Source organism: Diospyros lotus, chromosome 14, assembly GCF_014633365.1.
Source record: "Diospyros lotus cultivar Yz01 chromosome 14, ASM1463336v1, whole genome shotgun sequence".
NCBI lineage: Eukaryota > Viridiplantae > Streptophyta > Magnoliopsida > Ericales > Ebenaceae > Diospyros > Diospyros lotus.
This window is the reverse complement of record NC_068351.1, coordinates 548634-750778: the sequence shown is the minus strand read 5'-3', so window position 1 is coordinate 750778 and position 202145 is coordinate 548634. Positions and strand designations below refer to the sequence as shown.

General features: G+C 37.3%; 21 protein-coding genes, 1 long non-coding RNA gene and 1 pseudogene across 32 annotated transcripts; 10 read left to right on the top strand and 13 right to left on the bottom strand.

The window, feature by feature from the left end:
- Positions 1-310: 310 nt before the first annotated feature.
- Positions 311-2277, bottom strand: LOC127790536 (dehydration-responsive element-binding protein 2C-like). Of its 2 annotated transcripts, none has more exons than XM_052320087.1 (2): positions 2136-2277; positions 311-1838 (listed from the first exon to the last, which is right to left on the bottom strand). In XM_052320087.1, the coding sequence occupies exons 1-2, from the start codon at positions 2140-2142 to the stop codon at positions 883-885; spliced, it is 963 nt and encodes a 320-aa protein (XP_052176047.1). In that variant the 5' UTR covers positions 2143-2277; the 3' UTR covers positions 311-882. The 2 variants fall into 2 exon arrangements, with proteins under 2 accessions (XP_052176047.1, XP_052176048.1); XM_052320088.1 differs by having other exon boundaries at positions 311-1813; positions 2136-2274.
- A 2150-nt stretch (positions 2278-4427) lies between these two features.
- On the bottom strand, positions 4428-12564 carry LOC127790769 (uncharacterized). The gene is made up of 3 exons (XM_052320432.1): positions 11574-12564; positions 11276-11363; positions 4428-4817 (listed from the first exon to the last, which is right to left on the bottom strand). Exons 1-2 carry the CDS (start codon positions 12486-12488, stop codon positions 11316-11318), a joined length of 963 nt encoding a protein of 320 aa, XP_052176392.1. The 5' UTR covers positions 12489-12564; the 3' UTR covers positions 4428-4817; positions 11276-11315.
- Positions 12565-13385: 821 nt separating this feature from the next.
- On the bottom strand, positions 13386-14205 carry LOC127791177 (PRA1 family protein B4-like; annotated as a pseudogene).
- Positions 14206-14356: 151 nt separating this feature from the next.
- On the bottom strand, positions 14357-17020 carry LOC127791178 (uncharacterized). 2 transcript variants are annotated; one of them, XM_052321013.1, is made up of 4 exons: positions 16833-17020; positions 15021-15221; positions 14874-14932; positions 14357-14616 (listed from the first exon to the last, which is right to left on the bottom strand). In XM_052321013.1, exons 1-3 carry the CDS (start codon positions 16941-16943, stop codon positions 14879-14881), a joined length of 366 nt encoding a protein of 121 aa, XP_052176973.1. In that variant the 5' UTR covers positions 16944-17020; the 3' UTR covers positions 14357-14616; positions 14874-14878. The 2 variants fall into 2 exon arrangements, with proteins under 2 accessions (XP_052176973.1, XP_052176974.1); XM_052321014.1 differs by lacking the exon at positions 14874-14932 and having other exon boundaries at positions 16833-17019.
- A 5346-nt stretch (positions 17021-22366) lies between these two features.
- On the top strand, positions 22367-24628 carry LOC127789625 (patellin-6-like). Its single transcript, XM_052318562.1, is given in 5 exon segments — positions 22367-22806; positions 22809-23317; positions 23430-23554; positions 23912-24053; positions 24135-24628. Coding segments are annotated over 5 exon segments (1431 nt in total). The 5' UTR covers positions 22367-22412; the 3' UTR covers positions 24396-24628.
- A 344-nt stretch (positions 24629-24972) lies between these two features.
- Positions 24973-30204, bottom strand: LOC127790865 (probable protein phosphatase 2C 65). Its single transcript, XM_052320591.1, has 5 exons — positions 27304-30204; positions 26590-26895; positions 26386-26503; positions 26074-26297; positions 24973-25638 (listed from the first exon to the last, which is right to left on the bottom strand). Exons 1-5 carry the CDS (start codon positions 27817-27819, stop codon positions 25246-25248), a joined length of 1557 nt encoding a protein of 518 aa, XP_052176551.1. The 5' UTR covers positions 27820-30204; the 3' UTR covers positions 24973-25245.
- A 135-nt stretch (positions 30205-30339) lies between these two features.
- On the bottom strand, positions 30340-32401 carry LOC127790866 (uncharacterized). The gene has a single exon (XM_052320592.1). It carries the CDS (start codon positions 32028-32030, stop codon positions 30552-30554), a length of 1479 nt encoding a protein of 492 aa, XP_052176552.1. The 5' UTR covers positions 32031-32401; the 3' UTR covers positions 30340-30551.
- A 4046-nt stretch (positions 32402-36447) lies between these two features.
- Positions 36448-38167, top strand: LOC127790712 (CASP-like protein 4B1). Its single transcript, XM_052320329.1, has 3 exons — positions 36448-36827; positions 36945-37080; positions 37746-38167. The coding sequence occupies exons 1-3, from the start codon at positions 36559-36561 to the stop codon at positions 37935-37937; spliced, it is 597 nt and encodes a 198-aa protein (XP_052176289.1). The 5' UTR covers positions 36448-36558; the 3' UTR covers positions 37938-38167.
- Positions 38067-40509, bottom strand: LOC127790711 (probable WRKY transcription factor 33). Its single transcript, XM_052320328.1, has 5 exons — positions 40141-40509; positions 39899-40051; positions 39152-39750; positions 38897-39058; positions 38067-38804 (listed from the first exon to the last, which is right to left on the bottom strand). Exons 1-5 carry the CDS (start codon positions 40372-40374, stop codon positions 38348-38350), a joined length of 1605 nt encoding a protein of 534 aa, XP_052176288.1. The 5' UTR covers positions 40375-40509; the 3' UTR covers positions 38067-38347.
- A 1625-nt stretch (positions 40510-42134) lies between these two features.
- LOC127790140 (protein SCAR2) lies at positions 42135-50361 on the bottom strand. Its single transcript, XM_052319432.1, has 9 exons — positions 49955-50361; positions 48544-48707; positions 48174-48297; positions 47939-48068; positions 47207-47268; positions 43072-47074; positions 42896-42982; positions 42675-42779; positions 42135-42582 (listed from the first exon to the last, which is right to left on the bottom strand). The coding sequence occupies exons 1-9, from the start codon at positions 50107-50109 to the stop codon at positions 42529-42531; spliced, it is 4884 nt and encodes a 1627-aa protein (XP_052175392.1). The 5' UTR covers positions 50110-50361; the 3' UTR covers positions 42135-42528.
- A 3910-nt stretch (positions 50362-54271) lies between these two features.
- Positions 54272-62859, top strand: LOC127790302 (protein SCAR4-like). The gene is made up of 9 exons (XM_052319744.1): positions 54272-54865; positions 55884-56047; positions 56329-56452; positions 56530-56659; positions 57569-57630; positions 57736-61654; positions 61912-61998; positions 62081-62185; positions 62264-62859. The coding sequence occupies exons 1-9, from the start codon at positions 54711-54713 to the stop codon at positions 62309-62311; spliced, it is 4794 nt and encodes a 1597-aa protein (XP_052175704.1). The 5' UTR covers positions 54272-54710; the 3' UTR covers positions 62312-62859.
- A 1918-nt stretch (positions 62860-64777) lies between these two features.
- Positions 64778-66139, top strand: LOC127790303 (short-chain dehydrogenase reductase 2a). Its single transcript, XM_052319745.1, has 2 exons — positions 64778-65130; positions 65220-66139. The coding sequence occupies exons 1-2, from the start codon at positions 65048-65050 to the stop codon at positions 66046-66048; spliced, it is 912 nt and encodes a 303-aa protein (XP_052175705.1). The 5' UTR covers positions 64778-65047; the 3' UTR covers positions 66049-66139.
- Positions 66140-81917: 15778 nt separating this feature from the next.
- On the bottom strand, positions 81918-85105 carry LOC127789812 (uncharacterized). 2 transcript variants are annotated; one of them, XM_052318816.1, is made up of 2 exons: positions 84563-85105; positions 81918-83947 (listed from the first exon to the last, which is right to left on the bottom strand). In XM_052318816.1, exon 2 carries the CDS (start codon positions 83838-83840, stop codon positions 82191-82193), a length of 1650 nt encoding a protein of 549 aa, XP_052174776.1. In that variant the 5' UTR covers positions 83841-83947; positions 84563-85105; the 3' UTR covers positions 81918-82190. The 2 variants fall into 2 exon arrangements, with proteins under 2 accessions (XP_052174776.1, XP_052174777.1); XM_052318817.1 differs by lacking the exon at positions 84563-85105 and adding an exon at positions 84334-84555.
- Positions 85106-88793: 3688 nt separating this feature from the next.
- LOC127791135 (uncharacterized) lies at positions 88794-89557 on the top strand. The gene is made up of 2 exons (XR_008020872.1): positions 88794-89176; positions 89324-89557. It is a non-coding gene; the product is annotated as an uncharacterized LOC127791135 (long non-coding RNA).
- Positions 89558-95953: 6396 nt separating this feature from the next.
- LOC127791134 (pentatricopeptide repeat-containing protein At2g38420, mitochondrial) lies at positions 95954-97820 on the bottom strand. Its single transcript, XM_052320924.1, has one exon. The coding sequence runs from the start codon at positions 97806-97808 to the stop codon at positions 96207-96209; it is 1602 nt and encodes a 533-aa protein (XP_052176884.1). The 5' UTR covers positions 97809-97820; the 3' UTR covers positions 95954-96206.
- A 1148-nt stretch (positions 97821-98968) lies between these two features.
- LOC127791132 (TOM1-like protein 6) lies at positions 98969-103592 on the top strand. 2 transcript variants are annotated; one of them, XM_052320923.1, is made up of 10 exons: positions 98969-99401; positions 99508-99647; positions 99882-99960; positions 100055-100153; positions 100513-100626; positions 101114-101277; positions 101369-101450; positions 101530-101615; positions 101846-102118; positions 102239-103592. In XM_052320923.1, the coding sequence occupies exons 4-10, from the start codon at positions 100067-100069 to the stop codon at positions 103155-103157; spliced, it is 1725 nt and encodes a 574-aa protein (XP_052176883.1). In that variant the 5' UTR covers positions 98969-99401; positions 99508-99647; positions 99882-99960; positions 100055-100066; the 3' UTR covers positions 103158-103592. The 2 variants fall into 2 exon arrangements, with proteins under 2 accessions (XP_052176883.1, XP_052176882.1); XM_052320922.1 differs by lacking the exon at positions 99508-99647.
- A 9-nt stretch (positions 103593-103601) lies between these two features.
- Positions 103602-124477, bottom strand: LOC127791131 (regulatory-associated protein of TOR 1-like). 3 transcript variants are annotated; one of them, XM_052320920.1, is made up of 23 exons: positions 123853-124477; positions 120603-120705; positions 119572-119654; positions 118755-118913; positions 118554-118670; positions 118273-118433; positions 115890-116044; positions 115631-115775; positions 115469-115547; positions 115203-115304; positions 113418-113501; positions 113195-113305; positions 112650-113003; positions 112358-112547; positions 111026-111565; positions 110179-110514; positions 109896-110016; positions 109264-109388; positions 109012-109157; positions 108823-108924; positions 108021-108106; positions 104538-104622; positions 103602-104397 (listed from the first exon to the last, which is right to left on the bottom strand). In XM_052320920.1, the coding sequence occupies exons 1-23, from the start codon at positions 124090-124092 to the stop codon at positions 104059-104061; spliced, it is 3963 nt and encodes a 1320-aa protein (XP_052176880.1). In that variant the 5' UTR covers positions 124093-124477; the 3' UTR covers positions 103602-104058. The 3 variants fall into 3 exon arrangements, with proteins under 3 accessions (XP_052176880.1, XP_052176881.1, XP_052176879.1); XM_052320921.1 differs by having other exon boundaries at positions 110960-111565; positions 112358-112584; positions 112693-113003; XM_052320919.1 differs by having other exon boundaries at positions 110960-111565; positions 123853-124476.
- A 3149-nt stretch (positions 124478-127626) lies between these two features.
- LOC127790736 (alanine--glyoxylate aminotransferase 2 homolog 3, mitochondrial-like) lies at positions 127627-133563 on the bottom strand. Of its 3 annotated transcripts, none has more exons than XM_052320378.1 (10): positions 133176-133563; positions 132433-132663; positions 132179-132349; positions 131334-131477; positions 131037-131216; positions 130078-130303; positions 129721-129834; positions 129555-129641; positions 129372-129436; positions 127627-127920 (listed from the first exon to the last, which is right to left on the bottom strand). In XM_052320378.1, exons 1-9 carry the CDS (start codon positions 133413-133415, stop codon positions 129393-129395), a joined length of 1437 nt encoding a protein of 478 aa, XP_052176338.1. In that variant the 5' UTR covers positions 133416-133563; the 3' UTR covers positions 127627-127920; positions 129372-129392. The 3 variants fall into 3 exon arrangements, with proteins under 3 accessions (XP_052176338.1, XP_052176337.1, XP_052176335.1); XM_052320377.1 differs by lacking the exon at positions 127627-127920 and adding an exon at positions 128775-129088; XM_052320375.1 differs by lacking the exon at positions 127627-127920 and having other exon boundaries at positions 129092-129436.
- Positions 133564-138925: 5362 nt separating this feature from the next.
- Positions 138926-141723, bottom strand: LOC127791227 (uncharacterized). The gene is made up of 4 exons (XM_052321082.1): positions 141384-141723; positions 140317-140862; positions 139755-140099; positions 138926-139467 (listed from the first exon to the last, which is right to left on the bottom strand). The coding sequence occupies exons 1-4, from the start codon at positions 141531-141533 to the stop codon at positions 139192-139194; spliced, it is 1317 nt and encodes a 438-aa protein (XP_052177042.1). The 5' UTR covers positions 141534-141723; the 3' UTR covers positions 138926-139191.
- Positions 141724-143624: 1901 nt separating this feature from the next.
- LOC127790393 (G-type lectin S-receptor-like serine/threonine-protein kinase SD2-5) lies at positions 143625-145683 on the top strand. Of its 2 annotated transcripts, none has more exons than XM_052319894.1 (2): positions 143625-144325; positions 144679-145683. In XM_052319894.1, the coding sequence occupies exons 1-2, from the start codon at positions 143924-143926 to the stop codon at positions 145660-145662; spliced, it is 1386 nt and encodes a 461-aa protein (XP_052175854.1). In that variant the 5' UTR covers positions 143625-143923; the 3' UTR covers positions 145663-145683. The 2 variants fall into 2 exon arrangements, with proteins under 2 accessions (XP_052175854.1, XP_052175853.1); XM_052319893.1 differs by having other exon boundaries at positions 143630-144325; positions 144478-145683.
- A 9680-nt stretch (positions 145684-155363) lies between these two features.
- LOC127790616 (transcription factor SCREAM2-like) lies at positions 155364-157017 on the top strand. Of its 2 annotated transcripts, none has more exons than XM_052320194.1 (4): positions 155364-155656; positions 156001-156120; positions 156253-156423; positions 156726-157017. In XM_052320194.1, the coding sequence occupies exons 1-4, from the start codon at positions 155579-155581 to the stop codon at positions 156822-156824; spliced, it is 468 nt and encodes a 155-aa protein (XP_052176154.1). In that variant the 5' UTR covers positions 155364-155578; the 3' UTR covers positions 156825-157017. The 2 variants fall into 2 exon arrangements, with proteins under 2 accessions (XP_052176154.1, XP_052176153.1); XM_052320193.1 differs by having other exon boundaries at positions 155365-155656; positions 156250-156423.
- A 7715-nt stretch (positions 157018-164732) lies between these two features.
- Positions 164733-166933, top strand: LOC127790200 (cationic peroxidase 1-like). Its single transcript, XM_052319500.1, has 4 exons — positions 164733-165078; positions 165481-165672; positions 165819-165987; positions 166157-166933. The coding sequence occupies exons 1-4, from the start codon at positions 164848-164850 to the stop codon at positions 166540-166542; spliced, it is 978 nt and encodes a 325-aa protein (XP_052175460.1). The 5' UTR covers positions 164733-164847; the 3' UTR covers positions 166543-166933.
- Positions 166934-175309: 8376 nt separating this feature from the next.
- Positions 175310-176868, top strand: LOC127790198 (peroxidase 22.3-like). The gene is made up of 3 exons (XM_052319498.1): positions 175310-175658; positions 175791-175985; positions 176084-176868. The coding sequence occupies exons 1-3, from the start codon at positions 175440-175442 to the stop codon at positions 176633-176635; spliced, it is 966 nt and encodes a 321-aa protein (XP_052175458.1). The 5' UTR covers positions 175310-175439; the 3' UTR covers positions 176636-176868.
- The last annotated feature ends 25277 nt before the right edge of the window (positions 176869-202145 follow it).

Sequence of the window (202145 nt, the reverse complement as noted above, 5' to 3'; positions counted from 1 at the left end):
AGAACAAAATATCATTAAAATGATATTGTTACAATAATTTCAAGGTATTGGACTTCTATTTATAAACAACACTTATCTATAGATGTATACAAGAAATTATATTCTGATCAAAACTCAAATTAAAAAAAATCACGGTTGGAAAGAACAAAATATCACTAATATGATATTGTTACAATAATTCTAAGATATTGAGTATCTATTTATAGATTTAACACTCATCTATAAATATATACAAGAAATTATATTCTAATCAAAAGATGAACATACAAGATAAGTCTTCAATTGGAGATGAATTCCAATGACAGTCAAAATTAAAATCTCAATCATGGTCAAATTAGAAATTTCAATTACAAATGAATTTGAATTTTTAATCATAATTATCATATTTTCAAATGATTTAAAAATGAGTATTTGTCAAAATATCAATTTACAAACTTAAGATGCATTAACTAATTGATCGATGATTGAGTTGGACATTTATTCGACCATCGATCCACAGGTGCATCTGCAGTCTAATTGTTAATTGAAAAGATGATTATGACTACTTATCTATAATATCTATAATAATATGAGTGGCTCCAACTCATAATATGGTAACATAATATTTAATCCATATGATAGAAGCTCAAACTATACAAAATTGATCGGTTAATATGAATCAAAGAATGTCTGTGTATAGCACTAAATCTAGAAAATTGTATTCACTATATACTCGACCTACCTATTATGGAGAACCAGCTAGCTCTTCTTCCTACATGCAGTTTCTGTCTTCACAATCTATCTGCAGTTTCTGTCTTCTTCCTATATGCAGTTTATGTCTATATATATCCATTGCAGCTCTTCTTCCAATATCATCCACTGAATTATCCAGAAAGCTCCATATCATCCAGCAGCTTCACATTCTTCTTCTGTTAACAAATATGTCGAATAGGCATCAACTTCGGCATCACTATGAACATCAAACTCGTCCTCCATTAGGTATCTCTTTATGTAATCAAGCTGCTGATCTGGGCACTGCAATGGCTCGAAAGAGAAATCAAGTTTATCAGATTCATCTGTCAACATATTTTGTTGCCAACTATTTATAGGGGTGGTTTTCGCTGAATCCTCTTCAATGTCCCCTGAAATTTTCTCTTTCGTTACTTCACTTATTGCTTCATTGTCGCTGGCACGCCGACGACAGTCGACTACTGCCATGGACGACTCATCATCATCTCCACATTCTGCTCTGATATTGTCTAGCTTGAGCTCTGACTCTACCGCCTTATCCTGAACTATTTTCACCTCCTTTTCATCGTCTCCGAGCAGCCAGTTGCCTGGCGCAGTAGTCGTGGACTCAGACGAGGCAACCGACGTTGCGGAGATTGAACATGGCGACTCATCAGACATGTCGACTGGTTCCACCAGCTCCGAGCGGGAGGAGAAGTTCAATATAGCATGGGGGCCATACAGCACAGATGCAGCTTTGTCATAAGCAAGAGCAGCCTCACGGGCCGAATCAAACGTGCCGAGCCACAGCCTTTTGGCTTTCTTAGGCCACTGGGGGTTGCCACGTATGGGCTTCCGAATCTCGGACACCCACTTCCCCCAAGTCCTCTGCCTGACCCCTCTGTACGAGCAAGCCGAGTTCAAGGGCCCTCCCTTGCCTTTCATGCAACCCTTTCGGGACCCTTTTCTCGGACCCTTTCGGGTCCGCTTCACGCCATCTTTCGTGCAGTCCTCAACCACAGTCTGCTTCTCGTCGTTCTTCTTCTTGACCCGTAAAGCCTCCTCCTCCATTGCTTCACTTGCATTGCGCTTTCTTCCCTGTTTTCTGTTCACAAAGCCAACCATATACACTGGAACAGGATTATGATCAGTAGTTAATCAGTACTCTATCCTGTGATTAATCTGCAACTCAGTGAGGAAATCACAAATCAGATATTCACGGGCGGCCCTTCTGTAATACTGTTAAGATTGAAGTCCTAGACCTAAGGCATGTAAGATATACGAATCATTGATTCCTAAAGGAGGGGGAGGAGGAGGAGATATGATATACAATTTAGAGCATTAAGATATACATATATAGATGTACAAATAAAACATGGAAAACAAGGCAAAAGAAGAAGCTTTCAGTTTCAGTGGAGAGAACTTACTCCGCATCAGACGACACGAATTCTAGAACCAAAGAATACAGTAGAAGAAGAAGACTAATCCCCCCCTTTCGGTTTCCGCGCTGTTGAAGAATCAATAATATAATTCGTAGCTTCCTTGGGGACTAAGAAACTTGTTCTGACAATAAAATCCTTTTCTTAAACCCATAAATACTTACGCGTGGTTCATATACATGAGACGCGGCGGCTTCAATGCTATGCTTTGATTGCCAACGTGGCTTGACCAATTCCATGCTTTTTCTTGGGGCCAAAGTCTATTTTCTTTTTTTGAAAATTTCAAAAACTAACCATATCTTAAATAAAAAACATTTTTAACTCGTTTTTTTTAAAAAAAAAATATTATTAACCCCTCAAACAAATTAATTATACTTTATATAGATGAGGAAGCACAACTTTTAATATCTTTAGGATTTAAAATTTAACCTCTCAAACAAACTTTTTTTTATTCTATAAATTATTTAAAATTAAAATTATCTTTAAATAAAATAAAAAAATTAAAAGACGAGATAATACAACTTTTCCACCATGCAACACGTCGTCTTTTTTCTCCTCCCTAATTTGGAATGAATCCAAATTAGATGAATCTTAATTTGGGTTTGCTCCAAATCAAGGAAGAAGAATAATAACAAGAATTAATGATCGACAATATATTTTCATAGATAAAAAAAGAGAAGAAGAAAAAAAAAACCAAAAAAATCATCCAAACTACAACCCTTCTTCTTTTCCATCCCTAATTTGGAATGAATCCAAACTAGATCATTCCAAATCAAGGAGAAAGAAAAAAATAAATAAAAAAAATAACTGGCTTAATTGACAAAAAGAGAAGAGGAAAAAAAATCATCAATCAAAAAAAGTTTTCAACTAATGAATCTTCTTCTCGTTTTGATTTGTCAATTTTATTTTTAAGTAACTTTAATTTTAGATAATTTAATTAAAATATTAAATAAAATTACAATGTTAGTTGTTACACCTAACAAAAGGAAAATTAACAAAAGGGTTGCATTCGAAAAAAAATTCAAAACACAAGAGTTTCTAAAATCAATTCTAAAGTATAAAAAATATCCTTAAAAATAAATAAAAAAATGTGTATGCAATTTACTCTTTAAAAAAATTAAATAAAATAATAACCTTCAACCATGGCGGGGCTTTCTTTTCACATAGGTTTTAAGAGGTCCACATAGTTATTATTAGAGGTGCGTAATATTTCAGTTAAATAAAAATAATTGAATTAAATTGTCTAAAATTATCGATTTAGTTCGATTCAAATCGTAGGTCGATGTAGTTTAACTTTTAAATTTAACAATTTTAATTATTTCAGTTTGATTCGATCTCTATATTGACAAAAACTAAAATAATCAAACCAACCAAAATATAAAAAAAGACGTCATTTTTTCACTTGTTTTATTTCAATTTTTTTATTTTTTAATCTATTCAAATGTTTTGATTTTTTTTAGTCCAGTCGATTTTTTTCAATATTTTTTGATTTTTTAATTTGTTTGAAAACATATTCGGTTGGTTCAATTTGATATTTGACACAAGTTCATTTTATTTGGTTTGAACAATTCAATCGTGTCAATAACCGAACTTATTAAATTATCATCCCTAATTATCATGATATGTAAGAATATCTAAACATATATATAAATTATAAATACACAACATTAGATTAGATTAAGGTATAATCAATATTAATCTTTAAATTTATTAAATATAATCTATTATCATGTAGATATAAAAACATAACATATCAATCACTTGATATGACAAACGTATTTGTGATAATTATGATTCAAAATCATAATTAATTTGTGATTAAATTTTTTTAATTTAACTGAGATTAAGATTTCAAATTTGAATGCGATTAACATATTATCAAATTTAACTTTAAATAAAATTTAACTCATCTCGAAAAACATCCTTTTAAATTATCTTCTAATTAATATAAAATTTTATATGTACATTTATAAATGATTTAGATCTATAAATAAATACACAATACTTAAAAACTAATTACAATTATATCACTATTATTGTATCAATTTTATCATAATAATATTTTACTTTTTTATTTATAATTTTTTTCAATTTAAATTTTTCACGTTAAATTTTATATTTTTTTTGTATGATTAATAATTTATTTTCAATCCAAAATAATAATAACAGCATTGAATATTGTCTCCCACCAGATCACAGTGCTCATGAGTCAATGACCCCTTATGATCCATCCATCATCCACCAACAAACTCATTAGAATTCAGAATTTGCTTTGACTGATTAACATGATTTCTCTCTACTTAATGCTGATATATTTTGCTTTCAAGAAGTCAATGGGGCTTCAGCTTCTTCTTGACCTTCGAAGAGGCAGAAAGAAAAGAAGAAACCGAGCAGCAAAGAAAACAAAGAACTGGACAAACTTCAAATCCACAAACAAGATTCAAATCAAGGGGGGAAAAAAGGGACAATTTGTAAATACATGGGAGGATTAGTAAAACAAGGGCCTTCAAGCAACAACAAAATGGCATCCTCCCACACTAGACAGAAAATAGGCCACTGCATCCATCAACTTAAGGCCAACCACAACAAACGCTTGGACCCATCATGTCGATTATGCATTTCTTACAGTTTGAGCTCCAAAAATTTGTTCGCACATTCTCCTGTATCGATCTGTAAAAAAGAAGGCGAAAGATGGTAAGATGTATGTAAAGTTTAAAGCCCGGAGATCACAGAATCATTGTACAAGTTTCCTTAGTAAGGCGAGAAAGAGATCATCTTAGTCAGCCAGAACTGGGCACAAAGTAAAGAATGGGATTGGTCAGGCCAGTCAGAACACAACAGGAATTAAATATGCCATGTCTGGATTGTGGCATACAGCTTCCCCATCCCCAAGAGTTACCAAAACAAGAAGCCAAAGCCCACTAAAACTACACTACCGATTAGCCTTACCCGATGACCGTTAGCAGGAGTTGACAGGGGATCGTACTCAAATATGGAAAGCGTTAAACAAAGAGTCCACCACAGAGAATCAAAAACAAGAATTCGTTTACCGTATTCTAGATTTTTTGAAAGCGCAAGTCATCTGAGAATGCTACTGATAAATAAGTTTTCTCCATCCTTCTTTGGCTTCATTTCAACGTTGTATGTCCAGATCTCTTGTTGGTTTGTTTTCTAAGCACAGAGACATCTTCTTCTTCATTAGGAATGATTTGTAAAAGTTCTGTGAGTGACTATTTATCTTTCACAAAACTGACAAGGCAGGTCAGTATTCTCTTACTGTAGTCATTGTATTGAGTGCTATTGCATAGTTTTGAGTTGCAGAATCAGAGTATTAATCCTGTATGGTTGGTGTTGACAACAAAAACTAAGAAGGCGCAACGGAAGAAATTCAATCTGCACAAGTGGAAGAGCTATACAACAACCAAGTTGAGTATTGCACTGGTGTGAAACAAAACAGAAGGGATCTAGGAAAAGGGACCGATAAGGGTTGCATACAGAGGGGTTAGGCAGAGGATGTGGGAAAATTGGGTGGCTGAGATTTGACAGCCTAAGCATGGAAGCAGCCAAATGAAGAAAGCCAAAAAAGCCAGTGGCTGAGCACTTTTGATCGGGCCCTTGAGTCTGTTCTTGCTTATGACAAGGTTCAAGTGTTATCTATGGTCCCAAATTCCCAGCGCTATATTGAACTTTCCCAACAGCTATGAGGAGTCAGTGGAGTTGCCTAATGAGTCGTGTTCAATCACCACAACTCTGGTTGCCTCATCCCACAACAACATTGGGCAACTGGCAGCTCTTGGTGATGATGAAGCAAAATAGTTTGGGGCGAATGGTTTCGGCATCTGACTAGTACCTGCAATGCTACAATGGCTGCAGAGTTGAAGGTCAGGCTCGTGAGAGAATGTGGAGATGATGAGTCCATGAAAGTTGACCATCAGTGTGCCAGTGACAGCGAAGTACAAGTGATGACAGAAAAAATATCAGGGGATAGTCATTCAAGTGATCTTCAAATGCCATAAAAAATATTATTGCGGGCAAAACTTGAAAGAGGAAGTATGAACAACTGATATTGAGGATTCAGCAAAGACTGCCATTTATGAATGTGAACAGAGACAAGAGAGAGATAGTCGTCATCCTGTCCAACTCAGGAACCAGAAGGAAATAATTGCCAACAAGATATGTTGACAGACAAATCATTGTACAATAAACCCTCTGAACCTAACAGCATGAATGGCCCTGCATTGAGACAAGATGGAAACCATGCATCCAATAACTTTGATTTCTCTTTCGAGTCTTTGCAGGGCCAAGATCAGCGTGATTACATAGAGAGACACTAAATGGAAGATGAGTTTGAAATCCAGTCTCTAGCAGTAAATGGCACGGATGACAATCGATTATCTAATTAAGCTCATTCACAGAATATGAGACTATCTGATACATTTTACCTAGTGCAAAATGCCAAAGTAGATGAGTAAATGAAATATTTGTTAACAGAAGAACGTGATGCTGATCTGTGCAGCCAGATAGCACTGAAGGATAAGAAGGAAACACAGACTACATATGTAATTATAATGCCTTAGCACCAGAAATGGCTAATATGAAGCTTTCTGGAACTTAAAATATTACTGACAACTCTCAATTGTAACAAGAAGGAAGATGTGATGATTCTGGCATATACAAGATTTCTACTAGTAGCGAGTTACAGAAAGGACCTACTGATCTCACCTCTGACGTGCATAACTTCCACATGGAGATCCCAGATTAAAGCTCCCATATAATGCAGCAGATGATATTGGAAGAAAGAATGATATGCATGGAGAAGCTAGATTTATCGATAGATTATGAATACAGACGCTGCATATAGAAGAGCAGGTTCTTTATTCACCAGAGAAAGATAAATATAATGAAGCCATTATGCTTAGTGATAAGAGACATTGTTTGATCCACATTGACCAGATTTTGTATAGTTTGACCTTTAACATTTGAGTTATTTCCATTGATAAAATCATACTTCTGCCATTGATCTACTTTGTAACTTGCTTGAACAAATTAGTTTTTATTCTCCCTCCGTCCCTCCCTCCCTCTCAGGGATGAGCACTCATGCACACATGCATGGAGGTGCAAGCTGTCACGTTCCTCGGGGCAGGGCAGTAATTGTCTTTTTTTCTCTTATGCTTGTTGATTGTACTTAGTTGTTAGAGTGGTTGTGCTTTACCGGATTGAACATTCCAGATGGATGTATGCTAGGCTATAAATAAGCCATAGCTAGAAGAGGGAAGGCAGGTTGAGCAATGAAATGAAATCACTCTCTCTCTCTCTCTCTCTCTCTCTCTCTCTCTCAAACTTTCTCCCTCTTTCTTGCTCTGTTTCCCTCCCTTTCCATCTGAATTCTCCCTCCAAATTCCCTCTAATTCCCAATTCTTCCTAAACAATCCCCTTGTCAGATCTGAAGATCTGACAATTGGTATCAAAGCAAGGCGATTACAGCCTTGTCAACGGAGATCACGATGCAGGGGTGAAGCAATTCTGGGCAATCGGACTTATCGCGATTGCTATTAGGTTTTGGGGTGTTCAGCGATTGGAGATTCAAGTAGCAGTCTGAGATCAGATTCAATCATTGGTAATTGGGTTGATCAAGGCTGAGGGAACTAGAATGAAACAGTAGGAAACCCGGTTGGATGCAATGGAGATTGAGTTTTGTCAGAATCGAGAGCAGTTGGAGGATCGATTGGAGTTGACGGAGTTAGGCCTTTGCCAGACTCAGGAGGAGGTGAGTAGGGCAGAAATTCTGGTCATTCAAGAGGCGATGCTATCGTTGGAGAAGAGTGTCCGACCTGAGGTTGCTGGTGTGCGAGAAGATGTAGCGAGCCTCAAATAAGAATTCACCAGAATTGGCCAGCAATTGAGCACTGTCCTGAGTGTGTTTTCCCGGCTGCCTAATGCAAGCTTACCGGTGGACTTCCCTCCAAGGTTCACCATGGCTCCAATCCTAGCGATATAAAGATTCCAACAGCGCACTCCTGATCCTCTGGAAACAGAGGAGCAATCAGCATTTGTACGGGAGACTTCTGCCAGAGGAGTACATACGAATCAGTTTCATACTCCAATGCCAAGGATGGAGATTTTGGCTTTTGAGGGTGACAAACTGCGATGGTGGATCCAATGTTGTGAGCAGTTCTTCCAGCATTATCAGGTGGGAGAAGGCCAGAGGGTGAATCTGGCTTCCGCTTACCTTAACAATGTAGCAAATGCTTGGTTTCAAAGCCGGAGCAGAAGGAGAATTGGGCTGAATTGGCATGAATTCGTGGAGGATTTTTGAGCTTGTTTCAGAGAAGGAACCATGACAAACATGGTAGAGGAATTCAACAAACTTAAGCAGGAAGGTTCAGTCGAGAACTACCAAACCAGGTTTGAGGAGTTGAGATCCCTGCTAATCCTTTCCCACCCATCTTTGGATGAACCGTACTTTGCATCTAGTTTCATCAGTGGGTTGAATGATGAACTTAGACTCACTGTTAAGATGACAGCCAGCCACTGTTAAACGGGCTGCTGAGAAGGCAAGTCTCCAGGAGCTTGTATTGGAAGCGATTGTCGAGAAGTACACGCTCTTCACTGAAGCTCAGCCTCCGTTCAGTCAACAATTGGAAGGAAATCAAGAGAATTCTAAAGATTATCTAACCCTAATGCAGCTAAATCTTCTACTATGGAGGAAAGATGAAAGTTAGGGTTATGCTTTAAATGTGGAGTTACATTCAGTTACGGCCACCAATGTCAAAGACTGTTACTGCACATTGAAGGATTAGAAGAAGAAAGGGAAGAAGATGACAAAAAGGGTTGTTCTCCAAGAAGAAACCGGTGAATGCAAGGTGATCACCGGTCAAACGTGGCAGAAATTATTACAAAAAGAGGCTCCAGAGTCTCAGATCCACTCTATACAGGCTGTCTAGTTTGAAGACAGAACTGAGGCTGAGAAAGAATATTCAACGGCTGCTAACACTGCTACGTTTCAACTCCTCCATGAGGAAACACAAAGGAGAAAGAAAGAAAGAAAGATAAACCAGGCAGTGAAGGCCGGAATTGGTTGATTCGTTGATCCATAGCCAGCTTTTGACATTTCATGGGGACAAGAAATGTTTCAAGGGAGGGGGTATTATCACGTTCCTAGGGGCAGGGCAGTAATTGTGTTTTTTTCTCTTATGCTTGTTGATTGTACTTAGTTTTATAGTCGTTGTGCTTTACCGGATTGTACATTCCGGATAGATGTATTGAATCTCTCTCTCTCTCTCTCAAACTTTCTCCCTCTTTCTTGCTGCTTCCCTCCCTTTCCGTCTGAATTCTCCCTCCAAATTCCCTCTAATTCTCAATTCTTCCTAAACAAACCCCTTGTCAGATCCAAAGATCTAACACATGCTCTCCTATTTGCATGCTTTAGAGGCTGTTTGGCTTACTGAAATTTTTCATAACTTTTAAGCTATTTAGCTTTCAAGTTAAAAGTTAAATAGTGTTTAAGCTGATAATGTGTTTGAATAAATGTACTTTTAAGTTATTAATTAATATTTATGTGTTTGGTTTGAAAAAGATGAAAAACTATTAAAACTTGATAAAAAGACCAAAATAGACATGATGTTGAATGATGTAAAATTTTATTATTAAATGTTAATAAATTATACATAATTATTAAAAATATATTAATACAATATTACTATATATATTACATATGTTATATATAATAATATATATTATTTTGTGTTATATATATACATATAACATATATTATGTTTATTGTTGTTATATATATATATATATACACGCTGCACGTAGCGAGAAGAACTGTAGCCGATGGCTTGAGGCAGCTTTGTTGAACGACGCCGACGACGGATCTGGAGGAGGGGGAATGGCGACGGCGAATCTGGAGAAGGGGCGATGGCGAAGGAGGATCTAAAGGAGGGGAGATAGCAACAACGGCGGTAATGGCAAAAGCTCGAAGATGGGAGAAGAAAGGGACAAGGTGTAAATATTCAAAATGTTTGAGGGCAAAATAGTAATAGCATTAGTCAATGCAATAGCTTCTTTCACAAAAGCTAGGGGGGTACCAGCTTTTCTCAAACGCTATTATAGTAGCGTTTAAGCTACCTAGCATTTAAGCATTTTTGTATTGCCAAACACTTCACTCAAAAACGCTGCTTAGCTTAAAGCTGCTTATGTAGCTTATAAGCGGTCAAACCGCTAAGCCAAACAGCCTCTTAATACAACATTAATACCATGCATGCTACACAACAAACTTCCTTAAATGTCTAACAGAACAAATCAATCATTAGCATAACAAAGTTAAGAGTGCCAAAATTGTCGGTTTGCTTCCAATAAAGTATGATACTGCAAACACAAATATATTAATTGATTCCATAAACTAGAAAAGAAAAAGAAGAATAAGTATGTCACGGACCTGCTGCTATCTTTTAAATTTTTGCTTTTAGCATGGTTAATTTTCTGCTACATTGTAGTTGCTTATTTCCGTTACTGTATTTCCATTCCAGCTAGCAATCGGTTAGGATGTCAGGCAACGTGTAAGGCCTTAGGAAACGACAAGAGAATCTGTTAGGGAAAATGACAAGGCAATCGGTTGTAACCGCTTGAGTGGGCGAGATTCCGACCCCACCGAGTGAGTATATTAACTCTTCCACCCTTTTAGGAGAGGACATGGAATGATTAGAACTTTTTCTCCATTACCTTCTCTCTCATAGGTCTCTGTTCTCCTATTCTCCTCCCTATCTTGCATCTCTGCTCCTCCTTCCTCCCTCTTTACTTCTGTTCGCCCTTGAATCACACTGATTCAAGGTAATTCTCTTTGTCACACCGTGACAAAGTATAATAACAAGCCTATCTCCTAACTTAAACACAGTAAAATATCCATCTTCTATGTCATTCGTTTCAACCAAGCCATGAGAGTACTGTCATGGAACGGACACAACATCTTATTTATTAAAGTTTAACAAAAATTTGAAGAAAAAATGTAGTTATTTGGATATCAAAAGATTTATCCTACCCATTTTATAAGAAGATGAGTTCTTCACAAACCAATAATTTGCATCACTGAGAAATGGAATTGATCATAAGAAAAAAGACAAAATTACCTTAAATAACCAGGAGAATGAGACCTTAAATATCATGCAGCTACTCCATGCCAGCAACTTTGTACCTCAACTTCATATTATGATTTTCCTACCGGGCATTGAAGTTTGTCAGTTCTATTCAAACCATAACCAAGAAGTTATTTTGGGGAAATTTTTCAACAACGTAAATTATTATATTATTTAACACAACTACCCAAAATGCATAAACAACAATGAAAAATGAACCAAATCAGTACTTTGTTAAACAATGCCCTAAGAGTTCACATCAATTTGATCATAAGAAACAGAAAATATTTACTTGTTCCAGGACCCTCGCAGAACTCTTCTCCACGAGCCTTGCCAATCCATCGAGCTTGGCCAGCATCTTTCTATACAATTCCTCCAACTCCACGGTGTAATTTGTGGCCTCAGAGCCTATCAACCGACTCAGCCGCCCAACATCGAACCCCTCGGCCCACACATCGAGGTCCTTCTGATCCTTGGAAACCCTCCTCGTACTCCTTAAGTTCTCGCTCTCCGCCGATCGGTCCTCCGCCATCGAACTCAGCCCACTCAACTTACAAGGCAACGCCGGAAATATAGAGTTAGGCGAAAACGCACCGTAATGGCCGCGGAACGCCGGGCCGATGTTAACCACATCTAGGGTTTTAGCCTGGAAGGACTCGGTGGATAGTCGGAACTGATAGGCTTTGTACTCGTGAGTGTGGATGAGTTGTTCCTGAATCGGCGTCGTCAGGAGGAGAAAGACGCAGGGAGAGAGACTAACGTTGTCGACTTGGACGGAGAGTTGGATGTTGGAGGAGAGAGAACAGGTCACGGAGGATTCACGGAGGGATGGGCGGAGGGGGGTTCTGCGGCGGCCGGAGAACCAGCCGATTAGGGAGTGGTGGTGGTGGTCGGAGGCGGAGGTGGGGAGGAGGCGTTGGAGGGGGGGGATCTTGATGTCGCCCGTGGGGGTATAGAAGGTGGAGGTGGAGGAGGAGCAGACGAAAGATGTGATGGTGGCTATAAGAGTGGGGGATTCGGAAGAGGAGGTGCTGGCGGCGGCGGCGGCGGTGGAGGGGTTGTCGTCGGAGAAGGTGGAACGGGTGATGAGGGAGAACCGGCCAAAGAGAAGGCCGTCGACGTCGCCGGGAGAGGAGGAGAACCTTTGTAGGATGGAAGCTAATGTGGGCCCTAAGATTTGTATCTTCTGCAATTCCAGGTCGTCCATCGCCGCCGGTGTGATGCCAGCGAGGGGTCGATCGAGATCCAGAGAGAGAGAGAGGGGGGGGGGGGGAGAGAGAGAGAAACTGAAACGTGCTTACTGCTTAGGTTAGAGCGCCGAAACATACAGGTACGACGTCGTTTGACGTAGGAAACTTGTTTTGCAATGACATTATCTCGTCGGTAGGCATTGAAATGACTTTATTTTAAATATTTAAATAAAAAATTGCCTAACAATCTTCCAAATTAAGTTTTCTTTTAGTTAAATATATATATCGTGCTGGACTAACGGGTTGTTGTTGAGATGTTTTAAATTTCAATTAAAGGGGCACCTCAATTTTATATTTATATTTTTGATTTGTCAATCTATGAAATGGAGCCTATGTTGCACGGAAACAGAAACGGGAAACGTTTCGATAAGAAATGGAAACGTGGAAACGGACGTTTTTCTAAAAAAATAGGCATAAATAGAGTCCAAAATAGGAATAGGAAACGTTTCGAAAACGGAGAAACGGCACCTATGAGGTGTTTCCGTGCAACATAGAATGGAGCAACATTTCATTAGTCTATTAGTCTACTGTTTTATCCCTCAATTCAATTGAAGTCCAACTCCTCGTCAGCATTGGAAGGATTATCTTTCCTCATTGTTAGGATTGTAATTAAATTAAATTAAACACAATAAAATTCAACTCGGTAGAGTTTTGATAAGTTCAAATGTTAACTCCAGTTTAAAAATATATTTAAATTTAACTCGTCAAAAACTCAATTATTATTTTAAACGAGTTTGAATTTTGAACCAACTTGTTTAATATAATAGATGAATTTTTGAAATAAAAAAAAAATCCACAACAACAATAGTGCCCCTAAACAACATGCTTTTCAATTGATCTAATAATTTCATATATATATATATATATATATATTATCTCTGTGTCAAAATGTATGAGCCGATTGACATGACTCCAGATCTACCCAATTTCATTAACCAATTTCGTCAACAATGCCCCCATATAATCTTCCGAGCCTCAGATACGGGCAGCAACGGCGGGGGCGGGAGAAGCATCGGCGCTGGAGGCGAAGCCGGTGAGGAACGAAACGAAACCGGCGGAACCCAGTTCTCGGTCGTCCAGAAACAGGTCTTCCGGAATCCGGAAAGCGCCGTGAACAAAAACGATTGCAAAACCGCCGATTAGAGCGTAAGTGAGGACCGATCCCACACTGGTGAGGAAGATCACGAGGAGGCTGGAGAGAACGAGGAAAGCCTAGGGTTTCTCTCTGGGTGAAGCTGCGGCCGAGGATGACCAGCTGGGGATCGGCCGGGCGGAGGAGGTAGAGGAAGAGCCAGGCGGCGAGGAGGGCGGCGAGGAAGAGGAGGGCGACGGGGTGAGTGAGGAGGGAGACGAGGAGGACAAACAAAATGACGGAGAGGTAGTTGATGCGGAAGTAGGAGAAGTTCCGGCGGGATCGGAGGCTGGCATCGGAGAGGGAAGAGGGCTTGGATAAGGCGGAGCGGTCGAACAGCTCCGCCCACGGGCGCCGGTGGGAGAGGCCGGCACGGAGAGTGCCGGTGTAGTGGGAAATGAGCCCTCGGAAGGATGTGGCGGCGATCGGCGTGGCAGTGGTGGCTTGTGGGTTTGAGATTGGCAGGGTGGGGGAAGCAGCGGCCATTGACATTCTGAGAAATCTGAGAGAGACAGACAGAGAGAGAGAGAGGGTGGTGGAAGACGAGTAAACGATCGAAGAGAGGACGTTTCGAATTGGGTATCACTGTTACTTTAACCGTAATACGTTGTTGGTGAATCCAGTGAGCCTATATATCACAGCCCAGCCCATAATATTTTGGGCCCAAGCTCCTATTGAGATGAACAAGCACTGTTAAAGAAGATGTATATTTATTGGTGATGGAGGAAGGATTAAGCAAAAGGCACTAAAGTATTGTCGAACATATATAATACTGTGCCACAAGATAACAGCAAAGTACATAATATCACACTATCATAGCTGTTACAGCACCAAGTTACAACTCAAATGAGACACTGCTTCCATGGAAAAGCATCCAGTTGAAAACAGATTCAGGATGAGCGCACAAGTGACACAATCTAGAAGGTGGATCCATTCCATCCGACTTCAGATCCCTGCGAAATAAATGAAGACATTAGCACCGTCTAGAACACCCCCCCCCCCCGGCCAAAAAAAAATAGCACTGCAGTGAGTAACTAAGTCTCTCTCCCCATCTATCTCTATATGAATTCTCATATAACTGGGAGAAAGAAAACTGAAATTCTTTCTTTTCCCTCTTAAACAGAGGAGAAAAACCACGATACTGACATCATAAGAAGTAGAAAGGAGTAAAAGGCTTTTCAGCTCATCTGAACAGCAAAGGTTCATTTACATTAGCTAGTACTGGTGTAAAGCATGTAGACACTGTGCATATTCTTGACTTTGATGGGCCTAAACAAACAGGAAATTTGCAATGAGAATAACAAGCACATGGCAATGGCTCATTCACGCAATAATTCATTGAGTTAATATAGCTTGCCTTTGCTTCATAGAACTTCAGGTAGAATCGTGACTTGGGAACAGACAATTTGGTTTCAAGGATGGCGGAGATTGCAGCACTAAGCTTCTTGTTGTTGTCTGGGTTCAGGCCCCCTATGGACAACAGCTCACCATAGGCTGCTGGCTGTTCAGTCCCACCAAAAGACATGGGTATGGAACCCTTCAACACGATCATCACATACTGCAAATAACAACCGTAAATCTGTTTATATCACCCCAAAAAGGCCATTTAAGGTTTAAGCACAAGAAACGACCTCTTTGCCCGGATGTAACATAGGAATTGAGAACTATGAGTAAAACTGAACTGAATAGCCATTCAGTTGGAATCAAGAAAATAGTGATCTCCTGTGCAATGGTGAAGACATGGCTAAACCAATTGCCTAAAAAGTTTAGTTAAAGACGGGTATTTTCCTGTCTGATGTGATCAAAGTTATCAAACCCCATCTAAGAGTACTAAGCCAATAATCTGTTCCCTCTTCAAAGAGAAGAACAAGGACACAACTCAACAAGAATACATTAATAGTTGAAAACACCATAATGCAAAAGCCTTAAGAGAAAGACACTAAAATAAAAAATAATTGTTCCATCTCATTAAAGAGAAAGAGAGAGCGGGGAAAATACAAATGCCATTTCAACATTTAAGTCCAATATCCGTGTCAAACCAAAACAAGAAACAGCTATTTTTTTAATCAAATATTATTTTAAATGAATGAAAGAAAAAGGAATATGTATGGAAAATAAAACACGTGAATGAAAAAAAGAAAACAGAAAGAAGCAATCCTCACTAAAGAGTGGTTTTTTTTATTTATTTAAAAAAAAAAAAAAAAAAGAGTGGTTTTGCACATGCTGATTGCCGCAGATTGTAATCTGTATGCGATATTGCACATCTAGTTTTCATTTACCTCATCAAAAAACTAATAAACAGAAAACATTTGTTTCTACCTTTTTCCTACTGCTCAGACAAATCCAATATCCAAAAATAGCATTAGAATGTGGAACTGGAAACATGCAGAGTAAAAGTACTTAAAAGCAATGCTGGTACCAACAGATCCATCAAAATTTGATAAAGTGAAAGCATCAAAGAAATTAAAGGGAATGAAACCATGTATCACCCAAGTAATCAAATTCCTCAACCAGCTTCAGGATACTTCATTCAGCATAAATCACATTTTTAAGTAGTGAATTAGCATATGCTCCACAAAGTAAAGGGAGGCAAAAAGCCTTCAAGTTAGCAAAAAGGCTATTTGATGTTTGTTATCAATGGGCAAAGAAAAAAGAAATGCACAAAAGAAGGTGCATTGCATTCACTAAACAATCGTTTAAACAAACAGTTAAATGCAATTGTCCCTTAACAGCTGTGGACTGTCCAAAAACTATAAATGGTCAACAGCAATTCTAATGCTCTGTTCAGATCCAGGATTTTCCCAGGAAAAGGAAAATCAAATCACTTGTACAGTTTTCCTGTATGGTAAAACCAAGGAAATAATTGTTCATAAGAAAACCTTTTCATTTTATTATCATTTCTCCAACCTATACACACAAAATATTGTTTCAACTATTCATTTCCCTTGTTTGTTCTTTTCCTTTTCTTCACTCCCCCCCTTCCCCCAACAAATAAATCTTAGTTCCAAGTTCAAATCATCGTCTACAGAAAATCACTGCGCATATTTGATAAACAATACGACAATCTCATCATCTGAACTTGACCAAGAAAACTACGAAAATCACAGGTCAAATATAATATGCTGAAATCAGAGAGAGAGAGAGAGAGAGAGAGAGAGAGAGTAAATACAGCTTCAGGTTTGCCGATGATTTTGGCGACGGTGGAGGTGGCCTCCTTGAGGATGGAGGAGGTGTCGACGCCATCCAGGCTGATGTTGGTTGAGAGGTTCAAGCACGGCATCTTCTCAGGCGAATCAAAAACCCTAACTCTTTGTCTCTTTCTCGAGTGCTCTGCTCAGCTCAACTCTCCTCCCTCTCCCTCTCTCTCATCCTATATATTGAGGTAGACGGTGACGACCGAATCTCTCCGGTTACCGATTATGCCCTCTGCTTAGAATTCCGAAAACACCCCTCAGTCTCACTTATCTAATTTTATTTTCCAAATCTACCCCCAATCTGTCTCTAATTTTCTAAGATTAATATTTTAATATTTTATAAAACTAAATTACATTAATCTTCTACTGAATATATAGAAATTAAACCCATTCTATAATGCCTATAACTGCACATAGATGCCCCCTAAAAGTCTTAATATTTCACCAATTGACCATATCATAAGAAGACACGTCTTAAATGGAAAAAAATATAAACCACGTGATGCCACACTTGGAATTTTTTTTGGACTGAAAAAGTATATGCCACGTGATGCCACACTTTTTTAAAATTTGTATCCAACTAATTATCTTAATTGCAAAGTACGTCCCTCCTTATGCCACATATTGTCCGTAAGCCCAAATATAATTAATCCTGTTTAAGCATACAATACTACATTTAATTTATTATTATACTTATTTAATTTTCTAATTTTTGTAGAGTAGGGTCGTCTATCTTAGGAAAACCCTAGAAATTTTGGATAATCATGGAGATTAGAGGAGTAGTCCTAAGTTTTAGGACGTTTATATATATAAATAATGACAGATAGATTCTATATATAGGCCCTGCTGGGCTTTGGGCTGTTGGCTGGGCTCTGCATACGGGCCCATAAAGCAATAGCCTTGATCCAATTTTGAAATTCAGCAAACGTTGAATTTGAAACTTAAATATAGTTAAAATTTAATTTAATTTTTATGATCTAACTCTGAGGAAAAATATCTTTTTAAAAATCACAGTATATAAATATTTTACTTAAAAATAAAAATACATATATATATAAATTATGTTGAAAACGGAAAAAAAAAAGGTCAATCAGAATAAGCCCACATTAGTTTGATCTTCAATTCAAGATTTCTGTAAATTTAGATTACATCTCAAACTTATTGAGGATGAGTTTAGCCCAAATATGAACACCAATACATTTAGGTGAACAAAGTGGACATTGCCCCTGATGATGTGTTATTGGCAAAAATTCATCAAAAGACTAAGATTGCGTTGTTTTTACTATTTTTTAAGTTATTTTTAATTTTTTAAAATAATAAAAATAAATTCTTTTTGTTGTTTTTAAAAATATATTTTTGTAAACAAAAAATATTTATAAAGAAAACTCAAAATAACAAAAAATTATTATCAGTGTTTTCATCCAAAATAAACTCTAAACTTAAAATATATTTATTTATTCATATTTTATTATTATAATGGAAAAAATATTACAAAATTCATTAACTTTAAAATGTATATATATTTTTAATAATATATTAATATTAAATATTTCTAATTTACTGAATAATCAAATTTATTAAATAAAATATTATTAAAAATTATTTTCAAAATTTCAAAGAGAACGCGTTTACAATTTTTTAAAAATAAATTATCAAAACTAAAAACTGAAAATAAATTTAAAACTCAAAATTAAAAATTAAAAAATAAAGAGAACATAGCCTAAGAAATCTACAATTTTTAAGCTTTTAGGAGAATCATACGAAAGAACAAGCCTGAAGAATTAAAGGTTGGGAGACCATAAATCTTAAATTATAGTTTACTAGAGATCTTAAGCTAAGAGACCTATAGTCTCTTAAAGACTGCTTGATGGTTGAAAGTTGAGAACATATACTAGGAGTCAATTTTTGTCTGTCGAAGATTGTAAGTCGCTATTTAATTTTTTTTTAATTGGGAAAGGGTTTTAGAATATTAAAATAAAAATTATCTAAAATAATTTTAATTCTAGTATAATTCGGAAAGTCCTATATTTCTTTATAAATAAACTTTAATTTTAAAAAATGTATATCTCTGATATTAGTTTTAATACAGCTTTCAAGTCTCTAATGTTTAATTTAAATATCAAAATATTTGAATGAAAAATATTTTTTATTTTTTAATCATTCTCTTTCTTATAAAAATCAAGCTAATGATATTTTGAGCCAATCAATTTATTATTGTATTTAAGGGACAAAAGCCCCCAATGCTGCACACTTGAGGGAACTAAGAGGAGTGGCATCTTTCTTTTTCATCAGCTGTAGTCTCCTAGTTTAAGTTTTGTACATGTACCATAAAGTTGAGGTATGGAGAAGATTGCATGTCTGATATCCACCAAACTCAAGGACCTCTCTCTGTTTCTCTTTTTTTTTTCATTGTTTTTTACCAACCATGAAAGATGGGAAAGGATTGAAAAAGAAGGCGACGTTTTGCTTTTTCATTGATAGAGAGAGGGTACAAGTTTGAAAATAGATGGTTTTTTTTCTGTAAAAAGAACCAGTATCGTCCCTCACTTCACCTATTTAATCAGTTTCTGTAAACTGGTTTGATGATTGAGCTTCATTTTTGTTGCACCTATCCCCTTAGACTCAATAAGGAAATATCACATAAGATTCAAACAAGATAGCATTAAGTTTCACAATCGACAATTCTAAATCTTAAACACTATACAGTTCTATTAAATAATCACTCTTGTGGGTAAAAGAAATGGTTTTCGAAAGGGCTTTAAATATGGTGTAAAATTACAGTAAAACTTGAAGAAATAGGATAAAAGGCAGGTACCAAGTAGCTTAGAAGTTAGAACTGCGAGATTCTGGGGGGGAGAGAAAGGGAAGGGAAGGGAAGGCAACAGGCATGGCTGTTCGTGGGGGGTGCTGCTGCATCATGCACGGCATGGCATGGGAACTTGGAGCTGAAGGCTGCAGCACCAAACTTAATTGCATCAATCAATCTATCTATCAGAATCCAAAGCCCATGGTGCTTTAGCCAATGAAAGGGCTCCACGAAGACCAAATAATTTTTCAAATTTATGGTGATTGTAGAATCAGCCACCACCAGGGTCAAGAAGATTTCTTCTTGTCTGGAGCTCTCAGAGCAGGTGTGTAAACAGTACAGACTAACCATTTTCATCTTCAAACAATGCTGCAGTGTTCAAACTTCTAACTGCCCATTTTCACACCAGTTCCTACTCCCATCACACAGAGCCTGCAGTTCTGGAGGAAATTGAAAATTGGGTTTAAATGTACTTAATAATTAACAAATCATGTGAACTAAATAAGTCATTTACAGTTAACCAGCTCATGCCTGACCCTTTTCTCTTTTCAATATATTTGTCACTTGGGTTAATGTTTCGTGTCCATAAATGCAAAAATTATCTTCAATCAAGGTAAGCCTTTTTAACAGATTCCTATCTTCTGGACAAGCTAAGCTACCAAATAATTGCGCCCCATTTGAGTGAGCCCTACTAAGTTTGAAATTTGAGGCAGCATTGCACATGCTTCTTCACAACTTTGGGGCCCTAAGCAAAGCAAATTTCCTCACCTATTCACGCTATTATGGGACAGCAGTTGGTGCCGTGAGCCAGTGATTTTGATTAGCTTGGCGAGGCACTTTCATCATTTTCCCCATAACCAGGATCCTTGCCCATCAAAGGCAGAGATTTCGTGCATCTCTTTAGCCGCAGATAATTAATTGCAGGCCTGTATATAGAAGCCATTACCATTAGGACGCTTCTCCCCTTTTAATGGGACAGATTGATGATTAAAGTGGAGTTTATCAACTCAGGCTGTTCACTTAAAGTCAAAAAGTAAAATTGATTCCAGTATCCTAAAGTTAAAGATCAAAACCCTATATTTCTCAATTTCTTTCCTCTTTCCCCCTTTAAACAATAATTTCTCACAGGTTTCCATGCTAATCTGTATGTGTGTCTCCTCCTTTGTGCTTTCCATCCTTTTCTAGTTTTCATGGCTGTATTTCCTATTTTCTTTTACATTTCTTTTTAGTGGGTAAAGTTTTATTTATTTATTTATTTTCTCATTGAATTAATGGGTAACATGATTGATTACTGCCCAAAACTAGCAGCCCTTTTCAAATATTCAGATCCCCAGAAATACCCATTTCCAATCCCTTGATTAATTGAAGTGAAGTGGGTGCTACTAATTGAGGCCATGGGCACATGTTTTAGGTCACCACTGATCACTTTAACATTATAATTACCCCAAACATCATTAAACAGGTAACTTTATCCTTTGGTCTGCCCCCATCAAGCTTCATGACCCAATAGATAATTTATATAATTTGGCAATTTTTACTTAAATTTACGAGATGGGAGAGGAGTTGATCTTTTCAATGTCATGGAAAGAAACTTAACTAATTATATTTGCATGATTAATTTACTGAGCTCTGAAATTATTTAAATGTATTTTATTATGTGTTATATATATATATATGTATGTGTATGTATATATAATAATGAAAGGCATTTAATTAATTTCACGTTCCGCCCTAACATAAAACATGTTTAGAATATTCTAGAAAATAGTATCACCATATATATACACATACTCATTTATGACATATTTTGTGATATTTATATATTATTATATTTTATGTCATAATGATGGTTAAAATTTAACACAAGAAGTTGTATCTCAACCTTGGGTTTAACCACACTTTACTTAACTTCTTGCAAGGGTAGAGCTCAATCTCCTGATATATCATTCGATACTTAAATTACTCTTGTTATTAAATATAAAATAAAATAATGTATTTGTTTCTTGAAATTCGTTTCTTTACATAAACATGCCCTGAGATGGAAAAAATGTTATAGTGTGGCTATGTGAATGAACAGTCAAATCCCAAATCATGACCCAATTTGAAAAAATAGAGATTTAAGTCCAAATCTAATTAAATTCAAATTCAAATTTAAAGATATTGGAACATAAGTTGTCTTTTTTAAGGAAGGGTGTTTTTATATATTTTTTCACAACTAAAATACTTTTTATCATGTCACATTAATGCAAATATATAATATATAAATTCACAAGTGTCATGAAAAATATATTTTAGTATTATTTATTTTATAGAAGGGGGTAAATAATATCCTTCTCCTTCCCACGCAAAACACTCGTGTTTGAAAAATGAGGCGCTAAGATTAATAATTCTGAAAATTAAATGTTAAAAAAGAGGGGCTACGGTGAACGGCACACGAAACCCGTGGGCCCATCGCAACAGCCTTTCCGAACACATTACCTTTGATAAGTCTTGTAATTAATTAAAGGCAAACAAACAGACCTCAACAAAAAGGACTAAAATATAACATTTTGATATATAAATATTCTATTTTAAGTATCAAAATTAGATATTTGGGATGGATTAGTGAAGACTTTTTATTAATAAAGTTAATTTTAGAGTGTATTTATTATGTTTTGCAATTCAGTGTTTGGTCATGTGGTATTGAAGAAACAAGAGATTAGAAGATGGTATTATATAGGGAACAGAGACGCCGCGGGAGCAGGCGTTAATGGTCTTCTCTCTGTCCTCATTCTCTCCATCTCTCTCTCTCTCTCTTTCTGCCTTGGTGTCTCTGTCTCTGTCCGTCTTTGCAAATGCCATTGCAGCAACAATCTCTGTAATTTGCTTCAGAGAATCCAAACACAGTGCGTTGCATACGATACCGTCATCGTTCTCTCTTCTCCATCTCGCCAAACAGTCGATCGCCATGGAAACTTCATCACCTATCTCAACCCAACACCAAGCGCCGGCGGCGGCCCCTAAGAAAGGCTTCGTCACCGCTCTGATGGAGGTGGCCACCACTCTCCGGACCCCGTCCTTCCGGGAAGACACCTACGTCGTCTCCCGCCTTAAGCCGGCGGAGAAAAAAGCCCTCCAAAATCTCAAAGACAAGCTCTCGTCTTCGCTTCTCCTCCCTCCATCTGGGGCGTCCCTCTCGTCGACGGCGACGACCGGGCCGATGTCATCCTCCTCAAGTTCCTCCGGGCCCGAGACTACAAAGTCTCCGACTCCTTCGACATGCTGGTGAAGTGTTTAGCTTGGCGCAAAGACTTCGAAGCCGACGAGATCCTCGACCAGGACTTGGAGTTCAAGGAACTGGAAGGAGTGGTGGCCTACATGAACGGCTACGACAGAGAAGGGCACCCAGTTTGCTACAATGCGTACGGAGTTTTCAAAGACAAGGAAAGGTACGAGAAAGTTTTCGGGGACGATGAGAAGCTCCAGAAGTTTCTGAAATGGAGAGTTCAGGTGCTGGAGAGAGGGATCAAGCTTCTGCATTTCAAACCTGGTGGGGTTAACTCCATCATTCAGGTCACTGATCTCAAGGACATGCCCAAGCGAGAGCTCAGAGCCGCCTCCAATCACATTCTCTCTCTCTTCCAAGATAATTACCCTGAAATGGTCGCCCGTAAGGTAAGTCATTTTTCTTTGTGCTCTGTTTCAAACTATTTTTGTTAAATTAAGAGAAGAAGAAACGACACAAAAAGATCGGTAACCTGATTCAGTGATTGGTGGGTGAAAGCAGATTTTTATCAATGTACCATGGTACTTCAGCGTGTTGTATTCAATGTTCAGTCCGTTCCTGACCCAACGAACCAAGAGCAAGTTTGTGATCTCTAAGGAAGGGAATGTTGCAGAGACTCTATACAAGTCAGTACAATCTCTGCTAATTCTTTGTTTGTTTGTTTGTTTGTTTGTTTTTCTACATTTTTCTCTCTCTTTTTAAGGTTTAGGGATCTGGGTTTGGCGATTGTTGTTCATTAATTTGTACTAAACTTTTACATTATGATTATTATTATCATTATTTTTTATTTGGCTGCATAATGATTCTGCTTTCTTTGTCGCTTGCTAATGCCTGTATTTCCAGACAGTGTGCTTCTCGAAAATTGGCTTCTGTTTTTGTTATCTTTGTCCCCCGTGTTTGTCCTATAGTTGTAATGAAAAACTTGACCCAATCCTTTCTGGGTTCTTGTTTTCTTCATCAGCTTGCTTAATTTTTCTGACCAGGTTCATCAGGCCAGAGGACATTCCGGTTCAGTACGGTGGACTAAGCCGGCCCAGTGATCTGCAGAACGGTCCGCCAAAGCCGGCGTCGGAGTTCAGCGTGAAAGGAGGAGAGAAAGTGAACATCCAAATCGAGGGCATTGAGGTATTTATATCTCATTTGCTAAAAGCATTCTTAATTCTGCTGTTTCGTTTAGAAACTGAGAATTTATTGGTAATTAATTAGGCTGGTGCAACAATAACATGGGACATTGTGGTGGGTGGCTGGAACCTGGAGTATAGCGCAGAGTTCCTGCCGGTGTCGGAAGGCAGCTACACAGTGGCTGTGGAAAAGCCTAGGAAGATCGCCGCCACCGAGGAGGCGATTCACAACTCTTACACCACCAGGGAAGCCGGCAAAATGGTGCTATCTGTCGACAACTCCGCGTCCCGGAAAAGGAAAGTCGCCGCCTACCGGTACTTGGTCCGCAAATCCACGGCTATCTAAGCTTTCAGTAAAACTCCCCGGCGGCATAGTCGCTGTGTCTACTTTTTCTTTGTTAACGTTGTTTGTGGACTTTAATATTATGGTGTATAAAATGGTGGGATTACTACATTTTGTTCAGCGATCAGCACAGAAAACACAACCTCCCCCCACCAAAAAAAAAAAAAAAAAGCAGCTTTACTTTGCTTAGCATTAGTAATTTGATCACACATCTGGGTTTGCTGTTTGGGTGCTCTGATTTCGCGGCACTTCTTCTTCTTCGGGGTGCGGGAAAGGGAAAAGCGGGGGGGGTGGAAATTGACTGGTCTTCTTTTTGGTGTTTGGCTGGGGAGAAAATTTGGCTGAAAAGTGAGATTGGCGTGTTTGTATTGTCAAATGTTTGATTTCGTCAGTGTGTGTTTTCCTCCCCTCTCCTCTCTGGGTAGACAGATATCATCATCCTCTGCCATTTTCTCTCTTTTTCTTCAATTTGATTTGTCTGATGGCCTAGGGATTAGTGTCAGTGCTCTGCTTTTCATGGAATGTGAACAATATCACGACATATTCGTCAATAATAATAATGCGATGGGTAGCCAAAAATAATGGGTTTAAACAAATTTATTAGGGAAATTCCAGTCTTCAACATGGTGATTCAGAGCAGATACAGAAAGCAAAGCAAACATTTGTATGAACAAGGCTTCACTTCTTTATAAATTTTCTACCACTACTACCAGTATTTACCTTCTCTAGAGGCCGCTGCTTCTTCAAACGTTTCTTTGAACGATGTACAGATTGGTTCTGTGAACAGACCGCTCTGGAATCAAGTGAATGTCTGAAAGTAGGATCAATCAACAATGAATCAATGTTCATTCTTTCACCTATTTGACACCCCCCTTGGTCGTATTCTTCTTTGACTAATTCCCTGACTAACTGATCGAGAAAGCTTCTTCAAAGAACTTCCTGGCTGGCCAGCTCCAGTCTCGCAGTTTATGACTGTGTCGAGGCCGTCGTCTGTCCTCAAGTTCTTGGGAGCTCCAAACTCGGAGTAACTCGTGCTGAACCGGCTTGCTTCTGACATTGATTTGGTTAGCAGAGGCCGGTTGTTCAGAAACAAGCAGATCACTGCACAATCGTCGACTTTCGAGGCCGGATACTTGTGCCGCCATGCTCTTACAGCCCGGTCCACCAGCAGCCTGGCGGCTGTTGATCGTTTCTTTGCTGAAGCAACAATCTTTACCACTTCATTGTTTGACAAAGCGTCCCACACCTGCACGCAGGAGAGCTCTACCAGTTTCAAGCCGAGAAGGTTGATGTTTTGGAACCTTCCTAGCACAATGCTTGTAACTTGATTGGACTAACTTGAGAAAATTGACTCAGTTGAAGCGATGAATGGAGAAAAAGAAAGAGCATTATGAGATTGATTAGCCCAGTGATGCAGTCTGAGTTTTGGTAGAGTCCCGCTTGAGGTATCATTCACTTTGACTTAGAAGCGCCTGCATCTGGGTGGCTGCACCGATGTGCTGATGCAAGTTATAAAAGAAATATGGCTTATAAGCAAGCAGCCACCTTCTTTCGTACAATGGCCCCTTATAGAGTAACTGTGCAGTCCCACCAATGTCAGTGCCTCCAAGTCAAAGTGGAAGATATCTCATATGGGAAATAGCCAGAACCGTTACTGCAGAACCTGAGTTTCGAATCTTACCCCATCGGTTGCCAGCACCAAAAATTCATCTTTATCTGTAAGCTTTCTATAAGAAACTTCTGGGGTTGAAATTAGGCCAAAATCTTTCAAGCAGAAGTCCCCGAATGCTCTAGCCATAGCCAGACCGGGGCAATTTTCCTGTGGCATCCATATTCGAAAGACTTCTGGTTCTCCCTCCATTGCGAAAACTCTGCCTTCGCAATTCTTAATTCGCTCGGCTTCATCTGGTCAGCAGCAGCAGAAGAGGGTCTCAATCTAATGACATAACATTCGGAAATTTTCATTAAGGTGGGAGTGAAGAAAATGACTTACTTGGAAGATTTGGTTTCAAATCCACAGTAAGTTGTTCGGAAACTAGTTGATTTTTGTCATTTCTACGGCAAAGAACTGCCCGTGAATCCCCCAAGTTTGCAATCACCAGATGCTCACCCTGCAAAGTGAATCAACACTCAACATTCCCAATTCAACTAGCAACTTCAACTGGGCTGCTTAACACAAATTTCTGCAAAACCATACCTGTTTGAGCACGGCGACTGAGGTGCTGCCACTGCAGTATGCATCAAGAGCAACATCAAGATCCAGGCCTTTGTCTACCTCTTCGTAGGTTTGTATTAAACTGGTCTTCCATGAAGAAAAGAATGGATTGTTTTCATCGTCTTTAGCATCAATTTTGCCGCTGGATTTGTTGATTTGTGTCTGTTTATAGACCGAGCACAGTTTCCTTGGCAAGGAATGGCGAACTTCTTGTGCCACTTTGTGTCCTAATGGGCCGTGGCCATCAAACACAGCACAGAAGTAGGCATCTTTTTCGCCATTGAAATTCTGATCATAAGCAACTAAAAGTTCAATCAGACGCATATCCCATTCACTAGTTTTTAGGCAATAATTTGTGTGTATGATGCTTCCAAGAATGCAATAAGAAACAACAACATACCAAACAACGATCCAATATAGTGACTCATTTTGATTTGCTTTTAGCTATGTACATGTAAGGTTTATATAACTAATATCAAACCTACCAAGTTTTTCAGTAATTCTCAACCCCTTTGCAGCACATGGATGAACAAACAGAACAATTGCTTAATGCTAGCCATGCACAATTAGATTCATCAAACAGTGCGAAGGCATCATTTCATATAGGCATTTAAACAAACAAATAAAATGCAACAGCTTAAAACGGGCATGCATGGTGCATCAAATTAAGAAGATTGATTTTATGTTATTCAATACCTCCCAAACGGTCATGGCGTCTTGGTTGATTCCTTTTTTGCCTTGCTGGCTGAACATGGATACAAGCCTGGACGATCCTTCCAACCTCACCTTAACCCCATTCCTAACCCGATCATCCACCTCTCTACCCCCTCTTTGTTTTTCATCGTAAGGCGTCTCCTCCTCCGTGAACCCTTCAAGCCTGGCGCCGACGCTACAACACCCACCCATTTTCCAATACAAGAAAGAAGAGATCACAGAGCCAGGGACCCGACAGTTTTCCCGGAAAATGAAGCGGGAATCTGATGGGAAAGAGGGAGTCCTCCTGGGGACCCGGGAGAGGATGTTGATGGCTTGCAGGGTGTAAAACGGAGGAGAATTTAAGGCAATGGCGCTGGTTAATAGAAAGGTTTTTGACGAACAAACTGAAAAAAAGGTTGAAAATGAAAACGAATGAATGTAAATTACGATTTGACACCATGAAAATGAATTAAAGCTTGCTTCCAAACCTTCCAAGGATGATAAACCAATGGCCATCTCAAGTTAAAAAACAGAGCTTTTTCCGGTAACACCATCCTATTTCTCCTATCCTATCTAATATACTTGTTTACCCTTTCTGTCCTTTTACCCATTTCTAGTAAAGAATAACAAATATCTATAATTATCTTCGCTTGGATGTTATATTATTAGAGATCTGATAAAACATTCATATCTCTTGTTTGAATATACATATCTGTGTATATCGTATAATGTTTATCTATATTCAGATTGTATTTCAATCTTGGAACGCTTCAAATGATTTAGAAAAAATGAAATTGTTGTGCCAAAGAAATCGAAAGATTTTAGAGAAATTTTTTTGCCAAAGCACTGCCGCGATGTGCCGCGAGCTTATGGCACATTACCGCAAGCACGGAAGCTTGCGGCAATGTGCCGCGAGCTTGCGGCAAATTGTCGCGAGCACCGGAAACTAGCATGTGGCTCGCGACAATTGTTTTGCTGAGCTGCGAGCTCGTGGCACTTTGCCGCGAGTCACCAAGGATGGGCTCGCGGCAATATGATGTGCCGCGGGTTTGTGGCACACTGCCGCAAGCTTGCTTGTGGCAAAACCATTGTCGCGTGCGTCGCCCAAGAGGGCCTTGCGACCAGCACGGCCCTGCGGCAGGCCCAAGGGCCTCGCGGCAACGTACATCTTCCAAAAACGCCAAAGAGCCCCACTCGGCAAGTGCTATGTGTCGACACCAGCCATCCTTAAAAATCGCGCCCTATAAATATCCAGCTACAAGATAGTGAACAGGACTTACAACTTTGGTAAAATCTGGACACTTTGAATACACTTCTACTATTTTTGTGAATAGTCATTGGGATTCGGGACTGATTTTGGCATCGGAGGGTCTTCGCCGGGAAGATTCTTGTGAGCCTTCTAACCCATTTTTTGAGCAGCAATAGGGCCAAAACCTTGCAGCGAAATCTTGCGGCGAGACCTTACAGCGAAAGCTAGTGGCAAGAGCTTGTGGCGAAAGCTTAGTGACAAGATCTTGCGGCAAGACTTAGCGGCATGAGCTTGTGGCAAAAGCTTAATGGCAAGAGTTAGTGGCGAAAGTTAGTGGCAAGAGCTTGTGGCGAATGCAAGTGGCAAGAGCTTGTGGCAAAAGCTAGTGGCAAGAGCGAGACCTAGTGGCAAGAGCTTGAAACGAATGCTAGTGGCAAGAGCTTGTGGCGAAAACTAATGACAAGAGTGAGACCTAATGGCAAGAGCTAGTGGCAGATCCTTGCGATGAGCATCCTAACGGCAACCTCCCTTTAGGCGACATCTCTTACGGCAACCCAATTTCACCCGACACCAAACTCAAGTGGACCCACCTCACAAATTTTAATTATTTTATTTTGACAATAACAGAAGTGAATGAAAAACATGAATCTAAAACCCTGTAATCGACTTTTAAAGATTTAAATCTGAAAGCCTGGATTCAAGGGAAGACCGTGCTTCAATAATGAGGCCAAATCTATTACATCTCGGTCCCAACTGCCCACCGGATAATGCAATTTTTGTTGGCATTTTCATGCATTTAATGAAGAGCATGGTGATGAAAAGACCACATTGCATCTTCACAAATTGACAATTCTTCTATTTATAGCCCCACTCCCATTGAACGTTTCTTTCTTTTTATTTTTGCTTTTCCATGTTTTTCATTGCCGTGAGTGTTAAAAGTTAATGTACAAATAAAATTATCATTTAATTAACCCACTTCGATTTCAAGTTTAAATTTTTAAAAACCCTTTAGCCGATATTACATATAAAGTTTCCATTTTTGAAGCTTCCGAAGCTATGGCTACTACAAGCCCCTGGCCCCCCACCTCTTCCGGGTGGTCCATTTATCTGCCCGATATCTTCAGAAAGCTCAACTACCTAACCCAAAACCATTACTTGCATAGCCCCAAAACCGTGCAGTAGATGAGAAGCAGGATGGCTATTTATTTGGGTGTGGGGAGAATGAAAATTTCTCTAAGAATACTATGATGTTATAATAGTAGGTACAACCACGTATTGAACTCTTATCCTATTATGTGAAGTTCGATGAGTTTTACGTTGAGTGTCGGATCATCTAAAGCAACGCTCGTCCCATGACTAGAGATTCCTCGGAAGTGCCAAACTAGAACTTGATCGGGCAATTTGCCGTATCAGTGAAAGAACACCGCCCTCGCAGTCAGTTCTTCCGGCCATCATAATGTTGTAGTTCATCGTTTATGACAAGGGAGAATGGATAAATTGACATTTCTTCTGATTTCTCATTACCGGGTTATCATCGAACTAGGGCAAACATCATAGTTCATCATATACAAATCTCTAGAAAAGGTTTGTCCGAGATAAAACACATTTTCTCTCAGACCGGCTAAAGGTTATGGGTTCTCCTGCTTAGTACTTCTTTTCTACCTAACCATCAAGAAGAAGACAAAGCACGGCTATTTACAGGGGACAAACATCAAATTAACTTCTGTAATGCACGTAAAGTAGCTTAGCGATTGCCTAAAAGAGAAGCAAGGAAACAAGAGGCAGTATGATGGAATGATGAATTTTAATTCAATGGTATGGCTTCTGATATAAAAAGCTTTGGCTACAAGAAGACCAACAACAAAAAACTACTTCTTTTTGGTTTGTTCAGGGTAAATAAACTAAGAATCATCTACTGTAAATGAAAAGAGAAACACAATCAAAGAACGGAAAGGAAGCACTAGTGTTAGATTTAGAGCTTGCATCATGGATGCCGGGGTCACCACCATTGATGGACAAGAACTCCGTTGTCTCTGAGGGAAGTAAACAGCTCCAAGCATTGGCCATAAGTTTTTTCATACTTGGATGATCTCTCACCGGGGCAGCACTTTTGCCACCTTTTATAGTGGCACTCCAGAAAGACCTCATCGATCAAACAAATGGCTCCCGTCTCAAACAACCTGGGTATTAGTTCGAATTCAGTCCCTTCCACATCCATCTTCATCACCACGTAATCCTTGTCTGATACCGTGTTCTTCAACCAATTCGCAAAGTCGAATCCCTGAACATTACCCACATCTCCAATGCTATCTGATGATTGAACCGGCTGAATCCTACCCATTCCCCTCCCTTTTCCTGTCTCCCTACCCGGGTCTTGATTAACCTCGAAGAGCAAGGTCTCGTCCCTCACCCACGCCGCATAAGGCAACAATGTGACCCGTTTCTTGTGTCTGTACTCTTCATGGAAAGCTTTATCCGCCTCAATCGCGTAAATTTCAAATGTCTTGTTTTGTTTTGGGTATTGTTTCTTGAACCAGCTCACAATGCTGGAGCCATAGCTCCGGGCTCCAACATCTACATATACGTATCTTTGCTTGAAGCTAATGTCAGCCATTGATGGAAGGTACTTTATATTCTTTATATTTCTCTTCAACGTAATCCATGGTTTTAGAGGCTCTTCTGCAATAAGAGGCTCGGCTTTCCGGATCAATTGCTGTTTATATCCCGGAACGGAGCAGTTATTCAGCGAATTGCCATCGGATGATGAAATGGCAATCCTGTCGCGGACAATTCCATTCTCTTTCTTCATAACAATTTCACGAACGTGTGAGGAATCAAAGCCTTCGATTTCACGAGTGCGTACGAATTTACAGCAATTGAATAAATCAATAAACGAATTGAAGCTATACGTATCTTTCGAAGCTGTGTGGACAACCAGAAACCCTTCGGGCCTTAGCGTCCTCGAGACCTCGGCGGCGAATTCGGCCGGCGAAGGCGAGTTATCGAGCTGGCCGACGCCAGAGAATATGAAGTCGAACGTGTTGTCATCGAAGGGCTGTCGAGCTGGCTTCTTGTAAATCCCGGTCGCGTCCTTAACGCCGATCTCTTTCAAACCCGAAACCTCCTCCGCGCTCGGCGTTCCAATGCAGAGCGCCCTCGAATCAACCGACAAATACCCCTCCGCAATCAGATCCTGAAAGACCGATGAATAGAACAGCACGGCCCTGCCACGGCCGTCGAGTTTGGCGGGAGCCGAGAGGACGGCATCGTCGACGATCATAGCCGAGGAGCGGAAATCATATTTTCTGACGACAAGGTTGAGATTTTCCGGCGACGAGAAGAAGCAGAAGTCGCCGAGGTCGCATGATTCCCCACGGATGGCGACGAGGTACGCAAATCGGACGGCGATGACAAGCAGAGAGAGTAGGAACAGCCGGACCAAAACATTTCTAAGTAAGTTGGGTTTACTAGTTTCCATATTGATCAGCGTAGCTATTTGAAGAAAAGAGAAATTAAGGGCAGAGAAGCAGAGAGGGTGGTTTTAACGAGAGCAGAACCGGGCGGAGGTGTGGTTAGCGCCGACGAGAGAGCGGAGGAGGTGGAACCGGAAATTGGGAGACTTGTGAGGGGCAAAACGGGAAGACATCGTCGTGTGACGTCGGAAGCCTGAGTCGCTTTGGCTTTCTCTGTGTTCGGTCCTTTCGTCCTATATATCTAACGTCAGGAAAAAATGGCGTGTGGGAAGGAGGAGGAGGAGGAGGAGGAAGACGCGTCACTGTCGGCGGCCACGCGGACACGGAGATAGATGGGAGGATTGATTTCCCCAAACTGTCCCTGGACTTTTGTTGGAATATCGAGTTTGCCAGCAATGTGTGGTGGCGGCTGGCGGGTCCAGATGAATGAATTGAACCGTTGGGCTTCTTTGACTTCGGCTTGGCCTGATCGACAAAGAAATGAGAATAAATAGATATTTTAGTTTTTATATTTATATGTTTTGTTATTTAGATTTATAATTTTTTATTATTTTAATTATATTTTTAAATTATATAATTTAGAGTTAATTGTATACCTTATCATAGTTAATCTAATGCGTATAATATATTTATACTAAAAAATTTAAAATATCTCTCACGTTCATACATATTGATCATCATTTCTATCATAATTTCTATATGACAACAAGACAAGTACACACCAATGAAAATTGATAAGCAAAGACAAAGACAAGGTGACACATGTAAGCTCTCATCAATTAAGAAAGACTAAAGGCGAAAAGGCAACTTCACCTCTTCGTATTATGCCTTCTCTCACCAACGAAGATCTACATCTTCTATTTTCGTTTATTAGTAGTACCAAGCGGTCTACACCTGTCTTTTCGTTGGCTTAAGTTGTGACGGAGATGACAATCAATTTGCGAGGGCACAAGAAATATTTTAAGTATTTTAGTACACGAACTAGATTAACTAAAATAAAGTGCGTAATTGAGATAAAATTATATAATTTGAAAGTGTATTTAAAAATAATAGAGATACAAAAACTAGAGGCAGGATGGAGTCATTATTGAAAGGGTGAGGCTGAATTAAATGGGCGTCTCCATGGATTAACGAAGGAGACGTTATGCAACAGCATTAAATTCTTCTTCTTAATCATTGGTTCATTCCAATCCCAATGCGACCAAATATAAAAAGGAATAGATTTATTGATATAAAAACTGGTTGAATTTGAAGTCAACCGGTTCACATCATTAATTAAGAAGGCCTGACACCAAGGCCACCCACCCACCCACGGGAAACCTCAAACAGTGGATGGCACTGAAACAGGTGTCTGCCATGTGGGCGGGCATTAGGAAGGAAGAAGGAGAAGGACGATCCAAATTATTTGTTACTCATAACACAATATGTTTATTTATTCGGTAGACAGTGATGGGTTATTAGAGTTAATGATGTGAATTTTATTTAAATTAAAATATTCAAAATTAAAGGAAGAAATAAGTCCAATACCTAGTTTTTCTTATTCATAAACAAAATCTCCATGTAATGTCAAAATTCATTTATCAAAATCAGAAGAATTGAGCAAATCCCTAATCTTATTCCATTATCTCTCGAGAAAATGGAATAAATCATCAAAAGTGCGTAAATATCAATTGTAATTTTATGGACTGGAATGGGCCCATCCATTATGCAAATTTGGTAATGTTAAAGTATACCAGAGTTGGGCCCAATGGATTTGAGATAGACAGCCAACTAGCTATTCTTGTGAGTGATATTATTTATCTAATTGATACATTTTTATTAAAAAATAAAAAAATTTAGGTGTTGATGTTTATATTGATGTTTTTACACTTGTGATTACTTTTGGTGATGAAAAACATCATTTGGTTTTGATCCCCAAGTCAAGTTTATGGTTTTTAACAAAAATCAATTTCAAGTACTTATGTGAAATGAAAACCGAATGATTTATATTTTTTTTTAAGTCTAAAAGATTAGTACATTATAAGGAGACATATATGAAAATATTTTCTTTTTGAAAAACTATTTCCCGGTATTTCAATAGCTAACATTCATTGGTGTTAAAATGATTTTTAACGATTTTTTCAAGAAATAAAAAGTGTATATCTTGAAGATGGTAAAATTGTAAAATCCTAAGTTTGTACTAAAACCCAAATTTTACTTTCTTATTGTTATGGATTTTGATTTTTTAGATATTTTTATTGAATCTAAATAGGGGTACTTTCTTATTTACATTTATGTATTAAAGTAAATGGAAGGTAAAATATAAATAAAATAAAATGAGGACATTTACTTAAACTAAAGAAATGTAAATATGTTGTGAATTATGTTGTGAATTGTATCATCAAAGTAGTGAATTTTTATCTTGGCAAACTGTCAACAGTTTGTTTCAAGATGTCGACAGTTTTTATAAAAATGTCGACAATTAAATAAAAACTGTCGACAGTTTCAAACATTGCTCTCTGTATCTAAATGTCGACAGTTCTTCAATACTATCGACAGTTCTTCATTAAATGTCGACAGTTTATGTCCCAAACAGCTTCCAACGACTAGATTCTCCTCTGTTCAAATCTCCAACGGCTATATTTTTGAATTGGCTCGAGATGCTCTATAAATAGAGATCAAATGGCTGATTCAAAACAACCAAGAGATTACGTTTCAAGCTTCCAAGTGCTTACTTTATTGTGTGCTTCATTGGTGATTTTATTTCTCTCCAAAAAGGCTTTGTGCTTATCTTTATAAATTTATCTTCAAGCCTTATTGTATTATTGAGAGAATTTATAACTGGGAGTGTTAACTCTTAGATCCTCTCTTATCTTGTACTACTTTGTAAAATTACTAACTTGTTGTGATAGAGGACTTGCTTATTGAAGCAAGGGGTTGAAATATCTAACTTAGTGCTAGAGGGTTTGCTTGGTTAAGTAAGAGGTTGTATCTTCCTAGCTTGTTGCTAGAGGGCCTATCCGGAGAGATAGGAGGTTTTTAGTGGATCAATTGAAAAATCCTTAGTGAGGAGTTAAGGTAGTGGATTAGGCTTGATTTAAGCCGAACCACTATATATCGTTGTGCCTCTTATTTGCTTGTGCTCTTTGTTTCATTCATTGTTCTAAGCATTTCATTAATTCTCACTTATACTAAAATCTCATTTTTCATCAAAAGAATTTTCAAATTTCAATCAAAATTTTAAAATAACTCAATTCACCCCTCTCTTGGTGTTGGTGTCATTTCTATTCAAACCTAACATATATTGTCAACTAAATTGAAGATTCATTTTTAATATAAATAAATAATATTACTCATACCAAATTCTCGTCCTAAAAAGACAACTAGACCCAAACAAGACTCCATATCAGGCGACTTGATAACTTCCAATATAAGTATTGTATCTTTTTTTATAATCACCTAAATTTAGAATAGGTTGAAATCAATTCAAGATGAGTCAAGTTTTACTAAACTCAAGTTCGATTGGCAAGTCAATTTCTAAGTTTAATCGAGTTTGTGCTTAAATCTTGACCTCAAGCTCAATTCAAGTCCAAGCCTCTTCCGTCGAATTTGAGCTTGACCAAAATCTCCTAATTTCAAATAACCAAATTAATATATATAATAATTTCAAATATATTCAATTTAATTATAATATTATAATAATTTAAATTTTGATAATTTTATGTAAAATATTTTATTTATAAAATTATAAATAAATATGTTAATGTATTTATAAATAAGATTATTTACGAGTTATTTGTAAATTTCTAATCTAATGGAACATATTTACAAGTTTTAATGAACTAAACTTTACTGAATTCAAGTTCAACTTGTTTATAAATTGAATTTTAAGATTAGGGTTAGTTTCAAATCGAACGCTAAATCGAGCACGAGCAACATGGCTCATCTGCAAGCCTAGTTCACAACATGGATAAATTTTAAATATCTAGTTCACAACATGGATAAATTTTAAATATTAAAATATATTTTTAATAAAAAATAAAAATACGGGCCCAAATTATAAGCATTAAGCCAAGTAACATATTTTAATATTAAATTAAATCCTAATACTCTGTTCTTAATCAAAAGATTAAGATTTAATCTAGTAAAGCCAAATTCCCAATTGTAAGGGGCGAACCGTCTAGAGCCCGCGTACTGTATCAACCGACGTTCGTTACAGTTGGGGCCCAGATATCATATTCTATAGCCTCAACTCATGCCTGGTTCGCCTAAACCCCCCCAATCTGCCAATGATTGTTTGCCACATCATTACCCCAAGATTTGGTGCCACCGTGGCGGTGTGCTATTGGCCATCTTCCACCTTGATTCATTGCGTCTTCCGCACTGCATTTCTCTCGGTCCCTCTGAGTTGTCAACACCGATGAGCTTCTACGAATAAAAGAATTACAGCGAAGCAAGAACTCATTTCTGACTTCGTAGAACTCTTCGAATCCTCAGTTTCTTCTGCGCAAAATTGGCTGCTTGCCCTCGTAGTTCGCTAAGATTCGATTAGAAATGTGGGGCGCCGACGGTTCCACGAACAGTCCGGTGATTGACGACCCGCCGGCCATCGAAGTCGAGCACCAGACGCCGGCCGGCAACGTCGAGCACCAGAAGCCTGCCGGCACGGGGATCCTGAGGCGAGGGAAGCGAGAGGATTTGATCAAGAGAGGCTGTTTGGCCTTGCGAGGATTGGCTTTGCTCTTCTCATTGCTGGCTTTCATTATCATGGCTAGCAACAGGCACGGGGAGGGGAGAGACTTTGACGATTATGACGAATACAGGTCAATTCTATTCACTATCTTCATTCTCTCTGTTTCGTGTGATTTGAGAGCTGAGAAGCTTTACAAGTAGTATTTAATTTCGAATTAGGATCGAGTTTATGCGAATTAGAATTGTAGGTATGTGTTGGCAATAGCGATCTTGTCGACGCTGTACACGGCGGGGCAAACTTTCCGGCAAATTTATGAGCTTTCCGCCGGAACACAGCTCTTTCCTCGCCGTAATTTGGCTTTCGTCGACTTCTTTGGTGATCAGGTTGGTCTTCAATTGATCTCGCCTACTTTCTTTCAATTTCCAATCCTGCCAATTCTAGAGAAGCTTCTGAGAAAAGGGATTGATCCATTTCGGTCTATTCATTTCATTGCTTTGGTAATGTTCCAGACTTGGAACTCACGCAGGCTTTAGAGGAAAGGAATTGTCTATAATATTTCGAATATTTTTCTATGGAATCTAGTTGATGGTATCAGTGAATTGTATTCTAGTAACTGAATGTCCTAAAACCTTAACGTAAGAAACCAAAACCTATTTGTCTTATAACGAACAGTAAATTCAAAGTTGTGGACTGTGAAGTAGGTATAGGAGACATAGTTGTTGATTGGTCACACCCTGATTCTTATGTGAGATGATGCTACTAAATTTTTGCCATTATGGGTCTAGAGTGAGTGCCATAATTATTGATTGTGTAACCTATTATCTAGATTTGTGAGATTAGTGAGGGTTTATAGCTTTTGTTTGTACAAAATCTGCATTATTTATTGGTTGAGTGGATTTTTCCCATTGTTGTGTTATTGTGGACATAGGTCTGTTGAGAACAGCAATCAACAATCCATTTAGAACTTTTGTTTTCTCTTTTGTTTTGATTTCTGTATTCGGTATGTGTGATCCGATCCTAACACAGAAAAATTCTCAACCATGCATAGATTACTGCGTACTTGCTGGTGTCTGCAGCTTCATCGGCGGTTCCCTTGACAAATAGGTTTCGAAAGGGGGCAGACGACAGATTCACAGATTCCTCAGCAGCTGCAGTCAGCATGGAGTTCTTGGCATTCTTTGCTCTGGCATTGTCAGCCCTCATTTCTGGATATAAACTATCAACTCAATCTTATATCTGAACAGAGCTACACTGTTCCACAATTCTTTTCCTTGTTATGTTTCCTTCTTTGTGTTCTGAACAAGTAAATGTGTGTGTATATCACAGGCTTCTCAATTCTTATTCCTTGTGTAATATGAACTCGGCAGACTGAAACACCAAGAGACAGTGATTTATTTAAATATTTCGTGAGGTTTACACAGAAAGAGAAAAACTTTAGCTCTAAAAATTCAACTCTTAGACTCCATCTCTCCTCCTACATTTGTCAACTGGTCTGATACAGAGAATAGGCATCGAGGCCTATTGTTCTATTCTATGATTAAAGAACATGAAAACAAATAAACAAATGAAACTAACTCCTCTTTTTTATCAGTTTGTAACATTTACAGAGCTAAATGCCTGAGTAATTGTATATCAAGTGAGCGATTCTTTTCAGTTTAGAAATGAATCGAAAAAAGAGTCGTCCCTGGGTTCTTCCTTGGTTCTGGACAACCCATTATCTGCTTGCAATTGGTCCAGAAAGGAGCCTGGAGAGTTTCCAAACCCTGAGAATCCAAAATCCCCCAGTGAGCTTGGCAACATCTGCAGCGCATAAGGAGCTTGAGGTTTGGTAGCCGGTAACCTAGTATTGTCAAGGAGGGAGCTTTGGAAGTTTGTTGTATGGCTCACATTACTGGTAATTTCCAAAGGCCTTATAGCTAAGGATGCATTGGCATTGCCACTGCTGGCGAGAGGTCTGTTAGCAGGGTAGCCACCACTGCCCCGTGCTGCCGGGACATCATGGCTGTGCTTGCCTTCATAGGTAGTGATCACAGCCCTTGGATCATGACCTGCCCTCTCAACATGCTTCCTCACTGGACATCCTGCGAATGTACATTTGTAATAGCTCCTGCAGAAGACCCAAGTTACACACATTCAGAAACAGAGTTCAAAGAAGTAGTGATAAGAAGTTGAAATCAACAATATACAAGAACGGCTTACCTAGGATTAGGATTGCCCTTCACTACTTTCTGTCCATATTTTCTCCATCTATACCCATCATCGAGAATGTCTATATCGCTCGTTGTTTGAATTACAACCCTGGGTTCGCGCACGGTTCTACTCCCACAGCTTGATACAACCTCATTTTCATTCTCCGCTTTCCTGCAAAAAGAATGGAGAGCAATTCAATACACTTTTTGAGTTTATTGGATAGGACACTCAAAAGTAATGATCAAATGGATATAATTAACTCACCATCTTTTGGCCTTGGGTTCATTTTCATTTTCATCGTCTGTGTTACTCATTGAACGGCCTTGATTAAACTCATCCTCGCCAAATGAAACTGAGTTCTCTGGGGTTGCCGCAGATTCCAATTGTGAATTCCCTGCTAATGCATTTGGTTGATTTGAAATCTCAGAATTGGACAAAGAAGGCTGAGTTGACTGCGAAGACGATCTTCGAGTGGATTGAGGCTTAGGATGATTGTGGCTTCCCTTGTATACTATCTCAGTTATGTGTCCATCCAATGTTCTTTCAACCTTTTTTGTGGTTGGACAGTTTGGGTAAGTACACTTGTAATAACTCCTCGGATTTTCACTTCCTTTCACTTGTTTCTGTCCATACTTTCTCCAATTATACCCATCTTCTGATCTTCTCTGATCTCTCAGATATTGGGATGGTTGTGGGTACCGGCCGTAGCTCTGCATATTTGCTTGAGTTGTTGAGGTTTCGGATGGGAAGCTACGAACTGGTGCATATTCTGGTTTTGCCATGGGCTTCACTAATGAGAACTGATTTTGCTCTGATGGTCTGTTCATGTTCCATCCTTCATGTTTGCTTTTGAGCGATTCTTCCTGTTAAAGTACATAGCACCATGTAAGTACCCAGAAAAGTTAAATTCTGGTCAACTCAAAGGAGCCGCAAAAACAACAGAAAGAAAAAAAAAAGGGGGGGAAGAGAAGAATAATAAGATTATTCTGGCTGGAGGGAAGAGAAACGTACAGATGGAATTGGGTTTGCAGAAGACTGGAAAATGGAAGATGAAGTTAGAGAAGGAGCCTTCATTTGGGGCACCTGGAATGAGAAGTCAGAAAAGTTCCTCTCCTCCTTGAAGTCCAACCCAGAAAAGCTTCCAGTAGTTGGAGACGGGTGAATCTGAAAGAAGATCAACAACGCAAGAAAACAAATTAAGAAACCCATTATCCAAAAACCATTGAGGCAGCTCAAATAGGCCATATACTTACATTAGAAGCAGAAAGAAGGGAAGGAGAATCCAAAAGCCAAGACGGGCAGAGGCCAGCTTGTGGGGTGGTGGCCAGGAAAGAAGAAGGAGAGAAGGGCGGCGGCGAAGGCGGAGCTAGAGACTTGAACTTCTGGAACTCCATCCCACCTGTGACCGTAATTCTTCCAGCTTCTTGCTGGTACTGGCCATGGCCGGGACCTGAGCTAGCAAGGAGATCAGTGAAAGAAGAAGTCATGAAAACCAGATCAGAATCGGGAAGAAATTAAGAAGCGAGGCAACAGACGTAGGTGTTGATTAGTGTCCAATAAATGTTCGAAGCTCAAAAATGAAAAACTGGGTCTAAAATTTGAAGAGAAGGTATGGCCGTGTTTATACGGCACTGGCCATTTTTAAGGTCTTCTTGGAGCTTCTTCCGAGAAGATGAAGGCAAGTTTGACTGTGGAAAAAATTCTGGGTCAAAGTTTGTGGCCTTGACTGGGTCTCGGTGGCTGCTGGATCAGAAGACGAGCGGAGCGGAGCAGCAATCTGCTGCTTCTCAACCTTGCCACTTTGCAAGCCATTATTGGGTTTAACTTATACGTGGAGGGGTCTCATTGGATTCGGCCTAAAAGGGGCAAACATTTTCTAATTAGGTGTAGTTCTTCTTGATGGTGGTTTTGGACAGCATCGCATGTGTAATAAAAGTCAATCGTAAGCAGTCATGCAAAAGATCCTAATTCCATCACATGCGGATTTAGATTGAAAACTAATCGAGTTCATTTATAGTATTCTATAATTTATATATTTGCAAACATACAAAGTCATTGCGAAACAAGAATAAGATTGCACATGAAAGAGAGCTCGTTGAAAAATAATTTTTAAGCTAAATAAAGAAGGAAAGTTTAGTTAAATACTGGGCTGTTACTGTTAGTGTACAAAATTGTTCAATTTTTTTTTTTAATCTTAAAATTTAATTTAAGAAGATATGCTGTTGTTTCTAGGATTCAACTCTAAAGTTATCTATTCTCCTGATGACCATGGCGTGGGGATTATGTAATGTATTGTCTTCATCCAAAGTTGGATTTCGAGGAACCTTTGTACTTTTTAATATAAAAATTAAAAAGAAAAATCTTCCTATGTTCTCAGAATTATATATTATCTAATCTTTGTCTCAAATCTAATTGTTGAATCGACAAACTTAAACCTGTCTGTTCTGTGACTCTTTATTTTTGGGGGGGTTATTTTCCATCTTAAACCTGATTATAATATTTGGGATCTGCTCCACGATGTTTTTCTTTAATTATCCAGACAAACCCAAATCTGGATGAAGAACAGAGTTAGATATAACTTTGATATCATTTGTTAGTGAACTTTGTTACCTTTCTATCCGGGTGGGTACCCAAATAGTAAATCCAACCACATTGGGTTTATTGAAGTACATTAAAGCTATATCTAATTAAAATTATAATGCAGGTAATAAATTGAATTAAAAAAAAAAAGGGAAATTGGAGAAGACCGTCGTTTACAAGTCTCTTCATGTAACTCACTCAAATATTAAAGAGCAGGAAATTCTAGAAGACAGCTGGCTGCTGCTTACGACTCTCACCAGTCACCAGTCCTTTTCCACAAAGAAACGAGGAAACAGAGGGCAGGCTCAGCCTCCACTGTTCCCTTGTTTTCCATTGAAACTGTCTTTCTCAGGAAAGTGAAGAGCAGAGAGAAATCAACTTTAAAAAACCAACCCACCCACCCAAAATATGTTAAGAACATGACAAATAATATAATAAATGTAGAATAATCACAGAAGATTTCCGTCGGTTACAAGCAAACGGTCCAAATCCGCATGGTGTTGTGTGATCAAGCTCATAAACCATCACAGGGAAGGCAGCAACATTGGTCATATAATTTGATGCAATGTCAATAGAATGATGGAACGGTAACATTAACCAAGTCACAATAGCGACATTACAATACAAAAAGAAAAAAAAAAAAAAAAGAAATGCATTAGAATATACATTACGGAAAAATCCCTGCTCCAAACCTATATATATACCTTTCAAAATCAACAACAAAGCGCTTGCGCGCTGCATCTCAGCTTTCACACAAGCATGGACATATGAATAAGACTTCAAAATTTCTGTGGACGGGAAACAAGAACTACTTACTTATATAACTACATTTGAGAGAGGGGAAGAAGAAATATCATACATGGGAGGGAGGAGCGTGTACGTACAGCAGGAAAGAAAACAGTATTGTTGCATGAATCTCCTATTCACAACAAGGACGAGATAGATGCTCCAAATCCAGTTCATGGCATGATATGCATGCGGAGCAAAGAGCTTCAACAATTATGTCACCGCAATAAACTCCGGCGCAAGAGAAGAGCAGAGCAGCCCCCTGGAAACACTTTTCATGAATCACTCCAGCCTTCTTCATCATCTTCCTCGTCACTTCCAGCCAATGCCTATTTGACAACATATCAATTTAACGTCGGAAGCAAAGAACATCCTTACATACGGGTTACACAAAACACACACAACACAAGACGGAGCGAACCTGACGAATGGCATTTGCCTTCTCCAAAATAGCAGCAACTTTTAAATTGGTTTTTGGAGCCTGAATGCTGGGTCTTGTACCAACTGCAGGTTTCAAGTTGAAGGACTGAAACGACAAAATTCAAGTTCCATTGATCATCAGCACAAACAACATAGGTTGATGTAGAAATTAAAAAAAAAAAATGAAAAAAAAAAAAAAGTGGTGGGGGGATTTCACGTTACCTTGGTTCGAATTTGTTCCAATAGTGAATCTCTTTCATCTGGCTTCTGTTCAATCTGAGGCCTAACCCGCTCTGTTACCTTCCTCAACTGCATGATTCAATGTCAAAATCATATATCAAGCTAAGCCTTGAGCACATCAAAAGCTGGGAAATGTGAGAACTCAGAAAACAAATTACCTTGCTTTTGTCATGCGCAATAACAGCATCAATTAGAGGATTTCGGGGTCGGGGAAGCTTCGGCTGCCGATTTCCATTTGGCTTTCCTTCATCCGAAGGTGCCAGTAGAATCGAAGTATTTGATGGCCCAGTAATCTGTCCTTCTGAAGTTGCAAAATCATGATGTGGCTTATTATCCTGCATGATTTGTGGTGGAAAAGTTGTATCAGGAGGACTCATAATTTTCCCCTCAGAGGTTACAGAGGTTCCCCAGTGATTGTCCTCTGAAATTATTTGTTTTACCGATTGATGCACAGGCTGGATCAATATTTCTGGCGAAGACATGGGACAACATGTAGACACTATAGCTTCATTGGTCTTCGGTGAGAATGGATCCAAAGTAGGCTTTTCTGTTCCTTGCTCCAAAACAAGGTAACCTTGTTCAGACCTCTCATCATTAACTGTCGTTGGTAGCACTGCACATGCGTTCACGGATTGTATCCCACTAGAACTTGGGAAATCATCCTCAATATTTCTGTCATTAGTCGTGTTTGATGCTTGCAATGACAATGGAGGGGAATGCACCATGTAACCTGCTACACTCTCATTCACAAATTGAAAATGCTCATCATTTACAGTTGAGAGTGGCAAAAAGGGGTTTGAATATTGAGTACTTTCTCCCTCCATTGCTAGATGGCTAAATTGACTTTTCTCCTCAGCGGTAGATATCAATATTTGTGGAAAAGGATCCAGATTGTGTTGTATCAGATTATTCTCAGGAACTAGAGCAGGGCATAGAACCTTCCCTTTCCTCCACTGTGCTGGAGGAAGAGGTGGCAATGGAGGCATCTCATCCAAACTGATTTGAGATGCTTCAGAAAGCAGGCCAAGAGAAGGCAAGAGAGGACTTGATAGGTCCTTGGTTTGGTCAGAGACAGCAAGTTGTTGCTCGAATCCTGAGACTGAAGGTTGGCTTTGCACATGAACTGCAGAAATATCAGATGAAGCATCGGTGTGTTCTTGATCCAAGTGATTTGAAAATTGCATCTGTTCCACCTCGAAGAATGGCTCAGAGTTCCCTTGAGTTGCATGCAAATTTTCCAAATCAAGTTGACCAACTGGTAACGCCGCTTTTCCTTCCAAAGTTAATCGCTCTGCCACTTGATTTGATGGTGAACCCACATCATCTTCAGCACTTGCAACAACATTACTCTGCCAGGTGTTTGATTCTGAATCTTGGTCATTTAGATCTGAACACAGCAGGAGTTCTCCGGCATTAACAATATGCAAATTGTCCTGGGATATTCCGGCCATAGATAAGTCAGGAATGCTATCGAGCAATTCCAGGTTGGAACAGTTGTAAGGAACATTGTCGGACCTAACAGAGTTCAAATCTGATGAAGCAACTGTATGTTGATCCTCCTCCTTTTCTGTGCCAGTGGCTTGGAGATGGCCTGGTAAATCTGTCTCATCAAGTAAATCCTGAAGAATAGAAATAGATTCTTCTTGCAACTTTATTGCATTAGAGGATTCACCTTTGCCATTGTCTTCATTATCATCATAACTAGTGTTGGCAACAGCAGTAGCCATAATCATATCTTCTGACTGAACATTGTTTGCTGCTATGTTGTCTAGCTGCACACAAGGCTTTTGGACAGGTGAAGGATCTGGACAGTTTTGGACATCAGATGGGAATTGAAGGTCAGACACCTCCTTCCTAACCAAATCCATATCAGAAGAGAATCCACATAATACCTCACCATCTGCTTCAATAAGAGCCCCATACAAATTCTTCTCTTTAGAATATGAAGAGACAGGTTCTGTTGAATCTGGCTCAAGTGAGGTAACATGTTCTGTTACTTCTAGGAACTCCTGCTTTGTGAAGTTATTACCCTGTGGACTATCAAGTACAGGGCTAGAGCTAATGGCCAGCTCCCCAGACAATGGAAGAGTATTGTCTACTTCAGAAACAGTGTTGTTAGGCTTCACATTTGAATCACAAGTTTCTAGCTCTGGCAAGGCTGAACAGAGTAGCTGCTTTTCTGTACTTAGGGCTACTAAACATGACGAGTCAATCTGATTGTCAAAAGAAACTTGGCTACAATCATCTTCTGCAAATTCTGCTTCAAGAACATTATCTAACAAATTTTCACTGCCTTTCTTTTCAGGAGCCTGCTCAATGATATGTGGACAATGCAGTGAAGCATCATGTAGAATATATGGCTCCTTTTCACCTAACTCACCTGCAGGATGCTTTTCAGCAGACAAATAATGAATAAAACCATCTCTTGTTTGGCACAGATCATCAGAGAGATTAGATATCCTAGGGAAACCATCATCAACATGCATCCCATCTTCTTCTGGATTATTATTGCCAGCATTAGGTTCATTATTGTTGGAAGAAACTTCATCCAGTTCTGCTCCCATGTATGCACCTTCCTTTGATTTATTACCTACATCTACAGGTAAAAGCATAGGAGCTGAACCAGCAAGACATGTACGAGAAGATGGTTCTCCCAATCCAGGACTGGAACTTGGGGGAACTTCAACTTCTGGCAAATCTGAAATTACAGGCTGCTCTTCTGTACATGAAGCAACTGATAGTGAAGAGCCAATCTGACTAACCAATTTTTTTCTCAATTCATCTTCTGCATATTCTGCTTCAGGCAAATTGTTAAACAAATTTTCACTGCTTTTCTTTTCAGGAGCCAGCTTCAAAATACCTGGAAGCTGTAGCGACACATGAGATAAAACTTGTGGCTGCTGTTTGTCTATCTCATCTTCAGCAGAAACCTGAGGTACAAAATCATCTCCTGCTTGGGGTATAACTTCAGAGAGATTAACATTATCACCCACATTCATGCTATCTTCTTCATTATTACCCAGTCGAACATTATGTTCATTAAGATTCAACAAAATTTCATCTAATTGTGGTTCTCCTGATGCCCCTTCAATTGAACTTTGTCCTTCATCTACAGGTAAAATTATAGGAGTCAAGTCAGTAAAATATGAATGAGAAGATGGTTCTCCACATCCAGGCCTATAATTTGGGATCTTAGCTTCCTTGATGCAAACAGCATCACCAGTAATGTGTTCTATAGGTTTGAATGACAGACTCCCCCCATTGACAGAGCATTGGTCAGATGACATATTAACAACCTCAGCTACATAAATTTCAGAAGATGGAAGAAAATTAGCAGACACATGACCATTAGATGGTGTAATTTCAGCCAAATTGCTTACAGAATCAGAATATGATGAAATAGATATTCCTTTTCTGGAGAGGCTGTTTCCATCATCCGTTGCAGTAGAATTTCCTATTGAATGTGAATCTGAAAATTGAGCATAAAATTCATGCTGTTCTTCATTTGCTTCAGAATCTATCCCCTGATTCTTTGTCTTCAATAAATGCTGACCATCCTTGGTTTTACCCTCTGTATCTGTTTCCATCTCTGAATCCATGGTAGCTAGGGCATCCATGTAACTCTCTACCTCACTAGCAATATCATCAGATTGGTAACTATCTGTACTAACCTGTATTTTTCTTTCCTGATCAACCATTATTTCCTCCTCATTCTCCTCTTCATGAAGTGTAGAAGACAGGCAAACATCAGCTTCAGACATATTGTTCTGTTTGCTTACTTCAGAAATTCCAAAATCAACCTCCTCCTCAGTCAACATATTTGTGGATGGCTTTCCTTCAGTCTCATCAAAATCAGGAGATGAACACGGGCTTCCCTTTCTCTGCATTGATTCTTCTCCAGGACTTACCATGCTTATTTCAAGTATTTCACTCCCTGGTTCACCCGTAAGATTTGATGGCAATTTCAAGGGTGATGAGTCACCAGATATTTCATAAACAACATTATGCCCTGGTGTAGAAATCTGGAACAATTTCTCCATGTAACTTTTCCCAGTTCTAGAATCATATGGAAATCCATTCAGTCTCCTTTTCAGTTTCACACGACATGCAGGGTTACTTATATGATTCTCAACACTCTCCTCCAAAAATAACTGATGCAATCTGCATTATCATGAAATAAAAATTGCTAATCAACAACCTACATAAAAAATATGAGCATTATAACAATCAAAGGAAATTTCATGCATTGTGACGGAAATTTCATGCATTGTGACAATTATTAGTGTCTCTCACTTGGTATGTGATGTTGGTAAAACCTCTGGGGTTTCTCCATTTCTCCACCGTGAGCCTTTCTTCTGCCAAATATAAAGAACAAGCATAAGAATTTGACAAGATTTCAGTAAAGAAACAAATTCATATAGTGCATGTTGAAATTAGCAGAAGGCAAATGAGCTGATTGCCAAGCCAAACTCACAAGGTTATAATTTCCAGAAGTAACAATACAGATTAAATTGATTAAATGTTGCAATTAAAATTCTATTTTGAATCATCATCAAACAACACAAAGGATATTAAGAAGAAGAGTATCATTAATCAAATAAATAATTAGAAGTATAGTTTAACCCAAAAGGCATGCCCATCTATGGAATCACCCTAGCCCAAATGGATTAAATAAGAGCTAAGGGAACTTTGATACTTGAGACTTTTAGATTAAAGCATGCTAAGCCTTGGAACCACCTGAAAAGAATAGCAAACAACAACAGCAATCATAAGCCTAATCATAAGCCTTAATTTTATTGTTCCCATGGTAATACCGATGTCATTGCACAGAGGTAAGAAGTTTGTGAAGCCAAAAGCTAGCATTTGATTAAGAACAATCATTTCAGGTCTAGCATGTTGTCTCAAGTGCCAGAAGCTTCAGCAGACAAAGCTCAGATAGTATAATTGAAATATCATCTGAAACCAACCAACAAAATATGGGTCCTTATAATCCCAATCTATGTAAGAAAAAATTTTTTTGCTCACCTTTGCTTTGCGGGTTTTTGTCTCCCTCTGAACCTCTGTGTTCATAAGTAAAGGGGGAGGCGGATCAATTTTGAAAAATGACGGATCAGTATAACGCTTCAAACAAGATCCAGTGCCAGCAACATCAAACCTGTCAGAAACTATGCAAAATTAGTACGACTTTCATTTCATAAGTGGGGGACACTGTTACTAAATCAGAAACAATTAATAAACCTAGCCAAAGAAAAAGCTATACTTGTCTAGAAGGAATAACTGAGGTGGACCCCGGCATTCTTCATAAGAGTCCATAACAAATCGAGGTAGATCTCCCTGTGCAATCAGATTCTGGTCCATAGGCAGATTAGGATGCCAGTCAATACCTACAAATATCAATATATCATAATAGAAGTGTTTTTAGATTCTCTATAACAATCTTGATGGAAAAACTTCAAGGATTAATGTGCCTTGCATAAAAGTAAAATCCCCTTTTTTTGCTGGCAGCTTGCTAGGGGAGGGGGGCTACTGGCTACAGGATGCAACAGAAGAGTCCAAAAAGTAACCAAAATGAGAATGCACAGAAGACAAGATATATTAACATTTGATAGTTAATCAGAAAAGTACACTACCGGTATTATGAAAGAATGATGAGTGATTGGTTTGGCAGAGGAGTGCCTTCTCAATTGAGGGAAATTCTGCCTCAAGCTGTTGGACACGAACCGATAAACCATGGCCTCTTGCAGCAGTAGTCATCACTTCTTCATGCAAGTCATGAAATATCTCAGCTGCAAACCTTCAAATCACAAGGAGCAAACAATGATGTAGATTCTCATGTTAAAACTTCCACCTACCAAATGGAATGAATTTTAAGAGTGACGACAAAACTGGGGTAATAAAACTAAAATACTAATGTTTTTAGTAACACTGAGATGAACATAGAATAAACTTTTCAGATAGAGTTGAGTTGTGGTGTAACGTTGGTGTGCTGTCATGGCTAATCAAATATAAGTTGTTTGACCTTTGAAGCCATATCTGACATAATTTTGCCAAGACAGAAACACACATACATTACTCCAACCAACACAAACGTCCCCATCATCGTTTCAAAAGTTATGAGAAGGAAGGTCAAACATATACAAATTATAAACCTTATCTGGAAAAAGATGAGCTAACATGACCTACAGGCTACAGGTCATTACAAATATGCATCACACTGAACTTTTACAAAATAGACTACTATAATACAAATAAAACTTGATACGGAAAATGCAATCAAAATTGCATGACTCTGTCCATTGGGAAAGCAAAAAATAACCCATTGTAGCTGCTTAAAATGAAAAAATATCTTCACAGTATCATTTTATCAACATTCTCTTTTTGTTTAAAGATTAAGTAAGAAAACCATTTTCCACCATATAAATTTAAGCGCTTCATCCACTTCATTACATAGGTTGCATTACATAAAAAAGGTGAAGTCAAATGTCCAGATAACAGTTCACATAAAACACATCCCATCCATTCCTGCATGAATTGGGAAGACACTTTCAAATAACATTAAAAGAATTTGCAGGTTAAATCCATGTATCTAAACCTGTTTAAGTAATTATCTGTATCCAAATTTATTTTCTTAGTTCTTTGATATTTTCAGTTACAAGAATACTAAAGAAGTTAACATTTCAAATGTGCGGTTATGGTTACTTTTTCATCTTAACACCACTAATTAATGTGCACCCTTATTTTCACGCAGTCACCCTATTAGACTACGCTAGAATTTACCATAAAATACCAAAACGAATGGCTTGCTGCCCCGTTTGAAGCAATGCAAACCAAGAATTCTACCACCAAGCCAATTCCCACAGATCTCAGGCGCATCCCCCCGAATAATTCCCCAGTTTGCAAGCAAGTCACTAACCAAAACTCTAGAGAAACCCAAATCCAGCCCCTAACCCCTAATTACACACCATCAGGTTCGAATTCACAATTCAGACGAAATCCAAGTTCCAAATCAGAAGAAACGAGAAAGTAGAAAGCGAGGCTCACTCAGCTAGGTCGCCGAGCTGACGTAAGACGCCAACGAGACCGGCCATGGCCACTCCTTCCAGCAAAGCTTCGGGATCATCCTTATCGGCGGCTCGGTACAGCTCCGAATCCGCCAAGCTGTACTCATTCCTTATCTGATACCGAGTCAGTGGCATCCTCGTCCTCAGATCAATTACACTCGAAAAAAAAAACCCTAATTCTTCAACTTCTGCGCCCCATTTCCTCCGCCAATAATCCGAGGACTGCAATTGCCGAGAGAGATTCGAAACTTCGAGTATTATGCGAATGGCGTGAACAGATTTCGAACTCAGAATTTCGAAGGGAATTAAAGCGAGTTCAAAGTACGCATCGCCAGGGCTACGACTACAGGGAGGGAGCGCATCCTGCGGCTTATCGTGCTCCCTCGTTGTATTGGATCATGTGTCTCCTCGAATGCCATTATACATTTATACCCTAATTTATTAAATTCAAAAATAAGTAAGATAAACTTATTTTCCATTCCCAATTTTGGTGGAAGTCAAAAATACGTGCTACCAAGTCCATAAAACCAAATACAGAGCAAATTTGTGACTCTACTCTACTGTCATGTTATTCTTGTATTTGGTGCTTTATATTATATATTTAGTTAAGGTTAAATATATATTTTTAATTTCATATTTATATATTTTTTTTGTGATTATTTAAACTTTTATTATTTTGATTACCCTCTTAAACTATATATTTGTAAGTCAATTATACATTTTAATTAAAGCGTGCAACATATGTGCACTAAAATACTTAAATTATCTCTCATGCGCTCACCATGTTAGCTACAACTTATTTTTTTAGTAACTAGTAATGAGACAAGTGTAAATTGACTACTATGACAAAAGATGCAAATGTTGTCGTTGGACGAGAAAGGCTATAGATGAATATGCAAAGGCATCAATGGTTGTAGGAGGCGAAAGGGCAAAGGCATTGGTGGTGGCAGAAGGCTATCGACGGCCTCTGCACCTTTCGACACTTTCATTTTTTCTGCTTTCACTACTGTTGACACCTTTGCTTTTTTACCTCTCTCCATAGCTATTGATTTGCACCTTTTTCGTATTCGACCATTGAAAAAAAAAGTTGTGGCGAATATAGTGGTGGCATGATGGATAATTTAAGTATTTCAGTACTTATGTGTCAAACGCTCTTATTGAGGTGTGTAGTTGACTTAAAAAATATATAATATAGAGTTTTAATTAAAATAATAAAAAATTCAAATAACTACATAAAAAAATGTGAAAGTACAAAAAATAAAAATATATATTTAATTATCTAATTAATATAAATATATAATATGCTGATATAGGAGTGCCATTTTTGAGTGTCTAGGTAATATTTTTATCATACTTATTATGAAGTGTAAATTACCATTCAAACGAGACCTCCTTTACAATTATCGTAAAAAATCAATAATGTAAAATAGAATAAGAAAATAATTATTGAGCACATGATTTAATGATTTAAGTAGTTGGATGCTAACGAAAGAAAGAGAGAAACAATTTCACTTTGAAAAAGATTGAAACAATACAATCACTTAGCTTAGATCTCACATACTTGGAAATCCTAACCTACCAAATTACCTTCTCCTTATCTTCAATTCTATTGTTTAAAATTATGACATAATGGTGACAAAATATGTCATACATACTTTACGTGGTCCAATGCATTTCTACGGTGGTTTCATAAAACTTATCGATGAAGTTAGCCAGCACTTCTCAAGGCATGAACTGGATCCACATCACATGGCCAGCAATGTAATGTAAGTATGTATGTATGTATGTATGCCCACCACCTTCCTTCATAATGGACTCCATATATTATCATATAATGTTTGGCCAACATATACCTTCTCATAAATAATTATCATAAATTAATGTGATGTTATAATTGCGTAATAATTTTATTAATAATAAATTTACTCATTTTTATGAATTATATTAATTTAAAGTAAAATCATTATAAATTTAAATAAAATTATTATAAATTTATGTATATCATGTCAATTTATGTGAGTTATCTGTCAATTTTATTTATGGGCATAACTATTACAAATAAGTAATTTGATTATATGTTTTTAAATTTTAATTATTTGACTCAAATATCTCTCCTGCTTTAAAATTAACTTAATTAGACTTTAAATTTTTCAAAATTAACCATAATGCCCCTCCCTCCCTTATTAACAATGTCAAGTAAATTAAATATACACTTTGAATTTTGAGTTTTTGGCTCCAACATACTTGAAATTTTTATTCTTCACTAAATTAGTCTGTCTTTTTTGAAAAAGTTCAAGGATTGATTTAGTAAAAGATAAAAATTTAAAATATTTGATCCAAAGACCCAAAATTTAAGGAGTATACCATCAATTTATTTAATATTTTCATTCATATATAAGTTTTAGTATGCTTATTTATTATACTTAATTCATAAATTAATAAATTTATTCAAGACTCACTTAAATAATAAAAAATGTGGGTTTCATCCATAAAAAGAATAAAAATACTACTTGAACACTCATTTGTTATTAGTTATATGATGCTCGTGTATTCATATATTATATTTTTTATTATATCAATAAAAATATATAATATATTAATATAAGGGTATAGTTAAAAATGCCACAAGTAAGTGTCTAATGATATTTTTTTTAAAAAGAAAGAGATAATTGGGTAGAGTTGGCAATGAGGTGGGGCTGGGGATAGGGTAAGCTAAGGGCAAAAGTTCGATTTAGTCGAACTAATTGAACCGAACCAATTGAACTTGTCGGTTCAGTTAAGTTTTTTTTCTTGTATCGGTTCGATTTTCATTAATTTTTCTCAAAAGTTTAGTTTTCGATTTTATTTTTTGGTTGAAAGAACCAAACTAATCGAACCGACCAAATTTTAAAACAATATTGTTTTGATATTTATAAAACGACCTTGTTTTATTCGATTTTGTGCGTTTTCTATCAGTTATTTCAATTTTCTTTAATCTTTTTATATTTCTTCAATTTAATCGGTTTGGGTTCAATTTTTTGAATTAATTAGTTTGTTCGATTTGATTTTACTTCTTAAGTTTAATTTAATCGGTTAGTGAATTTTAATCAATTTGATAATTAAACTGAGCGTTGCGTACCCTTAGAGTGAGGCCACTCCGCCCTTAATCCGAAACTCGTCCTATACCTTATTATATATACCATAACAAAATAAAAGTTTTTATCTCATTTCCAGCTCCAATGAAATTAGGGGCGAGGTGGTAACTTCCCAAATCCATTTCCGCACGGGCTAACACTAGAAGTGGGCGAGGAGAACCAAACCACTGTCCCAAAACGGGCCATTGGCAGGTGGAAATGATGGTTTCATGTGCATCAAATGATTGGTGGGGATTCAGCAAATATTGGAGTGCAACTGTTGGCATATGACTGCATTCATAAACGAATCTAAAATTTTCGATTTCTAAAGTTTGAAATGTTGATGGTAATGAATGATTCATCGCACATCAACAAACGCATGGTTCATTTAGGCGTTGAAGTTTGGGATTTGGTCGGCAAAAGGCGATGGCTGCTTCAGTCGCAAGATTGAGCCCCCCCCCCCCACCCACCAATCCAATCGAAGCTTTTAAGCTAACACTGCATCATTACGTCTACAGGTCATTGCTAGCCAGCCACTATGTTATGTCTATCGATTAACCATAAATCCACAGCTTAATCTCACTAATATCCCTTTGCTTTCACAACCTAAGTAAGTTATTAATCACAATCAGGAGAAGGGTTACTTGAGAAAACTATAATTATTATTAGGTATTGTTTGTAGAAGTAAGATTGGTTTGGAGAAGTATAAAATAAGCAGTAAGTGAAACAAACAAACTGCCAGACCAACAAACCTAACTACTTTCGTTAACCAAGGTTGAAAAGAAAAGAATCCTTAAAAAGACAAAAAGCAAATAGTGGCCAATCGCCCCCTAAAAGATGGGACAAAAGAGGGTTCAGCGAAGAAGGGGGTAAAAGATGTTCGTTTTGCGTGAGTCACTCACGCATGTTAAATAGTAATTGAATTTTATATTAAAATATAAAAAAAATTAAATTTTAATTTGTAATAAAAAATAATTTTAATTTAATATATAATTTTATAATTATTATTAAAAAAGAAAAAAAAATATTGACGTAATTAATAACCTACACACACAGTGTAGCTAAACAATAATAATACAATTTGTCACTCACTCAATTTTAGTAGTCACTCACTGTCTTCGAATTGAGAGCTTTAGATTAATTAAGAAAATGAGGATTCCATTCCATCTTCTTCCATGGATGCCTGTTCTGATATGGGCTCCTCCAATTCCAAAGCAGCCAATATCCAAGGTGCGTGAAGATGGTCCCTTCGGCTTGGCCCCACCTTTGGTTCTTCACAACCTTTTTACTGTGGTGGGTTGAAAAATACAAACAAGTCGCTCAAAGTGTGGTATAATGGTGTGAATGAATGTCACGGGAACGAGATTGATGCTTCAATAGAACGGGGGAGCAGTAAGCGGCACGATCGCCGCTCCCAGTTGAAAATCTCTCGCTCTCATTCATACTTTTATACTACCAAAATTCTCTTTCTCTGAGACACTGTGGATACATTTATATATATATATATATTCATACGAGTGTATTTGTCGGATCATTGATGAGGAAATGCGGTGTGGAGGTTGAAGGATAAACGATAAAGGATTAGGGTTACATTTTTTTGCTGCCATTAATCGGAGGACGAGAATGCCATTGACTTGGTTCCAGATAAGGAACGAGTACAGCTTGACTGATCCGGAGCTGTACAGAGAAGCCGACAAGGATGATCCTGAAGCTCTTCTGGAAGGCGTGGCCATGGCCGGCCTCATTGGCGTCCTGCGTCAGCTCGGCGACCTGGCTGAGTGAGCCTCGTTTTCTACTTTCTCAATTCTTTTGATGTTGAGTTTGGATTTCCTTTTAATTGGGAAATTCGGACCTGATGGTGTGTAATTAGAGCCTGAATCTGTGTTTTTTTCGTAGAGTTCTGGTGAATGAGCTGTTTGGTTACTGGGAAATTGTTTGGGGGTACGGGTCTGAGATCTGTTGGGATTGGAAGATTTTCTTTCTGTCGCCGTTGAGCACTCTTTTGTCTTGCAGAACTTCGGGTGTCCTAAACTCTCTTGAACCATGGTTCCTTTTCTTATTGTCAATTTAGGTGAGCCTAAATCAAACCAAGTGATCGTGTTAATTCCTGGAGTTAAGATGAAAGCTGCATTTCCGGCATTTTGGACTTGGAGTTTGGAGGCAATTTTTGTAACTGAAGAAACTGAAAAATAGGAAATAAAAATTCGAAATTCGGATAAGTGTGCAGACAGTTTTACTATGCTCGATTTAACTAGAAAGTTGTCTGAATTTGTCTAGGATCAACTTTCTTCTTAATGCGTGAAAATCAAGACCCTGTTTTGGGTGAATTGTCGTGGGCTCTTTTTAGTGCACTTTCTTACAAATGAACTTAAAATTGTGAAAACTGGAGTACTTTCTCAGATCTGTGATATGCAAGATATGCTGCCAATACTGCACGAATTATTCTAATTAATAGGGTCAATTACCCAAAAAACACCCACTTTTTACCGTGTTTTCAGTTATCTACAGAACTTCTAATTGCTCTGGATGTGATGAAAGGTTTCTTCCTTTACATCTTCAATTATGTGATCTATATTTCTGTCTAGGATGAAGCAAATCATCTGTAATGTCTCAAATTTTTACCCCCAGGAATTTACTTACTGTCAAGATAATAGCTAAGAGCTCAAAGACTTGCAACTCATTCATGCTTTTGACCTTAAGTTTGTTGTCAAAGGTCTCAAAGACTTGCAACTCATTTCAATTCAAGCCTCTACTAATTTAAGTTTATATGATTGCTTGTTTCTTGTGTTCTCTAAGGTTTGCGGCGGAGGTATTCCGTGACTTGCATGATGAAGTGATGGCAACTGCTGCAAGAGGGCATGGTTTAATGGTTCGTGTCCAACAGCTTGAGGCTGAATTTCCTTCAATTGAGAAGTCATTCCTCTCCCAAACTAGTCATTCATCGTTCTTTCATAATACTGGTTAGACTTCTTCTAAAACATGATTGTTCTATCTGAAAACTGTGTACTTCATGAAATTCAGTTCAATTACTTTTCTAAACTCTTAATAATTTTCTTGCCACCCCCCAGCTTAAGATTTTTACTTTCACGTCAAACAAAATGCCCAACAATTTTATGATGCATGTTTGATTCTTTCAGACTACTGAATGAATCTACTGAAGAATGCTTTCTTTTTCTGGGCTCCAACAAAAAAGGAGCTTGCATTACATGAAAGAGGCTTATGCTTGCATCGATGTTTGCAGGTGTTGACTGGCACCCTAACATGAGTATGGACCAGAATCTGATAGCGCAGGGGGATCTACCTCGATTTATTATGGACTCCTATGAAGAATGCCGAGGTCCACCTCGGCTATTCCTTCTGGACAAGTATTGCCTTTTCTAACTGTTTACTGACTATTCCCACTGAAATGAAAATCTTACTAAATTGACATAACTTCTAACAGGTTTGATGTTGCTGGTGCTGGCTCATGTTTGAAGCGTTACACTGATCCATCATTCTTCAAAATGGACTCATCATCCTCTGGGATGATGAATACAGAAGTTCAGAGGGAAAAGAAAACCCACAAAGGAAAGGTGAACAGTGAGATTAATGTTTTAATTAACATAATTTTGCTGCATGTTCCATTCTAAAGACACATCTGGTTGATGATACATGGATTTGAGATCCCATGCTTTGACATTGAAGTCTGGAGATGATATACATGAAATAATTATTCTTTGTTAAATAGTTGACCCGTTTGCTGAACATGCAAAGTGTTGTTTTTGGCTTCTGAAACTTAATCAGACATCTGAGCAATTACGGACCTGTAACATCTGCATTACCATGTAAAACGGAGATGCAAATTTGATCCACCTTGACAAGAATTCTTGAGGCCTGGGGCCTTCCTTTTTTAAGTCTAATTTTCATTGTAGATTTCTTCTGTATATTTCTGATCAGGTGTTATTTGATGGGAGTTCTTGTGGTTTTACACCTTCTTTATTTAAATTATGCATATTTAATTCAAATTCTTTGTTGTTTTCTTTAGTTGTTTTTAATTTTAGAGTTTGTTTCTGATCAAGTATGAATGAACTTTGACACTGTTTTACAGATTAATGCATGCTTATATATTCCACAGCGATTATATGCTTCATATTTACTTATTGTTTCCACAGGATTTTAGTATGATTTTAGAGGTTAGAGATGTGGCATAATGGGGTTCAAAATTCTGTGTTGTGGGAAAGTTTTTTCCATTTCTCTGTGTGTTTCAGCTTGTATATCTACCATTGCTGCATTTGTCTTAATAAGCAGTTCCTTTTTCTTTTTTTCGTCATGACCAAATTTCAGTTTGATTTTACCATTTTTCTGCTTTTTTCTTAATATGTAATTCCTTTTTTTGGCTTTGGCAATGAGCACAATGCCCTTCTCCTAATTGCAACTGGAGAATGTTTGTGTCAAGTTGAAATCTTCAGCAAGGTTTATGTTTTGTTATTTAAATTTGACAGAAGAAGGGATCAGGATGGAGAAACGGAGAAACCTCAGAGGTCTTATCAACATCACATGCCAAGTGAGAACTAGTTTCATACTGGGGCATGAGATCTCCTTTACTTGTTTCACTACACAAATTTTTGCATACATTATTGATTAGAAACTTGTATGCTTGGTAATGCAGACTGCATCAGTTATTCATGGAGGAAAGTGTTGGGGATCGTATTAATAACCCTGCATTTCATGTTAAACTGAAGAGAAGACTGAATGGATTCCCATTTGAAACAAAAGCCGTGAGAAGTTATATGGAGAAATTCTTGGAGACACCTATACCAGGTGATGATGTAGCCCATGAAATCTCTGGTAACTCGTCGCCCTTGAAATTGCCATCAAATGTTACTGGTGAATCAGGGAGTGATATACTTGAAATCAGTGTGGTGGACCCTGAGAAAGAATTACAACAGAGAAAGAGAAGCCCAGGGTTATCTCCTGACTTTGAGGAAACTGAACTCAAACAATCCATGGGTAAGTTGACTGAAGAGGTTGATTCTAGAATTTCTGGGTTGACGAAACAGAACCCTATTTCTGAAGCAGATATTAATCTGCCTAAACTTCATGAAGAGGTTGTTGAAAAGGAAATAGTAGTTGATGAGGAGAGGAAAATAGAAGGCAGCCCATTCGGTTATGAATCTGATGATATTACTAGTGAGGTAGAGAATTACATGGATGCCATAGCAACCATGGATTCAGAGATGGAAACAGACACTGAGTGTAGAGCAAAGGATGATCTGCATTTCCTGAATAAAAATCAGGGGCTAGATTCTGATGAAAATGAAGAACAGCTAAATTTTCATGCTCATTTTTCAGATTCTCAATCAATAGGAAACTCCATTGAAACAGATGAAGAAAGCAGCTCCTCCAGAAAGGGAATATCTACCCTTTCATATTCTGAATCTCTAAGCAATTTGTCTGAAAATACACCCTCTGACAGTGATGTTCCAGCTAAGGCCCTTTCATCACCTGAAATTTGTGAAACTCATATTTTTAATACATCTTCTAACCAGTGCTGTGTAAATGGGGAGACTCCATTGTACCAATCTCTAGAATACTCAATTTTTGATGGTCTTGGCATTGAGGAAGCTGTAATCCCTAATTACAGGCTTCAGTTTGAAGAACTGTCTTCTTGTTCATTTCTTACTGATTTAGCTCCTATGGGTTTATCCATGGAGGAAAGAAAAAGTTTGAAAGTAGGAGCATTAGTGGGACCAGGATTGGATGAAATTTCTTCTCTCTGTAATGAATTTGATATTGATGCACGCAGTAAAAAGATGTATATGGTGGATAATTCACTGTGTGTATCCAATCTCTCTGATGTTCCTTCCCAAAACAGAGATGATTTCTTCCCTGAGTTGTCTGCTGAAAATCATCCTGCAGATGAGGAGTCACACGTCTTATCTCACACATCACTCCGTCTTTCTTGTTTCTCGATGCAGGCTTCTGGAAAGAACAAAAGTGAAAACTTGTCTGATGATGTGCTTGAAGAAAAACATGTAGAAGATGAATGCAACACAAATTCAATTGACAATCAGATTGGCTCTCCAATTTCAGTTGCTTCACATACAGAAGAGCCATCACAAGCCTTCCTAAAACTAGAAGCTGAGATCCCAAATTACAAGTCTGAATTTGGAGAACCATCTTCTAGTTCTCATTCAGGCTATTTTCTTTCATTTGCTGAGGATAGAAAAAAATTGACGCAAGGGGCATTGGTGGGACAGGAATTGGGTGAAAGTTCTTCAAGGTGTAACGAACTTAATACTCCACATAATCATGACAAAGAAGATAGGATGGATATAGGTAATAACTTACCCTGCATGCCTAATCTCACCCATATGCCGTCCCAATCAAGAAATGATCTCTCTCCTGAGTTGTGTTCTGGAAATCTTCCTGCACATAAATTAGATGAAGAACAGATTGATACCTTACAGCTTTTTTCAGGGAGCTTGGAGCTAGCTCCTGAAAAGAAGAGCAATGAAAATTTGTTAGATGATGTGCTTGAAGCTGAATATGCAGTAGATGAACGTTTAAATGTTTCGGTTGATAGTCAGAATGATTTTCCACTTTCAGTTGCTTCATTGACAGAAGAGCAGCCACTGAGTTCAGGTTTGCCTGAAACTGAAATTTGTGATCCAGATATAGAGCCCAATGCCATTGTTTCTGAAGCAGAATTTCTTCCATTCTCTACAGAGATGGCAATTAACTCAACTTCTGTAGTAGATGGTCTGCAGGCTGCTTACTTCAGAGAGCAAAAGTTCCCAGAAACAGCAGAAAATATTCCCCACCTTGAACCTGATTCAATTGAAATAAGTCCTCTGTATTATAGAGACAAAAATCTGTATGGCTCTTCAACTGCAGCACATGGTGATGAATTGTGTGGATTCTCATCTGACATTGATATGGTTGGAAAGGATGCCTCTATCCTTGAATCTCCATCTGATTTCCAATATTCTCTGGATTCTCTTCCTGTTCCAGAGATTCCTGTGCATCTAGATGACATAGCAACAGACAATGGTCACCTAGAAGCCTTGAATGTGGCTACTACTGTCACCAGCACCCATTGTGATGACAATGAAGGTGGTGGCAAGCCTCCATCCAAAAGTCCCATAAATTTGCTAGAAGAATCTATTTCTATCCTCACGGATTTACATGAGAATGGATTGAGGATTGATGAGAAATATTCTCCAGACCATTTTCAAGACTCTGGTATAGAAAAGGAGGTGGATCAACAAGCAATTGGCTCATCAGATTTGGACTCTGTTATGAGCAATGCAGTCTCTTATGATGGTTTGCCATCAGAATTTCTTGATAATATCTCTGACTCTGTTGTTTCAATATCCAGGAAGAGTTTGAATAACAATAATGGTCCCACTGTCTCATTTTTGTCAGATCAAAAAGACCTAGATTCAGAATCAAAATATCCAATTAATTGTATTGAAAATACAGAAGATGATGCATCTTCACCTTTGCATAAAACTGCAGTACTGTGGTCTCCTTCAGAATGGAAGGTTAAGTTTCAAGTAGATAAATCTAATATGGGATCTTGGCATTCGGAAGGAACATCTAAGCAATTTGTTCAGACTGAGCAGATACAATCCTCAAATCACTTGAATTACGAAGGATCAGCTGATGTTTCAGCGGGGCATGTCCTAAACCAAACTCCAGCTCCAGAATTTGTACAACAAGATGTGTTGGCGAAAGGTACAGATATATCAAATCAGGTCCTGCCTTCTCGTAGCATGCATCCTGAGGCATCACAAATTGGTTTGGATGAGATGCCTCCATTGCCACCCTTGCCTCCAGTGCAGTGGAGGGTAGGAAAGGTTCAACATGCTTCCCTAGCTCCTGAGAGTAATTTGTTGCAGCATAATCTGGATCCTCTTCCTCAAGTATTGCCACATAGGATTGATGAGGAAGATCAATTGGGCCATCTAGCAATAGAGGGAGAGATTATTCAACCCTCAAATTCCTATTTGGCACTATCAACCATAAAAGATGAGAATTCTCAGCATGCTGATGAGAACTTGGCTGGTTCTTCTGATCATTTCCTTCCGTCGTTGTTGCTAGTGCCAATTGGTCATGGAAACAGTGAAGATGGATTCCCAATTCCAAGTGAAACACAGTCCACTAACCCGTTTTTACTGCTACCGACCATATTTAGTGAGAGGTCACGACGGCTTCTGATTGTTTCACCGGTGGCCAATGCTGAACATACAATTTCTACATATCCTCCCAGGTCTTTACCAGATGCACTTATTCAGCTTGAGCAACAATATGCACTGCACACGATTTCAGGGGAGGGAAGCTCTGTAACCTCTGAGGGTAGAGTGGTGTGTCCTCCAGACATCAGTTCTCCACCACCAGCTATGCAGGACAATCAGCCCCAGCATGTTGTAGGCATTACAGGTGGACAAACTACTTGGCCATCAAGTACTTTGATTCCACTTTCTCCTTTCAAAGATGGAAAGCCAAATGGAAATTGGCAGATGAAGCTTCATCGCCCCCAAAATCCTCTCATTGATGCTGTCGTTGCCCATGACAAAAGCAAGGTAATAATGATTTTCCAGTCTCTCCTTTTCTGGTACAACATGAATGAAACCTTAATCCCATTAGGTGGGATCAACTACATGAATTTTAGCTCATCAATCATTTCTATCTATGACTATATCTTCTACAAGACCCTTATATCATACTTAAGAGTTCCCCCTCCAAATTATTCGCCTTTCCCACTGTGATGGGTTTGTGTGTGTGTGTGTGTCTCATCAAGACTTAGCTTGACTCATGGTTTTGATGGTGGTTCATGCAGTTGAGAAAGGTGACGGAGTGCGTTAGGCCTCAGATTGGGCAGAAGTTAGATGAAAAAGATTCGCTACTGGAACAAATACGAACTAAGGTAAATTGAAAATTTTCTCTGGTTTACACATTTCCACAAATTTGTCTGTGAGAATAACGGAGCTGGATTTTGGTTTCAACAGTCCTTCAACTTGAAACCAGCAGCTGCTTCAAGACCCAGCATTCAGGCCCCAAAAACCAATTTAAAAGTTGCTGCTATTTTGGAGAAAGCAAATTCCATCCGTCAGGTATCACTGTATATGAATATTTATCTGTAATGCCACATATTTTAGATTGTGTTTCACTATGATAGTCGCAATTCATAGGCATTGGCTGGAAGTGATGAAGATGAAGATGGGTGGAGCGATTCATGAAAGGTATTTTCTTGTGCTGGCCTTACATTGGGATATTGCGGTCAAGTTTACTGGGATGTATTTTCTTGAAGCTCCTAGCTCTATTTGGCTTTTTTGGCCGTATGGTTATTGCCATGAACTGCACTGCACTGGCAGCACCTGTCTTCCTTGGGAATAAGAGTTTCCTACGGCATACTGTATTCTCTACTCCTCTAGTCTCCATGAATGATTTCTTCTCTCTCCCTCGATCTCCTTGTGAAGTTTACTGGGATGTATTCTTGAAGCTCCTTTCTCTATTAGGCCTTTTGATTGTATGTTTATAGCCATGAAATTGCAGGGGCGGCAACTGTCTTTGTGAATAGGAGACTGTCTCTTCACTGCAGATTTCTTCTTCTTCTTCTTCTTCTCTCTCTTTCTCTCTCTCTCTCTCTCTCTCTCAAATGTAATTATATTTGCTGGCTGTGACCATAAAAGTTTTGAGGTGTGACCCAGTTGTTTGCTTGTGAAAGGCATGCATTAGAGTGGTGCCGAATTTTCTTCTTTAATGTATAGTTTGTGTTTCGTTTCTACTGTGAGCTGGCGGTTTGTAACATATATCTTATTACCTTGAGCTGTTGCTATTTTGGCAAATTATACATCTTCTGAAAGGTAAACCTCCTTTGGGTGTCTGATTAAGCCTGTGGCAGCGTTTAGCATGTTGTCGTCTCTTCCTATAATGGTTGAGGTTGGTGGTGCAGTTCCATCATTTACATCAGAAGTTGTTAAATTGGTTCCTAAACAAGTGTTATAAGCCTTATGTTACCTAACCCACCATTGGAACCAGAGTTTTTTGATGAAGAAAATCACATAATTTATTTATTTATTTACATGCATTGATCATTATGAATCTTGTAAGGTATTGAATAAAACTTTTACTTTAGATTTGGATATAAATTGATTAAAACAATAGAAAATGTTTGAAATTCATGTACTTCAAATCATGACCTCATTTTTCTTGTTATTTCAACTAATCACCAATTATCAATTATCATTTACATGGGGTTTGCTTTGCATGTTCTAATGTTTTATTTATTTATTTATTTATTTTGGTCTAAACCATCCAACTCTTCCTAAATTTTATAGTCCATTTTGACTTGATCTAAGTGTATGGACGAGTTCGTTGTAAGTCAAAACCTAGCACTTGGCTCTTCGGATAGACATAAGTGATTGCACAATCTTACATGGAAGCAAAATTAAACTTACAATCTCATGGTATCTTAAGTTCTCAAACACGTGCAACATTGCCACTCACTTAATCACGCTTAATCTTATGGGAAAACTGTTCAATATGACTTTTCCATATAGTGGGGCAAAACCCAATAATACATATCTGGGATTGGGCTGTTACCACAGCTGCTTAGAAAAAAATTATATTTGAATTTTCTCTCAAATTATCTCAATCAAATTAAATTTAAATAATGAACTCAAAATCTAAAAATGAAAAGATGGCTTTACACAACTCATACAATTTCTTTCAAGGATAATGAGAATGAAGAAGAAACTGTTGGTGGATCGATCTGAGATTAAATTAATTAACGGATAGACTATGACATGCATGATGATCTGAAAGACAAGGTCAATGATATAACCTTCTTCGTTATTTTTCCACATTAATCTGTACAAAATATGCTAGCCAATCACAGATTCTGCCAACTCCCAAAATCAAACTATTGAAGTGGCAGCCTAATCTTGGAGAGATCAGAAGGAGATTGGCTGAATCAGGTGAGTTATCATTGGATTTTAGAGATCTTCCTGAATCCCTCAAGGTTGTCCTTGTCATTGTCTTGGCTTTCCCTAATAATTGCGTCAGTATTTCATTAGATTATTGTCTAATCAGTAGACAGGTGAGCTTGCGATTGGTTAGACCACCATCAACTTGTCTCTTAATTTACAGAAGGGCTGCAGGGTCGTCCGGTTTTAGAATTTCCCACGGGAAACTCGACGCCTGGATAGCTTTCTAATTTACAAGGTTGATGATGTCAATCTGATGGTTACATGGAAATTCAATAGTTGAAGATAAGCCTTCCATTTGCTTCCTTACAATTGTTTTTCCCCAACTCGTGGAGCTCAATGCATTGATAAAATGGTATTAAACAGAGTCTGCTTTCGATTGATCATCTTTGCTGACTCATTAAAATATTGCAGCCTCCCTCCCTCCCTCCCTCTCTCTCTCTCTCTCTCTGAGGTGTCTATGGCGTCCAGCCAGGACCCAACACAGATTCGAAGAGCAGTAGCTCTCTTGAATGCTGCCGATCACATGAGCAAGTGATCTGTGGATGGATCCTTCTACCTACTGCGCCATTTTAGCATTTAAGGGAAAATATTAACTATTAGTATTCTCAGTTAGATGACAGTTAGGTACAGTGAGAAAATATTAGTGTAGAATGGAGTGAGGGATTTCTCTTTTGGAATTCACATTTACCACGATTTAGTAAACAAGTACTTAATCTTATTGATGAATAAAACTGTTATGGTCAATATAGTCAATACGTTGTTATTTTGCAACATTTGAACATTTTTAACGTTTTATATGAATACCACATTGGAATAGAGGATATGTAGTCGGTCAGCCATTAATGTAACCGACTTGATATCAACCCTATTGCCAATAAATATGTACCCTACCCTCACTCACAATAGCCATAATCAAACTCCTCTCTCTCTCTCTCTCTCTCTCTCTCTCTCTCTCTCGCCATTTTCGTTCTGCTCTGATTGACAATGCCAGTTCCAGTGATGTCCGAGAGAACCTTCCAGGGGATTCATGTATTAGGAAGGGAAAACAATTCTCCCTCCCACAAGAGGTACTTTTTCATTTCACATCTCTCTCTCTCTGTGTGTGTGTGTGTGTGTGTGTGTGTAAATTTTCTATCTTGGCAATAACATTGCACAGGCTGGAGGGAAAGATTGCAATCGTAACTGGTGGAGCTAGAGGCATAGGAGAAGCAACTGTCAGGCTCTTTGCAAGGCATGGCGCCAAGGTAATCATAGCCGACATCGAAGACACTCTGGGAACCGTTCTTGCCAATTCACTGGCTCCTTCTGCAGCTTACGTTCACTGCGACGTTACCTCGGAAAGAGATGTAGAAAGCTTGATCGATTCAACAGTTTCCAAATACGGCCGCCTCGACATCCTCTTCAACAATGCCGGCGTTCTGGGCAACCAGGCTAATCACAAGAGCATCGTTGACTTTGACGCCGACGAATTCGACCGCGTCATGCGCGTGAACGTGCGCGGGGCGGCACTGGGGATGAAGCACGCCGCGCGTGCGATGATTCCGAGGGGATCCGGCTGCATAATTTCCACGTCTAGCGTGGCTGGAGTCATGGGTGGGCTTGGACCGCACGCTTACACCGCTTCGAAGCACGCCATTGTTGGGCTGACTAAGAACACGGCTTGCGAGCTGGGCAAGTATGGGATTAGGGTTAACTGTATCTCGCCATTTGGGGTGGCCACGGCCATGCTTGTGAATGCTTGGAGAAGTGGTGGCGAAGAAGACGAAGATGAAGGGATGAGCTTTGGGGTGCCCAGTGGGGAAGAAGTCGAGAAGATGGAGGAGTTTGTGAGGGGGCTTGCAGACTTGAAAGGTTCAACTTTGAGGGCTAAAGATGTCGCAGAAGCTGCTCTTTATCTTGCCAGTGACGAGTCCAAATATGTTAGTGGCCATAACCTTGTTGTGGATGGTGGGATTACCACCTCAAGAAATTGTGTAGGCTTGTAACTAATCTTTGATCATTCGTAATTGGCTAGGTAATTGCTCCCCTTAATTTCTGTGAAATCTTCAATATAACGATTTAAGATTGAACAACTGAGTGGATACAGAGCAAGGAAAAATCGATATAATTATAAGGAACTTCTATATATGATCTATTTCTACATCTACGTACTATGCCCATATTAATTAATGAGTGAAACTGTTTGGTAAAATTCATAAAAGTCATGGTCTCTTGCATACCGTTCATGTCAAGCTCATTGAACTGCTATTTGGCAAGAAAATCGCGTTTAGACAAGAAGATCTTTTTGGGTGTTGTGTTTAGATGTCAAAGCATAGTGTTTGCTAGCTAAGAAATGAAGGGGCATTGGAAAACAAACATCACCCACCACTTGAGAAAATCTAATCTAAGATATAAGATCTCTTATTTGTCAACTGTCCCGAAAACATAGGCACAGTCTAATCAAATTTCTAGGTTGCCCCCGCATTCAACTACTAAAATAATGTCTAACCATATTTGCTAATTATAGAAAATCTCTTCAGTAGTGTTTGCGATTGATTTATTTCTTTAATTACCTAACCTTAAACTCTTCGACCCTGTAAAAGTTAAGGTTAAGCGACTAATCGTATAATTAATTGGATCTGCTCAAGTTAATCATACGTATTTGTTATGCAAAGATCTCAAAGTGCTTTCCATTAACTTAATTAGTCCTCAGTTGTCAGCTAATATTTCGTTTATTAATTATAATAGCCTTTTAAGGACGATCCTGTAGAGATGGCTGCTTGTCTTAACAACCTCATGTGGTACTTTAACCCACCACTAATTTATGAGATATATGTAATTAAATATGAAATGCTCTCTCTTAATTTGTAAAGGTGGATCCGGATGATCAGAATGTGAGAAAGAGAGGTGAATGTACCGAGCTGTTAAATATATATATATATATATATGGTTCTGATAAACACCAGCAACCCATCTCAGTGCCAAATTATTAATAAACACCTTGATTTGATAATTTTAAGTCTTCCATGACAGCCAACAAAGTATACATTAATTAACTAAAAGCACTAGATAGGTCTTTGGCTCCCTAGATCGTGCATCTTGTTTGCAAACAGCGCAGTATTTTTTAAAAGCACCAAGCCTCGCCACATGCCTGGAGACAGCAAAATCAAGGCTTGGGATTTCAACTTTGGAATTTGGAAATTCTTTACAGATTTAATGGTGTAAAGAATTTGGAATTTGGATTGCTGACAAAGATCAAGCTTATTTAGCGGTGCAATCGAGCTGAGCTGAGCTGAGCTTTTTTACTTAACTCGACTCGACAAATCTAAACTCAGACTCAGGTTCAAGTTCAAGTTGAGCTTGAAAGCTTGGCTCGAACTCGAGCTCAATTAACATAAGCCGAGCCTAAGCTTGAGCTTGGGCTCGTCACCACTACAAGAGGAGGTTGCGCAACAATGGCAACAGAGAAAGGGGTGTGTAGTGACGGCGAGAGACAGTGAAGAGGAAGGATGCAGTAACAGTCGGAGACAAGAGACAAGGTGATGAGAGGGGAAGCGGTGAGAGGGTCAGTCGCATCGCAACCTAGGAAGGCAGAGGAGAAGTTGACCATCGGTCATCCTTGCTTGCCCAGTGTCGGAAAGAGAAGAAGTGAAACAATCAAATGTAGACTATTGGAGAAGAAGAGGAATAGGCGATCAAGAGAAGGGGAGAGAGAGAAACAGGTGAAAAATGATTTTCTTGGAGAAAGAGATTATGTACCCCACAAAATCTAATAAATAAATACACATGATACAATGATGATATGTATATATATACATATGTTAAATAATATATTTATAAATTCATGAATATATTTATAAACGAGTATCTTTTCATGACTTAATCACGAACTTTTAAAGAGGACTGTTGGCAAGCTAACAAACTTAAGTTTATTGAGTTTAAGTTTGGCTCATTTACAAATCAAGTTTTAAAGTTAAGTTCAACATCACCTCATTTATCTTAACAAATAAACTCAAATAATTTTTTATTTGGTCAAATACCGTCTCATTCACAAATGACTTAGCTCATTTGCGACCCTACATGTATCGTCAAAGCTCAAAGTTAAAGCATGAGTTAAGCATTATTTCAATTTCAAATTGTGCACTAATTACTTGGCTTGCATCTTTTGGTCTCCCACACCCTCCAAAGAGTTAAAGCATGAGTTAAGCATTATTTCAATTTCAAATTGTGCACTAATTACTTGGCTTGCATCTTTTGGTCTCCCACACCCTCCAAAGTAAGATTTCTGTCTACTGTCTCTCGTTCTCCAAAGATTAACATTAAACTAACTAGCAAGACGAAGACCCTGGCTAGCAATCACTATCCTTTTCCAGCCTAGATGCATTCTCAACATTTAAACAGTATGAATGGCAAATTGCCAATGGCTATATTTGCAGATTCTTCTTCCATAATTATTCATAAATATATATGATTATTTTGAGTAAAATAAATTAATCAATATATATATATATTCATTCCTATCCAATGGGATGGTCAAACGTGAGCTTGCAACGGCAAGAAATGAGCTCCGACGATTGGTTCATCGGGGGGTGCCTGACACTTGCAAGTATTCTGATGCTCAAGTAAGTAAGAGAGCAAGATGACAGAGTATCAATAGACTAGAAAAGAACATACCTTAACTTTGGAGAGAGTTGATCTATATAGAGGGAAGAGATATCCTCACGCATGTATGCTTGCATCGGGCATTATAGGGTGATGAGACTAAATATCTGGCGCTGAAGGGACTTCCTAATGGTGACATAGGTGCCGACGAGATCCTCATTAATGAGGATGTGATTTGCCATTAATGAGAATGAGATTTGCCATTAATGAGGATGGGCACAGGAGCATCCATCCACAAAGGTGATGATGGCTATCGCAGGCTGGCACAGGGCTAAGATTGGATCGTGGGCCGAGATCAGGCCAAGATGGAGTCGGATTGGGTCGTGGACTAAGACAAAGTTGGGTTGGGTCAGGCTTGATTGGGTTGGTATGGTCCACAACCCCCCAAGTCGGATGTTCGAGAAGCGAGCATTCGAGATTTGTTGCTTAGTCAAGATTTATAATCGAGTTGTCGTTTGGACTCGACCAAGATAGATAGCCGAGCTAAGGCTTTGGATGTGTCCGAGGTTGGTGTCTGAGCTGATATGTGATTCCTTTTGTTACCGTGGGCTTGCGTTGGGGCATTGTGGGGACTTCGCTAAGTGCATGAGCAGTTTATTGCTTCGCTTGCTCTTCTACTTCGGTTTGTCTAGCGCGTATATGCTCATGCTTGTGTATTCTTTCTGTAGGCAAAATGGCGTCGAGGTTTGCTAAGACAAACATGAAGGCACTCAACAAGAAGAGGAATGAAACTGCGTTGAGCTCTAGGTCAAATGAGAAAGTAGTTGGGGAGGCCTTAGTCTTACCAAAGTCGGCTCCCTCGCTGTACAACCACTACTCATTGTTGCCATTACCAAGGCTTTGGTTCTCTATCCGAGGGAGCCTACCATTTCTGAAAAGCTGGATCGGCACAAGAAGCGGCAAAGGGATTCCGAGGGGGAAACCAGACCGTTTAGTAGCTTAGGCCCTACTGTCCATGAAATTTACTTGGTCTCGTTCTAGGATTGCAATTTTCAAAGCGGGAAAGGTTATTGGATCTTGGGCAACCTTCCACCTTTCACTAGGTCGAGCACCGGGTACTCTAGCTTGTTGCGAATTGTCAAACGCTCGAAGCAGATACCGTGAGTCGACTCACCAAGATGAAGCGGGATTACAAAGAGAAGCTGGATCAGAGTCGGGATTCAGTAAAAATAGAGGTAAGGAAGGGCATAGAGGCGACCATTACTGAGGCAAAGAAGCAGTCCAAAAAGGTCGAATAACTTAGTTCTAAGCAGCGTCTCACGATTGACGTTCTCTAAAGCCAGTTTGACGCTAGCAGTGCGGAGCTGACAAAGCTAAAGGCGGAGGTTGTGGTAGTCAAGGTCGAGGTGATCGAGAGAGAAATGAAGGCGAAAGTTGATAATGCGATTGTTCGCTCTGAGGTTGAAGAAGCGAAGGTCGAGATAGCCACGACCAAGGAAGAGATTGGCAGATTACGGTCTGACGTGGAAAAGCTGGTGGGTGAGGCTTGCTTCCAATACATTGAGGGCTATGAGGTGGCTTTGTCCCACATCCGAGCTTTCTTCCCCGAGTTGGATCTCTTAGCCTTTGGGTTTTTTAAAGAAATCAAGAACGGCCAACTCGTGGACCCTGTGGATGAGAGTCGAGTTGAGCAGACCAATATCTCGGAGGCAGCTGAGCCGTGCCATACCAGGGATGAAGCGCTCGAAGATATCGGGGTTTTTAATCTTACTTCGGTGTCCTTACCTAAGACCGCTATTGAGCCTGTTCTTGAGCCCACCAAGTTGTGATTCTTTGTTTTTTTTTTTTTCCTTTTTCTTTGTAATAGTTCTCGTGATAGTGTGGGTTTTCCGCTGTTGTAATGCATGAATCTTGTAATTTCCTAGAATTTAAACGAAATGGATGACTTCTTTTCCTTCTATCTATGTTGTTTCATTTTAGTTGTCTCTTCTTACGTGTTTGCCTTTGAAGATGAAATGTGATCTAGATGCTCTTTGATTGCCTTTGCGGATTGGCTACGCCCGGGGGCCGAACGTCCATTAAATGGGGCTAAGCTAGTAGGTCGGTATGGCTTTCGGCCCTTCAGGTCGGATGCTCGTAGAGGGAGAATCCGAACTGGTAGATGTTTTATCTAGCTATTTGGGCAACACATTACTTTGAATTTGGAGGGTCGCTTTGGCATCGTCACTTGACTACGCGCGTGTCCGAAAATTGAGGCGCTTGCTCGAGAATGTGAGACGACACCTGCAGGCATGGAGACAGCCCACCACCCTAGGTGGGGTAGGTTCCTCAAGGCATTAATTACAGGGTTTGTTGGTTCGCATCCGTCTGTTGGATGCCCTGCACGATGCCAATAAATATGTGTTCCTTCAGCTTGTGCGTACCTCTCGCACCCATCTCAAACTATTCGTCTGTCTTGCCTTCCATTGCTTATGAACTCTCTAGCCCTCTCTTCTTTTAGATTTTTCGATCAGCTGTATAGTTTGCTAGTTTATTCGCCAATGGTCATGTCCACCTCAAGCCCTGCCCATTCATATGACTGGGTAAGCGAGGAGGTCACTAAGATCGCCTCAAAATACACTACTACCCTATTTGTGGAAACGATGAGGAAGGGAATCTTTCTCTCTAGGACTAAAGGTGGGAAAAACATTTTATCTGTCGACCATGTGGGAAGGAAGAACGCGTTTACTTGGAACTCAACTCTAACCTAGACGTCGAGTTTGTTTATATGTATGAGACATTCTTTCCATCCGTGATTTCGAGGTATTGGTTGAGTTTCTTGGTCGGAAGCCCAACTTGGGGGTCTTCTTCTTCTATTACCATTGGAAGGGGTTGGAAAAGGCAATTGGGTTTCCCTGACCAAACGTCAAAGAAGGAAGCTGCTGAAAGCTTACCATTCCTCTTACAAATATTTCAAGGACAACTACTTCAAGGTGGCTTCAAAGCAGGATGAGCTAAGCTTTTTCTTGGATGCAGAGGGTCGGGAAAAGTATCTCATATGTTGGTAATTAGAGCCGAACTCTCTTATGGATGCGGAGTACGAGGGTCTAGATCCGGAGGACCAAGCTTTGGTGGACGCATTTGCGTTCTCTCCCCAACTCGAGTTTGTGAATCTTATTGAGTTCAGGGCGGACTTGAGGGCTTGTCGCAATATATGCGTAAGTTGTTATTGTCATTCCTTCGTTTGTTTTTTATTGATTATGGGTCATACTGATGTTTAATGTTTCAGGACAAGCGATGCCTAATTTAATGGCAGAAAAGGTGATGAGGTGTATGACAGAGAAGAATGCCCAGCCATCCTCCGGAGCGGTGGTTGGCAAGAAGGGGGTCGTCTCTGTGAAATTGAAAGGCCCTGTCCGTGGCTAACCAATTTCCATGGTTGTTGTTGGACCTATTATCTCTTCTCTATCCGATGAGGTAGTGGAGGTCAATGAGGCCCCTCTACAACGAAAGAGGCGTTGAGTTACTGGCAAATTGGCGCTTTCGAGCTCTAGCCAAGCTATTGATGTGCCGGGCCTTTTAAGCCCAGGGTGAACTGGTGCCCTCAGGCCCAAAGTGTCGCTCGAGACCGATCTTGTGGGGCTGCGACGATGCTGAGGCCGATCCCCAAAGCCTCTAGAGCCATGACTTTCGACCGAAAAAGTTCATCAGAGAACATCTCATTTTGGAGTTGGATTAGGAGAGGCATGCTTTCCTAGGGCACGTCGAGCTATTTCAGTGGGTACAGATACAACTTTTGCGTGATGCCAGCACTACCCAATCGTTGGCGATCGAGGCAAAACTGCAAGGGGACGACGTCACAGAAGCCAAAAGGAAACTAAAGGCAGCGAGGCATAAGGCTAAGGAAGCCTGGGAGACTACGCAGAAGCGGGTTGATGAGCAATATACCTTCTTAGTATATTAAACTTAATAATGAATAAACTAAGACATATAACTCATCATAAATGTAGAAACTAGATCGAAACCTCAAATAGACATAATCGAAACCACTTTATTCATAACATAAAGCCGAACCATCGTTTTAACATGATATCACCAAAATAAAATACATCATAAACTAATAATCATGCTATGTACAATCTACTAACAACTGTCACTCCTCGATAATTCCCTTTTCCTTTAGAGCCACTGCTTTCACGTGTAACGTTTGAATATTCCAGGAACATAGTCCAAATTAGATGTTGAATCATTTAAGTGAGAGTTCAAAAATATTTTCATGAATATATGCAAGACCATAAACACAAACTGACATATCCTGACATGTCCTAGTCCAAGAGAATCTCACATAGCACTTAACCCTAACCGAGGAAAATGCAATATCTCTAAAGGCAATACAACCAGATCGACACATTGGCATAACACAATCTTGTTTAAGAGGGACAACCTCAATGCATGAATTTGGGTATCACCCCTATATCATGTTAGGCATTAGACTCTCATTCAAAAGCATTCCGGATTTTAACACAACACTGGCCATAAGATGATCAACACTATCTCCGGAATCAACGTCTACCTAGGCAATAATGTTATTTCTCAAAGGCACATGGGGTGGTGTCCACTCTCAGCCTCGCCACTTGAGTACCCTAGGGTGAAGTCCATCTCAACCCCATCCCAAATAGGTCACATACCATTAATTCTTGGCATGCATTACGAGTGCTATCACTCAAGTGCCCCACACAGGTTGACAACCTACATCCCACATGACCACACACAAACATGTCAATGCCACAACACAAAACATGCATCATATAAACTCAACATTTCCATGCACATAATTTAAAGTACAAAATTCAATGCACAACTAAATAACCACTTTGGATTAACTATCTATATGCAAACAACCTATCACAGGTCAAATCATTTGTATAAACAAATCAAGTTTGGTAGTAAACTACTCACCTTAAATGCAATTTAGAATGCCTCGAATTTCGAGCTCAATCTCAACTCTGGTGTCAAGCTTTTAAATTCTAAATTTCGAGCCCCAACATGTTCCTCAAGTTTCAAATAAATTTCTAATTTTTTTTAAAAAAAATTACTATTTTTTTTCTCTTCATTTTCCTTTTCCTCTTCTCCTCTCTCTATTCTCTCTCTCTCTACCTTCTTCCATTTCACCTAAGCCTATTTATAATGGTCTAAGCTTGGGCTCCAAGCATATATATGAATATTATATATTATAGCTATCACTTGGCCACCACTCCATATGCACACTTCACCCACAAAATATATATATATATATTATATTATATTTCTTATAGAATTCTTGCCGCCACGCACACACTCAACACACATATATATACATATAATTTATATAATATGCTATGCATAATATATTTGTATAATTTATTAAAATCATAGAAATTATATATAAATCTCTCAATTAATTTTAAATCCCACTTCAAGCATTTCACAATTACAATTACACCCTCACACATAAATTTTATTTAGATTCAAATACCAAAAATTCACAATTAATAATTCCAAAATTATTTGCTGCGCCCTCACAAGACCTTTGCTTCATCCCGAAACCACTTTAAGGTTATTCCTTACACAAAATTGGAGCCTCCTTAGGATTCTGTTGACTTTTTGGAAGTCCCCTATGACGATTTAGTTTTTTAGTCTGAATCACAGCTGTATCAAAAATAGTCTCGATTCTAATTTCTTTTAATACCATAAATCCTATCTCAGAATGCTCGTCAGTACCATATCATTTTTCTTAGACATCAAGACTCCAGGGCACTCCCTGCGATCGATTCGACGACTTTTTTTACTATCAAGCTAATTTTTGATATTTTAATCTCACTTAAATTACATGATAACTTTATACCAAAACGGGGTATTACAGATGCGTCTTGGAATGAAATAGATGAGTTGAAAAAGGTGTTTGCCCACTTTGAGGACCGATCTCCGGTCGAGAAGGAGAGTGTAGAGGCATTGGAGGCTGAATGAGATATTCCTTTTCGCGAGGTTGCTTGTCTCGAAGCCTTGTCAGAGGGTTTAAAGAATGAGGCTCTTGACCAATATCTCAACGGTTTTACCACAACTTTGGCGCAAGTTTGGACGCTCTACCTCGAGGCAGATCTTTCTAATTGCGGCCCCTTCAAGGATATCGTGGACGACCAGCTTGTGGACTCGGATACAAAGGGCTCAACGGACTAGGGTGAGGCCTTGGAGGGGGTGTAAAAGGTTGGAGGTCAGTCGGGGAAGGCCAGGGAGTATCCTGTTGTAGCCCTGGTCCCTACTCAGTCTGATCGACCTATCGTTAGCTTTTAGCATAGCTTTTTGACTTCTTTTGCTTGGCTTCTTACTTTGTTGCTTTGTGTAAATGATGTAGGTACTTTACTTTATTATCGAATAAATGATATATTTTCGAGCATGTTTTGGCTTCTACGACTACTTTCTTTTTCTCTTGTTTTCTTTGTGGTTGTATCTTCAAGCCTTTTCTCATGAGTGAGAGAGAGAGAGAGAGGGGGGGGGGGGGGGGGAGATCGTGATGAACCCGAGGTTTGCCAATGCTTATTTGATTCAGGGCATGGTCTGGGAATGAAATCAGGATAGGCCCATGGTTCGTCCGCCGGGTTAGACCCGAGTGCTTGGGAGCAGATTGAAGTTGACGGGCTAGCGAGCGAGGTATGAGGTGGCAGTGTCCTATGCTTGGTCCTTCCCGGAAGTCCAAGGGTGGCTGTTTGGGTATTATGTTTGGGATGCACGCGCAACATAGAGCCAGGAGTGTGCAGTTATGAAGATGAAGGGACATTTTTAAACGCGGGGTGTGTCGCTTCCCTATAAGGTGCATTCATGAAGGTGAGGGGACGTTTTTCCACATAAGGTTCGCTGCTTCCCTAAGGTACATTTGTTGGGATATTAATTGCTTGGGTACGTGGCCATATTGCAATGGCGGTTCTACACTTGCTAGATATAAGACATTAATCATGAGACACGTGGCAAGATCGTATCAAGAGTGGAAGTGGACAACCCTAGGCCATTAAATGTTCCTCACTATGTCTATCAAAGAGGAGGACTCCACCTTGTTCCCACACACCATATAGTCATTCTTGATTACTTTCTGCTTTCTGGGAAGCCCTAGGGTTTGAGGGATGAGAATGTCGATTCGAGTTGAGGCCTTGCTGGCTAAAGGGCAACGCCTCTGGAGGCGAAGTTACGGGGGCAGCTAAGGTGTCCCTAGCTGAAGTTAAGCATGTTTTGGGTGAGGGCGATACTAGAATGGGTGGTTTTGGGCAAGGGCAATACTAAAATAGGTGGCCTCGATCCTCTTTCTAATTCACCTCTGCCGCTCTTGCCTTTCTGCGGATCTCTGGTCACCATGTACTTTTCAGGTAGCTCTCTCAATTGGAGCAAAGGATTGGTGACCTCCTTCCTCTACCTTGGGAGTTGTTGCCACTCATTTCTATAGATTTGTGATCATGCTAGGCCTATCCAACATTCCCAAAATTGATACATGGCAAGGCTTCCCATTAGGGTGTCTACTTGTTGTGAGATGCTACGAGAGGCTCAACTAATAGGATAGAGGGAGAATGTTCAATGGCTGCATCTTCATAGTGTTGTAGGTTGATCATCCTAAGATGGAAGGCTAGTTTCGCAATGATGGTTGTTTTATTTGGTTGTATCTTTGTAGTATTGTAGGTTGATTATCAAGAATGTAAACCTTATAATGTAATAAAATAATGAAATGAAGGATTTTTTGAGTATCTCATAACCTCTGATTTTCTTTATTCTTGCTTTGTTATAGTATTTTTGTCGAATAATTTGATTATTACAAAGTGTCGGTTGAGCCGAGGTAGATGGACCTATTTGATACAAGGCATGGTTTGAGTGAGATTAAGGTGACACGAGGTCTGCCGATGCCTGTTTGATACAAGGCGTGAGTTTGAGCAAGATCGAGGTAACTCGAGGTCCATTTGTGTCTGTTTGATACAAGGCATAGTTTGGGCGAGACCGAGGTGACTCAAGGTCTGCCAACGCCTGTTTGATACAAGACATGAGTTTGAGTAAGACCCAGGTAACTCAAGGTTCATTTGTGCCTGTTTGATACAATGCATGAGTCTAAGCAAAACCAAGGTAACTCAAGGTTCATTTGTGCCTGTTTGATACAAGGCGTGAGTCTGAGCAAGACCGAGGTAACTCAATGTCCGTTTGTGCCTATTTGATACAAGGCATGGTTTTGGTGGGATCGAGGTGAGTCGAGGTCTGTCAACGCCTGTTTGATACAAGGCGTGAGTTTGAGTAAGACCGAGGTAACTCGAGATCCATTTGTGCCTATTTGATATAAGGTATGGTTTGGGCGAGATCGAGGTGACTCGAGGTCTGTCAACACCCGTTTGATACAAGGCGTGAGTTTGAGTAAGACTAAGGTAACTCGAGATCTGTTTGTGCCTGTTTGATATAAGGCGTGAGTTTGAGCAAGACCGAGGTAACTCGAGCTCCGTTTGTGCCTGTTTGATACAAGGCATGAGTTTGAGTAAGACCAAGGTAACTCATGGCCCGTTTGTGCCTGTTTGATATGAGGCATGGTTTTAGGGTGGGATCAAGATGACTCGAGGTTCGACCATGCCGAATTGACCCCTGCCCCTATTTGATCCCAGGGACGGTAGACGATACGGTAAAAGAAAGGTAAGGCCTTAAAGTCCACTCGCTGGGGTAGAGCCGGGCGCTTGGGGGCAAACTGATCGCGTCAATTTGATACATGGAGCACATCTTGGATCGAGGTGACGTGAGGTCCGGCCATGTCGAACTGACCCTCGCCCCTATCTGATCCCAATGACAATAAACGACATAGGAAAAAAAAAAGCAATGCCTCAAGGTCCACCCACAGGGGTAAACCTAGGCACTTGGGGATGGACTGACTACGTTGGTTTGATACATGAAGCATGGTTTGGATTGAGGTGACTTGAGGTCCAGCTGTGTCGAACTGACCCCCGCCCCTGTCTGATCCCAAGGATAGTAGATGACACGACAAAAGAGATGCAAGGTCTCAAGATCTGCCCACCAGGGTAGACCTAGGCGCTTGGGGGCAGACTAACCGCGTTGGTTTGATATACGAAGCACGGCTTGGATCGAGGTGACTCGAGGTTCGATATCGTGTCAAACTGACCCTCACCCCTGTTTGATCCCAAGGATGATAGACGACACGGAAAAAGAGAGGCAAGGCCTCAAAGTCCACCTACTTGGGTAGACCCGGGCACTTAGGGGCAAACTGACCAGGTCGGTTTGATACATGAAGCACGATTTAAGAGAGATGTCGATATGGACTGAGAGTAACCTTATCGTTTCCCGTGATGAAAAATAGTCTAAGTTCAATGATAAAAGATAAGTCTTTGATATAGATGATTTTCATGGTGAAAGATAGGTCTTCAAGATGTTCTGACTGAATAACTTTCGATTTTATTGATGACGGGTAATCGTATAACGTATAGGCGAATGCCTGATGAATATCAAATGCTAGAATAACATAAGACGAAATTTGGGCTTGGACCCGTGTAAGGACATAATGAATAATGAATGAATGGAATTGACTTAACTGAGCAGAATTTAGTCAATTGAATGATATAGTAAAAATACTTAAAATAGTTACCTAGCTATAATATCTTCGTAGTTTGGCTGCATTCCATGACCATGGAAGGGGCTGCCTTGAGAGCTCGACCGGGTGATAGGCTCCGTTTACCGAGGTTATTAATGACCCGGTAAAGACCTTCCCAGTTAGCCCCGAGCTTCCCTTCTTCAGGTTGTTATCTCATGCTTTCGATCTTTCTTAAGACCAGGTCTCTTTCTTGAAATTGTCTGGGCTTGACCTTTTTTATTATATTTCTATGCCGCCCTTTGCTTGGTAGCTTGTTCACGGATGTGGGTCTGGTCTCGAATTTCCTAGATGAGATCGAGGTTGGCTCTTTGTTCCTCGTTATTAATTTCCTCCTAGAAATGTTGTTGCCTGGGAGTAGGCTTCCCAACTTCCACTAAGATCATGACTTCGGACCCATAGGTGAGTCGAAAAGGTATTTCCATGGTTGAAGTTTGAGTCGTGATGTGGTATGACCATAGCACCATGGGGAGTTCATCTGGCCATGCGGCCTTGGCGTGGTCTAATCTTTTTTTTAATCCAGCCAAGATGATTTTGTTGACAATCTCAGCTTAGCCGTTAGTCTGCGAGTCCGAGGTGAAGACCTGGTGAATGCTGAGCTCTTTGAAAAATTTCTGGAACTTGTTGGTGGTGAACTGAGTACCATTATCTGAAGACAACATCCTAGGTAAGCTGTATCGGCAGACGATATTTTTCTAAATGAACTTTATGATCTTTTCAGAAGTGATTGTGGCCAGGGGCTTGGCTTCAATCCATTTGGTGAAATAATCGACTTCCACCACTATGAACTTGAGTTGTCCTGAGGTGGTCGAGAAAGGTTTGAGGAGTAGATGGGTGTAGAAGGTGGGGGAATAAAGGTGTGGGTAGCCTGGTGATGGCATCTACCACCAGGCTACCTTCTATGCCGTTGTCAACCCTTTCACTGCGTTGATCATGCTGCTGATTTTGGATTAACTCACTAACTTGGTTTTGAAGTTGTTGGATGGTCTAGAGGAGGACTTCCATGGTTACTGGGCTTTCTAGGGGGCGGTTAATGCTTGAGTTTTCTGGGTTGAGAACGCTTTTGGTTCTGACCATGGTAAGGTAGTTGAGAGATTGGTATGAAATATTTTGGTGAGACTTATAGGGTAGGTATGTTTTACCGAGCCCCACGGTGGATGCTAGATGTTCTTTCTTGCCTAAATGGATGGTTGGATGCAGGATTGCAACGATAAGGAATGGGCTCCGATAATTAGTCCATCGGAGGGTGGCTGACACTTGCAAGCACTCCAACGCTCAAGTAAAAGGGCAAGTTGACAGAGAATCAGTCAAGTAGAAAATAACATACCTTGGCTCTAAAAAAAGCTGGTCTATATAGAGGGATGAAAGGTCTTCCCGCATGTATGCTTGCATCGGGCGTTGTAGGGTGATGAGACTGAATATCCAACGCTAACAGAGCTCCTTATCGGTGGCATAGTGCCGACAAAACTCTCATTAATGAGGATGAAATTTTTTATTAATGAAAATGAGATCTACCATTAATGAAGATGGGCACAGGAGCATCTAACATACAACGGTGATGATGGCTGTCATAGACTGGCACAATGTCAAGATTGGGCCGTGGGTCGAGATCAGGCCAAAATAGAGTCGGATTGGGCCGTGGACCAAGACGGAATATGGTTGGGCCAGGCTTGATTGGGTTGGTATGGTCCAATATACATACATATATTATAAGACATCATGTTTATAAATACTACAGATATACATATACATGCAAACTTTCAAATCAATAAGCCAAACTCCTAAGTTATCTTGATTGTTAGATGGTATATATGGTAATCTCTTCTACAATAAAGATTTATGTTTTTATTTTTGAAATAAACTTTCACAATTCATTTTTATGAGTTTATTTGATATTCCTGTAATTTAGCTGATGGAATTCCAAAAATTAGTATAAATCCACCAGTGCTCTTGGCCTGTGTGACATCACTCCCCAAGTTCTGAAGGAAAGCAGCAGGAGGGCTAGCAAAGTAGGAAACTGCAAGGCTCGAAGAGTCCATGTCTGGGTCAGGCCCCCCTCACTGTTCACATCAGCCCAAATAATATTCATTTTCAATCTTGTGCCCATCCATCCATCCATCGAGGCTAAGAATAGCAAACTAGTACAGCTGCTGCATGCGGTGCGGTGCAGCGGTGGGTATGGACTGTATGGAACAACTTATAATAAATATAAATGTAGGCTTGTTTTACGAAGACACATCTGATGTGTCCACGGATATCCACAACGTGTCAACACCCCATCTTCCCCCTTGCTGACCCATCTCCCCTCTCTTCCATTCACTTTACTCCAACGAATATTGAATTACAAACCCCCCACTTCTTTAGTTCATTAATTATAGCATCTCTTATCCATTTCTTCTTTTCATCTGCTCCTCCTGCAAATCTGTGTACGTGGATGCAGGATAAGGGTTGCACTTCCAAGGGAAACTCATTGTCATAACTAAGAAGAGCTAGCTAGACTAAGAGTCTTCTTCTTCTCCTTCTTCAACATGGCTGAAGCTAGCAGAGAGTCGACTGCCAATGCCTTGCACCTTCATGGATCTCACCCGTCTAATACAGAAGAAGAAGAAGAAGAAGAAGAAGAAGAAGAAGAAGACAGTATTGGCAACTATATAGGCTTAGGGGAGTCTAATATTACAGCTGGCTTATCTCAATACTACTGCTCTTCCTTGTTGGAGGCCTTGCCTCTTCCTGAACCAACATGGTCCACCACTGCACCTTCCGTTCTGGTTATTCCAGCGCCGGCCCCGCCGTTGATGGCGCCGCTGGAGTTTGAGTGGGTGGAGAACTTAGCTTCTTCTCACGCTTGGTGGCTAGGGTTTCTGCAGAGCCTTGATAGTGGTGGTGACAGTGACAGCATTAATGGAGTATCGGCATACCCATTTGAAGAAGAAGAGAGTATGATCATGGGGTTTGAGCGAGACCAATATGATTCAGAACTAGGAGAAACACCTCTCAATGAAATTGATCTCTCTCTTGATGAATGGTTGATTATTCCATCATCTGAAGATCAAGGTGAGAGTGGGTAAACTTCAACAAGGCTGCCTATCAGAATTGCAAAACCTACTGATCACTGATGCATCTGCGTATTTTGATTTTCTGTTTTTCTAATGTACTTGTAGTTATCTTTTTCTTACCGTTTCTACAACGAATGAGACATGACAATATATAGGTTATTAATCACCTCAACTTTCATTCATAAGTTTTAAGGCCATGTACTTGTGTTGGGTCACATCTTGATGACTTCAATTTATGTACTTGCTAGCTGGAAACTGTTTATGAATCTTTTGTATTTATCAATTAGTTGGAAGTATATAAATTTATGGAAAATAACACAATTATCTTATATTTATTAATTTAAAAAAAAATCAGTAAACAATGCAGCATCCTTGCAGCCTAAATGACTTACTGGGGCATAGGCTAGATCTTAGCAATAACTAGACATTACAAAAAGATAACACAATAATATATCAACTTTTTATTTTGAGATTATTTATATATATTGCAACTCCGCAATTATTTTTATTTATAGTTTTATATTCAATAAAATTTGTGTAACTCATTATCATATGGAAGCGGCTTTCATCAAAATTTTGTCCTTTCTCTACTTCTATTGTTAAATATATGTTCCATTCCATTGGATCTACATACATAGAAACAAGCCCAACAGCATTTAGCTGATAAATAGGATTCAATGATATAATTAAGATGGGGGTGAACATTGTGAACCACCAATGTAACAGAGTGTCAGTGTGACAGCATAAAGATCAGGACAAAATAGTTTGGTTCATGCTGTCAAGTCAATTTGCTGTATCATGAAATGCTTCAGTTTTGGTATTATTCAAAATGGCAGGCTCAACTTACCTGTCACAATCTCTAAATGGTGACATCTTCTCTCTGAGTAATCCATGGAGCAGGGGGATTCATGCTGGTATCCATGTCTTTATTTATGGAAAGTTTACCTTGAGAGTCTTCTGTTTTCAGCTTGTAAAGCCTAGGGCTGCTACAACACTGAAAATTTGTCCCAGATGTTGGATGAAACAATCCATTTTCGCGACGTAAAGTTGAGAGTTGGGACTCGTTTTCATCCATCACCTTTCTGCAAAATTTTTCTTCCAAGATGTCGTAGAAATCTGCAGTTCGAACTTCCTGAGCTAGAGAACAACAGCAGCAAAATAGCCATTGCGCGCAATCTGCAATAGCTGGTTTCCCATAGCATGAGGCACTGGCCGGCAAGTTGAATCTCTTTCTCATTTGGATTCTCCAAAAGCCACCGTAGAGTAAACCAAACACACAAAGCACGATCCCGGTTATCCCCAAAGCCTCCCTGACTGCTTCATTGTCAATGTTAATGGCAGCCAAATTAAATATCCACAAGGGAGCTGTGCAAAAGAGTAGGAAAGTTGCAATATGAACATACATGTTGCCAAGCCCAAGTCTCTCCATATTCCACCCAAAAACACAAAAACTACAGAAAAGAGAGAGACATGCTACATTAGCATCTTCCCAGAATTCTAAAACCCCACCTCTCCAAACAGGTCTGTTCTCAACAATTTTCGGGTCGTTTCCTGATGCAAAACAGAATCTCCTCTCTGAATACTTGACCTTTTGTTCTTGCGCTTCCTCGTCAACGCCCAAATCATACTCCCTTCCCAGGGGGCTAAGAATGGAGTACAAGCCAGCAATGGCTGGAGCAGCAATGGCAACAAAGAGGCATACGCCTACTCCTATAGCCGGTCTTTCAGATCGTTTATATCCCAAGTTAAGACCGCACAAGGCATACTGCGCGAAGCAATTTACGTGGAGAAGAACAATGACAACCATCATGTGAGGCCGCTCATGGGGTTTGTGAATGCCATTCTTGCAGTATACATTTGTAAGTTGAGAGATATCATTAGGCTTCCATCTGCACAAGAGTATAAGGTGGTGGAAACGCTTTGGGTGTTGGTACAAACACATAAGAGTGAATAGAGCATTGAGGATCTGATTATTAACCTCAAACCATGCATTCCTCTGGGATTTCCTTGGTAGAACGCCATTTAGCATTCCTGTCATTAGCAAGAATAGGATTGCCCCTGAGGCCACAACGCAAGTTACCCACAAAACAAGTGCCATGTTCAAAGGGTTGCTTATCCATTTTTTGCAGGTTGTCAATAAACAAGGCCAATCAATTCTCTCAGAAAAAAACCCTTTCAAACATCCAAGCAGACCAGATGCAGATTGGGAAATTTCATCTCTTTCCTCTGCTGTCGCCTCAAGTTTAGCCGAACCTAAGTTTAGGATTGCTAATTTGCTGGGACTAGTTGTCTTAACTTCTCTAGATCCGCTATGAGGATTAGATTTTTCTAACAGCCCCTTCCTAGATGGTGATGTGGAAAGAGTAGTCAGAATACTGGCTTTATGTTCATTCTGTCTGTCCTTATCTGACCGAAAATGGCCCGGATCACCATTTGAGACCATCCTACCGGTGAAGTTATGGTTTCCTAGAATTCCCAGATACAAACAATCCAAAATTCCAAACCCCATAAATTGTTATCTCAATTATCATATGCCATTCCTACAACTTCCTCCAAGGAGACCATCACAGAAAGCTGGAACCAAATACTTGATTGTTGCAAAGTTTCCCTGGAAACCTATCCAAACCACAAATAATACACTGAATGAATCATTGTTGACAGCAGATGATGAACATAGTAGAAGAGGTACTGAACCTATTAGACCAGCTGAACTTAACGAGAAGCAGAATTGCATATCAGCTAAAGAAGCTGAAGGAACATTTGAAAAATAATGCATTTTTTCAGTAAAGGACGCATCTTTCTTGGTAGAGGAAAAGAGACTTCAAAACTGAGAAAAGTATTTCTTATGACAGAAAACCTTACAAAATAGTAAATGGACAGCAAAATTGGTTTATTTGCTTCACAAACGAACACTAGTCATTTGCAAAGGAGATGAAACAAGATAAGCAACAATCGACCAAGAAAGCATAGTAAATAAAGCCCAAAATCTAACCAAACATTACCTGATGAACCCAAAAAACATATCAAGTCTCAAGACAGATGAGAGTTCTCTTAGGTTGCATCGACATTTCTAGTTTTCTTTACGTGATTCTCGCTATCAAAACTAAACAAAGAAGGGGGAAAACCAACTTCAACACTACCACTCAGCGATATTAATGAATCCAAAAACCAAGTCATTAGATTGAGTGTAATAACGAGCCAAAAACAAGGAAAGACAAGTTAAAGCCTTACCTCCGGCTTTTAAGAAGCAGAAACAGAGCAACCAGAGAGGTGTGAAGAAGGCAATGAGGTTTGGCTGTCTGGTCGGGCACGCAACTTTTGAATTTTGAACAAAACGCCTCTGTGACCGTTGACGATTTACGCCATAATTTTACTTTTACTTTTACTTTTGGCTCTTGCACCTTTACTTTTTCTACTCCAAAATTCTTCACTTTCTCTGCTTTTTCTTGCTCTCTCTCTCTCTCTCTCTTTTTTGGGCGCTGGGTGCTTCTTAGTATTTTCTTCTTCGAAATGGGAAGAGAAAATAAACTGAATCATGATAGCGCCACAACTGAATCATTATAGTTTTGCTCATCTGCAACTAAAACATCAGGAAGCTTGTTGGTTCCAATTAAAGAAAGGATTTTTTATGGCACCCGGATGGGAGGGAGCAAAAAAAATTTGACATTTGGCTGTATCCATTATGAAACATGAGGAAGTATTTATTGAGAAAGAGACTGAAAGATGAAGAAAGCATAAAAAAGAAAACGAATGAGGAAAAGTTGCTTTCTCTGCGATACATGGCAGACAATACAATACCAGAAGGTTCATATGAAAATAGGAATTCAGCTATTATGCGCCATACAGAACCTAATAAAACAACAAAAATTTACCAACTGTTAACGTAGACCTCTACGAGTCAAAGGAGCTGATTGAACTTATCAATTCAGATGAAACATCGACCAAGAAAGCCAGACCAGGCCAGACCAATTTTATTAATTAATTCATATGATGATTTTAAGCCTGTACCCAATTATAACTACCTATTAGTATCCAACCCAAACGGGTCATTGTGAACCAAAGACTAGGGATTTGCCAGCACTGGACGTCATGCATGGGCCCATAATCTAGGCCCAGCCTAACTGAGAAAGGGCCGTACAGATCCAAAGCCACCTAGGCCTAGTTTACAACCTTCTGGAACCACCGAGCCAGTTGGCTGTAGTCCAAGTGAATATATATATATATATCTTAGCTCGAAGATATACAATTCCATTAATTTTTGTGACAGCTACAAGAAAGGTGGAACAGTTAACTTCTTGTGGCTACCTTTTTTTTTTCTTCTTTTAAACTTGAGAAAGGGTTCATTATGCCAAAAGCGCGCGCAAGCGCGCTCACATTTGCAGATGGGGCACTTGCATTGAATGTGAAGTTATGGTATATATGTTGGTTTAACAAGTGTAAAGGCCATGGAGAAAGTGGTCAATCTTAGACTTGGTAACATTAGTTTGGTCGTACACGTTTCTTTGCATATGGTTTAATTAATTATTTACCACTTAGTGGAATTAGTTGGTAGATTTCTTCCACCAATGAGCACAATGTTTGACAAGATCTAGATCCATTTATTTGATTGAAGAAAGACATATAGCCGACGTGGCATAAGGAGAAGATTAAGGGTAGTGCAAAAATCCCTTTCAAGTGATTTGAAAGGTTACAAATTATTAAAAGGGTTCAACCTTACAATTAGATGGATAGTTGACCAACTATATATTTAGATTTACAGATTTTAATATGATATTATATGTTATTTAATTTTAAAAATTTTAAGGGTAGTGCAAAAATTTGGGTCATTTGACACATGATGGGAGCTCACAATCCTAGTTAACTAGAGTCAACAATCTATATATGTAGAGTTATAATTAATGTGCTAGTAAATAATTATGACATGAGATCTTTCGATCTCACCCTAACTCATGTCTTGTAAGTGCCAAACTCCTAGACATCACTTTTCAATGATCTTCAATGTTGATCCACTGTTAGCCCTTGAGACAGAGTTAGGATTCAATTTTGTGTCATGATTTAAAAATAATTTGGTGAACTAATTTTTACATTGTTAGTTTAATATCTAATACCGACTCTCTTTGGTTCAAGCTTAATTAAAGAGTAAAGATATGATAGTAAAAAATTAAGAGTATTTAGTAGTTTCTTTTACAATTAGGGTTCAAACATTTCTAGAGACAAGTTGGCATAAATTTTTGTGTGTTTATGTGTTAGAATTTATCTATTATCTCTCTTCTTTGCTTAGATGTCTCTTGAAATTCAAGTTTACTCATTTTCTTTTAAAAGAATAAAAGAACTTAAATATGCTAGGTAATGAAAATAACCTGAAACCAAACAACAATGTCAAATAAGATCACCCTTGAAGGATTCTTCATAAGACTTTTGTTCCAAAAATCATGACAAGAATGTGTGGTCTTGTCTTTCCACAGTTATGAACTAATTAAATAAGAGAATATACACAGAGAAGACGTCACCTAATAGTTGATGCTGTTCTTTCAATTTTGTAGCAGTCTCACACATGGTTATTTCAGTCAAATCTAGGGCCGGGAAAGTAATTCATCTAACTTCATTTAATCAAAATATATTATTTAGGATATATATGGGAAAAGGTGTCTCCCACTACATCATATATTCTAGTATTTTCGTCACCATGTTTGTCCTTTCCCAGATTGCAGAAAAGATTTTGAGTCATGGACAAGGGTTTTCATTTTTCAATGATATATCTCCACCATGAATTTAATTAGCCAGGAAACTAGGTGGTGGTGAGAGGCGGGGCTCAACTTTTCTGCATTAATTATTCACTGTTTTCTTATTTGATCAATGATCATCATATATAATGCTGCCATGGATTAAGCCATTCTCCATAATCAACTTATATATATGATTATGATTATAGCAGCTCAAGCTCCATGGTCATTTCTTTTGTGAGTTTGATATAAAATTTGATTTTGATACACATACTTATTTAATATGCTTAATTATGAGTTATTACTCGTACGAGTTTGAAACATTAACACAACTAAGCAAATTAATTGTCTTAATTATGATGATATAGGAGCTAGCAATCATCATTCATCACATGCAATTCACACAAAATGGCCACCAATGTCCCACATTTAATTAATGAATTCTACTTACATCCCATCAATACCACTATTAGCTGCCTCCTTTTGTTGGATATTACTTAAATTGCTTTAATAAGGGATGCGTTTATTATGTACTAAGCTCCTTATTATAATGGTAACTCTACCTAATTCCATGTTTAATTGTTTCACCTTATTTTCCCCCCCTAATCCACGGGAAAGCCACCTCATGATCCACTAATTCCTTGGTTTGGCTTCTTATTTGTAATCATTCCTTTTGGATTATATGATGTCAAGTAAAAACGAGATGTGATATGTCTGGGTTGGTGTAATTAAAATTTGATAAACATTCCATTAAAGAATATAGTGTTAATTATTCATTCACTTTGGTGCTGGCGTTATGTGTCCTTAATTAGATACTATATCAGTGTAATGGTCTCTTAAATTATTGTTAAAGTATGAAAGAAAGATTTACATGTTATCAAACTTGCAATTATATATCTGCAAATTGATACAAACATTAGTTTTTTTTTTTCTTCTGGGGATATAAAAATTAGTTGATGATAGAAGGAAACTAAAATGTTTTGAGAAATTCAAAAGTTAATTTAGACTTTTCCAAGAGAAGAGATACATTAGCAGCTGCTCACCCACCACCATTTCATAGCCCAAAGGATAGTTGGTAGGTGTATCATAATAGAGAGCAGTTTTGCTGTTTTATCTTTAAATATTGATTGAGAGTAACTTTATCTAAAAACAGTTTTATTTTTTGTCTCTATTTTTGCTTTAGAGTAAAATCTCCAAATCCTGTTTCTACTTCTATTTTACGTAGAAAAATAACTTTTTTTTACCAGTAAAAACGCTTTTAACTTCTCACTCCATGGCCAAACAAACTCTTAGCTCTGAGTCTCATATATTCATGTGGAGAGGCTCAAAAAAATAGGAGGAAAAGTATACATGGGAGGCTGTCAAAGCATTGAACATATGCCCTAATTAACTTGAGGGAAAGTTGCATTTTGTTTGATGATATTTAAGCTATATGTAATACAAGAAACGTCAAGCAACCGTGTGATGATTTTTTTGAGTAGAAAGATATGAAAGAGGCAAATTTGAAATGATAATTGATCATATAAAGTAACTGACTGACTAGGGTTAGTTGTGGTCCTCTGCTGGTTGAGCTAAGGTGTTTGGGATGGGGGTCCCCCCTCACCCACCAAGACCTATTACATTTCCCCTACCCAAACACCTGCTTTTTTCCCTTTCTTATAAATGTGAGCTAAGCTAGGCAGCCATAAAAGCAATAATCTCTCTCTCTCTCTCTCTCTCTCTCTCAGTATATGTATATATATATATATATATATAACTGCAGCTTCGGCTGGCATATATACATAAGAAGGTGGGGTGCTGAGCAGGATGGAGAAGCAGGGCACGTGCATTCATGGACATGTATATCATCTTGATCATATGACTTATAATTATCCTGCAGTTAGGTGGCTAGCTCTAGGTGATCTTTCATTCAGCTCATCCTAATCTAATTAGATTTTCTTATATGGGTGTGCCTAATCACATTGAATTAGTAGTGCTTCATGCATGTGCCCTTCTTCCCCATCATGACCACTCCACCTTACAAACGACAAGACAAGCTTGCAGCTTAATGATATCGATCGGCTTCCAAGCAGCTGGAAGTTAATTCACATCACGTGTAGCCAAATCAAAGCTTCATTTTCAGGTCAGCCGTCTTAATTATTTGATTAGCATCATATTAGAAAACGTCTGGGAACATATTTCCTTGGGTTATGTAAGTTAAAATCTCTAGTTCTGTGAGGGTTATAATTGGGACATGACCAACAGAACAAGTTTTTGAAATTGAAAACAGATGGGAATTAATGGAGAAGCGAAGCGGCCAACTTTAATCGAAAAACAAAAGGTTTGTACGGTGGAATGCATGCGATTTATAAGCTTCCAGAATATGGTTTTGAGGGTTTCCTTTTTCTGTAGTAATTAGATAAGCATGCATATTGGTGTCATGTAGGTCTCTGGATGATTTTCTAAGCTGCATCCTGAGGAAGTTACATATGTTATATATAAGATTTTAGCTTACTTCTGGTTCTTTTATGTGGTTTATTGCATGATTTTATTAATTTATGCGGATTGTCAAGGACTCAAGGGTACTCTTGTAAAGAGATATATGCAACCAAGTGCCTGTAAAAGGATCAATTAATCTTTAAGAAAAGAACAAGAATGGTCACAAAACTACATAAAGGTTGGCACTTCTTAGACACAAGGTTTTTGTCTCGGCCCAGCCTGACTTCCATCATCGAGCAACCATTTTGGCTGGCATACATATAAGGAAAATAATCAATAGAACTTAATTAATAATGGGTCTTCAGGGATGGCAATGGGTTCCAATTACCCATTTAAAATTAAGACAAACAAATATAAAAACTGAGAAATAGAATTTGAAAATTTGTTAAAACAAGAATATAAATGAGTAAATGGGAGACCCATTGCCATCTCTTAATTAATGGCCAACGGATGGGGTTTCATGGAATATTACTGCAAAAGCAAGTTTTGTGGGGTGGGCAGTGTTGTTGTGAAAGAATTGGTAATATTATGGAATTAAAATCGCCATTTAAAATGTGTGAAATATTTATTTTATTTTCTCGTCATAAATCTTCATTCAAGAGTATCGATCATATATCATTGCAGCTGATGAATATATATACCAGAAAGTTGGGGATTCAAATCATGTATGGGCAAGTCGGTATCACCTACCAGCTGGTTAATAATGGGTCTCTATTTCATCTTTGGTTCTTTCTTCTTCTAATGTTGGTCTGACAAAGTGACAATGATAGGTGTGAGAAATTAGGAGTACAATAGTATCGTTCTTGCCAATTTTCACACCCTTAACACACCCAAACTTAATCTAGAACAACAGAAAATTTAAATTACAGAATTTAAATGAATGAAAAACAAAAATAATCAAACCACAAACCTAACAATAGGCACAAGATATATCATGGTTCGAAATGCCTTTGGCAAACCTACATTCAGCCTTCAAACACCCACCAAGAGCAGCTAGCCTTCTTTATTATCAAGAATGATCAGTACAACAGTTTGAATAATTCTTTTTATTCCCGAGTACATCCAACACTCACTCTCCAAGATTACAAAGTTGTATTGCACACCAACCTCTCTCTCTCTCTAAGTGAATGTCCGTTCGGTACAAATAGAATAATATAAAATATACCCCCTTACCTTCTATTTATAATAGTGGGCGGATATCCCAATGAATATTATTAGATATTTATAGTTTAACCCCCCCAAACTATAACTAGTTACAGTTTTGGGTTACAACTTCTATTTGATTCTTCAAAGGTCCTCAAAAACACTGCTTTAACTTACTGCCTTTACTAATCTTTCTAGATCTTCTTATCCTATACTCGAGACAACCTTTTAACAATTCTCCACCATTGTCTTGAGTATAGTCCAATCTTTATCCATCCAAGGCTTAGCCTTCCAATAGATAAACTTAACATGCTCTCGTAGGATCTTCATGGTGCACCTGGTCACTCAAACACAAAACAAACATCAAGGAAAACAAATCAATGATGTAAAACATAACAATGGATCACCTTTAAATAAATTCCAGCTAAAATAACTAAACCTGCAACTCTCATTAGATATTATCCTCCTCAAGGGATTTCCGAATGAATAACTTTTCCTAACATCAATATGATTGATATACTCCATGGTGGGACTAAAGACTAAGTCACATGGGTTGCCCATTGGCTGTTTCAACTCCTCCTACCTAGACTATATTGTAGGGTTCCTACTACATACAAAATGTAACATATACACCTTAAATGCATAATTTTTAGCTAGCCACACTCCACCATAAACCAAATCCATACATGATGTTATTCCTTAATTCCAAAGGTTCCAACCTTTCACACAATATTACAACACCAATGAACCTCTCTTGGAATTGAACTTAATCCTAAAATTGACCTTTTAGGATTTATCACTGACTTTCCTTATGATGATTGCTTCAAAACAAGACTGCTCGACCTCTTAACTCTCCTCTATTTCCAGCTTAACAAAAGCATGCTTAAGATTTGGGTACTTCTAGGCTGCCATGAGTTGTCCTATTCCTATTCCAATCTCTATGCCTTATCTTTCTAACTTCTCATTCTTCCAACAATCTCAAACACTGAACTACTACCTTAGTTACACCTTGAGATTCCCATTGGATAACTATCAATGAAGTTGTCTTACTTTTCTTAGGCATACTATTGAAATTGACACAGCTACCTTATGCACTAAATTTACCCCTTGGACTATCACAATCTTATATCTAGGGGATTATAATCACACCTAGAGAAACCTTCTAAGCAATCAATCCTTGCTTACCTTTCCCTTTAGCCTATTATCCCTTGGCTACACTATAAGATTACTTTTCCCTTAGTTTTCTCATGGATAATTAGCTATTTGTGATACCTATTTGATCCAAATTAAGCCTTTATGAGCTGATATACCTAATGGCCATTTGCCTAGTCTTTCTCCCTAGGCTTTCCCATCCTTGGCATTTCCTTAACTTACAAATAGACGCTTACACATTAACACTCCACCCATTTAAGTTCCACCTAAGTCCAAGATTCTCCCCAAATTTACATGGCTTCATGCCATTCGTTTGGACAAGAGTGCATCACCTCTTCTTATACAAGAGGTTCCATTTTTTAGACTATTCCTTAGCACTCAAAACTTAAGCCTAAGCATCCTTCAAACCCAACATTCCATACCTCACTGGTACTTGTGGTTCTATCACTACTCATCCTAGGCAACACTCTACACCTTCTATTCCCTTGATGATCATTTCCTACAAGATGATTCTCCTTCCCTTTTCTTTCTTAATCTAGACTTTTGATCAATAATGGCTACACCATACAAGGACACACTTGCACACACCTTTTCCTCTCAATGTTCACAAAGACCTTCACTGCAAAAGTCAAAGCTATCTTAAACACTAGCTTCCTTCTTCTCACAATCCAATCCAAGCTTACACAATGATTATGACAATTTTTTCCAGATTTTCCTATTGCTACACCCTAGTTCATAGGCTAGTTTTGGGCATTCCCAAAGGATTCTTCTTGTTCTTCTTCTTTATATAGCATTCCAAATTCCATCCCTTAGCCTTGGAATCAACTAATTCCATGTCCTATTATTAGAGTTTTCCCTCATAGGTAAGAACCCTAGCTTTCGTAAGACCTAGGCATACCTATTACACAACTCCACAACACCTAATCTTTCACACTAGAAGTAATTTCCAGTAAGCTCATACTCAATTCCAGTAAGCTCATATACATTTGAGAATTCCTTAGGGACACACCATCTCCACTAGGTACATTTCACCTAACTCCACCATGAGACAAGGCCTAGATAGGTTCCCAAAACATCCTAGAAACTAATTTCTAATGGGATTTACTGATTTTGGAGACTTCTACATTTGGAGACCTAGTTAAAACTATATGGCCATTATTCCTATACACCTGCAATTTTTCCCCTCCCCTAATATCCCTAGCCTTAGATACATTTCCTAATCCTCACTCACCATTGTGAGCCATCCTCAAGAAATGCCCTAACCTAACTTATCATGGGTTATCCTTAGTGGCTGTAACTGATCCACAGAACTTGCAAGCATGCACCACATAACCTCTATTATTGAGGGTTGCTGCCATCTTTTTAAGAGATCCTAGCAATTCTTAGGACTCCGATTCTCACTATCTAATTATTCCTAAGGACAATAGGCTTTCTATTAAAACAAAGACATTTTACAGCTTCAAATAATCTGGAACAACTCCACCATGCATCTTATTCTCACATCTCCAATTCTCTTGACCTTAGTTTGATGCCTAGACAAGTCATTTCCTCTTACACCATGTGTCTCTATGGGTAAATACCCATTTTCTATGAGAAGTACACCCTAACCCTAGGACCTATGCTATTTTTCCTTCATACCTAGAAAAAACTATAGGACATCCGCACTCTCGTAGCCAAAATCACACATGGTGTTTGAACATTTGGGACTGGTTTTCTCTTGGGATTCTTTATTTCTATTTGGGCAATCATTCTTCATATGCCCTTCTTCATGGCAATGAAAACATTTAAACTGTTTCTTACCATTCTTAGACTTAGATTTAAACTTCCCTTTAGATTTAAATTCTCTTTTCTCGGGTTTGCTTCTTGTTATTGAAAACATCACTAGCAGTCTTTCCATCAATTTTCTATTGTAACTCCTTAAAGTTTAGGGCTCCTATAACATCCTCTAAGGTTATCCCTACCATGTTTTAGGATATCCACAAAAGTTTCATATGACTTAGGTAAGGAATGTAATAACACAAGGGCTTTATCCTCATCATTATAGTTTATTTCTATATTTTTTAAGTCAAGACACAACTTATTAAACTCATCTATGTGACTATGTAAATTCTGCCCTTCTTGCATCTTAAAGATAAAGAATTTTGCCTTCAAGAACAGACTACTAGATAGGGTTTTTGTCATATGCAAATTCTCTAACGTAAGCTATATCTCAACCGCAGATTTCAATTTTCACACTTCCCTAAGAACCTTGTCTCCTAGGCTTAAAATTAGTGTATTGTAAGCCCTCTTCAAGATATCATTTTTCTTGTCATTCGGGTATTCCTTAGGCATTTTAGACTCCTCATCAAGAGCCTCTTCTAACCCTAAGTTACCCAACAAGGCTTGCATTTTTAACCTCCAAATACCAAAGTCATTTGTGCCATCAAATCTTTCAACCTCATACCTAGTAGCACTAGATGTGGATGTCATGGCAAGAAAGATTCCTAAAGAAAAACTAGGTTCTAATTGGCAGTTTCTTGAACTGTCATTGGCTCTGATACCAATCTGTGAGAAATTAGGAGTACAATAAGATTGTTCTTGCCAATTCTCACACCCTTAACACACTCGAACTTAATCTAGAACAACAAAAAATTTAAATTACAAAATTTAAATGAATGAAAAACAGAAATAATCAAATCACAAACCAAACAATAGGCGCAAGATATATCCTGGTTCAAAATGTCTTTGACAAACATACATCCAGCCTTTAAACACCCACCAAAAGCAGCCTTCTTTATTACCAAGAATGATCAGTACAATAGTTTGAGTAATTCTTCCTATATATTCTCGAGTACATCCAACACTCACTCTCTAAGATTACAAAGTTGTCTTGCACACCAGCCCCTCTCTCTCTCTCTCTAAGTAAATGTCTGCTCAGTACAAATAGAATAATTTTCTTGCCCTCTATTTATAATAATGGGTGAATGTCCCAATGAATATTATTAGATATTTACAGTTTAACCCCCCAACTATAATTAATTATAGTTTTGAGTTACAACTTCTATTTGATTCTTTAAAGGTCCTCAAGAGCACTGCTTTCATTTACTGCCTTCACTAATCTTTCTAGGTCTTCTTATCCTATACTGGAGACAACCTTTTAACAGTAAGCCATAAGCAGCAACTACTTTCTCATCTGATTATGTGGCTTTCATTTATCTAATACAGGAAGATCCTTAATTTCCACCAGAACATGAAGGATAATGTGTTTCAATATGCACAGACGGTAAGTACTGTTCGTTTTAATATACCTCTTTTTTCACCAAGTTTGAGAAGCAAGTATGGTCGGTTATCTTACAAAAAAGCTCAGATCTTTTGAGTTCAACTTACTGCTCTATTCTTTGTATTAGGTTGCACGTTGGGACATTAATTAGATGCACACTGACCAAGCTGTTGCTGATAACTTCAAATGATCACGCTTGAACTCTAAGGCCTCCAAATCAACTTTGATTTGATTCAACTATGAATCTTGTACGGTAAACTGACCGGAAAAACAGATCAGAGCAGAACAGAAGTTTTCAATACCTGCAGACAACAGCCCCTTCACAGCTGGTTTGAGTACCTCTGTTGTTTGATTTTGCCACCTAATGTTTTGTTCCTGTTCAGTGTTCCAGTCGGTAAACCTAGGAGGCTAGCAACTGCTTTGGACATTGGTGTAACGAGACTGTCAAGCATGTTCGTGTTTGGACAATGTTGTAATTTCTCCATGGCCTAATTTTTCCATGCAACCAGGTTTTGGTTTCAAGCTTTCGTCTGTAATGTAGACTCAATTTTCAGTTTATATGCAGCATTGAAGCAATGATCAATGAGTGTTTTGGCCAACTGGAGATGGGTTGTACTCGGCTACCCTCAAATCCCACAACTCTGGATCGGGTCATTCAACTGCTCAATCACAGGGCCAGAACTGTTGACATTGTAGAGAATATAACAAGCAGCCAAGTAAAACACATCCCAAGCGTAACTGTGACTGAAACAAAACCAGATTCATGAAACACAATTTTATTTCCAATGTAAGAACAGAAGTGCTAGTGATATGATGCACAAGATACAAAATGTACCTGTTAGACAAGTGCACAATTACACAGAAGGCTGCGAAGAAAACGCCTCTTTTATAGTAGTCAATATATTTAATTGCATCAGTGTGTTAAAGAAATGTCCTCTTTTGTTTAACATAAATGAACTCCATAATTAGTATACAACTGATCATGTTTCAGCTCGTCGCCCATCCAAGTGATTGTGTGGTTAGTTCAACGTTCAAATGTGAGATTCAGCAAGGCATAACCAAAACTCTTCAGTCTCAAACACCAAATGCACCAAACACTGATGTTGGAGCTTAACAATATTCATGCTCGCATTTTAAGATCTGCTAATCCAATTATTCCAGTTTCAATGGGAATTTCAGCACCCATTGAGTTAAACTCGGATGCAAGTAGTGCTTCCCATGCCCTAATCCCAGGAGCAACCTTCTTGCCAATTGTTTCTTTTAATAGTTCCACAGCCTTAGAAGCCAACCCTTTTTGGCAGAACTCACATATTACTATATCAAGTGTTGAAGACACAGGAAAGACACCCTTATCCAGTATTTCCCTCAACCGACAAGAAGCTTCATCAATTTCACCTGCCTTTACCAATCCATCAATGACAATTCCATACGTTTCTGAGCCGAGCTGCATGCCCTTCGACTCCATCTCCTTTACAATCTCCATTGCCCTATTCAACCTGCTAGACTTGCAAAACCCCTGCAACAGCACATTATAGGTAACCACAACAGGCTTGCACCCCAACTCCTCCATACAAGCAAGCATCTTAAACCCCTCCTCCACCTTGCCCTGTTTACACAAACTGTTAATGTACACATTGTAAGTATGAATATCAGGAACCAAACCCAACACAAGCATTTCATCAAGCAGTTGATCTGCCCTTTCAAACCTCCCTTCTGCAACAGCCCCATCCATGACCAAAGTATAACAGACTGCATCAGGCTTAATTCCAGCCACCTTCATCTTCTTCAAAGTTTCGAAAGCTTGCTCCCCTCTCCCCTTCTTCACCAGAAACCTGATGACATTACACCAATCCACGCTCTTAGGGTAAAATCCCAATTTCCTCATGTCTTGAAAGAAACGCATGAGGTCAACACCAGACAAATCCTTTCCTTCACACAGAGTTGACAAAATCATAGAGCAGAGACCTTGATCAAGGTCACAATTCCCATCACTGACCGTGAAATTCAACAACTTGATCGCGTAACCAACCTGCCTAATCCTACAAAGTGCCTTGATCATTATCCGAAAGCTTGATTCTTCAACCCGTATACTCATCAACTGACTCTTCAACAAGATCTGAGGCACAATCATCACACCCTCTCGGTTCTTACAAAGCACTAACAGCAAGGAGTTGAGAGAGTCCACCGAAGGAGCGCACCTGAAACTGGGTATCCTAAAGAACAAATCGATTGCGTGCTGTATCATACTGGAATCACCGTACATCCTGATCAAATCAACAAAAATGAATTCGGGAGTCTCAAAATTTTCAACGGTTTCAAGGCGACCAAGAACTGGGGGAATCTGATCCCATTTGGAGCTTTTTGCCAGCGTTCTGATGACGAAGTGGTAAGCATCAGGAGTAGGGTTGCAGTTGTAGGCGGCGAAGGAATCGATGAGGGACGAGAGAAGGTGGGTTGTTGTCGTTGAACTTGAAACAATCGCAGATTGTTTAAGGGCTTGCATGGCTTGTTTATGGTCGAAGTTTTCGTGCCATTTGGCCTTGTAGGGCGAGAGTGGCCACTTTCTTCTTTTTCGGAGACGGTAATTCTGAGCATTTCTACTTGAAGAAGACGAAGACGAAGATCTGAAGAAGCAAGCTTGGGCAGAATTTGAAGGGGTTGGTGGCCGTAGTAGCGTTAGTGCCCGCTTTCGCATTTCGCCCGCAGAGATGCGCCGCAGCATTGGAAGGCTATTATCCTATTTATTTATTTATTTATTTATACCTTCCTGTGTCATAGATTCTTTACTTTTGGACCAAAAGCCGGTGATTTATGGTACGAATTTCCGGGTCGGGTCGGGTCGGGTCAACGAAACTCTCGTCTACCAGTAAACAGGAGTAGTGTTTAAATTTTGATTTGTATCAAACATTTAGTTAGTTTGGTGTATGACTAATTAGACACACCTTAATTTGATCCTCCCATCCACTTAATTATACGTTTAACTAGTATTATTATTATTATTATTATTAAGTATTCGGTTCAGTTCAATTTGAAATCGGTCTAAAATAAAATAATAAAATAAAAACTTTAACCGTAAATTTTAAAATGTGATTAAAACTAATTTAACCGGACAAATAGTAATTATTGCCATTCCTATTTATACTCTCAATCCTACTTTTGTCTACCTGAAGGATACAAATTAATATATATAGTTGTGTGGTTCCCTTTGGTTATAAATAAATGGATTTGATTTGGAACGTCTCTTTTACTAATTATTATTATTATTATCTGATTGTACGTGCATGCCAAACTACAGTTAGTTCATGGCCAAATATTAATGTGATGGGAGAATAAAATAATAAGGTCATTAATTAATGAGATTACACTGCCTGATATCAAAGTTATATATAGTTACAAATAGATGAGATCAGTAAATTCAAGATCCTTAATTAGTGAATAAATATTATGACTTGATTATTAATAAAGCAACAAAATATTGAGCAGAGATGAAATTTTAATCTAATAAAAAAAAAAGTAGAAATTATATATAAATAGAGAGTTTGTCAATATATACTCAATATCCTAGCTAGATCAATAATTTTTTATTACTATTTATTTGATCATAATTAAATCCATATGACCCCTTTTCCCGGCCCCTCCAATATTAACATTTTTAGTTAAGAAGATATTGATACATATAGTAACTAGTAAGTGTAAAACTGTGAAAATGATAATATTTGAAATTGGGGGTATAATAATGTAATATAGGGATATTGTTGGGGAACTAAAGGATTATTATTATCACTTATCGGGGGTGAAAGTGAAAGGGGGGTACAGAAGACAAAAAAGAAAGAGCTTTTCGCTGCATGCATCATCTTCATGCACGCGTCCAGTTCCATTCAGAACGGGAAAGTGAAGAGAGGGAAAGCGAAAATTATGGAAAATGAGGAGAGAGAGAGAGAGAGAGAGAAAGAAAAACGGACTGATTTTAGGGAAGGAAGGAAGCAACGGAGAACCGATAGTAGCACTTTATCTCGGGTTTTCCCGGAAAATATGTCTTCAACCATTTTCGCGGGAAAATAACGAGGTCCTAGCTAGGAACCATCTTATCCATTTGCTAGGAAGTTTCTGTATGTATTTTCTTCTTCTTCTTCTTCCTCTTTTTGTTTGTGTTCTCTCGTTGGAGCAACAGATTTCCGGCAAAGCCAGGGGAAACGATGTCGTCGTGGTCTTCTTCAGCTACGGTTCGGGTGGACAAAGCGACGAGCGACCTTCTGATCGGTCCCAATTGGACTATGAACATGGATATTTGTGATTCCATCAATTCCAACCATTGGTACTCCAATTTTCGGAACCTCTCTCCTCTCACGTCTGTAAAGTTTATTTATTTCTTAATAATTTAAGGCTTAATTAAATAGGTCTTTCTTTTTCATGTGTTACAGATTTTGACAGTCATGGCTATGTACATACACATATCATGAATGTGTATGTTCATGCGGATGTCTACGAATAATTTATTTTGAATTGATTGGGTGATAATAAGGAAAGGGTTTGAATTTTCCTAATCTTGAATTCCCTCTGGGTATTTGCTCCAAACCATACATAACTATATATTCATTTCCTTTTTCTTGTGTTGAGAATGCAAGCTTTGGGGGGAAAGGAAAAAAAAAAAAAAATGTTAGGATTTGGTGGTGGATTTATGTGTTCTTATGAAACAATTGAGTCTTAAATTCTGAAATGTCTTTCTATTCTATTTTCTTTTCTTTTAATCTTCATGCTTTGTCATTATGTCATGTTTGTCTGTTAAATTGCTCAGGGAAGCAAAAGAAGTTGTCAAAGCCGTGAAGAAAAGATTGCAACATAAGAACCCTAGAGTTCAATTACTAGCATTGACGGTAATATTCATGTGGAAATTTTTGGTTCATACATCAGGAGAACATTGTGCTTGAGCTTTCCTTTCTAATACATTTAATATGTGGCATGTTCCAGCTTTTGGAGACAATGGTAAAAAACTGTGGTGATAATGTGCATTTTCATATTGCTGATAGGAATATTCTGCAAGATATGATCAAATTTGTGAAGAAGAAGGTGAGTTTTCCTTGTACACCTTCTTGGGGATTAGCTTGTTACTAGGTGCTTGCTGTTCTTCGATTCATTTCTCGCAACGTTTTAACTGCAAGAATTTCCTTTCAAATTTGTTCAGTTTGAAAATTGCAATCTGTTAGTGTGCTTGTGTATTTGTGTCCCGATATGGGTCTCTGAATACATATCAGTGCAAATAGATGGTCCCTAGAGTCCATGCAAGTAATGGCTTGTACTCTCTCTCTCTCTCTCTCTCTCTCACGAAGTGACCTGTTCTATTTTTGATATTTTTATTTGATGTTTGCTTATTATTGTTTATACACATATCATCACCTTAGGAACAAATGTCTTGATTATTTCTGCAGGCTGATATACATGTAAAGGACAAAATGCTGGTGCTCCTAGATTCTTGGCAAGAAGCATTTGGTGGGCCTGAAGGGAAATATCCACAATATTACTGGGCATATGAGGAACTGAGAGTAAGCATCCTCTCGATATCGTCTTGGTTGATTCTGTGTTCGTGTTCTAAACTGACAATAGACCGTTTCACTTGGGTTTGTTTTAATGGAGTTGATATCTTTAATGGTATCATGACCTGCATAGGAAGGGTTGTTCATACTTCATACCATTTTGAACATAATCATAATCAAATGTATTTATCTGGAAATAAACATGTTTCAACAGTAGGCTACGATATGTGTCATTACTTCATGGGAGTTGAATTGATGAGGTATTGGAATATCAAGGAAAGCATGTTCTTTCTGTATCAGAGGAGTGAATAAATAATTTACCATGTCCCTGGTTGTGTGTGTTTGATTTCTGTTTCTGTTTCCTTTTATTTGGGGAATAATTCATATGTGCCAACTCTGCACGCCATATATTTCTTATGCTGTATCTATAATTTGTGCTTAGTCCTATAGACATCAAGCAGACATTATTTTATACTCTGTTTCATTTCTGTGACAGCATTCTGGAGTAGTATTTCCTCAGCGATCGTTTGATACAGCTCCAATAATTACACCACCTGCATCTCATTCAACTCCGAGTTATGCTCAAGCAAGCTATGGGATGCCAATTAATTCTTCAACTAAGCTTGAAGAAGCCATGGCAGCTGAGATGGAAAATTTAAGGTAAGTGTTCAATTTTGGTTATGCAAAAGCTGTCGCATCTTACTTGGCTGCATTATCTTTGTGACTCATTTTCCTATGATCACTGCCTTAGCTTATCAAGCATTAATTCAATGAGGAATGTTTCGGATCTCTTAGCTGACATGCTCCAAGCTTTGAATCCAGGTGACCGTGAGGTATTTCCTGTTCTCTGCTTGCCTGTCCTCCGAGCACCTACTAACAGAGCCTAACATGTTGGTTCTTTTGTACTTGTAGTCAGTAAAAGATGAAATAATAATCCATCTGGTCAACCAGTGTCGTTCCAACCAGAAAAAGCTGATGCAAATGTTGACTACAACTGGGTAAGTTCTCTTACCTCCTCTGTGCTAGTTTCAATCCATTTCAATACTCTTGATCAAGAGTTCAGTGAGTTCTCTACATTGTCTCTGCTTTTCTTCTTCTCAACCTGTTCACAGGTCTGCAACACTTTCAAACTTATTTATTAATTTTCTGTTTCCTTCTGCATGTTCATCCTACAGAACATTGTTTGTGTCATGGATCTCTAATTCCTGAGCGGTTGTGGCTGTGGCAGGGACGAAGAACTTCTTGGTCGGGGTCTTGAATTAAATGATAGCCTGCAGATTGTCCTTGTGAAACATGATGCTTTAGCTTCTGGTTTTCCGTTGCCAACGGAAGCGTCGAGTTCCAACAGCAAATTTGTTGAGGCACGTGAAATCAGCCCCAAGTCGAACGGGGGGCAGCAACCCAGCAAAACACCAGATGCCAATCCTTCTGCACCAGCTGTTACTGCAACAAAGGACCAGGTTGAAGACGAGGAAGATGACTTCGCATTACTAGCACGAAGGTTGCTTTTTACTCATGCATGGCTTATCATATATTATATATTCCTCAGGGGGTTTAAGTAATTGCAGTTGCACATTAATGGAAGATTTCTGTATTACTCTCCTCAATTGTATGGATGCAGGCATTCCAAAACCAGGCCAACTACTTCTCAAGATACATCTTTGGGTACTAGTGAAAGTGTTACTTCATTGAACTCTAGCAACAATGCAGTATCATCCATGCCTGTGGCCTCAGTTCCTGTCCCGTGTAATGCATTAGTTGTGTCTGATCCACCGGTACCAGTTAGGATCACAACTGAGCAAGATATGATCGACTTTCTGACTCTCACCTTATCAACCGTAACAGCATCTCCTGAAACTCCTCACACTACTGCCACTGCTTCTCAGAACATTCATCCTTCTGTGTCCACCATACAAGGATACCCCAACGCTGACCAGGCTTCTTCCTCAAACCAGGGACAAGTGCCCTTCAACAGTTATGTTGCTCCCTGGGCTCAGCCTCAGCACCAACCCCAAGCACTCCCTAAACCTCATGCTCAATCATATTCTCCACTGCAGGTAGAACCTCAACCCAAAACCCAACAGCAACTACAGCCTCGGCTCCAATCGCCATTGCCACTGCAGCCGCAAACGCGACCTCAGTGCCCTCTATACTCATCTGGCTACCCCCCTCCTCCATGGGCACCAACTCCTGGTTATTTAAGCAGCCAGAATCATTTATCTACAACACGTAATCCTTATTCAAGTCTGCCAACAAACACATCTTATTCGCTCGTGGAAGGAGGCAGACAGTTAGAGCACTATGGTACATTCCCTGTGAGAGCGAGCAATGGAGGATTACCTATGAATGGGGAGCCGAGAGTGAGCTATGGCCCTCGGACCCCTACCCCTGCAGGTGGACAGAAACCCTTTGTTCCCTCGTACCGATTGTTTGAAGATCTTAATATTCTTGGCAATGGAGACAGCAAATTTAAGATGACAAGCAGCACCTCTGGCTTGCCAGGAGTCTCCAACCAAAGTATGGTGGGTGGGAGAAAGTAATATGTTTATTGTATGATATTCTGGTTTTTCTGTCCCTAGTTTGCCATTTTTGTCTTATATATATGTGTGTCTGTCATCCATTTTCCAATTCGCACAGTTGTAGGGTCCTTGCAATCAGTCCCTTGCATCACCACAACATTCTTTGATCATCTTTGATAAAGAAAACAATACTGCTCCACATCATGATTTCTGAAGCCATTGAAGATTAATTCTGGTTGAAGCGTACCTACAGGTTTAAAGTTTCTTTCTTTCTTTGTTTGGTTTTTGTTTTTTTTTTTCCTTTTAAAGCTATAGAGGCCTGGAAACTAGTAGGATATTGGAGCTCATTTTTCGATGGAGGTTAAATTTCTTAAAGCTTCACCCCCCTCCCCCAAAAAACATGGAAGATGCTGCCGCTTTCAACAGACAACATACCAAGACTGCTTAAAAGATTATTCAGGCCACTATCAACAAAACATTTAATTTTCATAATGATAATCCAGTTGCTATACAAGTTGAACAAAATGCCTGAAGAGGAGTAAGGATTTTAACAAGCCAGAAAAGCTAGGAGAAACTGAAAAGAAAAAAGATGATATTTACACCATGTTTAGCTAAATATATCATCAGATTATTTGCCAAAGCCTCCAAAGGAATATGGTGTATTCCTTCCCAACTCTGTACAGATCACCTCGCCAGTGGAGGCCAATTGAATACATTGCATATACTTTTGAACACTTTGACGCAACCTGTAATTGTTTCTTCAAGGAGGAACTGGAGCAGCATTAGCATACCCAGCGAGACCCAGTGATCCCCGTTTGCAGCCCAAATAAACTTTGATGACCCCTCAAATGCAAGCCCTTTCCACTGTACAGCTGCTCCCAAACTGGAAGGCTTGTATGCATGATATGAATCAAATGTACATTCATCTTGCTGTAGTTGGTTCAGCAGTAAAGAAAGACACGCCAGCATCTGTAGCACCAGCAGCAAGTAGCACTTGATAAGGATCAAAGGTGACGCAGCTTACAGGACCTATTTTCGGCGTCATGAAGGCTGAAAAAGATCTAGTGCTGCTTAATCGTTCTCCCTTCAAATTGAAGATTTCAATAAGCTGTTTGGCTGAGCCACAGGCAATGACGGGTGCATGTCGATGAATGGCCAAAGAAGTAAGAGAGCCCCTTTGACCATCAATTGTCAAGTAGGTATTCTTCTGCCGTCTGACATCAAGAATCTGGATGTCACCGGCTTGAGATGCACTGACAATCTGAGTGTAAACAGGTATAAAGCCATGGGTTTAAAAACGACCTTATTTTTACAAAGGAAAAACGCCTACCTACAGCAAGAGCGTCAGAAAGACCTCACATTTGTAACTGAGCACTTGTATTAAAGGTGTCGAGTCTGTACCTTTGCTGGATCAAGTCCAGGTTGAAAGCCAATCCCCACAACTCTTTCAATACTTGAGGCATGTGGCCTAGCTGAACATACAATCCTGGCACAGATTAAGAAGCCACGAAAGATAAGATTGGACATTGATTATAACCAATTATATTCCTATTAATGATATAGAAGGTGAGAAAACAATTATGAGAGAAAAACTTAAGAGATTAGTCTCTTAGTATGTTATTTATAATAGGCACAACGGGCCTAATAACCTACAAGCTTAGCTTATAGTCTTAGCCTAATTACATATAATTATAACAAATAAATAAATAAATAAAAACACTAACAACAATATGTAATATATCTAATTATACTAATAATTCTAGTACTCCTCCTCAAGCTGGAACATAGATATCATATGCACCAATTTTGTTACAGATATATTCTATTCGATGACCGTTTAGAGACTTAGGGAAGACATCGGCAAATTGATCACTAAAGTTAACAAACTCTGTAACAATTAACACCTTCAATCAGTTTTTCTCTAATAAAGTGACAGTCGATTTTAATATGCTTAGTCCGCTCATGGAACACTGGATTGGAAGCAATGTGCAAGGCAGCCTGATTATTACAAACAAGCTTCATAGGGGACACTTCACAAAACTTGAGTTTCTCTAAGAGTTGCTTAAGCTAGGCTGCCTCTGCACTGGATCTAACTACTACATTTTGTTTCTTATTTTTCCAAGAAATAAGATTTCCTCCCACAAGAACACAATATCCAGAGGTCGACAGATGATCAGAAGGAGAGCCGGCCCAATCTGCATCTGCATAACAACAAATATCTGTGCGCCCCTTATTCTCATAGAGTATCCCTTTACCCGATGCTTGTTTGATATATCTTAGAATCCGAATAACAGCATCCCAGTGAGAATCACATAGAGAATTGAGAAACTGACTCACCACACTCACAGCAAAAGTAATGTCGGGACAAGTGACTATGAGAAAGTTTAGTTTGCCTACCAATCTTCCATACCTTCCAGGATCTGAGTAAGACTCCCCCTGTCCCAGCAAGAGTTTGACATTTGATTCCATTGGGGTGTCAATTGGTTTGCAGTTCATCATACCGGTTTCTTCTAAAACTTTCTGAGAAATTGAGATCCCATCTATTGATTAAGCAACTTCAATCCCAAGAAATACCAGAGTTTGCCTAGGTCTTTAGTCTAAAAATGCTTATGGGAGTGGAGAAGATCTGGGGAAGAACTACGTGTGTGTTTACCACGCTAACATGACTCAATCAAAAATAGACAGCGATGACAAACTAGGAACTAATTTCTTCAATTTGGAGAGGCTGGGATGACCAAGATGAGAGTGGAAAAGATCTGGGGAAGCAGCACTAGTGTAAGCCATTAGCACAGCAAGATGATAGTGACCCTGTAACTCACGTCCGACGCCAATCGTCCACCCCGTACCCTAGTCCTGTACACAAACAGAGGTAGGAGTGAAAGTGACTGAGTAGTTAAGGGTTTTAGTAAGCTAACTAGCTGAAATCAAATTGAAAGGACTGTCAGGGACATATAAAACCGAATTTAAAAATAAAGACGAAGTGGGTGTGGTTTGGCCTATCCCTTTAACTATAGTTTTGGTGCCATCAGCCAAGATAACTGTAGGCAAGGTATCAGAATAAATAAGTGAAGAGAAAAGAAGTTCATTACTATACATATGATCAGTGGCGCCAGAATCTATAATCCAAGGATCAAGGGATGGGCTTTTAGCAACGCAAGCAACGTGATTACCAGGATGAGACTGTTGGGTGGCCTGAAATTTCAAAAAAACATCATACTCAGTTGCAGACATAGGTATCAACTGTGAACTCGATGCAAATTGGGCGGAGCAGCGGGCCGACCATGTTTCTTCCAACACCTGTCCTCAAGATGACTCAGTTTCTTACAAAAGGTACACTGTGGACGTGTCCGATTATTATTACGGCCTCTATTTCCTCCTGAGTGAGAAGCCTGAGACACAAGGCCTGAAGATTTGGTTGGAGGAACATGAGAAGAAGAGGACATACCATGTGCCGATCATGTTCAACAACCTTTTAAAAGAGTCCTTCATGGTAGGATTGGTGGAGCTGGTCAAGATTTGATGCCTGATGGTGTCAAATTCTGGGTTTAGACCGGAAAGAGCAATAACCATAAAAAACTTCTCTTTAAGCAACTTGTTCGGTCTTGATCATAGTAATGGGAAGAAGAGAATCAAATTCTAGCATAAGAACCCGAACCTATCCCAAATAAGATTCCATGGACGACTCTTGCTTCAGATTCTTGATATTAGAGACCACAGTGTACAAACGTTGAATGTCATTCGTATAACATTCTTCAGCTTCCTTCCACACATCAACACAAGTTTCAAATGGCCAAAAGAGCTGCATGATATGGATCAATGGACTGCCATAGGAGACTACATAATTGGGCATCAACTTGTTCCCATCTAGCCCGATTAGCTTCCAACACACTTTCAGCCTTTGTGGTTAGATGATCAACTTGGCCTTGCCTTTTGAATCACATTTTGACAAAGGCTGCCCATAAGAGATAATTGGCAGACCCTATCAACTTGACAGTGGTGATATTGGTTGTTTTGAGATTGGAGACAGTAAAGGACTGAGAGGCCGCAAGGGCAACAGGTTCAATTGCGGGAGTAGCACCAACAGAAATTGCGTCACTAAGGTTAGACATAGCAAGGATTTGACACCGGGAATAGGCCTAGAGAAGGGAGGCGAGTTGATCTGGAGAAAGCAGGAGAAAACAGCCGACGGACGCGCCTTTACGCGCCGGCGCGTGGGGGGCAGATGGTTGTGCGTTGTGGTGGCATGTGGGGGCTCTGGCGGCTGCGATTTTCCAACGACAACTCAGCCTAAAGGCGACGAACCCTAGGGTAGGGTCGGTTCCAGCAAACGACGGTCGGACAATGATGTTCTGGCGTGAACAGTGACAATGAAGGAAAACTAGTTTTTTTTTTTTTTTTTTTTGCGTGAACAATGACGGTGAAGAAAGAAAATTAGGGTTTTGAGGCCGCTGGAAAAATATACATAGCGGTGGCTAGGGTTTTTCTCACCAATGGCTTTGATACCATGTGAGAAAACAATTATGAGAGAAAAACCTAAGAGATTAATTTCTTAATGTGTTATTTATAATTGGCACAACGGGCCTAATAACCTACAGGCTTAGCCTAATTACACATAGTTAAAACAAATAAATAAAAACACTAACAACAATATACAATATATCTAATTATACTAATAATTCTAATATATAAACTATAAAATCATGAGCACCTTCTTGATGATTAGCAATAGTTTCAAACATAAAGAAATAAAGAAATAAATTAAAAACTTGAAGCCTCAGGACAAGACATAGTTGTCATACTTATATTTATCAGGAACGAGAACAATCTCTATTCAAGTCACATATATAATAACAACTTGCAATCGTAATATATATAATTTCTTACCTTTCAGGAGCTCTAATGTCAAACAGTCTAACAGAACCATCTACAAAACCAGCTACAAATTGACCCCCATGCGCTTGTGAAGCAGACTACATAAACATGGATAAATATGACCATTAAAAACTAGAAATATTCTCAGGGAAAAAAAAACAAAAAAACTAGAAATATTGTCATTGACAATAAAAGATGGTTACAACACAACTAAGAAGAAAAAAGTAGTAATAGTGCAGGTAATAGGTTAACCTACAAACAAGGATCCACAAGATCAATCATGGACAGGTAACAAGTTAATCTACCAACAAGGATCCCAAACAACAATCAACAGAATGAAGATCATTTCAAATGGATCCTCAAAAGCATGCCAAGACCATAGAAAACAAAAACAATGATAATAAATTGTTTTATTTATTTGTTTTAGCTTACTTTGGATTCCTGTATCTACATTGAGTTATTGTTTACAGAAGTTAGAGAAAGAAGAAAAGCAAAATAAAAAACCCAGAACTAAACAAAAATCATGCCGATGAAGCAACTCTACAGTAATAAATTATATCAGCAAACAATTTCACCTCATATAATTTAATAACTGCAAAGTTATTTTTATCATGCAATTTGTTTTCCAAACTGATCCAAGCAAGTTGCATACTTTAGCAACAGTGATATTATGGAGTTATGAGCATAAATCACCTATAGAAAAATTTCAGAAAAGAAGAAAAAGGTGATGCTATAATTGAATACAACAATAGAGAAAGCAAGTCAAGTAGGACAAAATGACATAAAAAAGCTATACGTTTGAATTAAAACCCACCAAAGCTGAGATGCTGTATTCTGAGGAGGAAGGAATAGAATTAACAAGTTGTTCTTTCTCCAGGTCCCAGATCATAATTGACGATGTTTCGCCAGAAGCATACTAGTAATAGCAGCATTAAAATAACACATGAGCAAACAAAAAATAAAAAATTGAGCAAGTAGAAATATGCCTATAGTTAGCATATACCAAGTATCCAGATTGTTGCTGCCAATCCACAACAGCATTCACACTTCGAACACCAGGTCTGTGACCTTGGATTGAAGAGAATGCAGTTACAAGTTTCTGTTTACCCCTTAAAGAGAAATCTTTCCAAATCCGGACATTGCCATCACCTGAGTAGCAAGCGCATTACAGAAGTTACATGTAATTAAAAAGCAAAGCTTGCAGAAAAACTTCATAAGCACCATGAAACTGAACAAATACAGAACAGAAATTTACATGAGCCAACAAGAAGCAAGCTGTCATCGAGCTCATTTAATAGGCAGAGCTTTGATATTCCTTTGCGAGGATAATCATGATTGTCAAAGCTGTTTAGAAGAGTATTTTCCTCATAATTCCATATCCTGGAAATATATAGTAACAAACCAGTTAGTAGAAATGTACAACATACAAATTGAATTTACAGTGCACAGATCATTCAACTGAACATGGATGCAATTAAGTATACTAGAAACCTCATTAATATACCTAGCAAAAGAAAAAAAAAAGAAACCTCATTAATATATTTCATTCCATGCTGCACAGTTTTAAATATTCTACAAACTCAGGGTCAAAGCTTGATAATCAAAAACCAGAAACACAGGAAATTTAGCCCCAAGTTGAGAAATTTAAATCACCTAACTAAAATTTACTTAAATCAACTGCAGTTACAGAATCAGTTCAACAAAATTTGTTACTAAGCCATTTCATCCATAACCACAGATCATAGAGATGGCCTGGTTAGCACAAAATCAGTTTGCTGTACCTATTTGCAAAGATGCCAACTTGGTGTAATCCTCAATACATCATGGATTTGATTGCTAAAGAAAAAGGAAAAGAAAAATAAGTAAACGTATATGAAAGTCACAAACCTAATTCGTTCAGTCTCATCCGCAGCAATGACAACAGGAAAGAAAGGTTGCAGTAAAATTGCTTTGGTACCCGTCTCAAATTTTGTATCCCAACTAGGAATTTGACGCAATTTCTTAACAGCTGACAAGAAAACAAAAGAATATCATTAGGGCTTATAAAATGAAATATTATCAAGAAATTGAAATGGAAACAAAGACCTGGGCTTATACCAGAATTAGATCACAAACAAATGTATCATAAAATCATAGAGAAAACTAAAGACTAATCATAACAAAGACCCACTAGAATGTTGGCATTTTGTGATTTGATCCAGGGCATATTTTTCTCTCTTGGCCCTTCTAGCCATTATTTCTTCACTATCATCTGCAGGTGTAAGAAGAGGCTTTGAGAAGTGACCGCAACTCCAGTTGTAGATTGTCGACTTTGGAAGGAAACAACGCTCTCGAACTCCAGAAGCTCCACCAGAACCTAAAAGTGGATCAGCTAATCCACTGTCATGAGAATTCATTAGGTGAGGCCTAAGTTCTAATGACAGAACTCTCCGCATTCTTGGTAGTGGTAAGTAACTCGGTCGAGGAGGACTAACAGGAGGAGTTCTAAAAGTAAGTGGCAAATTGCCTGCAAACAGGTTCCAAATAGTAAATTACTATTAGAGAACAAAAGAAAAAACAGGATTGCAAAGGGTAAAAACTCGTAATAGATAACAAAGCAAGAATGTAATACAAGCAAAGGAGCAAAATATCACCTTGTAAAGCAAACACTAGCAAAGAGTCTGCTAGTAGTTAGAGTGTCATAAGACCAATAATTAAGAAATGACAACCAATTAAATCTGTAATCCATAATAGATGGGCAAGGCTACCAAAATTGATTGGATTATCCTCACATCAGATGTGATAAGGCAAGTAGGTGTTGTTGTGACCTGACTACTGGAACCTACATCTATCAGTTAAGTGATTTTGTCCTTTCCCCTTAAACAATAAACTATACTCATGCCCTGGAAAACTTGATCAACTGATGATGCTCAATACAAGAACCACAATCCAAACAGAAATAAAAAAATTACCTCCATTCATATCAAACCAAGAAGATGAACGAGCTAAGCCAGCAAGACTTGGAGTTGTGGGTTCACCTGGCTGAACACTGCTGTTGGTAGGCCACACAGGTTTTGTCAGCACTTGCTCAATCCCAATAATGGACAGCACTCGCTGACCAAGCCTGGCAATACGTGGTGATGGATCCCGGGCCAATGTAAGCATTGCCAATACACATTGTGAATACAATGCATTATCTAAAGGCTTTGGCCTTGTATGATCTACAATCCCATTGCTCATGCAGTCATTGAGTACAGAAGAATCAGAGTGTTGTGATGAATCATCAGACAGTGGAGAACCATGCATTCTTCTGGAGTTAGAAAGGGGGCTACTGGTAGAAACCCTCCCATCTCGGATTGCTAGTGGGTTGTCTCCACTAATTCTTAACAGAGGACCAATTTGGGAAGGACCCATACTTCCATGGGGCATGTACTGCGTTGGAGCAATATAACCAGTTCCTGTGCCTTTGTTAGCCAAAGAAGGCAAAGAAGTAAGCACAGAACCAGACTGGGGTTTACAATATGCCGCAGCAATTGGCTTCAAGTGTTTCTTGTGGTGAAAGGCAAACTGCGCCAGAGCTGTTAAATGGGGGAGAATTATCATTCACACACTTCAAAATATAATAAAATGCCCACCAAAGTATAGTACAAATAAGAATAGGGGATAAAAAGCGGGAAATACAACCCAATATCATGGGATTGAACATGAAACAGAAAAGATGATGGATAACACCATAATACACGGCAATAAACAACTAACATATTTAAGATACAAGAAATGGTTTCAGAATGATCACATTAAACAACATTTATGTAGGATAATTGTACAGTATCCAACTGCGGGTATCTAGTATATTTTAGACAACACAAGGTGGCTAGGCGTAATATATTTTAGTAAGAGAACTACCATTGCAACCATATACTGCACATTAAACTCAGGTCTAATATATCTATGACATTAACCCTGAAGCCACTTTTTTCATTATTTTTCCCCTTCTTGCTGAGTGAAGCCAATTGTTTCCAATAAAACAGAAAAAATCATGTTAAAACATATAATCTATCAATGACAAATTTATCATCAGGCGTTACATTTCAAAAATTAATTTCATAAGGAATGTACTACAATAAGTATTAGGTAAAAGAAGAAACAAAAGCAGAGAAAGATAATAAAAAGAAAAGAGGATATAGGACCATTTAAGCAATACTTTTCCAAAGTAAAAATGTGTAGTTAACTAACCAAATCATACCAACATTTACCATTTCAATCATCTTCTTTTCAAATAAGAAAATTAACAGTTTTCAGTTATTATATTTACTATTTGACAGAATAAAGAAATCTACCACGTGAAAATGTTGTGAGGGTCAACATACCTACAGCAACCTCTTCCCGCACAAGTGGGCTTCCATCAGAAACAACACTTAGAAGGCTTTTAATAATACTAATTCCAGCAGGAACTTTTTCATCATCATCATCATATTCTTCATCTCCAGCAGGATCTCTTGACGAGTCAAATTCAACATCAAGTAAAGTGCCCAGTGCAAAAACGGCTGATGCTCTAACCTGAAAAGAAGTTACTTCTACAATTGCTGTACCTAAACTAAATGCATAAATCAAAATTTACATATCTAATAGAAAATAATTTAAAAAGAAAACAAATGAGACCTCTGGTTGTGGCTGAGAGAGTAGAGGTGCATATATAGCTGGCGCATCTGCCTTCAAACCTATTAATTTTGCCTCTGTAAAATCCTCCCAGAGCTTACCCAGACAGAGACAAAGCCAGTGAAGAAATAGGGGTTCAGTTTGAATATCATTTGGCTTTGAACTCCGAAGATGCTTCAAGCAAACATGTAACAAACCAGCTTCAATACAAGCCTCCTGACCCCGCCTGTGTCCATCTACAATAACAGCCAAAACAAATGCAGCCATTGCACGCTGTTCTTGATATGCTTCCACATTATCAAGAAACCTTATGAAGTACGTCTGCCCCCCATCCTTTACCAGATCTACCTGGCACGACTATTGTCCAACGAACAGAACTCGAATAAACAAAATATCAAATAAGGGTACAAAATGCAAGCGAAATTGCAACACATAATCTGCCACATGAGAGGAGGTTTGAAATGCAATAAAATACATATAATTTTATGTTATACATTGACAAAAATTGTTTAGAAGATTGCTAGTAAACAAGAAACTCCTATATAAACCTTATCAAGTGCAAGGATCTTTGTCCATATAAACACGAGAATCTGCTGCAACTCTGGAGTAGTAGTTTGCAACAGCTTTAGAACATATGGAAATATTCCAACAGACAAGGCCTGCAAGAAAGAAACTTCAATTAAGTAAATTACTGAATGAGTTTCCACAAACTACCAGTGTTCATACAGAAAAGAAAAAGAAATTTTTAATAGCAAAGCCACAGCAAATTACCAGATCTACAGCCCAGGGACCCATATCAAGGAATTTTCCAAGAAGCACCAAAGCACGAAACCGATGGCATTGACTAAGTAAAACCTAAGACAAAAAAACAGATTGATGATGGTTCATTGAACAGAAAAAAGATAGAAAAAACAAATAGCACACAAAATGAAAACCAGAAAGATGAAGAGCTGCATTATCAGCCAATTATGAGGAAAAAAGAGTATTTGGCTGGGGGTGATTGGCTCTGCACCAAACCTTCACATTCTTTGTAAAGAAGCAATATCATAAAGGTGAAAATCTGTTTAAACCTCATCCTGAGGATATGCATTCACAAAGTTTGATTTAGTCACCTATGTCCCTATATGTTTGTTATAGGCACTCAAAAGGGCAATTTTCCTTTCTACTGGATCTTAAGCAAGAGAAATTAGCATGAAGGGAAACACAACATTTTGTAACATCACGGATCCTCACCCAAAAGTGCCAGCTGAAGGTGATATATGAGTTCACTGGACCAAGTAATGTACCCAAGATCTCCCCAATAGACGGCCCATGTGCGATTAGGTTGTGAGAACTCCTAACGTCCTTGCCAGAACAAAAATCTCATATTATCTAAATCTGACCCAAAGTAAGTCTCAAAATGCTTTCCTAGCCCGTACCCACATGATGTTAGTTCTATGTTAGCTCTGATACTCTACCTGTAACACCATGGGTCGTCACCCAAAAGTGCTAGTTGAAGGTGACTATTGGATTCATGGGACCAAGTAAGATATCCTAGATCTCCCCCAACAAACTACTGGTCTGGGATTGATCATGACAAACTCTCTTCTTTTTTATTCTTGGCATCCTTGTCGACTAGAAATCCATACCTCAAACTGACCCAAATCAGTCTCAAAACACTTTTCTAGCCTGTACCAATTTAGAAATGGTCCTAGGTTGGGTCTGATACCATTTGTAAGACGAGGTTTTCACCCAAGAATGCTAGTTGAAGTTAACTTATGGGTTCATGGGATGAAACAATAAATCCACTACCTCCCAATTAGACTTACCAATGCGGGAATGGGTTGTGACAGCAGCTAATATTCATAACCATTGCTGAAGCTTTTGCAACTGCAGGTTTTCTTCTGTCTTCACCCCACAACTCCCGCAGACTACTCAGTCACCAGTGTCATTGTGAGAAGTTTCACCAATGCATCAAACTAGTCTACAATCAGCCTAAAGATGAACTTTTACCAAATTATACCACTTCGCCATATACCCAGGTATGACATGTCTTCAAAGCTATGGCAAAAAACATAAATGAAAAAGCCTAAATGGTTGCATCCCACACTATGACCGAATACAAAATCCTAGTTAATGTATTTATCCCAAATCAAACATGAAAAAACAACTAGGCTGACAGGGAACAATTTACCAGAAGAAAATTCTTCTTGATTACTGCCTCTATAGGCAAATGTGAACTGAAATGCTCAGACATGTACTGTAATCCATTTGCATTTGCAATTTTGCATGATAAAGAATGCTTTAAATCTCTCGACAATTCACACAAGTCTTCCTCAAAACTTACCTGAAAGAAAGAATTTCCTACCAAAACATAACTGAAGCACAAGTCCAATTCACATTTCACGAGTTTTTTAGTATCATTTTGACAAAAGTTACAATCAAAATTTAAAGAAAAAGAACTTAGCAAGAGACACTGAAATCATGAAACCTTCAACCCTAAAAGTTTATTTGCAGGCACATAAAATAAAAATAAAATGACTAAATTATGGACAATGATCATGCAAGGAACCAAACCTGAAGAACTATGGGCAATTGCTCAGGCGGTTTTTTATGCTCAGATCCATGATCAAGCCATACCTCAAAAGCTGTTAACTGTTCGGTAAAGAAAGAACTTGGCTGAAACAAAAAAATATAACGTCACTACAAAAATGAATTTATAAAAGGTATAGAAAGCTAAAAGCAACTCTAAATCTAGATTCACAATGTAATTTTGACAAACTAGAAACACATTTAGGTAAAATATTGGCAGTAAAAAATACATAGAACTTAAGGAATGAAACCTGGAAAGTGGCATTAGGATCCTCAACTAGAAATGGAAGTTGAGAAAGGCAGATTTCAGCCGCCATATCCCAGGCATCCCTATATTGCAGACAATGAAACATAATGAGCACCAGATAAGTTAACAAGAAAAGAATGAAGTTGCAATAATATAGACTACCTACCACATATGATGCTGATGGGTGAGTGGCAACACAGGATAAGAGATTGGGGAACAATTTGCAGACCGCATTATTCTCTCAGCAAGTAAAAAATTTCGGAACAGACTGGCAACTAAGAGATCTTGTCTGAACAACCTCTGAAAAAGTTCTGGAAAGAAAATTTGAGGTATCACTTCCACATCAGCAAATATGTCTAAGAACTAAATGCTCAATCACAACAATTGCAAAAAGTAATACACAAACAGTATGATTCTTGCATTACCACGCGGGAGAACATTCCAAGCGATCGTGTCAGTCACTGCTGTAAAAATCCAGTTTAGTTCTCCCAAAAGCGTTTTACGGTCATTTTGGCGGCCAGGAATTCTGTCTATCAGTGAATAATCAAGAGATTCACTATGTAATGAACGGGTGCAGAACCTGTGACACAATTAACACAATTAGTCAAGAGATTCTCAAATGATTAACTAGCCCAATTAACACAATTAATAAACCACCAGATAACCGATGATACAAAGGCAATTGTGGAAAAACATCCAACAAGAAAAACTGTTCAAGGACCAAATATGGATATTTGCCAACAATGCCAGGAGCGGTTCAAAGTAGAGAATAAATGAATATTAAAAAATTATAGTTCAGTAACAGAAGTAAAGCATGCCCATGCAGAAATCTAGCAAACAAGCATATTTAATGTGCAAACATAAACTTCAATTATAAATATCAAACCCTCCAAATTGATAAAATAAATGAAAACAGGTAATCAAAACTACTGTGAACAACAAAGCAGAATACAAATATAAGAATGCATCCTGGCTCAGTAATTCGGTCAGTGCTAATGTTGTTACGATCCTACAGCCTCAAACTAAAGAATGCTACCTCGTAGAGTTGAAGGATAAAATCCCACATGGCATGCTACCCACTAACTCTTAAAACAAGGAAATTGTTTCAATTCATTTACTGGAACCCAAAATGCAAGAATTGCAGTGCTTGTACTTTATATAATTGCTTTCTTTTTTAGTGTAGATTGTCTAATTGCTTTTCCTGAAGGGAAAATTGCATAAAAGCTTCTTCTGGATGTAAATCCAGCACAGATGCACTTTTTCGTATTTTGTATGGTGTATAGGGGTGACTAAGTGACTCCCACTTGGCACCTTCATTTAATACAAATCTGTCATTTCTCATGACGGGCAGATTGCTACTACAGCATCATGCTTTCCTCGACCAAGTGAACCCATTTGTAGATAGTGCCCCAGTATTCGGTCCAATTTTTTGGACCAAATATCATTACTCTTGTGGATATTAATCAATAAAAATAGAATATAAATATCAAGATCATCTTCCAAGTTCCAAGAGTTCTGGAAAGAAGAGTATCATAAAGATACAAGAAGCATCTTCCCCCTTCAGACACAGTTTCCCGAAAAAGTAACAAAAAAGATAAAGATAGCTCAACATATCAATCTGGCAAATAAAAATTGTTGAAAGTAAACAGAGATTTTGGGCCAAAATAACTACGCAGATAAAAAAAAGGAAAAAGAAGTGAGAGGAGTCCTAGTTCGCAACCCAAGGGTTAACCTATGATCCACTACAGAGTACTGACACAGGTCCCGAGGAAAGCAACTTAGACCTTGTGTTTCAAGTAGATCTCATGGGCATGGATGGTCGTGATTATACTAGATTACCCTATGGATGAGGTATGCCCAAGATCAAGGTGCCATCCCCAATGCAAGGGGCTCTCCACTTTGCAGATTGAGAGAGCGTCATTCTTTGTACACAGCCTTCAGCTATAGAAAGTAACTGCTAGTAAACATTAAGAATTTTAGAGATCAAAAGGCAAGGGCACAACAATCACATCTTAAGTGGCAGAATACAAATTTAAATTCAATCACAACAACCATCAATTAAATGTTATGACCATCCAAAAAAGAAAAAAAACAAAATTTGCTATTTCTCAAAGGGAGAAAGGAAAAAAAGAAAAGAGACGAAAAATTGCTGAAACAAGTAAAATGAAAACCAAACAGCAGATGAAGTAATTTAAACTTCAAAAATAATATTTCTTACAAGGAATTACTTCCAATAATATCTAGGAAACTAATGAAGAGCTAGTAATTTCGGAAATAAATAAACTTGCACTCCTAATAAAATGTTGCATGGCAAGGACAACATAATCACAGAACAGACAAATCAAGCCAGTCTCAAGGATGTCACATGCAATACAACTGAGGAAGAAAAAAGAAAAGTGGGTGTACGCATAATTTGACACACAAAAACAATGTCCAATAAAAATGTTAAACAATGATCAAAGTCAGATAACCATTTATGCTTGCCAGGTCTCAGGTAACAAGTTGAAATATTAAAAATCCAGACTCCTAAGCAGCTGCAATTCAGTAAATGTATATTTAAATAACTCAGTCAATATTAGTGGCGAGGCAAAACATTCAATGTCACAGGCAGGTACATCGCACAGAGCTAGACCAAAACCCTTTCTTTACTCCTCCCTCCAATTAACCAGAGTCCTAATGGCTTATACTCAACCAAGTGCACATTAAAACATAAGGAAGAAGCTTTAAAAAGGGAAACAGTCCAGCACGTCAAAAAACATGAATCACAACTGAAAATGGAAGTGACAATAGTTGAAAACAAAGTGTCACCATCTCAATGCCATCTTGATGGGCGTGGTGAGGCATGACGTAAACACATCAGCAGGAAATTCAGCATTCTGAGGAAGAGTCTCATGTGCCTCACAGGCTGCTAGTAGAATGCAATCCCTCATGGAAGATCCCAAGGAACCACTGCCACTCCAGTCCTCAAGCTATAAGAAGAAAAACAATCACCCTTACATTCTGAAACTGAAGAAAAATGGATTGTTTTTTTCACTATAGAAAAATAAGTTTCTACTATTCATAGCTAGCTAGCAGACAAAACCAAATACCTCTATGAAAGCATTGACAATCAACCCAGCAGCAGAGCAGTCAAAAACATAAATGGATGGTGTCTTCAACCAGGAATCAAGGTCACTGATTGGCAATGGGACATATTGTGTATAAGTCTAGACAAAGTGAAACAATAAGAAAATTAAAATTCTGATATAAATTAACACTAATTGGCATGGAAAGAGTTTCAGTAATGAAACCTTATTGAATAGCCAAATTTCACCATTGGAAGTTGGCTTTGGCACACCATGTCCATTGTAATGAAATAGAACTCTTTCGGACTTGTTTGATTTGCGAGACGAAGTACAAAGTTTCTTCACTTCCTCCACAGTGGGATCTAATTGGGTCCTGTAGCGTGCCTGCACAATTTTTGTAATGCATGAGTGATGGGTTGAGGAAGGTTTTGATTTGAGCCAAATAAAATATATGAGAATCAATAACTCTTCAGTTCCACCATTTGGGTAAAAATAAAATGAGGGTCCTCTGACCTCCTGGAATATTTTTATGGGTGGCACACCAGGAGGATGAATCCAAAATGCACATAAAACCTCAGAAAGAAAAAGGCATTGTTTCAAGTTTTTGATGCAATTGTAGGACCCTATTGACATGCAATGACGAACGATCCATCCCCACCCTCCCTCTCAAGATTACATGTGGCTACATGCACACTTTCACCCCAACAAGGATAGCTCAAAACAGTTCCCTCAATTGTTTAACTCGATGACATTAATTAATAATGATAAAGAACAAAGCCATCTTATTTCAACCATTCAAATTATTTTCTGTCAACATCATTACTGAAAGATGTTGGAACAACCAGACTCAGTATATCTTTCTTTTGGTTGGATAGTAACCTCATCAGAACCATGCATTAACCATGACAGGGGAGCGAGTAACAAACTAAAATATTTATTTTAGATATGTGATAGTAACCAGTCATTTCAAATATCAAAAGTATTGCACAATGACACTTTAAAGTGAAAATAAGGGCTTAATAGCACAAATGGGGAATCTCACCTTCGATAGCCACCTCTCATACTGAGAATTTAATGTTTTCCCAATTGCTTCAAGTGCCTTCTGAGGGGCCATTGAGAATGGATCTGCAAAGAAACAAATTTAAAAATAAAAATGGATCACAACTTCAATAATAAAATTGAATAAGAAGTCCCTATCTGCAATGGAAGTAAGATGTTAATTCCTTATGATCCATTAGTTTGTGGCCATAAATTAATGACAAAGAAGTAAATAACAAACAAGCACATATATTAATGATCAATTAATGAAATGAAATAGGAAGAAACATATTTTGGAGCATGTTAACAGGGGGGAAAAAAAGAAACATAAAGGTAAATCTTTAGAGATAATACAACAACTGCCCCTCCCATTCAAAATTTGACACACCGACCTTGTAAGAGTTTATAGTGAGAGTGGGCTTGCTAACATAGTGAAATGGCTAGTTTATGGTAAAAATTGAAAACAATTTAGCAACATTAAAGAATCAAAAGTTTAAGAACGTCAAAACCTTTTGAAGTATCTTCATCCGCCATTAGAAACATAATCAATCAAATCACACTTAAACTTTAAAACTTTGTCATTTTTTACTCTAAAACCCAATCTCTCCTAACAAGTATATTAAACCAAGCATCAGCATGCCATCTCCTGCCCCACCACTTCACAGTTTCACTTAAAGTACATGTGTGTCCTGGACATGTCCAATGCATGTTCATCCACGTTCTGACACGAGCCTGTGGCCAACACAGCCAGACACCATTGAGCAAGTTCAAAACATATGAGCATCAGTACAAGACAGATAAACCCAAGCACTAGCATTGGGAGATGCTCTGAAGCAAAAATTTTCATGCTTTAGCTAGTAGGCTAAGTGATGCAACTATATTTGTTTTCAGTCAAAAAATAAAAAATATATATGAAAACACTACCCATCTTCTCAGTGATCCCTGATCACCAGTCAATTCACTAATAACTTAAATGTCAGCATTTTGTTAATTAATGTATTGAGAAGAACCAAGCAAAAACCATGAAGATTGTACCTATCCAGCACTCCATTCTGGCACAAGGGGATATCTTAATTACATCCGGTGGGTCAACACTAATGTTCAAACAGAGAACAATTGCAACAGCTCCTGTCCTCATCTGCCATAAAATTTGAGGTTAATACAATCACAGATATATATATTAATAATTAATAAATAATACAATAACACAAACACTAAACATACATACTATAGAATCTACAGGGAAGCAGTGAGAACATTACAGAATGAAAAGTAACATAAACTACCTAAGAAGTGAAATACAAGGATAAAATATATACATATAATCTCAAACAAACACAAGTGGAAAACAACCGGCATGCACAATTTTCTCAATCAAAGGAGAGCTGCATATCTCAGTTATTAGTTCAGGGAATTAATCCTCTCCCCCCCACCCACCCGCTCTCTAAATGATAGCTTTAGTTGAAATATAAGGATAAAATAAACATGAGTAAAAAATAACTAGCATGCACAGTTTTTTCCAGTCAAAGCAAGGATGGCTGTATCCCTCCCCTCCCTCTCCCCTCTCTCTCTCTGAGGGAATTCAATATTATACATTTGTTTTCCAGTACTTCAAATTATGCCACAAATCTTAGGTCATAAGGATTGGTAGCGGTAGTCTATATCAAGAAATATAAAAATAAGTTCAAATTTTGGTACACAACCTGATTTCCACAAGAATTCAATTAACATTTTCTGTGAAGAGAAATTTCTCCATTAATTTTATAGAAACATAGAATAGTGGAAAGACAAGGGAATTGAAGAAGAACAAGATGACAAGTAGAAGATTTTATTCATTATCCAACCTTGGTTTATTTTTCCCTACTTAATAACAAGCAGTCACCATATAAACAAGCATTGCCCATACAAGTAGTGACCATATAACCTTGGTTTCTATATGTTTATCTAGAAACTAAGAATAGGAAAAATATGTGTGTGTGTGTGTGCCTCTCTCTCTCTCTCTCCCCCTGAGATGGAGGGTGTCACAAACAACAACAATCACAGACAATGGGAGATTTTCAAGATAGGATGGAAAATTATCAACATTGCTGATGCTGTTGATAGGATGTTCACATTGCTAAAGGCAATGATCAAATGTTACTCACAGTAGAAAGGGGCATCAGAGTTCAGAAATCTTTTCATCTTTTTGGAAGTTAAATTCAATTGGCTCACTGAAAGCTTTGTCTAAGATCTCTGTTACTAATTGGTTTGGCATGTAGGTGCTTGGGACAAGATGACCATGTATGCAAAAGTGGTGATCTAACACTTTTCTAGCAGGGGGATAGAATTATGGTATCTCAGTGGTCACAGGAAACTCCATCGAATGATTTAATCCAAAACTGGAAGGGAAAGGCTCAAAGGAAGTGTCCACCATCCTGGAAGATTTCATGAAGCCTTGTTCTAGGACTAGAGGCATAGGGGCTCGAAATCAAATCGAAATTTTTGAAGGGCTAGATTGAGGAGCTTGTGGTTAGTGCATGAGGTGGGTCAAAAGTAGGCAATTTACTTCCATCCACTGGAAATTAGGAAGCTGTTGTTTGCTTCTTCGTCTGTTTTGTAAAGATCTAGGAACCAGGTTTTGCATTCTTCAGATGGATGGAATGAAAACATAGTCAATTTGGGGAGGAGAGAATAGGAGTGTTGCTGCTACAACGAGGGAAAAAGAGGTGTTTCTATGATAGGCGGGGTTAGGTTTTCAGGGATGTGAGTCAGGTAGCTGTTCTTAGTTTGGTATGATCTGCAGAAGTAGGTTGCAGGGTTTGAAGCAAAGGAAAAAAAAATGTACAATGGAACTTAAACCCACAACTCACTTCAAAAACATAGTTCACAACCCCAAGCTACAGCTCTGAAGGCTAAGATTCAATGGGAGAATCAAACTTACATCTCAAAGCCAAAGGCACATCAAACCTATGTGAGACAGAGCAAATGAGAAGTCCATGTTTTCTTTTTCTTTTTTTCTTTTCTTTTCTTCCTTTTATGCAGCTTGGAAAAGGTGCCTTTGGAAGGAAGGATGCTTGAGATCTTCAATAAAGCTCTACTTAGGAAGTTGACATGAAGGGAAGTATACACCAAGAGAAGTTTGAGGAGAGCCATGGGTTCAAGTATTAGTGTCCCAGTGGTGATTGGTCTACCTTCAAGGTTATTATGTCTTAGGGACTGGGTCTCTATCCAATTTGAATCAGATAAGTTCAAAGTATTCACTTTAAGGTCATGGAGAGGGTGATCTTCTGAATCATCTCTCCTATTGCAACTTTTAAGACTTAAAAAGGTCTTCCACTCCCTGGTTTGTGCTTAGCAGAATAAGATCAGGTATTCACTTCACTTCAGTACCGTCATTCATCTATTCAAAACATTTCTAAGATTATACATGTTCCCGCATATATATTGCTTTGCATAAATTTTTATCTCCAATACAGCAGAAGAGTGCTGAATAAAACAAAAATCATCCAAATTTGATTACCACTTCATTCTATAGCATTGTGGAGAGTTATAGCCTTAGGGATCAGTAATTCAAAGGTAGTTCGAGTTTAGGAAGATCTATCCCCCTTTATACTCAAAATCCAATGAAGATCTGACCAAAAAGCATTTTCAACCATGAAATGGGGGTTTAAGCAATGATCCTCAATCTACTTTGAATTGGAAAACAAAAGTAACTTTCAAGCCATTTAATAACCATAATTTTCACCTTGCAAACAAACAGAGTTTTCCAGACAAATTCATTCAATGTTTTGTCGTAACGCCTACACGGTTAATAATGGAAACATGTTCAGTGTCTTGTCGGAATGTCTAGACAGTTAATAATAGAAATTTGTTCGGTGTCTTGTTGGACGTCTACATGGTTAATTATACAAATTTATTCAATGTCTCGATGGAACATCTACTGGGTTAATCATACAAATTTGTTCAATGTCTTGTCGGAATGTCTACACGGTTAATTATACACTTTTGTCCAATGTCTTATCGGAACGTCTAGTCAGTTAATTGTTGCAGTGTCTGTTTTCAGTCAAGACTCATGAATTAGTATAGACAACACAAAAATAATAACAATACTCAATGAAGTTAACCTAGCTCCCTCCTTGGATGAAGGCTATGAAAGCTAAAAGCGAACCGAGCAGAAAAATTTAACAGCATAAGTATAACATCATCGATCCATCATACGAAGAAACGTAGCAGCCTCAACATAGACAACAATTAAAGAAAAGAAAAGAAAAGAAAAAATGCGGTATAGAGGGAAGGAGGAGCTTACTCTGTCCCTAATCCGCCATTTTGAGACCAAGCCATTGTCAGAGGGACCAGAGGGAACACACTCATCCTCCAAAGCTTGATGTCTTAGGTCGCACAGAACAACGGTTTGGGGCAAATACGCCATGGTGGTAGAAGTGGCGCAACTACTGCCGGAGTTCCGCGAGTTCGCGTCTCCCGTCCCCCCAACCAAATCCAGTTCTTCAGGGCTGGAGCACTCGCCCAAGTGATTCGAAACCGCCATCCCGGCACCGGACGCGCAACCACAAGCAAACCGCAATACCAGGCGGAGCAAGTACTCGGGGGGACAGGCAGAGCAGAGTGAGGACACGAAACCCTAGGGGAAAAAAATCCAGAGGCTTCCTCCCGGGGAGGCGGTCTAATCGACGAAGCCGCTGAACCAACGGCGCATGGAGATTCTCCGGAGGAAATCCAGCTCCGAAATCCCTAGAAACGCTCGGACGCGACAATTAGCGGTGGAATTTGGAACCCTAGGCGACGGAGAAGGAGAGGAAGGAGGCGGGCGGCCGTAGAGCGGTGGCAGGAAAGGTTTTGCTTTGAGAGAGAGAGAGAGAGAGTAGAAGATTGAGACAACTTTCTTTCTCTCTTTCTTTGCTTTTCTTTGTGGGTTCAACTTATATACGTGCCCCCGCGTGGAAACTGTGAATATACGCCATCCCAGCGGCCAGCGGCCAGCGGTGCGTGCCCTTAAGACACCCCCAATCGGCCCCTCCCTGTCATTTAGTACGGACGTTACAACTGGAATTTTCTCACTTACGTACTCTCTTTTTTTTTTTTTCTTTTTCTTTTTCTCTTTCTATTGTTATTATTATTATTCGGTACGGACACACACTTTTTAACTCATTAATTAATTACTTAATTAACTAATTCATTATTAAACCCACTGAAAAAAATAAAAAAACAAAAATAAACTCTTTTTCTTTTCCTTCCCTCTCGCGGTCAAAGCGTTGTTGGAATCCCAAGTTGAAGCCACGCTGGAGGACCATCCCATGCCATGCCATGTGTGTAGTATGATACATCTCATCTCAGCTTTGCGTCATGCGACCGTTACTCTACTGGATGGATGGATGGATGGATGGGATCAGAGAAATGAGAACGATGACTATAAAACACTAGCAGCAGTAAAAAAAAAAAAAAACAAAAGTCTCGATTGAGTGGAGTTAGAAAAATGTGGCTTCCCCAATTGCAATTAGGGATGCCACGTCACGTGGAAGAGTGTAATGCTGGGGTTAATAGTGGTGGGGAGTGAGTGTTTTTCGCAATATCCCATGATATATCTAAAACAATTCTTCTTATGTTGTTGGATCTCCCCTTAGTGCTCTTCAAACTTGATTTTTTATAGTGTTTTAAGTTATATATTGTTAATTGTTGAGACATGCCTCGTGATAAAGATGATTAAAACATATACTATATATAATAATATATTTGTTGACAAGAGACAAATTTTTGTAGAAAGTACCAGAAAATTATTTAATTTTAAGATAATAATAATTATATATGAATGATATAATAGGAATGTTTCTTCTCATTTCCAACTCTCCAAATAACCACCAAATAATTTAATCGATTCGTGTTATATATATGAGAAATAAAAAATCATAAATGAACACTCGCTTTTAAAAGAGATGTTTAGTGGTTGTAGTTTGATTTTGTTTTTTTCAAGTAAAATTTGGTACGATGATAAATTATGGTATTGTGATTTAAATACCATTACACGCTGCACTACAATGTAATTTAATAAAGTTCATAATTATAATAATGTTACAGTAATAATGTCATTTGATATCATAAAGAAAATGTCGTTATAATAATTACAGTAATAATGTCTTATAGTAGTATCACGAGAAGATCTTGACATAAAGCAACCGAGCATGTCATGTGGGTTAACAAGAAGTCACGACGAAATTGATGTCGTTTGTTTTGTAATATTGAGAATTTATAATTGAGTGAGTTTTCACGAGAAAAGCGTAGTATTATATTTCAATAATGTAATTTAGCAAAATTTGTAATTATAATAGCTTTTAAATAGTTAAAATAATGATGTCTTCTAGTATATGAGAAAATCTTAGTATTGAGCAACAAGATATATCGTGATAAAGTTTGTTTTGATAACAATGATTATTCATAATTGGATTCTCCTAAGTTTAGTAGACTTGCCTATGGAAATTACATGAGTAATAATCATTGTTACTTTATTAATTATTTTAAAATATTAATTATCATATAAATTATGGAGATAATTTTTAGTTCATATTTTTTGAATGATGTAGAATTTCAATATATAAATATAAGGTCTATAAGTAATCTCATAAAAGAAAATGAGATTATCAACACCGATTGAACATTTCTAACTTTATGCTTCACTAATCTTTATATGTCACGAGGAATTGATTGGTTGAATCTATCACAAACCCATTTTTCAAACCCCCAATCATAGTGGGAAACTAAAGGAGCTACTAAGTGAGGAAGCCCAATTTCGAGAGGACTAAAGAGCACTAACAAGGAGATAAAACATCAATATTGATTCATCCATAATTAAATGAAATCAAGAGCCTTGAACCAATAAAGACTAAGAAGATTGACTCAAGAATAAATTTCATTAAGAACTGCATTGTAGAATTTAGACCTAACCATTAAATGAAAAGTGACGTAGATGCTAGAAATTGAGTGTAGAAAATTCTATTATAAACAAATCTTAATTATTCCCCGATCATGATGGAAGAAGAAATCGAAAATTAATTTTAAAATTTATCTATTTTGCAAAGTTATAAACTAAGTTTACAACGGAAATAGATAATAGGCAAAAACTTTATTTTTTTGGATTGCATCCGTAAAATCATATATCTTTAACTAGCTATTAAAATAATTTAAAATTAGAAAAACACCATTAGAGGAAAGTTGACTCTAGAATTCACAAATTCTCTAAGAAACAAAAGTATTAAAAAAAAACTTTATCATGTGTGCTTTATTCATTGCTTTCTGAGCCATTATATACATATGAAAGTAGAAAAGAACAAACAGGCAGCCGCATATATGCCAAGCACTAGCATTATTGAAGGAGAGAGAGAACAGCATTTCAAGCACAGGGCAAAATGTGTCCCCACCATGCACTCTTTCAGGTTTCAAGCACATATACAGCTTACAAGCCATTGGCAAACTGCTTCTTCACCAACAGGGCATTGAGGGAGTGGGGTTGGAGATGGAGGATCAATGAATCTGTGTTTCACAATTCACATATGCTTTTGGGAACAATTCTCAAAAAGGTGCCATAACTCATATGCCATCATGCCTTGCCTCACTTCCTAGCTTTTAGACGAATGTTCACACGTGACAAATTTCTATTAAAGCCATCAAGGTCTTAAAACCCCATTCTATATGGGCTTCCATTCATTTGGATAAGTTTGAATTCTAAGAAAAATTTTAAGTTAGAATAAGCGTAGCTTATCTTCTCATATTTTAAGTTGGACAAGTTTGTCTTCCAAATTTTTTTTCATACACACAAGTGCTATATATATTATGATAATATTTTTATCTTTAAACTCGAGATAATCAACCAAATCTTAAAAAATAGAGAACTTGCTCATGAAGGGATGGGAACACAAAATCTTTCTTTAAGGGCTTAAAACTCTTGCTCAACTTAACTTATTAACCCAATTTTCCTTTCCTCTTATATATATATATATGTGTGTGTGTGTGTGTGTATTAGGATAATAATAATAATAATAATAATACAGAAATTGTTGATACCACGTCACTCTGGGTTCTGAAATGAATTTCGTTTCAAAATGCATGTGCTGATACATGATGATGGTAGGAAGAAGGTCAAATGAGCATTCACATCACCTAGCTGGGATTTAAGCTGTCTTCAATGGCAGAAAAACTGAAGGATCTGAATGGCCGGGCGGCCCCTCACTGCATGATGAAGTGTCTCTAGTGCTTGGAACAGCAATTGCTGATGTTTGAAGCTAGTGGGCAAAGCCATTGCCCATCCTACAAATATATATATATATATATATATGCTTTACAGCCAATCATGCCTGCCTTCAACTACCTGGCATATACATCATTTTAAACAAAAGAAAGCAAAACTTGGTGCGCAGATGTAAATCAGTCTTCCTTCAACTACCTCCGGCTTTAAACCTTTATATTTCTTGGGCACTGAGATACATGTTCTTAGCTATATGTCCTTAGCCAGAAGGACTATTAAACTGAGATAGGTAAGTTCGGATATTTGAAAGATTAGGCATTGGATGACAATAATACAAGATCAAAGGCAAAGAATCACAAAAGCTGCCTAATTAATCTGATCCCAAATGAAAAGAGATAAGAGCATTACTATATCTATTTATGATTATTTTCCATCATTCTTTAAGATTTGATACAAACTACCTACTATCTGCCCAGCAATTACTTTTCTATTTGATATTATTTTGCTCATCCAGAATTAGATGAGTTGAACTTGGTTGTTGCCAGTTCAAACCAATTGCTAGTTCAAACCATTTTTTTTTTTTTGGTTTTTTGAGTCAATAGAAGGGCATTAAGCTCTTTGATGGTAATTCATTCAGATCTTTGGAATATGATTGATTCCTGTAACTTCATTTTAGAATTTCAGCATGCTTTTTACATTTTTTGATGGCTTTTCAAGAGTTATTTGGCTGTTTTTACTGAGATATAAACTTGACTTAACTTGTTCGTGCTAGTGATAATACCAAAGAATATTTTTCCAACTCGATTCATGATCTTAGGACTGACTCTTATCATCATTCATCAGTTTTCCTGTTGTCATATTTTACAGTAATATATTATCTATTATTTGTCTTCCTGCTAGCGTCTTTAGTTGTATCTCATTTGTTCACCTACTAGTTGAGGTTGATAAAGTTTGGATCCTTGAGCTCGCAAAGCATATCTTGTTGGGCTACTTTAAGATGATTATTTTCCAGTGGCAAACCAGACCAGGTGACTGCCAGTTATCTGTATCTGAAGCTCCAAAGATCTCCAAACAATGGAGCACTTTACACATTTTTAAACCTAGAAATTGAACAATTTTGAGTTGCGGCATTAACCTCGCAGAACCAAACCCTGCTATATTGAAATTTGGTTCTAGATGCAGGATCTGGTGCATGGGCAACATCCCAAAAGTAACTATAAACCATAAAGAAAAGGCACCATTTATGACTCAAGCAAGCAAATCCCCCGATCATGCAGTCCAAGCAGGAACTCTGTGTGCAAACAAGGCATTCAATTAAAAGTTGATAACCATGAAAGGAATAAAGGCTTAGCACTTGGTTCAGGCTTTGATGGAATGAAACATTTTCTTTGTCGGGATACCAATCACCAAGAATTGTTCTGCAACTCGGCAAGGAACCAAGGGGAACAGGGAGACAACGAGGTGTTGACTCACCAAATTGGAAGATTTATACAACTTATTGAATCATCATGAACATATACGGATGCAAACTACATATCCAAATTTTGGGGGCAAACATTAACCAAGGATTTTACCACTTCACTCCTTAGCATCTTTCACATCTTCGACATTGTGTAGTCCATAACATCTACAAGGAAATCTGCAGCCAATACATCATACAATTGCCCAAGTTGGTAAATGAAGAAGAAGGATGCCAACATAAACTGTTAGAACATGTAATTATCACGATAATCAACGTGAGAGATGTAAGTACCAACCTGCATCTTCCTTGGTGAAGCACAGTGGAGGTGTGATTCTGAAAACGTTTCCATAAAATCCACCTTTTCCAATCAACACTCCCATATCTGTAATAAATATACGTCTAGTTTTAGCTACGTATGCTTAAATCAGGACCACACAAAAAGGGCAGGATAAATTAGATACCCTTCATCTGATCCATCACATGCAGAGTTTCCACTTTTGCAGGAGTTTTCAGCTCGCGATCAGTGACAAGTTCAACTCCAAGCATCAATCCTCTTCCTCTAACATCTCCAATAACTACAGATATCAATATAATAAAATCAGCAATCAACCAGCCAAAGCAAACGTGGAACCGAGTACTTCAAAATATTTTTTTTGCATGCAAGTACAGTACTTGAAATTGCTGTGTACTTCACAATAAAATGTCTATAGAGCAGCAAGCAACTCATAAAGATTCCAGAAAATTGATGTGTACTTGCAGAACAGAATCTCTATGGATTATGGAACAGCTATAAAAAGGTGAACGGAAGGAAAATTTACTTTCATGCTTATCTTTAAGAGCAGTGAGGCGCTCTTTCAGATAGGACCCAACAAAGTGTGCATTCTCTTGAAGCTTTTCTTTCTCAATTACTCGGAGAACAGCTAATCCTGCAGCAGTACACACAGGGTTTCCTCCAAAGGTATTGAAATAACATCGTCGAGTCAAGACCTCTGCAATCTCAGGAGTGGTCACCACAGCACCAAGAGGGATGCCATTTCCAATGCCCTAAGAAGATATGATAACAGTAAAAACAAGTCAAAACTAAAAATGCAAAACGTTTGGAGTTTGGGGAACCAGAATTGTAAAAAATAAAGAAATTTTTGTGGTGAAGTTGAACAAATATACTAGCAATATTGCTCTCATAGGTCCTCCCAATATTTGACGTGCTTAGGGAGTGAAAGCTTTCCAGGAGCGAAGGCAAGATTTTGAACCCACAGCAATACACAAGAAAATAAACATTATGCAGCCATAATTTTAGGAAGATATATGCATTTTGTGCATTCTAGGGCATTGAAAATGGCATAGTTTTAGGAAGACAAAAAGAACTTGTTTCAGGGTATCCTTAAATTAATGGATAAACCTTGGAACTGAAACAAGCAAGATGAAATGCTCTAAATGAAACTAAAAACCTAGAAATGGAGCTTGACCAAAAAAAACAGAAAAACGAAAACATAAGTGGCTAATGATATATATTTTAAGAAAGCAAGATCGTGTAATTTTTTAGCACAGACTCATCCTTCAGCTTTATCTTTGGGTTTATGGGCTATGATCAAAAGCAGATTTACTCTTAATTCTATGGAGGTTGAGGCACGGAAAGCCAAGTTCTTCCTAGTAGACTGCTGAGATACATATTTAGACCTATACAGATTGTGATCATAGTTTCATTGAAATCTCTAAGGAAAATATATAGAGGGAGAGAGAGCGAGAAGCAAAAAACAAAAAAAAAAGAAGAAATTACCTTTGCCATGGTCACTATGTCGGGGGTAACACCATGGGCCTCAAATCCCCAGAAATGGCTCCCAGTACGTGCAAACCCAGCTTGAACCTCATCAGCAATAAAGAGGCCCCCTGCTTTCTTAATAGTGTTGTACACAGCAGGCAAGTAACCAGGGGCCAATTCAATAATTCCACCCACTCCCTGCCATGTTAGAGATCGTAACCAGTTGAAACTATCTAGTATCATGTAAAGGATTGCATCGAGCAGAATAACCACTATAAGACACAACAAAAGCCGATTGACTTCGATAATCCTTACCTGTATGGCTTCAGAAATAAAACCAGCAATATGCCCTGAAGTTCCAAAGGTAATGAGATCTTGAACATCGTTTGCATATTTTTCTCCATCCGATCCAAAGACACCTCTGTATGGATCTGGGTTAAGGGCATGATGAACTCCACTCTGTTGGCCAAACCAAAAGAAAATTGGCAGGATTATGGATCTAGAATCAAGATTAACTTCAATAACTTGGATGCATTTGTGAATGGGCAAATCTTGATTTACTTGGTACCATAGAGCAATGGATTAATCAAGAATACATGCAGTAATACAAGAAACTAACAATCATGCAGCACAATGATAAGGAACACTATTGCACCAGCTTTTAGCTTTAATATCTAGATATCCTCTGCAGTTACCTAGTTTACATTATCCACGAATTTGAACTCTTCTTTTGTTTTTCCCATTATTACCAAAAAGGGTAAAAGGGAACCACCATTGGCAGACAATCAGTGGCAGAATCAGAAGTATTTTTGAGAGCAGCAGGCCAGGTAAAATCTCTCTAATTTGGAGGGCTATGCACTTTCTATTCATAAACACGTGCAAAAAGAACTGCTGGATCCAAAAAAAAAAAAATCTTGAAATCTTTGCCAGGCTGCCAACTAAAGATACAGATTTACTATAGATGCCACTACCAAAAAAATCAGAATCTATCGTCAATTATACTCCTGGTATAGGACCACGCTGCCCAGAGAAAGCCCCATCTCCGGACCACCATCTTTAGTGGTCAAGGCATGGAATCTCATGACAAGATATAAATTCTTGCAACAGCAAGGTTAGATTGGAATGTGACACACCAATAACAATATACCACTGCTATATACCTGTACAACGTTAAATTTCCAGTTGGACTGTGCCGTGGCACCCATAGTCCCGGCTGCATTCCCATGGTACGCATTCCTCAGCGATACGATGTCATGGCATCCCGTATACAGCCGCGCAATCATCATCGCCAGCTCATTCGCCTCAGTCCCACTGTTGGTGAAAAATACCACCTACACATCAAAACCATCCAGAAACTTCCAATTAATCAAAGTCCAAATGATTCAATCGCATCTACCCGATCAGAAGCAGATACCTTGAGATCGCGGGGCAACTTGGAGGCAAGGGCCTCGGCGAAATCAGCTATGGCGGAATTGAGGTAGAGGATGGTGGAGTGCTGCAAGCGGTTGGTTTGGTTGAGAATTGCGCTGATGACATCGGGGTGGCAGTGGCCGCAACACACCGTAGCGATTCCACCAAACGCGTCCAGATATCGGCGGCCCTTCTCGTCGAACAAGTACTGCATCCTCCCATCCACCACGTTCAGCTGTAACCGAGCGGTAAAACAGTCAGTTGGACCAAATCAAAATCAATCAATATCCCAGTAGAAATCGACCACGATGAACCGTGAAAGAATCTTCAAAGTCCGATCTCTCCGAGAAGCAAAGTTCAATTTGGTTTAGTAACCTGTTTTTGTCTTTGTTTTTCTTTTAAAAAAGAAAATAATTTCGACATCACATTTGGGTTCTGTTTTCTTGGAAATTCCATCATTTCTTGAAAAGGGCCCATCTTTTTCCTCTCTATATTCTATTCTGTGGCCGAATATAGTGAAGAAGAAGCATGAATAGGACAAAGAATGATCATCTGATTAATCTGATCGATCACCATGATTAGAACAATAATAATACTGGAAAACTGCACAAGAATGGAGCTTTAGCGTGAAAACTGAGTAGACTGCCATTTCAATCATTTAAAATAAGAAAGAAGAAAAAGCTCCTAGAAAAGAAGCGATGTTGTGGAAGAAAGAGAGAGAGAGAGAGAGAGAGAGAGCGACTTAACGGGTTGGTTGTAGAAATAGAGCATGGAGGGGCTGAGATACTGCTTGCGCTTCTGCAGGATCTGGGCGGCGGAGGGGCCGGTGTAGGGCGGAGGGGCGTAGTCGAATGGGGGCATTTTGGGAACCGGAGCATCGGTTTCGGGGAGTGGAGAGTGCTGCTTCTGGGCTTGCTGAGAGAAGGAGCGACGGGGACGGAGTAGATCTCTTGACCGAAGTGCCCTTGCAATGGTGGAGCCCAGCATCGTAGCGGCCCTTTCTTGCTCGCTTCTCCGAATTAGGGGGGGGAATTGGTTGCAGACGGAGATGCAAGGCGAGAGAGAGACGTAGAGAGAATGGGGATCCGATGGAATCGAAGGAAGAGCTTTCTCGGAATGGAAATGGTGAGCCAAGCACGGACTGTATATATAGAGAGAGGAGAGAGAGACAGAAGGGTCGGATCGGGTGACGTGTTAGAGAGTGCCATATGTTCCCGTCGCGTTGCTAATTTGCCACGCACGAGGCTGTCGTGATCGCACCCATTGCACGTGAAATTACACGCACAAAACCTTCAATGGTTGGGCATGTATGTGTATACATAATAATAATTAAATTATTATGATATTATTATTATTATTATTATTGAAAGATATATTATGTAATATAAGATCAAAATTATATTAAATTTTTTACCTTTAAATCGAGATTAGGGGTTTAGTAAGATTTTTTTTTTTTTTTTTATGATAGCTATAATTCTTATGTTACCATTGTAGTGGATATATAACAAAGTTCAGCATATTTTAAAATTTAACAGTTAAGTTTGAGATAAAAAAAAAAAAAACTCAATAAATAGTTATTTTATTTCTTGGCCTTCTATTATTGTCCTTAGCCCAAGTAGGGATTATGAATGTGCCCAACTAATGACCACCTGATATTTATATAAATATCTTTATATGATATTTATATGATTTGCTGCAAAAGTAGACTATTACTTTTGCAGCATAGAATATTTATATAAAGATATAGTTCCCAACTAATGAAATATGTCATTTATCATATTATTATTATGTTATTTTTAACTGACTAATTTAAGTATTAAAGAATCTATTAAGAGACGAAACATTGTTTTTTTTTATCTTGTAAAGATATTTAGGACATGTTCACACCCGAAAAATCCTAAAATAGATGCGAACTCCACAAAAGAATGTAAGATTCAGTGATAAAAAATTGTTCATTTATCAAGAATTGTTCTAAAATAAATTCGTAATAAATAAAACAAAGAATCTTGACTCGTTATCTATAAAGAGATCAGAACCAAAGGTATAAAAAAAATTAGGATTGACGCCACACTCAAGATAAAAGATAAGTGTTGTAAGTGATGAGTCAAGAATAAACGTTACAAGATGAAATCTTGATAGTTTCAGAATAGTTCATTGAAAAACCAAAGAGAAAAACTCTTACTATTATTATTGTCCAAAAAATTGATGTGAACTCACGATGGAACAAGGCCAAAAGAACCCATAAAAAATTGAAACGAATCCCAAAAAAGCTAAAATCGGATATAAAGCAAAGAATTCCAGACCCATTGATTCACAAACCAAGAACCTAGACTATATGAAAATCTAGACCCGTTGATTATGCGAAAATAAGAATCAAGAATTATTGAACGCCACAAAAACTGCTCAGATCTTTAATAAGTTCGGGTTTTGAAGACCACAAAGGAATCATTTCTTTGATAAGTTCGAAGTTTTGTTCATTGAAGAACAAAATAGAAGAGAAAAATCTCAAATTCAAAAATTCATAATAATCTCTTTCTCATATTTACAATGAAAAAGCCTTTAAATAGACAAAAATAATAAATCCTAATTTTACTTAAAAACTAATAAAAATCTTGAATTACATAAAAAATAAATAAATAATTAGATATTGTCAATCAATCAATTAATCATTCATTTTATGCTCCCAGTAATTTTTAGTCAATTAATCAGGAAATCAAGCAATCAATTATCTATTTTTTTTTATGCTCTCAAATCTTGTTAATCAATTAACCAATCAATTATATGCGCAAATCTTGTTAATCATCCAAATCCGACATGGTTGACTCGTCCAATTACATCATTGTTAATCGGTCCTCCATGATTCTTATCATTCCCTCTCTCTTCATGACAATTCGTCATCGAATCGTGAATTAGAAGGATCAACTTGTAGGCATTGTCCCGAATAGTCACATCCTCGAAAGCCTGCAAACTTTCAAGCATTTTTTTTTTTGTAATTTTTTATATGACTAAAAAATATCAAACAAAATGACTCAAGAACAAAATGCGATGTAGAACGAAAAGATTGAAACTAGATACTAAACAGAAAAAAAAAAAAATCTCATTTTTTAACTTTCTAATATGGATGACTATAGGAATTTTGAATAACAAGACTCAAAGATAATGTGACGTAAAATGAAAAGACGGAACAAAACCTTAGGGTGTGAATATTTTTTTGTGTTTTTAAATGATATATGAATAAAAAAAAGACAAGAATAGATAAATACTCGATTTTAGAGTCAAAGTTCTGATACCAACTAATGTGAATCTACGATGGAATAAGGCCAAAGAAACCCACAAAAGATTGAAACGAACCCTAAAAAAGTCAAAATTGAATATAAGGCAAAGAATTCTTGACCCATTGATTCACGAACCAAAAATCTAGACTATATTAAAATCTAGACCAGTTGATTATGCGAAAATAAGAACCAATAATTGTTGAACGCCACAAATGAATCATTCATTTGATAAGTTCAAAGTTTTGTTTATTGAAGAACAAGATAGAAGAGAGAAATATCTCAAATTCAAAAATTTATAATAATCTCTTTCTCATATTTATAATGGAAAAGCCTTTAAATAAGCGAAAATAATTACATCATAATTTTACTTGAAAATTAATAAAAATCCTGAATTACATAGAAAATAAATATATAACTAGATCTAATCAATCAATCATTCATTTTATGCTCTCGGATCTTTTCAATCAATTGATCAGACAATTAATCAATCATCCATTCCTTTTATGCTCTCAAATCTTGTCAATCATCCAATTCTAACATGATTGACTCATCCGATTGCATTATTGTTAATTAGCCCTCCATGACTCTCATCACTCAAGTTAGATGATTATACAAGTAATAAACGTGCAAATTATGAATTGGATAATAATCGATTCTTCAACTTCATTAACTCTAATTAGTATTTAATCTAAACAAGTAATAATTCATGTTATCATTTTTTTCTATACAGAATCTCACTCAATATCTCAAAGAGTTATAAACAAGACAAAACTTCATCAATTCAATTATCTTGTTAGGAATGAAAAAAAATCAATGAGAATAATTAAAAAATTGAACAAAAATAGATAACCTTCTAAAAATAACTGTTCAACTATAAATAGATCCTGTAATAATGTGATGATCATCACATTTCCACAATTTCGTCTTCACAACTAGCAAGAATTTGATAATTGATACGTCCTAAGTAACAAATACAAAAATTAAAATTTTATAGTTGGTCATTCAATGAATTTATGACAACCCTTTAATATATATAAAATGTAAATGAGAGCTTCTAATTAACTTTATTTATGGGGGGTCATTTTCATTCTTATATATATATATATATATTGTTCAATTGATGTTAAACAATTGATGACTGATAGTACGATGAAAATCTACTACCAAACAAGTAGTATATATACTTGGGGGGGGGGGGGGGGGGGATATTTGGTATAAAACCATTTTCATTGCAAGTGACAATTCTTGTAATTTTTGTACATTTAGTAATGATATAGAATAAGTAATATTACGTTACGATAGGTAATTGTATTTTTTTGTATATGTGACAATTGACAAAATGTTTGCCGTGTTAAATTAAATTGCTAATATGTACCAAATGGAATAATAATAAATTGGTGGGTGATGGAGCATCAGTACTCCATAAACTTCATATGAATATATGCGCATTTTCCATGTCATCTTATGCTCTCACCTACTTCATGATTTTATAATAAAGTTAAGTGATAAGGATGGACAAAGTTGTGGCCATGGTTTGTAGTCACATATTTAATAATAATAATGCAAGAACGTTACAAATTTGTTAATTAATTAATTAACTTTCCACATCCCAGATGTCACAATCACATAGCATACTACAATGTTAGCCACGTAGGATTCCTCCACCCTTTTTAGATATATATATATATATAGTTGTTTGGAGTTAGGGTAAGCACATGAGATACAAACGGGGTCTCCATACAATTGAGGAAGGGGAGTTAAATGAATCTTGCTCACATTCTTGGTCCATGTACATAAAGTTTTATTAGGTCATTCACGATGCTCGTTATATTAAATAAGAGATTATCGAGACAAATAAAATCTACTCATATGATAAGAATATGGGTTTACTCGAATATATTTGACGTAGATATATCATTTAATCTGTCACTAAGAGTGTTTAATATATTAAATAAGAGATTATCGACTCACAAAAGACAAATAAAATCTACTCATATAATAAGAATATGGGTTTATTCAAATACATTGACGTAGATATGTCATTTAACCGGTCACTAAGAGTGTTTAAAAAGTTCAAATCAAATCGATCTTAGATTGGATCTGATTACGTAATAAGTAAAATTAATAAAAATTTTCAACCAAAGATCAAACAGAACTAGGCTAGTCCTATCCAGTCTGATCTAGTCTGGTTTTATTAAATCTATATATAAATATACATATAACTATATTTACAGTAGTTATGCTGCTAAACTGATCGGTATTAAATTGGACTGAACTTACCTAGTCTTGAACCAAACATGATTTTTTGGTCTAGTCTAGTCCGGACTGAAATTTAGACACCTCTAAGTGCAGTTTGATGGTCAGTCCATCCATATATCAACTTCTGGCTGTGTCCATGATTTCTCGGAAAACTGTTTTAAAAATCGAAAGAAAGCTGTGTCGGCTAATTATATGCTTGATGACATTGCATTGCAACAAATGAAGACAGCAGGCTGCAGGGAAAAAGGAAAGGCAGAGGCCCTATTATTGAAGAGATCAGAAGGCATATTCTATTCAGGAGACGTGTGATGAGAAGCGATGGAGGTAGAGGCAGTGATAATCCCATTATGCATCCATGTATATGCAGTCCAATGATGCAACCCAACCCATTGAGAAAGCATGAACCCCTGTGTCCACGTCCAACAACAAAGCTAAGCCTCGTTGGATCGTCATTGGCACAAAGTTTAGACAATCTTAATCATCAACGTAAGATCAGTCACACCTTCTTCCTGTTACGACGAAACAACCCCACATTACCAAGAAATGTGCTTGCTGACGCAAACCCAGATGGCTCCAGGTTAATGTAATGTAAACTACATTGTGAAGTTCTGGGCCAAGAATGGGATAGACATATTGGACAATTATAAAGATGGAAAGCTGAAGACGCAGACGCTTCCCTATGCCTCGAGGGTGATTGATGGATGGGAATTATTGGAGGCCACTAGACTAGCATGCGACCCGATTGACATTGTGATATGAAGTCACTTCAGCCAACCCTGCTCCAAGTTTTTTGTTAGTTTATGTTGTTTATTATTCAGTTCCTGAAACCATTTCAAGTGGGATTCTTCACCATATATCTGTAGGTTCATTCGGGTATTAGTTTTAGGAGGTGACTAGCTTCTTAGGAACTCTCATGAATCTCATATTCAGAGGGTCTTTAAGGTTGTCAGATCACTACTCTGCTCATCATAAGACATCATGTTTCCATCAAATTGAAGTGGGAAACCTCAGAGAGGCTAAACATGGCCGGGAATCACAGCTTTGGGAGAAGGATGTTACTCATGGAAAGCCAGGGTGTTCAGCTGACAGTAAGACAATCAAATTACATCTTCGACGCAAGTGAAACAAAATTGAGAACAGTTAACAAGATGAGTCATTGTGTGCTATTTCCCTATCAGCTCGAGTAGAGACAAACAAAAGATGGCCCAATAGGTAGTTCACCAGTACTCTCAATATTGCCTGAAAGTAAGATTGAGACGGCCAGCACGCAGGTTCGTTGCTTTCAACAAAGCTGTTGGCGCTGAGTTGGGGATAATGGATGGGACCCCATGAAAGATATGCCTAGAGTCGCCACCAAATACCAACATATCTCCGGATTCCAACAGAACTCTGTCTGCCTTGTCTACATCTCTCCGATCCCCGTAGAGGAATTCTGCCGAATCACCAATAGAAAGGGAGACAACGGGTAGCCTTTTACTTAGACTATCTTTGCTTTCATCGCGATCCTGTTTTCACAACACAAAAAGCTGGCTTTAAGAGCCTCTCTACATGCATACTTTCAAAAGGCAAAGTGAGTAGACGAAGAAGACGTATCGTCAAACTCTTAAATTTCGTAGGCTTATCAAGAAGAAGACGCAAGCTTCTCAAGTAAATACCGCCCAAAGTATATCAAACAGTGAAATATCTACGATACCGTTTGTTATGCCCAAAAGAAGCAGAGGTACTAGTGGTTAAAACCATATGGTTCCACTGAAATTGAATAAGGATCAATGCATTACAGGTTGAAACTGACCTGATGAAGACCAAGCCGCCCATTGGTCGAATAGAAGTTCACAATGCATATATCTGGAGACATATTGGGAAGTATATCTTCTGCATTGCTTACATCCATGTTCTTTTTTATTAAGGCATGGGAAACTTGAAGTGCTCTTTTCACCAAAGACTTAAATTTGCAAGGAATACCGGGTGGCTCAGTACCATCAACACCCCGTTGTTTTCTGTATGCTCTCGTCTGAGGATCCCAATCTAGCCCAAGACACATCATCATTAGCCGAAGCTTCGCGCCATCCTTGTAACCAGGTTGATAGAACCCTCCAGAGCCGAGACCAAGCTCTCGGCATATCTTTACTATTTGAACCTGAAGATAGGAAAGCACAAAGAATCAAGTAACACAGCAAGAACCAAAAGATTACTCATATAGTTAGGTTGTATTCTCTTAACATATTGATCCGAAAAATGATAAGGAAACTCAAGATAAAGGGAATAGTCACAAGCAGAACCTGTTCTCAAGATTAAAGTATACCTTCCCAAACAAAAAATGAAAATAAGAAATTCAAAATAAAGGGAATAGTCACAAGCATTTCCTGTTCATCGAGTGTGAGGAAACTTGTCAACAAAACCATCCCTGGCTTTATAACTTCTCCAGGCTTTTCCACAGAATGTTTCGGCCCCATCTCTTTTTCTTTGTTCTCTGCATTTAAAGAAGCATCCAGTATGGAAGATCCATTGCAGATATCAAATGGTTCATGCATAGGTAACCCCATGTTAGAATCAGTTTTTGCAGCATCCGCAAAATACTCCAGCTGAGTTTGGTGGTGCTTGTGTCTTCCTCTTGTAGGAGAGGGGGGACGTTTCTTCCCAAAACTCGTAGGCAGCAAAGATTGGTCCTCTATGGTTTTGACAGTAGTCATGGGGGAGGCCTCATGTTGCGATGGACAGGTGTTGCCGGGCCGGTCCTGCAATATTTGTTCATGCAGAGTTCTCAAGTCGATCTTAATTTTCTTTTTACCCTTAGGAACAGAGCTGATACTATCAGAAAGTGTTGGCCATTCCTCCTCATAGACAGAACTCGGAGCCTCACAGTCCTTGGGGCATTCTGAAACATCATCATGTATCCTCTGCTGCAAATAAATTTGAACAAGTACGCATTCAAAATTGTGTTCCAAGGAATGAGCCATCTAACAAGAATCAATCACATTGAGTGCTGCGTTTCAACAACACCAGTACCACCGCAGTTCTAATGTTCGAAGAAGGAAGAACTTGTATCGAATTATTTCCACTACTCTAAAGCGTCCACAATTGCACGATAATCAACCCAATTGAGCAAATCAAATTACACGGTGATGTTTCAGTTATTCAAATTCAAATTACATTGTCTTGACCAAATAATCGACTTCCCAGACTGTCAAACGCATCATATCTCCAACCCACAAAATTTCAAGGTACTATTGGTGGCAACTTTAACTTAAAAAATCTAACGACCATCAAGCATACAGATCTATCTTCCATTCTACTCAATACAATGAACCCAACCCACGGATCGAATAAATCTACTCTGGCAAGACAGAGAACCAGATCAAAGATCTTGCAGATTAATACTGTAACTAATGCACATAAAAAGATTTAACACACGAGAACTCACAGTTTCTCCCCCTAATCCGGTGCTAGGCATAAGGCCCCAAGTCTGGTGACTGCTCATCCTTCCTGGAAAAGAAAATTGGCGAGAAAACTGCTGGGAAATAGAAGGTAAACTCGAACTAACTTGCGGTAAATAGAACAGGCGCGAGCACATGAGTTCACAGGGCCCAAATTGCCTCTGTTTGTGTATATATGGAGTTCCGTATCGTCCTGCAAAAGGGTTACTTCGCCAATCGCCTCAAAGTTCAGGCTTAGATTTCGAATCGGAACTCAGATGGTGGCAGTCAGTGAGCGAGGGTGATCAGTTCTTGGAACGAAGCGTCGCAATAGAGAGGCGGCGAAATGGGTCGGGCCTTGCTGTCGGGCTGTTGCCCATTAAACCGGTCTCTTCTATTCATTTTTCCCATTTCCAAGGCCCATAAAATCGCCACAAATTCAAGCCGATACACGAAGCGTCTTAACGTAATAAATATATTTTTATTATATTTGTAAATAAATTATATTTATTCTATTCTATTCTATTATATTTATACGAAGAGTAATGCACTTTATTTATTTGAAGGTAAAATATATTTATTGTATACAATCAAACAATTCTATTAGTTAATAAAATAATTGAAAACACAGTGTATTTATTATTAACTAATAAAATTATTTAAATGTTAAGATTAAAATATAATAAATGCATTTTATCTAAAATAAAATAGATTTATTTTTATTCAACTAATACTTTTAGGTTAAACCCGTATATTTTTTTTATGAAAAAAGCTTACAATCCCTTGAATTTCAAATTTGACGTATTGAATATTTAACTTTTATAATTTATATCTATTGATTATTTAGTCTAATTTAAAATAATGCGTAAGTTACATACAAGGTGAGCTAAAAAAAAGAAAAATAAAAGAATAGAAGAAGAACCAACTGAATTGATCTCTGCTTTTGACTGTCGTCTTTGCTCTCATCTCCCGTCGACTTAAACAGAAGAACTGAGTCTCTTGTTAACTATTGCTATCTTGATTGATTTCAACCCTTTCATTTTGCTCTGATCGACGACCGGCGAGTCGCGACTGATCCACATTTTTTTTTCCTTTTTGCTCTAGTCGATGATATGCTATTGATCTATATTTTCCTATCTTTTTTGCTTTGACCCAAACCTATTATCTAGCATTCATTGGATATAATGTTTTGTTGTTTTATTTTTACGAGATTAATAACACGTTTATTACACGCACTCAATGTTAACTAGATAATTAAGTAGTTAGTAAATATAAATTACAAAGATTAAAAATTCAATAAGTTAAATTTAAAGTTTTTGTGATGATAAGACTTTTGAGGTAAAGTTTAAATTAAGAAAAAATATGATAAAAAAATCCATTAATTAATGCAAGGATGAACAAGAAGTTAGTTGAATGTTTCAGCAAGTATTGGATCGGATGTGGTGGATGGCATCATATAAAGTTGTTCAAGGTGCGTGACATTCATCTCATCATATATATAAATAGTTATCATTAATATATATGTTTTGGTCACCCAACAGAGTTACAAACCCACCTCTCTGTTAATATATATGTCTCCTCACTGTTATCAATTGTCCCTCCCAAATTCACACTTATTCGATTCCCCTTCTTTTTTTTTTATTTTTACGGAATTAATCTAATAATATAGATATAGAGATATAATTGAATAAACGAAAAATTTAAACAATCACATGAAAAAATATAAAGATATAAATATAAATTTCACCTAATAATATAAATAATATTGTGTAACTGTAATGTATGTATATATGGGTTACAGAAGAGAGTAGACGTCATTCAAGCGTGTGACAGATGTCAGCATCTCATTCCGGGATGGGATGTCGTAATTACGGGGATTCCATGATGTCACATTATGAGTGGGAGGGACACATGATGAGCTCATGACCCGACCCAAAAGAGAGGCACTCAATTCATCTCTCTCTGGCAAAATTAGAGAGAGCAAGCGGGTGGGTCCCGGATTGGACTCCCCGCCCCATTTCACGAACACTAATTAGAGGAAGCAAGCGGGTGGGTTAGACGGATTCATATATAGTTTATAATTAGTTGAATTTAAATTATTATTATTATTATTTAGATACTTAATTATAATTATTATATTAATTAATTAATTAGTGTAAAATGTTGAAGGGATTTGTATGAGATGAGATTGGCAGGCAGCCCATGAGAAAGTAAAAGTAGGAGCCATTGAGAGAGAAAGAAATGAATTTTCTGTAACCAAAAGTAGAGTGTGTGTGTGAAAGGTCAGTCCCTTTTCGAGAGTGGGTTTGACACTTCCACGATCGATGCTGCTGCTGCTGCTGCGATGCATCATCATCCGTCCATTACCCAACTTTCCCCATCCGTCTCTTTCACTGATTAATTAATGGCTGAATCATGAAGAATGAATCCCCGCCCCCCTACCCCAGAAGAATCATCAGCAACGAAAGATGGATGAAGCTTAATTAACTTTGAGAGTAATTTTGGAGATGATGGAATGGAATTGCCATAGCCTACTCCTCCTCCGGCCATGAAACTGATCCATTTGTTGCTTCTTTTGATTCTTTTGTTTTTAATTCATGGCTGCGGCGGCGGCGGCTCTGATATTCTCGCCGGCTACAAGGTCTCGCTCGCGGTTCCAACGGATTATATTGTGGGGTTCGGAGGGAGGGCTTTTATCATGGAGACCAACCAAAACCAAATGGTTCCCAACTTTAGAGTTGCGCTGAGCGTCGAATCTGTAGAGCAAAGATACACGTGTTCCCTGGACGTGTTTCTCGGGGACGTCAGAGTGTGGAGCTCCGGCCATTTTTCGCCATTTTTCACGGCGGAGATATGCGAGCTTGAGCTTACTCAAAATGGCGATCTTCAGCTCAAGGGCCAGAAGGAATTGGTTGGATGGCGTAGCGGCACTGTTGGGCAAGGCGTCCAGGTAATTAAGATTTCATTTGCAGCTAATTAATTAATTATAATGGTTGCTAACTAATTAGATCATCATATCATATATATTATAATACGTGTTTGTGTAATTAATATATATTTCAAATTTGAGAAACTTAATTTATATGTATGCTTAATTTGCAGAGACTAAATTTACTACGAACGGGTAATCTAGTTCTAGTAGACGCCTCCAACCTGATAAAATGGCAAAGTTTCAATTTCCCAGCTAACATAATGCTTTGGGGCCAGAGATTGAATGTGGCAACTCGATTAACTTCTTTCCCCACCACCAACAACAACGACAACAACTACTCAACCTCTTCATCCTTTTCCTTTGAAATCCAGGAGGACAAGCTTGCGCTTTACTTGAATTCAGGTGGCTCCAAGTACGCCTACTGGGAATTCAAGCCCTCTCTGAACCGAACCATTACCTTCATCAAAGTTGGCACCAAAGGCCTCGACATATTCGGCGACAAGTACACCAAGATTGCCAGGATTCCATCTGGAACGCTCCAGCAGCCATTGCGGTTTCTGGCGCTGGGAAACGAAACAGGCAATCTGGGGCTCTATTACTATTCCAACAAGGGAAAATTTGAGGCCTCCTATCAAGCTCTAAGCTCAAAATGCGACCTTCCTCTGGCGTGCAAGCCTTACGGCATCTGCACCTTGTCCAATGTGTGTTCCTGCATCCGATTCATCACCAGAGACGGCATGAACTCCGGCTGCAGCAATGGAACTTCTGGCGGCGGGTTTTGCGGCAAGGCCCTGGTGGAGATGGTGGAGCTACGGGGCGTTACAAGTGTGTTGAAGGGCGATCTTGCCAAGGTTGGCATTCACAAAGAAGAATGCGCAGATTTGTGCGTGGAAGACTGCGATTGCTTAGCGGCGTTGTATTCGTCAAGCTCGGAAGAGTGTTATTTGTATGGGCTGGTTCGAGGAGTCAAGCAGGTTTGGGAGGGGAATGGATGGAGTTATATGGTGAAGGTTCCGAAGGGAGGAGGTGGAGACGGTGGAAAGAGCTCTGGGCTGAGAAAATGGGCGGTGGTGGCGGTGGGAGCTGCGGATGGGCTGATCATTGTGCTGGTTTTGGGAGGGCTTGGCTTCTATGTAGTTCACAAGAGAAGAAAGATCTTGCAGAGTGGTGGCGGCCGCCACCTGATCATCATGGCTTTCGTGGCCTCTTATCAGGTCATTAATTCTTATCCTTCACAGAGAGCTATTCACATCAATAATTTGTTTTTGACAGTGGATGGATTGTTTTCCTTGCAAATGTATAATATATTAATATATAAAATTAAGTTTACACTATTCTTCTGTATCTCTAATTAATTAATATAAATATCAAGCAAGTGTTACACTTAAAATGTCAAGTAACATTTTGAATAATCAAAGTCCAGCACAATTTGCTCTCAAGCAATTAATAGCATACCCTATAAGGTGGTGTGATAAGGCATCAATTAAAGCCCATTAATATTATTAGATTCAGTAATCGGCTATTGGGTTGATCTGTTGGACTAGAAAGCCCAGGCACTACCGGACTGCTTAGTTACAAACAGGCCTCTCTAAAGAGGCTGCAGGGACTTTGGTATTGCTTGTCCTCATTTGTGGACTTGTGTTATTTGCAGAATTATACTAATTGTGATCGATCAGAAAATGTGTCCTAATTATTTGATTGGAAACTTGCCCGTGAACCTCATATTTGTGGCTAATCATTAACACTAGTACTCTAAATTAATTAGGACTGTCTCTACTACGTACTACTCAAACGCAGTTCTGGGGATGAATATTATGTATAAGAACAATGCATGGTCCTTAATTATAATTAATTAAGAACTTAATTGAACTTGGTTGTAGCATAAAATATACACCCCGGGTAAGTTAATAAATGGGGTTAAAGCTGCAGTGTGTAATTTTCTTTTTCTAAGAATTTGCCTACATACATGGGCATAAATAATTGTGTCTATAATAGCTTGTTTTGTTGGTGAACGACGGCAGCTTTAACCCCAGAAAATAAGTACAGAAGAGAGCTATATATATATATATATATACTGTTTAACCCAAAGTGTATAATGTTTAAACTTTGCATGCAATATATATATTATATATATTAATTAATTATGAAGCTATATAAGAAAGATTACGCGTGTAGATATCTCAAAAAGTCTTATGGGACACGGGACAGGAACTGTTTGATTTGGTACATATATATACGAATTAAAATGCATTTAATTTCCTGTTATTCTTGAAAGCCAAACCTGTTCTTAATTGCGTGCAAGATGCTGCACCTATATATATTCATTCTAACCTGTGGTATTAGGATCAATAATTGAGTCAGAACATTAATTATACTTTCGGTATTAGGATCAATACACGACAAATTCCATGCTTACTTTCTCCTCGGATGGGTGGAAAAATTTCATTCGTCAGGCTCTGATTGCAGCCCAAGCTAGCTACATATAGGAGCTAGAATACAAAATTTACGTTTCCAACTCTCAGAAAACATGATATTTCAGAGCTTAATGTTGATTGAAGAGGGTCTTTTCTCATTGATGCATATGAGTTGAAGACATATATGCTCATCCAGTGTCGACTCATAGGCCACTAAGATTTAAGCTTGGACTCTCAAAAAAGGGCTCCAAAATCAATAATTCTAAGCATTAATTAATTTTTTTATTTTTAAAAATATAAAATCACTAATTCTATTTATCGAGGGTTTTTTGTTTGGATTCATGATCTATTTATTTTATTGTTCTATTTGAATGGAAAGACTCCAACTCCTTAAGTTTACGGATCATTTTCTAATGTTAAGTAAAGAATAATGATGTGCCATTTAATCGAGAAGACCCTCAAACTCTCTAATATTAGGTAATGAATAATTAGATATAAACTAATAAAGTAATAGAAAAAAAAGGCAAGAAGCGAAGTTATTTTAGAAGAAAATTTGATAAAAAGATTTTTTGGATGGAAAAAATTTTATCTGGAGAATCTATATTTATTTGGGCATTAAAGAAAAAAATAAAAATAAATCGATAATTTTTTAATTTATAAGACCAACTTAAAAACTTTTCATATTTTTTATTTTTTCAGCTCTTACGTTTTTAGATTTTTTTTTTCCTCTAGTCTATATTGTCAATTAGAAAAGATTTATTTTCTAAATTTGAATATAAAAATTTAATTAGTAATTTTATATTTTAAAAAGAAAAGAAAGAAAATTTTAAATAATTTTTAATATTATTAAAAAATTATCAAAATAACTTTTTCTAAGGTCACAAATATTGTTAAGATGGCCCTGAATAAATTACAAGGATTAAGTATGGATGAGTTTCAGCGAACAAACTGAAAGGGTAAAAAAACAACAAAAAGGCAATCTTTCAAAGCTTAATTAGGAGGCGTTCAAAAACTGGATCAAGAAATCCCGTGGGGATAGGGAGATGTTCGTTTGATCTTGGATACAAGTATACAACACATTGACGTCGATTGTGCTAGATCGATCGATCATGAGCAGCAGATTGGCTGCTCAGTTTGAATGGGAGAAGGTCCAATCCAAGCCCAGCTCAGCTCCTGATGATGTCCTGAATAAATATACATGTTGCATTAACTGACCAATATATGGGGGGTTCCTAATTAGTACTCTTGGTATTAATTGGAAGTTATTAAGTTCGTTCAGAGAGTCTGATCCTAGCTAGCTAGCTAGCCTAAGATATATATATAGCTGTCATGCTTCGCTCTCAGTTCTTAACAACGCTTCTCTTGCTCGGCCACCATGGGGGATTAATTAATGCGCTTCATTTCAGCCCATATATATATGTATATATAGCACTCTTTCCTTGAAAGTCTCTAGCTAAAACCCCACCATATATTTAATATAGGTGTAAATAATTTTTTTTAAAAATTTAGGGTGATAGTATAATTTTTATAATTTAGAGTGATCGAATCAACTATAGGGAGTGTCTGAAACTTAGATGTTAAAGGAAAATGATATAATATTAACAAGTATCTCGAGACGTGATTTATGATATTGAAAGAAATTGGATCAGAAATAGTTTTTGGTATAATTGTGATTCAGGCTAAAAAATTAAATTGTCGTAAGGGATTTCCAAAAAATCAACAGGACCCTGTAAGGATTTAAATTGCGCGTAAGCAACAACCATTTGAAACGAAAGAATTTATGGTAAAATCGTTCATTCAAGCCTAAGTATAATTTCTTAAAATTAATTGAGAGAGATTGAAATGACATTATTTCTAAATCTTCGGGGGTGTAAATGAAAAGTTTAGAACTTGAGGATCTCAATGGAATTTATGAAAAGTTCAGGGGTTTCTTAAAAATGGCTAAAAGGTAATTTCAAAGTTTGGAGGGGCAAAAGTGAAATTTTTGAAAGATTGGCAATGTGAACACTGCCAGCTGTCGACCACACTTCTCCCATTGTTGATTTCGGCCTTGGGAGACTCAAGGAGAGTGGTTGGGAGGTTGCAGGGCTAGGCCTAGGCCATTATGGCTGGCCTTTGGCCAAGAATCGGCCACGAGAGTGGCCGATTCGACAGAAATTGGCCGTGAGAGGTCGCCGAAAAAATCAGAGATTTGGGGGAGGGTCAAATCTCGACTAGAGCAAGGCATGTGGAGGCCATTAAATGATCGTGATGATGTTAGAGGCTAGAAATTTGACCTGAATAGACGTTTGGAAACTCAGAAATGAGTTTAAATAAGGGTCGAAGGGGTCGAGGGTTTTTGCAAGTTTCAAGCTAAAATCGAAGGTGTTAGAGGGTGAATCGAGGGCAAGGGATAAGGGGTTTTTGTTCCTTACAATTGGTAGAGCTTTCCTGGAAAGTTTGGTAGGCTTTTGAATGGTTTTGGTGAGATTTCGAGGCTTTTGAATGGTTTTGGTGAGATTTCGAGAGGTCACTAGAAACCTAAGAAGAGATTCTGGCTGGATCTTTGATCGGTCAATTAGGCCACTTTTAGCCATTCTTTCAAGCTTCAAGGCATACCGTTGTGATTGACTAAGGGAGTAGATCAAACTAGGAGCAAAAACCAACATCGTTAGTGTATCAGAGCAAAAAAAAAAAACGACTGGCACGTGAAGCACATGTGCCAACTTGTGAGGGTGCGTAGCCAATGGGTATTTTTCAATTTTTTTTATATTTTTCTAGAATTATTTTATGATTTATGGTGTTGAAAAATTTGAAAAGATATTTATTTTGAAAATTTCAAGGAAAAATAGGTGAAAATTATGAAAAAATTGGAAAAAATAGATGTTTATATTTTTTTTTGAATAAATATGATGTCTAAGGTGCTTTGAGGCTCGCGGTAGAGTGATTGTGCAATTTTTTAGGCTTGGCACAAAAACTGAGGTTGTGCACGCTTTTCGAAGTGTACTCAATTTTTGTTTGAGGTGAGTGGTTCTATCATAGACTTGGTTTCGATTTTACCTAAACTTGATTTGATTATATGCAACGGGTTTCGTTGCATGGAAGTAGTTTTACTTGTGATGGTTGTTTTCATGTGGGAGGTTTGTCCTAAAATGTTTTATGTATGTGCATTTTGAATTTTGTGCGATAAATTATGTACATGAAATGTTGTTTTATATGATGCATCGAATCATGGTATGTGACATTGGCATGTTTTTGTTGTCTATGTGAGATGTCAACTTGGGAGGTTGCTTGGATAGTGTAGCCGTAATTCCCTAAGTGTATTTGTCGAAAAAACATATGGGGGTATCTCGTGCAGTGTGTGTTGCCGGGGATGACTGCCTAGTGTTTCATGCCATACTGGGTACGTGGCTAGGAAAATTACACTAGGGTGACTAGTTGTATATGTGGGATTGAGATGTCAACTTATGATGCGACACTTGAATGATAGCACTAAGGAAACGTACCATGGATTAATGCCCACTTGTGGCGGGAGTTGAGAGTGGACACCACCTTGGCGGGTCCATAAGTGGCGGGGCTGCGAGTGAACACCACCACAAGTTCATTTGAGCGATAGCAATGTTTTTGAGGTGGATGTGGATTTCCAAGAATAGTGTTGACCATCTTGTGGTCAGGATTTGTGTTGATGTGATCCAATATGCTTTTAAGTGGAAACGTAATCCCTGACATGATTGTGAGGTGATTCCTCGGGTTTCTGAATTGATGTTGACCTTTCCATGTCGGAAGTGGTAACAATGGTTTTCTGTTGTGTCAGGAAGAGGCGTTGATGTTACTCTCTTAAGCTAAGATTGTGTTGTGCCAATATGTCGATGTGGTTGTGTTGTCTTTAGAGAAATTGCATTTTCCCCGGTTAGGATTAAGTGTTGTGTAAGATTCTCTTGGGTTGGCACATGTCAGGGATATGTTAGTTTTTGTTTCATGTTTTGTATACATTTATGAAATTATTTTGAAATTTCACTTAGATAATTTAGCATCTTATTTAAACTTTATCTTTGGAATATTCAAACGTTCCAGGTGAAAGTAACAGGGTCAACTGGAAATGAATTACCGATGAGTGACGGCGATTTGTAGATAGTTCGTAGTATGATTTTTGATCATGACGTATTTTATTTATTTAAATGATATCATATTAAATGATGGCATAATTTCTATGTTATAAATAAAGTGGTTTCAGTTTTATACTATTTGAGGTTTCGATTTAACTTTCGCTTTTATGATGGTGTTACGTGTCTTAACTTACTGATTCTAAGTTTGATATGTTAAGAAGGTAAAATGAAATTGTCAGAAAATAATTTATATTACGTGTTTGTGAAATATATATATCCTCAAAATTCTAAGTTATTTAACATGCTCGAAAATTTGGGGTGTTACAATACCTATATCTATTTGGCTTGCATTTTATTCCTAGCTAGTCCACTTCATTGTAATTGTATTTCAGCTAACTATTGCTGCTCATTCCATGCCATAGTTATAATGTCCTGACAGAGCAACTAAACGTCCATTCTTCCTCATGATTGTTTCTAGCTAAGCGAGAATAGCAAGAATTGAAGATATGGGACCGCCCTAGCTATATATATGTGCTGAAAATGCAAGCCCTTTCTCAGATGCTAGGTTACCGAGTAGCATGAATGAATTATAAAATGAACGCAATTCATGTTGGACATGGGAGTGTGCCTTCCATCACAAGTTGGCCTATGGTTTTTGTAAGGCAATATTCCTTCAGTTAACCAATATTGCACAAGAATGTAACTCTGCTGTTGTATTTACATTATTATTATTATTATTATGAAAATGACAGTTAATCATATATATATATATATATATATAGCGATAAGCACTAAGTCATACCTCTAGTGAAATGATGGATGGAAACTGTTGATGTCAATGTCTCAACCAATATTTGATGATGATGATTAGTATTCTAGCACGCAGGAGGATGGAAAACATTAAATCAGGGCAACAATTAATAGTTAGCTTGCTTTATCATACGAGAGAGAAGGAAAACACATGTGCTTGATTGTCTTCCAATCCCAATGATGGCTCTTTAGCTAGCTAGCTAGCTACCCCACGCGATCAGGAAATATATAATTATGAGGCCATTTGACTTGGAGATGATCATATCATATAGCTGAAATAGTAGTAAGATGTGAAGGAAAGTTTGTTCATGTTATGCAGACGTTTCGTGGCTCCTACAAAGTTTGAGACAACTAATGCTTCGAACGAATGATTGATAATCTCGGGGTGCATGGTTCTGAAAGTTACTGATCACAGAGAGATAGAGAGAGAGAGAGAGAGAGAGAGAGAGAGAGAGCTTTATACATTTATGTGACTGAGATTGTAGAGTTCATTAATTGGTGAGAATAAAAATCCCAAATAGTAGTACCCCTAGCTGTAAAAATATGTGTATATATATATATTCCTATGAATAAGAGAGGATTTTTGGAGGCAAGGTTGCAGACAAGTTTTGGAGCAGGTTATGTATGTTCATGGCAAGGATATTGTTTTGTTGTGATGATTAACGAGACGCATGTGAAGAGGTGGGTACGTGGTGGCTTGTCCGCTTGGAATGGAGACAATAAATATATAAATATGCTCGATATGATCAAATATTGCAACTGTAACAGAATATTAATCCAGGCCTCTTATTACAAATTAACTTTTCTATTTATTTACATCAAGTTGAGTATATATTAAATGAAATAAATTTCCATAATTACTACCTATTCTTTCTCCCCAAAGACCTTTCTTTTTGTGGTGCTTGATCGATAATGGGAACCATTGGAACATCTCTTTCTAGGGAGAAATATATATTTATATGACGCAACTGCGCATGCATGCAATCTCTCCGCGTTTCTTATACAACATCAATAATGCTTTGTTTTTAAGGAATTAAAAGTCAGTTTTGAGATAGCGTGTGGACCCTTTGATACATTGGTGCTTAATGTTAATCTGGTATTTATTAATTAATTTGTTCATCCATCCTTATTCTCCATATATATATATATATATATATATATACCAGAGAGCTGATGTGTTTTCCTGAGCTGGGAATCTCTCTCCCTCTCTCTCTGTCTGTCTGTCTGTCTGTCTCCTGGTGCTTTCTGTCCTAATTAAAGAGTTTGTTGGTCTATTAATTGTCATACAGTTGTCAGTGATAATTACAATGGTTTGTCCTTCTTCCATTACATCGATCAATCTGTGCTTGGACATGAGACAAATATACTAATTAACCTGTTCAGAGATTGGTATTTATTGAGTGGTGCATGCCCAAACAGCACGCCGGCCTTCCGGTCCCTAATTGTCACGTATATGAAGAGCAATTATACGGAGGCAAAGCCCAATTTAATGAACTGCAAGTGAAAACCGCCAATATAAATGTAATTAACTTGTTACAAAACCATTCTGTAATTTCATTTCTTTGTGGAAATGATCAATGCCAAGAGGTTGAATATAGGATGACCAATTCATTGATAAGACAGTCGCAGTAGAGTATATATATATATATATAAGCACACATATCACGTTAATGCCCGAGTAGTACTGTTGTACTTGCAGCGATATAGACAGTAGTAGTTTCAAATTGGAGGAACCCATCTCTCTCTCTCTATCTATATATATATATATACATGTACATCCTCATCACCCATATAATTTGCTGCATATTATGCTTGGTTCGGACGAGCAAGGAGTCAGCGACTATTAGGGCTGGCAATAAGTCGAGCTAGTTCAAGACTTAACTTAATAATTAATTTAATAAGTTAGCTCGTGATGCAAATGAGTCAAGTTTGAGCTACCATTAACTCGACTCATTTGGTTCACGAGCCAACTCGATATACTTATATATATTAATTTTATAAATTTATTAAATAAAAAATATTATTATTTAATATTCAATAATATAAATATATACTTAATAATTTTATAAATATATACATAAAAGTGAGGTGATAGTCAATTTTGAGTTGAGCTGAGCCAACTCGTAGTCATCATTGAGTCAACCTCGAGCTAAAAAAATTAGCTCATATCGAGCTCAAGTACAAACGAGAAAAGAAATGAAGAACATGTACAAATGAGAGAGAAAACCTTGAATGAAAAACCGACTCTATCTCTTGTTTTTCTTTTTCGTTCTTCTTGATGCACCAATCTTGAGGAATCGGTGGAAAATTAATAGGTAGAAGAAGCGGTGGAGATGAAATCTGGGGATCAGATCAACGGCCTCAAATGCAACAGGTTAAACGACAAGATGATACGAGAGTAAATCAAACGAGTTATGAAACAACGAGGGGAGATGCTTTTTGGCCCTCCAAGCTCATTGGGTTCCAAAACGACATCGTTTTGGAGCAGCCAATAAGCAGATGCCATATGGCCCTCCATCCCTTTATCAAAACAACAGCGGGTTTAAGGGTTGACGCTTCACTCTACACAACATGCTTTATGACAACATGCTTTATGACCATACTGAATATAGTGATCATATTATTGGTTGATTAATAGTTTGAAGACCAAATTGTGGCTCAGAGAGAGAGACAGACAGAGGGAGAGAGGTTGGGCCATGAGAATAATAATGCAACTAGCTCTCTTCTCTCGCCCATAAATTTGGAAGAGGAACAGAAGGGTTCGTACAATTAATGACAAGGAAAACTTTGATGGAGGCGCACGGTGCTGGTTCTGGTTAGGTTAATATATATATATATATATACACACATACAGAATACAGAATAGAATAGAATGGCACGTGGAGAGAGAGAGAGAAGGGGGGGGGGGGGGGGGTTGGGAGGGTGGGGTGGGGATCCAAAGAGACGAAGGAAGACGTCAAGTATGGAGTTTGTATCATTAGCTGTCAAATGCCTCCAAACACTTACTCACGGGGGATTTCTAAGCAGTTCCCCCTCTCTGTCTTCTCTCTCTCTTCTGCAAATCGCCGTGATCAATTTGTCCTCTCTCTCTCTCTCTCTCTCTGTCTCTCTCATACATAGAGAAACCCGTTAATATATAGTCATGTAATTTTTTTTATATGCATTTATCAATTCAACTTTAATATTACTCGCTATTTGACGACATTTGATTGGTTTGAAGCATTATTTTATTATTTATTATTTTTTGCTAACGTTTGTGCCTCCAAAATACAAAAATTACTTTCAACTATTTCAGTTTTCCTCTCTCTGATCATTTTCTGTACTAATAATTAATTATCCTTCCTTGAAAAAAGCCTGATATATAAAATAAAAATATCACAGTTAACAAGAATTATAGTGGAAGTGACACGAGAGCCACACAATCTCATGTTCAAATCCCTTGCTTGTCGTCCTTTGCCTAATAAGAACACTTTTCATCCTATTGATAGTATCTGAGTACAGCAAGAAGAGAAGATCACTGTGAAATTTACCTTGTCAATGGCGTGTTTCTTCCAACACATGTGTGCCTTGAAATTCATCCTTACCCGTTCTACCTAGAAAAAGAATCAAAGTGAAATGGAACATGGACAGGGGTTGAGTATTATTATTATTGGCAGTAGATATATATATCTATATATATAGTAAGTAGTGTGAGTAAATATATACATATATATATATATATAAAGCTAGAGCACATCATTATAAACAACCTTGAAGCCAAGGGACAGATTTGTCACTCCGACAATTTACTATATGTTACGTCGTAATCTTGCGTTGCTCATGCAGCAACCAAACAAATATTGCTGATGTAGGTTTTGAGAGAGAGCTCATCTTCCTCTCTTTTAAATCTGAATGATCCATATATACGCGCAGATATATAGCTGCTAGCTAGTAGTTTGCAGAAAGTTAAAAGAGTAAGAAGCATGAGTTCCAGGAAACCAAAGAGAGCTGCTTCAAGTAAAACTTTCCAGCGGCTTCGTTCTGCCACCAACTCTAATGCAGTCAGTTCTCTCTTCATTTAACCTCTTGGTCTTGGATTTTCCCCTCTTCAGAAGATGCAGAGCTGTCTCACTTTAACGGCCACAGACCATGCATATATATATATATATATATGCAGCTTAATTATGAGATCAAGTAGTAATGAAAGACTTTAACAACCCAACCCAACAGCATATATGTGTTTGTATCTAATTGATTAGAAACAAGTTTCCATTATTTATGAGTCATTTTCAAAGTGCATGATGGAGGGTTTGAAGCTAGTTGTAATGATTTTCTTATATATTCACGATGATAATATATATATATTATATATATTCTTCTTTCTGATAAATTTGTTTTCTGATAGGTAAATAAAACCTCGATCATAGTAGACGCCTCAAAGTACATAGAAGAGCTGAAGGGAAAAGTAGAAAGACTTCAACAAGATGTTGCCACTTCAAGCGACCAAACTTCGGCATTACCCATGGTACCTAGCTAGCTATTGTGAAATACAAAGGGACATATCTATACACAATCCTGGTTTGCATATTGTATATATATGGGGAAGATCATATATATAGTAACTGTAAATCATTAATTTTGTCACACTTTTCAGCAGGTTACTGTGGAAACCCTAGAAAATGGATTCCTAATTAATGTGTTCTCAGAAAGGAACTGCCCAGGTTTACTGGTCTCCATACTGCAAGCTTTTGAGCAGCTGGGCCTTGATGTGCTCGATGCTAGTGTATCATGTTCAGACAATTTCCGTTTAGAAGCTGTGGGAGGAGAAGTAAGGAAGTATCATTAATTTTTCTTTCTTATATATTGTCCTTTTGCTTCTCCTGCTCGTGGTTCATATAATGGATTCATTTTCACTAATCTCGATCAGTTTTAAGAATTAATCTCTCATTTTCTAACTAATTACATATTAAGAATGGTACGAGCTAGCGTGTTGTTTGGGATTAATTATCCTAGCTACAGCTGAACCACAGATTTTTTGCCTCTTAATTTGTGTCTGAATACTTGTCCTTTTTGGCATTCCAAAGATAGATTAGATTGTTCAAGATGTAAAAGGGTTATATACTTTTGCAGAATCAAGGACAAGAGGAAAGCATAGATGCTCAAGTGGTAAAGCAAGCTGTGTTGCAAGCCATCAGGAACTGGAGTACTGAAGGCAATGAGCAAGATTAATTAATCACCTATTTGTTAATTGTTATTATAATCTCTCTCTCTGTTATCTCTTCTCTTGTTTCTTTTTCTGTAATGCCAAGTCCTCTTGTTTCTTATTGCTTTCTTTTGTAGGCAACCTAAGTTAGCAAATGAAGAGAGGCTTTGAGACTTCATGTTGAATGAATATATATATATATATATATAGCAAAATTAAGCTCCCTCTAATTAATTTCTTTCTATCTATCCAAAGTGATTATTTAATGTTGATATTGGGCAACCCTAATTAATTTCCTTACATCTCAAGAAATTATCAACTATTTTTTTTTCTTAAATACAAACATTTTTGTTATGTGTAAAATGTGTCTTTTAATTTTTAAAATATTTATACCATTTGAAAAGTAGTTGGTAATTTCATTAAGAAATATTATTAATTACTTAGAAAAATACTTATACTTAATTATGTGACTATCAAAAGTTTTCTAAATTGAAACTAAATTGGGAAAACTCTTAAAATAAGTTTTTTAACATTTTCTTATTAATTTAGATATTTAAAAATATATATTTTTTAAAATTTCTCACAAATCTTCGATCTCTATCACAAGTAGTTATACAAAAACACTTAATCTTAATTAATTCAAACTAATTAATTCAAACAGGAGCAGGGCGATAATTATCACAAGGGGATTGACCTATTAATTATAATTATAAATAACGTTAATATATAGATCCCTGGTAGCTTAGATTAAATGGTTTGTGCGAAATTCTAAATAAAGTTTCTATTTTATTTATAATGTTAGCCACCAATACCATGATAATATATATACATATATAGGGCCTGGGCTCATCCAAATTGAGGGCCGGGTCCATGTGGGCTGGAGCGACGACACAAAGGGGCAAGCAAGCAGAAGCTTCCAATGTGGTTTTCAGAACCTGTTGATGTGTAATGAACTAACAATATTTTGATGATAAATTGAACATTTAGGACATTACGAAATGTGTCCACCTTTGGTAGATGCATTGTAACATGTAGAGGAAATGTATTGTGACAATAAATGCCGATCCCACAAGTGAGGGTGTGAAAGGGATGAGATGGTCTTAATTTCATACATGGGGTGTCTTTTTGTGTTTTACAAAATAGAATTGCATTAGATCGCGAGGTTCTTGGTCATTTGTAGACACTATGGATGTGATATGAGTTTGTTCTCGAGTCTTTAAAAATTGTTTAGACTAGCTCAAATTTAAGATTAAGAATCAATGAGTTATTGGATTTACGCGAAAGCTTGACTCAAGACAACTTGAACAAGTACCAAGACAAGATTAGGCTCAAATCTACTATTATAGTTAGCTTGCTCAATCTATCTAGCTAGAAGATCAAATTCAACTGTATATACATACTCTCATCTTATTATATATTAACTCTTTAGTCTATCTATATGAAAGTGTAATGTTATAGAATTTAAGTATGACATTTATTATACATTTATTGTATCACTATTATGTCATTGTCGAGCATAATGAATGATTTAAGTGTCAGAAGATTCAGCGGAAGACTAGACAACTAAATAACATAAATGGTTAAGTACAAAAAGATTACTGAATTTCAATTTATAGTTAAAATGTTACTGAACTTTAATTTAATATATAATTTTATAATTATTGTCAATTGCCGATAAAAGTGGTTAATGAGATATTGACGTAATTAACAACTTGAACGACTAAATAGTACAAATAGTCACTAAATTTTATATAAATATTATTGAACTTTATACTAAAATATAGATAAAAAAAGTCACTAAATTTTTGTATTAAAGTAGAAAGATATCAATATTTTATTAACGAATAATTGATGGTAATTATAAATTATATACAAAATTAAAATTAAGTAATCTTAAATATATTTTAATATAAAGTTGAATTATCATTTACCTTGAAATAGAGAAAAACTTAAAAGAGGACACAACAACGACATCACAAATGGAATGAGAATTAATGGGTCCCAAAATCTTCATCTAGCTAGGTAGGTAGGTAGGTAGGTACTACCAAACTGGCAGCTTGCAAACTAGCTACTTGGGTTTGCTCTGTTTTCCTCTCTCTGGTCTGGCCCAGTGTACGTTGGAGGAGAGGTTTGGCGCTGGGGTTAGTTAGTGGTAGTGCAGTGCTCTTATTGGCTGGTTAATTAATTAGCGGGAATTAATTAGGGGGTTTTTAATTAAAAGATTTGAGATCAAAGTTAAGTTGACCAACTCATCAACAACTAATTAACTGCCTCCATTAATTAATATTCAATAACTCCAAACCATTCAAATCATTTTGTTCATCATTTTGGATTTTGTCTAAGTTGATTAAATTAATTAGGACCTTGCTATTTGGATAGAATCGGTCCAGATAGAATTATCCTTTTTTGTCATTTTAATTATTGATGTTAAGATAATTATGTCATTTAACATTTTATTTATCAACAATACCCTTTCTAGTCACAATTCAAAATTTCATTCTCTCTATTCCTTGTTAAATTTAAATTTTAGTCTCTCACCCGATTTAATGAATTTTTAGAATCTCAAGAGTCACAATGATTTTAAATACGAATTATTCTATTTTGTTCGAATTGATTGACCCAAGAGATCACTAAAGACATCAAATAACAAAAATATCAATGATGAAGCCCACCCAACAGTTCAGGCAGACCCCAATTTCTGGCAAGTTACATCTAAGATGCGGGTTGCATCTAAGATGCAATCCGCCAAGAGATTGCATCTTCCAGCGAACTGCATCTTAGATGCAATCCGTTGGAACTTAGATGCAGTCTAGCGGTAACTAAAATTTATAATTTTGTGACTAAAATAAAAAATTAAAACTAAAAAAAAATAGTTTTTGTGGACTGCTAATTTGGCAATTTACTTAAGCTTAAAATCAAATCAAATATGCAGTCCGCTGGAACTTAGATGCAGTCCAGCGGACTGCATGATGATGAACGCTGAAGAACACTGTTTCAAGATTTGCCCTTAATTTGACAACCATCATTGCTGCTGTTTCTTTTATGTTTTTCCTCAAAATTCATACAAACTGATTATGAGCTATTTTAATAGTTTTAATTAATATATTAATATATATATATATTTTTTTTTTTATATACATACCCAATGTGGGCATGCTGGGAGAGTTAAGATGCAGTCCGCCAACAGATTGCATCTTCTAGCGGACTGCATCTTAGATGCAATCCGCTGGAACTTAGATGCAGTCCAGCGGTAACTAAAATTTATAATTTTGTGATTAAATAAAAAATTAAAACTAAAAAAAAGAAATAGTTTTTGTGGGCTGCTAATTTGGCAGTTTACTGAAGTTTAAAACCAAATCAAATACGCAGTCCGCTGGAACTTAGATGCAGTCCGCTCAGTGTGGGCGGACTGCATCTTTCATCAGCGGACTGCATCTAAGATGTAGTCCCCTGGAACTGCATCTTCATCTTGTTGGCGGACTGTATACTAGATGTATGCAGTCCGCCAGATAGTGAACTGCATCTCAGTGCGGATTACATCTTAGATGTAGTCCGCTCAGTGTGGGCGGACTTCAACATAGATGAAGTCCGCTCGTCAAGTTCGAGGCAATGTGGTAATTTTAAGATAATCCATGAATGAAATAAAATAGAAAAAGAATACATTGATTATAGCCAATTGTGTGCTATCACCTAAGTATCATGACTGTCATTATTCATTTTCATAATTAATTTTTTTGCTTTGAAAATGTGCAACTTTAATGTGTTGGGTAATAGTTTTAGGCGAGAGTTTTAGGAGAGAAGCATACAAGTGAAGACATGAAATTTTTATAAGGTTAAAATTGTCTTTTTATTTTGTTTAATATAATTAAAATATTATAAAATAATATAAAATAAGCATTAAATACTTTTCTATCCGGATAGATTCTATCCAAATAGATTTATTGAATTAATTAACCAAAGTTGAGAGGGAGATGCATATATATATATATATATATATGGTTGCGTCGTGTAAGCTACGTACCCACTTCTTCTTCACATTAATTAAAGGTACTACTAAACAAAATTAAATTAGTTAAATATATTAGTCTTCATCATGATTTAATTAACAAGAATATATAAATAAAGAAAGAAAGCTAATTATAATTGGCCACCTACACTAACTACTACACAAGTAGGCATGCAGGCAGGCAAGCAGGCAGGAAAGGAATTAATATATATATAATTAATTAACCTCACAATTCAATCAATCCCCATGATTTCATCGTTAAAGCGGTGAATTTGACAAAAAAGATGCATGCATGCATGCATGCACGGCGGCCACGAGTCAGAGCGCAACCAAATTAATGTACAATTTTTGAATCTAAGATGGTTTAGGAACATTATTATTATTATTATTGGGATTTGTCTCCACCCCTAGTCAATATTAATTTGTAAGAAGAGGTGAGAGGTTTTTGGTTTGTTAATTTATTTGTAGAAAATGTTTTCTATGTTTGTATTTTTATAAAAATAAAAAATGTATTTATTTTTATAAAATGTGAAACTAATTTTAAACTTTAAAAAATGGGAGAAAAAGAATTTTCGGGTTGGAGGATTCGAAACACGGCTCAGCTGTTTAATAGAAAATTGTGTTTTTTTTCGGAAAAAAATTTATAAAAGAAACAATAGAAAACATTTTTCCTGAGGTTCAGTACAAATTTACAAAATATAAAATTTGTTTTTTTTTTAAAAAAATAATTTTAAATTTAATTTTAAATTTGCATCTCTATGAATTTACAAATTTAACGTTTTTCTTCTAAAATTCAAACTAATGGTAGAAAACTTAACGTTCTTCTTCTAAAATCTATTTTACAATTAACAAAAAAAAAAAAAACTCATTTCTTCTAGACTTTCATCCCGAACGTAATACTTTCATCTCTATTTGGAAGTATTTTGTCTAAATTTTTTTATCTATCTTGTTAATTACAAAATAAAATTTGAAAAAAGAACATTAAATATTTTATCATTAGTCTAAAATAATTACTGTTTAATAATAACATATATTAATTTAGTTACGTGATTTATTTTAATTGGGGAGAACCGAAAAGACAAGGGGATGGAGAACACAATTGGGCACACAAACAAGGAAGGGGCTCACTCAGCCTCCATAGGCATAGCACGAATAGTTCACAGGGTAGAGGATTGCATCCAAAAATGCACGTTCGAGTTATGGTAGTCGTAGTGTGGGAATTTCATCCTCTTGTGATGGTGGTTTCTTGTGGGCACTATGCATTGTGCCTCTTACTTTGGGGGCCGTCATATTCTGTGATTAACCCCTTTTATGTGTGTGAGACAATGTGTGAGGACGCTTAAGGTGAGAAATTTCACCTTTTGTACCCAAGGATGGGGCTCACTCAGGATGAGGAAACGAGGGGATGAGATGTATCGCTGACAATATGGAACCAGATGCAGCATGCATGCACGCAGGCACGTGACCTAGACTTGGACGTGTTCTCGTGCTTCTTCTTCTTCTACTTGAAGAAGAAGGAAGCGTGTGGGGTCGTAGTGGAGCTCGCTTTCTCGTGAGAGTATACATTCATGGCGCGCGGTGTGCAACAAATGTCAAACTAATACACGCCAACGCGGTCATCCATCCATCAGATCTAATTAGTTAGTTGGACTTTTAATTAATAAGAACATGCATGCAAAGAAAAACACATTATCTTCACCACTACTACTAATTGAGAAAGTAATTAATCCTCGGATCGATGACACAGATCCATCAGCAGGCAGGCAGGCAGCCAGCTGCCCTCTCTTTTCCTCAACTACTTTTCCTCTCTTTTCTCATTGACCAAACACACAATTCTACCCTCTGCTCCTCCATCCATACTTCTAACTTCTAAGCGTACGAGCTTCCAAGCAGAAACTAACGGTGTGATATAACCCAGAAAAAGTTCTTATCAGAAATACTGAAATTGTGAGCACAATAACAGGTGCTTCAGTAATTAAGAAAGATTTGTTTTTCAGTTGGCTCGTCTAATTCAGTATGCGATGTGAGCTCGCTTGACGACTGTCTGATTCAGGCAATCTCTTCAGAATCATATTTTTCATCATGTCTGGCAGCTTTCGAGGGAACAAACCGTTTCTCCCCATTGAGCTATCGTTTATTTGTTTTTGGAGGCTGGTTATTGTGATTTTAGAATCTTATACTTGATATTAGCTTTTGTTTCTGGATGTTAATTTCGATTTTCTTCTTATTATTGTATATATTTTCAATTCTTTTCCTTTTTCTTATTTTTTTATTTTTATTTTTATTTTTATTTTATTGCTGTGTCTTAACCTTTGGTTTTCTTTGTAGTCGTTTTGGCTTGTTTTATTTATTCTTACTTGCAAAAAAAAAAACAAAAAAATACAGAAATTGTGCACACTTGGGGTTACAAATCACTCAGGCCTCAATAATCAACCATAATCTAAGAAATCAGGGCTCCCCCACTCTTTAAGTGCTGTGTCCCAAACTGCGGGCTTCGCCGGTGCTTCTGACTTCTAGTAGTCAATCTCGCCTGCACTAACTGAAGTGTTCAAAAGCAATTGCCCAACTTCTTGTACGTATGCATGCAAACAGGGGCAAGTGGATGTGTGTTCTAGAAGGAAAAATGAATATATATATATATATATAGGACAATTTCCCGAAGGTGGGTGAGGTCAGGGTCAAGAATGGGAGAGATTTTTTTAATATTAATATAAGTAGGGCTAAGCAATATCCGATCTAGAGCTGATTAACTTGAGTAATAAAGAACTAATTAAGAAGTGGTCTACAAAAGCCTAGATTGAATGAACCTTCAGCCATCAACCCACATTGGAAACACGTTAAGGCTTGGTCATAATGTTGGTTAAAATATTGGGTAAATTGTAATAATTATCTTTAAGAATTTTTATAATTATAGAGAAGAAAGAAGAAGAAAGAGGAATTACTTCGTCTCGAATGAGAGCGAGACTAGTGTTGGTGGAAATGCATGGTTGCAAATGCGTTGGCGCGACTAGATGTGGTTGGGTTGCAAGAAGAAGAAGAAGAAGAAGTTCTCATGATGATGGTGGTGATCAGTTGGTGGCTGGAGAAAGGGTGGGGAGATGAAAAGAAAAAACACTGGAAGAGAACATGGGCATCAAGATAAAAAAAAAAAAAAAACATTGGAAGAGAACAGGGGTAACAATTTCTCGACAATGGCAGTGATTGTTGGGTCCAGAAAAGAGGAGTACAGAAAGAGAAAGAGAAGAGCTTATTAAATATAAGTGTGTTATTATTATTTAAAAATATTTAACTAGAGTTAAATAACGACAAAATAATAAATCTTAAAGGTACTCATTATATATATATTTTATCAAAAAATAGGAACAATTCTTGCGATTCCCTTAAATCTCAGGATATTGTATAAAGTTTTTTATTTTTTTAAGAAAGAAATATTCTTAGATTTGATTAAGTAATTATTTAAATTAAAGTACGTAAAATAAAATAAAAAGTAATCAAATCTAAAATGAAAGGTGACGGTGACTAAATTGGGGCTCTTAAATGCATGGCGAATGAGTATATCCAAGTAATTTCCATATGTACAGAACGCAAGCAGCTTAGTCCAATTGGGTGAGTTGTCAAATTCGAAGTAGCCTCTAATTAAAATGGACTTTTTGAAAGGTAAGAGTTGAATAATTCCAAGATGTTCAGACAAAATGTCCTAATTTGTCATAGTCTTTGTCTCTGTAATTAATTCATCATTCATGCATGGCGACTTGGGGTTGGGGGTGTCTCCATTTCTTTTTCCAAAGTATAGCGCGGCTTCTTCTTTCCAGCTCAAAGCGTTGACCAAAGCCATGCATGGAGATAATTAATTATACAGTAAGAACGCGGACAAATTACGTACGTTTCAATCTTTTGTTGTATAAATTGTAAACGAACATCGCTCTGGAATAAATTATCAGATTGAAGGCTTCTTCTTCTTCTTCGTCGACTTGAACCTCCTTTAATTAATTTCCTCCTCCTCCTTCCTTCCTTCCTTCTTCATAAATTATTTATAGTTGGTGATGATGGCTGGTGCGTATAATCCTTCAATATTGATGGGATTATTGATGATGCTCCTGCTCCTTGCTGGTGCAATAGGAATAGCATCAGCTCAGTTGTCGTCCACATACTACTCCTCGTCCTGCCCGGACGTCCTTTCCACCATCAAATCTGCCGTCGACTCTGCAGTGTCGGACGAGCCTCGCATGGGCGCCTCCTTGCTCCGCCTTCATTTCCACGATTGCTTTGTCAATGCAAGTCTCTCGCTATATGTCTTTCCCCGTTATCACATTAATTTCCTTAATTTCTTAATTAATTTTTATTGAATTAGTCATGATTCATCATGCTAATTAAAGATGCATGGCTACAGAATTAATACAGCAAGTTAATTAATTATTATATATATATCGGATAAGATTGATAGTATAGTATATATATATATATATATCAACATAATTAGAAAATTAATAATTAAAAGAGCTAGATAAAGCTGGTCGGCAGGCAAATTAAAGCCATATATATATATTGTGGGTTTTTAATTTTCATTTGTTTCGTACGTAATCATGATTAATTACATCAAGGGATTAATTAATTAATTAATGGATGATGATATATTAATTAATTCTAGTGTTGTAATAAATAAATGTGAATTACAGGGATGCGATGCATCTGTGCTGTTGGATGACACGTCAAACTTCACCGGGGAAAAGACGGCTGCTCCAAATCTTGATTCCTTGAGAGGGTTCGACGTTATCGATACGATTAAATCTCAGGTGGAAAGTTTGTGCCCTGGTGTTGTTTCATGTGCCGATATCTTAGCCGTCACTGCGAGAGACTCCGTCGTTGCGGTATATATGCTTCAATTAATGCAATGCAAAGAACCTAATTAACTAACTTCAATTAAAATTAACTACTGTTTGAATTCATTCAAGCATTAATTTTCTTCCGTAATTATAGTGTTGTAATTATGGTTATATATGCATATGAAACTCAGTTGGACGGCCCCAGTTGGACCGTTCTACTAGGTAGAAGGGACTCGACCACCGCAAGCTTCAGCGCTGCTAACAGTGGCAATATTCCCGCTCCTACTTCCGACCTCAGCGGCCTTATCACTACTTTCTCAAACAAAGGTTTCTCTGCAAGTGAAATGGTCGCCCTCTCAGGTGCTGGAAACATCAAACATATCTATCTATCTATCTATACTTGTATATATATCCGATCGAACCTGGGGTGGTGGTTAAAAGGGTTAATGATGATGATGAGCATTTACATTTTTGTGTGTTTGCTGCTTTAACGTACGAGTGCGATGGATTTGATTTGTTTGGACTGCAGGATCCCACACAATAGGGCAAGCAAGGTGCACGAGCTTCCGAGCCCGAGTCTACAACGAGAGCAACATAGATTCGACATTCGCAGAGTCGGTGAGGGAAGAGTGTCCAAGCGCGGGGGGAGACGACAACCTTTCGCCTCTGGACGTGACAAGCCCAAATGCTTTTGACAATGCCTACTTCCAGAATCTGCAGAGCCAGAAGGGGCTGCTCCACTCCGACCAACAGCTCTTCAACGGGGGATCTACCGATGACCAAGTTAACACTTACAGCTCCAGCTCTTCAACTTTCTTCACCGACTTCGCCGACGCCATGGTCAAGATGGGAAACCTTGACCCGCTCACCGGCACCAGCGGCCAGATAAGGACTAATTGCAGGAAAACCAACTGATGATATATCGTGCCTGCCTGCCTGCCCTGGCAATATATATATATATACACGCTACCCTTATTGTCGATCGGTTCATACATATTCGTACGTATTGTGAGTGGGTATACTTCTTTGTTGTTTCATGTTTGTGAAAGCGTATTCAGAAAATAATGGATTTGTTGTGTTCTTCACAATAAGCTAGCTAGCCACAAATTGGTTGAGGTTTAATTAAGTTGAACCCCCTGCTGCTGATTCCCTTTGCTTGATCGATCGTTGAGCCCAATTGAAGAACTCATTACAATTCATCATGTACGTACACGGTGTATCGTAGTAATTGGTACATGTGGAATTGCTGAAGGTTGTCACGTTCTATGATTGTATTATTAATTAATTATTATATTTGGTTGCTGTACGTAGCGTGTAGTCGATATATGTATATATATATAATCCCATAATTAATAGTTAATACCCTTCTTCTGACTAGCTACATCACAATTGTCGTCATACCATCAAATTAATATATATTTAATTAATATTTATATATTTGGTTGCTGGAACATTATTAGACCCCGCCAACTGCACTCCATCTTCTGAATATAATAAAGGATCACTAAACACGTATTTTCTTTTAATAAAAACTAAATTAAGATTACCAATCAAACTTAAATACTTGTATATATAATTTATGGGGGGAATAACATTAATTAATGAATGTAATTGGTTTGGCAAGTCAACACGCACAGCAATATATATATATATTATTTGCCTCCCATCGTCTCAAATACTTTTCAATCACCGCTATCTTGCAAACCAAGAATCCTCAATTAAAGGAAAAATTGTATTTATACTTGGATCGTTAATTAAATTGGGGTTCCCAAAGATAATTGAATTGAAGTTGTATTCTCGTCAAGTCCATATGTGTTAGAATTTATGATTCAAAATATATTTTTTCATATAATTGATATGTGCTGTTTGTATGCATTTTGTTATATATTTGGGTTTCATCTTATGTTCATTTAGCTACCATTTAAATATATATATGATTGATTTGTTGATTATTTTGTAGGCCAAATAGCCATTGGGCCTAGATCAGTTTTATGAGCCGAGCCTATTTTTCATGTGGCTTATGCGATTTGTCTCAGCCCAGCCCGGTTGCCTGTTGCTATATAAGGGCAGCTTCATGCCCTAGTTGCGACAGATCTGCCATTACTCTCATTTTGAAACCCTATGTTCGACGCACTAGAAGTGAGACCCTCTCTCGCTTGTAAATCCTTCTCTCGTTCGATTGACTTCGATTTTGTTGGTAAGATCACACGGTAAGATTGTATTGCTTTAATCTCTGTTGTTGAATCGCCTGAGACGTGAGAGATTTGGTGTAACTGATAGATCAGATTCTTGACACGATCTTGAGATCGTTAGAACAGATCCTATACTTGTTCTTGTATTTTATTTTCTGATTTCAGTTTATGTATTTGCAATACGTTTTGTTCTTGTTGTGATCTTGTAATCCGGTTGTAATCGAAAGCTATTTAATGGATTGACTAGAGGTGGAGCCTCTGCCGTGAGTAGGATCTATTGATCCGAACATGTAAAGTTTTGTGTTCTTGTGTTCGTTTCTGTTTCTATTTTACTGTACTTACTCTTGGTTAGTTTGGCCGATTGTACAGATTACAATACATTAACAAGTGGTATCAGAACCCTTGGGATTCAAGATCCAGGCCGAACCGTTTCAGATCCAAAGGTAAACACGAAGATCTTTTTTGGATCTTCGATTGGGTAAGAAATTTCGCATTTGCCCTAATTTTGCGATCTATTTTGTTTTGCCCTAATTTCATAATCATTACTGTTTTTTCAGTAATTGTGTATGTGTGATTCTGATTTGCTTAAATTCCTTGTCTCGAGTTATTTAAAGCATGCTCAAATCTGCTTGATTCCTGTATTTTTTCTTTCCCTATCTCTTTCTGAAGTTCTTGATTCTGTTTATAATCTAATAAGTCTTTTCGTTCTGTTTTTGCCTAATATTGTATTGATTTCTTGATTTTTTATTTTTAAATTCAAAATTGTTTTTTCCTTAAAATCAGTGTTTAAATTCTGATTTGTCCCTAAAGGATTTAGAGAGTGTCTGATTGGACTGCTTATCTTGTTCGATTCTTGATTAACCTGCTTATATTTTTTCTATATGACTCCATCTAAATTGGAAGTAGATAAGTTTGATGGCCATGGCGATTTTAGCATGTGGCAGAAAAAGATGAAGGCAATGCTTGTCCAACATCGATGCGTGAAGGCTCTGTTGGAAATAAAGGAGAAGAAGGATAAGCAACTCTCCATGACCGCCCAAGAAAGGCAGGACATGGATGAGATGGCTTTTTCCTTGATCATCCTCAGCCTAGCAAACAATGTCTTGCACCAGGTAAATGAAGAAGAATCAATTGCTAAGGTATGGTCTAAGTTGGAGTCCTTGTATATGGCTAAGTCTCTAACTAATAAAATATTTTTGAAAGAACAGTTGTTTGGATTTAAAATGAACCCTGCAAAAACCCTAGAGGAAAATCTAAATGAATTTAAAGTGATTACAATAGAATTGGCCAATGCTGATGAAAAAATTTCTGATGAGAATCAAGCTATTATTTTGTTAAACTCTTTGCCAGAAGCCTGTAAAGATCTTAAAACAGCAATTAAATATGGTAGATCTTCTTTGACCTTAGAAGATATGTTGTCAGCTCTTAGATCTAGGGATCTTGAGGTTAAGAGGGATAATAGGTCAAGTTCTGCAGAGGGTTTGCAGGTTAGTGGTCATGCGGATAGAAATGCCACTAGGGATAAACCTATGGTTGAAGGGTCAAGAAAAGGATCCTCAACAACCAAGACTTGCTGGTATTGTAAGAAAGAGGGTCGATTAAGGAAAGAGTGTTTCAAAAGGAAGAAAGATCTTGAGAAAAATAAAGCTAGAGAACAATCAACCAACTTGCTTGATGGTTATGAGAGTATAGAAGCTTTGTAGGTTTGGAGTCTAGGCATTAAAAGGCTAGGGCACATTGGTCATAAGAGAGCTGTTAGAGTTAAGCATGTTAGGCATGAATGGATTTGTTTAGGTTTGTAACTTAGAGGGCGGTATGAATCCTGTTTTATGGTATGGGGTAGAGTTTCCCATAGATGCCTGTGTTTTGATTCCCATGGGTTGTAAGTTGCTTTCTTTGTCTCTTTATTGAGAACTGTTTTGAGTTCTTGGTTTCTATCTAGGACTTGTTCTTAAATTCTGTTTTAGGCCTAGATGGTGATGTGTGCCTAGTCTTGTAGTATTTGAGGGCCTTGTAGAATTAGATGTACCTGAACAAACTCATAGTTTAGAGTTTGAGGTGGAAACATGTTATCCTTAAGGTGGAACCTTAGAAAATTTCTGTGTCTAATGGAAGACTGAGTGTTAGCTGTTGTGTGATTTATGCATAATTAATTCGAGCAAGTGCATCCTAGTCAAATATGCATATAGTGATAAAAAAAAAGTGTCGATCCCACGAGAACTAGATCACAATACCAAAATAATTTTAATTAGCCTAAATTAATTAATTAATTAATTGGATAAATAAAAAGAAAAATAAATAGAAAACTGAATTCTTTGGGAAAAAAATTAATTAATGAATGCACCAGGGTTTAGATTTCATTTAATCTGGATTATCTAATTATCTATTCAACCCGATTAAAAACCACAAAATACTTTTATAGTATTTTATAATTATTTACATGTGATGGTGAATTTTCCTTAATTAATTAATAAGTTTTCTCAAGTCATATTAATCCTTTATTAATTCAATTTCACTATCAGATTTTTGAGCAGATATCAACGAAATAAATAAACATTAAGTTCTTTGAAAACCTTTAATCTCGGAAGGAGATTTGATTCATTAAGCTTCCTCGATTCCCACACATGAGCTAATCATTTTTCGATCTCATAGTCAAGCATGTGATTTATATTGCCTATGGATCTAATTTATGACAATCATTTAGTCAGCATAAATCATTGAATTATTAAAAGGTGGTCAATCTTTTAAAGTATTAAACACAACAATATAAATTCATCACGCAAATAATAATCGGGTTTTGAATCGAAGCAAACAAATAATCACATAATTTCAGAATTAAAATCCATCCAAACCCTAGCTAAAATAATTTAATTAGACATTATTAAAATAAAAATAAATATTAAAAATTGAAGAAAGAGAAAAAAATGCCTCCTGCCCAGATCTAAAACAAATCTGAATCGCAATTGATGCTACGTGCCGCTGCTGGCTCCAATCTGTGTTGTTCGCAACTTTAATTTCTCTTTCTTGTGTCTGCTTTTCTCTTCTTCAATATTTTCCTCCCTACACCGTCCAGAAGCCTTCTTTTACTGGCGCCTCCAATCTCTTCCCCTCTTCCATGTTCACCTATTATTATATATATATATATATATATGCCCTCGCCAAGCCTAATTCACTCCACCGCCTTTGATTTGTTTAATAATATATATATATATATGCACATGGCATTCACGCCATTTATTAATATATATATTATATATAATAGTTATCTTATTATAATATTATATATATAATTAATATAAAATATAATATAATATATAATATTTAATATATTATAACTTTAATTATATTATAATATTAATTATTTAAAATATGTATTTATTTTTTAATTTATAATATTAATTTTAAAATTAACTTTATAATATATATTTTTTTCTTTTTACGCTTAAATCTTCGAATTTATTTCCTTTGCTGGATTCTTATAAAATGAGATTAAAATAATATAAAATTCATATAAATACACATTATGTAGGAAAAATAGCATAAGGTTAAGACAAAAAATTAGGTAAAAATGTGTAAACAATTAAGTCCTATCATTAACTTTGATGTCTTGTTTATAGAAGTCTTGATAGAGGTTTCTGTTGTTTTAAATGAGGATGTATTAGTCGAGTCAGTTTTGAGGTTTTAAGTTTGAGCAAGTTGTGTTGTTGCTCAATGTGCTCCTATTGTAGTTAGGAGAGTTTGTAAAGGTCTCTAGTCAAGTTTATTATTAATCCATTCTTGAATCAAGGTGGAATTTGTTAGGATTTATGATTCAAAATATATATTTTCATATAATTGATATGTACTGTTTGTATGCATTTTGTTATATATTTGGATTTCATCTTATGTTCATTTAGCTATCGTTTAAATGTATATATGATTGATCTGCTGATTATTTTGTGGGCTAAATAGCCATTGGGACGAGATTAGTTTTACGAGCCTAGCCCATTTTTCATGTGGCCCATGCGATTTGCCTCGGCCTAGCCTGGTTGCCTACTGCTATATAAGGGCAGCTTCATGCCCTAATTGTGACAAATCTGCTATTACTCTCATTTTGAAACCTTATGTTCGGCGCACTCAAAGTGAGACCCTCTCTCGCTTATAAATCCTTCTCTCGTTCGATTGACTTCGATTTTGTTGGTAAGATCACAAGGTAAGATTGTATTGCTTTAATCTCTGTTGTTGAATCGCTTGAGGCGTAAGAGATTTGGTGTAACTGATAGATCAGATTCTTAACAAGATCTTGAGATCGGTAGAACAAATCCTATACTTGTTCTTATATTTTGTTTTTTGATTTCAGTTTATGTATTTGCAGTACGTTTTGTTCTTGTTGTGATCTTGTAATCCAGTTGTAATCGAAATCTATTTAGTGGATTGACTAGAGGTGGAGCCTCTATTGTGAGTAGAATCTATTGATTCGAACACGTAAAGCTTTGTGTTCATTTCTGTTTTTATTTTATTGCGTTTGCTCTTGATTGGTTTGGCCGATTGTACAGGTTACAATACATTAACAATATGTATGTTATCAAATAGAATAAATATATATTAATTAAAATTATGATATAATTTTTTTTTAAAATTAAATTTGTTTATTCCTGATCAAAAGAGGATGATCGGAGGCAAAGATGCAGGCTCTGACGACAAATCCATCTGGGGGGACGGCTGGCACCTGCAAGCATTCTGACACTTGAGTGAGTAAAAGAGTGAGGAGGAAACAATGTATCAATAAGTTAGAGGTTAGAACATACCTTGGCTTTGAGAAGAGTTGGCTAATATAAAAGGAGGAGACATCCTCCTAAATGCACGCGTCGTGCGTTTATAGGTGATTGGACTGATTATCTGGAGCCGATAGAGGTTCTCAAGTGGTAATATGGTAGCAACGAGACTCTCATTAATGTGGATGAGGTCTGTCATAAATAAGGATGGGATCTGGGATGACTGCGCGAATACCCAATGGGGGTGCAATAATGCTGTGGCAGGCTGGCGCTGGCCCAAGAGAGAGAGAGAGAGGCCACATTGGGCCGAGGGATCGGCCTAAGGAGAGGGTCAAGATTGGGCTAAACGGTCCAAAATTTATTAGATAATGTTTAATATATAGATTCAAAAGTGTATTAAGTGACTAGTTTAGTTAATTAACTCGATTTGGTTAGTTGACAATACAACCATGATTCATGTAGAAAATCGACCAAGTTTTTTACAAGTTATTTTTAGCTATGAATTAGGCCGATTTTAATTTCGAGCAGTTCCCGCTTCAACTAATTTGACTAGCTAGTCTGATCCATTCTTAAATTAACATTGCTTAGTTATCAATTAGGTTTTGTAGATTAGAATATTTAATACATAAAATATAAATTCTTTAATTTTTTTGTATAAGTATAAATAATATTACCATAAAACAAAAGAATTATGTCATACCAAAAAAATGTTCCTTATAGAGATTAATGGGAATTTTACTCAAAGAATTAAAATATGATGGCTAAAATAAAAAGAAAATGCATCAATCATTAAAAAAAAAACAATAAGATTTTAATTAAACTAAAGTAAAATTTTATAATACAATTACAAGACTAGTTTTGTTGTGCAACACAAATGTTGGGCACTAAAAGTACCAAATACGTAAAATTATTAGCATATCAGATATGAGAACATTCATTTACATAATAATCCTATAATAAAAGATATAATTAAAAGTAAAATTGCCAATAAAAAATGACTTCTACATCAAAGATGAGATTAATTAGATGAGATTAAAATGATTTGTGACAATGCAAGAAAAAGACGATTAGGGGTTTTGTGATAAGAAACGTATATTAAAATTAAATAAGTATATATTTATTAAAAGAGAAAAAATGAAAATATATGAACAAAAAACTTGGTAGAGAGATACTTAAATATTTATAATATGAGTTTAAATGATAAGACGTGGATAGAAACTTAGCAATAACAAATAGTATTAGGGAAATTAAGGACAGACAAAAAAAAAAAAAAAAAAAAATAACCATAATGACTTGACATATATAGTGGGTCTTGGCTTTATCTTTTAGACCTTCCAAGCTCCTTCGCAGTTTAAAAATTGTTTGTGTTTGCGCGTGCTGTATAGTTTATTTCTTTTTATATATCTTTCAAATCATCATCTCTCTGTCAATTCATGAGTTAATTAAACTCTAATGGGAAGGATGCTATATACAGCAAGGATACAACTCTTTATTCATTTGTTGGAGTATAATTAGTTAGTTTAATTGAGCTGGAAGCAAGACAACAGCAGGGGGAATAGAAAAAGCTCTTTAAAAAAAGCTGATCGCGCCTTTGCGACATTGACCTGCTCTTTGGCATATTTGGAAGCCAAGTCAGCGAAGAACTGGCTGTATGATTACTACCTACTACTTGATTTGGTATTCATCAACATGATTGATAATAGATCTAAACAATGTATTTTTCATTGGATATATATAAGTTGACATGATCTGTATGTAGGATTATATAAAATTACCAGTTGATTGAGAAGCTAGCTGTTACCTAATACCTGAAAAAATAAACTTATCCTAGCTAAGGAATTAATTGAATTGACTAAATCTTTGTGGTATCGATTAAAAAAAAAGTGTGAACAGGAGTTGATTTAGAAATTTAAAATAGTATCCAAGTAACCAAAAGTCTTGAGTTCAGATTTAATTAAAGAAAATTCTAGAAAGTCTGACGAATTTATCGATCGAATTATTGAAATGGGGCAAAAATATGATTTTGTCCCCATGCCCTACTCTCTCCTTTCCCCTCCCATGGATTGCCCCGCCCCTGCTCTCTCATCTCCCCTGCCATGGCCGCTGCTCTCACCTTACCGCCGTGTCTCGCCTTGTCTTTGTCGCCTCGCCGACAGTCGTTGCGCCGACAATCACTGCATCGACTATCAGCGAGGCAAGGCGTGGCGACGACAGCAGGGAGGCAACGGAGGCAATGCGAGGTGACAACAACAAGGCGTGGTGACGACCATGGCAGGGGAGACGAGAGAGTAGGGACGGGGGTAGTGGCCCGCTTTGCAAATTTGCAAAGTGGGCAAGGGCAAAATCATCTTTTTGCCCCCTTTCTGTGAGGGTCTCGGTAGGTCCGTCGAGCCCTGTAGAACCACTCTTTAATTAATCTTACCACCCAATTAATTATTTAAGTGGTTGCACAGGAAAGTACTTAATTAACTAGAAAAACAACTCACATTTATGGTGATTTTTAATTAATCCATGAGGTTTCTAGGAAGCCTGCAATTTAATCTGCAGGACTGCTTCAATGTCTTGACAGTTTGAATCTCTTAATTTCTTGCATCAGTGGATAACCTAAATTTGAGTTGTCAATGGAACCTGATAAAAAATTGTGGCTGGCCAGATATAACCGTGGCAAAGTCTTATTCTTGTTTTGCCCAAGTCCAAGGTAGCTCATCATCGCTAATTGCATCTATAAATACAGACACCAACTTAGCCTACAAATGCAACCAAAATCAAAGCACAAAGCACAAGCATATCATAGCATCACCACTAACTGGTAAAACAAAAAGCAGCCAAATATTATTAGTGATCCGTCTTCGTGTCAAGCAATATTATGGGTTTGCTTGGCAGCTTCTGTATCCGTGCCTTCTTCGCCCTAGCTCTTGCAACCACGGCGCTGCCTCTGTCTGCATCACTCTCTCCTTATTACTACGACAAAACATGCCCCAACGCCTTGAAAACCATCAAAAGTGCTGTCGAGGAAGCCGTGAGGGAAGAGAGGCGCATGGGCGCTTCTTTGCTTCGACTTCACTTCCACGACTGTTTCGTCCTGGTATGTATAGTCTATAATCTATATTTAGCAGCACCGATACAACTACTTAATCTCTTTCCGTGATTTGATTTCCATCTCCTAATATGGTTGCTAATCGTAAGCTTAATTAATCCGGTGATTATTTTGATGCAGGGATGTGATGCCTCAGTTCTTCTGGACCCAGCACCCACCATTGACAGTGAAAAGAATGCAATTCCTAACAAGGGATCTCTCAGAGGATTCGAAGTCGTCGACAAAATCAAAGCCAAGGTCGACCAGGCCTGCGGGAAACCGGTGGTGTCATGCGCCGACATTTTGGCCGTTGCTGCTCGCGACTCAGTGGTTGCGGTGTGTTATATACTTCATGCCCTTACTTTCCCATGTTTCTATTTTTTAAAATAAAGCTGGGACAGAAATAGCTAAAATTGTTTGGATCATGTGTACAGCTTGGGGGGCCAACATGGCAGGTGCAACTAGGGAGGAGAGACTCAACCACGGCCAGCAGGACAAAGGCCAACACTGACATCCCTTCGCCATTCCTGGATCTGCCTGCCCTCATTAACAACTTCGGAAAGCAAGGCCTAGACGTCAATGACCTCGTCGCCCTGTCCGGCGGCCACACCGTCGGTTTTGCAAAGTGTAGAACCTTCCGAGAACGGATTTATAACGACACCAACATCGACCCCACCTTTAGGCGCCAACGCCAAGCCACCTGCCCCAGAAAGGGCGGAGATGAAAACCTCGCACCGTTGGACCCTACCCCCGTGATCTTTGACACCAAATACTTCTCCAACTTGGTGCAGAAGAAGGGTCTTCTACATACTGATCAGGAACTATACAAATATGGTGGCCAAACAGACGGGCTAGTGAGGAAGTACAGCACCAATGCCGGCGCATTCTCAACGGACTTTGCTGACTCCATGATTAAGATGGGAAACATAAATCCATTAACTGGGTCACAAGGTCAGATTCGAGTAAACTGCAGGAAGGTTAACTAATATGTGTTCACTCGAAGTCATGGGTCCTGCAGGGTTCTTTGTTTGTTTGTTTAATTATGATTTTTTGTCAAAGAAACAATTGTTGTGTTACGGAGCATTAACTTCTAAGAGTTGGCATCTGATCTCTTCCATGAAGAAGCAGATGTGGAAGTGTGGATGTTTACCTTAATTTGTAAAGCTTTGTTCAAGTGATTTTTGTGATGAAATTAATAAAACTCAACTGTGTTTAATTAGTTCTTGTGTGGCGTTCTATTTTTACCCATAAATACCAGTAAAGTACGGAAAAGGGCACGTGAGATGAGATTGAACAAGAAAATAGACAACAGAGTTAAGGACCATCCTTTGAGAAGACCCTACAGAGATTACATGAAGGGAAATTCTATTCACAGCGAGAGTTTTACTCTTCACAACTATATTTTAATATACCTAAAATACCCTATTTTGAAAACTCATTTTTACCCTTACATTCACTTTCTTCCTCAATCAATTACCCGCCACTTATTCCTTTCAAAACCGCCATCTATCTCTTCCAAAACGAAGACAATATAATAAAAAACTATCATATTCAATATATATAATACAACAAAAAAAAATATCAATACAACAAAAAATACACACACACATATATATATATATACATTAACACAACAAACATATATATATATATATATACGCACACAGAAGGAAGCACACAAATATATATATAAATATATATATATATATATAGGAAGAAAGCTCGGCGGCCGAGCTTCATCAATCATTCTCCCCGAACGCTGGAGTTCAGGGAGCTTGAAGCTTCCCGAACTCCAGCTTTCGGGGGACTTTAAGTCCCCCGAACTACAGAGTTCGGGGAAGTTCGACGGCCATGGCCGCTGAGCTTCCTTCCTCTCTCTCTATATATATATCTATATGTATGTGTGCGTATATATATATTTGTGTGTATGCGTGTGTGTATATATATGTATGTGTGTGTTTATATATATATGGGATTCTAGGCATGATTGATGAAGCTCGGCAGCCGAGCTCCCTTCCTATATATATATATATATAAATATATGTTTGTGTGTCTGTGTGCGCATATATATATGTATGTGCGTCTTTGTATATATATATATATAGTGTGCGATTATTTATTTTCATCTATTTTTTGTGTATTGTGAAGCTTGTTTTTGTGAATCGAAATTGTTAAGATTTAAAGATATTAAAGAGATGAATGTTTGTGAATGGCTACCTGGCATTCGGGAATGCTAGCCTTTCCCGAATGCTGAAGTTCGGGGAAGCTGGGATTTCTCGAATCCCAGAGTTCGGGGAATTCTAAATCCCCCGAACCCTGGAGTTCAGGAGACATGGTGTTTCCCGAACTTTGGAGTTCGGCAACATGATATTAAATAAAATTTAGGAAGAAATATGTATTATTTTTTAAAAAAATAAATTATTCAAGTCTAATACTTATATAAAAAAATTAAGTATACAAAAATATGTTAAGATAATGTTAATATAAAATATATTATATTAAAAAAATATGTTAATATAATTTCATAAAATATAAAATATAAAAAAAATAAAAGATGTGTTCCCCAAACCCATGAGTTCGGGGAATTATGGATTTTCCTAAACCCACATATTCGGGAAATCATAGTTAGATAAAAAAAAATTAAACAAAAAATTATATATTTATTTTTTTAAAAAAATAAATTATTCAAATCCAATACTTAAATAAAAAATTAAGTATAAAAAAATATGTTAATATAAAATATGTTATATAAAAAATATGTTAATACAATTATATAAAATATAAATATAAAAAAATAAAAAATATGTTCCCCGAACCCTGGAGTTCGGGGAACTAACGAATTTTCCGAACTCTGGAATTCGGAAAATCCGTTATTAGATTAAAAAAAATAAGTAAAATATATATATTTATTTGTATTATAAATTAAATTATTTTACTCCAATACTTAAATACAAAATTAAGTGTAAAAATATATATAATATAATATATTATATATTTTAGGAGCCTCCGAACTCTAGAATTCGGAGGCTCCCAGCGCCTCCGAACTCTAGAGTTCGGAGGTAGTAATTTTAATAATAATAATATTATTAGTATTATTATTATCATAATATATATATGTATTATATACATATTATATCATTATATTAACTTAACTGCAAATTAAAATAGTGGAGGGTTAGTACAAATTGAAATCTATAATATATTTTATTATATAATATATAAAATAGAAATTAAAATATATAATATATTATATTATATTATATATGAAATAAAAATTGAGAGCCTCCGAACTCCAGATTTCGGAGGCTCCCAACACTTCCGAACTCTAGAGTTCGGAGGTAGCCAATGCCTCCGAACTCCAGGGTTCGGAGGCATGGGCTACCTCCGAACTCTAGAGTTCGGAGGCACGGGCCATTTCCGAAACCCAGGTTTCGGAAGTGGCCAATTCAAGTTTCGGAGGCATTGGACGCCTCCGAACCCTAGAGTTCGAAGACATAGGCCGTCTCTGAACTCCAGGGTTCGGAGGCATGGGCTGCCTCCGAACTCTAGGGTTCCGAGGTGGCCAACACTTTCGAAACCTGGAGTTCGGAGGCGCGGGCCGTTTCCGAAACCTAGGTTTCGGAAGCGGCCCAAGCCTCCAAAATCTAGGTTTCGAAGGCGCAGGTCACCTCCAAACCTAGTTCGAAGGCCATGCTGCCTTCGGTTCGATGGCAGTGACTAATCCGAAACTCAGGCGGCCACCACCTTTGCCTATCGAACCTCTCCCCTTCTAGCCTCCAAGTTCAAACATGTAAAAATTACTAGTGTTATCAGCAAGCGCAGAGCAGAGAGACGTGTCTATAGAGAAGGGGATGGCGGCGAGTGGCTATAGAGAAAGGAACGACACGATGTATGAGATATATGAGGGTAATTTTGGAATATAGGTGGCTACAACAAGTAATAATAGTAGGTGTGAAGAGTATTTATTAAATTTATTTTAATTATAGCTGCGAAGAGTAAAAAGCTGGTTGCGAATAGAATTTCCCTTACATGAAAATATATTTCTCCTTGGTTCCATCTCTTGAGCAACACCTATTTACAAAGTGCTTAGCCCACCCACATACTAAGTGTCCCAGAAGCTTTACTAATTTCGTGCTTGGCATTAATCTTAATTTTATAAAAAAAAAAAATAAACTTGTTTTTTATTTAATTTATACATGATTGGTGAGATAGAATTTAATGTATTTTATATATTATATTTTCTTTATTTTTTGAATAACATATATTGTATTTTCTATCCCATATATATATATATATATATATATTTCCACAGTTCCACTAGTCTTTCAAGTGCTTGCAAAATATATTACATTCCTCTATATATTATCACATCTTACTTTCAGAAACCAATAAACAGTATTTTCATACTGACTAATTACCAGGAATTAAGTTACATTACCTATCTCAGAAGAAGGCAACAAAGCATAGCTTCTCTTTCTCTTCAAAATGACTACTAGAACTAGCCATTGCACGATCAATGTTCACTAAACTATCATGGCATGGGGCACCCCGTTCCGCAACTTCAGGAAAAAAAAAAAAAAGGCAACTTCTATATGTGTAACAAAACTGAGAACAAAACAAGTAGTCAGACCAAAGATAGAGGAGTAGAAGAAATTTTATTACTCAGATGAATAATTGAAAATTATATACACATTGATTGCCGAACTCTATAAATACTATAAAAATTATCCTAAAATATCTCAACCAACACCAACGTGTTTATTTGCTTGAAGACCACTAACTCTTAAAACAGAGGACACAATCCACTTCCTAAATAAATGGAGCACTTGAAAACAGAATAGATTTATTCAGCAAAAGACAAAAAATCAAAACTTTCTAAAGTCTATGGCATCGGTAAGTTTCACTAATTTGTAACACTCCTCCTTATAGGGGTGTGCATTCGGTTATAACCGAACCAAATCGTCCCATTTTACCTAATCGAACCGAACCAACCTTATAGATATAACTGAACCGACTTGATACATTAACCGAAACTAAATTAATCGATTTAAACTTTGAACTAACCGAACCGAAAACCAAACCGAATACAGTTTGTTCAATGCGCACAGATGCCTCCTTGTTTTCCCTATTCAGTTGATCAATTATTGCTTCTTTTTTGTTCTCAGAATTGAATCAAACACAATTCCCACAGAAAAAGAGAAGAAAGCACACAAGGATTAACATTGTTAGGTTGTCTAGAATTTTTTACATGACATGATCTCTAATTAAACTGTTTGATTTAGTGGGGCTGCAACAAAGGGCAAAGGATAAAATTGTTAAATTTTTTTTTTTTTTTAATTTTTAGCGACTGGAGTGATCTCGTCGTTAAATTTTAATTTTTTATTTAATTTTTTAATTTTTTTTATTTTTAGCAACGGAAGTGATCCCATCACTAAATTTAAATTTTTTATTTAATTTTTTTTTTAAATTTTTAGCGACGGGAGTGACCCCGTCACTAAAAAATAAAAAAAATTAAATAACAAATTAAAATTTAGCGACGGGTCACTCCAGTCCCTAAAAATTAAAAAAAAAATTAAAAATTAAAATTTAGCCACAGGGTCACTCCCGTCGCTAAAAATTAAATAAAAAATTTAAATTTAGCGATGGGTCAACCTCGTCGCTAAAAAATAAAAAAAAATTAAATAAAAAAATTCAAATTTGCTAAAAAAATAAATTAATTAATTAAAATTTAGCGACGGGGTCACTTCCATCGCTTAAAATTAAAAAAAAATTAAAATTTAGCGATGAGTCAACTCCATCGCTAAAAAATAAAAAAAATTAAAATTTAGCGACGGGTCATCCCCGTCGCTAAAAAATAAAAATAAATTAAATAAAAAAACTAAAATTTAGCGACGAGGTTACTTCCGTCGCTAAAAAATAAAATAAATTTAAATAAAAAAATTAAAATTTAGAGACGAGATTTTTGTCGCAAATTCCATCGCTAAATTTAGTGATGGGTATTCCATCGCTAAATTAGAAAAATTAGCGACAGAAATTCCGTCGCTATTCATCACTAATTAAATACGATTTTTCTTGTAGTGTTATATAGGCATTTTAATGTCAGAAGCTTATAGCTTCATAGAATTCTAAGATTGATTTGTCGTAAGCATTTTATCGAACACTTAAGGAGCAACAAAATAGAAGCCAAGCTTATATCATCCAAGTGGACTTAAAACTCTAGAAATTAATAATCTGTCATGGTATGAGCAAATTAACCATTAAACCCAGTAGAAATAGATGTTGTATTTCAAAAAGGATCCGAACGTAGTGAAAAATATTTATGTATATAAATTATGTATAGAATATTGATTTCGTTAATTTAAAGTTCTTGCTTGTTTGTGCATCAATTTGGTTTCAACTTGTTACAGAGCGAGGAAACGAGGTGGTCGACTACATACCTGGACTTTAGCCAACCCGCTTAGCAGATCTTCCAACATTCTTCTATGGCGACGGACAGAAGGTCTTCCTTATAATTGTGGAAGCTACATCACGGGTGCAAAAGGTGCAGTTTCTCCTCTTTGCTTCCACCTACGAGATCGAATCCCACACCATCGACATTCTTAAGGCAACAATCCCCATCCCCATTCACCCCATTGGCAATGGCGAGGGATGGTAGAGGGAGAGACAAGAAATGAAGACAAAGAGCCTTCGGCCAATGATCTACAAAGTCTCGAAGAGCCTTCATCTTCGCCATTGGCGACGGGGAGAGATGGTGGAGGGAGGGAGAAAGGACGAAGAGATGGGGCAGTCGTCCACCAGATCTATGAAGACTCCAAAAGCAGAGAGGAGAAAATGGCGAGGGAGAGATAGAGAGAGAGAAGGATGAAGATAAGTACAGACATGGGGTGTTGCGCCCATGTCGAAGGGCCGGTTCAGTTCGTGTGAGGGGTTATTTGGTACAAGTTCGGTTCGATTTTTTGGTTATTTTTACCAAAATAACCGAACCGAACCGAATAATCAATTTTTAAGGAAAAATATAACTGAACCGAACCACTCTTTTTGAAAAATCGAACCGAATCGACAAATTCAATCGGTTCGGTTCAGTTAATTCGGTTTAACCGAATTTTTGCTCACCCCTACTCCTTAGTGCAAACTTACTGTCAACAACACCATAAACACTTCAAAACACTTCAAACTTTGCTTTGGCAAGTGCTTCAATAAATATATCAGCAACTTGGTTTTCGGTTTGTATTTTTTACAACTAAATGTACTGAGTTAGAATCTTTTCTGGAACGAAATGATAATGTGTTTCAATGTCATTTGTGCTGTCATGGAAAATTGGATTTCCAGCAAACTTAATTGCACTTTCATTGTCACAATGAATGGGAACTGGATAATCAAATGCATAAAATATTTCCTGAAAAAGCCTCTTAAGCAAAATACATTATTGGGCGGCCATAATAGTTACTACATATTCAGCTTCACAACTAGAAAAAGCAACATTAGTTTACTTTTTAATGCACCATGAGACTACTATACTACTGAACCTGTATGAAAACAATACTCGGTTGTAGAGCGCCTATCATTCACGTCACTAGCCCAATCTGCATCTACAAAACCAGTCAAAGAGAAAGGTATGTGCTGTTTATACAGTAACCCAAAATGTAGTGCCTTTTACATAGCGAAAAATCCTCTTTGCTATAGTTAAATGACCCTCGCATGGTTTGTCCATAAACTAAGAAATGACTCCTACAGAATATGAAATGCCAGGCCTTGTCATAGTTAAATAGAATAAACTACCAACAAGCCATTGAAAAAGTGCTGCATTTTCTAGTAGTTTTCCTTCAGCTTTTGTTAACTTCAAGCAAAAAGTTCCATAGGAGTAGGCATTGCCTTTAACTCCCCATATGAAAATGATTCAGTAAACTTGTTGCATATCCCTTCTGAGATACAAAATATCCATCTGACTTTTTCATCTCTAGGCCAAGAAAACAACTAGCTTCTCCCAAGCTCATCATTTCAAAATGAAGAAATAAAGCATCTCGAAGATGAGTTATTTTAGCATTGTCATCACCAATAATAATCATGTATCTACATAAAGAATGAGCATTGTGCACACTAAGGATGTTTTCTTAACAAATAAACCTGAATTTACATTTGAAGACGTAAAACCACAAAAATCAAGATATTGAGCGATGTTACCATACCAAACATGTGGAGCTTCCTCGAGACCATACAAAGCCTTCTGGAGTCGGCACACATAGTTAGGAAACTCCTTAGAAATAAATCCATGTGGCTACTTCATAAAGATATCTTGATCCATCTCCCTATAAAGGAATGCATTCTGTTAAGTTTGTAAAGTAATGGCACCACAACCCAAGAGAGGGGTGAATTGGGTGTTTGAGAAATTTAAAACTTTTTGGGAGGTTTTGAAATATAAATATGAAAACAATGAAATGCAATCAAAATAAATGCAAGAATGACATAACGATTTATAGTGGTTCAGCAAAATAGCCTACATCAACTCCTTTAACTTCTCACTAAGGATTTGAAACAATTCACTATAACTCCTACCACACCCAGTAAGCCTTCTACCAACCTTGTTAAGAATTACTACTTCCTACTTTATAAGTAGGCCCTCTAGCTCACAAGCTATGAAATAGAAATCTCTTACAAATAATGTAGGCCCTTTACCTTATATACACTAGGAAAATGGAAAATAATACAAAAGAAAGAAGATCTAATAGTAGACACTCATAGTTACGAGATCTCTCAAAATAAATACAAGATTTGAACAAAATAATACAAATGATAATCAAAACATTTTAAGAAAAAAATGAAAAACAATTAAGAATATAAAAGATTGAGCACTTGGAATCTTGTATTAAATTATCTTGGATATCTTGAATGATCCATGAGACCTCTATTTATACTGCTTGGCGAGGGATTTCAAAAATATTGTCGTTGGAGGTAGAAAGCCACAATTTGAGGACTTGACGAACTAACCATTGGAAGCCTCTGTAATAGATACGGCTGACAAATTCAAAGAATCGGTTGACAAGTTAGTTCAAAAATTCAAACAACGGTTGACAATTTGGTGAAGAATGGCCAACAGTTCATGATGCAAAGGCAGTTGACAGCAAACAACCAAGATATTGCATAAAAAACAATTGACATTTTAAGATAAATGGTCGATAGATTACAACAAATGGTCGACAGTTTACCAAAGATGGTTTAAAAAAAAATAATGTACCAAATAGTAAAAATCACTGTAACAATGGGTTTTTTTGTTATAACATTTTTAATCAAATAAAACATAATTTTCAAATGCCATCAAAAAATTTATCACAAATTTTTGGCATTGGATTGCATGATGAAAATAATTTTTATTTTGGTGTTTAATAGAACATATAAAAGTAATTTGGAGTATCAAGTTAATAACCATTAACAAAATAATTTCATTATCAAAATACAATTATTTTTTATCATCAATGGAAAAACATCACATTCTTTATGCCTAATTGCCACAAATTCCAGCCTTTGTAAGCAGCCAATGAAATAATTTTTCAAATTATCATCATTTTAGAGATAAGGCTGAAAGTCTCCTCATAATCTAGACCATATTGCTGAAAAAACCCACGAGCAACAAAACGAGCTTTATATCTGTTGATAGTACCATAAGCTCTTTTCATCAACTTCTAAACCCATTTACAAGTAACTAATTCAACATTCTTTGGCTTCTGAACAAGCTCCCATGTGCAGTTCCTATTTAGAGCTGATATTTCCTTCCACATTGCTTCTTTTCATTCAAGAATACCTTTAGCTTCATTGTAAGACTTAGGCTCATTTTCACATAAATCTCCCATAAAAAAATAGGACACAACAGAGCAACGATTTAACTGAACTTCATAATCAATTAAATAATCAAGTTGTTTTCTTTGTCTAAAAGACCTCCAAATCGCAGTCCCTATAATCTCATATTGCTAAATATTTTCTCCAGAAAGAACAATATTGCTTTCCTTTTACTAGATGCATCGTCACCAAATAAAGGCAAAAGATCAGTTGTGCCTTTATATATATTTACATCAATTTGATGTGATGAAACTTCATCAAACACATTAGAGAAACAACTTTCTTTGTTTTTGGATCCATACATCTCCATCCTTTCTTATGAGTGTCATAACCAACAAAAATAAAATGCCTTGCCTTTGGGTCAAGTTTAGTCCTATTAGTTTTTGAGACATGAACGTAATAAATTGAGACAAAAACTTGAAAATAACTCACATTGGGTTTGTGATGGTACAATGCTTCAAAAGGAGATGATTATATCCCTGGCCATAGAGGTAGACGATTTATGACATAACATGCTGATTGAACAGCTATTGCCTTTAGCTCTCTTAGGAGATTCTTTTCGTGCAACCATGACAAGCACATGGATGTGAGATGTGCCAACTTGCGCTTAGTAACTCCATTTTGTTGTGGAGTTTGTAGACAAGTCATTTGACGTCGAATGCCATGTTCTCTACAATAATTTAGGAATTGATCAGACATGTATTCTCTTCCATTGTCGGTGTGTAGACACTTTATTTGCAACCCAAATTCTTTCTCCACCTACTCCTTGAATTGAATAAATTTAGAGAGAGTCTCACTTTTGTGTTCCAAGAAAAACACCCAAGTGAACTGAGAAAAATCATCCACAATAACCATTACATAATGAAAACCATGGTAAATGGTTGTTCTTGTTGGCCTTTTCAGATCTAAATGTACCAGCTATAGCGCAACAGAAGCTCTATTCTTTGAATTCGAGAAAGGGAGTCGATGTGATTTTCTATATTGGCAACCAGGACAAACCATATCTTGATGAATTTCCTTAAAGAGAGGAACTCCATCATGAAGTTTCTTTGTAGAGATTTTCTACAACAATTGATAACCAACATGGCCTAAGTGAGCATGCCAGTGTCACACTTGCATTATGACTTGTCTTTTCAACATGTGCATCACTTGTAGACAATACATAGAGTGAATCTTTTCTTTATCCAGTAAATAAAACATCAGCTTCAAGGTGTTTGGTATTAGAAATAATTTTCACATCGTCTGGACCAAAAAGAACATACCTCCCAGAATCAATAATCTAAGAAATTGAAGCGAAATTCTTCTTTTAAGCTTGGAACACGATAAACATCTTTGAGAGAAACGACACCAACATTTAAAATATCTTTCTTGACATTGAAATGTCTTTCTTGTTGTATCATATTTTTTGGTATATGAGAAAATGTATGTGATGCAAACCTATCTTTGTGAAAATCATATTTTGAAATAAGCTTTCATATTTCAAAACATGCATGAATAGTTTTTGGCGCGAATGCTTAAATGTTTGTAAAAATCCAAGTTCATGTATGATGTTTCGAAACCAAGTATGTATGTTATGTTTTGAAACACTATTTTACAATGGTTCTATATATGTTTCGAAATGCACTTTGTCTAGGTTTCAATGTTTTGCTAAATCTACATATCATGTTTCGAAACCTACCATATCATGTTTCGAAACCTATGTCTCTGTATGCAGAGCATTTTAAGTGTTTTGAGTTGTATATGTTTTGAAAGGAGTTTTTGAAGTATGTTTCGAAACCTCATATTTATGTTTCGAAACCTCTGACACTTTGTCAGTAGAATAATTTCAAAACCAAGTAGCATGGGTGTTGAATATATGTTTAATCTAAAAATCCTTTAAATCATTTGAAAATGATTTCTCTATACCCTACAAACTCATTTCTTAAATGGTTAAGTGGAGACCAATTTTATATTTAAATGGCCATGAGTTTCCTTATGCCTTTGTCTCTCATTTGTCTGTGTCTCTAAGTGCTTCGTCCAGTTGTAAGCCTGGATGTTTCAAAACTTGTTGTTCATATTTCGAAACCCTGGTCTATTTCTGTGATGTTTCGAAACACAATTTGCATGTTTCGAAACCTACTTTTCTAATCTTATCTCTAACGGCTATTTTCAATCATAACTTTATTTCTTGATATATATAGCAGGTCTTTAAAGATAAAGAAATATACACAACACATAAGAACAAGAGAGAACAAGCACTTACTCGTGTATACATTCTCAAGAGACACAAGTTACACTCACAAGCACAAGTGAAAGAAAATAGTTGAAAAAGCATTCAACAAATATCCATTCCTAAGTGTGCTGCATGGTGTGAAAAAGGAGAAGTGAGCTAAAGCATTCAAAGTCTCTTTCATCTAAGCTCTCTTACTCTCAAACCAAGAAGGTTTGTATAGCCACATTGGTAAGACAATTTCATTACGCAAATCTATTGGGCTGTAAGAGATAAACTTTATTTATCTTATTTAAGTTGTAAGATTTCAGTTTAGCCTAAAACTCATTGTGGAAAGGTTTGAGTTGAGCCTAAAACTCATATGTTGTAAGGTTCGAGTTTAACCCGAAAAAACTCATTTGGTGAAGGTTTGAGTTTAGCCATAAAAAACTCACAGTGTAAGATTTTAGGGTGAACCGTGGTAAAACCCTTGGTATGTTTGATCACTAGTGAAAGTGATTGTGGTTAAAAATCCTTTAAGTGTGTAAGCTTGAAGATAGTGGAGTAGGCGGGTGCCGAACCACTATAAATCTCGTGTGCACTTGTCTTGATTATTTCTCTTGCTTACTATTGTTGCCTATGCTTTCAAAAGAAACATTTTCAAAAGCTAAAGAAGTTTTGAAATAAGCAAATCAGAGAGCAAGGTTTCGAAACATACCTTCCAATAAGTTAGATTTTGAAACATACTCATTTGTGTTTCGAAATATACTTAACAGAGAGGTTAGTTTCGAAACATACTCCTTCAGGTTTCAAAACCTAGTATCCTACAAGCCAAAATTTTCAAGTTATCGAAAATTTACCCAAATCCCAATTCACCCCCTTGGGATATATTTTCCATTATATAGAACTAACATTTCTTTCACTACCAGATGTAATGAATTATCAACCATCACAATGGCTATTTTTCCATAATGCAGATGGGCATCGAGAAGTAAAGAAGCATTTCCCGTTGCATGATAAGAGCAACCAAAATCAACTACCCAATCATTGTTATAGTCTATGGAAACATTAGCATATGTTTCTGCATCGGTCTAATGCACAACATAAGTCACAATAACAGGTTGATCAATGGCTTCAATGGATAAGCATTGCTCCCACTTGAGTTGTTCAGACTAACTAGTTTTATGTGCAACATTTACTCCTACTTTTGTGAGATTTACAAGACAATTTTGTTTAATATGGCCCGACTTCCTGCATCAATTACACACCACTACAAGAAAAATAATTTTTAGTGACGGAATTATTTCGACGGATAGCGACGGAATTTCCTTCACTAATATTTTTAAATATTTTTTTAATTTAGTAATGGAATTAGCGACGAAAATACCCATCACTAAATTTAGTGATGGAATTTGAAGCGTTAGCAACCAACTTTTCCATCACTAAATGCTTGATTTTTTGTAGTGGTACCTTCACATGACAATTGCACTTTAAGTGTCTTAGCTTTCCACACTTATAACAGGCTTTTGAATTGCCTCTAAACTACCCTTCAATTTTGGATTGCTTGTTGTCACTTGAAGAATGGTTGGAGGAAAACTTGCTTTTTTGCTTTGTCTTTTGTGTAAAAAGCATCCTAGAGGGAGATTGTTTGTTGCTGCTAGTCATTTGTTTCACCAATGCTTCTTAATTTGAGAGTAGATTCTCCAACTCAATGATCGAAGGTTGATTTTCCCACCTTTGTATCGAAGAGATAAAAGGCATAAACTCTTTTCGTGTTGTTGTACTTTTTGTACATTAGTTTTAATTATGAAAAATATATATTGGTTTAATCCCTAAGTCATGTGTCAAGTGTGTGGTTTTCAATATATATCAATTTCAATATCATGTATTACTTTGTGAAAATGAAAACCCTATTTTTGACTAAGTTTGGAAGGTTAGCACCTTATAAGGGGACATATAAGAAAGAGTTTTCTTTTTGGAAAACTATCTCCCGGTAATTTGATATCTAACATTCATTAGTGCAATGATTTTTAATGAATTTTTCATTAATTAAATAGAAAGTATATATTTTGGAGGTAGTTAAATCGCAAAATCCTAAGTTTGTACTAAAATCCAAAATCTACTTTCTTATTGTTTTAGATTTTGATTTTCTAGATATTTTTATTGAATCCAAATAGAGGGTACTTCGTTATTTACATTTATGTATTAAAATAAATGGAGGTAACATATAAATAAAATAAAATGAGGACATTTACTTAAACTAAAGAAATGTGGATTGTGCTTTCATGCAAATATTTCTAAATATCTGTCATGTTCCTATGCATGTTTCGAAACCCCTTTGAAAGGGTTTTTAATGTTTTTAAATGCATATGCTATTTCGAAACATCTATGTATTAGCATTTGTTTCAGGTTTTGAACTATGTTTCGAAACCTATATATCATGTTTCGAAACCTCATTTCCAGATATGTATGTTTCGAAACCTATGATGGTATGTTTCAAAACCTTATTTCCAGATAGGTATGTTTCGAAACCTATGATAGTATGTTTCAAAACCTCTAACATTCTGTCAGCAAATTTATTAAAAACCGAGATGCATGTGTGCTGCATTTTTATATGCTTCTCACATCATTTGTTTAATTCATTCTCCATGCTATGAGATTCAAATTTGAATTTGAATGTGAGTGCTTTTAAAATATTCAAAGTGGGCATAAGTGTTTGTCTCCCACTTGTCTGCTATCTCTAAGTGCTTTATCCAGCTGGAAGCTTGTATGTTTCGAAACCTGTTGTCTATCTTTCGAAACCTTGGTCTATTTATGTGATGTTTCGAAACACACTTTGTATGTTTCAAAACCTACTTTTTTGTCTTGTCTCTAACGGCTATAAACGACTAGATTTCTATATCTTGGTATAAATAGCAGGTATTTGAATATAACAAGAGATTGATAGAGAGACAATAAGCAAGAACAAGTGAGCACACACTAGAGACACACACTCAAGCACAAGAGGTGATTAAAATGTTTGATTGATCTTTCAAGAAGATCTACACACACCCTATTCTTGTGCATTGCAAGTGTGAAAAGGAGAAGTAAACTGAAATCCGAAGTCTCATCCTTCTAGCTCTCCTCATCTCAAGTTAAGAGGTTTGTACAACCATGTGGTAAGGCATTTATTGCTCATTGGATTGTAAGAGATAAACTTTATTATCTTGTTAATGTTATAAGGTTTGAGTTGAGCCTAAAACTCATTGTGTCAAAGGTTTGAGTTTAGCCTTAAAACTCACTTGGTGTAAGGGTTGAGTTAAGCCCGTAAAACCTCACTTGGTGCTAGGATTGAGTTGAGCCCGTAAAAACTTACTTTGTAAGATTTTAGAGTAAACCGTGGTAAAACGCTTATTGTGGTGATCACTAGTAAAAGTGATTGGGATTGCAAATCCTTCAAGTGGGTAAGCTTGAAGGTAGTGGACTAGGAGGGTGCTGAACCACTATACATCTAGTGTGCAAGTGTTCTTTAGCTTTCGTTTATCATTATTGCCTATTGCACATGCTTTCATATGCTTTGTTATCAAAGTCTAAAATAAAGTTTTCATAAGTATAAATTTATACATATACATAGACAACATATCTTTGATATACAAACATCGTTGGTATACTCTTAAATATATAAATCATTTTTTCCAAAGATCATTATTTTTACAAGGTAAAGGATTTCAAATCAAGTAAAATAGTGAAGTAGATTTCGAAATATACATTTCATATTTCGAAACTTGTAAAACAATGAGCTATATTTTGAAACATATATAGTAGGTTTCGAAACCTACTTAACAGAAAGGTTTATTTCGAAACATATAGCCTATATTTCGAAACCTAGTATTCTACCAACAATCAAAGTTTTAAATTATCAAAAATCTATACAAATCTCAATTCACCCCATTCTTTTGGGATATATTTGCCATCATTAGAAACCAACATTTCGCAGTCTGCGAATGAGATAATGACACAAACAAATGTCACTCATAGGCTCTTTCATATCTAATTCTGGAATTTTAGCGCACAAGGTTTTAAGTTTTAGCAAATATTATGAAACTAAATTAAAGATTATCTTGAGTCATCCCAGCAAGTTCCTTCTCCAAATATTGTAGCCTTCTCGAGTTCTTTTGAGTAAACAACATTTCAAGTGTCTCTCACACTTCCTTTGGAAACTTCACAACATGAACATGCCCGATGTACTCTTTACTAATTGATGTTTGCAAAGCAAAGCTTTGCCACAATTGATCTTCCATTTCCCTCCAACTCAGCATTATGTGGCGTATCTTCTGGAATTACAACATTATCACCAAAGATAAAATCCCACAAATCCTGCCCTTGTAGATAAGCTTCCATGCATATATTTCAGTAACGAAAATTGTTACCAACAAGCTTGTTTATAGAGACACTACTTCCACCATTCATCTTCATTGAGTAATAAATAAAACACTTAGTAGGCAACCAAGCTTTGATACAATATAACAAATCTGAGAATAGAAATTGAGAACAAAACAAGTAGACAGACCAAAGAGATGAGTAGAAGAAATTTTATTACTCAGATGAATAATTGAATAAAGAATTAAAAATTACACATTAATTAGCAACTCTATAAATACGAAAAATTATCCTAAAATATCTCAACTAACACCAACATGTTTATTTGCTTGAAGACCACTAACTCCTAAAATAGAGAAAGACACAATCCATTTCCTAAATAAATGGAACAGTTGAAAATAGATAAAATTATCGTAACATCTTGCATCGAACAATAAGAAAGACCAGAACAACTTAATATGATGGGCCTAAGTGAACTTCCCAAGGGATTACCCATCCTTGAGTTTCCCCAGCTCAAGCACGCTTAATCAAGGAGTTCCTCGCTGTCGACGTTTGGAATTGGTTATCTAATTCGGTTTGTTGATCTGTACTGGTATAATGAATCCAAGAGGGAGAAGAAAATGAGTTATCTAATTCGGTTTGTTGATCCGCCGGCCAATCCTTGTAATAATACTTCGACGCTCAAGTAAGTAAACGGGTAAGAAAAATGCAAAGTATTAGTAAGTTGGCAAAAGAAAGCATACCATGGCTTTTGGAAGAGTTGGTAGATATATGGGAGAAGGAGGTGTCCTCCAGCCTACACTATACGCCTGCAGGTGATGAGACAGTATATCCGACACTGGCAAAAAAATCCATGTAGCAGTAAGTTTCTGACGGGACCCTCATTAATGTGGATAGAATTCGTCATTAATGAGGATGGGATCTAAGGTGAATGCGCAAAAATCAAGACGTGGCCATAATAATGTCGTTGTAAGGGGCCAGGATGGGACTTATATGGGCCGATCAAATAGGCCGAGAGGACAGCGCCAGATTGGGCCTGAATGGCCCAGCTGGGATGGCCACTAGGCCACTAATATTCTTGAGCACATGACCTTCTCGTTACGCGAGCTGATAGGTAGGTCGACGAACTGCTAGAGTCACTGAGAGCTCGCTAGAAATGTAGTTGGGACCTTGTTCGTATTAAGCTCGCTTGGTCATGTGATTCGAGCTTGGGCTCCAGCGATGTGCGAGCTTGCTCCGATTTATTCAGCTCGAGGTTTACTAGGCCTCATGCGATTAGGCCGACCCATTGAGTTGAGCTAAGCCCATAAGGAGTAGAATAGGAAATACTCATAACACTTGTCTACATTCAGTCCAAAAGGTATCCAACTGGTGTGTAATACTTGGTATTTAATATCAAATGCATTTTTGGAGACGAAGGGACAAAAATAGAATTTAGCAAAGTTTCGGGCCTACGTGTATTATCCAAAACATGAACAAAAGGTGAGAGTCTATATAAAAGCAAATCAAGAAAGGTAAAATTTCCCAAATAAGTAGTATTTGACAAAATCAAGAGGTTCATGAAGGTTTGAGTTCGAAAACACACGATCAGGGGCATCCGGGCAAAAGTGCAAATTGTGTAAACTGCCCGAGGGAGGTCGAATTGACAAGTTTTTCAGAAATTCTTGAGGGAAATGAATAACTTGGAGCTTGAGGGCAGTAGTGGAATTGTTAGAAAGTCAAGGGCTATCAAGGATAGGGTAGAAATGTAATTGAAAAATATTTTGGGGCTAAAGTGCAAAAATAGAAAATTGGTGGTGTGAAACCGACCGCCGCATGTGGCCACCAGCCAGCTGCCTCTAGGCATCGGGAAAGTCACCTGGAGGCTCCAAAATAGCCTCCAGGTGATGATGAAGCGTTTGAGGATGGCTATTGGTCGAGATCGGCCAAGATTTGACTGGTTTTAATGGCAGAAGTGACCGTTGATTCAGTCGAATTTTTTGAAGGCTTCATCACGTGAATTAGGGCTAGCTGATTGGTTTGGAAGCTAGATTTTGGGCTTAAGGGATAAGAGCAACAGAGATTTGGTGGGAAATCGCGTCGAAAACAGGTATAAAATAGTAGATGATCGAGAGTTCAAAAGAGAAAATCGAGCAAAATTCTCACGTTTCTTTTTGAATCGAGCCTCACGGATAAGGGAGTTTTGTTCTTTGAAGGTTGAGGAGCTTTTCTAGAGAGTTTGGGAGAATTTGGCTTAGCTTTCATCGAGTTTCAGTGCTCTCGCTGGAAAATCGGGCTTGCCGGACTGTGACCTGCAACTTGGTTTTAAACCCTTTTTCGGTGACTTTTTTCGAAGGGTGAAGGGTCCATCGAGATCGCCTCAAAGAGATCTTCAAGCCCCTGTAGTTGTTTTGGCCATAGGAGGTTGTCGAAAACCTGCCATCGCCGGAGAAGACAACCGGAATCGATTGCGCCTGGGTTTCACTTGCCGAGGCTAGGGGTGGCGCGTGAGGGCACGTAAGGTGAGGTTTTCTTCCAAAATTAATTTTATAATTTTTCTAAATTTATTTTAGGAATTTTCATGGAAAAATATTTGGTGAAATTGGGTGTTAGATATTTTTTATGAATTTTCAAAGGTAAGAGAAGTTTAAAAATAGAAAAAAAAATAGAGAAAATTGAGGGAAAATAGGAATATTGATTTCTATAGATATAAATGGTAAATAGGAGACGATTGAATTGTTAAAGAGAAGGATTACACTATTTTTGAGGTACAGCATAATTTTCGAGGCAAAAATTGATCTTTCTGAATTAAGGTGAGTGGTTTGATTCCAGTCTTACCCTTGTTTGGAAGTGTGTTGGTGTGTGTGTAGTGGGTTCAGTTGAGCGATTTTACCCTCTCGAGCTTTAGGTTACATGTGATTTAACCAGTTCTAATGAGCAATTATATCCTTTAGAACTCGGGATGTTATGCATAGGCATTTTTACTTATGTACTTGTGGCATCGTATGCATAATGAACATGTGGTATATTGCATCAACTGTTTTTACTTGTAAAAGAGTCAGTGCATAGCGTGTGATTTTTCATATCATCGAGGTATTGATTTTCGTGTCGTTGTTATGTCCGTGGGGGACGAGATGAGGTCTTCTTGAGAATGAGGCAAGGTTAATCCCAGTGATCAAGTGACACGGTAGGGCACTTAGGGATTAAGTATGTCGCGATAAGGTCAACTCCAAAAGGGTGTAGAATGGATTTTCCACAGGAGGTTGAGTATGCCAGGGAGATTTCTCTAGTTAGACGTGTTGCATGTTGTCGTTGTCTGTATATGACATGTTCGTGTGTGTTTCATGCATTTAGGGGAACATTTAATGTTCTAGCCAGGGACTGCTGCGAAGGTGAGGATGTGGCCAGTTGAGGGTTGACTGCACTCTCACCCTGCAATTAAAACACAAAACAAAACACAATAAAAATTTTATATTTTATTTATTTATTTAGGCGAGAGGTTTATACTCGTCAGTGTACGAGTGCAGTTGTAGTTCAAATTTAAATTTATACTTTCTGGATAAGTCTAGGTCGTCCACTGAGAGATTTATTTATGGCAAAAGAAAAAAAAGAATGTCACACACACGCACACGCATTTAGATGGATTGATAACATGATTTTTTATGATTTTTTTAGATAACAAATACTAGAAAATAAAGCAAGACAGAAGTTGAAATAAATACTAAACGTGAGAATATGAAATTGGAAAGTACTTGAGTTAAAAAAATTTCAGTGCCAACCCGTTGATTCCCAAATATTAGCATAAAAGATTAGCAACATTAATTTAATTTCAGATATGAGGATTTGTTATTAAATGCAATTAAAGATAATGATAGCTCTAGTTTAAGCAATCCCCATACATGATATGCGGGATTCTAATTTAAGAAACTACCATAAATTCAATTACAATTAATACACAAAACAACTAAATTAATCATCCGGGTTTGGGTATGATAGCGTTTCCAGTTCTAGTAACTCTCATGCGTGACATGAAAGCTCTAAGTTAGGCTTACGCTCCAATCCAAACCTAGTGATTTTTCAATAATCAAAACACACTCATATTGAAGTTTAAACCAATGTTACTCATTTAAAGCGTAGCTTTCTTTGGGAATCATTGGCGTTAGACACTGTCCTTGCCTTAACCCAAGATTAGATTTAGCTACTCATCTCTATTAAATTAATTGACAACAATTTAAATGACATAATTTAAATAACAGAATTTAAATGACAGGAATTAAAATAGAAGAAACTAACCGGCCATTTAGGCGGTAGATAATTAAAATACAAGAATTAAAATTGCAAGAATTTAAAGGCAAGAAACTAACCGTCCATTTAGGCGGTGAACAATTAAATGACAAGAATGAAAATTACAGAAATTTAAAGGCACAAATTAACCGGCCATTTAGGCGGTGAATAATAAAGTAATAATAAATGACATAAGAATTTAAAAGAAGAAAGGAAGGAAGTAAGATCACAAGAGAGAATACTAAAGAAAAGGGGAAAGAACAAGAACAATTCTCAAAAAGAGAATTATAACGAAACAACTAAACTTTGATTCAAGAATAATAATCACACTTACAAATGCAATCAAGTGATCTATTTATAGGCCACAAGATGCAATACAAACCACACAATTTCAATTATTCAACTAGACATAATTATATCTAATGGGCACTCACACACTTAAAGTTAAATGGATTTTAGCTATAATACACACCTAATATTAAATGGATTTTAGCTAAAATACATACCTAATAAAGCATTCATAAAGTTAAATGGATTTTAGCTATAATATCCACCTAATAGTTAAGTGGATTTTAGCTAAAAAACACACCTAATAAAGCTCTCACATAAAAAATAAAAATAGATTTCTATAAATTGATTTTTAATCTTCATTAGGATTAAAAATAATCCTTGGGCCTTCTCCAAATAATATCTTTCATGGGTTGCTCAAATTGGGCCTTAATTCTTCATGGGCTTAAATTCTTCATGGACTTTAATTTTTCATGTGCTTGATTTCTTCATGGACTTGAATTCTTCATGGGCTTGATTTCTCGATGGGTTTGATTTCTTCATGGACTTGAATTCTTCATGGACTTTAAGTCTTCATGGGCTTTAATTCTTCATGCCTAAAAAAAATAAAAATAATTTAATATTATTAATAAATTATATATTATATATATGTATTACACATGGCACATATATATATATTATATTATATTATATATATTACATGAATGCATATAATTATGTATATGTATTATATATAATTTTATATATTATTATTATTATTATTAAATTTTACTTTAAAATTTCATTTCATTCATTTTTCAATTTAAACTTGCATATAACCATAAAATATATATTAATATCTAATTTAAACTATTTTTAAGATCAAAAGAAGGATATAATTATAACAAAATTTTTATAAAATTAACCACTAATCATACCCCCCAACTTAAACATTGCTAGTCCCTTAGCAATCAGATTATACACCTGCCAAACTTTATTCACAATAACTGTATGAATGTAAAAATTTCAAATTCGAAACCGAAATGCATAAAATTAAATAAATAATTTAGCATTCTAAATCAGATTTTTGGTTAAAGGTCATACAATCTCAGGAATGGAAATTAGGATAACCAACACACAGACTTACTCCCTCGAAGTTTTGACTTCAAATCTTACTATGGATTTTCTCTCCAATAAAAAGGATTCCTCAGGTGTACACACAAGGGGGTGCACCGTTATAAGAGTAAATGCAGAACAAGTTCAAAACTCGGTGCCATCCCAAATACAAGGAACGTATTTTCATGAAAGAATAAGGAAATTGACATAGCTTCATGATTGGAATAATGCTCTAGATGAGTAACTTCTGAATTTAAACATGATTCCCTACTCCAAACTCGAATTCTGAGATCACATGATTTATAGCATCAAAAGGGACCAGACTGGGTTGTAATGGGGCTATAAGGTTAATACGGGTTGTCAAAGAAAAGGTAGAGTGTGCAAAGGGTGTGTCGGGAATTTTTTTTTTTTTTTTTTTTTTTTTTTTAGCATTCATTTTGAAACAGTTATGCTGAATAACTAAGAGAATTTGTCCCCCTTTTTTTTCACTTTTTTTTTCTTTTTTTTTTTTCTTTTTTTTTTCTTTTTCTTTTTAAATATGAAAATAGATAAACAGACTAATTCCCAAAATCACACCAGATTGGATAAAATTCATATGGTTATGGGTTAAACAAGGGTAACGAAAGAAGTTGTACTACAAATGGCTCAAATGGGCTAACAAGAGGTTGATTTAAAGAAAAAAAAATAGGCTCAAAATGAAAGAAATTGATCCCCCTATCATGCTTCTCAGTCATCTAATTCATAGTTTGAAACCAGTCAAATTCATCCGCTATCATACTAGACATTCAAAGCGAATTGATATTTTGAAGCCATTGAAAAGATAAGATAAACAAGAGAGCATATTTAGAGTAAGTGTTATTTCACTCAGAATTAACGGTTATTAGGCTCAAACACTTGCTTGGGTAATAGTCTCCACTTCTGTTGAGGGATCATACAATGTACTAATCAGCTAATTACTGTTACCTTTGACTTTATGACCGATAACCAATTTCTAAATTTTGAATCCCTGATGAATGTAAATTACTTATTCTCATGCATAAACGTTTTCAAATGAGAAATCAATGCATTCATGTTTTGTATTGCAAACTTAACCGGCTATCAGTGCATAACTTTAAAGCTTTAGGAATAGCATTATTTAAAACACATAATAATTTATTTTTTTATTTTTTTATAAGAGCAGATAAAGATAATCAATTCCCACAATACTACAAACTAGTAATTACAAACTCACAGTTAAATATAAACCAGATGATTCATGACTAGACCTTACACCCCCCAACTTGAATTGCAGTAATAAATCAGGGTTGTTAGGAATACCTGTAACTCCACAAGTCCATAGATTTGCTGTGAACTGCTAAAACTTAAACAACAAATGAGCACACCATATAGATATATATTTATATTTTCACACCAAAATAAAAATTTCATGCAAGTCATAAGATAAGCAAAATGCGTCTCAAGAGTACAAAAAGTACTCCTTACTCAGCCATCTTATCAAAGACTTTGCTAACAACATTCCACAGTTTTGTTTTTTTTGTTTTTTTTTTTTTTTTTTTTTCAAGAACACAACCAAAAAAATCCTGCAAGTTGTACAATAACTAGATGCGTCTCAAGAGTACAAAAAGTACTCCTTACTTAGCCATCTTAATAAAGAGCATTTCTCACAGTGATAAATCTAAATTAATCGGACCCCTTGGGCGCTTGTTACTAATTGCCTTAGACCAGTCTATCCGAGGCTCATGAGGATCGTACTGTGGAACATAAGCATGTAATTTCTCTAACAGCTTATCAATGGTGGATGCAGAAATGAGAATCTTTCTTGCTGAACGAGAAATGAACTGTTGGTCCACAGCTTGATCAAGAAAAGAGAGTAACCCATCGAAAAAATGGTTAACATTTAAAAGTCCAATGGGTTTGGTATGGAGATTACTCTTGGCCTAGGAGATTATACAAAAGATTTCTTCAAGTGTTCCAAAACCTCCTGATAAAGCAATGAAGGCATCTGACTGATAAATCTTACAAGCCATGCGCTCAGACATAGAAGTCGTTTCTATAAGTTGACCGCGTGTAATCCCGGAAATATGTGGTTCAGCTAAAGGGATTGGCATTATACCTACCACAGATGAATTTCCAAGATGTACAGCTTGTGAAACATAACCATTCAACCCACGACTTCCCCCTCCATATACCAAATTAATTTTTTTCTCTCCTAATTTTTTACCAAGTTCGTTCGCTGCAAGTGCGTAACAAATATCACTCCCAAGTTGAGAGCCACAAAGTACACATATGGTTTTAATTTGACGAACGAACTGCCCTTCCATGTTTGTTTCTTTTGTATGTCCTGAAAATAAGTTTGGAGATCAAAAGTAGCTATACAACAATTCAACAAGAAATAAATACAAACAAAAATCTTGCGTATATATAAGTAGTTGTGATTGTGGCTCACATCTTCCTCTGGTTTTACGTCCAGAAACGGCTTAAACACTTTCTATGAAGTGGGGATAAGCTTCCCATCCAATTTTCTTATAGATTGGCAAACAGGGTCGTTTTTAGTCAGATTCCCAAGACTATAGCGTTGGTGGTCACTTCTGAACTGGGTCCATAAAGCAAGAAGTTCTCTTTGCACTATTCCACACGGATGCGTCTCAAGAGTCAATCGGATATCATCCAGAGACTCCTTACTCAGTCCATCCTTTATGAAACTAATTTTATCTTCTCGATTTATGGACGTAAACCCCACAGATTTGCATCGTGTGTTACAGGTCCATCGAGCACATTTGTAACAACCATTCACTCTTTTCGCTCTTCTTTTCTTCGCAAAACTACTCTTCCCTAAGCCTGGAAAATGCTTAAAACTAGGTGAAGTTTCACCAGCTAATCGAACTTTTGCTTCGATCAGCCAACGAATATCTTCAGGGATGTTATTAAGCATCAACAACCTAAGTCTTTCACACCTAGCAACATAAATTTTTTTCAAATCATTCTGCGGGAGAGATGGATAGTACTTGTGAATTTTTGAGAGATAAAGATCCATTTTTTTTTTTTTTTTAACTATACTAAGAAAAAAAAGTAAAGAACTATAAACTTTACAAAAGGGATGAGAGTACCTGATCGGAGAATAACACAAAAGAGAGAAGACTGAGCTCAAGAAGGGTGGCTTGCCTTATACAGATATGGAGTCTCTTATAGAGCAATGACCATCACTATTTTACACTCGGCTCGAGGCATACTATAATTACAGGGTTATGCTTGGCGTCTCTTTTTCAACGCTTGGTGCCTCATTTTTCAACATTTGGCAGTGTGCCTTATCCTTTATAGGGCAGTGTGATTGCACTGCCCAAGAAAAGATAGCTACCACCAGCGTCAATTCTGTCTCTCTCAATTCAAAATTTTTTTTTTTTATTATTATTTTATTATTTTTTTAATTTTTTTATTCTTATTATTATTATTATTATTATTATTATTATTATTATTATTATTTTTGATTTTTTTTTTTTTTAATAAATGTTTTGTTTTAGGGGCCCAATAAAATCATACATACCACACAAGACAATATTATCGAGTCTAACAAAATTATTTGCACAATAGATCAGTTTCAAACACCAATAAAATCAAGTACACCTTACCCCCCAACTTAAATTGCGCATTGTCCTCAATCGACAATAAAAGGATAGAAGATAGACATACCTGGTGGTCTTCAATGCATGAACTCGTATGCAAAAAAAAATTTTATTTAGACTGCACACAGAGAAACACTATTTGAATCAAAGTTAATTAAGTAATGCAGAAAATGAACAACTTATATATATAATTCTTTATTATTTTATTTTATTTTTTTCTTTTTTTTATTTAATTTTATTTTTTATTTTATTTTTTTTTTCAGATCTATAAACATCCATTTAACCTAAATGGAAAGGTGGCCTTTTAACGTCAGATTCCCAGACGATAGGAAACTTTCCCTACTCATCAGATGATGATGGATCATCTAAATCCACAACTCCTTCATTCTCCTCAAAACTACCCTGGTATGGTTTCAACCTATGACCATTGACTGTTAGAAGCTGTCCTGACTCCGGATTTTCTATCTCAAATGCCCCATATCCTGAGATGGACTTGATTACAAAGGGGCCGACCCATCGAGACTTCAATTTTCCTAGGAATAGATGCAATCGAGAATCATACAAGAGTACCCGTTGCCCTACCTGAAAGCTTTTTCGAATGATGTGCCGATCATGTAACTCTTTCATGCGAACCTTGCCCAATCGTGCATTTTCAAATGCTTCATTCCGAATTTTCTCAAGTTCATTCAATTGGAGCTTCCTGGATAAGCCCGCTTCAGTTAGACTCTTGTTGATCTTATGAATTGCCCAATATGCTTTATGCTCAATTTCCACCGGCAGATGACAAGATTTACCGTATACTAGCCTATAGGGAGACATTCCCAAAATTGTTTTGTAAGCTGTTCTGTATGC

What these genes read in the sequence shown, in the direction of transcription:
- LOC127790769 (XM_052320432.1), bottom strand. Translation starts at nt 12,488, where the DNA reads ATGGACGACCTGGAATTGCAGAAGATACAAATCTTAGGGCCCACATTA. An exon ending in CTGCGAGGGTCCTGGAACAA is followed by an intron (nt 11,364 to 11,573) that starts GTAAATATTTTC and finishes AATGCCCGGTAG; the next exon opens with GAAAATCATAATATGAAGTT.
- LOC127790865 (XM_052320591.1), bottom strand. Translation starts at nt 27,819, where the DNA reads ATGGCCATTGGTTTATCATCCTTGGAAGGTTTGGAAGCAAGCTTTAAT. An exon ending in CAGTCGCCGTGCTCAAACAG is followed by an intron (nt 26,504 to 26,589) that starts GTATGGTTTTGC and finishes TTCACTTTGCAG; the next exon opens with GGTGAGCATCTGGTGATTGC. An exon ending in TTTGAAACCAAATCTTCCAA is followed by an intron (nt 26,298 to 26,385) that starts GTAAGTCATTTT and finishes GCTGCTGACCAG; the next exon opens with ATGAAGCCGAGCGAATTAAG.
- LOC127790712 (XM_052320329.1), top strand. Translation starts at nt 36,559, where the DNA reads ATGTGGGGCGCCGACGGTTCCACGAACAGTCCGGTGATTGACGACCCG. An exon ending in GACGATTATGACGAATACAG is followed by an intron (nt 36,828 to 36,944) that starts GTCAATTCTATT and finishes TTAGAATTGTAG; the next exon opens with GTATGTGTTGGCAATAGCGA. An exon ending in TCGACTTCTTTGGTGATCAG is followed by an intron (nt 37,081 to 37,745) that starts GTTGGTCTTCAA and finishes AACCATGCATAG; the next exon opens with ATTACTGCGTACTTGCTGGT.
- LOC127790866 (XM_052320592.1), bottom strand. Translation starts at nt 32,030, where the DNA reads ATGGAAACTAGTAAACCCAACTTACTTAGAAATGTTTTGGTCCGGCTG.
- LOC127790736 (XM_052320378.1), bottom strand. Translation starts at nt 133,415, where the DNA reads ATGCTGGGCTCCACCATTGCAAGGGCACTTCGGTCAAGAGATCTACTC. An exon ending in ACATAGTGACCATGGCAAAG is followed by an intron (nt 130,304 to 131,036) that starts GTAATTTCTTCT and finishes ATATCTTCTTAG; the next exon opens with GGCATTGGAAATGGCATCCC. An exon ending in TCTTAAAGATAAGCATGAAA is followed by an intron (nt 129,835 to 130,077) that starts GTAAATTTTCCT and finishes TGATATCTGTAG; the next exon opens with TTATTGGAGATGTTAGAGGA.
- LOC127791227 (XM_052321082.1), bottom strand. Translation starts at nt 141,533, where the DNA reads ATGTGCTCGCGCCTGTTCTATTTACCGCAAGTTAGTTCGAGTTTACCT. An exon ending in TCGATGAACAGGAAATGCTT is followed by an intron (nt 140,100 to 140,316) that starts GTGACTATTCCC and finishes TCCTATCTTCAG; the next exon opens with GTTCAAATAGTAAAGATATG. An exon ending in GGCGGCTTGGTCTTCATCAG is followed by an intron (nt 139,468 to 139,754) that starts GTCAGTTTCAAC and finishes TTGTGAAAACAG; the next exon opens with GATCGCGATGAAAGCAAAGA.
- LOC127790303 (XM_052319745.1), top strand. Translation starts at nt 65,048, where the DNA reads ATGCCAGTTCCAGTGATGTCCGAGAGAACCTTCCAGGGGATTCATGTA. An exon ending in AATTCTCCCTCCCACAAGAG is followed by an intron (nt 65,131 to 65,219) that starts GTACTTTTTCAT and finishes AACATTGCACAG; the next exon opens with GCTGGAGGGAAAGATTGCAA.
- LOC127790200 (XM_052319500.1), top strand. Translation starts at nt 164,848, where the DNA reads ATGATGGCTGGTGCGTATAATCCTTCAATATTGATGGGATTATTGATG. An exon ending in CGAGAGACTCCGTCGTTGCG is followed by an intron (nt 165,673 to 165,818) that starts GTATATATGCTT and finishes TATGAAACTCAG; the next exon opens with TTGGACGGCCCCAGTTGGAC. An exon ending in TGAAATGGTCGCCCTCTCAG is followed by an intron (nt 165,988 to 166,156) that starts GTGCTGGAAACA and finishes TTTGGACTGCAG; the next exon opens with GATCCCACACAATAGGGCAA.
- LOC127791132 (XM_052320922.1), top strand. Translation starts at nt 99,283, where the DNA reads ATGTCGTCGTGGTCTTCTTCAGCTACGGTTCGGGTGGACAAAGCGACG. An exon ending in GGGCATATGAGGAACTGAGA is followed by an intron (nt 100,627 to 101,113) that starts GTAAGCATCCTC and finishes TTTCTGTGACAG; the next exon opens with CATTCTGGAGTAGTATTTCC. An exon ending in TGAATCCAGGTGACCGTGAG is followed by an intron (nt 101,451 to 101,529) that starts GTATTTCCTGTT and finishes TTGTACTTGTAG; the next exon opens with TCAGTAAAAGATGAAATAAT.
- LOC127790616 (XM_052320193.1), top strand. Translation starts at nt 155,579, where the DNA reads ATGAGTTCCAGGAAACCAAAGAGAGCTGCTTCAAGTAAAACTTTCCAG. An exon ending in CTGCCACCAACTCTAATGCA is followed by an intron (nt 155,657 to 156,000) that starts GTCAGTTCTCTC and finishes GTTTTCTGATAG; the next exon opens with GTAAATAAAACCTCGATCAT. An exon ending in TAGAAGCTGTGGGAGGAGAA is followed by an intron (nt 156,424 to 156,725) that starts GTAAGGAAGTAT and finishes ATACTTTTGCAG; the next exon opens with AATCAAGGACAAGAGGAAAG.
- LOC127789812 (XM_052318816.1), bottom strand. Translation starts at nt 83,840, where the DNA reads ATGGGGTTTGGAATTTTGGATTGTTTGTATCTGGGAATTCTAGGAAAC.
- LOC127791134 (XM_052320924.1), bottom strand. Translation starts at nt 97,808, where the DNA reads ATGCTGCGGCGCATCTCTGCGGGCGAAATGCGAAAGCGGGCACTAACG.
- LOC127791131 (XM_052320919.1), bottom strand. Translation starts at nt 124,092, where the DNA reads ATGGCGGTTTCGAATCACTTGGGCGAGTGCTCCAGCCCTGAAGAACTG. An exon ending in CTTGCTTCTTGTTGGCTCAT is followed by an intron (nt 109,158 to 109,263) that starts GTAAATTTCTGT and finishes CTTGCTACTCAG; the next exon opens with GTGATGGCAATGTCCGGATT. An exon ending in CTGGACTTGATCCAGCAAAG is followed by an intron (nt 104,398 to 104,537) that starts GTACAGACTCGA and finishes GTTTACACTCAG; the next exon opens with ATTGTCAGTGCATCTCAAGC.
- LOC127790393 (XM_052319893.1), top strand. Translation starts at nt 143,924, where the DNA reads ATGAAACTGATCCATTTGTTGCTTCTTTTGATTCTTTTGTTTTTAATT. An exon ending in CTGTTGGGCAAGGCGTCCAG is followed by an intron (nt 144,326 to 144,477) that starts GTAATTAAGATT and finishes CTTAATTTGCAG; the next exon opens with AGACTAAATTTACTACGAAC.
- LOC127790302 (XM_052319744.1), top strand. Translation starts at nt 54,711, where the DNA reads ATGCCATTGACTTGGTTCCAGATAAGGAACGAGTACAGCTTGACTGAT. An exon ending in CGGCTATTCCTTCTGGACAA is followed by an intron (nt 56,453 to 56,529) that starts GTATTGCCTTTT and finishes AACTTCTAACAG; the next exon opens with GTTTGATGTTGCTGGTGCTG. An exon ending in AAGCAAATTCCATCCGTCAG is followed by an intron (nt 62,186 to 62,263) that starts GTATCACTGTAT and finishes CGCAATTCATAG; the next exon opens with GCATTGGCTGGAAGTGATGA.
- LOC127791178 (XM_052321013.1), bottom strand. Translation starts at nt 16,943, where the DNA reads ATGCCGTGCTTGAACCTCTCAACCAACATCAGCCTGGATGGCGTCGAC. An exon ending in TCATCGGCAAACCTGAAGCT is followed by an intron (nt 15,222 to 16,832) that starts GTATTTACTCTC and finishes TGTTATTTGCAG; the next exon opens with TATGTGATGATCGTGTTGAA. An exon ending in TGAAGTTCTATGAAGCAAAG is followed by an intron (nt 14,933 to 15,020) that starts GCAAGCTATATT and finishes CTGTTTGTTTAG; the next exon opens with GCCCATCAAAGTCAAGAATA.
- LOC127790711 (XM_052320328.1), bottom strand. Translation starts at nt 40,374, where the DNA reads ATGACTTCTTCTTTCACTGATCTCCTTGCTAGCTCAGGTCCCGGCCAT. An exon ending in CTGCAAACCCAATTCCATCT is followed by an intron (nt 39,751 to 39,898) that starts GTACGTTTCTCT and finishes GTACTTTAACAG; the next exon opens with GAAGAATCGCTCAAAAGCAA. An exon ending in AAGGGCAATCCTAATCCTAG is followed by an intron (nt 38,805 to 38,896) that starts GTAAGCCGTTCT and finishes GGTCTTCTGCAG; the next exon opens with GAGCTATTACAAATGTACAT.
- LOC127790140 (XM_052319432.1), bottom strand. Translation starts at nt 50,109, where the DNA reads ATGCCACTGACTCGGTATCAGATAAGGAATGAGTACAGCTTGGCGGAT. An exon ending in CAGTTATTCCTTCTAGACAA is followed by an intron (nt 48,069 to 48,173) that starts GTATAGCTTTTT and finishes AGTTTCTGACAG; the next exon opens with GTTTGATGTTGCTGGCACTG. An exon ending in TGGAACAAATTCGAACCAAG is followed by an intron (nt 42,780 to 42,895) that starts GTAACGTGAAAT and finishes TTGTCGTTTCAG; the next exon opens with TCCTTCAACTTGAAACCTGC.
- LOC127790198 (XM_052319498.1), top strand. Translation starts at nt 175,440, where the DNA reads ATGGGTTTGCTTGGCAGCTTCTGTATCCGTGCCTTCTTCGCCCTAGCT. An exon ending in TCCACGACTGTTTCGTCCTG is followed by an intron (nt 175,659 to 175,790) that starts GTATGTATAGTC and finishes ATTTTGATGCAG; the next exon opens with GGATGTGATGCCTCAGTTCT. An exon ending in CTCGCGACTCAGTGGTTGCG is followed by an intron (nt 175,986 to 176,083) that starts GTGTGTTATATA and finishes TCATGTGTACAG; the next exon opens with CTTGGGGGGCCAACATGGCA.